The 288,358-nt window shown below is 39.7% G+C and overlaps 7 protein-coding genes across 24 annotated transcripts; 2 read left to right on the top strand and 5 right to left on the bottom strand.

The window, feature by feature from the left end:
• Positions 1–93,385: 93,385 nt before the first annotated feature.
• Positions 93,386–107,879, bottom strand: RSL24D1 (ribosomal L24 domain containing 1). Its single transcript, XM_061431235.1, has 6 exons — positions 107,728–107,879; positions 102,477–102,590; positions 100,212–100,284; positions 97,442–97,505; positions 95,344–95,429; positions 93,386–94,157 (listed from the first exon to the last, which is right to left on the bottom strand). The coding sequence occupies exons 1-6, from the start codon at positions 107,806–107,808 to the stop codon at positions 94,084–94,086; spliced, it is 492 nt and encodes a 163-aa protein (XP_061287219.1). The 5' UTR covers positions 107,809–107,879; the 3' UTR covers positions 93,386–94,083.
• Positions 107,880–112,780: 4,901 nt separating this feature from the next.
• Positions 112,781–207,918, bottom strand: RAB27A (RAB27A, member RAS oncogene family). Of its 7 annotated transcripts, XM_061431232.1 has the most exons (7): positions 187,072–191,829; positions 177,929–178,004; positions 139,693–139,867; positions 134,567–134,652; positions 132,232–132,335; positions 127,167–127,290; positions 112,781–115,094 (listed from the first exon to the last, which is right to left on the bottom strand). In XM_061431232.1, the coding sequence occupies exons 3-7, from the start codon at positions 139,843–139,845 to the stop codon at positions 114,896–114,898; spliced, it is 666 nt and encodes a 221-aa protein (XP_061287216.1). In that variant the 5' UTR covers positions 139,846–139,867; positions 177,929–178,004; positions 187,072–191,829; the 3' UTR covers positions 112,781–114,895. The 7 variants fall into 7 exon arrangements, with proteins under 7 accessions (XP_061287216.1, XP_061287211.1, XP_061287212.1 ...); XM_061431227.1 differs by lacking the exons at positions 177,929–178,004; positions 187,072–191,829 and adding an exon at positions 207,841–207,918; XM_061431228.1 differs by lacking the exons at positions 177,929–178,004; positions 187,072–191,829 and adding an exon at positions 207,837–207,916.
• Positions 153,697–202,313, bottom strand: LOC133256263 (uncharacterized). Its single transcript, XM_061431226.1, has 3 exons — positions 192,902–202,313; positions 175,166–175,282; positions 153,697–158,602 (listed from the first exon to the last, which is right to left on the bottom strand). The coding sequence occupies exons 1-3, from the start codon at positions 193,552–193,554 to the stop codon at positions 158,584–158,586; spliced, it is 789 nt and encodes a 262-aa protein (XP_061287210.1). The 5' UTR covers positions 193,555–202,313; the 3' UTR covers positions 153,697–158,583.
• On the bottom strand, positions 205,916–207,931 carry PIGBOS1 (PIGB opposite strand 1). Of its 2 annotated transcripts, none has more exons than XM_061431237.1 (2): positions 207,841–207,931; positions 205,916–206,515 (listed from the first exon to the last, which is right to left on the bottom strand). In XM_061431237.1, exon 2 carries the CDS (start codon positions 206,438–206,440, stop codon positions 206,276–206,278), a length of 165 nt encoding a protein of 54 aa, XP_061287221.1. In that variant the 5' UTR covers positions 206,441–206,515; positions 207,841–207,931; the 3' UTR covers positions 205,916–206,275. The 2 variants fall into 2 exon arrangements, with proteins under 2 accessions (XP_061287221.1, XP_061287222.1); XM_061431238.1 differs by having other exon boundaries at positions 207,837–207,925.
• Positions 207,932–208,204: 273 nt separating this feature from the next.
• Positions 208,205–234,030, top strand: PIGB (phosphatidylinositol glycan anchor biosynthesis class B). 3 transcript variants are annotated; one of them, XM_061431222.1, is made up of 13 exons: positions 208,253–208,340; positions 210,173–210,300; positions 211,087–211,219; positions 211,635–211,752; positions 215,181–215,285; positions 216,843–216,973; positions 219,727–219,867; positions 221,149–221,200; positions 226,083–226,294; positions 227,211–227,275; positions 230,555–230,768; positions 232,751–232,931; positions 233,260–234,030. In XM_061431222.1, exons 3-13 carry the CDS (start codon positions 211,209–211,211, stop codon positions 233,395–233,397), a joined length of 1,368 nt encoding a protein of 455 aa, XP_061287206.1. In that variant the 5' UTR covers positions 208,253–208,340; positions 210,173–210,300; positions 211,087–211,208; the 3' UTR covers positions 233,398–234,030. The 3 variants fall into 3 exon arrangements, with proteins under 3 accessions (XP_061287204.1, XP_061287206.1, XP_061287205.1); XM_061431221.1 differs by lacking the exon at positions 208,253–208,340 and adding an exon at positions 208,574–208,660; XM_061431220.1 differs by lacking the exon at positions 210,173–210,300 and having other exon boundaries at positions 208,205–208,340.
• On the bottom strand, positions 233,617–275,637 carry CCPG1 (cell cycle progression 1). 9 transcript variants are annotated; one of them, XM_061431214.1, is made up of 12 exons: positions 275,160–275,274; positions 255,896–255,964; positions 253,551–253,671; positions 251,813–251,889; positions 250,391–250,595; positions 248,539–248,634; positions 246,474–246,725; positions 245,348–245,374; positions 242,071–242,192; positions 236,944–238,349; positions 234,303–234,400; positions 233,617–233,742 (listed from the first exon to the last, which is right to left on the bottom strand). In XM_061431214.1, exons 1-12 carry the CDS (start codon positions 275,172–275,174, stop codon positions 233,726–233,728), a joined length of 2,505 nt encoding a protein of 834 aa, XP_061287198.1. In that variant the 5' UTR covers positions 275,175–275,274; the 3' UTR covers positions 233,617–233,725. The 9 variants fall into 9 exon arrangements, with proteins under 9 accessions (XP_061287198.1, XP_061287195.1, XP_061287194.1 ...); XM_061431211.1 differs by lacking the exon at positions 275,160–275,274 and adding an exon at positions 275,519–275,637 and having other exon boundaries at positions 233,617–234,400; XM_061431210.1 differs by having other exon boundaries at positions 233,617–234,400.
• A 148-nt stretch (positions 275,638–275,785) lies between these two features.
• Positions 275,786–283,644, top strand: PIERCE2 (piercer of microtubule wall 2). Its single transcript, XM_061431236.1, has 2 exons — positions 275,786–276,090; positions 283,110–283,644. Exons 1-2 carry the CDS (start codon positions 276,073–276,075, stop codon positions 283,452–283,454), a joined length of 363 nt encoding a protein of 120 aa, XP_061287220.1. The 5' UTR covers positions 275,786–276,072; the 3' UTR covers positions 283,455–283,644.
• Positions 283,645–288,358: the final 4,714 nt, after the last annotated feature.

The following is a 288,358-nucleotide window of genomic DNA, read 5'->3' as shown; positions in this document are numbered from 1 at the left end:
CCATGTTATGCAAAAGTCTCTCAGATCATCCCTTTCTTCCCCAGTGAAGGTCAATGGGCTTCCCTCTACCCTCCTGATCATGGTCTTACCTTCACTGAGAATTTTGACATCTAATTACAGTTTTCCTCTCCTCTCCTAATACTACCACCATTCTGGTAGATTCCCAAATTGGTGTGGACAATCTATACAGGTCGAGGTCAATAGTTCCTTGATTTCCTCAGTACCAGTGACGTTCACCTCATCTCTACAATACCAATACCAAACTTTACTGGTTGGCACACAGAATTGTTTCACCTCAAGTTAGACTCCATTATTCCATTTTCTGACCAAATACTTCAGCTTAACTACAGATCACTTACCATATGATTCCCCACCTGCTTTTCTTTTCCTTTTTTCTTTTCAATTTGACCACACCACTCGACATGTGGGATCTTAGTTCCCTGACCAGGGATCGAACCTGCAGCCCCTGCATTGGAAGCACAGACTCTTGACCACTGGACCTCCAGGAAAGTTCCTTTTCCACCTCTTTTTTTTTTTTTTTTTAACTGTACTGCTTTCTGTAGTATCTTGAGCCCTTTAATTTTTCCCAGCTAATCACCAACTCCTAGATCCACAGCATATCCTTCTAGATCCTTACAGACATGATCAACCCTGAGAGACACAATTTAGCATCCGTATTGCTGTGATTTCCCACCTCACCTCACCCTAGATCAATCCAGCCACCTGCTTTTATTCTTAAGTATTCAGGAGCTTGATTCTGAAATGCAAAATTAAGACATTTGGCTCAGACGGCAAAGCATCTGTCTGTGGTGCGGGAAACCCGGGTTCAATCCCTGGGTTGGGAAGATCCCCTGGAGAAGGAAATGGCAACCCACTCCAGCACTCTTGCCTGGAAAATTCCATGGACTGAGGAGCCTGGTGGGCTACAGTTCATGGGGTTGTAAAGAGTCAAACATAACTGAGCAACTTCACTTTCACTTTTGTAACTAGGGCTTCCCAAGTGGCGCTAGTGGTAAAGAACCTGCCTGACAATGCAGGAGACAAAAGAGATGCGGGTTCAATCCCTGGGTTGGGAAGATCCTCTGAAGAAGGAAATGGCAATCCACTCCAGTATTCTTGCCTGAAAAACCCCATAGACAGGGGAGGCTGGTGGGCTATAGTCCATAGGGTCGCAAAGGGTTGGATACAACTGAAGCAACCTAGCACGCACACACAGCTTTGTAACTACTAAGCATTAAATAAGGCACTAAATTTTGAGACACTAGATCTTAGAAATAATCTAGTTCAAGTCTGCCTCAATTTACAGATGAGGGAACAGAAACTCAAGGCAGTGAAACAACTGACAAAGGTCTCAGAGCTCATTAAGCAGCAAGGCTGGGATGAAATCCCAGGGTTCCTGGCCACCTGACTCCACACTTAAAACTATTTCCTTTATGCTGCATCACCTCCTCTGGCTAGTCACTCACTGACAACTGTCAGATAGGAGTTTGAATAAAGGACATGTTATTCTCTGAGGCTGGCCATTTACACCATATAAGCATCCTTTAAGACATTATAATACATTCTCTATGTTTTGTTTCATTCTGTTTTTATCAATTACTCCCTTACCCATCTGGGAAAAATAACTTTTAAATACCAACAACACAGTGATTATAAACAATCTATAATGATCAATAAAACTAAAAATAAGCACTGAATTATAATACTAATACCCTATGTCAAGAGTTCTCAATCCCAACAGACATCAGCGTCACCAGGGAAGTTTGTCTTTTTTTTTGGCTGCACTCGGGCTTCTCTAGTTGCTTCAAGCAGGTTTAGTTAACCCCAGCACATGAAATCTTGGTTTCCCAACTAGGGATTGAACTTCTGTCCCCTGCATTGGAAGGTGGATTCTCAACCACTGGACCACAGAGAAGTCCTGAGGGTTTTGTTTTTTTTTTTTAAACAAATAGAGATACAGGATTTTTTAACAAATAGAGATAGGATTCTTGTATTGTCATCCAATATAAACAATAGAACACATAATATGTGCAAATTCCAATCTTAAAAATATCTCTGCTGCTGCTGCTGCTAAGTCGCTTCAGTCGTGTCCGACTCTGTGCAACCCCATAGACAGCAGCCCACCAGGCTCCACCATCCCTGGGATTCTCCAGGCAAGAACACTGGAGTGGGTTGCCCTTTCCTTCTCCGATGCATGAAAGCGAAAAGTGAAAGTGAAGTTGCTCAGTCGTGTCCAACTCTTTGCGACCCCAATGGACTGCAGCCTTCCAGGCTCCTCCGTCCATGGGATTTTCCAGGCAAGAGTACTAGAGTGGGGTGCCATCGCCTTCAGCACGATATTTCCATTATTTAATTTGTGTATTATAATACAGTAGTCCCTTGGTATCCACAGGGTGTTGGTTCCAGGACTCCCTGTAGATATTAAAATCCATAAATACTTAAATTCCTTATATAAAATGGCATGGTATTTGCATATAACCTACACACATACTCCCATATACTGTGTCACCTTCAAGACTACTTATAATACCTAATACAATGTAAATGTTATGTAAATTGTTTTCAATACAATGTAAATGCTATGTAAATAGCTGCCAGCCCAAGGCAAATTCAAGTTTTGCTTTTTGGAATTTTTTGGAAAATTTTTCCATATGTTTTTCATTTTTGAAACAACAGATGCAAAACCTGTGAATACAAAGAGTCCACTGTATATATTAAAGTTATTTGGAAATTTTTAAGAAAAAGTGAGATAAAAAAATACCGAGACATTTCTCTCTCTAAGCTAAACATTAGAAGTTTTGGTAGTGAGGCCAAGTTATCAGGACATTTTTTAAATTGTCCCAGGCAATCCCGATGCCCATCTTGGTTGAGAATCTTTATCATCTATGGCCATACTACCCTGAATGCACCCAATATCTTCTGATCTCAGAAGCTAAGCAGGGTCGGGACTGGTTAGTACTTGGATGGGAGAATCTTTATCTCATGTAGCGGCATCCTTAAAGAATGAAGTGGGTAGTGTCTTTTGGAATCCTGTTTCTTAAAGCAACCCAAATTTCTTGGCAGCTGCTGCACCTGAGCTGAAAATTCCTGAACTGGGCTTATATAGAAATCAGTCCAGGTCCAAAGCTCATACTCACTGTTACTCAGGTGGATAATTCAGTCATACAAAAAGCTTTTTAAGAACACTGTAATGTCATTAAATGTAATGTTAGTGGCCTCATACAATATCCTCCTATGGTTTCTTTTTATTCATTTTTGTGTAACTTTACCTGTATGACCTGTATGGGTATGTCAAAACTACCCTGAGATATTATTTTCTCACCTTAAAAATTAAAAAAAAAGACTTGAATTACTCTTAGTCTGAAGATCTGTAGTCACTCCCAGTGATACCGAACAGGACACTGTGGGGCTTCTGGGTACAAAAACCTTTATGTGCCCCCTGTTTCTTGACTATAGGCTTCATTCAACCTTCATGACCTTCCCTGAGTTCCAGTGGTCAGGGTCAAACAAATGCTAATTAGGGAAGGAAGAATATGCAGAAACAGAGGATGAGCAGTCAAAAGGAAACAATAGTGCAGCCTTGGGGCAGAGCCCTGGTTCCCCAATGGGATATACAGAACAATATCTTAGAGCTGTTTTACAGATACTGAAACCTCCACCAGGGAGGAGAAATACCCACAAGCACATAAACCCAAGATAAGACCTGGCAAACCGGAAGCTTGATGAGGCTGTTACCCACTTACCTCACCACCAACCAGTCAGAAGAATGTCCATGAGCTGATCACACTCTCTTCAAACAATTACTATAAAGCTTCTTACTACCCTCTCCAGTTGGGGCACACAATTTTGAGCCTGCTGTGGCCCCTTTTGACTGACAAAGCAATACTCTTATTGCCAAATTAGATTTAAATTGAAACTCATTATTCAAACTCCTTATTGACAAATTCAGACATACATTGAAAAAAGTAGGAAAAACCACCAGGCCATTCAGGTATGACCTAAATCAAATCCCCTATGATTATATAGTGGAAGTGACAAATAGATTCAAGAGATTGGATCTAATAGACAAAGTACCTGAAGAACTATGGACGGAGGTTCATGACATTGTACAAGAGGCACTGATCAAGACCATCCAAGAAAAAGAAATGCAAAAAGGCAAAATAGCTGTCTGAGGAGGCCTTACAAATAGCTGAGAAAAGAAGAGAAGGGAAAGGCAAAGGAGAAAAGGAAAGATAAACACATCTGAATGAAGAGTTCCAAATAATAGCAAGGAGAGATAAGAAAACCTTCCTCAGTGATCAATACAAGGAAATAGAGGAAAACAATAGAATGGGAAAGACTAGAGATCTCTTCAAGAAAATTAGAGATACCAAGGGAACATTTCATGTGAAGATGGGCTCAATAAAACACAGAAATGGTATGGACCTAAAAGAAGCAGAAGATATTAAGAAGATGTGGCAAGAATACACAGAAGAACTATACAAAAAGATCTTCATGACCCAGATAATCACAATGGTTTGATCACTGACCTAGAGCCAGACATCCTGAATGTGAAGTCAAGTGGGCCTTAGGAAGCATCACTACAAATAAAGCTAGTGCAGGTGATGGAATTCCAGTTAAGCTATTTCAAATCCTGAAAGATGATGCTGTGAAAGTGCTGCACTCAATATGCCAGCAAATTTGGAAAACTCAGCAGTGGCCACAGGACTGGAAAAGGTCCATTTTCATTCCAATCCCAAAGAAAGGCAATGCCAAAGAATGCTCAAACTACCACACAATTGCACTCATCTCACACGCTAGCAAAGCAATCCTCAAAATTCTTTAAGCCTGGCTTCAACAGTATGTGAACTAAGAAATTCCAGATGTTCAAGCTGGATTTATAAAAGGCAGAGGAACTAAAGACCAAACTGCCAACATCCGCTGGATTATCGAAAAAGCAAGAGAGTTCCAGAAAAATATCTACTTCTGCTTTATTGACTACACCAAAGCCTTAACTATGTGGATCACGACAAACTATGGAAAATCCTTTAAAAGACGGGAATACCAGACCACCTTACCTGTCTCCTGAGAAATCTGTATGCAGGTTGCTTCCACAAGAAGCAACAGTTAGAACTGAACATGAAACAACACATTGGTTCCAAATCAGGAAAGGAGTACACCAAGGCTGCGTATTGTCACCCTGCTTATTTAACTTATATGCGAAGTACATCATGAGAAATGCTGGGCTGGATGATGCACAAGCTGGAATCAAGATTGCTGGGAGAAATATCAATAACCTCAGATATGCAGATGACACCACCCTTACGGCAGAAAATGAAGAACAAGAGAGCTTCTTATGACAGTGAAAGAGGAGAGTGAAAAAGTTGGCTTAAAACTCAACATTCAGAAAACGAAGATCATGGCATCCGGTCCCATCACTTCATGGCAAATAGGTGGGGAAACAATGGAAACAGTGATAGACTTTATTTTCTTGGGCTCCAAAAGCACTGCAAATGGTGATTGCAGCCATGAAATTAAAAGATGCTCATTCCTTGGAAGGAAAGTTATGACCAACTTAGATAGCATGTTCAAAAGCAGAGACATTACTTTGCCAACAAAGGTCCATCTAGTCAAGGCTATGGTTTTTCCAGTAGTCATGTATGGATGTGAGAGTTGGACTATAATGAAAGCAAGCACCAAAGAATTGATGCTTTTGAACTGTGGTGTTGGAGAAGATTCTTGAGAGTCACTTGGACTGCAGGGAGATCCAACCAGTTCATCCTAAAGGAAATAGGTCCTGAATACTCATTGGAAGGACTGATGCTGAAGCTGAAACTCCAATGCTTTGGCCACCTGATGAGTAGAACTGACTCATTAGAAAAGACGCTAATGCTGGAAAGATTGAAGGCGGGAGGTGAAGGGGACGACAGAGGATGAGATGGCTGGATGGCATCACTGACTTGATGGACATGAGTCTGAGTAGGCTCCAGGAGTTGGTGATGAACAGGGAGGCCTGGTGTGCTGTAGTCCATGGAGTCGCAAAGAGTCAGATATGACTGAGTGACTGAACTGAACTGAACTTTCTACTTCACCCAAAATTCTGTCTCCGAGAATTAGTTCAGTGCCAAGGCACAGAGGCTGGATTCTTATTCACTAGCTGCTCTTTCCTCATATGCCCTCTAAAGGCTCCCTCCTAGCCCAAGTTTTGGTAATCAGTTCAGTTCACTTCAGTCACTCAGTCATGTCCAACTCTTTGTGACCCCATGAATTGCAGCACACCAGGCCTCCCTGTCCATCACCAACTCCCGGAGTTCACTGAGACTCACGTCCATCGAGTCAGTGATGCCATCCAGCCATCTCATCCTCTGTCATCCCCTTCTCCTCCTGCCCCCAATCCCTCACAGCATCAGGGTTTTTTCAAATGAGTCAGTTCTTCGAATCAGGTGGCCAAAGTATTGGAGTTTCAGTTTCAGCATCAGTCCTTCCAATGAACACTCAGGACTGATATCCTTTGGGATTGACTGGTTGGATCTCCTTGCAGTCCAAGGGACTCTCAAGAGTCTTCTCCAACACCACAGTTCAAAAGCATCAATTCTTCGGCGCTCAGCTTTCTTCACAGTCCAACTCTCACATCCATACACGACCACTGTAAAAACCATAGCCTTGACTAGACCGACCTTTGTTGGCAAAGTAATGTCTCTGCTTTTCAATATGCTATCTAGGTTGGTCATAACTTTCCTTCCAAGGAGTAAGCATCTTTTAATTTCATGGCTGCAATCACCATCTGCAGCGATCTTCGAGCCCAGAAAAATAAAGTCTGACACTGTTTCCACTGTTTCCCCATCTATTTTCCATGAAGTGATAGTAATACTGCCCAGTTAAAACCATATTTTACACATACAAGACCAAACTGAAATACAAGTATTAGTATTAAGCACTCCAGTTCAGTTCAGTTCAGTCACTCAGTCGTGTCCGACTCTTTGCGACCCCATGAATCGCAGCACGCCAGGCCTCCCTATCCATCACCAACTCCCAGAGTTCACTGAGACTCACGTCCATCGAGTCAGTGATGCCATCCCGCCATCTCATCCTCTGTCGTCCCCTTCTCCTCCTGCCCGCAATCCCTCCCAGCTTCAGAGTCTTCTCCAATAAGTCAACTCTTCGCATGAGGTGGCCAAAGTACTGGAGTTTCAGCTTTAGCATCATTCCTTCCAAAGAAATCCCAGGGCTGATCTCCTTCAGAATGGACTGGTTGGATCTCCTTGCAGTCCAAGGGACTCTCAAGAGTCTTCTCCAACACCACAGTTCAAAAGCACCAATTCTTCGGCACTCAGCTTTCTTCACAGTCCAACTCTCACGTCCATACATGACCATTGGAAAAACCATAGCCTTGATTAGACCGACCTTTGTTGGCAAAGTAATGTCTCTGCTTTTCAACATGCTATAGGTCATAACTTTTCTTCCAAGGAGTAAGCATCTTTTAATTTCATGGCTGCAGTCACCATGTGCAGTGATTTTGGAGCCCAAAAAAATAAAGTCTGACACTGTTTCCACTTACAACAGGACAAATACTGTGCTAAGTATTTTTAAATATTACATTACATTTAACACTTTCAAGCCCTTACAGAGACAGACATCATTATTGACCACATTTACAGATGAGGAATTAAACTTAAAGAGATTAAATAATTTTTCCAAATGGCACAGTCAATGACAGAACCAAGATCCAAACCATATCTGGGTGATTCCAGAGCTCTCTCTTCAGTTTTACTCTGCTTCATGTTTAGAAACTCAAGTCATTAGATATTCCAGTGAGGACTGCCTCATGCTCACATTATTGAAAATTTGAATAATTGGGTTTTGGATCAATAAATTATGATTCTATTTTGTTTTTACAGAATCATAACCCTTTGTGCCTTACAGAGACCACTGTTTTCCATTACAGAAACACACACACACACACACACACACACACACACACACACACACTGGATAGCCAGTGGATACAGTCTCCAAATGTTTGAGAAGGATGCAGTCTCTTAAAGAATTACCCACTCCAACTCCTTTTTTACACATAGATGGTGAAACTGAGGCTCATAATCTTGTCTAAGATCACAAATCTAGTTGGAGGCAGAGTTGAGAATCCTCTCCACTATTCATTCTGCCTCTCACAATTAGGCATTACCAAGTTCTTTACAGCCACAAATGATTTTTTTCATACACTTATCAATTTTTTAGAGACACTGATAAAATCCCATTTACAATATTTCTGTGCAACAAAGCTTTTTCTATGGGGCAGAGAATAGTTCAAAATCATGCTACTTTGTCCTTCAAAGTCACATACAACCTTAAGAGTACATGAAATTCTGAAGATAATTTTTTTTTCTGGTGTCCCCATGTGGGACAAGCCTGGCTGTGTATTTTTGTGTGTGTTGTTTCTTTTGAAATTATCTAAGCGTACCAACCTTTTGGTTCTTTTACATGAAAATCAATTGCTCTTTACTAACCCTTTCTTCTCCTGAAATATCAGATCCCTTTTATCACAAGGCTGCTGCTGCTGCTGCTAAGTCGCTTCAGTCGTGTCCAACTCTATGCGACCCCATAGACGGCAGCCCACCAGGCTCTGCCATCCCTGGGATTCTCCAGGCAAGAACACTAGAGTGGGTTGCCATTTCCTCCTCCAATGCAGGAAAGTGAAAAGTGAAAGTGAAGTCGCTCAGTCGTGTCCGACTCTTTGCGACCCCATTGTCTGAAGCCTACCAGGCTTCTCTGTCCATGGGATTTTCCAGGCAAGACTGCTGGAGTGGGGTGCCATCACAAGGCTACAGAACACCAAGTCTTGCTCCTAAGAGATATTTTAAGGAGATGCCCAATGCAGAGTCAGTCCTCATCATGGCTATATTTGGGAATATCCCATGCATATTTCCTATTCAAAAGAGAAGATTTCTACAATTAATTCATTGGGCTTACCATCTGTGAGCACCTCGTGGATACTTTCTATAAAATTCGGTGCTTGGAGCAAAGAGATGAACAAAGCAGAAATCCTGCCTTCAGAGAACTCATAGTCAGCCAAAGAAAATGGGTGTACACAATGAAATAGAATTTGATAAGTCCTGTGACAAAGATAAACTCAGAATACGTGGAATCTCAAAGGGGCATTTAACTGTTTTCAAATGGCTATGAGACATGAGGTGGATCCTGAAGGGTGAATACAAATTCTCTAAAATGATTAGATGAAGAAGGAAGAGGAAATACCCTATGCAAGCACAAGCAGAAGAGAATACAAAAAATACTTAGGAAAGTGGAATCAGTGAAGCATGGAGTTGAAGGGTAGGAAGTATCTTTGCCATAAATAGGCTTTAGCCTATGGACTGTAGGAATGCTACTGACCATTCCATTCATTGATAACTGGCAGTCTCCCAATCGTCTTCTCCATCTCAAAGTCCTATTATCCTTTTGAACAACTTCTATATCCAACCCATTTAGTCTTCATTTTACTTAGCCTTTACTCAGCTCTAATGACTTTGCTTCATTTTTGTATTAGAAACAGTCTTCACTCTTCCTTGCTGCTGCTGCTGCTGCTGCTAAGTCACTTCAGTCGTGTCTGACTCTGTGCGGCCCCATAGACAGCAGCCCACCAGGCTTCCCTGTCCCTGGGATTCTCCAGGCAAGAACACTGGAGTGGGTTGCCATTTCCTTCTCCAATGCATGAAAGTGAAAAGTGAAAGTGAAGTCGCTCAGTCGTGTCCAACTCTTAGCAAACCCATGGACTGCAGCCTACCAGGCTCCTCTGCCCATGAGATTTTCCAGGCAAGAGTACTGGAATGTGTTGCCATTACCTTCTCCCTCACTAGTATCTAAAAGAAAAAAAAAAAAAAAAGCAAAGGTTATCCCTTCCTTTGTACTATACCATTCTTTCAACCTGGGCTTTTGAGCTTGTCCTTTCCCTGTGTCTTTGAGTCACTGCCCATAAATTGTCCTCTCTCCATCTTCTTTTGAACATGTTAGTTTTAACACTTCACTATGTATCCTCACTCATTTTTTAGTATGTCATGTTTACTACCAAAACCCACACTATGCATTAGAATCTCAAAAGTTGAATAAGAAGGAAATGCAATCTTTAAGGAGTTCAGCCAACAAAGAAAAAAGACATAAAAACAAATGTAATGATGGTACCAATGAATTTATTTGAAGAGCAGCAGTAGAGACACAGACACATAAAACAGACTTTAAGGACGCAGGGTAGGCGAGGAGAGGGTGGCACTCATGGAGAGAGTACCATGTAAACATTTACACTACCGTGTAAAACAGATACCCAGTGGGAATTTGCTGCATGGCTCAGGGAACTCAAACTGGGGCTCTGTGACAACCTAGAGGGAGGGGAGGGGTTGGGAGGCAGAGGAAGTTTCAAGAGGGAGGGGACATATGTATACCTATGGCTAATACATGTTGATGTATGGCAGAAACCAATACAATAGTGTAAAGCAATTATTGCTCAATAAAAAATAAAATTTAAAAACAAATATAAGTAAGTGCAATTTATTTAGTCTATACAATATAGTATGTGACATAGTTCAATGGAATCCTGAGTACCCACAATTAGTGCAGAGTTTATTTGTATGATCCATGAAGTGCCTAGAGAAACTATTTTTATTCTTTTTTTAACCAAGAAAGAAGCAACTCTGCCCACTGAATAATATTTGTAATGATCCATCTACAGGCATTAAGAATATCATTTATAGGGTTCCAAATCTGCTGATACTTCTTTCCTCCCCAACTTAGTTAATGATACTTTCAAACCATAAATCTGGGAGTTACCCTGGATACCCTACATCATCACCTATGTCTAATCTATAAAATCTTAGTCTTCAAACTATATCTTAAATCCATCTGCTATCAGCCACCTCTATCATCAGCCTGCATGATCTTGTCTGGACACTGCAATTGCTTCCAAATTGGTGTTTGCACTTCCACTGATGCTGCCTTTTGAGCCATTCTCAACTTATAAATCAAAATTATATCTTTAATTGTAAATATCATGCCAGAATTCCACTTTAAAACTCTCAATGGTTATCTCTTTCATAAATTTAAAAGTCTTTGACACGACCAAAAAAGATCCCTGAGAGATCTTTCCTCTCCCAACTTACCAAATGTGAAATATACAACACCACCCTTGCTACCAAGCTCTGACCAACTTGCCCTTCTTTAAGAGCACCAAACTAGTTCACACCTTGGAACAGGCAGATACAACTATCTAGAATGTTTTTCTACTCAATCTTCACCCAGCCAATTCCTACTTACCCTTCAGAGTTCAATTTTAAAGTCACTCCACAGGGTGTGATTCAACAATCATAAATTGAATCAGATCTACCCTACATGTCCTACAGCATCCTAGTCTTCTTTAGATTTCAGAGCACAGACATGTGCTTGTGTGAATATTTATTTAATATCTCTCTCCCCTAATAGAGTATATGCTCCATGCTCCATGTGAGCAAAACCTACAGGTGTTTTCTTTACAACTATATTAGCAGCATTGAACATAATGCTTGATAGAGTATGGGTGTTCAATAAATATTTGTAAGTGAATGAATGAAAGAAAAAGCCAGGAATTAAGGACAAAGAGAACAACTATACTGATAATCACATTAGAGAGACAAGTAGCACATAGTCATTCCAGAGTCATTCTAATTTCTCTATACATTCTCCTCACCTTTACTTTTTTTTAAACAGCTTTGTTGAGATCTAATTCACATACCATACCATTTGCCCATTTAAAGTACACAATTCAGCATTGTTCTGTATATTCATGGTGGCTCAGAAGTAAAGCATCTGTCCACAATGTGGGAGACCCGGGTTCAATCCCTGGGTCGGGAAGATCCCCTGGAGAAGGAAATGGCATCCCACTCCAGTACTGTTGACTGGAGAATCCCATGGATGGAGAAGCCTGGTGGGCTACAGGCCATGGGTTCACAAAGAGTTGGACACGACTGAGCAACTTCACTTTCACTTTTTCACTTTCTGTATATTCACAGAGCTGTGTGAACACCCTAACTTCAGCCCATACCCTTTAACAGTCACTCCCAAAACCCCTCAGCCCTAGGCAACCACCAGTCTACTTTCTGTCCCTATAGGTATGCCTATCCCAGACATTTCACATCATGGAATCATAAAATACGTGTCCTCCTATGCCTGCCTTCTTTTACTTAATATTTTTCCAAGTTCACCCATTCATGATACACGTTGTGGCACATATCATTATTTCAATTATTTTTACCTGCCAAATAGTGTTCCATTGTATGGCTATATTACATTTTATTTATCCATTCATCAGTTGATGGGCATTTAGGTTTTTTTCCACTTTTGGGCTATTATCAATAATACTGCTATGATCATTTGTATGCAATATTTTGTGTAGACATAAGTTTTCATTTCTCTTGAAGTTTTTGTGTAGACATAAATTCTCATTTCTATAAAGCCTAGAAGTAAAATTGCTGGATCATTAGTAACTCTGTTTAGCCTTTTAAGGAAATGCCAAACTGTTTTCCAAAGTGAGTGCTCCATCTTACAATCCTACCAGCAACACACAGGAGGGTTCCAATTTCTCTACAACTTCACTAACACTTGTTATTATCTGTTTTTTTTTTTTTTTTTAATTCTAGCCTTTTAGAGTGTGAAGTAATATGTCTTCATGGTTTTCTTTTGTATTTCACTGATGGTAATGACACTAGGCATCTTTTCATGTGATTATTGACCATCTATAGTCTCTTTGCCTTTACTTGCAAAAGCCCCAACCTATGGTAAATAGATTACGTTAAGTACAATCATATCCCTCATGGAAGATAATATATATATCCCTTTATAATACATGTATTGCACTGCTACTGATTAGCTGGCAAAATGTTATATTTTGTAAACATTTAATTAAATATGTACTGATTTCAATTTTGTGATTTTATTTTCCTATTTTTAAATCAATAGAACATCATCATTGTGGATCACACTTATGATTCTTAATGGTCATTTCTATTCAATGGCAAAAGAGACTACTGGCATTTTGCATCAGATAATAAGGGAATAAAAGCTGTGCCATACTGCCTGAAGGGGTTATGAACGTGTAGAAGAATAATAATCCAGGCCAAATCAGAAGTATTGCCTTAACTTTATTCTTTACAGTTCATTTCCAGTTTTGGAGGGAGGAGAAACTAAAAAGTAATGTGATAACTTACTATATAGCCATTTTCATTTGTCAAATAACTGTACATATTGTAATTTATATTTTTATTTCACAATATTAATTTTCAAAAAATTATTTTGCTACCTTCCTAACACCCCTACTTATAAACCACCTTCCCAAAAATTAGAATTTACTTAGTGCTCTGTGTGCCATGCTACATACCTGATATTCATTATTTCCCAATTTCTCCCTGGGAGGGGTCTGACTGAACATTCTCCTAACTCTGGCTTGAGGATCTGGCTTCTAATCAGCCTACATCAGGTGCTGACCATGATGTTCCCCTTCGGGACACTAACAGGTCACGACACACTCTTGACTACTGGGAGCCACTAAGGAAAAAGCACTATCAGTCTTGGCAACTAGGAATTCAGGCCCACTGATTATGTTCATCTCCTACATCAGACAAGTCTGTCAAGACTGGAAGACATTGCTGTTTTATCTAATGTGCAGAAACCAAGAGTCAAGTAGACATTGGTGAATGCTACCTAGAGATTGACAAGAGGCTACAAAAAAAGAAGTACCGTTAGAATTCAGAGTGACTAAGGAGAGGAATTTTTCTCCATTTCAGGACTACAAAGAATCTCTGACACTACTACTCCATTACTGAGCTTGTCAGTCTACTAAACTAGTTTTTTCTTCTTTTTGACTGAAAAAGAAATAAATATAGTGAAACAGAATCCCCTGTATACAATGAAAATTAAATCTCCTTCCTACTCCACATCCACCCAATTCCTTGCCCTGTAGAACTACTATTAGAAGTTTCTGGTGTACCTATTAAAATATCTTCCATTTACAGGCAACAGACACACAGCTCTGCATCTTGCTTTTTAACAATAGATTTCTATGTTAGCACAAATGTATTTATTTATATCTTACTCTTTAATAGTGGCATAATGTTTCATAGTATGAATCAACCATAATTTACTTAACTGATCGCCAGTTGATAGATACATTTTTCTATTGCTATTAGAAATGAGGTTGGAGAAATATCTTTGTTTGTAACTTCTTTGACCACCTGCCTTAGGATAAATTTCTGGATGTGGAGTTACTAGGTCACAGGATACGTGTGCATCTTCAATTTTGCTAACATCCATTTGCTCTGCACTCATATTTCACTGATCCACAACGTATGAGGTCGAGAGCTTCTTCACTCTTCAGCCCCAGATCTTATCAACTGTCTAAATGTTGGCAATCAGGTAGGTATCTCCTCGTTTTGATTTGCATATCTTTAACTGTAACGCTATTGCTTATATTTGTATAATCCATTCACATTTCTTTCTCTGTGAACAGCTCATTCCTATTCTTTGCCTGTATTTTCACTAAGTGATTATTTTTTCCCCATATTAAATCATCTAGTGCTACTTTGGCTTAAAATGACTGTTATAGAAAATAATATCTTTTCTTTCTTCAAGAAATATAAGAACCACTTGAGAGTTTAAGCTATTCTCTGTAGATTTATAAAGGCAAGATGATTTTTTTAAGTCACATATTCTGTTTTTACCACTACAAGGAAGGCCACAAAAGATATCTCATAATTTTACACTTATTGGGTTATCATTTCAAATTTGATAAGCCTGATTAGAGTCTGGAAAAACTTTCAACCCTAATCAGATGAATATTTAATATTAAGGTAGATGCCCTTGAATTTTCACTACCTCTTTGTTTTCCTGCTCTATACTCTTTTGAAAAGAAGAATCTTCTCCTTCTTTGATTCCTCTGTAATTAATCTCCATTTAGTCAAATTCTTCACCATTGAAGAGTACTTGGCTTAAGGTGGATACTCCATAAACATTTAGGGGGCTCTTGAACCTGTATGTGGGGAGCATCAGGCCTCCTTCAGAACGCCTTTTCATTCATATGTCTGCTACTCTACTGCTTACAAGGACATCAAGTGATGCCCCTCCCATTTCTTGATAATAAAATCATGGGGTCCATTCCCATTTTATCCTCATTGTACACTATGCAGTTACTTCAGAAAAATCCATGACATTTGGTTGCACTTAGTTTATTTGATATTTACATACCTATCTATCCTACTAGACTGGAAACTCCCTGAAAACCAAGCTGTGTCTAATTCATATCTATATTTACTGCCAGCATAGACCCTAGCACATGTAAAGACCTCAGTAAATACACTGAATGAACAAAGAAATGAAGTTGTACTAGCTCTTCACTTACTACAAGTTAACACAAGACTAGAGGTAACGTTTCCCCATTCATATTTGAGGAGCATTCTCAAATAGATCCCTTTCCCCAGAAGCAGGAGGATAATCAGGCTTTTCTGAAAATAAATCAGGAAAAGTTTTTGGAGCCTAATCAACCATTGTAAGATCTCCCTCAGTGCTTATTATAAGCTAAATTACATAAAAATCCAAGTTTGAAATATTATATAAAGTAATTTAAAACATTTAATAGGATACTGAATTCTCATAAGGCAACTGCTCTCTTTCCATGGCTATAAGATGCATTGTTTACCATCAGCCAAAAGAGGCAACTGATTATATGAAAAATAAATATATAACTAAAAGTAAAAGCTGTTATTAATAGACACTAGGATCTCTTAAGAAGCCAATCTGCCTTGGTCATGTCTGTGCTGCAGTTTCTATCTCCTTCTATCCTGAGACAGTCGTATTTTTGGTTTCATAGTATAGGAAAGCCTCCAGCCAGAAGGGCATCAGTATGCAGCCCAGCATCAAGAGAGAAGTCTCCTAGGGATGCAGGAGCAGGCTTCATTCCCAGCTTGAATTGTTTTCTTAGTGGAATTCTACAAGAAGGGAAAAATTTTTTGCTCAATTCTGTATGTACTGAAGCTTGCCACAACAAACTGATTAGACTGACAGCTTCGCTTGAAGTCCTAGGAGAAATACAATTGAATAGGTGCTAGGAGACTTGAGGGGAACCAGCCAACTGCTGATGTTGAGTGACTGATAAGAAGTAGCCTGGAGTCATGAAGTTTAAAGCTGGAGGGGAACATCTTAATAATAACAGATGTGAACCAGGTGAGAAAACTCAACTGGTTGGCATCAGCTTTTCCTGGGTAGAACTGGAGCTAAAGGAGCTAAAGAAATGGAGATGGTGGGTGTTGATTCCTCTTTTCAAAAGTTTGGTGCTGAAAGGGAAGGAGGCAACTGGAGCTCTTAATACTTCATGACATGGCAAGGATTGTTGTCATAAGGATCTCACCAATGGAAAAGTTGTGAATGATTTGGGATTATTTTAAGAATCACAGTCATGATGAAAGGATGATGATATAGTAAGTTATAGAAAGTCAACTATTTTGACAGCCAGAAAGATACCATTTGGGTTGCACATGCTTTGTGTTGTGCCCTCTTTGCCACCCCATGAACTGTAGCCCGCCAGGCTCCTCTGTCCATGGGGATTCTCCAGGCAAGAGTGGGTTGCCATGCCATCCTCCAGGGGATCTTCCCATCCCAGGGATCAAACCCAGGTCTCCTGCATTGCAGGCAGATTCTTTACTATCTGAGCACCAGGGAATCCTGCACATGCTTTAGATATATAAGTTCATTCTGCCTCTGTCTTTGGGGATCTAAGATCATTAGTTCCTATAGAATTTATGGAAACAAAGATGTTTAAAATCTAATCCCCAAAACCTATGAATGTATTACCTTACATGGCAAAAGGAACTTGGGAGATGTGATTAAGAAATGAGATGGGAAGCATATCCTGAATTATGCCAGTGGGCCCAGTGTAATCACAAGGGTCTTTATAAGAGAGAGGCAGGAAGGTCTGAGTAAGAAAGGGAGATGTGACTATAGAAGTAGAGATCAGAATGAGGTGAAGAAGGGGTCATGAGCCAAAGAATGTACACAGCCCACAGAAGCTAAAAAAGGCAAAAAAAATGAATAAATTCTTCCCCAGAATCTTTACAATGAACATACCCTATTGACACCTTGGATTTTGAAACTTCTGACCTCAAAACTGTGAGATAAATTTGTGTTGTTTTAAGCTGCTAAATTTGTAGTGATTTGTACACCAGCAATTGGACCCTAACACAGAATCTAGAGTGGATTTTGAAGAGATTAATTTGCACATTAATTGGACTTCAACCCTAGATCAGTGGGGACTATAGACATTATCAATATGCAGCTGTGCTCTGACCACCACCATTCACCAACAAAACCACAATCTTCTACAACTCTATGCCATGAGCTCATTCTGTTCCCCTGGCCTACTGTTCCCTTTTGTCCTTTTCCACCTATCATATTCCCACTCATCTTTTAAAGCAATTCAAGTGTTATGACCTTGTCTATATGGCTTCTTGTATGCATGCTGTTAGGGAAATTAAAATGGAAGCAGTCTGTTCAGGCTTCAGAAGTAAGGGAACAGGCCTCTGACCAACTTCTGACCTTGTCTGGACCCTGCCTGGACTACCTGCCTGCTTACAAACACATCAAGGGTTACCAGCTAGTCAAGGGGCATTTTAGATAAGAAAGAGAGAGTCTTGGAATTTCTTAAGCCCCTGGGGGCCTGGAAACCCCATGTCCCACTCCCTCAACTTCAGCGTCTAGCAAAATCTTACAACTCACAAGGTGAAACAAATAGCATTGTAAAAGTTAAAGAGAAACCAGAGCATTTCTGCACTAAAACTGATGATGGCATCTGTTTTCAGCCTGCGATTATAAGCGGGAGCCCCCAAAATTGCAATCTGAAGTCTAACCTGTAGGGTGGATGCACCACCTGAGACCTTTTCCCAGTTGAGACCCCAGACTGCTGCTAATGTGAGACTTCCCAGCGCTGTTCAAGTCTGGGTGTAGGTGTCGGCTCAATTTGGTGATGTATATCCTGTTACCTCTCTCTACCGTTTCTATTTCCCAAATGATTGTATATTGAAATTAAGTTAAACAATCTTCTATTAAAAGTTGAAATTATTTGTGTGTAGCGAGTGGTTCTTTTAAGGAATTCTTCCAACCTAAAATGAAAGTAAAACACATGCCTCCAGGAAGACAAGATTTCCTCCTTTGTTTCCATCAGAACTCTGCTTTGCCCCTTGCTGTAGTCTGACAGTCATTAAATGTATTTCATGTCACCCCTACCACATCCTCTGCCCTGGTCTGAGTCTTCACAGGGGTAAATATTAATCCAATCAATAGGGCTTTTCTGGTGGTCTAGTGGTTAAGAATCCACCTTGCAATGCAAGGGACACCAGTTAGATCCGTGGTCCAGGAAGATCCTGCCTGCCACAAAGCAACTAAGCCCACGAGCCACAGCTACTGAGCTCACACATCACAACTACTTAAGCCTGTGCACCTAGAGCCTGTGCTCTGCAACAAGAGAAACCACTGCAATGAGAGGCCTGCACACTGCAACAAAGAGTAGCCCCCACTCACCATAACTAGAGAAAAACTGTATGCAGCAATTAAGACCCACCACAGCCAAAAAATAAATTAAAAAATAACTCTTTTTTAAAAAATTCCAATCCCCAGTTGGTAGAATATCAGGCAATTTGTTGGCAAAAGATCTCCCTGTTATTTGTTACAAATGCTCTTGCAAATCATTAGTACCACACTGTTTTGATTACTGTTCAGTTCAGTTCAGTTCAGTTCAGTCGCTCAGTCATGTCCGACTCTTTGCGACCCCATGAATTGCAGCACGCCAGGCCTCCCTGTCCATCACCAACTCCCAGAGTTCACTCAAACTCATGTCCATCGAGTCAGTGATGCCATCCAGCCATCTCATTCTCTATCATCCCCTTCTCCTCCTGCCCCCAAACCCTCCCAGCATCGGAGTCTTTTCCAATGAATCAACTCTTCACATGAGGTGCCCAAAGTATTGGAGTTTCAGCTTTAGCATCATTCTTTCCAATGAACACCCAAGACTGGTCTCCTTTAGAATGGACTGGTTGGATCTCCTTGCAGTCCAAGGGATTCTCAAGAGTCTTCTCCAACACCACAGTTCAAAAGCATCAATTCTTCAGTGCTCAGCTTTCTTCACAGTCCAACTCTCACATCTATACGTGACCACTGGAAAAACCATAGCCTTGACTACATGGACCTTTGTTGGCAAAGTAATGTCGCTGCTTTTGAATATGCTATCTAGGTTGGTCATAACTCTCCTTCCAAGGAGTAAGCATCTTTTAATTTCATGGCTGTAATCACCATCTGCAGTGATTTTGGAGCCCCCAAAAATAAAGTCTGACACTGTTTCCCCATCTATTTCCCATGAAGTGATGGGACCAGATGCCATGATCTTCGTTTTCTGAATGTTGAGCTTTAAGCCAACTTTTTCACTCTCTTCTTTCACTTTCATCAAGAGGCTTTTTAGTTCCTCTTCACTTTCTGCCATAGGGGTGGTGTCATCTCCATATCTGAGGTTATTAATTATTATAGTAATCAGTAAGTCACACCTCCATATGTAGGTATAGATCGAGTGTTGCCTGTGAAAGGTGAGTCAAGGTCTTCCTTGGATTCCTTTCTGGGTCACGTTTTATATCTTTAACATCTCTGCTTAACAAATTTGATCTTTCCTCTAGCCTCTTAAGTGAAGTATAGTTATAACAACTATTTTAACAGTCTTATTTACTAATTCTGTTGTGTCACTTGGGGGTCAGTTTTGATCAAATAAACATCTTCCTCAGTATGGGACATATATTGTTTTCATCACAGGGAATTTTCTATTGGAAGCCAGATATTATGAATTTTACACTGTAATGTACTGGATATTTTGTATTCCTATAAGTATTCTTGAACTTTGTTCTGGAATATAATTCAGTTATTTGGAAATAAATTGATTTTCTTGAGACTTTAAAACTGTTTATATATCCTGTTTTTTGCTCCTGATTGCCACCTCATTAAACTCTAGAAATAGTTCAACTTTGGATCTTAGCTAAGGCTTCTTTGAAATAATTTTATACCTTCTTCTTTTTTTGATGTAAGAATATTAACTTCTACCTGGCATAAGGAAAGATATGATACCTTAATAATGCTTTTATGTGAGTTTGTGGAAAACATTTGAGGATGATTTAGGTTTTACCTTTCCTTGAAGGGATGTAAAACAGAATGACAATCCTTTTCACACCTTAGATTCTATTTGTGTCTACTTTGTAATCTATTTTTATGGCTACAATCCAGTTTCACCTCCCTAGGTTGTATTTAATAGTGTCTTGACTTTGAGTCAGGCAGGATAGAAGAGGCTTGCTGTGGGGCGAGTTAACTTGGCCACACACAGACTCCTGCGTCATCTAAGAGGTTGTAAGAAAGGACTCTCTCATTTTGGTACTGGATATGTTGGGTGCACATGCACACACACACACACACACACACATGCACGCACACACATGCACGCACACACAGAGTAAATTTTATCTTCAGTTGGAGCCCTGGGGCATGTAAACAGCCATAAGAAAATCTCCTAGGCTTACAGGGTATGGAGAGCTAACCCTCTCCTATGTATTAACAGAAGTGGCAGATGGCAGCTATCTCGCCTAATAATCACCAGATGGCATGTAGCTGTGCCCTGTGGTACAGGGAAGAGGAAACTGGGTTGATTGTGTATTTTCTACACTTAAGCTCTTCTTACTTGATTGAAATTTGTTCATGCTATGAGTCATATATCTATATAAGAAGGACTTAAAGAATGTGACCAGAACTTTTTCATGCCTGAACAGAGCATTTATCTTAATTTCATGAAGTTTTAGCATATTATACAAGATAATAACTTTCTAGTTTGCTAAGCAGCTCATAGATTTCTGTTCACATATATTCTAAGTCATGATATCTGTTTGTACCATGCTGTGATACATTCTAAAACCTTTTGCCCAGATGTTTTCAGGAATGATAAAATGTCTAGAGAACTGAAGTTTCATATTTTCAGTAGCAGAATTTTTATTGTAAAATTTCAAAATAAATGTAATTGTATACTAAACATAAATTAATTTTGCTGTTAGAGACATTTGTTATGATACATGTACAGTTGATGCTGTGGAAACAAATGAGATCAAAAGCAGAATGAACCTTAATCCTAGAACAAAAGCTCACAACAACTTGAAAAATAAGCTGTAATAGATATCCTTTTAATTAACAGATTATAATGACTGAATGGGAATGAAGAACCTAGTATTATAACCAAAACCAAACTATGACAACATTAATCTAACATGTTTCTGTGGATTTCTTAAATTATTTGGGTCCTGAATGGTAATATGTCTCTTTATATCTAATATTTTGTATGTATTTGGCTGTTAGGTTTAACTTTCTTGAATTAAATATGTAGGACCATAATGTATAGAGATGATATACAGTATATTGAAAAGTTTCTGCGTCACTGACAATAGTTTCTAAATTGCTTTTTTGTGAAGACTGACATTTTACTTTGTGATTCCATTTCCTGTTTAGTGCTTTTGCCTAACAGACTGATTGCAGCCTTTTATTCTCTATTTTAATGTATACAGGTGTTTTTTATATTTTAATATAATGTAGGTTACATGGGCAAACAATGTCATATAAGAATTAATGGGCTAGAGCTCATTGATGAATTTGGTAAGGTTTCAGGATTCAAAATTAATACACAGATATCTCTTGCATTTCTATACACTAACAACAAAAGATCAGTTCAGTTCAGTTCAGTTGCTCAGTCATGTCTGACTCTTTGCAACCCCATGGACTACAGCACACCAGGCCTCCCTCTCCATCGCCAACTCCCAGAGTTTACTCAAACTCATGTCCATTGAGTTGGTGATGCCATCCAGCCATCTCATCCTCTGTCGTCCCCTTCTCCTCCCGCCTTCAATTTTTCCCAGCATCAGGGTCTTTTCTAATGAGTCAGTTCTACACATCAGGTGGCCAGAATATTGGAGTTTCAGCTTCAGCATCAGTCCTTCCAATGAATATTCAGGACTGATTTCCCTTAGGATGGACTGCTTGGATCTCCTTGCAGTCCAAGGGACTCTCATGAGTCTTCTCCAACACCATAGTTCAAAAGCATCAATTCTTCAGTGCTCAGACTTCTTTATGGTCTAACTCTCAGACCCATACATGACTACTGGAAAAACCATAGCTTTGACTAGACAGACCTTTGTTGGCAGAGTAATGTCTCTGCTTTTTAATAATCTGTCTATGTTGGTCATAACTTTGCTTCCAAGGAGCAAGCATCTTTTAATTTCATGGCTACAGTCACCATATACAGTGATTTTGGAGCCCCCAAAAATAAAGTCAGCCACTGTTTCCACTGTTTCCCCATCTATTTGCCATGAACAAAAGATCAGGAAGAGAAATTAAGAAACAAAGAAACAATCCCACTTAACATTACATGGAAAAGAATAAAATACCCAGGAATAAACCTACCTAAGGAGGCAAAAGACCTGTACTCAGATAACTACAAGTTGCTGATGAAAGAAATCAAAGGTGAAACAAACAGATGGAGAGATATACCATGTTCTTGGATTTGAAGAATCAATATTGTGAAAATGATTATACTACCCAAAGCAATCTATAGATTCAGTGCTCAGTAGTGTCTGACTGTTTGCGACCCCATGGACCATAACCTACCAGGCTCCTCTGTCCATGGGATTTTCCAGGCAAAAGTTTTGGAGTGGGTTGCCATTTTCTTCTCCAGGGAATCTTCCCAACCCAGGGATTGAACCCAGGTCTCCCACATTGCAGGCAGATGCTTTACCATCTGAACCACCAGGGATGCCTTAGATTCAATGCAATACCTATCAAATTATCAGTGACATCTTTCACAGAACTAGAACAAAAAATTTTACAATTGTATGTAAACACAAAAGACTCCAAATAGCCAAAGCAATCTTGAAAAACAAAAATGGAGCTGGAGGAATCAGACTCCCTGCCTTCAGACTATATAGCAAACCCACAGCCATCAAAGTGGTATGGTATTGGTACAAAAACAGAAACAGAGATCAACAGAATAGGATAGAAAGTCCAGAGATAAACCCACATATCTACGGTCACCTAATCTTTGACAAAGGTGTTAAGAACAGGCAATGGAGAAAATACAGTCTGTTCAGTAAATGGTGCTTGGAAACTGGACAGCTACACATAAAAGAATGAAATTAGAACACTAACACGATATACAAAAATAAACTCAAAATGGATTAAAGACCTAAATGTAAGGCCAAATACTATAAAAACTCTTACAGAAAAACATAGGCAGAACACTCTGACATAAATCTCAGCAATAGTTTTTATGATCCACCTCCTAGAGTAATGAAAATACAAATAAACAAACAGGACCTAGTTAAACTTAATAACTTTTACACAGCAAAGGAAACCATAAACAAACCAAAAAGGCAACCCTCAGAATGGGGGAAAATATTTGCAAATGATGGAATGAACCAACAAGGGATTAATCTCCAAAACACAGAAACAGCTCATGTAGCTCAATAAAAAAAAAAAAAAAAAAAGGACAAACAACCCAATCAAAAAATGGGCAGAAGATCTAAACAGACATTTCTCCAAAGAAGATACACAGATGGCCAAAAAGTACATGGGAAGATGCTCAACATCACTGTGAGAGAGATTCAAATAAAAACTACAAAGAGGTAGTAGATCCCCTTACACTGGTCAGAACAGCCATCATTAAATAAATCTATAAACAATATATGGTGGCGAGAGTGTGGAGAAAAGGGACTCTTACATTGTTGGTGGGAATATAAATTGGTACAACCATTATGGAGAACACTATGGAGGCTTCTTAGAAAATTAAATATACAACTACTATATGACCCAGCAATCCTACTCCTGGGCATATATCTGGAGAAAATCATAATTCAAACAGATATATACACACCAATGTTCACTGCAACACTATTTGTAATAGTCAACACATGGAAGCAACCTAAAATGTGTATCAACAGAGAAGTAGATAAGGAAGATGTGGTACACATATATATATGTATACATATAATGGAATATTACTCATCCATATAAAAGAATGAAATAATGCCATTTGCAGCAGCATGGAGTGAAGTAAGTCAGACAGAGAAAGACAAATATCATATGATACTGCTTATATGTGGAATTTTAAAAACTGGTACAAATGAACTTATTTACAAAACAGAAATAAATGTAGAAAACAAACTTACAGTCACCAAGGGGGAAAGCAGGGGAGGGATAAACTGGAAGAGTGGGACTGATATATATACACACTGTATATAAAACAGATAATAAATAGGAACCTATTGTATAACAAAGGGGATCTACACAATACTCTGTAATAACCCATATGGGAAAAGAATCCAAAGAAGAGTGGATATATGTATAACTGATTCACTTTGCTGTATACCTGAAACTAGCATAATATTATAAATCAACTATCCTCCAATAAAAATTAATTTAAAAAAAGAAATAATGGTAAGTTAAATGGTATTGGCAATCCACATACAAAAGAATGAAGTTGGACCCTTATCTTATACCATACACAAAAATTAACTCTAAATGGGTCAAAGACCTAAACATAAGAGCTAAAGCTATAAAACTCTTAGAAATCATAGTGAAAAAGCTTCATGACATTGGATTTGGCAATGATTTCTTGGATATGACACCAAAAACACAACCAACAAACATAAAGATAGATAAATTGTGCTATGTCAAAATTTAAAACTCCTATGCATTCAAGTCCATGGGGTTGCAGAGAGTCAGACATGACTGAGGGACTAACACACACACATGCATCAAAGGATACAAATAACAGAATATAAAGACAACCTACAAAAGGATAGAAAATATTAGCAAATCATATACACAATAAGGGGTTAATATTCAGAATATACAAATAACTCCTACACCTCAACAAAAGAATTGTACAGACATTTTTCCAAAGATGATATACAAGTGGCCAACAAGCACATGAAAAGATACTCAATATCACTAATTATTAGCAAAATGAACATCAAAACTACAAGGATGGTTACTATCCCAAAAAAAGAAAGAAAAAGAAAATAACAAATGTTGGTGAGGATGCAGACAAATTTGAACCCTGTACACTATTGGTGAGAATGTAACATGATAAAACTGCTACAGAAAACAATACAGCAGATTCTAAAAAATAAATAAATAAAAAACTAGAATTACTATATGATCTATCAAGTCCCAATTCTGGGCCTTGAAGAGATATTTGTACATGTATCCATGTGTATATCAACAGATAAGTAAATAAATAATGGGATACTATTAAGCCTTCAAAAAAATTCTGACACGTGCTATAACATGGATGAGCCTTGAAGAAATTGTACTAAATGAAATTAGTCAGTCACAAAATAAAATAAGATATAATTCAACTTGAGGTATCTTAAGCAATCAAATTCATAAAGACAGAAAGTAGAATGGTGGTTTCCAGGGGCTGGAAGGGAAGGGGAAGACAAGTGTTACTATTTAAAGGGTATAGGATTTATGTTTTGCAAGAGGAAAAGAGTTCTGAAGGTTGGTAGCTGACACTGTGAGTATACTTATCACTACTTATAAATGGTCTGCACACTTATAAATGGTCAAGGGGGTTAACTTTGCATTACATATATTTTAACACACTTTTTAAAATTTTTTAATGTTTTAATCAATTAGTGCTATAACTTTCATGTATGGATTTATTTGTAGACATAAATTTAATTTCTTTGGAATTAAATATCCAAGACAGAAAATGCGGGGTCATATGGTAGTTTTATGTTTAGTTTTTAAAGAAACAGCCAAATTGTTTTCCAGAGTAACTAGACCATTTTCTAGTTACTCTAGTTACATCCAATTTCTCTGTATCTTCTCCAAAATTTTGGTGTTATCACTCTACGATTTTAGCCATTCCATAGGTATACAGTGATATCTCACTGCAGTCTCAATTTGCATTTCCCTAATGGGTAATGATGTTAAACACGTTGTCACCTGCTTATTTACCATCTGTATATCCTCTTTGATGACATATCTCTTCATGTCTTTCACCCATTTTCCAATTAGTTTTTTTACTACTTACTTTACAAACTGTAAAATTTGGAGGAATCTGAACAGCAAAAGTATCTTCCTATGAACAAAACAAACAGGAGCACAAATAAAATTTTTTTAACTGGACAACATATGGTTAAACAAATTTTAAAAATTACTCTGCAGCAGTCTCTCAGTGGTGAGATATAACTAATACCTGTGGTGCTAAATGTATTAGTAATTCTCTACCCGACTGAGTCACTTTGAAATGGATCCAGCAGCCTGGCTATCATCCATAGTGTGACAGCTTTCAGACCCCAAGCTCTGCGGGAATTGCTTTATTGTTAACCCCAGGGTCAGATTCCACTGATCCTGGAATTTATCGTGGTTTTCAGTCACACATGAGGCTGAAATCAGCCAGCAAACTTCATTTAAAGAGAAAGTTTGTTTCTTCATGCTCCCTACACTCTTTCCCAATTTCACCTGCAGAACAATAGTGGCAATAAGAACAATAATAACTACGAGCATTAGCGTAGCTTTTTCCTTTACAAAGGGTTTCAAAATCAACTTCACCCTTTGTTGACTTTCTCAGTAAAATAAAATGTAATTGCAATAAAATTAACTGATATTCTGTGGTTCTTAGGAATGCTGTAAATCCAGAAAATAATTGTTAAACCTATACTTATTCTGCTGAATCAACTGAAGCTGTTGGAAGAAGCTTCAAACCCTTCCCCATCAAAGGTAGCTGTGCAGGGTTTAAAGAAACAGAGTTTATTTTCTCCAAAGACATGCCAGGAAAAAAAAAAATTTTTTTTTTTTACTTGACCTCCCCAGGTCGATGAAGAGCTGAAATCATACTAAAAACTAAAAACATCTTCCTTTTCTGTGAGCATCACTCTGGCTTTTCACCAAAGCTTTACAAATTCTTTTCAGTTACATCTTGAATGGGCATCTCACATTTCTACTGAAGAAATGAATTCAACTTCACATTGTGCTATACTGAGTTCAGAAATGATTCAACCAAACACTCAAAATGGATTTTCATCACTGGGATTTTTTTGTTTCCCATTCTAAAGTTTTTCCACTAAACAGCTAGTGTCTGTGTCCTTCCTAGATTCAGATTGTCCATAGATTCTTCTTGGTTAAACAACATACTTCTTCACTTTCTGAAGTTTTTCTTTCTCACTGACTTGTTTGCTTTTTGTAATCTGCATCTTAAGCTTCTTTGTAGTATTGAAGATACTATTGAGTATCCTACTGACTCTTTTAGTTAATGCCAAATAACAAATCAGTAAGCAATACAGACTGTCTTTCAAACATGAAAAGCATGGACATTCTTCAGGGTCATCATCTCTAGTAATTTTATTAAGAAACTTGGAACATTCTTCAGTATCTTCATTCACCTATTGGGTTCAGAGAACTGGGGATGCAACGACCAATCAGACAAGATCTCTGCCCTCAAGAAGTGCACATTTGAGGGAAAGATGTAAAAACCACAACTGCAGTACAGAATGTTAACTGACATAAAAGCTGTGAGCAAAGTACCATGAAATTCTGGGCAGGAAACTAAATAATTTGGAACACAGTAAGAATATGAATTTTACGTAAAATTCCAAGAATGGCTGGATCAAGGGAATGCATATTTTAGAAACTTGATAGATATTTACAATCTGTCTTTCAAAAGGGTTGTGTTATTCTCTCTAATGTATTTCACTACATCCTGGTCAGCTCTCTTTTTTTCCAGTTTTCATCTTTGCCAGTATAATAGGTGAAAAATAGTGTGGTACATCTTGGCTACTTCATTTCTCCTAAATTAAAAGAAGCAATAGGAGGACTGTTAACTCTGGACTTGACTCTGATCAACAGGGAAAAACTGGTTGAAACTGATGTGAATATTGTGAGAAAATAACCCTCTAATCCTGGGATTTAGGATAATTAAAAAAAATAATGCAGTAGGTACAATCACTGTCATTTCTTTATCATCATAACTCTCAAGGTTAGAGTGTTATTTTCTCACAATATGTCCCAAAGTTTAGGAAAATTTTGAAAGGGTTCAAAGTAAAATCATGGATGTTCTACAAGAAACTCTAAAATGAAGTGGTGATGACTGGGTTCCATTTCATATTCTAATGCCAATCAGCTGTCCCCTTGGAGTCCACTAATGAGATGGACTATCAAGAGCATACAGCTCAGTGATTTAAAAAGAAATGACCACCTAGTGATTTCTGCAGTGTCTACTACATGGAAGAGTGACAGTATATGTATCCCATCTCTTCCATCCTAAACTAAAAACAGCCACCGCCATTTTTAAAGATGAAGCAATACTCTAGGAAGTAGTTGTGAAGTAGAAACAAATAACTCAGTGCATCTACATTTGAATCCAGGTTTTGGGTTTTTTTGTTTGTTTGCTTTCCTTTTGTAACAGTTATAGCAGTGGTTTCCAACAAGGAGCAGTTTTGCCCTCCAGGAGACATGTGGCAATGTTCTGGAGACATTTTTGGTTGTCACAGGTGTTGCTACTGGCATCTACTGGATAAAGGCCATAGATGCTGCTAAACATTCTATAATGCATAGGACAGCCACAATAACAAAAAATTATCTGGCTCAAATGTCAATTGTGCCACTGTGGAGAAACCCACACCTATAAAAGGAAGAGGGGTACTTAATTAGGGAACAAGTTAGAGCCACATAATTGGAAACTGTCAGCAAAACTGGCCAAGAATCAGATGAGGCTTGTGAACAGTGCTTAAAAAAAAAAAAAAAAACTCGTTTTTAAGTTTTGTTGTTTGGGGTTTCTTTCTTTAGCTGCTGATGAGAAACTCAGTAAGGATGGAGGAGAATCACCAATTAGGGAAGACGATTCAAAATTGAGAAAGACATTCAACTGAATACTTATTTTGCAAATCATCTCACCAGGGAGAGCGATTTCCATACCAGAAAGCATAAAACAAATACTGAGTGGGAAGAACTGAAGTCCAACACATAAGAGAAGTCATGCTCTGCCCAGCTGTTTAGATGAACCCAACTGCTCAAATACCTTCAGGGCATTTAAAGTGCTTATACCATCCATGATTTGAGAAGTCATGAAGAATGAAAAAGGCTCCTGAAAGTGAGAGAGAGAGGAAATGTACCAGTTGTCCAAGAGGGATAGGGACAAGGAGAGAAAAAGGTTTGTTTCCAGAAATTATGCAACAGCAGATTTGGTGTCTGCTCAGCTGTCCTCACTTTCAAAAGGTACTTTGGTGTAGTGGCTTAGAGTATAAAGAACTTAAAGTTATTGCTGACTCTGACAATTATCTGTGTGGTCCTGTCTATGTTGATATCCTCATCTATGAAGTAGGGATTTAAAGATACCACAAGAACTTAACTTACTGGATTGTTAAAAGGATTTAATGAGTTATCACATGTGCTGGCACATGGTTGATGTCACATAAACTTCAGCTATTATTATTAATGGTCCATCGGCTTCCTAATGGGAGCCTCAGAAGACATCCCCAATCCTCCTTTTTCTTTTCCTGTCCCTCACCTTCTGTAGACCAGTGCAATGCATTCCCTCTGAGAATCATGACTGCCACCACAAACAGCAAAGGAAGGGGAGAGGAGCAGACAGAGAGGGAAAAAGGGAGAAAACTGGGTGGAAAATTTACAATGAATACCAGTCCTCAGCTTCCCTTAGGCCCTAGAAGGAGGGGTTTAGATGAAGAAAACTGAAATGTTTCAAAACAAAAATAAAACTGCCACATTGAGTGTTAGAACACCTTCATGTAAATTAATAGGTATAGCACAACCTGGAAAAAAATGTCAAAATCAGAGGGAAACAGGGACTTCCCTGGTGGTCCAGTGGTTAAGACTCTGCACTCCCAGTGCAGGGGGCATGGGTTCTATTCCTGGTCAGAGAACTAAGATCCCACATGCCATGCAGCATAGCCAAAAAAAAAAAAAAAAAAATCAGAGGGAAAGAGCCAGGAGTTTTGGCTGAAGTCTTTGGCCAACTGTGGGTATGCACTAGTTTATACTATACAAGAGTTCCCCATTGTCTCCAAGCCTGTCATGGGGCCTAGCACATAACAGGCATTTAAAAAAATATTTGATGGATAAATGAATGAATGGTTTATGAGAACTATCACTCAGCCACTCTGTTGCCAGAACAGGGGTTGGAGATGACCTACCTATTCATATATCTGGCCATTAATATCAGTTAAGGAAATCCTTTAAAACAGTTTTTCCTTAGGTTATCTAATCAAATCTGTACACTATTTTTGCAAGAGTTTCAACAAAGGAAAAGACAGAGGAGGGGAGGGGAAGGGAGGGGAGGGAAGTATTGGGAGCTTGGGATTAACAGATACAAACTGGTATATATAGAAAGGATAAACAAGGTCCTACCACATAGCACAGGGAACTATATTCAATATCTTGCAATAAATCATAATAGAACAGAATATGAAAAAGAATAGCTATATATACGTGGGTCACTTTGCTACACAGCTACTTTGGTCACCTTATGCAAAGAGCCGACTCATTGGAAAAGACCCTGATGCTGGGAAAGATTGAAGGCAGGAAGAGAAGGCGACGACAGAGGACAAGATGGTTGGATGGCATCACTGACTCAATGGACATGAGTTTGAGCAAGCTCCAGGAGATGGTGAAGGACAGGGAAGCCTGGTGTGCTGCAGTCCATGGGGTCACAAACAGTCAGACATAATTGAGCAACTGAACAACAACAACAAAATCAATAAAACTGGGGGAAAAGACAGAGGACCTTTTCAAGAAGACTGTTTATTTCTCCAATTATTAATCAGTATTTGGAGCCTGATCTAGGCTTTTCTGGGTATTTCTCACAAATTGCAATTATAACCCCAAAGAATCTTTTCCTCCAAGTTTTTAACATTCCTTCTCTTTCCCTTAAATTTTTGTCCCTTCTTATGCCAATTTAAGTGAGAAAAAAAACCCATGAAGTGAGTAGACAGGAGGTAGCTGGTGCGGAAAGTGGGCTATCGGGAGGTTTCACGCCACCTTCTGTCAGTGCAGTGTTTCAAGCGGGAAATGTCAGACACTGCTAAAGTGTGGAGGAGAGGACAGTGGTTAGACCAGGAAGTCTATATAAGCATTTTAGTCCTCACATTCAGTGGAAGCTGAGCATGAGATGTAAAAGTATTATAATAAGATTGGGCTTCTCCTTGGACTTTTAACTGGTTCTATATGCTAGACATGAACATATGTGCCCCCACTGCCACCTCCCCATCAAGGCAGGATCTGCTGCCCAGCTCTGTGACCATCAGGGCATCTTCTAGCCATCATCTCGAGCAGGGTCGGCTTCAGCTACATGTCATGCCATTTCAGGGACAGCCTGCTTCCAGTGCTTGAGCAAGGAGGAGTAATAAAGGCACATTCTCTGTGGTCTGAAGTGAAACACTATACCAAGCAAGACTTGACCCATGGTTGACTGCCCCAGGTTAGTCAAGTCTTTGTCGGGTCTGCATCTCAGTTCAATTTCTCCGTCTGCTCAATCCTGCTTTCCCCCTTCCCTTCACAGGTGTTGAGCTCTAATAAACATTTATCACCTCAAACTCTGCTGGAAGTATCTGCTTCTGGCAAACCCAACCTACAATATTTTAAATGATGATCCCAAAGGATGAAGTCCTAAATTACTTGGAATAAGTATTAATAAATGACTTCCCAAGAGGGCTTTTTGAAGGAAAAAAAATGCTCAATGAGAGAGGTAAGCCCTATTATGTCAATCTGGGAGGGAGGTGAATTGCTTCAATACTTTATGCATATTCATTTTTTAAGGAAATGACTGTTATCCTTTTTTAGGGCAAAAGACAGAATTTGTGGCAGAAAAGGAATTTGTGATTCAGAGACTTAACGAGCTAAATTTGCCCAGAGTTTTGTGTCTTTTTGATGCTGGGAGGTAATGGTATGTAGTAGGAGTACAGAATGAGGAAAATCAATGCAAATCAGTTGACTCGTGCAAACTGAAGATGGATCTGCTTGTATCTTGTCAAGGAACAAGGTGAAGTTGCCATTGCTGATGAAAGGCAGCTCAAGGAAATGGAAAAGTTGTTTCCAAGGCAAAATAGAATAGCACCTGAGTGATCTTCACCACCTCTTTTCTACAGGGAAATCAGCAATGAGAATGGAGCTACAAAACAGAAATTTCTGAATTCATTTCCCAAGTTGTCCTAAGTGCCTGCCCAAAAAACTCTCCTCAGAGAGAACCCCTTATGATGACCTTAATGATGATGAATTCCAATTGTTGCAGTAGGAACAAAGCAGAAATTATGTGTATTTATGGTAATTCTATTTAAATATATGTTAGAAAGTTTTATTAAATATAGATGGAGCTATTGTTTATAGTTGATTAATATCAATGTTTATGGCTGTTTTTTCTCAAATGTTGTGGGGTATTTTTTGTTTGTTTGTTTTGGCCTGTGCTGAGTCTTCGTTTCTTCATGGGCTTTCTCTAGTTGCCACAAGAAGGGAATACTCTAGTTGTGGTACACGGACTTCTCACTGAGGTAGTTTCTCTTGTTGCAGAGCATGGACTCTAGACATGCAAGCTTCAGTAGCTGCATTACACAGGCTTAGTTGTCCTGTAGTATGTGGGATCTTCCCAGAACAGGGATCAAACCCATGACCCCTGCACTGGCAGATGGATTCAATTAAAAGAATTTACATTTGTAAGAATATATACTTTAGACTTAACTGTGAAGATTTTTAGAAAAACTATTTTCTTAAGTGGTCCCCAAAGTCATATCATTCATTAAATGTATGACTTCCTTTAAACCTGAGCTACTTGCAGATAGTCCTTTATTCACTGAATTGACTTAAGCATGTGTTAAAGTCAGAGACATCATTTGCCTCTCACTGGTGTAAATTGAAGTATTGGATTGCAAGTCTGAGCAATCTGCAGTTTCTATAAATACTTGATAAGATCTACTTTCTCAATTTAAAATGGAAAATCATTTAGACTCTGCTATAAGAGAATATATGTTCACTTGAGAAACATCTTTCCTGCTTATTCAGTTGTCTATATTATACTATTCTTAACCTTAAAATATGGAGAAGGCAATGGCAACCCACTCCAGTACTCTTGCCTGGAAAACCCCATGGACGGAGGAGCCTGGACGGCTGCAGTCCATGGGGTCGCTAAGAGTTAGGCTGAGCAACTTCACTTTCACTTTTCACTTTCATGCATTGGAGAAGGAAATGGCAACCCACTCCAGTGTTCTTGCCTGGAGAATCCCAGGGATGTCAGAGCCTGGTGGGCTGCGGTCTACGGGGTTGCACAGAGTCAGACACGACTGAAGTGACTTAGCAGCAGCAGCAACCTTAAAAGAATTCGTATTATGCAAAGGATCCCAAGTATTTCAACTTCACATCTTACCCATAAAAACACAGACCAGCAGAGCTTATGTAATTTGTACAGGGTCATATAGTTATTAACTGGTGATAAATCAGAACTGGATCCGAGGGTTTTCGCTACTAGTTAAAATATAAACATTCCTATACAATACTACTCTACCACTTATTTACTGTGTGATCTTGGGCAAGTTGCTTAACCCCTTGCGGGGAGGGATCAAGATGGCAGAGTAGGAAGATCCTGAGATCACCTCCTCCCATGGATACCCCCAAACTACAACACACATAGGAAACTCTCCCTGAGGACAACCTGAAGACCAGCAGAAAAGTGCTTCTACAACTAAGGATATAAAGAAAAACAACAGAAGGAGAGGAGGCAGAGACACAGTTGAGTCAGAACTCACATCCCTAGCACAGTAACTCATAAGCTGGAGGGAAAAATCACACACCAGGGCTCCTCTGTAAGGAGCAAGGGGTTTGAGCCATACATTAGGCACTCCAGCCCTGGAAATCAGCATGGTGAAGATCAGCCCCCATAGTATCTGGCTTTGAAACTCAGCAGGGCTTAGTTCCAGAGAGCAGGAGAGTTGCAGGAAACTGAGACTTCACTCTTAAAGGGCTCATGCACAAACTCACTGTGTCTGAAACTCAGAACAGAGGTAGCAGTTTAAAGTACATGGTACTCTAGCCAACCTGCACACTGCAGCACACCCCCTGGCAATGCCCACTCCAGCTTCAGCCACTCAGTCAAGATGACCCAGCTCAGCCTAGCATGACCGGGACACCACCCCCCAGGCCATATCCATCCATCTCCAGCTATACTGCCAAGGTGGCCCCAGCCTAGCATGCCCCAGGACACCCCTAGCCTATTCCCACTCCAGACCCTGCCTGCCTGCCAAAGCCACCAGCAATCTCAATGTATGAAGTTCCAAGATGGTGGAGGAGGAGGTGGACGTGGAGTACATCTCTCTGCATGGATACATCGGGAATACACCTTCAGACACAGCAGTGCATGCAGAACACCAGCTGAGAGCAGACAGGAGTACCTGACCAGTGGAAAATAATATATAGAATCACACAAAACTCGGTAGGAGGAAGGAACTAGGGGGAAAACAGGAGTGTTAGTAGGACTAGACCTGCCCTCAGTGGATGGGGGAACTGAAGCAGGGGTCCGATCCCTACAGTCAGAGATACATTTAAGGCTGAAACAGCTGATCTGTGGCAGCCTAAATGGAATGAGAATCAGACAGGCCTTGCCACAGCCATACACCAGACAGGAATACTGGTCTCCTGGAGGGGGCAGCAGGTGGGTCTGGAGTTAAGGGACTGTGGAGCAATCCCAGGTTGAGGGCTGCTGTTGACTGCAGAGACACAGAGTGAGGGGATGTGAGGGAGGAGATCGTGGTGGGAAATGCCAGTGGAGGAAAACCAGGCAGCCATGGAAGCAAGGCGACATACTGTTGAGTCACAAGGAGATGGGGGAGCCATCACCATAGCCTCTCTCTCTCCACACCACCATCAGCAACTGAACAATAGAGAGGCTGGCCCGTCAAACACCTGAGGCACTAAACTACAGAGTAGGACCCCACCCAGCGTGCCCCTTTAAGTGTCTGATGTGCCAATCTACAGAGTAGGACCCCAGTCAGGGGGTCCCTTTTTGTTCCTGATGCACCAAACAACAGAGAAGGACCCCAGGCAAGGGAGCCCTCTAAGTGCCTGAACAGGTGGAGCTATGGAGAATGACTGGACAAAGAGGCCTTCTGATGGCCAGCTACAAGAGACTCAAAAAAAAGACTCAGGTGGGGCTGTAACTCCTGTGACGGAGGCAGTTCATGTCCCTGCACACTTGGTGCTGCCAGGGTCCCCACAAACCAAGCAGCTGCACCACCTTCATGCTCAACTCTAACTGGGGCAGAGCTGCCATGGGCAAAAAAGTCTTGCATCTCTGCGCACTGGGTCACTTCTGTCATGTCCAGCTCTTTGTGACCCTGTAGACTAATGCCTGCCAGACTTCTCTGTCAGAGAGGGGGTCCTCCAGGCAAGAATACTGGAGGTATTGGCCAATACTTGTTGCCATACCCTTCTAGAGCACTATATTTCCTGCTGCCCTAGCTGCCAACCCCATTGAGTACCTGGTGCTGCCAGAACCCCTGCGACCCAAGCAGCTGCACCACGTCCACACCTGGCCCTCACAGGGGCAAACCCCAGTCCTCCAGGGCAGCCTCAGGAGCAAACCCCAGTGGACGACCCACATGCAGAGGTGGAAATAAAACCACAATTGAAACCCAGGGGCAGTGTGGCTAAGGAAGGACACCCAAAACCTTCCCACCAGCTATACAAGCTGCAGATTAAATCCACACAATCAACTAAGCAGACTCTGTGTCTATGGAATATATAAAAGGCCACTGAGAGTTCCCACAAAAGAAAACACACTAGCTCTGATAGCTGTGGACATTGGAGGCAAGAACACACAGGAGGAGGACCAGATTAGAATCTCAGCTGCCCCCACAGCAGGTCCAGAGATCAGCACAGTGTTGGAGGACATGCTAGGGAGGTGAGGTGGTCTGTGACTCCCAGCAAGGGAAAGGACCCTAACAGCAGTGACTCAAGAAAAACATTTATTATTCTTATTTTTTTATTTGTTCTGTAGATTCTTTTGGATTTTTTTCTTTTCCTTTTTTCCCTGTTGTAGTGGTTGATTTTACTGGCACGAAGAAATCCAATCAAGCTTTTAGCTTTTTTTCCCCTCAGTCACAATTTTTACTGTTGTCATAAACCTCTGCCTCTATGCTGGGCTTTTGCAGTTCTGTAGTGTTTCCCCCCTTTTTTTTTCTTTTCTTTTTTTTTAATTGTAATTTTTAATTTTTTAAAACTATTATTATTTTTTCTACATTTATTCCTTTGTTTGCTTTTCCTACTGTTCTTTTCTATTTGCAGTTAATCTTTAATGTATATAAAAGCCAAGAATACTCTACCTGGCAAGAATATAATTCAGAGTTGAAGGACATACAAAAATTTCCAAGATAATTAAAAATTAAAAAAAGTGTTCATCACCACTAAACCAGCCTTACAAGAAATGTTAAATGATCTTCCTTAAGCAGAAAAGTCCATAACTAGAAATAAGAAAATACATGAAAGAAAAAAAACTCTCACAGTAAAGACAAACAATAAAAGCAGAGGCTTACCACTTGCAAGACGAGCATGAAGGTTAAAAGACAAAAGTCATAAAATAAACTATATAAGTACAATAAGTAGTCAAGGGACGCCAAAAAAAAAGAGGTATCCAAAAACTATGTAAAAAATGGCATCAAAAACATAAACTGTGTGCTTTTGTACACTGGCCAAAACCACCAAGAACAGAAATTAAGAAAGCAGTTCTATTTAAAATAGCATCAAATAGTAAAATACCTAGGAATAAAGCTAACAAGAGGTTAAAATACCTGTACTGTACTTGGAAAACTACAAGACACTGATGAAAGAAACTGAAGGGAAAAAAAAAATGGAAAGATCTATCATGGTCATGAATTGGAAGAAGGCAAATGGTCAACACCAAAATCAGACTGAAATTATATTCTTTGCAGCCAAAGATGGAGAAGCTCTATACAGTCAGCAAAAACAAGACAGGGAGCTGACTGTGGCTCAGATCATGAATTCAAACTTAAATTGAAGAAAGTAGAGGAAACCACTAGACCCTTAAGGTGTGACCTAAATCAAATCCCTTATGATTATACAGTGGAAATGACAAATAGATTCAAGGGATTATATTTGATAAACAGAGTGCCTGGAGAACTATGGATGAAGGTTCATGACATTGTACAGGAGGAAGGGATCAAGACCATCCCCAAGAAAAATAAATACAAGAAGGCAAAATGGTTGTCTGAGGAGGACTTACAAATAGCCTGAGAAAAGAAGAGAGGTAAAAGGCAAAAGAGAAAGGGTAAGATATATCCATCTGAATGCAGAGTTCCTAACAATAGCAAGGAGAGATAAGAAAGCCTTCTTATCTGAACAATGCAAAGAAATAGAGGAAAACAATAGATTGGGAAAGACTAGAGATCTCTTCAAGAAAATTAGAGATACCAAGGGAACATTTCATGCAAAGATGAGCACAATAAAGGACAGAAATGGTATAGACCTAATAGAAGCAGAAGATATTAAGAAGAGCTGGCCAGAATACACAGAAGAACTGTACAAAAGTGGGTCATAATGACCTGGAAAACCCATCTAGAGCCAGACATCATGGACTGTGAAGTCAAGGGGGGCTTAAGAAGCATTACTATGAACAAAGCTAGCAGAGGTGATGGAATTCCAGCTGAGCTATTTCAAATTCTAAAAGATGATGCTGTGAAAGTGCTGCACTCAATATGCCAGCAAATTTGGAAAACTCAGCAGTGGCAACAGGACTGGAAAAGGTCAGTTTTCATTCCAATCCAACTCCAAAAAAAAGGGCAATGCCAAAGAACGTTCAAACGATCACACAATTGAGCTCATTTCACATGCTAGCAAGGTGATGCTCAAAATCCTTCTAGCTAGGTTTCAGCAGTATGTGAACCAAGAACTTCCAGATGTACAAGCTGGATTTAGAAAAGGCAGAGGAACTAGGGATCAAATTGCCAACATCCGCTGGATCATGGAAAAAGCAAGAGAGTTCCAGAAAAGCATCTATTTCTGCTTTATTGACTATGCCAAAGCCTTTGACTGTGTGGATCACAATAAACTGTGGAAAATTCTGAAAGAGATGGGAATACCAGACGACCTCATCTACCTCTTGAGAAATTTGTATGCAGGTCAGGAAGCAACAATTAGAACTGGACATGGAACAACAGACTGGTTCCAAATAGGAAAAGGAGTTCGTCAAGGCTGTATATTGTCACCCTGCTTATTTAACTTATATGCAGAGTACATCATGAGAAACGCTGGACTGGAAGAAACACAAGCTGGAATCAAGATTGCCGGGAGAAATATCAATAACCTCAGATATGCAAATGACACCAGCCTTATGGCAGAAAGCAAAGAACTAAAGAGCCTCTTGATGAAAGTGAAAGAGGAGAGTGAAAAAGTTGGCTTAAAGCTCAACATTCAGAAAACGAAGATCATGGCATCTGGTCCCATCACTTCATGGGAAATAGATGGGGAAACAGTGGAAACAGTGTCAGACTTTATTTTTCTGGGCTCCAAAATCACTGCAGATGGTGACTGCAGCCATGAAATTAAAAGACGCTTACTCCGTGGAAGGAAAGTTATGACCAACCTAGATAGCATATTCAAAAGCAGAGACATTACTTTGCCAACAAAGGTTCATCTAGTCAAGGCTATGGTTTTTCCAGTGGTCATGTATGGATGTGAGAGTTGGACTGTGAAGAAGGCTGAGTGCTGAAGAATTCATGCTTTTGAAGTGTGGTGTTGGAGAAGACTCTTGAGAGTCCCTTGGACTGCAAGGAGATCCAACCAGTTCATTCTGAAGGAGATCAGCCCTGGGATTTCTTTGGAAGGAATGATGCTAAAGCTGAAACTCCAGTACTTTGGCCACCTCATGCGAAGAGTTGACTCATTGGAAAAGACTCTGATGCTGGGAGGGATTGGGGGCAAGAGGAGAAGGGGACGACAGAGGATGAGATGGCGGGATGGCATCACTGACTTGATGGATGTGAGTCTCAGTGAACTCCGGGAGTTGGTGATGGACATGGAGGCCTGGCGTGCTGCAATTCATGGGGTCGCAAACAGTCAGGACTGAGGGACTGATCTGATCTGATCTGAAATAGCAGGGAGGGAACACAGCTCCACCCATCAACAGAAAATTGGATTAAAGATTTACTGAGCATGGCCCCACCCATCAGAACAAGACCCATTTTCCCCCTCAGTCAGGCTCTCCCATCAGGAACTTCTATAAGCCTCTTATTCTGGCAGACAGTCTGAAAACCACAGTCACAGAAAACTAACCAATCTGATCACATGGACCACAGCCTTGTCTAACTGAATGAAACTATGAGCCATGCTGTGTAGGGTTACCCAAGACAGATGGGTCATGGTGGAGAGTTCTGACAAATGTGGTCCACTGTAGAAGGGAATGGCAAACCGCTTCAGTATTCTTGCCTTGAGAACCCCATGAGCAAAAAACAAAAATGAATAAATTTTTGTTGTAAAAAAAAAACCAACACACAAGAATTAGAGTCACAGATACAGAAGACAAACAGGTGCTTGTCAGAGCAGGGATGAGTGAAAACGTGAGGAAGATTAAGAGGTACAAACTTCCAGGTATAAAATAAATGAGTAATAGGGATGAAATGCACTGCATGGGGAATACTGTCAATAATAATGTAACATATTTGTGCTGCAATAGATGGTAACTAGATGTATTGTGGTGATCAATTTGTAATGAATAGAAATATCAAAATCACCATAGGGTGCACCAGAAACTAATACGTAATTGACCTATAAGGTCAATTATACTTTGAAAAACAAACTCAGAAAAAAAAGAGATCAGATCTGTGGTCATCAGAGGTGACAGGTAGGGGGAAGGAGAACTGGATGATGGTGATCAAAAGGTAAAAACTTCCAAGTTATAAGATTAATAAATACTAGAGATGCAGTGTTCAGCAGGAGTAATATAATTAGCACTGATGTATGTTATACTAGAATGCTGTTAAGGGAGTAAATCCTAGGTATTCTCACTACAAGGGAAAGAATTTATTCTTTTTCTTTTATTCTGTATCTATATGAGAGGGTGAATGCTCTCTAAGCTTATTATGATAATTATCTCATGATGAATAATAGGTAAGTCAAATCATTATGTTGTACACAAATGTATACATAGCTGTATGCCAGTCTCAATAAAACTGGAAAAAAAATTATGATAAGTACCAAAATCCACTGAATCGTACCCTTTTTTCTTTGCCACACTATGTGGCATACAGGATCTTAGTTCCTCAATGAGTGATCAAACCTGCACCCGTTGCAATGGAAGTGTGAAATCTTAACCACTGGACCTCCAAGGAAGTTCTGAATTGTATACTTTAAATGCTTGAATTGTATGATATGTGGATTATATATCAAGGAAGCCCTTTAAAAAGAAACTATGCACCTTGACCATCTCCTATTTTACTCTCCACTTCTGGTTTTCTCTATACATACTACAAAAGGAGAAAATACATAGTTTTTACCTATATCAAGAAAGAAAGTGATGGGCAAGAGTCCAGCAAGCGTCCATAACTAAATCATATTTAGCACCCTTCTATGATGCTTTTTTCCAAAATTCCTTCTTATCATAAGAAAAAAAAGTTGAAACATTGTTATTTTTCCAGAAATCTGGGTTCTGGAATACTATTTCAATTTGCACAATTCTAAGAAAGAAGTTATAGAATGGCATCCCAGTACATTTCCACAACAACAAGAAAAAACTACTTCTAGTGACTGAGATCTAGGGCAAAAGGGGAACAGAGAGGTTTCAGATGTTGTATTTTTATTCAAACTCAGGAATACAAAGTTGAGAGAATGATGAGAAAACAGTTTCAGAAGTGACACAAAATAAATGGGAACGTATAGGAGCCTGAATTTTTTGACTTCTTGTAGATTTAATAATTTCAGTGAGCAAGAGAGGGGGGGCGTCCTAACATAGACAGTCTAACACATCTTCTTTCCTAACCATGCAGTGACACAGCAGGCTAGGTAGGATGAAAGCGTATTAATTCACTTACAAGTCCTCTTCATAATCAAATGAGAGGTTGAAAAGAATGGAAGGGGTGATACTTGGAATTCAGACAGTGTTGTTTTTCAAAATAATACAATGAGAGCCCTTGTATCTCACATTATTGGTAACAATTAGTAAATGAATAAAAGTCAGTAAGGATAGGGAATTACACAAAATGATGCACTCATTAGAATTTTTGTTTTAACTTATTAAATCCATATTCATTGATCAATCTTTTGATGTAGGACCAAAGCCTTTGCTTTTAATATGATAGAAATGACAATGATCTGATAGCAATATTTATTAGTGGTTTGCCTTTAGCAAATCTTTCCAAAACATTCAATGGAGCTTTCAGCAAAACAATTCTCTTTTCATGCTTTGGTTTATATAATATTTAACTAAAGTACATAATTACAATATCAAGTACAACTGGTACAAAGAGCTTTGGGAACAAACACAGTTGACTCGTGGGAAGCATGTAACTCAACTGACATGGCGAGAGCCAGGCAGCAGAATTGTTTTTGAATTATTAATAGATGTTGAAGTTTATTGAAAGCTTGTACTGCATATATCAAAACAACCGTGAAAAAGTTATTAGTCAATTAAGATACTGAATTGGGATTTCTGAAGCTAAACCATCTTTACTTGATCTGATATCTGTAATATACCGATGGACTTAGGGATGATTATCTGGAATTTTCACATGGCATTCTTAAGCAGACCTATAATTATCTTTCCCTGTGCTGTCTTTATTTGGCTTACGGTCATACTATCCTAAAAAAAAAATTAGTTGGGGGGTTTTCCTCTTTATTTCTAAAATGTATATATAACATTGATTTTCTTTCCTTGAAAATTTGGTAGAACTCTCCCATAAAGCCATTTTTGTCTAAAGCTTTTGGGGATGAGGGCTTTTAATTACCACTTCAGACTCAAAAATTCTCTTTCTTCTTACATCAGTTTTGTAATTTCACATTTTTCAAGAAACTTAGTTCATTTAATTTTTCAAAACATTTTTGAAATAGTCTTTTTAAATCACTTTTGTGAAAGAAGACTCTATGTTGTGACCTCCTGGGAACTTCAGAAATCCTCTGATATTATAGTATGTACCCCTCTTGACACCAACCCTCAAGACCTGCCTCCTTTCATTTTAGCACATAGGTCTCAAAGTGGAGAAGGATGCTAAGAAGGGGAGAAGGCTTGAAGACCAGTATTCCTGCTTGCACCAACTGTAAACTACCACTGCCCCAGCCAGATTCACCTCTGCACTGTTAGACAGCTGTCAGGATGGCTATTATTTTCCTCCTTCATGGTAGCAATGCAGCCAACCACAAGCTACTCAGGTAAACACCAGGGCAAGGGATCTTATAGAGATGCACACCTAAAATCCTCTCTCACCCTACCAATTGCCTATAGTGCTCATTTATTTGACATTCAACCACTGTGATCAAGCTTGTATTTGTGGCAGGCTCTGTATGCAGGTCAGGAAGCAACAGTTAGAACTGGACATGGAACAACAGGCTGGTTCCAAATAGGAAAAGGAGTACGTCAAGGCTGTATATTGTCACCCTGCTTATTTAACTTCTATGCAGAGTATATCATGAGAAACACTGGGCTGGATGAAGCACAAGCTGGAATCAAGATTGCCGGGAGAAATATCAATAATCTCAGATATGCAGATGACACCACCCTTACAGCAGAAAGTGAAGAAGAACTAAAGAGCCTCTTGATGAAAGTGAAAGAGGAGAGTGAAAAGGTTGGCTTAAAACTCAACATTCAGAAAACTAAATCATGGTATCTGGTCCCATAATTTCATGGCAAATAGATGGGGAAACAGGTGGAAACAGTGACAGACCTTATTTTGGGGGGCTCCAAAATCACTGCAGATGGTGACTACAGCCATGAAATTGAGACATTTGCTCCTTGGAAGAAAAGTTGTGACCAACCTAGATAGCATATTAAAAAGCAGAGACATTACTTTGCCAACAAAGGTCCGTCCAGTCAAGGCTATGGTTTTTCCAGTAGTCATGTATGGATGTGAGAGTTGGATTATAAAGAAAGCTGAGCACTGAAGAATTGATGCTTTTGAACTGTGTTGGAGAAGACTCTTGAGAGTCCCTTGGACTGCAAGGAGATCCAACCAGTCCATCCTAAAGGAGATCAGTCCTGAGTGTTCATTGGAAGGACTGATATTGAAGCTGAAACTCCAATACTTTGGCCACCTGATGCGAAGAGCTGACTTATTTGAAAAGACCCTGATGCTGGGAAAGATTGATGGTAGGAGGAGAAGGGGATGACAGAGGATGAGATGGTTGGATGGCATTACCAACTCAGTGGACATGAGTTTGGGTAAACTCCGCAAATTGGTGATGGACAGGGAGGCCTGGCGTGCTGCGGTTCATGAGGTCACTAAGAGTCAGACACGACTGAGCGACTGAACTGTCCAAGATACTAGGAAACTCAATTCAGTTCAGTTCAGTTCGGCTCAGTTGCTTAGTCATGTCCGACTTGTTGTGACCCCATGGAGTGCAGCATGCCAGGCCTCCCTGTCCATCACCAATTCCCGGAGTTTACACAAACTCATGTCCATTGAATCCGTGATGCCATCCAACCATCTCATCTTCTGTCATCCCCTTCTCTTCCCACCTTCAATTTTTCCCAGCATCAGGGTCTTCTCAAATGAGTCAGTTCTTCGCATCAGGTGGCCAAAGTATTGGAGTTTCAACTTCAACATCAGTTTTTTCAATGAATATTCAGGACTGATTTCCTTTAGCATGGACTGGTTGGATCTCCTTGCAGTCCAATGGACTCTCAAAAGTCTTCTCCAACACCACAGTTCAAAAGCATCAATTCTTTGGCACTCACAACATTTAAAGGAGTCTGCCTTTTGGAGTTATAGTCTAGTGTAATCCTGTCCAACAGAAATCTAATGCAGCCACATGTATAATTTTAAATTTTATAGTAGCCACATTTTTAAAAAATAAAAAGAAACAGGTGAGTTTAATTTTAATAATGATATAGGGTGAATGAGCACCCATCCTCCAATTCATATGTTGAAATCCTAATCTCTAGTACTTCAGAATGTGACTGTATCTGCAGTTAGGACCTTTAAAGAGGTCTTATCTTAATTAAGTTAAAATGAGGTCACTGGGATGGGCCCTACTTCAATGAGACTAATGTCCTTACAAAAAGAGGCAATTAGGACACAGACATACAGAGGAATGACAATATGAAGATACGTGGAGAGGACAGGCATCTAAAAGCCAACAAGAGAGGCCTCAGAAGAAACAGACTCTGCTGACATCTAGACCCTGGACTTCTAGGCTCCAGATCTGTAGGAAAATCAATTTCTGTTGTTTAAGCTACTCAATCTATCCCCAAGTGGCACTAGTGGTGAAGAATCCAGCTGCCAATGCAGGAGACACAAGGTATGTGGGTTGGATCCTGGGTCAGGAAGATCCCCTGGAGGAGGAAATGGTAACCCACTCCAGTATTCTTGCCTGGAAAACTGCATGGACAGAGGAGTCTGGCAAGCTACAGTCGATGTGGCCACTTTGTTACAGCAGCCCTAGAAACTAATATAAATAATATGTTTTATTTAATCCAATAAATCCAAAACATTATCATCTCAGTATGTAAGCAATATAAAAATGAATTAGTGACATATATCACCTTCCCTTTTTTATAGTAAGTCTTCAAAAAAAAAAAAAAAAATCTGGCGGGGGTGAGGGGATGAGATATTTTACCTTTGCAGCACATCTCAATTCAGACTGGCCACAGTGTAAGCACTCCATAGCCACCTGAGTCTGGTGGCTACCATATTGGACAGTAGAGATCTGGTCCAACTCTCTTCCAAACATTGCCATTTCACACACTCTGAAACCCAGGCAAAATCTTTGCCTCAGTGTTCCCTGGAGTTTGTTTGTTTGTATTAGTCTACCAGACCCGCTGATTTCCCTCTGGCTTCTGTAGGATGGTGGTGCAGTGGTAAAGAATCCATCTGCCAATGTAGGAGACAAAAGCAATGAGGGTTTGATCTCTAGGTTGGGAAGATCCCTTGGAGTAGGAAATGGCAACCCACTCCAGTATTCTTGCCTGGAAAATTCCTGTCAGGCTACAGTCCATGGGGTAGCAGAGTCATACATGACTGAGTGACTGAGCACACATGCACACAGAAAGGGGTTCAGGAACCCAGGCTGGGCGGGTCATCTTATCAGGAATCAGAAGTCTCCAAACAGGACTGAAGGTAGGTTTGAACACACACTGCCCATGGTTAGTATTCAAATCAAAGAGCACAGTAATGACTCAGTCATCTCCTTGCTCAGCCTTCCACAAGTTTGCCCTCTCTGGATAGTTGGGATTTTCCACAGCTTCAAAAACAAAGAAATTAAGTAGGATATTCAAAGTTTTCAAATGTGCCCTCGGGGCTATGAGAAGAAATAGTGTAGAACCCCTCCACTTCCAGATTCCCCATAGAAAAGACCCACTTCTGTGAAAGACCCTCCTGAGAGACACACAAATCAGATAATTCTTTACGAAAGACAGCTTGCTTCCCATCTATTAAAAGGAAGAACCACTTTATGCTATACATCAAACATTCCCTTCCCCTTCATGTTGAGCACTGGAGTTTCAGCTTTCATCTTCACTTCTGAAGTTCTGATACATGAACTTCTAATAAAAATTTTTTTTAAGTATATGTAATCTGGATATCAACTGGTGTTGACCTATTTCTTAATGTCTAGATAAAGACAGATTAAAATCTCCACGTTATCAACTGTAGAAAAATGCAGTGGCAGCCTTGGGATTTCTGCTCATTTCTTCAGTGGAGCTTGAGGGTAGAGGGACCCTCTAAATGGCTGACTCTGCACCTGCGTCTGTTGAGTGAATACCAAGATCAGCAGTTCTCTCATCATCCATTCCTGTCCAGCTCAACTCTGCTCTGCCATGTTGTTCTTTAGTTGCTAAGTCATGTCTGACTCTGCGACTCCATGGACTAACCTCCCCAGGCTCCTCTGTCCATGGGATTTCCCAGGCAAGAATACTGAAATGGGTTACCATTTCCTTCTCCAGGGGATCTTCCTGAGCCAGGGATTGAACCCCACCTCCCGCATTGGCAGGCAGATTCTTCACCTCTGAGCCACCAGGGAAGCCACCCTACTCTGCCATGGGTTGTTCTTATCCTTAATTTCAACCCAATATGTCCCTCCAGTGAAGGCCTTTTGAACAAGGAGAAAGCATTACTGAAGGTTTTGGAAAGAAAAATCTACACTGCAGCAGAAATCATTTAAAATTCAAAAACAGATATCTGTATTGCTAAAGGTTGCTTGGTCATTTCCTTGCCTTGGGCACCAGTCACCCTCCATATTGTTGCTTTTCACTCTCTTCCTTCTGCTTTCTCTTCTGTCTCTCCTTCTACCTCCAGTCCCCTCTAAATCCCTGTTCATTTCTAAGGCACCCCACTTCACTTGTCATGAGTTTGCCTCAGCTCCTGCAGATCCCCACACTCACATCTTTGCTTCAAGTAGCTTATCAAGGTATTTCTGCTCTTCAAAATGTATTTATCCCTATATCTCAAAAGGTCTCAGTTGGATCAGTTTCAAGATTTGGATACATATCTCTTTCTGTGAAATTAAATGATATCCTTTTTTCTCTTTCCTTCTATCCCATCACCTTGTGCTCTTTCTCTTCATTCTCTCTTCACTTACAGACCTATATTCCCTTCTTGCCAGCATCCCATTTTAAAAATAAAAATATGATATAATCTTGTAGTTTATTTTTATAGTTCCTTGTTTGAACTCTCTCTGGCTAAAAGCCAAAGGTGAGTCGATACTGCTTTAAAGTGTTTCCTTTTTCACTGGGGCACTTGCATCCTAATAGAAGAGCTAGGACCTCACCAAGATGACCAAAGCAAGTAAAAATAAAGGCGACCTAATCTTGAGCACAAGGCACAGTTGTCTAAAAGCAGGAGTAATCTCTTGACCTTCTAGTCTTTGGTGGGGCAACACTGGACATGAGTAGACAGTCTTCTTACAAATAAGAAATATGATTTAGAGGAGCCTAAAACCAGAAGGGAAAGTAGACAGATGATGTAACTTATTTTCGTCTCTATTAAAATCTCAGCATCTTAAAGGGTACCTTAATTAGGTGCACACCCAACTATCTCATAATGGAGGAGAATGGTCACTCTTCAAGAAAGGACCTAAGGTGTTAGAGTGTGTGTTAGCCCTCAGGAAGTGGGTTGTGCTCTTTCATTGCCCCTCCTCCCCAGCAGGTATCTCCTCTCCCTCTGACCTCACCCAGCAGCTGTTTTATCCATGCATTCTTTACATCACTTACCTGTTCTACCTTCTGTTACACGGATTTACCTTTACACCTTTTTTCCTTCTTAGAAATGAATTCCCTGAGGGCCTTGGTACTTGTTCTTCCCTTAGATAAATGTTTCTCTGATCAAATGTCATTTTAATAGAGAGGCCATCCCAAACCACCCTACCTCCATCACCTCTCTCTCCATTCCCTGCTTCATTTTTCTCTATAGTTCTTACTACTACTTGCTTGACCTCACGCTTCTCAGGTGGCACCAGTGGTAAAGAACCTGCCTGCCAATGCAGGAGACATAGAGACATGGGTTCAATCCCTGGGTCGGGAAGATCCGCTAGAGAAAAGCATGGCAACCCACTCCAGTATTCTTGCCTGTAGAATCCCATGGACAGAGGAGCCTGGCAGGCTACAGTCCATAGGACTGCGAAGAGTTGGACACGGGTGAAGTGACTTAGCATGCACACAGTAGTTGACATACATTTTTGTCTCACAAATACACATCCTGGGGCTTCCCTGTGGTGCAGTGGTAAAGAATTTACCTGCAATGCAGGAGACATGGGCTTGATCCCTGGGTCTGGAAGATTCCCTGGAGAAGGAAATGGCAATCCACTCCAGTATTCTTACCTGGGAAATCCCATGGACAGAGAAGCTTGGCGGGCTACAGTCCATTGGGCCACAAGAGCTGGACATGACTGAGTGATGAAACCACCACCAAATACACGTCCAGGAACACAAATCACTGAGAAAAGAGACTTCATTCCTAGCTTGCAAACCAGAGCCTGGCACACCAGAGGCATTCAATAAATATTAATTAAATGGATGAACAAATCAATCATAATACTTATTCATCTATCTACATATTTCTGTATTCCCCACAGGACTCAGTACAAGGCCTAGCATTTCTTGAGAACCTACTATTTGTTGAAAGGAGGAAAATCAGGGGGAAGTGGAAAGGAATGAAAGAGGAAAGAAAGAAAGAAGGATGGGTGGAAGGAAGGTAGAGGGGAAGGAGGCAAGAAGGAAGAGCTAGATGACTAAATGAATGAAGACATGAACAGATTATACATAAGCAACCTGTCACCTTAGGAAATTATGGGAAAGATTGCAAATGCTATTAAAACCGACCATTGCAAGGAAGGAGGTCCAAATAGTGGTTCATTTCCTCGGTAGAGCCATTTAAGACAGAGAGTCAAGATGCAAGGAAAATTACTGTAGAAGAACGCCATTCTACAATCTGGCCAAGTGAAATATGAGATGAATTTAGGCATTAGCACTGCTTGGCCAAGAGCCACAGAGCTAATTGTTACTTGTTGTTTAGGCCTCTGAAGACTGCAGCATTAAAACTTGTATTTTAATATAATGAATAAACATCTATGAGCCCTGTAATTAGAGGATGGTCTACCAAATTAGGAGATTACTTTTTTAAAAAGAGGAAATTAAGACATGGAATCAGTTCAAGAAATTATTCAACTGCCTCCATATAGGACTAGTTAATACTCTCTGCCTCTTTAAATGTCTGTTGGCTATAAAACCACACATCTTCAGCCTTAACTGGCTCTCATCAACCAAATCATGCTGACTAGATTTCATGTTCCAGCTATTCAACCATTAGGCACAGATGAAGATGGGTTTATTCCCCACGAACAACAGAACAGCACTGAAGGTGTCCATGACCCAGGAAAGTACAGTGACTGAGAGTTTGGGATCTGAAGTCAGATTTCTGGATCTTTTAATTGCTATATGATTTTGGGAAAGATCTTTAACGTTTCAAGTCTCAGTTTTTATCAGTAAAATACGTGATGATAATAATGCCTAGTTCATTGTGTTGTAACAAATATGATACATGCAAAAATATGGTATACTGTAAGTATATTTCCTAGCAAACAATGCGTCTAATGAATGTTAATTCTTTACTGTCTTGTTTGCATTTGTCTTTTTTTCCCCCTGGGACAGGATAAATTTCTTAAAGGAAGAAACCCTGTTTTCCTTTCCTTGATAATGATACATTTTAAGTAATAAAAATGTTCACCGAAAAAAAAGCGTACTCACTTTCAGTTTCTCAATCTGTCCCCAATTAGTAGTCACCACTTACATTTTCTTAAAGATAGTATCCAGTTATGAAGCCATCAGAAAGACCTCATGGGTTTGCAGGTGGTTAATATACACCTGCATGTTATTTTCAGCCTCATTGCTCCTTTAGAAAAATTGCTCCTTTTTCTCTTTCACTCTTGCTATTATCTTTGACTTCAAACCCCTACTCCAAAAAGTTACATTGGATATTTGCAAACTCTTTCCACTGGTTTGTTGTATAGTCATCTGAAACTCAAATCGCATTCTCCCATAAAACACAAATGCTTAACTGATGAAGGATAATTTAATTTCCCAAGGTTGGGACTTTGGTCTCTCTACCCCTCCTACTTTCTAAGGAGTCAAAACGCTGCCCCTCTGTTATCCGGAGGAATGGAAACAAGCATGACCGACATCACACTACTGAAGCCAGAAGGTAAGACACAGTGCTGACATCTTGGTCCTGGTCTGCAGTCCTGCTGAGTGACCTTGTCGACAAAGATTCTATCCTGCCAGTGAAGCTAGAAGGAACCATTCTATTAGCTCACGAAATTCAACCCATTGATTTGTCCTGCCTTCATGCCCCAATCCATCACAAGAGGGATAACACTGCAATGGCAAGAAAGGATCTCCCACCCAGTATGCACTATGATAATTCAGGGACGTCCCACAGGAAAAGAATCAAGGATTTTTTTTTTTAAAGGAGGATAATGGCTAATGGAAGCCTGAACATGTCCTAAAAAAGGCTCCTAGGGTCAAACAGAATACCTAGGAAGGATTATAAACTTGAGGATTCAGAAAAATAAAGGTATAGTTACTTTCTAAAGAATGACATCATATTTGGAGATGGCTGGGATAATTCCATTTTGTATTCCCTGTGGAATACAAAAAAAAACTGGGTTCTCAAAAAGAAATGCTACCTACTCTTCAGTATTTAAAAACTTGGATTTACTTGAATTTTTAAGTTAACCATCTGCCAAAAGTTTAAGCCTGTTTTCTTACATAATCAAAACCTGGGTTGCAGCTGGTATTAATAATACATCTGTATCACCAATAATTGCTTCAAGCTTCATTTTGGCACGATTAAGGATAGTCATAATCCTTTGAAAAGTCAATACTTTATTCTGTTTAAAGCTACTGTTAGAGTTTAATGCATTTGCATTTCCCTACCTTCCATTCAATTAATCTGACATCAAATATGCATTTCTTTTGATTGTGTCAACTTTTATTTTTCATTTCATATACCAAAATAATACATTTGAGTGTCTAGTAGATAGGAATAGATTTATGTATTTTGAATACCAAATCCTATAAAAATCCCTAAAATATGCACAATAGTATCACATTTATGCAAAGGTCATATGCAAAATGGCTTCAGCCATCTGGATGGAAGCTAGGAACCCATGTGTATTTGAAGGTCAATGTCTCTGGCACAAAACGTAGAGATTGCTTGTTGCTTCCCAGTGGTCCGCTACTGCTCCTTCTCTGTCAGCCAGTGACTGCAACCAGCCAAAGTCAGACACAGTCTGCCAGAGGGCAAGGGTCACCACTGCCGGTACTCCAGAAAGACATGCGACCCTCAGATACCTTCTCATGCTACTAGTCTACACATTTCATGCATGATCCTTCTGTCACTCACATCGTCCTTGGAAATGCTAAGAACTCAACAAGACTTCTTCTTTCCTACCTTTAGCAGAAGAACTCTTGGCTCCACTCATTTCTGACTGTACTTTCAAGTACAGTCTATTTCAAGGCATCCCTCTCAAGTATTCAGGGGAAGGAAGATGCCAAAGAATGAAGTTATTAGCATTACTGCCCACCCACTACATACTTCTACAAAAACGCCAATTAATGACCCCAACTTACTCTCCTCTTCCCGGTGCTCAGCTTTCTGAATAGAAGGACTGTGTCAACTCCATCTAGACTGAAAATCTAACATGTTGGTCAAACTTCCAAAACCAAAGCATTTGTCAGACCTTCCAAATCAGCAAAGCTTCCACCAGGAGGGAAATCACTTCTGCTTGATTCTCACACTCAGCATCCCTTTTCATCTGTCCTACAAGGGTTCCCTCAGCATCCCAGCTTCCCCCAAAGAATAGGTGGGCAGCTTGAGACCACTGAGCCTGGCAGACTCATTTTGACAAGTCAACTCCCCTCCTCAGTCTCTAAACACAATGCCTTGCTAAGTGCCTCCAGTGCCCTGGGTTACCCTGCTTCTCACTCAACCATGCATATCCTAAGACACGGGTCTTGTCCTACTGCATGCAGGGCACATCCCTCCCACACCATCTGTAAGACACTGACATCTGCAGCAACCATGCCTAAGACAGCCTGAGGAACCCTGCTAGTAATGAAGATGGGGGATACCTCAGGCTCCCCTGTTTCACAGCCAAAGACTCAGGTCACAACAGGCTTTCTATGGCTACCCTTCTATTATGTAGGCCAGGCCATATATCAGACTCTGACACAAATGGAACCAGTGGTTATTAATAAAATGATGCATTCAAAATAGATTACTATTGAGGATTAGAATTCAAACTTTAAGAGCATACTCCACGTCTCGGTCATATTAATCTATAAAGTGAAAAAAAAAAAAAGAAGAAAAAAAAAATCTATAAAGTGAGGTCCCCTTCATGTATCAATCTGACCAACAATGACCTGACTGCCTATAGGATACAGCACTCTGTGAAGTGCAATTAAAGATGTCTTTGAAAATTCATTATAAAACAATCTGTATTAAGGCATTTATTGCTAGGGAGTTGTGACATGTTAGATTTTCAGAAGAAAGTGCAGCTGTGCTTTAGGAATGGGAGAATTTTATGAAGGTTCCTAAGCTTAACACCACTTTCCTGACTTCCCTGGTCCAGTGGTTAAGCTCTTGTGCTCCCAATTCAGGAGCACAAGTAAGATCCCTGGATGGGGAACTAAGATCCTGCATGCTGCACTGCGCGGCCTAAAAAACAAAAACACTACTTTACTCCCTTTTGCTGTTATCGTTGTTTAGTAGCTAAGTTGTGTCCAGCTCTTTGCGACCCCATGGACTGTAGCACGTAAGCCTCCTCTGTCCATGGCATTTTTCCAGGCCAGAATACTGGAGTGAGTTGCCATTCCCTCTCCCAGGGGATCTTCCTGACCCAGGGATCAAACTCGCATCTCCCGTGCTGGGAGGCGGATTCTTTACCACTGAGCCACCAGAGAAGACCTTACTCCCTTTACCCATTTCTTACTATCTTGGGAGAAAAGAACAATTTTTCTTAACTCTCTATATTCATTTAATGTTGCATAAATGACATTTCTTAAAATTATTTCATAGGTACACTTTGAGATAAAGTCTGAAAAACAAACAAATCTTACTCTACATCTCTTATTTGCTTTCTCCTATTCTCCTTTCTTCTTCCTGCTAGGGGCCAAATTTACCTTTTCTCAACCTTCTCTTTTATGGATATCCTCAAGCTCTCTTTCAGTTGGTATGCTCTAGCCAACACGCCTGCCACTAGTTTCACCTGAATAAATTACCTTATAACCATCCTGGTTTAAGTCATATGCCTCTTTCCAACATAAATCATTCCAGATAAATTACTATCCCTAAAGACCTTGAGTTCAAGGATCTACCAAAGTGATTTAAATGAACCTTTACAAAATTTTAATTGTGTCAAAATAGAGATTAGTTTAATTTTTTTTAAGTGCAGATGAATTCAGAGGGAAGAGTTTAAGCATTCCCTGCTTAAGAGCAGTTTTATATCACTATCACAAATTTGAAGGTGCTGAGATATTACTAGTTTTTGCTTTTCTTTGATAATACATTTGTTAGTTGTTTTTGAGAGGTTTTAGACCTGCAGTAGTGAAAATTACATACCTGTCAGCCAGCTGTGACAGTGATACATTATCTGAAGAGAGAAATCTGAAACAATCCCCAAAGACAACAAAGACTAGAGGCCTGAAAAACCTAATGGGGAGAGGTATGTGAAGTGAAAAGCGAGAGAGCTCCCAGCGCTGGAGTGAGGCGGTTTGGCCATGTGCCCAAAGCAGCTGCCATGGGGTATAGAACTGAGAGGAACCCACTGAAGATGCCTCCAAACTCAGTCGACTCCCTCCCGACCCAGCTTCCTCCCTATTCCACCCTCTTCTTAACTTTTTCCAACTGAGGTCTCTGGAAAAAGGAGAAGAAGAGAAGGCAACAGACCAGAGTCAATCACATTTCCGACAATACAAGAGCAGGAAAGGCACGACATAAGCTTACTAATCAGTTCCCCCAAAGAAGAAAAAACCCACCCACTCCAACTTCTGAAGGAAGATAGGAAGGAAGAACGGAATTGAGGGTGGGAGGGAGGGAGGGAAAGAATCAGAATCCCAGAAGGAAATACAAAATGTTCCCTAGAAACTAGGTGTTGTATGATCAGCACTTTTAAAAAAAATTTTATTGGGGACCCCCTGGAGGAAAGCATGGAAACAAATTCCAGTATTCTTGCCTGGAGAATTCCATGGTCAGAGGAGCCTGGTGGGTGGGCTACAGTGCGTGGGGTCAGAGAGTCAGACGCGACTGCACAGCACAGCATAGCACACAGTTGCTTTTCAATGTGACTTTCTTCTGCACAGTGAGGTGAGTCAGCTATATGTGTGTGTGTGTGTGTGCGTGTATATATATATCCCCAATTTTTTTTATCCTTCCCATTTAGACCACTACAGAGGACTGAATAGAATTCCCTGTGCTATACAGTAATTCCATATCAAAAAAACAAACAACTCAGTCAAAAACATGGGCAGAAGACCTAAATAGACATTTCTCCAAAGAAGATATACAGATGGTCAAGAGGCACAGGAAAAGATGTTCACCATCATTAATTATTAGAGAAATGCAAATCAAAACTACAATAAGGTTATCACCTCACACCAGCCAGAATCTACAAACATTAAAGTGCTGGAGAGGGTGTGGAGAAACAGGACCCTCTTAGAATGTGGGTGGGGTTTGTATTGGTACAGTCACTATGAAGAACAGTATGGAGATTCCTTAAAAGAACTAAAAATAGAGCCACCATATGATCCAGCAATCTCACTCCCGGGCATCAGCGTTTCTTTTATTTCAACTGTCTTCTACAAAGTTATTTCTTACAAAACCCAATGTGTGGGTAATTTAAGTATTTTACCATGACTCCCAGGAAAACTGAAATGTATCAGGTAAAGGGAGAGTGTGTGAGGTCCTCTAAGCTCTTTCTAAAACAGCCAATGTCTAAAACTTTCACCACATAGAATCCAAATCTAAGTGTATAGCTGATGAACTTTTCCATCTTCATTTTTAAGAATCCCATTGTGCTTCTAACACAATTAGTGAGATTAAAAAAAAAAAAAAATGCTGTGTGTTCATTCACTTTTTTCCCCCATCTAGAGGCCATGGACGGAGGAGCCTGGTAGGCCGAAGTCCATGGGGTCGCAAAGAGTCCGACACGGCTGAGCAACTTCACTTTCACTTCTCACTTTCATGCATTGGAGAAGGAAATGGCAACCCACTCCAGTGTTCTTGCCTGGAGAATCCCAGGGACGGGGAGCCTGGTGGGCTGCCGTCTATGGGGTCGCACAGAGTCGGACACGACTGAAGTGACTTAGCAGCAGTAGCAGCAGCAGAGGCTGGTAAACAGACTTCTCCAGCCCTTCCAAAATTATTGCAAATAGCCTGGCGCCCTCTATTGGCCTTCCTGCCACATTACTTCCCTATGGCCTCTCTGATTACCCGAGCTTTTAAAACATTCTACAACCACAGCTCTGCAGATAAATCGGTGGCGTAAGAAAAGTGATGTTTGGACGGAAAATCATTTAACAAACAAAAGAAGAAATGGGTATAACAGACTTTGAAATCAAGAAGTAAAGTTATTTAAGGCAGGGTCAATAGTTACGTTACTTTCCGCTTTCAAAACAAGATTTAATTTGATTTTTCTTAAAAAAACAGCTTTGTTATATTGCTGAATTACCATTAATTGTGGCTTTACACGACTGGCTTCGGAAGCAGACAATGAACGAAGTCAAATCTAACCAAAGTGACCTAGCAAGCTGAGGAGAGGTGAGAGACCACAGTGCTAGCCGGTAAGGGCTGAGGGGGGCGACAGGCCAATTTTCTCCAGGCTGATATCATCTCAGACCAAGCTGGGAATGGGCTTAGGGAGTCAGATGCTATGAGAAGTTCCTTGAAGAGAACAAACTGGTCACTTTTAGAAAGCAACTCTTTCAAACTCCTAGAGAACCATTTCTTGATAGGAACATTTATATTACAGTCTTTCTCCAATTTTTTTTTTTTTTTCCTTAAATAACATTATAGGGTAACCATTAATTGGTGGGTTTTTCTTTTTTTCCATTAGAAGACTTTGTCCGCCATACAAAAGTGTATTTTACCCTGTGCGAAAAAAATCAGAACTTCCAAATTAGGTGGGGGAAAAAAGGAAAAAGCCCAGAATAATTTCAACTTAGGGCCTGCAAGTTCTCTGTGTGAAACAGAGAAGGAACACCACTATGGCCCCGGCCCCATCCTGACTGGTCTGGTCCTGGGGCTGCTGCTGCTGCTGCTAAGTCGCTTCAGTCGTGTCCAACTCTGTGTGACCCCATAGACGGCAGCCCACCAGGCTCCGCCGTCCCTGGGATTCTCCAGGCAAGAACACTGGAGTGGGTTGCCATTTCCTTCTCCAATGCATGAAAGTGAAAAGTGAAAGTGAAGTCGCTCAGTCGTGTCCGATTCTAGCGACCCCATGGACTGCAGCCTACTAGGCTCCTCTGTCCATGGGATTTTCTAGGCAAAAGTACTGGAGTGGGGTGCCATTGCCTTCTCCGTTCCTGGGACTAGAGACCTCGTAAGTGACACTGCCCTGCCACACTAGATACATACCAGAAGACAGCTACCCTTGCCACTAAAATAGGGAATTATGCTCCTGCCTCAGCAGTGTTGAATCATCTGTGTGCCAGGCATTGGACAGGGGTTGGAGAAACAGAAATAAATAAAACACAGGCCCTATCTGCAAGGGTTTTCAGTCAAGCAGGATACAATACAAAGACAAGCGAACATAATTAGAACCTAACATTGTAAACCACATGATAAAAATATACATAAAGTAAGAGCAAAAAAGAGAAGGTTATAGCAGGAAAGATCCATGATTCCAAGTCACAGTTTGTCTTGTACCCCAAATGCATCACTTCATTCAATGAGGACTCGGGAACTGCCTGAATTCCTTTCATATCCTTTTGATGCATGGTTGCAAAGGAAAGCTGGTGATAAATATATTAAGTGAAATATGATTTACTCATATCAAAGAAGCATCAAATATAAACAACAAGCTATTCAAAAACACAGAACAGCAGACTTTCAAAGAGGATGGTAGGCTATGTCAGATAGAGACGAGGTTGAGGAACATTCAGACTGAAAGGATTGCTGGATTTAGCAGTAAAAAGTCACCAGTGACTTCAAGACAAATCACTTCAATAGAGTGATGAACACAAGAAGCCAAGCTCATAGAAAATGTGTTTTAAAAGGAAATAAACACAGCAGGAGCAGAAACTCTTGTAGGAGCAATTACTAAGTGAATGCCATGGGAGACAGCACAGGAAAGCATTTTCCTCCAGGACAATCTTCCCCGTTCCTATGGGGTAGAAGGGGGCTTCCCAGGTGGCTCACTGGTAAAGAATTAGCCTACAATGCAGGAGACACGGGTTCAGTCCCTGGGCCAGGAAGATCCCCTGGAGAAGGAAATGGTAACCCACTACAATATTCTCAACTGGAGAATCCCATGCACAGAGGAGCCTGGTGGGTTATAGTCCACTGGGTCACAAGAGTTGGACACAACTTAGCGACTAAACAACAACAAAAACATAGGGTAGAAGATGAGAGTGTGGGCTCCCCAGTCATAGAGACCCGGGTTCATATTCCAGCTGTGCCATTTAAAGGCATTTGCCACTCCAAACCTCTGTGAAGTGGGAGCCGCAGAGCACATACCTCACAGAAAAAATACCTAGCACAGAATAAACACTCATTCTGTAAACTGGGAAGTTGCCAGGGTCCAGGATACGATAGAATTAAAGATATAAAGAGTGGTTAAATAAGGATAGCTCAGTGAGGAAACTCAGTGGAGAAAAGAGGCTGAATAACTTGGTTTACGAGGAAAGCTAATAAAATTCCAAAATAAGGAATTTTGCATCACCTACATAGGCCGCAGGCGTCCTCTCGTTCTCCCGAAGGAGAGGAGACACTAAGGCCTCCCCGGTCAGATCTTAGAAGCCCAGGCAAAACTAGTAGGCTTGACGAGCCTCCCCGCCCCAGATGAAAATTTAGCCGGAAGGTGAGAGAAAGAACGACATGGGGAGACCAAGTTTCAGTGAACAAGGCCCGCACTTTATTTTCCAAAGTAGTTTTTATACCTTAAGTTATGCATAGAGATAATGGGGGAAGGGGTAGAGTCATGCAGTAAGCCAGGCTTTCTTCCTGCAAACTTATCATATGCAAAAGTTTAGGTGATTTGCATCATCTTCTGGCCCAGAGGCCTGTTAACATTTTAAGACCCTTTCTTCAGAAAACTTATTTTTCTCTAAAGGTGATTAGTCAGGCTCCACCCTCCAAAAACATTAGATAAAGTTGCATTCCTATAGGGCAAAGGTGTGGTGGGCTATAACAAGAAAAAGAATTAACTCAAGGGTCCAAGGTTACAAACATTAAAGCTACTACTTACACCAATTATATTAATCAATACACTGCCAGGGACACAGCAGGTAAGGGATATGGAAACTTAGCAGCAAACATTGGCCCAAGAAGTGAAAAACCCTTCACCAGTACAATTTCTAATCAATCTTTTAACTGCTCAAAGGAATCTGTATTCAGACAGTTTAGACATCTCATGCCTCTCACGGTTGTGAACTAAAACACTCTTGTCACACCCAGGACAGCCCCCATAAAGTCAGAGGTGTAGATGAAAGCACAAAGCAGATTCTGGTTTGGGGGGTAGATGCTCGAGAATTTCCAGGGGGACTCCTGAGGCTCAATCCCGCCTTTGCGTATGCCAAGCCTCCTTCCTCATGACCTTTGCCACGGGCGGAGTTCCTCACGCTGGCTCCCGGCAGGAAGGAGTCAGAGAAAACCATCCTATTTCTTGAATTCTAAGACTCATATTTTAATATTTCTGAAATCAGCATACATCATAGTTTGTCAGTGTTTTCCCTTCTTAGCTAATGACTCATCTAACAATCAATGACCTCTTGGATTTAAGGAAAGAGTTGGTCCCTAACCCTGGAGCAGTTGAGTAACTGACCTAACTTTATGCAAACTGGCTTATGAAGAAATGTTAAAGGGAACATTTCACTTAAATTCACAAGGGTTTCAGAAAATCTTCTGGGTCCTTGCTGCTCATATTATGGCCCACAAATCAGCAGCAGCAACAGCACATGGGATCTTGTTAGAAATGAAGAATTTCAGCCTCCATCTCAGACCTAGCAATAAGAATTTTTAGTTTAACAAAGACCCCAGGTAATCTGTGTGTACAATCACGTTTTAAAAGCACTGTTCTGGCTTTTTGTTTGTTTCAAGTTGGAGCTATTGATATAGTTGGACATTTGAATTCATTCCCTTAACTACTCACCCAAATTTTAATCTTTCACTAAAAATATAATGGCAAATTGGGATGAAGATGATGTTTTCAAATCTTTCAATATTTATGATGTGTCTGGAGATCAATATAACTGTACATGGAAATCGAAATCTCTGGAAATCAGAGGGAATATCAATACCAAAGTTGGAGGCTGTGGAATCAAGTTTTAATTTAAAAATAAACTGTATCTCCTACAGCAGTGCTGAACTTGGTTTTCAGTGATGTTCCAAATTGACATATTTATACTGTTAGTCAAGTGGAATACTAACCAGATTAAATACTTATAATACAACACGATGAAAAATTTGGGGCTCCGATTAACCTGATCAACCAAGGAAAACAATATGCTGCCAAATATTTGATTGAACATCATAAAATTAGAATGATTAGACTGTTAAGAAATTTGTTGCTTGGTGACATCTACTGTGGAAAACACAAATCACTAATATGGGCTTTTGTGATGCCCTGATTGAGGATAATGCAAGTATAATCATGACCAGAGGTAGCCCGGCTTTGATTATCCTATTATTCCCTATGGTGGGTTCAATAAAAGGGAATGTAAAATCAGGAAGCATGACCCTGAAATAGAATAGTTAATACTCCACATAAAGAGTTCTCTGGATTGGCTGCCAGAATGCAGAAAGCCAATAACTGGAATGATGAATGGGGAAAGATTAGCAATCCAGAGAAAGCCGTGGACACTGTTATTTTATAGTGCAAATAAATTAGGCTTTCTATAATTAATGTAGGCAGAAGGAATTGGATTTGAATTTTTTTTTAATCTTGCTTTTATTACACTGAGCAGGCACATGTGAAAATTTCTTCCACAGCCCCCAGAAAATCTGGTGTCCACTGCCAGCTTCTTGCTGCAGGAGTCCATTTGCTAGCTGACCAGAATCTAGCCAACCCACACAGGCTCTCTCTCACCCAGGCCCCTCACTCCTCCATGGGAGACACAGTCACTCTCCTTTGCCCCAACAAACACTGAAGTGTAGGTTACTCTGGGCGCGGTAACCTGTTTGATGCCCCCATCAGCACAGCAGTCTGTCTCTCTTTTCTGACTCCCAGGACAGAAGTCACATTCCTGTTCCCCACACCTGGCAGCCTCGATGGACATATGTCAAGCTCTCCAGTAGCACTGTAAAAGATCTATCTTGCCTTGGGTTCCCCCAGAAGCAGGCACTGGGACAGGTTTCAAGGGCAAGTGGTTTATTTAGGTGATTATCTCAGAAAACACTGGCAAGGAGTGGGAAGCCTAGGTCTACTCGGCAGTGACGTGTCACCCAGATCCCCTCATGCAGGCAGGTGGGCTGTGTTCCAGCCATCCTTAGCTCTGGGCCCTCTTTGGTGATTTTTGGCTGAAGACAACTGCCCCTCTCGAGGTCAGGCCTCCTTCTAGGCACAGCACACACCCACTATGATGCTCTGGATCCAGAAGGAAAGAAGCAGCAGACATGGAAGAGTACTAAAAATACCTACCACAATCAGGAGGGGGGTTGGAACCCAGAGAGCAGCCATAGAGCAAACATTGATCATGTGAATAATAATACCTGCCAGACTTCTACTGGGCTATTCTCACTGCTGAATTTATTTATTCTTCACAATTCTATGAGGCTTTTCTATGTCACAAATGAGGAACTGAAATTTAGAGGAGGGAAACTTGCCCAAGCGAGAAGCTTCATCCCAAATCTAAAGCAAAGTTCCCTACCCTTAGCCAGACTATACTATTTCAGCTCTCCAGAAGTAGCTAATAGCTATCTCCAAAAGGGGTCATTTTTAGTGAAATGTTTTCACTAAAGTGAAACATTCTCCAACACTCTTGGAAGCCAAAGGGCACTACCCACAAGGCTAAGCACTTCACTTTTGTGAAAAGTGAAGAACCATGTTCCCTTTTGCCCCTGCAAACAGCGAGCATTGGTCGGGCGGGGGGACCAGGGTAAGGGTTGGAGATGGCACAGAGAGGAGAAAATGTAATGCCATAGGAAGAACCCAATGGGTACATGAAATTACTTTATGTTTTTAAAATTTTCTTTACCACACTGGATCTTAGTTCCTCAACCAGGGATCAAACCCAAGTCCCCTGCATTGGAAGCTCAGAGTCCTAATAACTGGATCTAACCAAATCAGCTTATAGACAAGCAAGCCAAGACGAAGAGTCTCTTTTTGGTCACAATCTCCAGAATTTAGGAGGTATGTGAGGTACTGCAAAGGCTCTGAGAAGAATCCTTTCCTTTATTTCTCCTCAGGCACCAGACTGAAGAAATTCTCAAATGTTCTCTCATGGTATTGATATACAGACATTTGTTAGGGCATTTTTCCAGGAATAAGGTTTTAGGCTCAAAAAAAAAAAAAAAAAAAAAGTGAAGGGAAAAAAGTGGTGGGACCACAAAGCCAGAGGAAAAATTCGGCATGTCAGATGACAGTGAGTTGGTAAGAAGAGAAAGAAAAAAGACACATGAAGAATCAAAAGAACAAAAGTAAAAGTTTTAGGCGGAAGGAGAGAAAGTAAGAAATAAAGGCAGAGCTGTTGTTTGCTCGTTTTAAAGAAAAAGACTATAACTCCAGACTCCATGTGAACTACTACTGATACTCTGAAAAGATTCTGTTTCTCTTCATCTCCTGCTGGAATTCGATTAACTAATAGATCACAGTTCACAGCTTATCAGCTGCTCTTTATCCATTTAAAATAATCCATGAGGAAATGTTTGCTCAAGGCACAAAACAAATGACATCTCTTAGGCGAATCACCTGGGAAGAAGTGGGGAATGCTCCCAACTCCAGTAAAGAAAAATTGCTACTCTTACAACCCCAGTAATTATGTTGTAAATCACAGGGTGGTTCTTTATTTTGGTGATGGGTAAAACCTCATCATTCATCTACAATACATCTAAATCTGGGACATCTGGCTACCCCAGCCTTGTATACTAGACAGAGCATAAATCACAGGCCAGGGAGCTACGGACAGTGAAAGGCAAAAGGTTATGAAAATTGATAGCCTTACAAACAAAACCACGTGACAACTTATATACATATGTACTGTTTTATTTTTAGACCATTCACCACTTCATCATTTTGAATTTTGGGAAAGGCAAATTTGACACATCTGGCTACTTATAATCAAAACTCAAGTTTAAAACAGCACTCAAAAAAAGTGACAAAAACGCCAACTGCCACCAGTAAAAAATATTATTTATCAAAGAATTGCTTTATTATTAAAACTTTTTTAGGAATTTACTTCTCGGTCAAGATGATTAGTTTCTCTGAATCCTGTGAATACTGGCCTTTGCATAAAAAGATTAGAAGGGGACAATGGCAGGGAACAGTAATAGGTAAAGTAATCTTTTATTTTAAATTGGCAAGAGAGAAAAAGAAACATTATGAACTTTTTGGAAAAGCAAACTGCAGAATTGGATATATATTGTGATGACTTCTTAATAAACTATAAAATATATATGAAGAGAAAGAGAACCTAGTAATGAGATGATGGCCTGGAATTGTATTTATTAAACCCTAAACAATGATCCAAGGAAAAGAAACGCAAAAAGGCAAAATGGTTGTCTGCGGAGGCCTTACAAATACTTATGAATAGAAGAGAAGCAAAAGGCAAAGGAGAAAAGGAAAGATATACCCATTTGAACGCAGAGTTCCAAAGAATAGCAAGGAGAGATAAGAAAGCCTTCCTCAGCGATCAATGCAAAGAAATAGAGGAAAACAATAGAATGGGAAAGTCTAGAGATCTCTTCAAGAAAATTAGAGATACCAAGGGAACATTTCATGCAAAGATGGGCACAATAAAGGACAGAAATGGTATGGACCTAACAAAAGCAGAAGATATTAAGAAAAGGTGGCAAGAATATACAGAAGAAATGTAAAAAAAAAAAAGACCTTCACTACTCAGATAATCACAATGGTGTGATCACCAACCTAGAGCCAGATATCCTGGAATGTGAAGTCAAGTGGGCCTTAGGAAGCATCACTACAAACAAAGCTAGTGGAGGTGATGAAATTCCAGTTGAGCTATTTCAAATCCTGAAAGATGATGCTATGAAAGTGCTGCACTCAATATGCCAGCAAATTTGGAAAACAGCAGTGGCCACAGGACTGGAAAAGGTCAGTTTTCATTGCAATCCCAAAGAAAGGCAATGCAAAAGAATGCTCAAACTACTGCACAATTGCACTCATCTCACACGCTAGTAAAGTAATACTCAAAATTCTCCAAGCCAGGCTTCAACAGTACATGAACCATGAACTTCCAGATGTTCAAGCTTGTTTTAGGAAAGGCAAAGGAACCAGAAATCAAATTGCAAGCATCCACTGGATCATCAAAAAAGCAAGAGAGTTCCAGAAAATCATCTACTTCTGCTTTATTGACTATGCCAAAGCCTTTGACTGTGTGGATCACAATAAACTGGAAAATTCTGAAAGAGATAGGAATACCAGACCACCTGACCTGCTTCTTGAGAAATCTGTATGCAGATCAGGAAGCAACAGTTAGAACTGGACCTAGAACAACAGACCGGTTCCAAACAGGGAAAGGAGTACGTCAAGGCTGTATATTGTCACCCTGCTTATTTAACTTATATGCAGAGTACATCATGAGAAATGCTGGGCTGGATGAAGCACAAGCTAGAATCAAGATTGCCAGGAGAAATATCAATAACCTCAGATATGCAGATGACACCAGCCTTATGGCAGAAAGCGAAGAACTAAAGAGCCTCTTGATGAGAGTGAAAGAGGAGAGTGAAAAGATTGGCTTAAAACTCAACATTCAGAAAACTAAGATTATGGCATCTCGTCCCATCACATCATGTATGGATGTGAGAGTTGGACCATAAAGAAAGCTGAGTGCTGAAGAATTGATGCTTTTGAACTGTGGTGTTGGAGAAGACTCTTGAGAGTCCCTTGGACTGCAAGGAGATCCAACCAGTCCATCCTAAAGGAGATCAGTCCTGGGTGTTCATTGGAAGGACTGATGTTGAAGCTGAAACTCCAATACTTTGGCCACCTGATGCAAAGAGCTGACTTATTGAGTTCAGTTGCTCAGTTGTGTTTGACTCTTTGCGACCCCATGGACTGCAGCACGCCAGGCCTCCCTGTCCATCACCAACTCCCAGAGTTTAGCTCAAACTCATGTCCATTGAGTCAGCGATGCCATCCAACCATCTCATCCTCTGCCGTCCCCTTTTACTCCCTCCTTCAATCTTGCCCAGCATCAGGGTCTTTTCAAATTAGTCAGTTCTTTGCATCAGGTGATATGGTTGGATAGCATCACCGACTCAATGGACATGAGTTTTAGCAAACTCTGGAAGACAGTGAATGACAGGGAAGCCTGGCATGCTGCAGTCCATGGTGTCACAGAGTTGGAATGACTGAGCAACTGAGCAACATCAGCTTCTACCAACTGCACAAACCAATTCCTTACAATAAATCTCTTTATATATATACATATAGATAAATGTATAAATATTAAATATCTATATCCATCCTATTGGTTCTGTCTCTCTGGAGAACCCTGACTAATACACATAACAACCACCTCACCTTTTGTAGGATTTTGCTGTGGCAGATAATTCTTAGATTTGGCTGTCTCCAAAGCATTAAGCAGTTTAGCCTCGAGACAAATTTCAGGGAGTCACCTGTGGTTTCTCCTACTTTTTTACTTATAAATGCTGATTAAGAAAGTAAGTTGCAACAGTAAAGCTATTTTTCATCCTTTCCTGCTACATTTGACTCAGAACTATCAGGAGGCCAAACTACTGAGAATGCATACAAATCAAATACCACAAAGCCAAGATGAAATAGATGAAGTAACATTAACCAATCTGAGATAAATATTCAAATGAGTTGAGGACAAGAATAATCAGACCAAGAATGGTGATAAAATTGCATGGTACTTTACACTGATTTCAGCAGAGACACCCCTATTGAGCGCACAAAATATACTTGGATCATTTCCAAAATGAGTTTAGCAGTGGTTTAGTCGCTCAGTCATGTCCAACTCTTTGCGACTCCATGGACTGTAGCAGGCCAGGCTCCTCTGTCCATAGGATTTTCAAGGCAAGAATACTGGAGTGGGTTGCAATTTCCTTCTCCAGGGATCTTCCCGACCCAGGGATTGAACTCGTGGCTCCTGCATCTCCTGCATTACAGGCAGATTGTTTACCACTGAGTCACTGGAGAAGCCCTAAAATGAGTTGAGACCACTTCCAAATGCAAAGTGGAAGAAGAAATGAAGTCTAGTGTCAAACCTGCAACTGTTATAAGGTTACCATCCATACACTACAACTGCAGTCCATCCGGCCCTGTGAACAATAATCTGAGCTGGTTTGCACCACTAGCAAGAACAATGACCCCAAAATAACACACATTTTAAAGCAACTCTGTTTAATTCTACTAATATGAGGCCATGTCTACTTCATTAAACATATTCGAAGAGAAAAGGGGCATTAGATGTTTCACTGGCTTATGTGATTACTGCAAATCACAACTAACAACCCTATGTCTAAAAGAATTACACAACTGCATCATCACACAGCAACCTTGCTGGCTGTCTCTAGCTCCACCAGTGTCGGCTGCACTAGTCACCTTGAATCTGCCTTTAAACGAAAGACACAATGAAAACCAACCAGCACAACAGACTCCTACAATCCCCTACAGAACTGATCTGGAAGACAGCCCTTTCCCCACCACCAATAAAAGCTGTTCTTTTTTTTTAACTGCACCACATGGTATCTTAGTTCCCCAACCAGGGATTGAACTTGTGCCCCCTGCAATGGAAGTGTAGAGTCTTCATCACTGGACCACCAAGGAATCCCCCAAAGCTGATCCTAATCTAACCCTCCATTGCCAAGCACCATTTCTAGCCTCTCATGAGACACTAAGTGGATCCCTCTACTTCTATGGAGGACTATGTTTTTGACCCTGGCTGATAACCATGGGTGGGAATCCTCCAGATTTTGCATGCCCTCACTCCCTCATTCTATAACAGACACTGAACCAGATCATGGGGTGCAACAGTAAATCTGATACAGAATCTGTCCCCAAGGGGCACCCTGTCTGAGTGTAAAACTAAATAATTACAACCCCATGTTATGAGAGCTACGAATGAGACATGTACACATGGAGAATTTGAAACTCAGAAACTGTTAAGGGTTTCTCTGGTGGCTCAGGGGTAAAGAATCTACCTGCCAATGCAGGAGACACAAAAGATGTGGGTTAGATCCCTGAGTCAGGAAGATCCCCTGGAGAAGGAAATGGTAACCCACTCCAATATCCTTGCCTGGGAAATCCCAAGGACAGAAGAGCCTGGCAGGCTACACTCTATGGGGTTGAAAAGAGTCAGACACGACTGAGTGACTGAGCACGCACAAAATGTTAAAACCTCTGGCTGAGGAGAGGGAAAAAGGTATCTTCATAGGGAAGATTGAGTCAAGTTCAAAATTTTAAAGACCTGTTTACTCCTGTTACTTTCTAGCGCCCTATCAGTCACCCTCAATAACCATCCAACTTCTCACCTCAAGGCCCTGAAGACCAGCAAGTTCTTTTACTTCACTTCTATATGGGGTCAGAGCTTCCCTGGTAGCTCAGTCAGTAAAGAATCTGCTTTCAGTGCAGGAGACTCGGGTTCAATCCTTGGGTTGGAAAGATGCCCTGGAGAAGGAAATGGCAACCCACTCCAGTATTCTTGCATGGAAAATCCTATGGACAGAGGAGCCTGGCAAGCTACAGTCTGTGGGGTTACAAGAGTTGGACACGACTTAGCTAAATCCTATGGACAGAGGAGCCTGGCAGGCTACAGTCTGTGGGGTTACAAGAGTTGGACACGACTTAGCGACTAAACCACCATATGGGGTCAAGGGATAGTTTGTAATTGTTTTGTCCCTGGAGGCTAAAACAACAGCACTCAAGTTCCTGACAACACTATCAAACTCAGCTTCCCAAACCTGCCCTGCTGAACAAACAGCAGCAGACATTCTATTAACTGACTCCCATTTAACATTTCACCATGTGAACCAACTCTGTCCATAAAACACTGAGATGACAATGCGAACCAAGCAGTCACAGTACATGGGCCAGTCAGCTTCTCCCTATATATAAGCCACACGTTTCTGCTCCCCTAATAAGTTAGTTGTATTTTTGTTCCCAAACCTGTTTATGCTTGTCATATTACAACCTGAATGGGGGCTATGGTAGGCAGAATAAGGTTCCAAAGATGCCCTCATCCTAATCCTCAGAATTTGTGAGTATACTACCTTATGTGGCAACAAGGACTTTTGAGATGGGGAAAGGAGATTGAATTACCCAGGTGGAACCAATCTATCATGGAACCCTTGTAAGGAGAGAAACATGATGGTGGAAAAGCAGTGTTGTTAGCTTTGAAGGTGGAGGAGGTTAGTGAGCCCAGGAATGAGGACTGTCTCTAGAAGCTGAAAAAGATAAGAAAATAGACTCTCATCTAGAGCCTATAAAAATGAATGCAGCCCTGCTGACACCTTGATGTCAGTCTAGTGAAATGCATGTCAGACTGATGACCTACAGAACTGTAAAATAATACGTCTGTATTGATTCAAGTGGCTAAATTTGTGGTGATTTGCTACAGCAATGATAGAACAATAATACTCCCTCTCTCCCCCATCCTTAGCCCTGTGACAGCTGTGGTGGTTTCCAGTGTGTAAGGGGGACTCTGCACAGGGGCTTTCTAAGCTGCCCCCCGGAAGCCATGGCAAGGATGCCGGAATCCTGCATGGTTAAAACTCACATGGAAAATCAGAAAGCCAGTCTCTAGACTGGCGTTTATAACAGCTCTTCCAGAACAAAGCTTGTGTGCATTTCTAAGGTGGGAAAGTACAGAGCTGAGTAGAAAAATAAGTCATAGTTTAGACTTGCCATACTGACAGCCTATGAATGTACAAAAAATCTAGGGGAGGCATGTAAGCTGGTGAGAAGAGTATAACCTCTGGAAATAGGCAGGACTGAGTTCCTTGAACAAATCACCTACCAGCAAAATGGGAATAAAAATTAATTCACAGAGTTGAAAAGATATCAATGATTCACGTCCACCTCCAGGCACATATGCCTTCACTACATGGGTCACCATTACTGTGACTGGCAACAGGTGCTGGTTTCTTGACTGTTCCGTGGCCTCACATAGAAACGTAACACCTGCTGCGCTCAGGGTTTCAGTTTACATGTGTTGCCGTCTTTAATCTTAACATCTTTAGAAGTAGACAGAGTAAACTTTATAGAGGTAGAAAGTGATGCAGTGATTTCTAGACTACTATTGAGCAACAAGGAAAAGTGGAGAAGGCAGACAGTCTGGTACTCACCCCTGTCTCCCCACCTGACGTCTCCTGAGCCGTCCCTAGTTTCCGTATGCAATGTGGTTCTATTTATGGAGCTTCCCAGCAAGCCCTTCGGAGCTGTTTCAATTGTGGCAGCGTCGTGATGCTCCTTTTCCCACACTTCTCGTGCTGACAGCCTCGCGCCTCCCTAAGCGGTGTCTAACAGGCTGCCTTTCCCCTAACCATCCACGGCTCAATCCTCCCACCTATATTGTGCTACAAAAGCACCTTGTCCAGACTGGCAGGCAGGATCCAGATGTAGAGTTGCACGCTTGCTATCGGTTGGCAGTGGCGGTTCGAGCTGAGAGATCTTTAAGAGCGTAGGGTCAGCTCCATAAAGAAGTGTGACCATGCCCCCAGTCACTCCACAGAGCTGTAAAATGGTCCGAGGATATATCTATGGTTGCCTCAGTTTCCCAAAATGGATCACTTTTCAGGATGCCAGTTGAAATATGGTACAAAGGCACACATCAAATGACTTGAGCAGTGTGTTGTATATGTGTATAAATACATACATATTCTTAGAGGTCTCAGTTACAAAGCTTTTAGGTGTTTCTTCTGGTTAAACCTGGAATGTTCACCTTCTTAACATTTATGGAGCTCATAAGACTCTGGTACCAGGTAAGGAGTTAGACTATAGACCAGAAAGTCCACCTGCTCAATCCCTTGGTCCCCCTACTTTCACAACCCACCTTGGGGGAAGGGGAAAGAAGGGAGGAAGAACGGAGACTAACATATAGTGAGTCCTGACTGCCTGGCACAATGCTGTGGGTATGTGTCACATGGCCCAGGCAAGCAGACAGGCACCGTTCCCGTTACAGATGAAGAGCCTGAGATTAAATTACCCAATGTCACATGGCAAATAAGTGACAGAACTGGGACCCAAGCTCAGGTTTGACTCCAAAGCTCATGCTCCCAGAAGCAACTAAAGAGTACATCTAGACTAAATGATATTGTTGTGAATAAACAGCAAGTGATACTTACAAGGCAGGTGGGCAGGAACCATCCTAAAATGTTCTATGCAGTTCACTAGATGTGTGAGCCTAAGACCTTATTTTGTTTTCACACTCGGGCCTCCTCAGTTTTAGGGTTCAGGAAATGATTATGCAGGCCCACATTATGTGTATGCATGTGTATGAATAAGTTAAGATTTTTCAAGTGTCAGACATACCATTTTGCTTAGCCAGTCTTTGAAAACCCAAGTTTAATTTTCATTAAATCACTTTTTGAAATAAAATTATAAATAAATAAAAATAAAGCTTATCTCACAACTTACTAGTCATCAACTACAGCTATATTATTCTAAAAGTGGTTTTCACTAGTGAACAATCTTGCCCTCTAGGGAACATCTGGCCATGTCTGGAAATATTTTTGGTTGTCACAACTGGCATGTGGTCAGTACAGGCCAAGGATGCTGCTAAACATCCTACAATACCAGACAGTCCCACAACAAAGAACTATTCAGTCCAAAACGTCAATAGTGCTGATGTTGAAACTCTGACTTGTAAGAATCAGTCTCAACACTGACATATCACTGTCCTTACTAATTTATTTTTTTCCTGCTGCCTTTCTAAGCAAACTGACCGGAAGATTCAGTATCATACCTCTACTAAATACTACTACCATGACGATAGTCATCATTTACTGAGCACTTACTATGTGCCAGATACCAACCCTTTAATCCTCAGAACAATCCTACGAGATCGCTATTTTATGGTATTTTAATTTTCATCCCCGTTTTACAGATAAGGAAACATAAACCTAGGTTATATAACTTGCTACTAGTAGAGGATGGATTTAGGATTCAAATTCAGGCTAGAGCTTATTTGGGAGCCTGTGTTCTTTATTTTTTTTAATTTTTATTGGAGCATAGTTGACTTACAATGTTGTGTTAGTTTCTGCTGTACAGCAAAGTGCATCAGTTATGTATATACATACATCCACTTTTTTAAGATCCTTCTCCCACGTAGGTCATTACCAAGTATTGGGCAGAGTTCCCTGTGCTATACAGTAAGTCCTTGCTATTTTATATAAGGTAGTGTGTATATGTCAATCCCAATCTCCCAATTTATCTTTCCCCAACTCTCTCCCCCTGGTAAGCAAAAGGCTAGTTTCTACATCCGTGACTCTATTTCTGTTTTATAAGTAAGTTCATTTGTACCCTTTTTTAGATTCCACATATAAGTGATATATATTTGTCTTTCTGTATCTGCCTTACTTCATTGAGGATGACAATCTCTAGGTCCATCCATGTCGCTGCAAATGGCATTCTTTTGTTCTTTTTTATGGCTAATATTCCTTTGTATATACGTACCACATCTTCTTTATCCACTCATCTGCTGATGGACATTTAGGTTGCTTCCATATCTTGGCAATGGTATAATTCTGCTATGAATACTGGGGTGCTTGCATTTTCCAGAAACATATTTCATCTACTTACCTTCCCTACTTCTGTTACACAAGCTAAGGCATAAAGGCAAATATAAACAACTAGAAATGAGACTGGGTATCAGTGCTAGAAATCACAGAGGTGAAGTCAGCAAGTTTGATCCAGTTAGTTTCAAGATGATGACCTCTCAAATCTGAGGGGTTTGGGGAAAATATAGTACAGGAATGAGAAAACAGTGGTTTGTTATAAAATAAAGGAATGAGGTTGACAAGAAATCTTTTCTTAAATCTTATTTTAACTAGTAAGTGGACTGACCAGTTCTTAGGTCAAACAAGTGCTGCTTTTTAGTTTTTGATAACACTTTTATCAGTTGCTTTTCAACTAGCCATGAAAAGTTAAAATTTCCACATTTGTATCAGTAATCCAAACTCCAAACAGGAAAACAATCACCTTTTCTACACTCTGGTGGCATCCCATATTTGCTATGCATTTCTTTATCATTTCCTTTGAAATAAATTCATTATTTCCTATATCTTACATATGGGGTAATGAAATCAGAGCATCTGGGTTCTGAACACAGCTCCACAATCGATGACTGAGTAAATACTATGGGCCTACATTGTCTAATCCACAAAATGCTTTTACATAACATGACTTTGATCTCTCCAGCTCTGACACTATGATAAACTGCTTGCCTAAAAATTCAGTCTAGAACTAAGGTACCTGGTATTAGAATGGAATGAAATGCAGAGATGAGGAGTTGAGGAGAGAAAAGCTTTACTGAAAATCCTGTTTTCTCCTCTTAAAGGAGTAAGCATTCAACTTTATGGGCTGAGGGAAGTTCTGCAGAGGACAGTCCATGGAGAGACATTAGAAAAATTCAGAGAGAGACAGCTCTGCCTCACTGAGAGTCAAAACCATTTGATTGTGTATTGCTAGTGACTCCAATCTGGTAAATTTTTGTTTAGAAAAGCCTCAAGCCTAATTAAGAGAATGAAATCCCTGTTCAGAGTATTTCACATCTCACTCACAGAACCTGAAAAAAACAAAGAACACTTAGGCTCACTTCTGTGTTTACCCAGAGCTTGGTTTTTGTTGTTTATTTGTGGGGAGCTGGGGGGGGGGTTGTGTTTTGGTTTCTTTGCTTTGGGGGGTTTGTTTTTTTGTTTTCTGGGGGTTTTGGCCAAGCTGTGTGGCATGTGGGATCTTAGTTCCTGACAGGGATCCAGTGCCCTTTGCGCTCCCTGTTGTGGAAACATGGAGTCTTAACCACTGGACCTCCAGGGAAATCCCCGAGCTCAGTTTTGCCATCATGTTGACCCTCTCATGTTTCATCTTCTCCAGATGTCTGGTTGCAGTTAACTCAGAAGCAGTGTCTCCATCATCAACTGGAATGGTTGTCCACTGTTGAGCCCATACAGGAGGTGTTTTTCAACTCTCTTCTTAGAAGTTTTGTTTTTTTTTTTCAATGCAGTTACTCTTTTCTTTGAACTCTTCTCCAAAATGTCTCTGCAGGCTTCCAGAGAGTCTTCTTATTCACAGCCTCTATCCTAAATCACACACTTCAACCTACCTCCTACTCAACTACCAAATTATCCTCAGTCTCCCAGCTCCTGACTCTGTTTCTTGGTTATAGTATCATTTCAGCCCTTGGAGAAGCCCTTGCCTTCTCCAGCTCTAAGACCTGGCCTCACCCCAGGACCATGATTTGGTCCACAACTCCCAGTTAAGATGCTTTCTGCTATTCTCAGTAAATATACTCTATATAATTCAGTTGACCCAGAGGAATACAAGTCTTTATGACCAATGTTTCCCCTACTCCAGGTGAACTCACAAGCAGAATCCAGACCACTCTGAGAATCAAGCCAAGTAAGAGGAGTCGTTCAAGGTTCTCCATAAAGTTATGAAGCAGGTGAGAAAATCTGAAGTCTAGCTCAGAAGAAATGACTGAGATAGTAAGGGTCAGTCCCCTGCCTGTGTCGCTGGAAGAATACCTAATGAGAACCAGCTCTTGGTTTTGAGGAAAAGGAGAGAATCATGAATATTGTTTTATCTTAAACACTTTCCCAAGTCCCCTGGCAGTGATTACTACAAACAAATGTTCCTTCTTGGATGTGAAACACTGATTGCCCTTATGGCAAATGGCCCCTAGCAGAAGACAGGAACTCCCCACTCTAAGGTAGCTTTATAAATGGAAAACAAGAGCCCTCCAAAAATTAGGAATACCTGTGCTACCCATAGATATGATTCATAGGAAATACTACCTAGTGAGTATCTGTTGGTACAAAAAATAAATAATAAAAGAAACATAAAGCCTTAATTCCAATATAGCTGTCTTTGACCATTCTCCTATGTACTTATGTTCTGAGTAAACATATTTTTATTCAACTAAGAAACATCACTGCAATATTAGATCCAGAAAATTAATTGGAATTTGCTTTGTTCATTTTCTACTTACTGATATTTTGAGAAAGTGTGGTCATTTAAAACTCTCCAAGCATAATTTTGGGGAAATAAAACTATACACCAAAAGCTCAATTGATTCAAGCCATAATTACTCTGCACGAGGCTGCAACCAAATGGTTTCTCTTTTTACAAAGATTTTAAGGAAGAAATGTTCACCTTCAAGTCAATTTAAACTAAACTGTTCCTCCCATAGGAAAGATGCAGCAGTCACCATTCTCCCACTGTTAGCCCCAAGCTATTCCTCTAAATACCATAATAGCTGGAATCATCACCAAGGCAGATCCTGCCCCTTTTCTGAACATCTGAGTCATCTAAAAACTGGTCCAGGTCAAAGGAGAAGATGACATCTGCTGGTCATGCTAAAACAGAACTAGAGAAAACGTATTGAGAATCTGCTTCTAGGCAAAGCTCTGCCTTTAACTGGATACATGATCTTGGGCAAGTCTATTGGGCCTTTGTGAGTTTCAGTTCAGTTATCTGTCGCAGGGGAGTATGTGCTCTACAGACCGTTTAGGACTGCTATATACCTAAAGTGAGAGAAGTGTATGAAAATGCTTTGAAAACTTTAGAGCTCTGTACAAATACCAGATTACCATCTCTAAGTGGAATCTCATGGTAATGGAGAAACTTACTTCCAAAGATTTCCATAATCCAAATCATACTTACCCCATTTCTAGGTGTGTAATCTGAAATTATTTCTGATACTTCATTGATGGGAAATACCCCAATCGTAAATAGGTTTATTTCACTATTTTCTTTCACATGGGTTTTCCCTTCAAATAAAAAACTCTCTGCCTCCTCCTTCTCTTCCAGAACTCCAGTTATTCAGATGTTTGCCCCTCTGATGGAAATTGACGCTCTTATAGGCTTTCTTCCCTTTTTTTTTCTTTTTAATCTTAATACAGTTAGAAGATGAGCAGGAACTACTTTTCTATTCCTATCCTCCAAGTTGCTGCTGCTTTCTTTCATCTGCTCTGCCCTGCTACAGATGCTGTGTATTGCACACTTAAGTCTCATTCATTGAATTGTTCAGCTCCAGCATTCATTTAGTTCTTTTTATATTTTCATTCTCTGTGGTAAAGAACTTCTGTCCATTAATTTTATTCATTATTCATTGAATGGCCTTTCTGAGTTTTCTTGTAATTTGTTGAATTTCTTCATAACAGTTATTTCAAATCTTCATCATTTAGATAATAATATTCCATGCCTTTGAGTTTTTAGCTATGGAAGAACTACTATTTTCTTTTAGTGATAATGTATTTCCTTGATTTTTCATATCATTTGCAGTTACTTCTGCTTTTGTCTTTTGCCTCTAAAGTAGCAAACATGTTAACTCAGCTTTTATACTTTACCTGATTCTTAATATTCACCAGACCGGCCATTTGAAACCTGCCTTTTGTATTCTAGAAGGTGGTGTTATAGCTCATTTTTGGCTTCTCACTTGCCAGCCAGCCATGGTCTATTTACTAAGCACACTCCCTACTTACTGGAGTTTGCTCTCACAGAGGCGTTCAGGAGCACGTACAAGGATCCAGAAGTGGGTTAGGTGAGGTGTGTGCTTGGCACTGGGGCTCGGGAGTGCCCTGCCCAACCCTTTAAGACCAGTTGTCAGCCTGTGGCTTTCATGCATGCAAGCCCTGCTGGCTTTCAAAGTTACATGCTCTAGGGGCCCAGTCTCTCACCTCCAGCTCTTACAAGTTGGGGTGGCAATTTCAAACCCTGTGTTCCTCAGAGAGAATCAGAGTTGTAAGTTCCCTCCCGACTGTGAGTCACTGTGCCAGAGGTGGGATTCATGGAAAGGTTGTGTCAGTCTCTCCCACCCATTTTGATGTGAGTTTTTCCTTCCTCACCAATGTGTAGGAGTTGCTCAGCTAGTTTTGGGTTTCCTTCATAGGGAACTGTTCTCTATGTAGCTGTAGATGTGGTATGTCCATGGCAGCAAGTGAGTTCAGGACCCTCCTACATTGCCATCTTGATCCAATCCCCTTTACTGTTTTGTTCTTTTCCTTTTGCTCCTTTGGATATTTTCAATTGATCTATCTTCAAGCTCAATAATTCCTTCCTGCTTTTTCAGGTTTATTGGTAAAGCATACTATTGATTTTTTTTTTTTTCAGTTCAGTCATTAAAGTCTTTAGCCCCCGAATTTCTATTTGGTTCTTTATGTTTTCTCTTTGTTAAATGTCTCATTTTGTTCTTGTACTGTTTTCCTGATATCCTTAAATTGTATTCTCATATAGTTCTCTGAACATTTTTAGAACAATTATTTTGGATTCCTCATTAGGAAATTCCTGAATCTCCCTTTTGGTGGGGGAGCGAATGGTGTTATTTACTGGAGGCTTACAGTAATCTTTTGGTTGAGTCCTATTTTCCTGGTTCTTTGTGATTTTTGTAGCCTTGTACAGGTGTCTGCACATTTGAAGAAGCAATCACATCTTCCAGATTTTATGAACTAACTTTGGTAAGGGAAGACTTTTACCTGCAGGTAGGGACATACTCTGTCCATGTAACCCTCTAGGCAAAAAGCCTGGAGTGGGTAGTCACTCTCTTCTCCAATGAGTCAGACAGTAAAGAATGTGCCTGCAGTACAAGAGACCCGGGTTCAACCCATACGTTGGGAAGATCCCTAGGAAAGTGAATGGCAACCCACTCCAGTACTCTTGCCTGGAGAATTCCATGGACAGAGGTGGCTGGCACAGGCTATAGTCCATGGGGTCACAAAGGGTCAGACTCAACTGAGTGACTAACACTTTCACTTTCTTTCAGGGACACACTGGAGCATGTTGTGACCCCAGGTCCACTGTGCAGAGCACCACGTGTTGGGGGGATGGGATAGCAGCACTGGGTTCAGGGGACTGTGATAAAACTTCTACTCAGGCTCCTGGGATCTGGATCATCAACAGCTGTGTAGTTTGGTGAGCACCATGGCTGTCCAGGAGCTGCAAGGGCTATCAAGGTCTGATGTGGTGCCTTCTACTCTAGCAGCCAGGCACCAGGGCAGGCAGCAGTGGTGGCTGGAGCTCGTGGTATGCACACCCTCAGCTGCAGGGGCCTGTGTAGTGACAGGGGCTGGTGGACAGACACACACATGTAATGGTGGGGGACAGAGCAGACAGAAAAGTCTGGAGCCAACTACAGGCGTGCTGGCAGCTGCAGGTACCCTGGCTATCATTATGCAGGCCTTGACTGCTGCTTCTCACCACTGATGCAGAGCAGTGGTAGCCAGCTACGGGGACCAGGCCAGGGCTCTGCAGCTGGAAGGGCTAGCAGAGGTGAGCACAGTGCAAGCAGTGACAGAAGACAAGGCCTTCTTCAGGCCCACAAGTGCACCTTTTTTTTTTTTGCAGAGGGGTCTGGCAGTTGGTGTGCTCTCCCATGGCTGGACAACGTCCCCTTGGACACATGCACAGCAGTGGAGGCCAGTGACGAGTGTGAGGCCCGTACACAGCAGAAGGGGCTCTCCCTAAACGCACACACAGCAGAGGGGTTCAGCTGCAGGAATTTAGGCTGATGTCTTGAACTTGAGTGGCCTCACAGGCCTGGGATGGCTGCCAATACAGATCCTGGGCCCCAGCGGGGGCCGGGGCTGTGGGGTGTGAATGGAGGACTCGGGCAGCTGGCATCAGTGAATGTGTGAATACCTGTGGGTCAAAAGCCATGAAATCTGCAGGGGGTCGGAGGCAGCTCTGCTGGCCCTTGGTTTCCAGTGGGGAAAACAGTTTGTAGATGAGGTCACTGGGAGCTATAATTACTCCGGCTGTGTGGTTACTCCTGGCAGCTCCTGCTTCTCCTCTTCGTTCCAGGCCATCTCTGTATGAATTGGCTTTGCCGGCTGGAGTAGGATGAAACTGGTGGAGGGCATTCATGCAGTGTCCTAAAAGGTTGGGGAAACTGGTCACTCATCCCCACAACCTATTCTGAGGCAAGCTAGCCCTACCTACCTGTGAAGTCCATTTTTGGTGCTGAGCAGTGCCAGCTTGGGGATGGGATGATGTACACAAATGATGAAGCTGTCTTCTTCCCCTTTTTGAGCTTTTACTCTCAGGGGTTTTATTCAACTGTGTTGCTAAAGTTTAAGTGGATTCCAGAGCTCGCTCAGAGCTCTTTCTATTTGTATATAGCTATCAAATTGTTGATCTTTGTTGGGAGACAGAGGCTGGGGTCTCCTATGATACTGTTTTTATGACAGCATTCCTGAATTGTACTTTTGAATACTGTCCATCAGTTTCATGGTTTTAATTCAGTCTTTTCTATCTTGCTCAGTGCCTGGACTGAGGGATGACATCTCTGAGGACTAAATCAAGGATCTTCCTAGTCCCAGGTAGAATCTTTCTGATCTTTAAACACAAAGTCCAAAATGACTTTGGTTGAAGTCAGTAATTATCCCTGAAATCACCAACTTCATTTGTCTGTTTTATTCTCAAAACCCAGGTGACAGGAGTGTTCTCTGGGCAGTTAGCCAGCCCTTCCAGTATCATTGCTCTCTCTTCAGTAAGCATGGAATATGGGGTTTGAGACGAGAGCCCAGATGACTCCACAATAACTTTCAGAGGCTGGAAGTTCTGATAGTATTACGGGAAAGTTACCCTCTTTATTCACTGTGGGAAAGAGCTCCAGCCTACCAGATTCTTGGGCAGATAAAGCTGTCAAAAAGGATTCCTGCAATACAAATGATTATATATAAAATAGGTAAACAATAAGGTCCTACTAGCTATATACAATATTTTGTAATAAACTATAATGGGAAAGGATAAATATGTGTAACTGAGTCCCTTTGCTGTACACTGAAACTCAACATTATAAGTCAACTATAATCCAATTAAAAAAAAATCCTGCAGCAGCATATAGGCAAATGTATACCCCACTTTCTTGATCACTACTTCCCAAAAGAACAGCCTGTCTTTTTTATTTTTAATATCTATTTGGCTGCATCAGGTCTTAGTTGCAGCATGCAGGCTCAATAGTTGTGGCCAGCAAGCTCAGTTGCCCAGCGGCATGTGGGATCTTCTCAGACCAGAGATCAAACCAATGTTCCCCATTGAAAGATAGGTTCTTAACCACTGGACCACCAGGGAAGTCCTAAGAACAGCCTGTGTAATTATTTTCCATGGCAACTTCCTCCACACTGAGTCACAGTAGTTCGAAGCTGGCTCGAGAAAACTCATAATCTTTATTCCCAAGTTACTCTTCCAAGTAGCCCAGACAATCCCAAGTCATGCCAGCCTTTTCATCCCTTCCGGGGGTGTGGGGGTGGGGGTGGGGGTCTTTGCTGACTATTAATGACTAGTTTATTCAGCTCTTGTGTAATCAGTGTGGGAATACAGATTAAAATATTTTTATAAAGCAATAGAAGAAGCCATGAAAAATACTAATATGTGCTCTCAAAGCCAGTGAAGAAATCTCAATACTTTGAAAAGCTTCCCTGTAGTAATATTGGTCGACATTTCACAAGGCAAGAGGGAAACCACTAAGACGTAATTTTCTTGGTCAAAGACTAATTTGTCCTTCAGTAGAGCTGCAAGTCTGAGCAGCATTTCATAATAGAGTCCCTCAGGAATGATTTGACACAGAATAAGCTACAGTCCCTCCCTCAATGATCATTCAACAAGGATTTATTGAACATTTCCTACATGCCAGGCTCTCTGGGGGCTCAGTGAGGTTTCAAAGATGAATCAGTCCTGCATCCTTCACCACAGAAATTTGGCCAAACTGGCTGAAAGGAAAACAAAAGCATCAGTAGCATCACCATAATAGTTCCTATTTATCAGGCACTAGGAACTATGATAGGTATTCTCATTTCATCTTCCCCACAACTCTGCCAGAGAGAAATAAATGACAGAAGTGAGATTCAGAGGTTCTGGTAAATTGGGCAGCATATACACAGCTAGCATGTGGCAGAGCTAAGATGAAAAGCAAGGCCACTCTGATCCCAAAGTCTCTAATTTGATGCACACCACAGGACATAATCAGGCAAAGTACAGGAAGTCCTGAAGAGAAATTACATCCCAGCCTTTTGTTCCTGGGTATCAGACACCATCTTCACCTAGGCTCGGTAGTGTTCCTTTATGCATATTTAACATAAAACTTTCCTTGGCCCATGACTAAGCCCAGCAGCCCACTTCTGTTTCTCATGCCCACATCTGGACTGAACACTCTGGCTGGGACCCTTCCTCTCCTGAGCGGTCTGTCCTGGGGCAGTAAGCCCCACTCTCACCCAGACCGCTGTGTGTCCTGTCTGCCCACTTCCCTGTGTGTCCTTCCTCTTTGCTGGGGGATACCTTTGCCATATGGTTCCCTTAGGACTGATTCATATCATCCCTTTTCCCGGAGAACATGATCTAATCCAAGTGGCCAGAATATTCCATTCCCTGGCCTGAGTGACTAGCTCAGATTATGGAATGGAACCCAACCAAATCAGTCTCCCCAGGACTTTTCTGGTACTGCCAGAGTCTTTGGCCTCCGGGTGTTAAGTTGGAAGAGTATGAGTTAGGCCTCCATTTGCCATCTTGCCCAAAATAAGAGCTGAGAGACAGAGTGAAGGCCCCAGAGAACGCTGTTGTGATCTCGACCTTGCATATCTAGACTAGCCACATAGCAGCTGTCTGCAGAGTTCTGTGATTACACACACCTCATCACTAAAAAAACTGAGGTTCACTCTCAAAATACATACACATGCATGAGTTTATTATATACTTGTGTTGCTGTGCCAACATACAAAGTAATTAATTAATACACAAAATACATACATCATAAAAGGTTGATTAAAAGTAAACATAAATGAAAATTTTGTTGACTTAAACAATATTCACAACCTACAAGTTGAAACTTGTATTTTATTCGGTGGAAATTTTTAGGACTTAAGCCCAAAGGGAGCATCTCAAGCTTTGTATAGGTTGCTTTAAACAGCTGTGCATGGTAAGACCTGTAGCCTATACCTACTGCTTCAAAAGAAAAGAGACCACTTCTGATGCTTTCCCAATGACTTATTAAAATATAATAGTGAACATTCAGTGTATGTAACAAGCTCTTATATGCATCAGCTGAAAAATAACTACTATCATCCACAATTTACATATATGAAAACCGAGTCTTACAAAGTTCAAATAACTTGCCTGAATTCAGAGTCAGGATTCAAACAGCATGGTGTGACTTCAAAGCTGTGCTGTATCAGAACTTTCATTTTTTAAAGCAGCATTCTCTCCCATAGATGGCCCTGGCTTCAGTCCCTCCTAGCCAGGATCCAGGATCTCATCCCTGGATCTATAGTGAGTAGAGCCCCTTTTAACCCCTTCACGGACATTCTACCTCTCTGAGTCTCAGCTTGTCAGCACAGCACCTTTGCATGGTCCTACCCTACATGGACTCCTGAGTCTACAACCCTCTACTGCCCCCACCTGGCACCTAAAAGTACAGACTCCACCACTTCAATCTAATTCGTTCCTTAATGACTACTAGTCCAATCACCAAGGATATAACTAATGACACGCAATTATGAAGACATGCCTGGAAAGATACACACCCACTTTGGAATAGTGGCTCCCTGGGGATGGAAGGAAGGATATAGGGTTGACAGTGTACAAAGTGAGACTTCAACAGTATTTTCAATGATTTACCAAAGAGGAAAAAAATGTTTAAGACAGGTAGTTAACGAACCACTACAGCTCAGATGTCCCTTGCCTAAACACTTTGTTCAGTCTCTTTGTAGTTTAGAGGAAATAAAATCAGCAAGTGAAATTCTTAATCTAGAGAGTTTCTAGATAAGCTTCCATCTAAAATCTGTTTTCCAAAGTAGCCCATCTTGCCACACGGCAAATCCTCACTTCCACAACAGTGACTTAGAAACGGTTAGAGAATCACAGAGACACAGTTATAAATACTGAACTTACCACCTAGACAAGTCTGGAAAGAAATGCCTTTCGAAACAATCTCATGATTTCAGTTAATGCACCATGACAAGATGTGCCTTGACAGTTTGCTCAATCTGTAGCATTTTTACTCAGAGCTGTAGACAGCAGAAGAAACTTAATTTTTTAAGTTTTTAAGAAGAGTAATTAATGCAAAGTTAATTATCATGAAGGCACTGGGAATTTAATATAGTTCTTAGAGAGGGTTTAATTCCTGGACATTTTTTTATCAACATCTCCTAAACCATCTGTGCTTCTGCAGTATGGTTTCTAAACTAAAATTCTATGACTGTTTCCACTTGCTCCACGATAATTAAGCAAAACTGCGTGTTTTGTTCTATCCGATCCCAGTTCAATTTAAACACCCATTAAATGGGAAATAAATTAATGTGGTACAAGTGTGGATGGAATCATCACAAGCTGGCACTTACCCACAGAAACAAACCATCCACTAATGAGATAACTGGACTCTTTATTTTGGGGAAAATACTTGATGAGATCAAACGGAGTGCACACATTCATGGGCCCCCATAAATGAGTCTGTTACAAGAAGGATAGTAGGTTAATTTGAAGAAGCTCTTCTAGCACAGGATATGCAAGCTCTAGTTAGAAAAACCAGGAGTCCAACGAAAGATTAAAACATACTATCTACGTTGCCCACATGACGCTGTTTGTCCGACCAAGGTACTGTGACTTTCTTTTATTCACTACTGTATTCCCAGTGCTCAGAACTAGGCTTGGTACATGGCAGGTTTACATTAAATATCTGCTGAATATGTGGATGAATGTTTTAGAACCCGTAAACTCTAGTTGGGCAGCGGCAATTCATCGCATTTCTATAATTTCTCTTAATACTCCTCCTCAAAATCAGATTACTCAGAAAGACCTCTTAGGCTGAACTTCTTATGACTGCAGAGATGAGATTTGTCTACGGCAGCTGTCCCAACCATTTGGCACCAGGAACCAGTTTCATGGAAGACAGTTTTTCTACAGACCGGGGAGGGAGGAATGGTTTTGGGATAGTTCAAGTGCACTACATTTACTGTGCACGTCATTTCTACTATTATTATATCAGCTCCACCTGAGATTATCAAGCATGAAATGCTGGAGGTCAAGGACTGGTCTAGGGGAACAACAACTGGAATATAATTTTGCAAAGGGTCTGGCACTAAAATAATTTGTGGGCACTATCATCTTCCATTCAACCAATATTTAACAGGTATCCATTATGTGCTTGGGTGTATATAAAAAGGTGATAGAGACCCTGCCTTTTAAGAAGCTTTAGTAAGATTATTGCTATCTATTATTACTATATGAGATAAACAGCCCAAAAAAGTCATAACAGCACATAGCACTCAGGGTAGAGTGAATGAAGAAAACATTTCCAAGAGCAGTCGTCGTGAAAAACTTCATGTAAGAGCAGATATTTGAGATGGATCTTGAAGTACAGGTAGGATCTGACAAGTGGAGACAGATACTGCGCTACAGAGAAGCTCAAGGTAATGTGACTTTTACACAAAGATTGGAGACAACTAATTAATTCTCTGATGAATAAAGCATGCACATTTAAACTAATAAAAATCCCAGGTGGGCACCTGAGAAAGTGTCTGCAGACACAACTGACTTCCACAAACTAGCATAACGCCACTGGCCCTGGGTTTCCCTGCATATAAAACCTGGAGGTTCTTTAAAGGTATTTTATGGCTAATCTTTTATGGCCCATGGTAGCTTAAAAAGAAGTAGCTACAATATTTGAACCAAAAAAGACAGTTAACAATACCCCAGCTTTTCTGACCAGGATGGACTGGATCTGCCAAACTAGAGTTCTTAGCAGCTGAAGCAGTTATAGCGCACTTCTGTCTTTCTGGGACATGTGCTAAGTTAAGGGATCAAATGTCCTCTGACTTCCTCAGAATAGAACCCATGGATGTCTAAGTACATGCTATTCAAAGTATGAAACAGATGACTTTCTGGGGTGGTTATAGCTCATTACTAAGCAGGCAAGTGCATGCACTCATGTTATAGGAGTAAATGATGTCCATCACAGAAATGGAGGCACCACATCATACGATTTTGAAAACCCCAAATTTTTTACTGAAGTAGAGTTACAATCTTATATCGGTTTCAGGTATACACACAGCAATGCAATGCTTTTATAGATTAGACTCCATTTAGAGTTATTACAAGATAATGGCTCTATCTCCCTGTATCATGCAATAGATCCTTCTTGCTCATTAATTTTACACACAGTAGTAGTTTGTAGTTCTTAAACCCTTACTCCTGTCTTGCCTTTCCCCCTTCCCTCTCCCCACTGGTAACCACTAGTACTTTCTATATAACTGAGTCTGTTTCTGAAACCCCCAACTGTCCCTTAACAATGTATCATATGCATCTTTCTATGAAATGAGAAACATTTCTGTGGCATCTGTTTTAATGGCTTCAGAATAGTCTACTACATGATGCACTTAAATAATTTAAACAGCATCTTGCCAGTCCTTAACTTATTTAACCAGTCTGTTTCCAGTGTTGTGCTAAAATATGATGATCTTTGTAGGTACATATTCCAGCACAAGATTATTTCTTCGACTGTATTTCTTAAGATTTCTGGGTCAAAATTGGGAGGAGGTGATTTTTTAATGTCCTTACTCCCCCTTGCATTAGTTTCCATTTGAGACTAGTGTCAGCCTTTATACCTGGGACATTCTCTCCCACACTGCGCCCTGAGTTGAGAGGTTTATTTCTCTATTTTCTATATCCTATGATACTCACATATTGTCCACATTAGCGCCTGGTACATAATAGCTGCTCAATGTCCACTGAATGGATGAATGGATACATGAAAGAATGGCAGCTAAAATTTCAAACTGCTTGCAAAATGTTCCTTTGAAACATCCAAAAGGAACACATTTAAGGTTGATTCTGAAGTAATAAATAGGCTGTAAATGTATGCTGACTTCAAAGAAGAAGGAAGGGTATTAAGAGGCATATTAAAAGTTCAAGACCTGAACATTTCAGTTTCAAGTTTGCAGTTGGAATAAAGAGATTTTGGTGAGGGATATGATGAATTATTTATTAAGTCTCCCTAGCTCTGTTGCTTCTTCAGAAGATAATACCTATTCACTGCCTCATGATTTTACAGCTTCCTTACTGGGAAGAAAATAATAATACTGAAAGTTGTCTTTGATTATTTTTGTAAATCAAGACTAAGAAATTTGGGACTTCACTGGTAGTCCTGTGGGTAAGACCTGCACTCCCCAATGCAGGGGGCCTGGGCTCAATCCCTGGTCAGAGAAATAGATCCTGCATGCTGCAACTAAGAGCTCACATGCTGTAAAAAGATCCTGCATGGCACAACAAAAGACTGAAGATTTCGTGTGCTACAACTAAGACCCGACAAAGCCAAATAAATACTAAAAATTAAGGAAAAAAAAAATTGGGGAGATGCCACTTTGACTAAATGTTCGTCTCACAATGAAAACATTCCAAAATCAGTTTGAATAGTTCATCTGCATTAACACTTTGTACCTATTTATATCTAGTGGTACTCTTGTCTAGAAAATCCCGTGGACGGAGGAGCCTGGAAGGCTGCAGTCCATGGGGTCGCTGAGGGTCGGACACGACTGAGCGACTTCACTTTCAGTTTTCACTTTTATGCACTGGAGAAGGAAATGGCAACCCACTCCAGTGCTCTTGCCTGGAAAATCCCATGGATGGAGGAGCCTGGAAGGCTGAGGTCCATGGGGTCGCTGAAGGTCGGACACGACTGAGCGACTTCACTTTCACTTTTCATTTTCATGCATTGGAGAAGGAAATGGCAACCCACTCCAGTGTTCTTGCCTGGAGAATCCCAGGGACGGGGGAGCCTGGTGGGCTTCCATCTGTGGGGTCGCACAGAATCGGACATGACTGAAGCGACTTAGCAGCAGCAACAGTGGACCTTAAACCCAAAAGTGATTGGGAAGCTATGCCTTGGAAGAAACACAAATGAAAAGTAAAGAACGTGGTGAGGGCCTCATTTAGGATTCAAGAAGTCCTAGCCAGGCCATTCATAATGGTGAGAATTAAAGAAGATAAAACATGTAGATCCTGGCAAATGGGCATGCCATCCTCACTGCTTAATTCCAAGGTCACATCTTTTCAGACAGAATATTAATCAAACTCTGATTTAAAAAAATGATTATCTCAGGGCCCCAATTTGTTTTAAAACTCAAGAAATATCCAGTTAACTATCATAGTGATGTCATTAGGTACTTGGAAAATTACATAATTGCTGCTGACACTATATACACATCATGCTAAAAATGTTTCCTTCTGATTTTTGGCTTAGTTTATCCAATTCCTTCACATGAAAGACTGGATTGTTTGAGATCTTGCTTTTTCTTAATGTAGGCATGCAGTACAACAGTCACCCCACAGTATCAATGGGAGATCGGTTCCAAGATTACAGATACCAAAATGAGCAGATGCTGAAAGTCCCATGGTCAGCCCTCTGTATTTGCAGATTCTGCATCCATGGAGTCAACCAATCACGGGCTGTAAACACAGTACTCAGTCCAAAGTTGTCTGAGTCCACAGATGTGGATCCCATAGATACAGAGAGCCAACTCTTTTGGAAAAAATGTCTAGGTACTACAAAAAATGTCTAGGTATTCAAACCTGTGTTATTCAAGGGTAAACTGCATATATAAACTTTCCTCTTTCAACTGCTTTTGCTGCATCTCATTAAGTTTTATTGTCTTTCCATTTTGTCTCAAAATATTTTTATTTCCCTATGATTTATTTGACCCATTGGTTGTTCTGGAGCATGCTGTTTAATTTTCTTTTATTTGTGGGGTTGTTTCCCCTAGTTTTCTTCCTGGAACTGATTCCTAGTTTCATATCATTGAGGATGGAAAGGAAGCCTGATATGTTTTTAATATTTTTTCCTCCAGTAGTTATGCTGTAACTGCTTGTACTGCTAAACTAATTTTTGAATTAAAAAAAAAAAAAAACCTTAATTTCATTCAACTTGCTGTCTGAATTAGATTCACTATGGGACAGATGATCACCTGTCAGTCCTAGAACTGGTAAGAAAAAGTGTCCATTCTAGAGTCGCAAGTTAAACTACTCCATGAAATTTATCCTGTTCTCCAGGACACTTTATCTGCTAGATTTTGTTCCATAATGAATAAAAGTATGTATACTGGGCACCTCATAGCTTCCCTCATAGTTCAGTTGGTAAAAGAATCTGCCTGCAATACAGGAGACCTGGGTTCTATTCCTGGGTTGGTAAGATCCCCTGGAGAAGGAAATGGCAACCTACTCCAGTATTCTTGCCTGTAAGAATCCCATGGACAGAGGAGCCTGGCGGGCTACAGTCCATGGGGTCACAAGTGTCAGACGTGATTTAGTGACTAAAGAGAGAGAGATACTGGGCACCAATAAGCTAGATGTGGTTTAGAATTTCAGCTAGTGATTGTCAGAGCTTGAATTTGAGTTCTGCTACTTGTTAGTGACAAATATATGGATGAAGCTATTGAGTTTCATATTCTCATGTTCCTCATTTGCAAAATAAAGACTAACTTAAAGGGTTATGAATATTATCACAGAATATATGCAATATACCTGGCTATAATAATTCCTGTATCACTGAGTTCTCACAACTCTGGAACAAGGTGGTACTACCTCTTGGCAAACATGTGATCAAAGGAACTGAAAGGTTAAGACCTAGATATTTTCTCCTTTGAGATATTTTGCCCTACATACAGTGGAATATACAGTGGAAATAAATGTAATGTATCTTCTGGAAATGGGAAAACCGTGTCTCTAAAAAATAAAAAAGCTACTAGCACTGATGTTTTGGCAGCACAAAGAATCTGAAGATATGATGAGAAATGCAGGGGACAGCAATGTAGTTTAACACTGTATGAGTCTGCTTATCATTTACTTTTAAATGTAGAGTCCTTTTAATCAGGTAGACTGCCTTTAACTACTTTCTCACTGTCTGTACAGCATTCTCTGATATCAGAAGAGCTAATATGAAACCATCATTAAGTGTACACTGGAAAACAGTGTGGGGTAACTCATTGACTAGAATGGCATGCTTTTCATTGCTGTTCTTCCTAAGACTCCACAGCTTGGTGTCGAAACACACACACACACACACACACACACACACACACACACACACACACGAATATATCAAACAAATCAAGTATTTAAAGCTGGCATTCTGAAAGCAAAGAGTTCCTCAAAATGCTAAGGGATCAGTCTCCTAGGGAGACTAAACAAGGGATCAGTTGGTTAGTTACCATTAAAGAAACAGTAACAAATTCACCCCAAATAATTGTCCTTATTTCCTTAGGCTCTGTGGTTCCTGAAGGAAGGCACTACTTCTATCAGCAAAGCAAGTTTCACACAAAATTTCCTTAAGAAACCTGCCAAAACCATGGCTTGGGATCAGATCTTCCTGGGATTTCTTGACATGGGAATGCTCTAGCCAGACCCAGAAAGGGTCTGTGTAATACCACTAGATTAGATCTAAGCAGCAAAGTCAGTTTTGCAACACAAGGCAAGCACTGTTGTTCTGCAAATCTTCCCAACAGTGCAGATACAATTAATGTCAAAATCACAATGTGTCTGCTATTATTCTTTATATCTTCCAAGTTACTCAGTTCAGATCAGTTCAGTCGCTCAGTAGTGTCTGACTCTTTGCGACCCCATGAATCACAGCACGCCAGGCCTCCCTGTCCATCATCAACTCCCGGAGTTCACTCAGACTCACGTCCACTGAGTCAGTGATGCCATCCAGGCATCTCATCCTCTGTTGTCCCCTTCTCCTCCTGCTCCCAATCCCTCCCAACATCAGAGTCTTTTCCAATGAGTCAACTCTTCACATGAGGTGACCAAAGTACTGGAGTTTCAGCTTTAGCATCATTCCTTCCAAAGAACACCCAGGGCTGATCTCCTTCAGAATGGACTGGTTGGATCTCCTTGCAGTCCAAGGGACTCTCAAGAGTCTTCTCCAACACCACAGTTCAAAAGCATCAATTCTTTGGCACTCAGCCTTCTTCACAGTCCAACTCTCACATCCATACATGACCACAGGAAAAACCATAGCCTTGACTAGACGAACCTTTGTTGGCAAAGTAATGTCTCTGCTTTTGAATATGCTATCTAGGTTGGTCATAACTTTCCTTCCAAGGAGTAAGTGTCTTTTAATTACATGGCTGCAATCACCATCTGCAGTGATTTTGGAGCCCAGAAAAATAAAGTCTGACACTGTTTCTACTGTTTCCCCATCTATTTCCCATGAAGTGATGGGACCGGATGCCATGATCTTCGTTTTCTGAATGTTGAGCTTTAAGCCAACTTTTTCACTCTCCTCTTTCACTCTCCTCAAGAGGCTTTTTAGTTCCTCTTCACTCTCTGCTGTAAGAGTAGTATCATCTGCATATCTCAGGTTATTGATATTTCTCCCGGCAATCTTGATTCCAGCTTGTGTTTCTTCCAGTCCAACGTTTCTCATGATGTACTCTGCCTATAAGTTAAAAAAGCAGGGTGACAATATACAACCTTGACGAACTCCTTTTCCTATTTGGAACCAGTCTGTTGTTCCATGTCCAGTTCTAACTGTTGCTTCCTGACCTGCATACAGATTTCTCAAGAGGCAGGTCAGGTGGTCTGGTATTCCCATCTCTTGAAGAATTATCCACAGTTTATTGTGATGCACACAGTCATAGGCTTTGGCATAGTCAATAAAGCAGAAATAGATGTTTTTCTGGAACTCTCTTGCTTTTTCCATGATCTAGTGGATGTTGGCAATTTGATTTCTGGTTCCTCTGCCTTTTCTAAAACCAGCTTGAACATCAGGAAGTTCACGGTTCACATATTGCTAAAGCCTGGCTTGGAGAATTTTGAGCATTACTTTACTAGCATGTGAGATGAGTGCAATTGTGCGGTAGTTTGAGCATTCTTTGGCATTGCCTTTCTTTGGGATTGGAATGAATGCTGACCTTTTCCAGTCCTGTGGCCACTGCTGAGTTTTCCAAATTTGCTGGCATATTGAGTGCAGCACTTTCACAGCATCATCTTTCAGGATTTGAAATAGCTCAACTGGAATTCCATCAGCTCCACTAGCTTTGTTCATAGTGATGCTTTCTAAGGCCCACTTGACTTCACATTCCAGGATGTCTGGCTCTAGATGAGTGATCACACCATGTTGATTATCTAGATTATGAAGATCTTTTTCGTACAGTTCTTCTGTGTTTTCTTGCCATCTCTTCTTAATATCTTCTGCTTCTGTTAGGTCCATACCATTTCTGTCCTTTATCGAGCCCATCTTTGCATGAAATGTCCCCTTGGTACTCTAAGTTTCTTGAAGAAGATCTCTAGTCTTTCCCATTCTGGTGTTTTCACCTATTTCTTTGCATTGATCACTGAGGAAGGCTTTCTTATCTCTTCTTGCTATTCTTTGGAACTCTGCATTCAGATGCTTATATCTTTCCTTTTCTCCTTTGCTTTTCGCTTCTCTTCTTTTCACAGCTATTTGTAAGGCCTCCCCAGACAGCCATTTTGCTTTTTTGCATTTCTTTCCAAGTTACTAGCTATCTCAAAAATAAACTGGAGTAAACCTAGCAAATGGCAACATTTAGTCACATTTATTGAGCATCTTCAATACAACAGGTACCTAATATGTGCCTGGTATAAAAAACAGTCCCTGTACTCTTAAGGGATTATGATAGAAATGGGTTACCCAGACTTGCTGGAGAAAAATGGAGATGTCTGTCGATCACGATTTTTGGTTACAAATGCTGGCAAAAGGAATTTATTGGCAGGATCAAACAGAAGTCACAGAATCAGTGAAAGCCTAGAGAATCAGTTCAGGTAACTGGTACCCGATGGAAGGTCGTGTAGTAGAAACATCACGTCCAACCTGTGCATAACAGCTTGAATTAAGATACAAAATGTAGGGAGAGTGTTTAAGCAGGAGAGCTTAAGTTAGAGGCTCACCCCATAGTACCAGAAAGTAGTGATTGCTATTAACACACCCAGAATGTAAGATAAGAAAAAAGTCTCTCCTTTAAAAAGAAATTCCAACAATAATTCAAATCACCATGAGGCTGAGGGTTTCCTTGGTGGCTTAGGGGTAAAGAATTCGCCTGCCAATTCAGGAGACATGGGTTTGATCCCCGATCTGGGAAGATCCTACATGTCACGGACTAACTGAGCCCATGTGCCCCAACTATTGAGTCTGTGCTTTAGAGCCAGTAAGCCACAACTACTGAAGCCTGAGCACCCTGGAACCCATGCTCTGCAACAAGAGATTAGCCACCGCAACGAGAAGCCCAAACATCACAACCAGATGGTAGTCCCCACTCAGCACAACTACAGAAGAGCCTGCACAGGAACAAAGACCCAACAAAGCCAAAAATAAGTAAATAAATAAAATTATACACACACAGACAAAAAAGCCATGAGGCTAATATACTCAGTATAAACACATACAGGGTAAAAGCTGTGGATTAGCTTTTCCACTTTGCTTTACATATCAATAAACTCCTTGGAAAATTCTTCCTATAGCCTTTAAAATTGATTTTTAATATATTTTCCCCTATTTTTCCAACACTCTTATTTCAGCAGGCTGATAAGTTAATTTTTACAAAGTGTAGTCTTCATTAAATATTAAAATTTACACTGAGTGACTGAAGTCTAATTTTTTTTTTCCAGATCTCCATTTAAAATGTAAGCTAAAGGACAGAGGGAAAAAATAATTTCTCTTATATCATTAAATATAAGATTTAATTTAGCTCTTAAAATTATGGGTGATTATTTAACTAATGCTGATGAACCAGAAATGTATTTCTCCCTCCCAATCTTCACAGCAGACAATGTTTGGGGAATGAGATGTTCTTAATAAATGAACCTGCCAGCTGACATAAAGGCTGAAATTAACATTCTAAATTATGTCCCTTTGTAGACCAAGTACACTGCACTCAATTGAGCACAGCTATCCCCAAATTCTAAGACCCTCCACCTTCTTCCCAAGTCAAACTCCTTTGCTGTTACTGAGTTTTGTATAGTCACACACCCAATCCTAACATTTTAACAGTAGCTTACCATGGTGGTGGGCTTGAAATGACTATTTTAGATATATTAACTAATTACAGGAAAGGAAAGTGAGTCACACAGTTGTGTCTGACTCTTTGCGATCCCATGGACTGTAGCCTGCCAGGTCCTCTGTCCAAGGAATTCTCCACGCAAGAGTACTGGAGTGTGTTGCCATTCCCTTTGCCAGGGGATGTTCCCGACCCAGGGATCGAACCTGGGTCTCCTGCATTGCAGGCAGATTCTTTACCAACTGAGCTACTAGGGAAGCCCCATATTAACTAATTAGGTCCTCATAAAACTCCTGAGGGATTATCATCTCCATTTCTTCTTTTCTCTAGATGAAGAAACCAAAGCACAGTCAAGTCAGTTTACAGCCATCACCTGGACTTGTGAAGATGGGATCTGAGAGGTTCTGAATAAATCCCTTCTCTATAAATGCAGGGCAATGCTGGAGACAGACTGGTAAGGACACAGATCCCGCCTCCTTCATCCTCTGTTACGGGCTATGAAAGGGAAAGTTACCTACACCCAAGATTTTGCCATTTATAAAACAAGAATAATGCTGACTGCTTCACAAGATATGGGCTAGTCCTTCTCAAACCTTCTTCTACAAACATCTTTCTACGGTTTCTATTTTTAAGAAAGGAGTTTTTTTTTTTTCCCATGTGAGAATTTCTTTCTGCATCTTACACGGTTTTTTAAGAGACATTAAAAAAAAATTCTCTGACTTACAGACGATACTGCTTTTAGTATTTTCTGTGTAGTGAGTGCCTGGACAATTTATGTTTTTGTGCTATGCTAACTGCCCAGCAGAGGTCTCAACCAGACAAGTTAAAACAATAGTAACCTAAAAGCTCTGTACCATGCAACTCTCAAGCAAACTTTAAAGCGACAATTCATCCTTAGTGGTCCAACTACACTTAGAAAGCAGAGGGTGAATAAAATCACTGCTGCTGCTGCTGCCGCTGCTGCTAAGTCGCTTCAGCCGTGTCCGATTCTGTGCGACCCCATAGATGGCAGCCCATCAGGCTCCCCCGTCCCTGGGATTCTCCAGGCAAGAACACTGGAGTGGGTTGCCATTTGCATCTAAATACTTAATGAGATCTAGTATCTCATAATAATATGAAATTCTGACAGCTAAGAGAACTGCCTGAATGTTAAACCTGAGATAGAATGTCAGCTTTTTGTTTCAGATCCGTTTCCCCAAATCAATGATCTCAAAGCCATAGCCAAGCTGCTAACTAGCACAGTAGGAAATTTGTTTCTTAACAGTATGTGATTTTAAAACAAGTTTATATTAAAATATACACAAACGTAGTATGGGATGAAAACTTAAATTTTACAAATGTTTTTACACATGTATTCCCCTATTACATCAATAATTTTGTTTACAAGTAAGTTTCACTTTATCAATAAGAACAAAGCTGGATTCAGGTCTTCTAACACCTGATTCAGTGATCAGTCCACTTTTCTACTATCTAATATTGAAATAAAAGTTTAGCCATTACCATATGTAACCCTAAGGATTTGTAATTTATTCTAAATTTGTCCTAAAAAACTGAATTACTTAATACTCTTAACATACTCATAAATAATGTAAGTTTAAGTATACATTTCTCTTTAAACAGATCTACTTCAGTAGTATGTGTGAACAAAATAATTTTCTTCCAAGCAACTGACACTTCATACCTTTTGTCTGATGCTGTGCTGTGCTGAGTTGTGTCCAACTCTCTGCGACCCCACAGACTGTAGCTCCCCAGGCTTCTCTGTCCATGGGATTTTCCCCACAGAATACTGGAGTGGGTTTCCATTTCCTTCTCCAGGGATCTTTCCAACCTAGGAATTGAACCCGTATCTCCTGCATCTCCTGTTTGGCAGGTGGATTATTTACCTGGGAATATCTACCTTTTGTTTAGTACTTTTAAGAAAATATGTAGGTGGTTACTTTAGAAACAATTTTATGTGCAAATAATTTATGTGCTATTCATACATCCCATTTTCCAAAAACGATTAGGAATTTTTGAAAAGAAAACCACACCAAAAATTGTAATAGGCACTGAAGTCATGGAAAAATAAAGTTTATTCTACTAGGAATGTCAACTTGTCACTGAGTATTCTCCAAAGTGGAAATTACACAGTGCCATTTCAGGAACAGACTGTTCAACTCACCCTCAACATCCACAAATGACTATCACAATAGTTAAACCACATCAAAACAGTCCAACATAATCAGGCTTCAATATATTGGGCCATTATGTTCTTCTAAGATGCTAACAAACCATAACCAGAAATATTAAAATTGAAAGAAAAGATATTACTTGAGGCTAATTATCATACAGATTGTTAGTTCCTTGCTGTATCCCATCCAGAACATTAATAAAGGAAATATTTTACTGCAAAGAAAATTTTATTTTATATATATTACTAGTCATGAAATTGTCATCATGACATAAATGCTGCCCAGTGCCATTAAGCAAATGGCATGACCATTTTATGTCCACAATTCACTTCTCTATTTACAAACACAGTTTTCATAATTTATAAAAGTGTATCTCTCAGTGAAGGTTGAACATTGAGATGCAACCTAGCATCCATAATATCTGCTGTTCTGCAAATATCAGTGTAGGACAGAAGTATTTATTCCCCTTTCATCTGAGTGACCTTACGTGGGAAAAAAAAAAAAATTCAACAATTTACAAGTTCTAAGCTTCCAAAGGAGATTTCCAGATGCACTTAAAAGAAATGCTTACAGATAGAGTTTTAAGAAACATCTTCCATGTCCACATCCTCTTGTAATTTCTGTACCATTTTGTCTTCCAGCTGCTTTCCTTTGCCTTGAAAAAAGAAATTAAACTCATTGATTTGGTGTGACCTTGTGGAAGTCATGTCCACACTTATAAAGAATCTTGGCTATTTTAAAATAACATTAAATATTCCTAAATAATTTAAGAATGGTAACTAAACTCACACAGGTCTTATGACTTGCCACACATTTGCTCATCTCACCTTCGTGACAACCTACATCTCAAAAATGAGAAAACTGAGGTCCAGAGACAAATCAGTCAGTGACCTGGTCACTTGGCTAGTAAGTCCAGTAAGACAGAGGGGTTGGATGTAAACCCTGGCCATCTGGAGCCAAGATCTCTGTTCTCAACACTGCACTCTCTACCTCAAAAAGGGCTACCTAAAATCTTAGATAATACCAGTTCCTTTCTATTGTTTGTGGGGTGTCAGTCCATATAATCTATATGTGAAACAATGCTCCAGGATTCTTTTTTTTTTTTTTTTAATTTGGTACAAAAAAGTCCTAGCTGGGACTCTTGCGTAAGTCTACCCAATATGTTGTTACAGAATTTGACTTAACTAAGATTTAGGCATAGCTAAATCCAACCAAAATCTCTCTCCTTCTGATAGATTGTACTCGGTGCCAGCTGAGGAAAAATACTGGTTTTCTAGCACCTCACAAAAGAAATTATGCACACAAACGACTGCCCAAGTGAGTGCCTACCTGTAAGTTACAGAAGGACAAGCGAGGCTTTAGCACAAAACTGCAGTTCTCAAACTGAGGTATCAGAATCACCTGGAGAGCTCCTGAAGCACAGAGGTCCAGATCCAAGGGGCTTGAACCTCTGTGCTTAATAAGTCCCCCAAGTAATTCCCACACCAAATGAAGTTTGGGAACTATTAATATGAAACATTGTCCTTTTAATCAAAACAGGTATGAGGCAAATTTAATTATGACTCAAATAATTTTGATTAACTTGGAAAGTGTTTTTACAGAAGCTAGGATTTTCTGAAGGGAGAAAAGAAACACCACACGCAATAAACTGAATGGAACTCAGAAATGCACTGAATCAGTATTTTTTATAAATTACCAAGTCATATCCTAAATGAGAGAGAATATTTACATGAAAAAAAAATATTTATCCTCAAAAAGTTGGCTGGTACCCCATTACATGGACCACAAAAGCTTTCCATTTCTCTACAGAAGGCAGAGAGCTCCTGTGTATGCCTACTTACCTGCAAGAGGGGCCCGGATAAGATGGATGTTTTGCTTGACCTCTTTAACGTCCTGAACTTTCTGTAGTTCTTTATTTTTCTTCAACCTAGGATAAAACACATCAAGGCCAAAAGCTCAGTTACTAAAACCTCTTTAAAAGACATTAACTTGTAATTCGTAAAAATTATATTTAGTTAACCACACAGATGAGAAATGGGAATATAATGTTTCTCGTTCCTCATTAGCTTAATGATTCCTACACTCCCAATTTGCTCATTCACTGTTATTTCTAGTGCCTAGTCAGGAATAAATTGGGGGTTGAATATGTATTTGCTCAGTGAATGAAGAAATGTAACTGCAACAAAGAATTAACAAGCCTTAGAGATCACAGACACAGAATACAAACCTCTAATCATTAAAGTATCTGTTCTCTATTTGAGGAGAAAGATATAATCTCTGTGTTACCTGTTTTTTAAAATCATTCAGTAATTACAAGAGCACGAAACACATGAGACATTCAACAACAACAAAAAAAAGTCAATAGATTAGTTCTCAAGCATTTGGGCCCCCTTTTTTTCATAATTAAAAAGGTTTAAAGCCAAAAAGCTGTTGACACATGCTTTTCTATGACAGACGTTTATGATGACTAGATCAAAAGTGATGTCTCTTCTAAAGAAATAGCCAGTTTCAAGCTGGGGCAGGGGAAGTGCAAGATGGTACTAGAAAATCTTGTTAGCCATAAAGCAAGAAAGCACCCAAAGAATGATGAGGAATTGTCAAAATGACACAGAGCCTGCCTGAAAAACTCTCACTGGCCAACTTGGGGTACTTAGAACATCAAAATAAATAATGATAAAGAACTGTAACACACTGAAGACAGTAAGAATTAGTGTACACACACACACATATGATGTGAATAAATGAATAAAATAATAAATGTGGAACTGGGGAAAAAGAAAAATGCTCTTTCTTGGATAAAAAAGCCAACTAATAAACAGGAAAGGATGAAAGTAGAAAAATCACCACTTGGCAATAATAACAACAGTAACAGATTCAGGCAGAACACTGCTGCTAAGTCGCTTCAGTCGTGTCCGACTCTGTGCAACCCAATAGACGGCAGCCCACCAGGCTCTGCTGTCCCTGGGATTCTCCAGGCAAGAATACTGGAGTGGGTTGCCATTTCTTTCTCCAGTGCATGAAAGTGAAAAGTAAAAGTAAAGTCGCTCAGTTGTGTCTGACTCTTCGCGACCCCATGGACTGAAGCCTACCAGGCTTCTCCATCCGTGGAATTTTCCAGGCAAGACTACTAAAACCAGTAGATACCACTATGAGGAGTAACAGGTTCTTTGCTGAGTGTGTCTCCCCCAAGATGCACTGATTACAAAGAGGGGAATAAAACAGTAAAGTAGTTTCCTCCATTTCCAGGGGAGAAAACTAGCAGACACTACTTTAACCAAGTGATAAAAGTTAACATCACCAGTAAGAGGCAACATGTACCTGGAAGACACATTTCTGTGACAGTCTGGCCAAAGATGCCTACCCTGAATCTAATCATGAAGGAAACAACAAACACAAAATGAGAAACATCCTGTAAAGTAACTAACCTGTACTCTTTAAAAATGTCAATGTCATTTAAGACAAAGGTGAGAAACTGTCTGGGTTAAAGAAGCTTGAGGAGACATGACTGCCAAATGCAATGCATGGTAACATGATTTTCTGCTGTGATGAAGGACATTATTGGAACAACTGGTAAAATCAAGTAAGGTCTATAGATTAAATAACAATATTTTATCAGTGATAATTTTCTGATTTGATAACTATACTGTGGTTATATAAGAGCATGTTCTTATGTTGTATACTTGATACCAAAATGTGTGTCAACTATACCTCAATTTTAAAAACCACACAGAAAAAGAACATACTATTTTTAGGACATATATACATTGAAGTATACTTAAGAGGAAAAGGCATGATGTCTTCAACTTACTGCACACAGAGTTAAACACAAAGTAAATATGACAAAATGCTAACAGAATATACAGAGTTCTTTATACTATCTTAATAGTTTCTGAAACTCAGAAGTTATGTGAAAATAAAGATATTTTAAAACATTCATACCTGTTCATTATAAATTTAGCTTGTCGCTTCTGTTTGATCTCTTCAACTCTCTTCATTGCATCAACTATTAAAAAAAATTCATTAAAGTTAACAAATTTATGTACATTCAAGCCGGATGATTATAATCAACAAGAGCTTTAACAATCACCTCTTTATCCTGATTTAGAAATGGACTAAACCAAACAAACTCACTGCAAAAACAATTCCTACTAAAGCTGACAAAAGTATGTCTCTTGGTTAACGTCACTTTTGACTCTTTCCCAAGTATCATTTCTTTAATCTTTATTTTGCAAAAGCCTTTATTACTAATAAATTTTCCTTATACTTGAAACCAGTCCAATACTTTTCAAATTTTATTCTACAGAGAACTTGGATTAATGACATTAATCCCATTCTTAGTTTGTCATCTCTATAAATAAAGACCCCTTTCCTGGTAATAAAAGCTACTTCTTTCTTCAAGTACCTGAGCTATGATCTCATTATGAATCACATTATATACCTGAGATATGATCACATTACAAATATTGGTAGAATGAACCTGTCAATTTGCCACATTCTTAACCACTAAAATCCAACAACTGTTTTGGAAAATTTATACAAGACCCTTGGTTATAAGGAAGTTGAGTCCAACTATACTCTAGAATCTGTGTAAGTACTGTACAATGTAAGATAAATCACATATGTAATTTACATTTTCCAGTAGCCACATTTTTTTTCAAAAAGTAAATGGGAACAGTTCAAAATTAAATTTAAGGTACATTTTGTTTAACCCAACATATTCAAATTACTGTCATTTCAACATGTAATTAATATAAAGAATTCTTTACTGAGATTTTATGCTTGTTTTCACACCAAGTGTTCACAATCCAGCATGTATTTTACATTCACAGCACATCTCAATTCAGACCAGTCACATTTTAATTGCTCGGCAGCCCCTGTGACTGGTGGCTACCATACCCAGCAGCACAATTCCCAACCAGATTCTTAAGGTGTAGTCTGTGTATCTGAGTGGGGCAAACGAATGAGGCTCTGTAATAATACCTGAACCAACTACTGTCTAACAAATAACAAAATAGGAGTTCTCAGTAAAATGCACTGAGAGTATATGCCCTGTTCATCTTCATATACCAGATCAGTGGTTACTGATTGTAAAGGATTTCTCAGTATTTCTCAGGAACAATAAAAACATCATGACACCAGCACAGAGGGTCTCAGTAACTGAATATCCACAGATGATTAAACTAAGATATGCACCTCAGTTTCCACATCAAGCTGAATACCCATCAAATAAAAGTAGTTATAGATAAAAATGGTCTGGAGCTGCTATCTTCAAGTAGGAACAAAGAAGAAAACAAAGGCCAAAATGAAATAAAACTCAATGGAGTCCAGAAATGCTTTAGACTCTTTGAATAAAGTCCCTGCCAAAAGTGCTTCCAGGAATCAACTGAATAATCCTGTGAAAAACGTACAGCCCCATATGGGACCGATGTGTTTGTGCATACTGTGAAATGATCAGCACAGTAAGTCTGGTAGAATTCTAAGTCTTAAAGAGACTTCTAGTTAACAAACTACCTCACCTCCACACCAAAGACTAGAAGAGGCTAAGGCTGCATAAGCAGGCACGGGGGAAGAAGAAAAGGTAGGGCCAAGGGCCTCACACTATACATATACACGGTAAAATCTTTAAGCTAGATTAAGAAATTAAGTTTTACTACATATGAGAATTTTTTTTAAATTAAAGCCTCGTGAAGTCGATCAGTCGTGTCCGACTCTTCATGACCCCACGGACTGTAGCCCACCAGGCTCCTCCACCCATGGAATTTTCTAGGCAAGAGTACTGGAGTGGGTTGCCATTTCCTAATTTAAATAAGTAAATGGACAGAAAGAGCTAGGTAAGTAGGTATGCAGACAGGTAAGAACTAAAACATTACTGCTTATAGTTTAGTAGCCTCTAACTTCATTTTCACTCAGGTCTAACACTTAGAAATTCTCTTAGAAAATTTGTAATTATCATGCTTACATGCTGTACTTTTGAACTTTACAGAATCACTAAGTTTCATGAGGTATACAATACTTGTATCCCTAACAATACTTATATCCCTAAACCAAATTATCTAAACTGGCAAAGTGTGTTAAGCTTTTTGTATATCTTAACTATGTTACACCTCCACAAAGTATTCTACATCTCTATTTTTTTGTTGAGATATTTGACTGCTTTTAGATCTCTGTGCAGGCACTTCAAATTACAGCAAATTTAATAATTATGCTACTTTAATAATGGATACAGCAATCAACTCTGAAAAGAGTTGGGATAGCTTATAATAAAAAACACAAATACAGCAGAGCCACTGAAATAAGGATAAAACTATAAAAACTAGGAGAAGGCAGTGGCAACCCACTCCAGTACTCTTGCCTGGAAAATCCCATGGATGGAGGGGCCTGGTAGGCTGCAGTCCATAGGGTCGCTAAGAGTCCGACACGACTGAGCGACTTCACTTTCACTTCTCACTTTCATGCATTGGAGAAGGAAATGGCAACCCACTCCAGTGTTCTTGCCTGGAGAATCCCAGGGATGGGAGAGCCTGGTGGGCTGCTGTCTATGGGGTCGCACAGAGTCGGACACGACTGAAGTGACTTAGCAGTAGCAGCTATAAAAACTAACCAATTAAAAGAATAAGTTTAATATTTAAACAATCAACTGATATTAAAGCTATGGTAATATCCCAAACCAGTGTCTCCTGAAAACTCCTCATATTCCCTTGTGACTTACTGGTTTTATTCCACAGTTCTCGCTGGTATTTGACAGGTTCATTTCTACGTTTTTCAAATTCAAATGAATTATCCTGTAAAAAGAGGAAAAATATGGTTTTAAGAGAGATAGAAAAGAAGCATTTCAAGCTACTGTTGTTCTCAGTTGCTCAGTCATGGCCGACTCTTTGTGACCCCATGGACTACAGCATGCTTCCCTGTCCTTCACCATCTCCAGGAGTTTGCTCAAACTCATATCCATTGAGTCGGTGATGCCATCCAACCATCCCGTCTTCTGTCGTCCCCTTCTCCTCCTGCCTTCAACCTTTCCCAGGATCAGGGTCTTTTCCAATGAGTCGGTGCTTCGCATCAGGTGCCCAAAGTATTGGGGCTTCAGCTTCACCATCAATCCTTCCAATGAATATTCAGGGTTAACTTCCTTTAGGATTGGCTGGTTTGATCTCTTTGCAGTCCAAGGGACTCTCAAGAGTCTTCTCCAACACCACAGTTAAAAAGCATCAATTCTTCAGCACTCAGCCTTCTTTATGATCCAACTCTCACATCCATACATGACTACTAGAAAAACCAGAGCCTTTTGACTACACAGACCTTTGTCAGCAAAGCAATGTCTCTGCTTTTGAATATGCTGTCTAGGTTTGTCACGGCTATGGAAACATACTAAGATTTTCCCCAAGATGATCTCAGAGAATGTAAGTTTTCAAACTTTTTCTCCATTAAACACAACATACAAGACACTCCTAATGAAAAAATTTCTCTACATATTAGTGATTCTCAAAGGGACGGGAGGGGAGATGGGCCTATAACCATCGTGAGGATTATAAATAAACTCAAAAGGGTTCCCTAATTTCCTGTTCCTAGCTGAGACTAACAGCCAGAAAACATGTATTGGACTGAACCATTTGAAACTGCCTTTCCCCACAGATCAAAAAGAGTCAAATATTGAGAATTTCATACGGTTCAGCAAAAATACCTAGCCATGTTCATCTATTTCAATACCTATAAACCTTTGTGTTACAGCACGGAGTTGAAACCACATCCTCAAATAATGTGGTGCTACTCTGCCTGATGTAAGCTTCACCCTGAAATTCTTTAGGTCCCCTCCAAATGCAGTCGGTATTTTGACAATTAACAACTTTACTTATCTCAAAACATGCAAAATAATTTTGGGAAAAAACTCAGATATTTATTGGTTTTCAAATCTATCAGATTCAGACTCAGTTAATGTGAACATTAACTCTGCACTTAGCTATTTCATTCAGATACACAAGACTCTGTTCAGATCACAGTAACCTCAGCCATGACAAGGTAACTGGTCACCAGCAAATGAATATGACCTAGCATTCTTCCTTCACTCATACAGTTGCCACCTGTATTTGAGATGCTACAGTTCTATTCATCCATACTGAAAATTATTTTTGTGACAACGATCATGATCTGGCCTTACAAGTTGTCAAAAAATATTCTTTACATTCACTGAAAAACTTCAGGTGTTAAGAAAGCCAGAAAAGGACTTCATAGCAACTACTTAAGACACTGCTTTTACAGAGTGGAAAGGTGGGAAAAAGTCATGGGTTTGGTGGAAGAGAAAGTACAGCAGGGAGAAGACAGCTGAAAGATCTCCCACCCTCAAAAACAACCTGTGCAACAGTTTCTCCTCCTTCCTTTTCAAGGATAGAGTGTGGCCAAGCCTCAGTGGGACCTCATACCAACTCAGTAAGAGCAATACTTGTGGGGGCTCGTCTCATGAAACTCCCTCACCCCGATTCCTCATTATTCTTCCTTACACCAATATCATTAACTAAGTTCCCTGCTCTCAGACACAAAGTCCAGCTAAGAAAATCGAAAAACTGATAAACAAGCTTATTACAAACCTCATCCGAGCCCTCACTGCTACTCAAACATCCTTTTATCTCTTAACTTCCTTTCAAAATCCTTAAGTAACAATTTCCAACTTTAATCCATTTAAATAATTCTCCCCTTTGTTACAAGAGCTAAAAATACTTTTTGGAGAATAAGAAAAATCATTTCTACAAACTAGATTAGGAATCTTTTTTTCCTTTTCAGAATTCTACAGATTTATAGTTTTGGGGATCATGTGAGAATGAGATTGCCAAAGCCAAATACAAGTCAGTCAGTCATTAATCACTCTATGGGAAGCCTTATTAGAGTTAACTGATATTAACTCTAATTAACATCAATTGTTCCCCATCCAAAAACTAAAATTTTGAAAACTATAAAAACTATACTGATAGCTAAGTGTACTCACCACCGTGAGCTCTTTACCAGCTGCTTTCCGGAACGCTTTAGTCCATCTGACCTTGCGAGGATTGCGCTTCTTTTTGAAGTTTTTATGGCACTTGGATTTACAGAATCTGAACACCTATTTTAAAAAGTGTTAAAATAGTGAAAAGACAATATTAAAAACTTTTATGCCATAGGACATTACCCCACCAGACAAAATATACTATAAAGTCTGAGAAATAACAATGGTTCTCACTCACAACTGCTTCTACTTAAACAGCACCATTTAGAAATACGAGACGTATCACATGAAACGCAAATTGAACTATTTTTTGACTATCAAACATCATTACGACTAAAGACTGAGGGCCCCCAAAATATGGTTAAAAACTAGCATTTTTATAGAATAACAGTAAAACCTTTACTATGATCTTGAATGAAGGGAACAATTTTAATTAAGTCATTTATTTAAATCCGTTTGCAATTCAGAATAATTCTCAAAATTCACTTTGTATATATCTCAATGAGGGGGAGGGGTGAAGCTCCAAACAACCATTCTGAAATGTCCTTTGGTTCTTTTCACTGTTGCACAAAATAATTTCCCAAAAAAGCAACTAAAACTGGCTATAGATTTGTTTTTCTAAAGAATTTATTCAGAGATCTACTAGGAAGATTCTTCACTACTTTAATTCTACACTTTCATCTCCAAAGATGTGATCCTTTAGTAGTGTTTACAATTTAATGATGATTCAAAGTGCTCCTAAAGTGACTTACTGGGATTTATACATCTAAAATGCATCATTTTGTTACTCTGTCTTAGAAAAAGTTATAATTTGTATTACTAGAGGAAACCTGAGAGAAAAAGTATTATAATGAATCTGTGGACCTTGGCAAAGAAAATTAAATTGAATTATCGTGCTTAGATGTGACCCATTCAAAAAAAGGCCAAACTAAGGTACAGACATTTCAAGCTAAGAGACTCAGCGGTAAGGAATTCGCCTGCCAAAGCAGGAGATGGGTTTGATCCCTGGGTCGAGGAAATCCCCTAGAGAAGGAAACAGCAACCTATTCCAATATTCTTGCCTGGGAAATTCCATGGACAGGGAAGCCTGGTAGGTCCATGCAGATGCAAAGAGTCAGACACAACTTAGCGACTAAAACAACAATAAAGCCTCTGTGTGCATGTGCACATAAATCACAAATCACAATACTTTTCATTTTATGTGCACTGTTCTATGAGGACCTTGAAACAGGTCACTAATCACATTAGGACATAGATTTCTTAGAAACAGTCAATACTAGAGAATTCCCTGGTGGCCCAGTGGTTAGAACTTGGCGTTTCACTGGGATGGCCCTGTGATGGATCCATGGTCCAAGAACTAAGATCCCACAAGCAGTACGGCAAGGTTAAAAAGAAAAGAAAAAGAAGAAACAAATGGTCAATGTTAGATCAATTTAATCGAGGGCCAGACTTCCTGGAGAGCCCTCTCTATGTTCTTGAATTAATTTCAAACAGCTAGAAAATATGTGAACTACAGTAGTTTTCTGGAATGCTGCTGCTGCTGCTGCTGCTGCTGCTGCTGCTAAGTCACTTCACTATAAAATCATTATTGGTAAAACTTCTTTTGCATATTTCCAGCCCAAAGTACTACTACCTTTTTAAGTAAAAGCCGTCCTTGTTTAATATCTACTAGACAACTCCTACACAAGTCCTCACTGAGAAGTTTGAACTTTTCTAGGTCTTCTCAGTTCCAAAGAAAGACAATGGGAAGATACAGGGAAGCCTACTTAAACTCTGTATCTAACAGACTCACTTGAAAAAGCATGATCAAGTATCTGAAGAGACTGGAGTCAGTGAGATGGGATGGGGATTCCCAAATAAAGAGCAGCTACTATGTGCTGGATGTTGCAGTAGGTGCAAGAAGTACAAGAATAATTAAAACACAATGCTCTACCCTGAGACGCTTAGTCCAGTATTGTGATAAAGTCTCACTTTGCAAACAAGAGAAATAAAGATCAGACTAGGATATAAATAATGGGATATGGCTATACATAATAATCAAGTATAAAGTAACATGTAAATATACATTAAGGAGTGATTAAATTTCTACTGGGGTAGGTGGTGGATGATTCTGTGTGAGACAAAGCTTCATAGGCTCAAATTTCCCTTCTAATCTAGTCCTTGAGCACCATCCTCAGTCTTCAACATGCAAACAAATGATCCATCTGAGCTTCACAGTTCAATACTTTTTATGCCACTAATTCAACAAAGAATTATTAAGCACACCTTAAGAGTGTACATGTTTCTGTTTGCAAACTATGAAAATACAGAGCAGTAATATTTTACCCTGGTTGCTCAGACCTAATCCCTGGGTTGGGAATATCCCTTGGAGAAGAGAATAGCTATCCACTCCAGTATTCGTTCCTGGAAAATCACATGCACACAGAAGCCTGGTAGGCTACACCATCCATGGAATCACAAACAGCCAGACACGACTAAGCAACTAATATTTTCACTTTTTCCAGTATTTTAATTAGTAACACACTAATTCTGATTTCCCTGGTGGGTCAGCAGTAAAGAATCCTCCTGCAATGCAGGAGATGCAGGTTCAATCCTCTGTCACGAAGGACCCCTGGAGAAGAAAATGGCAACCTACTCCAGCATTTCCATCAGGGAAATCCCATGGACAGAGGAGCCTGATGGGCTACAGTCCATAGAGTCACGAAAGAGTCAGACACAACTTAGTGACTAAACAACAACAAACACTAATTCTACTCTTAAGAAGCTACTTGAGAAGCATAAGAGGGGAGATGTCTGTGAAAGATGGTCTCAAAAGCTACAAGCATAAATGGAGAAAAAATAGGAGGCTACAAAAGTGCCAAGTGCCTAATGTGGGACCAGGAAGGCAGAAGAAAGCTAAGACACCACTATCCTTTGCAAAGGCAGCATGGATAGGACCTATAACTAGATACAAAGAGTGAAAAGATTCAACGGTAACTCTCAGTTTCTAGCAGAACTATCTAAGCACATGACTATTAATTCTGAGAGCAAAAAGAGCTGAGGTAATAAGAACTCTCTTTCAGGAGGCTCACTGTTAGGTACAAACAGGATTTCTCTGTCAAGTGGGAAATTCAAACCTGGAACTAGGATATAAAGATGTGGGAAGTATCAACAAAGGAAAAAATGAGGTGCTTGGTCTTCATTAGTGCTTCTGGGCCTCTACATCTTAGTTCCCCAATCGACTCTGTTCTGGATACACTGGTCTTCCCTAGAGCAAGCGAGCTTCCAGCTAACTCAACACCATTCTTGCTAGCAACACAGACTTCCTCATCAACCTGAACTCCCACTGTATCTGCCAGGTCAACACCCAACTTTAAACAGCTCCCACTGTCCTAATTTCCATATCCAGCTGACAAACACTGATGGACAAAAATCATAAAATTATGACCACCAGATAATCTACAATGCCATAATGCCTACTGTGAATTACATTTCAACCCAGTGATCATTTCATTCACTGCTATAAATTCTTTGTCATGTTCCTGAGAGGAGGAATTAAGAATCACTTACATACTCTTTCAGGTCCCCAAATACACCTTTGGTGCCTCATTTCAGCAAGAACTCTTACTCCTAATTTAGTGAGGTCAGTATTTTTCATACAGAATACACATATAAGGTGAAGAAGTACAAACTGTAACTCCTGAGCGTGTCAAAATCACCTCATTGAATATAGATTCCTAGAGCCTCTTCCCTTCCCCTTGCTGCTGCTGCTAAGTCATTTCAGTCATATCCGACTCTGTGCAACCCCAAAGACGGCAGCCCACCAGGCTCCCCCATCTCTGGGATTCTCCAAGCAAGAACACTGGAGTGGATTGCCATTTCCTTCTCCAATGCATGAAAGTGACCCTTCCCCCTAGACATTCCAATTCAACAGATCTGGTGGGAATCAGGAGTTAGTTTTTTCCACAAGTGTCCAGTGATTCTGAAACAAATATAAGAGAGCTCAAATTCTGAGAAACAACATTTTGAACAGAGGAATGGGATTCATTCTGGTATGAAAGGCAAATTCATGTATTATTCCTAAAGCCTTTCACAATGAGGCCTTATAATGACCGTGCCCAACTTAAGATGGTTCAACTTTACAATGCTGCAAAAGTGATACACATTCAGTGGAAATCATACTTCAAATTGTGATCTTTCCCAGGCTAGCCATGCAGTAAAATTCTCTCTGATGCTGGGCATCTGGCAGCAAACCAAAGCTCCCAGTCCACAGAGTGAACAACTTAATAGTTAGAATCATTCTGTTTTTCAATTCCAGTAGAGTATATCATAAATTACATGAGATATTCAACACTTCATTATAAAAGAGGCTTTGTGGTAGATGATTCTGCCCAACTGTAAGCTAATGTGTTCTGAGCATGTTTAAAGAAGGCTAGGCTATATACAGTATTCAGTAGGTTAGGCTTTTGCATCTTCGACTTACAATGGGTTTGCCCAGAAGCAACAACTCCATCGAAAGTCCGGTACCATCTGTATCTATCTTCTGTTTTCAGACATACCTTTTTAATATAGATTTATATTTGTATTTATAGCCCTACCCCAAGCCCCTATCACCATCTGCAATCCGTCACTTCCTTAAACAGAGAAGTAGCTGCTCCTCTGTGCCTTTGCTCAAATTGTTCATTTCCCTTCCTCCTAAAATGCTTTCTCCTCTTGCTCTTAAAATGCAAGATACAGGATAAAAGCACCTGCTTTCAGTGTCTTTTCACATACGTCCTTCTCCAAATCACCTCCAATCACTTCATAAAACGTAATTCTGCTATTAAGTCATACCCAACATTTCTATCAACTTTTACACACTACGGCTGACCGCAAGTCTTAGACATCTGTATAGAGATGGACCTCAGCAAAGATGCTTGACCCGGCATGCGTTCAGCAAGGTTTACGGAATTGAAGAATGTGGCCCACATACAACAGTGGGCCAACAGACTCCCAGCTTCCCCGTGGGCTCTGGCTGGAATCGTTCCTCAACCTCATTACTGCCGGCCTCTCCCAAGAGCTGCCTAGTGACCAGCTCTGCTCGGACCACCTAAAGGAGAAACTCCCCCAGCGGGAGCTGGAGGTCCGAGCCCGTAGTAAAGCCAGCCTCACGCGCCGAAATCCCAGGCCAAACCCCACGCCAAGTTGGTAGGCGCAGAGTAACCCCGCGCCGAGCGGGCACGGCTTCAGCCCGGCGGGAGCGCAGCTAAAAGCGCCCCACTCCCCACCTCCTCACCTTGCAGTCGTTACGAACGAACATCATGCCGTGGCCTGGGTAGATAGGGCCCGAACAGAAATAACACTTTTCAATCCGCATGTTGAATGCGCGTGGGGACTCGCCGGCCGAACGCCCAGCTGAAGAGGAAGTGACGTAGCCCCGCCACAGGAAGTGATTCTCTTCCCAGTTCTCCAGAAAGAGCATCCGGAAAAGGCGGTGCTCTTCAGGGCTTCTGGAAAGCGAGCCGAACGTGACTGCGCCTCCCCGTGGCCGCGCCGGGAAAAGCGCTGCCGTTTGGGGCAGGCGCAGAAATGCAGTCCGGTTGGCAGCTGGCAGTCTGGACAAGGGCAGGGTTCTGCGCCTTCTGAACTGGCTGTTACAGCGTCTAGTTTTTCCACTTACCGTATCATATTAAGTCAGCATTTACTCATGTCTTATATATCCTGTCTCTAGTTTGTGCTGTTCCCAGGCGGCTCTCCACACTTGGCTAGTCTCTAGGAACTCATTTCTCCACGGCTCGAGCCCCGCCGGATTCCAGTCCCTAGAGGACTTGCCTGGTGTCCAGGGCGGGAACTTGCTGCCCCGCACGGCAACCGAAGCTGCTGAGTCTCAGGCTCGCAGGACTTAACCAGCTGTGTTTTAAAAACTTGTAGTGGTGGTCTTCTCCACCTTTACTCCCTCTCCGCCTTTTAATTAATATACATATATTTAATTACTAGACATAAAAAAAAATCACCATTTGTACAGGAAATTGATGCTTTTGAACTGTGGTGTTGGAGAAGACTCTTGAGAGTCCCTTGGACTGCAAGGAGATCCAACCAGCCCATCCTAAAGGAGATCAGTCCTGGGTGTTCATTGGAAGGACTGATGTTGAAGCTGAAACTCCAATACTTTGGCCACCTGATGCGAAGAGCTGACTCATTTGAAAAGACCCTGAGGGTGGGAAAGATTGCAGGCAGGAGGAGAAGGGGACGACAGAGGATAAGATGGTTGGATGGCATCACCGACTCAATGGACATGGGTTTGGGTGGACTCCCGGAGTTGGTGATGGACAGGGAGGCGTGGCGTGCTGCGGTTCATGGGGTCATAAAGAGTCGGACACGACTGAGCAACTGAACTGAACTGAACTGAAGCCCTAATACTCCCTCTCTCTCGCTCTCTTAATCTCTCTGTACCTTATCTCTCTGTGCTGAATTCTGTGTAATTTCCTCCGGTCTATCTTCTAGTTTGCTGCTGCTAAGTCGCTTCAGTCGTGTCTCTGTGCGACCCCAGAGAGGGCAGCCCACCAGGCTCCCCCGTCCCTGGGGTTCTCCAGGCAAGAACACTGGAGTGGGTTGCCATTTCCTTCTCCAATGCATGAAAGTGAAAAGTGAAAGTGAAATCGCTCAGTTGTGTCCGACTCTCAGCGACCCCATGGACTGCAGCCTTCCAGGCTCCTCCGTCCATGGGATTTTCCAGGCAAGAGTACTGGAGTGGGGTGCCATTGCCTTCTCCGATCTTCTAGTTTATCCATTCTCTTTTCAGACTTGCCATTTAACCTCTAACCATTACATTCTGAATGCCAGTGGCTACATTTTCCATACATGGAAGTCTTTTTCTAAATTCAAACCAGTCATGTATCTTTAATAAAGTCTTCTTTTCCCAGACATTTCAACTCCTTTTATAATTAGTTTTTGATCTCCATCTGGTAAGCATATTATTTGAAGTTCTTAAGTCCCATATTGCTGGATTTTGGTTCACTGGCCCTTGCTCATGTTTGGGGCTGAAGCTGGTGGGGAAGGAACAGGTTTTCATTTTAAATAGTGAGCTCATCCTTAGTAGGTGTTTTCTGTAAAAATTCTGTAAATTCTGGGTGGAAATGTTCCCTCTGAAGAGATTCTGTTTGCTTCTCCCAAGTAATCCAGAGGTATTGCCAGTCACAAACTATTTTATGTTAGCATATGTTCATTTTTTGGCTTAAACATTTCCAGGAAAAAAAGAAAAAACAGGAGAGGAGTAATGTAAACTTGAATCTTAAACCTGTGTAAAAGCACACTTATGGTTATAAATTCACAGGGGAGATTAAGACATAGACCAGGCCCTGGCTTTGAGTGTGTTTGGGGTTAGGCCCTCCGTTCCAGCATCCTACCTCCAAGGAATCCAAAGTTTTCTCTCATGATGGCATGTAGCCATTAAAGCTGAGCACCTTGATTACTGATCCTGCAAAATCCAAACCAAAAGCAAACCACATCCAGTATCAGTTTGTTACAAGATCCCACTGTTGTTGCTGATGTTGTCTGTTTTGTGGAGGAAGAGGGATGGTCTCTAGGTATTATCCTTACTTTCTTCAGAGATCAATAGTTCATTTAAAAAATACATTCATTATATTTTATCCAGCATCATCAAGTACTTTATAATAGAAGAGTTTTCTAGTTCTAAACTCATCCATCTTGCCAAAAATAGAAGACCTGTAAATACTATATAGAGTTTTCCAGGTTATAAGAAGCCAAGCAAAGCATTCTTTATTGTGCAAAAATAAACAAATGGGGACTAATCAAACATATAAGCTTTTGCATAGCAAAGGAAATCATAAAACAAAAAGACAACCTATAAAATGGGAGAAAATACTAGTAAACAATGTGACTAACAAGGGATTAATTTTCAAAATATACAGACAGCTCCTACAACTCAATATCAAAAAAAAAAAAGCAATCAAAAAGTGGACAGAAGATCAGAACAGACATTTCTCTAAAGAAGACAGGCATATGAAAAGATGCTCAACTTCACTAATCATTAGAGAAATGCAAATCAGAACTACAATGACATATCACCTCACACCAGTCAGAATGGCTATCATCTAAAAGCCTACAAATAATAAATGCTAGGGAGGGGGTGGAGAAAAAAGAATCTTTCAACATGGTTTTTGGGAAAGTAAATCCGTGCAGCCACTATGGAAAACAGTATGGAAATTTCCTTTAAAAACTAAAAATAGAGTTAGCATATGATCCAGCAATCCCACTCCTGGGCATATATGGAAAAGACAAAAACTAATTTGAAAAGATACTTGCTCTTCACTGCTCATAGCAGCACTATTTACAACAGTTAAGACATGGAAGCAGCCTGCCCCCATTGACAGATATATGAATAAAGAAGATGTGATAAATAAATTAAAATATATACACACACACACACACACACACACACAATGCTTGGCCATAAAGAGAATGAAATAATGCCATTTGCAGCAACATGGATGGACCTAGATATTATCATACTAAAAAAATTAAGTCAGGCAGAGAAAGATAAATACTATATGATATGTCTTAAATATGGAATCTAAGAAACAGTACAAATGAATTTATTTATAAATCAGAAACAGACTCACAGACATAGGAAACAAACTTATGGTTACCAAAGGGGAAAGGAGGAAGGAGGATGAGGAATATATTAGAAGTATGGGATTAACAAATACACACACTACTGTATATAAAGTAAACAACAAGGCCCTACTACTATAGAGCACAGGGAACTATATTCAATAGCTTGCAATAACCTACAGTGGAAGAGAATCTGAAAAAGAATAGACACATGTATATTATATATTAATATATACTTATATAATATATATATAATGTTAGCAAAAAATTACTTTGCCAAAACAGATTGTAAATCAACTACAGTTCAATTTTTAAAAACTTCTAATTGGGAATTTCCTGTTCTGTCCAGTGGTTAAGGCTCCACACTTCCACTGTGGGGGCAAGGGTTTGATCCCTGGTCAGGGAACTAAGATCCTGCATGCCATTTGGAATGGCCAAAAAAAAAAAAAAAAACCCAAAAAGTCCATATTGAACATTTCTTCAATGGATCGTTAGCTATCTTGGTATCAACTTCAAAAGATCAAGAGTATACCTCTCAGAGTTCCTATGCTATGCTATGCTAAGTCACTTCAGTCGTGTCTGACTCTGTGCGACCCCATAGATGGCAGCTCACCAGGCTCCCCCGTTCCTGGGATTCTCCAGGCAAGAACACTGGAGTGGGTTGCCATTTCCTTCTCCAATGAAGGAAAGTGAAAAGTGAAAGTGAAGTCGCTCAGTCGTGTCCCGACCCTCAGCGACCTCAAGGACTGAAGCCTACCAGGCTCCTCTGTCCATGGGATTTTCCAAGCAAGAGTACTGGAGTGGGGTGCCATTGCCTTCTCCATAAGAGTTCCTAATCTCTTATAATAAACCAATATGGACTTATTATTTGAGAACCTTTCTAAACATCTTGAAGTCTTGGAGTCTTACTTTGAAAACTCTTTCATTTGACCCTGCTGCATCTTAAGGACCTACCATGTTCCAGGCCTTTTCCGGGTAGCAGCAACACAGTTTTGAAGAAAACTTCCCACGTCCCTATCTTCACAGAGCTTATATCTTAGTGAATAGAGACAAACATACAAAGATATTGACTGGTGATAAGTGACATGTACAAAAACAGAGCAGAATAACAAGGCAGCGGGGGACAATCTGATAGGGGCCATGAGAGGGAGTGACTGCTGTTTTAGAGAAGGTGATCAGCAAAGTCCTTTTGGACAACACGACTTTGAATTGCCCTACAGGGTGGGAGAGGGAGCCATGTAGATATATGGAAGACAAGCATTCCAGGCAGAGGGAACAGCAGATATTCCAGGAACACACTTGACTGCTCCAGGGAGGCCAGTATGCTCACAGAGGAGTGAGTGAGGTAGACAGGGTGGCAGGAAATAAGGTCAGAGAGTCCATCTCCCCATATTCCCTCCTCATCCAGTTAAGTACCACACCCTCCCCAATGCTTCTTGCATCCCACCTCTCAGCCCCAGCCTTAGTTCAAGCCCTTACCATCCTTGCTTTGTTCACCTGTCAACAGCCAGCACAACACTTCACGTGCTGTCGGTGCTCCATCTGTGTTTGATGATGACATGTGTGAGTTACCTTCTCCAGAACATGTTATCTTGGCTGGTCCCTCATCAAGTACCTAATGGAATTTGTGTCTCTGAACGTGCTTTCCTTGAGCATTACATCCTCTGGGTTGAAACTTTCTTGTAAAGGGAAATGAAGTTATGTTCACACATAAATGACAGATTAGACCACTTTTTTATTATAAGCTTATCTGGCACAAAATTCACTGAAGATATACTTCACTTTTACAGAAGCCTGTAAATAGAAAAATACACTGACACACAAAAAAAGTTTATGTTGGTGCTTCAAAGTAAATTTAAACACGATTTCCAAAGAGAATACAGGTTATTGATGTCAATAACTAAAAATGGCTCTTGTGTGCACACTGTCTCGTGTATATGTTTCACTGTGTATTATGTTTAAGGCCAATAGAATCTGTACGAATTGCTCGTTTGGTTCCTGATAGGCTGACACAATACAGATATTGTTTTCTTTTTCACTATACAAATAAATCATATAAAATGTTCCCTGGAACATAGCTATAAAATTATTTCCTCCACTTCAGTCTTACAGCAATTTTACAAGGCACTGCTTATGATGAGGACCCTGATCCAGAAATAGCTGGATCTTTTATCACTAGGATACACAATTCAAATGCATAGGCCTCAGTGACTTCTTAGTATTTTAAGAAGTCTAAATTTTAAGGATAGAAATATATAAGATCTTACAAAGCACAACTAAGTTTCTTAAGCAGATGGTGGGAGGGCAGTGGCAAAAAAAAAACAGGACAGATGGTCCATAAAAAGCCGTTTGAAAATTATCATGTACCAGTAGCTACTTTTCATCACAGTTTTATTTTTCTAATTACAGTTATGCCATCACAAAATACATTTATTTTTATTCTTTATTTAAATTATAATGAGTGGTATTTCTTCCTAAATAGCCATTAAATTCTTTGGAAATGTTAATCTACTTAAACTACTTTAATAAATAAGAATTTTCCCCTTTGATTTTTATAAACAACTGCCATGAAGCATATTTTGAAACACACCTTTAATTTGGTAAAAAAGACATTTTGGCAGTGTGGAAGAGTACATGACCTTGGCAAGATCCAGCAAGTATAGTAAATACCCATGATCTCAGTGAAAACTACAGGCTATAGAATATTTTGTTTTTCTATTTTGAGACAGAATATGAATGTAATTGCTTAAATACAAACATCCATCTTCCATCAAACAGTATAAACAGACATGTTATATAATTATAAACTAATTCCTTCAATTCCACCCGTATAAAAATAAAACAAGTTTCAAAGATCAACAAGATAGAGCCTGATGGTGAAAAAAAATGATGAGTCGTTCATAAGCTAACTGAAACTGCAGCCTGAGGATGCCAGACCAACATTATAAATATAAAGAAAAAGAAGCTAAATATTTGCTTATCACAAATATCTTCAGCATAAGCACCAGCTATGTTCAATATGGCCAGCACATAGGCCAAGTATAAATGCACATATCACTGTGAACTAAAGGCATAAAAATCTAATTCCCTGACCCTTCAATCAACCTTTCAGAGCAAAGGGAATCGAGCAGGGAGCCAGAAGTCCCCACTTCAGTCGCTTACACAACACTAAACCACCCTAGTCCTTACTCTCAAGGCCCTTCCCACCAAAAATAGTCACAGTGAGCATGAAATCGATCAATCCAGTTTATCCAGGGCCTATAGATATGGCCAACCATTTCTCCTATATTCATTTTAAAGAGAATGCTTACATAAATTATACTCAAGACATTGAACCATCATTTGTGTATATTCTTATTTAATATTTAAATTGTTTAGATGACATTTTAGAAAGTCCCCTGTGGTGCAAGAAGTGACTTAAATTTGTGTTAAGAACGGATATTACATCTAAGATCTTAAAGGTGAGACTCTGGGCCTATGTATGGTAAAGCAGTCATTATATCTTCAGTCATTATACATAATAAATGCGCTGTTCTGTGGCTACAAAATCCTGAATCCTTGAACGATCTACTGCCATGGGGCTAATATTTTATAAGGCACTTTTGGCTATGTGAGATATTTTGCCTAACTCTCAGGCTGAATCTTAAAGAATATTTACAAAGCTGCAGCAAAGTAATTTTAAAACGGGATGCTTTACTGATAGGTCTAATTGGGATGGTGAGAAGCAGTTTGCACGCAAGGCCTGTTTGCCTCTCTCTGAGTCATGTATCACCATAGGGAAGGTCACAGACATGGGCCCCTCGAATGGCTGTTCAGCTCACTAAGCCCCCTCAACAGCCACATGACCCCTTCTCCTTTACTTCATTCAGCTGATCTGCAGAGGTGTGACCGTTGGAACGCACCACGCCTTCGGGAATCCAGGACTTGTCCACACACCGTTCCATTCGCTTCATTATCAGGTCCAGGAGCGTCTCAATAGCCTGGTTTATGTTTGTCCCATTGGCAGCACTAGTTTCAAAGTAGGGGACTCTGAAAGAAGCAACAACTTGGGTTACAGCGTGTGGTGGGAAAGGTCAGTGACCTTTGCCCTTGATAATTCGACTTAGAAAATCAGAAGAATATAAATATATAAGACAAGAAAGGCATTTTAGCACATTAAAAAGTAAAATAATAACTGACACTGCATTCCTAACAGAGATGTAAAACTTCTGGGAGTTTTTATCCCCATTTCACAAATGATGAAACTATAGCTCAGAAAGATGAAGTAATGTGCCCAATTTCCTAATGCTAGAAAGGAGTGGAACCAGGCTTTGAATCCACAGCTGTTCAAGTGTAACCAACTCAACCATAGGCTCTACTGGTTCCAAATTTACATGATGTTGTATGAAGTTCTCCAAAATAGAGAACTCTCACTTGCTGTCAATGGGGGAAAAAAAAACAAGCTGACATGAGACATCAGAGATCCCTGGCCGTATTCGTCAAGGGCTTGGCCCCTTGTCAGCTCCGGGCGGTATTCCTGGACCACACCCTTGAAGACAAGACATTCTGAATTTTATAGCACTTGAGGGTTCCTCAAGCATATCAATCTTAAGTGTGTTTATTTTGTTATCCCAGGACCTGAGATTAGGTATAATTCTTTAGTAACTCACAAAGCATCGTTTCAAAACTAGAAGGTTATTTTTCACATGTTCTTAAGACATCATCAGTCTTCTTGCAGTGGTCACCCTTCATACTTGGTCTTTGCAAGGGGATTAATCAATTACCTGCCAAATTCTTCCCCCTTCTTAATAAAGTCATGAAAATAATGATATAGTTATATTTTCTTCACACTGTTATCTTCATTCCCACCACTTAGTAAGGAGTCTGACCAAAAATACTCTTAGATGTAAAAACTACAAAAGAAAGTTGTTTAGCCCCTCAGGAGTCCTGCAATTGAATTCAGTAAAATATTCCTTACATTTATAGATACTTTAACATCCATCTCTATTACTCTTGCTGAAGAATGTCTGTTTTCCTGTGTTCTCATAGCATATTAACACTCCATCAATGACTCTGATTACAATTCCAATAGTTCTTTCATTACTTTCTGACTAGGAGCAGCTTCCACAGGAGAACTTTAACAGAATTGTTTTAACCTTCTTAGTGCTTTGACAGATATTTTCAGAACTGTTCTGCTTCCTAAGAATCACAGTCGGGGTGCATGTGGAGGCATGAAGGTTATCTGTCCATTATGATTCCTCAAGATGATGCCTTATTATCTGCTTGCTTCCCACAGGAACTAACAGGCCTTGCAACTGGACTCTATATTCTTTCCTGTTGGAGTGTAGCTCATAAAAACTGCTTGAAGAACCATCACTTCATTTGAGCAGATAGACCTATCCATCTGTCTGTGAGGTCTGATGGACATAGTTGTTCCACTGATTCCACCATGCCCGTGTTCATAGCCCTTCATACGTTGACTCTAAAATACCTTAATCAGGTGCTTCCCTGGTGGTCCAGGGGCTAAGACTCTGCCTGCCAAGGCAGGGGACATGGGTTCAATTCCTGACCCAAGAGGATCCCACGTGCCAAGGAGCAACTAAGCCCATGTGCCACAACTACTTAAGCCTGATGCCCTAGAGCCTGTGTGCTCAACGAGAGAAGCCACCCCAAAGAGCAGCCCGTGCACCACAACCAGGGAGTGGCCCCCACTCAGCGCATCTGGAGAAAGCCTGTGTAAAGCACCAGAGGCCCAGCACAGCCAGAAGTAAATACACCTTTTTAAAAATAAAGTAAATATCTTAATCAGAGAAGGTCTCACTGGGCAAATTACATCATCTTAGTGATTTTTAAACCTCTTGCCTGGCTATCTCTTTGGTTACTTTCAGTCTTTTTTTTTTCCTACATCTTCATCTGGTGTCTTATCCACAAAATGAAGGAAATGCATTTTGCCCATCCCCCTGGTCACATGCAGTATTTCTCTACCAAGTTTGAAGAAGACATTCTTTATGGAAACTCAATAAATACTTATCAACTATCTATGTTATTAAGTCCCAGGGACACTTTTTGATGCTGCCATTTTTATATGAACCGAATTTTAGTTTAAGAATTCTCAAAATTTAAATACTTAGATTTTCTCCATCATGCTTTCTCAGTTACACCCAAGGAGAATTATTCAATGTCTAAGAATATTGCTTATACTTAAGGAGAAGGCTTGATCATTCTATCACCATTCAGAAAGCTATTGTTTCATGAAAAAACAACTGAAAAATTCATCTCTCCCTATGAGAATAATGGGTTGAAATTGGAAATACAAAAATAAAAAAGTAGTTGAGCAGAAAACTTTCTTGTAAACAGTGGTTACAATGGTTCACATCTCATTTTTAACATTTCCTCAAAGTCCATCATAAATATCTTTCCAACTATAGAGTCATCAGCCTCACTGAATTCCTCAACAGGATCTCTCTCCATTACGCTATTTCTACTTTTCATAGTTTCTTCCATCTCAGCTCCTAATACCCCATAATCATTTAAAGGCATAAATGAAAAAATTATAAATAGTCTAAAAATGATAGAACCTATACATGAGGGCTTCCCTGGTGGCTCAGATAGTAAAGAATCTACCTGCAATGCAGGAGACCAGGGTTTGATCCCTGGGTCAGGAAGATTCCCTGGAGAAGGGAATGGCTACCCAGTTAAAACTACGATTTTTCCAGTAGTCATGTATGGATGTGAAAGTTGGACCATAAAAAGGGCTGAGCACCAAAGAATTGATGCTTTTGAACTGTGGTGCTGGAGAAGACTCTTGAGAGTCCCTTGGACAGTAAGGAGATTAAACCAGTCAACCCTGAATATTCATTGGAAGGATTGGTGCTGAAGCTGAAACTACAATACTTTGGCCACCTGATGCAAAGAGCTGACTCAATGGAAAAGACCCTGATGCTGGGAAAGATGGAGACCAAGAGGAGAAGGGGGCAACAGAGGATGAGATGGTTGGAGGGCATCACTGACTCAATGGACAAGAATTTGGGCAAACTCTGGGAGATAGTGAAGGACATGGAAGACTGGTATACAGTCTTCATGGGGTCACAAAAAGTCAGACATGACTTAGCAACTGAACAACAACACCCACTCCAGTATTCTTGCCTGGAGAATTCCATGCACAGAAGTGCCCAGTGGACTAAATAAAGGGGACCCCATTTGTACATGGGGTCACAAAGAGTCAGACACTTAAAGACAGTCTGGACAATGGTTAACAGCCATAACTTCTGGAGCCAGGTTGCCTGGATTCAAATCCTATTACAACTCCATACTAACTGTGTAGCACTGCTGCTGCTGCTAAGTCGCTTCAGTCATGTCCGACTCTGTGCGACCCCATAGACGGCAGCCCACCAGGCTCCCCCGTCCCTGGGATTCTCCAGGCAAGAACACTGGAGTGGGTTGCCATTTCCTTCTCCAATGCGTGAAAGTGAAAAGTGAAAGTGAAGTCGCTCAGTCATGTCCGACTCTTAGCAACCCCATGGACTGCAGCCTACCAGGCTCCTCTGCCCATGGGATTTTCCAGGCAAGAGTACTGGAGTGGGGTGCCGTTGCCTTCTCCGGTGTAGCACTGGCAAACTATAAATATCTGTGCCTTAGTTGCTTTATCCATAAAACCAGAAAATATCACTATCTTCCTATTAAGGATTAATTGAGTTAACATCTAAAGGACTTAGATTGGAGTCTGACACATAAGAAATGTGTCGTTTCTGACAAATCTGTCATTAATAAACATTTTCTATTTCAAACACAGTAATGGGTTACAAAAGTTTGTTTTTAACTTTGTTGTTTAAAACTCAGAATATATAGAATCACTGAATTGTGGAAAATCATAGCTCCAAGAGACCTTACCATATAAACATTAACTTTCCAGACTAGCCCACAAAAATTGATTCAATCCACTATGAAGCTAATCTCTAGTCTTGCCCTAAATTCTAGTAGTCTGAATTATACTTCCCTACATTAGAGATGGCTCCCTCAGATCTGTCCTAGCCAAAGCGTTTCATGCTCCAAAGCATTCATTTCCCTCCAGTTCTTGTCAAACCATACTTACTACCATTCCTTACTACCATAAGTGATCATCATTAAATGCTGAGAGAAAACAGATCTTACTTTACTGATTAATACCATAAAGAAGGCTGAGTGCTGAAGAACTGATGCTTTGGAAATGTGGTGTGGGAGAAGACTCTTGAGAGGCCCTGGGACTGCAAGGAGATCAAACCAGTCAATAAATCCTAAAGGAAATCAGTCCTGAATAGTCACTGGAAGGACTGATGCTGAAGTTGAAACTCCAATACTTTGGCCACCTGATGCAAAGAGCCGACTCATTGGAAAAGACCCTGATGCTGGAAAGATTGAAGGCAGGAGGAAAAGGGAAAGACAGAGGACAAGATGGTTGGATGGCATCACCAACTCAATGGACATGAGTTTGGACGCTGGGTGGGTAACACTCGGTTACTGGAGCCAGCTCAGCTCAGCGGAGCAGATATAAACCGAGAAGGGCAAACTCATCGAGAGGGCCTCTTCGGGACCATGGAGAATGGGTAAGGCGGGGACCAGGCCCAGGGGATCCAGGAGGACCCTGGGGAGAGGAAATGGCTATCTTCGAGCCCTGAAAACACAGCACTCTGGGTCTCCAGATTGCCAAGAGAGGGAACGAAAAAAAAAAAAAAAAAATGGACATGAGTTTGAGTAGGCTCTGGGAGATGGAGAAGGACAGGGAAGCCTGGCATGCTGCAGTCCATGGGGTCACAAAGAGTTAGACACAACTGAGCAACTGAGCAACAAATGACTGATGTTTCTAGCAGAACTATGAGCTATTCTCTAATGTTTACTAACTTAAGTAAACACTTACTTGATAGAATTTCAGGGTATATGAGTGAAAGCATACATTTTGAAGTCACTCATATTAAAAGAGGTACAATATTAAGAAGATATAGAGTTTTAATCTCAAATTCTACTAACAAACTAAAAATTAAAAGTGTATTTTCTGACCGTTTGTGAACCTCCAGGTGATGTGACCAGAAGTCAGGTTAACAACCTTAAAATCTTCAGACTAATTATTCAGAGTCTTCTAAGCAACTGAGGCACCCCACTCCAGTATGCTTGCTTGGAAAATCCCATGGACGGAGGAGCCTGGAAGGCTGCAGTCCATGGGGTCGCTGAGAGTCGGACACAACTTAGCGACTTCACTTTCACTTTTCACTTTCATGCACTGGAGAAGGAAATGGCAACCCACTCCAGTGTTCTTGCCTGGAGAATCCCAGGGATGGGGGAGCCTGGTGGGCTGCTGTCTATGGGGTCGCACGGAGTCAGACACGACTGAAGCGACTTAGCCTCAGCAGCAGCAGCAAGCAACTGAGGTAATACGGTTTTTATTCCTATAGGAATAAATGAATGATAGAGATCACTCCTTGCCACCCTCAGCTCTTTGAGCTGCCAGACAAAAAGTAAACTAAATGAGATGGACAGCAAAGATCCTGAATTAAGACTTTCTTTCCATCATAAAATGATGTCTCTGGGAACTCCCTGGAAGTCCAGTGGTTAGGACTCTGAGCTTTCACTGCTGAGGGCGTGAGTTCAATCCCTGATCAGGGAACTAAAATCCTGTAAGCTATGTGGTGTGACCAAACAAACAAACAAAAAATGATGCCCTGTGCTCACATTTGAAAATTGGACTGTTCAGCTTGTCCTAACAGCATAGAAATTATAGTATAGAATCAAACATATTTTTATGTCCATATCTTATTGATGTTCACTTTTAGAAGGTACTTGGGCTACTTTATCCGAACAGTTCTCTGTATTTGTAAAGAGGTATAACAGTGCTTCATGGGGTCTTAATAAAGAAGCAATAAGATAATACAGGTAAAGGGCTTAACACAAGCTTAGCGTCCGGCAAGTGCTCAATCAATGTTCACCCAATGGGATTCTCTTCTTCTCTAAACATAATGTTCTGCTTTTCCTAAAACTTTCCAGGCAAAAATTTAGTAATCTTAGCTTAAATTCAAGTGGATCAACTGCCCCACTGTCAAGCATAGAGACAGGTGTACTGTTCCTTCTCGCCACACGATGGTGCTAGTGCAGAACAACTAGGAAGCCGTTCGTCAAACCTTCAGAAAAAATCCTGTGCAGCTAACTGGTATCACTCCATACATGTGCACTAAATGGATTTTGGAACACTTGCAGAACACCAATTTTGATGTGCTTTTAATAAATAGGTACACCACAAATTTTTAAATTTAAGAAAATGAGGGGGACATGATCATTTGCAGTCTTTCACCAAGATACCTATATCCAGCTCATGTCATAGTTTAGGATCCAATTTTTAGGTGTTCTCTCTTCTCTTACTTATTTCTACAAAACGAGACTATCCCAGGTCCCAGTTAGACGTTCCCAGGAATGAAAAGCAAGCGTATTTGGTGATTCCGTGCAACGGTTTTAGATATTTGGCTCACATGTGTATCCACAAATGATGGAGGAATTTTTCACTAAACTAAAAAGCGAGTCTCGCTACTTTTTATAGCCTGCTGGCTGCTGAGTGAACAAGCCTGTAGAGGGAAGGGTGAGGCACACGCTGCTGCACCCTGGGAGAGAGCGCCAAACGAAAGCCAGATCATCCTCTGAGCTCTGTGGGGCCCTGGAAATCAGTCTTGTCTGTTTAGTTTCAGCTTCTGTGTGTGGTTTTAAAATGTGCCCAATGATAAGTCATTATTTATTTCTTGAATAAAGAGAAGATATCATCAAGTTTTCAAAGAATCAAAGCACCAGAGATCAAGCTAGTCATACATTTCGTCTAGTTCAGACTAGATGAAATACTGAGTGCCGCCTGCTGAGCGAAACGACTGGGAATCCCAGAAACGGTCTGTACTCATATTATTAATGTTGTAAATAAAAGTTTTTAACACATCCTCCGTTCCAGAAACTCTTGAGCACCTTTCTCATCTTAAGCCAGTAGTCTCCAGTTGTGGCGGGTGGCGGGGGCGGGGGGGGGGGGGGGGGGCGGAGTTGTCTTCTGTATGCTGTCCTTAAGAGTAGATCCTAAAAGTCCTCATCATCACAAGAAGAAAAAAAAAATTGTAACTACAGGGCACTTCCCTGGCAGGACTGTGGTTAAGACTCCATGCTTCCACAGCAGGGTGTCCAGTTTCCACCCCTCGTCTGGAAACTAAGATCTCAAATGCCTTGAGGTTCAGCAAAAAAGAAAAAACAAACAAACTGTAATTACACCGGTGATGGATGTTAACTAAACTTATTGTGGTGATTATTTCACAACATACACATAAATCAAACCATTAAGTCATATACCTAAAACTAATACAATGTTATATGACAGTTTTATCTCATTCTGTGAAAATTTACTGCTTATTTCTTTGCACAGCACATGTGATATACATATATTCAATTATCATACTTTCACCATAGTCATTATGTCCTCTATTTCCCTTAACCCTGAATCAAGAAAAAAAGGCTTATACTGACCAACACCTATCTTCTGTGAGTAAAGAAGAGGACAGAAGGACACTTAGATGCAACCATTTCCACCTACAGTGAAGTCTTTGCCTATAAGCTTATGGCTCGTGCTCGCTTGGTAACAATCCATGTCCTTGCCCCATCTATACCACAGCTGATATCATGAACTGTGTAAGAGAAAAAATCCTCCTGGACTTAGCGTGGATTTTCCAGTGATCAGTCGGTGAGCACATGTCCCTCCCCAAATGTGGCACAAGTAGACACCTGCTTCATATTCTGTTGCACCATCATTTTGTCCAGTTCTGTGGGCAAGGAAAATATCTGCCAGCATGCACAGCTCATGGTAACCTGACACCTACACGGGTGCTTCTCAAAGTGCCATCCTCAGTCACTAGTAGCAGCAACATCTAGGAATCAGCTAGAAATGTAAAATGTGGGGCTTCATCCCAGTCCCACTAACTAAGAAACTCAGTGGGACCCAGAGTTCAGGTGATGCTGCGGCACACGTAAGTCTGAGATCTAATAGTACCATCTAAAAGAGGAATGTTGCCAATACGCTTTCTGCTTTTTCTTCTAACATATTTGTCACTGACTTCACAGATATTTTTTAAAGTGTTTCAGCAACAAAGTGAATATCATGGTTTTGACTGGGAGAAGTACAAATCTGAATAACCCTCTGTTTTGCTCCCTTCTCTGATTTCATTGTCAATATTATTCAATATTGGAAAGCATTATTTTGTAGTTGTTCTAAAAAAGCTGGTTTATGGGCCACATTGCTTCGTTGTATTAGGAAGTGACCTAAGAGCTTCATGTTACAATTTAAACAAATGCTATAGCAAAAAAAGCGGGGGAGGGAATTAGGGGTAAAGGGATTCTTAGTTTACTAAAAATAAATTTTCAAATATTCATCATCATGCATCCAATTCACCCTTTCTATTTTGGGCTGCTGCATGAAGTTCTTATTCTCAAATTTACTTGTCCCAGCAGACACACATTTATATTTCTTATTTGCACTGCAGCATGTTTTTATTAGGTTTGCAAAGTTTTTCTAAGACATAGTCTTTCATTCTTAAATACACGTATATTTCAGAGAGCCACTTGTGAACCAACGACCCATTCTTATGAACTGAGGATAGACAGTAATGCAACGGTAACAAAACCCACAAATTTATCAGATAACATACAAATGATATGAAGATATCCCATAAACTACTGTCTTCTGATTGTTAGCACATAGATGGATTAACCAATATAGTCTTTTAGTGCATGTACAACTAATGAAAATATTACAATTATTAAAAATGAAAAAAAGATTTCTGTGAAAATAATCATTAAACTTAAATGTCAAATCTGTCCAATCCATGTGAACCAAATTTATCTTTTACACCTTCCTCCAAAACTCCCAACAGCCTACAGAACTCTATTTTATGCTTCTTAAATCCTAAGGGAAGTCTGCTTCCATCCCTTCCCATCTTCAATCAGATCAGATCAGATCACATCACATCAGTTGCTCAGTCGTGTCCGACTCTTTGTGACCCCATGAATCACAGCACACCAGGCCTCCCTGTCCATCACCAACTCCCGGAGTTCACCGAGACTCACGTCCATCGAGTCAGTGATGCCATCCAGCCATCTCATCCTCTGTCGTCCCCTTCTCCTCCTGCCCCCAATCCCTCCCAGCATCAGAGTCTTTTCCAATGAGTCAACTATTTGCATGAGGTGGCCAAAGTCCTGGAGTTTCAGCTTCAGCATCATTCCTTCCAAAGAAATCCCAGGGCTGATCTCCTTCAAAATGGACTGGTTACCTCCACCATTTTATCTGCTCATCTCTCCTCTGCTCATTTTAACCCAGTTCAGAAACTTTACACTGAGCCTCTCTTACAAAATACTGCTCAGATCTTCTGAGCTGAGCACCGAGGAAAGGTGGCCCCTTTCGTACCCGGAGTCTCCATATAGTCAGAAGGTAACGGCAGGCTCTCCAATACTGGGCGGGATGTGGAATCCTGAGAATGGTCACAGAGGAAACAAGCAAAGGGCAGGTAAAGCCCAGAGAGGGAATGAGTCAATCCAGACCCCCCACCACACTTGACAATACAATTGCTGAGTCTAGCTAACTTTCCTAGCTGCCCTATTTTATTATTTTTTTTTCTTGTCTTTGCAAATACACTTCTCAAAAGCCTGGTCTAGCTAGGTCCACAGCTTCCATTGCTTCATCACTTACTTCCTCCTCACCCATTGCAACACAGCCCCCCGCTTCAACACTTCAGAATCCACCATGGTATCTGATCCCTCTTCCTTCCACTACTTTACAAAAATGACTATCAAGATAGAAGCGGGCATATCAGGTGATCAGAATTGCCCACAGAGCTTGGTCAGCCCCCACTTCAGAATCACCTCAGTCAGAGGTTCTCAAGTTCTGCTCCAAAAATCATATGGAGGGATTTCCCTGGTGGTCCAATGGTTAAGAATTCACCTGCCGATGCAAGGGATGTGGGTTCAATCCCTGGTCTAAGAATACAGCACATGCCATGGGGCAACTAAGCCCAAGGGCCACAACTACTGGGCCCATGTGCCACAGCTACTGAAGCCCATGAACCTAGAGCCCAGGCTCCCCGACAAGAGAGGCCACTGTAATGAGAAGCCTGTGCACCACAGCTAAAGAGTAGCTCCTACTTGCTGCAACTAGAGAAAGCCCACATGCTGCAATGAAGGCACAGTGCAGCCAAAAATTAAATTAATTAAAAATAAATAAATAAATAAAAGTCAGTGGGACCATTGCTTTAAAAAAAAAAAAAACCACATGGAGAGTTTTTAAAAGACACCAATGCCCAGCCCCACTCTCTATCTGTGGTAGCTTTATGATCTGTCAACTTGTCTAGATTGAATAACACTTCCCAGAACTCCCTTTGCAGTTAAGGTGGACCACAGAGAGACGCAGGGCAGAAGTGAAGCAGCAGCCATTCTGTGGCACTCACATTTTGTCGCTTATTTGCTGGCTCATCTCATTGGCACAAACCAGCAACCAGACCTGTCTCCTTTTCCACCTTCCCCTAGATCCTCCTTTAGCTCCTCCAGCTTCTGGGCCAGGTGTGTTTGTGTTTAGCTCTGTGCAAAGAGCACTGGCTTCTGTTGGGCACCCATACCATCCAGGTCAGAAGCAACAGGGACTGACACAGCTTCAGTCCGTGGTCATGGTCCCAGCTGGTTCTGGCTCTCCCCACTTCAAATCCACCTTCCCTTCTGACTGCCCATCCTAAGGGCCTCAGCATCAGACACTCAGCAACCCTTCACAGGGACTGCCCAGGAGCTCTCCACTCCATCCTCCCCATCGCCCCAGACCGACCTGGGGAAGTACTCATAACAGCACTCCACGTTCAAAGGCCTTCAGCAACTTCCTGAGCCCCTGCAGATCAAGTCTACTCTTCTTCCCTAGTATTCAAATCTCTCCAGACTCTTGGTTCCTTCCCACCCAGTCAACCTATCCTTCCACTCCCTCTCCAGTGTGAACCCCATCCTTGAGTGCTTTCTGAACCCTATCAGCCCAAAAAAGAAAAACGCAGGGTTCACACGATAAAAAGGCCAAGTCCCTCCTCTAGCTTCCTTGGATTTGTCCAACAACAGAGGCCACTAGGCGGTAACACCCTCTACACACAGTGCACCACCCACACCACCCTTCTCTCTTCCTTTCTCTTTCTCCCTCCCTCCCCTTCCTTCTCTACCCTACTTGCTGTCTCCCACTGATAATAAGAGTATTACATGCGCATTTGCATTCTCATTATACTGGAGGAAGAAAGTACAGCACAAATTGCTTTGTATACTTTATTGAGCAGTGGCTGACCCCTTCTATCATGTCCATGAATGCTGCTGCTACTGTGATCCTACCCCCTGAGCTCAAGGAGGAAGACAGTATTTAGCTGACTCTCCACCACAAAAATGGGGCTTCCCCAGTGGCTCAGTGGTAAAGAATCCCTGCAGTACAGGAGACACGGGTTCAATCCCTGGGTCAGGAAGATTCCCTGGAGGAGGGCATGGCCACTCAATCCAGTATCTTTGCTCCAGAGAATCCCATAGACAGAGGAGCCTGGAGGGCTACAATCCATGGGGCCTGCAAGTCAGACATGACTGAAGTGACTAAGCACACACAACAAAAAAACAGCTTAAACCAAAGGAGATCTTCACACTCCTCCACCAGCATAGGTATTTCAAGGCCAAGAAGGCCTTCTTGTATCCTGGAACTTGCCAAAGCAGAATATGGACTGGCTTTGAATTTTCCTCACTGAATAAATATACAGAATTTCCTTAACCTGGGCATCTTGTACCTGCATCTTGGAAAGGAGGCCTTGGAAAGTTAGGGTGTTTGTCCTTGAAGCTGTCTTTCTTCAAACACCAAGAGACTGAGAAAATGGTACTGAAGCACTGAATGAAGGCCCTCACCAATGGCTTTTTCTACGGTTCCCAAATCATGTTATATTAATATGCAAAGGAGGTGTTTGACACCTCCTCCCAAGGCCTACATCCCTCTCAGTTTTTTGCTTTTGCCCTTTTTGTTACCCATTCACGTGCCAATGCTTGCATCAGAAATTTGTGCTGTAGATCCTCCCCAAAAATACTCACCCGTATTTCTCTGCAAGTCCTCTGGCTTCTTCCTCTTTTACTACTCTTTGGTCTTCCAGATCACTCTTATTCCCACATAACACTATATCTGGGTTTTCACAATATGCATGCATTTGTAGCTGACCTATTAGTAGAAGAAGATAAGAAAATTTATTATAGTTAAGTAATATAAGTCTATGATCAGTGCAGAATATATGCAAAACTGCTTTAAAACTGTAAATGGATATACAGATATAAGGAAGTGCATAATTCTCTGTAATGCTTTCAAAACACCAATACCCCAAGCTATAAAACTAAATGGATGGGGCAGAGATGTAAAACTAATCCTGCCCTTATGCACATACTCCAGCTTATTTATATTGGAGAGGAATGGGAGAAATTGTTATCCCTCCAAAACTTACGTACACACACACACACACACACACACACATACCAGATAGCTATTTTCTTTATGAAGATCATTTGAAAAGAAAAAAGCACACTTGGAGGATTTCCTAGTGCTCATGACTAACCTTAAAGCTCTGTTTTTCATATATTTTCTCTCTACAGCAGTGGCATTTTAAAAATGAATTGTCTTTCTATAAACCTATTTCTATCTGAAATATTTTTCACATTTTTCTATTATCCTAAGGCAGAATCAATTTATCTGAAACAAACAAAATATAGGATCAAATGAAGACAGAAAACCCAGAATATATAGTCAATGATTCTGTCACCAGACCCAAGAAGCACAAGACTACAATTCTCACTCTGTAGCTTCTATTTCTTTTCACATGAAAATCTGTTAGTAGGCATATTAACAGTAATAAAAGCAAGGGAACTTCAACTAAGCTAAAGAGTTTAATCTCCCAAATAAGGAAAATAAGTCTTATTTCATACTCATCATGCCTCACGGTGAAATTAAAGTAACCCAAACTTGCACAATAAGACATCCTCAAAAATGTATGGCCTAATTTATTTTTTATCATGGTTAACCATTAGTTCCTCATTATCAAGTCATGTTCATTATATCTTATCATGAGAAAGTCAAGTCAGTTAGTATTTACTGAGCAATAACAGAGGCCTGATACTTGGTGCAGAATTTCAGGGCACTGCCCTTTGCCCTCACGGGACGGAAGCGGGGAACAGGACCTATACAGGCAAGACCAAACTGTACCGTTTCCAACAGCCACATCCTTTTGGTCTCCAGGCTGTTATGCATTCTGTCCCTAGACCCTGAATAACCAAACACAGCCTTCCTTCAGGGACATCCCCTACTTCCTTTACAACTTGCCTCTCAGTCACTTCTACTGTGGAACCTTTCTGGCCTCCAGGGAAGTTCAGTGCTCTGTTAACACCTTACCCGTTCAGTGTCAAGGTTATGAAAATGAACTCAGGACTGAAGGTGTTTAAAGCTGAATCCTGGCTATGCCATTGACTAGCTGTGTGGCCTTGAGGAAGTTACATGGCCACTCTGTGCCTCAGTTTCCCCATCTTTAAATGAAGACAATGACAGTATTTACTTTATAGGGGTAAGGTAAGGTTAAATGAGTTAATTCAGTTAGTCTTCAGGTAAGGTCCATGGACCAGCAGCCTAACAACCATCACCTGGGAACTTGCTAGAAATGCAAATTCTCAGGTACCACCCCATATCTACTGAAGCAGGAAGGCTGGGTTTGAGGTCTGGAATCTGTTTTAACAAGTTCTCTGGGGGGATGTAGATGCATGCTCACACTTGAAAATCATTCTTTTAATGCAATAAAGCATTTAGAGATGTTGTTTATTACCTGTAATGATGTTTAATAGTATTTATTTTGCGGAGTCTGGGAAGTATGATAATTGATCATTTTTCTTTTTTCATAACTTTTCTACAAAGGTTGTGAATTATTTATATAAAAAATAAATTTATGAATTCTTTTAAAATATCTCACACAAAAAAAGCACATACATAAATAACTACAACTTGATATGGTATGTGGTAAGGATCATGTGTAAGTAGTACAAAACACAATAGGAGGCTTAACTCTAATTGAGAGGAATAAAACTGACATACACACCCCACTGGCCCAGATGGTAAAGAATCTGCCTGCAATGTGGGAGACCTGGGTTCAATCTCTGGGTTGGGAAGATCCCCTGGAAGAGGGTATGGCAATCCACTCCAGTATTCTTGCCTGGAGAATCCCCATGGACAGAGGAGCCTGGTGGGCTGCAGTCCATGGGGTTGCAAAGAGTCGGACATGACTGAGCGACTAAGCACAGCACAGGATATATAAAATAGATAATAAGAGTCTGCTGTATAGCACAGGGAACTCGACTCAATATTCTGTAATGGCCTTTATGGAGAAAGATCTTTAAAAAATAAAGAATGGATACATGTACAACTGATTCATTTTGCTGTACACTTGAAACTAATACAACATTGTAAATCAACTATATTTTAATATAATTTTTTTAAAGAGGAGAGAAAAAATTTAATTCAACAAAGTTATCACAGAAAATTTCATGGGGGCCATATTTTGTCAGATTTTAAAGAGTAAATTGAACTCTAAATTTTTAAGACAATGGGAGTGAGTATGGAGAGGGCTTTTCAGACAGAGGGAATAATAGGAATTAAAATATAAAGGCAAAAATATGTTAAAAATATACTTGTTGGGCTCTTGTCCCACTTATGTGAGGCTACAGAAGAACAGTTTAGAAATATAGGCTACTTTGGAGTTTCCCTACAAAACATGCTGCCTGTGGGCACAACTGGTTCATACTTAAGCTCCAGAAGGACAGGTGAGTAAGACAACACTATCTGATTCCTCTTTGATTTCAAATTCAGGCCCAGAGGACACAGATCTCTGTTCAGTCTCCTAAGCTCAGCAGGGATCAACTTGGGACTCTTACCCGTTTCCCATGAGGACAGGAGAGATCTGGGTTCAAGAGAGAAAGGACTGCAATGCATCTCTGGAGAAGCAGAGAGTGCAGACCTGGTCTCTGCCTTCAGCACCCAGGACTCAGTTACTGGTTCAATGCAATACTGCCTCTGTTCTGCTATCCACCATTGGTATATGTGTATATGTGTACACATATATATATGCTTGTGTGTATATATATATATAATTTATATATATTAAATACATTAAACATACAAAATACATTAACTATTACAATATACATTAAATATATATTTAATTTGACCCCCCCAAAGAAGAATGATCCCCTTAATATTCAAACTACTAACAGACAGAGGAAAAATAAAAAATATATATAATTAAATTTTTATTCCTAATTAAGATTTATTATTAATACATCTGACACTGAATCTTTCTGACAGTGAATACTTTACACTGAAGACATGAAATCTCCAATATGTATGTTTTCTTTGCCTAACTGAGCAAGAAGAATTCTTTTACACTATAAGGAAAACACAAAATAATACACAGAATTTCACATGATTTTATCCTTCATGTAACTAGCCATGAAGCCCAAATGGATGAGATTTACCTTGTCCAGAGTTTCGGTTTCTCCCAGTGAAAAATAGGTGGGTTGATGCTCTTCCTGTGCTAAGATTCTATGAGCCCATCTCTTACAACAATCCTTGGAAAGTGCTTAAGAAAGCCCCAGAACTGAACGAGGATAAGCAATTAGAAATAGTCACTGCCATTCAGCCAAAAGGGTGTGTGACTCAGACAGGCACTTAACAAAGTGAAGCCCAGTAAGCATGACTAACCCGGGGAACCTATATTTAAAGTACTAAATAGCTCTTCAACTCTTAGTGATTAGCTTAGTTGAGAAAGAGCATAAAAAGCCACTGAATCCCCCCATCCCCAAAAAGGCCACTAAACCAAAAGCCAAAAGCTCCATGTCCTTGGGCAAGCCTATTACTCCATAAGGCTAAGCATCTTTATCCTAAAATGAGGATACACCACCTCCCTAGATCTCCTCATGGGGGGAACATGGGGACTGGACACAAACTATGTAAAAATGCTTTGAAAACCACAAGGCATTCATCAATTACTTATTTCAAAACTCATTTTTAGAAACAAGGTTTTCTGCTATAAAAATTACAGCCCATTACCCTTTCATAACACTGAAACTATAAGAAATTGTTATGTAGTAGGGGTTTCGGAGAAGGCAATGGCACCCCACTCCAGTACTTTTGCCTAGAAAATCCCATGGACAGAGGAGCCTGGTGGGCTGCAGTCCATGGGGTCGCTAGAGTCGGACACGACTGAGCGACTTCACTTTCACTTATCATTTTCATGCATTGGAGAAGGAAATGGCAACTCACTCCAGTGTTCTTGCCTGGAGAATCCCAGGGACGGAGGAGCCTGGTAGGCTGCCATCTGTGGGGTCACAAGGAGTCGGACACAACTGAAGCGACTTAGCAGCAGGGGTTTATAAATAAGTTCATTCTAAAGATTTGGCTGTTAGGAATTTAATATCTCAGGCCTCCCCAGTAGGTTCTCTATGATTCCACCAATACAACCAACAGAGGAAAATGTACGTTTGGTCAAGTAGTAGGATTCTAAATGACTACTAACCAATATTGTAAGCTATCAGGCTGTCTCCAAAAAGCCAAATGCAGGTTCATGTATACTGTGCTGGGGACCACTCTGGCCAAGGCAGTTCTAGAGGTTTCTATGACAAGATCCTTCTGGCAAGTGCTCTGGCCCTTTAAATACAGAAGAGACCTTGAGACAGGGTTAGGATCCATTAATTTTTCAAAAGGGTTAAGTACTACATGTTTTGAACCCTGGGATGGTATCAGACTCGATAGCACTTCTCTAGGCTTCTGTCTCCTTATCTATAAAATGGGGATAAGAGTCCTCTTTGTGGGAAAGACTGGTGAAGAGATTACACAGAAAACACTCCATGGATCTACAGTGCAAGATGCACTCAACAAATGCAGGTTAGCATGACTAGGGAAAGCAGAAGACTTCAGTTATCTTTGTTCCTGAACTAAGAGTCGTGCTCCTTTAAATAGCATTTTAAATAGCATTAGGAGCTCTTACAAAATAACTTACAAAAGAAGTAGAATATAAGAAAGATTCTGTTTCAGGGAGTGGGAAGAAACAGGCAGGGAGACAATACTACTTACTTATCCAGTTTCTGACATTGAGAAAACTCTGCTCATTTGTCAGATCAAAAAGCAGAAGAAACCCCATAGCATCTCTGAAGAAGGCAGTTGTCAAGCTACGAAACCTGGGAACATAAAAGCAGACTGGTCACCTAAACCACACCCCTACTCTTTGAAACACAAAGCCACCAGCAGTCCCCTCAAGCCTTTTACAACAGTTCATCAATAACAAGTCAGATGTTAAACAACATGCCATCGTTTCTACTAACTTCGCATTATACATGCACACTATGCATAGATCTTACTTGCACAAGGTTTACTGAATTAGGCTATTATATAATAGTTTCAACAGTGTAAAATTAGGTACATAATCAATGACACTGAGTATCTTAAAAATATAGTAAATAGGTATTTAGAACAAGAAAAAATATTTGAAAACATATACAGACTTCGAAAATGCCAAGTTATTGCAATTTTCTTTTAAAATAAAAACTAACTTTTTTTAATTTAATAAATTAGATGATGATATTCCAAATGTGTATAATAAGTTATTTATCTAACTGGTAGAAGTTTATGTGTTAATAAGCCATGTGATTTGAAAAACCAGCCTTCTGGACAGGGATACCAAGAACTAGCTCATGATCTCTTTGTCTCAGCCAAGAATTTATTGTACAATTAAAAGTTAAATAGGCCAAAAGCAATGGTGCTTGCTGTGTATGTGTCGTCCCCATCCTGTGAAAGCCTGACTTGGTTATCACAATGTGTTCCATTCATGACCTTTTAATTTCAGTCTCTACAGAAATCCCTTATCCTTGAGAACCATTCTTTGCTTTAGGGTGATGGTAATCAGACTCAATTTCCCCTTTCTTTGTACCCTCTCCACCAAGGATTTGGGCTTCCCAAGTGGCCCAGTGGTAAAGAATCTGCCTGCCAATGCAGAAGATGCAAAAAATGCAGCTTTGATCCCAGGGTGGGAAAGATCCCCTGACACAGGAAACGGTAACCTGCTCCAATATTCTTGCCTAGAAAATTCCTTGGACAGAGGAGCCTGGTGGGCCACAGCCCATGGGGTCACAAAGAGTTGGACACAACTGAGCACACACATGTATGCACCAAGGATTTATCCTGCCATCTCTGTGCCTCTCTCTCTCGCAGTAGGTTTTCTCTCATTTTGCCTTCATGCAAAGCCTGCAGCTGACAGGCATGGGCTCCAGAGAAGAAAATACTGGTTAAGAATTTGTCCTTTAATTAGCTATTTTAAGTGTTCTCAAACATTTCTAATCCATGTTTTTACAAAAAGAGTACTCATCTTTCAGAGATATGTACCAAAATAGTTACAAAAGAAACAGTTCGATATTTGGAATTTGCTTCAAAATAATTGTGGGGCAGGGGTAGTGAGAAGAGGTGAAGGATATACACAAAGTAAGATGGGCCACAACCTGATGTTTGTTGAAACTGGTAAGTCAGTACCTAATTTCACTGTACTCGCCTCTCTACTTCTGTATATACTTGGAGTTTTCCATAAGAAAAAGTTAAACAAACAAATAAAATCCTTTAAGGAAATTGTGAGAGATAACACAGCTGTAGCTAACTGAAACCAACTTTATTTTTTATTTATTTATTTTTTTTTATATTTTCTTTTACCAACTTTAAACAGACCTGTGGTAGCCAAGGGAGGGGTATGTGGGGGAGGGACAGATTGGGAGTTTGGGACTAGCAGATCCAACCTATTATACCGATAATGGATAATCAACAAGGTTCTGTTGTATAGTGCAGGGAACTATACTCAATACCCTGTGATAAACCATAATGGAAAATAATATAAAAAAGAATGTATATAATTGTATAACTGTATCACTTTACTGTACAGCAGAAATTAACACAACACTGTAAATCAACTATATTTCAATCAAAAAAAGTAACTTTATATGAAGATTTCATGTGACATTTTTGTCAAGCAACCTCTGATCATATAAATTAATTCCAACAAGATTTTTATGCTAGGTTCCAATAATCAGGTAAGGAAATGCATGCAACTCTAGCTTTCTTTGTGGTTGAGTAAACAAAAGTAAATGGAGACAAGTATACAGGTTTTTAAAAAGGGGGAGAAAAAGAAAGAAGTCCATAAGTAAAAGCATCCATTTTTAAAAGGATTCATTTTCCCTTTGACCTTGTATGAAATAAAGCCACTATTATCATTTCAGACTGATAAATTTCCTGCTAATTTGGCAGCATGGCTTATCCAGGTGCATATCAACGAATCAGTTGGCCTTTTCCTGCTCAGGTCACTGTGTGAAGAGCGCAATTGTTGTTCCCCTTTGTTCCAGCAAAGAGCACATGACTGAAGATCTCATACCTCTCTTGTCCAGCTGTGTCCCATAACTGCAGGTGGATTCTCTGACCTCTGCCAACAGCTCCATCTGGCCCATTGGCTCTGTACACCTAAAATGGCAAAATGAAAAAGAAAAGAGAACTTCTGAGACTGGTGAACTCTTCTCAATTAGCTATTCAGTATAACTCCCCTAAGTATCTAAACTTCTAAAGAAAATTCCATCTGGAATACAATCTTATTTATATTTTATTTCAAATAATTGTCTCTGGATAACACAATAATTTGTATTAAATGATGTAAGCACATTTTTGTTGTTCAGTCACTCAGCCGTGTCTGACTCTTTGTGACCCCATGAACTACAGCATGCCAGGGTTCCCTGTCCTTCACTATCTCCTGGTGCTTGCTCAAACTCATGTCTGTTGAATCGATGATACCATCCAATCTGTTGCCCCTTTCTCCCCTGCTCTCAATCTTTCACAGAGTTAGGGTCTTTTTCATTGAATTGGCTCTTCATTATAATGTGTAAGCACATAATATATGTTTATAAATATATTAAAAAATGTACAAGTAATATATTATTTGGTGGGGCGGGGGGAAAGACAGAAAGAGGCATAAAAAATACTTGTGGAAATAACAGCCAAAAACTTCCAAAATCTGATGAAAAATATTTATGTGCATTTAAGAAACTAGTGAACTTCAAGAAGCATAAACTTTCTGATACTGACTAGACATATCACCAAACTGTCAAAAATCAAAAGACAGAATTTTTAAAGCAGCAAGAGAAAAGTGATTCAATACATATAAGGGATCTCAATAAAACTAAGAACTGATTTATCATTAAGAAACAAACAAATAAAAATGGAGGCCAAAAGGCAGTAGGACAATAAAAAGTACTGAAAGGAAAAAGACTACAAACCGAGAATCCTATTTCCAGCAAAGCTATCCCTCAAATTAAAAGGGAACTTAAAACATCCTCTGATAAACAAAAACATAAAATTCATTGCCAGAAGAACTGCCCTGCAAGAAGTAACAAAGACTGAGCTTCAGGCTGAGATGAAAAGACACTAGGCAGTAATTCAAATTCACACTAAGAAATAAAGAGCACCAGTAAAGGTAACTACATGAGTCAATACAAAAGACAATATAAATGGTTTTTCATAACTCTTTCCTGCATCTGATAAAACACAATTTCATAAAGCAATAATTATAAACTCGTGTAGATAGGTACACAGTACATAAAGATGCAATATGTATGCAATTTGTATGACAATAACAGTGAAAAGGAATTGGCAGGATATGGAGCCATATAAGAGCAGAGTATGGCATTGAAATTAAGTGGGTATTAATCCAAACTAGACTGTTAAAAATTAAGATGACAATTTTAATCCTCAGGGGAACTATTAAGAAAACAATTCAAAAAATAAAAAGTGAGAAGGGAATTTAAATGGTATACTAGAAAATGTCTATATAACACAAAATAAAGAGGATGCCAAGAAGTAACAGAACAAAAAAAAAAAGACATATAGAAAATAAGTAGCAAAATGGCAGACATAAACCCTCCTTTTTTAGTAATTATATTGAATGTAAATGGATTGAAGATTCCAACTGAAAGGCAAGGGTTAGCAGAATAGATGTAAAGATGTGATCCAACTATATGCTATCTACAAAAGACATACTTTAGATTCAAAAACACAAAAAGATTGTTAGGAAAAGAATGAAAAAAATACAATGTCATGCAAACAATAACCAAAAGAGAGCTACAGTTATACTAATATGAGACAAAATAGACTTGAAGACAAAAAAAGACAAAAAAGGATATTTTATAATGATAAAAGGGTCATGTAGTTACCATTAAGAATACATACAGATAAAAAGAGAGAAATAAACAATTTGACAATATTTAGAAACTTCAACACTCTTTTGATAATGGATAAAACAAGCAAGCAGATGAACAAGGAAACAGAAGAGCTGCAGAGCACTCTAAGTCAACTAGTCATAATATAGACATCTATAGAGGACCTCACCCAGCAACTGCAGAACACACATTCTTCTCAAGCACATATGAAACATTCTCAAGGACAGACCTTACGTTAGGTCATCGAACAAGTCTTGACAAGTTTAAGAGACTAAAGTTATACAAAATATATTTTCTAACCATAATGTGGTTTTAAAAAAAGATTAGAAATCACTTACAGAAAGGAATTTGGGGAATTCATAAGTATGTGGAAATTCAACAATACAGTCTTAAACAGCCAATGCGTCATAGAAGAAACCTAATGGGAACTAGAAAGCATTTTTAGATGAGTGAAAAGCACAACATACAAAAAGTAGCTTCACTGCCAAAGCAGTGCTCAGAGGTAAATGTATAGCGGTAAACACCTACATTAAAAAACAAGAAAGATCTCAAATCAATAACTTAAACTTCAACCTTAAAGAACTAGAAAAATAAAAGTAAACTAAATCCAAAGCAAACAGAAGGAAAGAATAATCAAGATTAGAGTGGAAATAAATTATCTTTTCTTTGAAAAGCTTAAGAAAATTGATAAACCTTTAGTTAGACTAAGAATAAAAATAGGAGATTCAAATTCTTAAAATCAGAAATGAAAGGACAACACTACCAACTTTAAATATATAAAAAGATTATAAAGGAATAGTATGAACAACCGTATGCCAAAAAATTGGATAGCTTAGAAGAAATGGAGAAATTTCTAGACACAAACAATTGAAACTAACTCAAGAAAAAATAGAAAATCTAAAGAGACATATAGCCAGTAAGAAGACTGAATTCATAATAAAAGTAACGTCTCACAGAGAAAAGACCAGGCCCAAATGTCTTCACTAGTGAATCTTATCAAATGTTTAGAATTAACATCAATCCTTCCCAAACTCTCAAAATACAGAAAAGATTTCCCCACTTCATTCTATGAGGGCTTTATTATCCTGACACCAAAAACAAAGCTATGAGGGGAAAAAAAAAACTATAGACCAATACCCTTTTTGAATACAGACACCAAAATACTAGCAAACAGAATCCAACAACATATAAAAAGGATTATATACCATGACTGAGTGGAATTTATCATAAGAACAAGGTTGGGTTAACATACAAAAACCAATCAATATCGATTTATAATGGAACAGAACAGTTCTAGAATAAAGGACTAAAATCACACAATCATCTCAACAGATACAGAAAAAGCACTTGAAAAAATCCAACACCTTTCATAATAAAAATGCTCAACAATTAGGAATAGAAGATAACATCCTGGACCTGAAGAACACCATCTATGAAAAATGCACAGCTTCTATTATATTTTGTGGTGACCGAATGTTTTCTCCTTAAATCAAAGACAAGACAAAGATGTTCTCCTTCAACATTTCTACTCAACATTTTACTGGAGGCATTCATCAGGGCAATTAGACCAAAAAGAAAAAAGAAAGTATATCCAACTTGGAAAGAAAGAAGTATAACAGAAGATAGGAGGATCTTGTATATTGGAAATCCTAAGGAATAAACACATAGATACACAGATACAGACACTCCCTACACTGGCACACATGCAGGTTATATTAGAAACAATAAACAAGTTCAGTAGTGTTCCAGTATACAAGCTCAACTTACAAAATAAGTTGTATTTCTATACACTGGCAAAGAATAATTCAAAAATAAAATTAAGGAAACAATTTACAATAGCATAAAAAATTAAGATACTTAGGAATAAATTTAATTTAAAAAGTATAAAATATATTCTGAAAGCTACAAAATATTGTTGAAAGAAATTAAAGAAGATCTAAATGGCAAAAAAATCCATGTTCACAAATCAGAAGACTTAATATTATTAAGATACGAATGCTTCCTAGGTGGCAGAGTGGTAAAGAATTTGCCTGCCAATGCAGGAGATGCAGGTTCAATCCCTGGGTCGGGAAGATCCCTTGGAGTAGGAAATGGCAACCCACTCCAGTATTCTTGCCTGGAAAATTCCATGGACAGAGGAACCTGGTGGACTATACAGGCCATGGGGCCACAAAGAGTCTGACACAGCTGAGCACACATGCACTCCCCAAATTGTTCTACAGATTCAGTGCAATCCATGTCAGAATTTCAGCTGGTTTCTTTGTAGAAATTAATAAGATGACCCTAAAATTCGTTTGAAATTGCAAGCATCCCAAAATAATCATGAAAAAGACAAAGGTATAAAATAAGCTACAAGGATATATTGTACAACACAGAGAATATAGCCAATATTTTATAATAACTATAAATGGAATATAACCTTTAAAAATTGTAAATCACTATATGGTACACCTGAAACTTATACAATACTGTATATCAACTATACCTTAATTTAAAAATAATTTTAAAACAAAACAAAACAAAACAGTGGTCATAGAAGAAAAGAATTCTGGTAGTGGAATAAAAGACTTGGGGTGGATCAGAAAGAATGAATTCTTCTGTCCTCGAAGCCAGAAACTGCATATTTCCCAAGTAGAATGTGCTCCACCAAAGCCTCTTTGTCCTTAGTCTTCCTGACTACTTGTGACCTGCTTTATGGGAATGGTTGCTTTTTTAGTAAGAAATGTAGTTCCTGGACACACCAACCTCCTGACTTCTTGTCTACCCCCAGAATAACTTGTCTTGCAGTCCTTTAAAAAAAATAAATACAATTGTTAAAAAAGAACCTCTTCTCTTATTCTGCAGAACCCTACTGTTCTTTTGGTACCTCCCAGATCCATATGCACACTCATTCCCACCCGTACTTAAACCTCACATTCCTGGTGGGGTCAGTGAGTTCTGCCACCTAGTGAATGGGACTGCTGAGGCCTTAATTAAGAGAAAAGCCATTAAAATGAGCAGGGTGGTTTGCAAGCTTCATAATAAAGGTAGACAAATCACTTTTTATAATTCAGAAGGAAGATACCAGCCAAAAGTATATCAAGGAAATTTTTTAAAAATCTTCACTTTTACTTTGAAGTGTCCTCAGTTACAGCCTTTAATCACATTGCTCAGACTGAACATAATACACTTTCATATGCACCCTTTAATTTTAGATTCCAACCTTTGTCCTCCTAATTCCTATGAAGTAAATAAAACAGACAGGCAAAGGTTGACTCAGAGATTACATTTTTATATGGAAGGATGCAGAACTTACCACTCTCTTTTCCCTGAAATCAATGCCGACTGTTGTGATGAATTTGGAGTTAAATTTACCATCTGTGTACTGATAAAGCACACTGGTCTTCCCTACTCCTGAGTCTCCCAGAGCTAAAAACTTGATGAGGTAATCATAGTCTCCATCAAACATAATGAAGAACTCAGTGGGTCACCTGAAAAATACAAACAAACGCATATTTACCAAAACTCGTCAGAAAATATTAGAATCCTCTGCTAATAAAGTGACTTCTTTTAATATCCAGTTCAACAAGTACTCCTACATAACACTTATATGCCTAAGGGTTCTGTGAAGAAAGGGTTAGATATTATTCACTGTCCCAAAGACTTAATCAGTTGCTAGATAAGATGCTACTGAACTGTGCTATGCTGTTATAGTACCCTTAAGACAAAAATTCCAACTGAGAATGAAAATCAAGAAGATAATGGTCACTATCTTACATGAATATCGTATATAATAAAAGTAACAAAACAAAGGAAGAAAGAGAATGTTTGTTGTTGTTTAGTCCTTAAGTTGTATCTGACTCTTTTTGGACCCCATGGACTGAATAGCTTGCAAGGCTCCTCTGTCCACGGGATTTCCCAGGCAAGAACACTGGAGTAAATTGCCATTTCCTTCTCCAAAGAGAATGCTATAGGAATAATAATAATTCTTAGAGTGCAAGTGGTCCCAACTGTACCTCCTTTTTCAAAGTCTCCTAGTGCTATATCCTTGGTTTCTCTCTTGGACATCTAGGCAATTTCATTTATCCTATGCATTTTCACGTCATTACAGTTCCTTCAAAGATAATGCTAATAAAACTTGGTTTGCAGCTTCCTCACATGTTATTATTGTCACCTGCTGCTGCTGCTGCTAAGTCGCTTCAGTCGTGTCCAACTCTGTGCGACCCCATAGACGGCAGCCCACCAGGCTCCCCCGTCCCTGGGATTCTCCAGGCAAGAACACTGGAGTGGCTTGCCATTTCCTTCTCCAATGCATAAAAGTGAAAAGTGAAAGTGAAGTCGCTCAGTCGTGTCCGACTCTAGCGATCCCATGGACTGCAGCCTACCAGGTTCCTCCGCCCATAGGATCTTCTAGGCAAGAGTACTGGAGTGGGTTGCCATTGCCTTCTCCTACTACATATTAAATCAGATTTTTCTGGAATATCACTGCTTACTTGAGAACTGAGTTCCACCATGAAGGGCTCATTTACCTACACTTGCCTTGATAGTCTATAGGAAATGCTACCAATTCAGCTCTTCAGCACTGGCCAAAACAAGTCTACCTTTGAGAATAAATATTCTTGTTTGTATAGCAAGACCTAACCATGGTTACCTTTTATCTTTTGCAATCAGCACTTTTCAAAATTTATTTTTAATCCTTTAAATAGATTCAAACTATTCAAAGTATTAATCTGACTGGAAACAGTCTATCTTCAGGGAAAGCTTACTTCTTTTTATCCTCCCATTTCTAATACCAATAAACCCTCTTGAAAATCAGAAAACCAATCATCCTGTTATCACTGACAATGCTAATGCTATCTGCCCATTCAACATACACATTTACCTATCCACATACAAATTATAAGTCCTGCATTAAACTCTGCTGGTTTGGGGGACCTCCCCCGTGGTTAAGAATCACCTTCCAATGCAGGGGATACAGGTTTGATCCCTGGTGGGGGAGCTAAAATCCCACATGTTGCCAGGCAACTAAGCCCATGTGCTGCAACTAGAGAAGCCCCTGCATGCCACAACTAGAGAAAGCCCACATGTGGCAATGAAGAGCCCATGCACTGCAATACAGACTCAGTGTAGCCAAAACAAAGGGAAAAAAATGCTGCTGATTTCCCTCTCATTGGCCCCTTTTCATTCTGTCAGCTCCTATCCAGAAACTTTACCACAATTCTCAATGCTTCCTATTGGATTATTCCTATAGATACATAAAATTAATAAAAGCTCAGCCAAGGACATTCACTGACTTTTCAAGGTTGCCTCCCCTAGCCCATCCTCAATTTGGTGACTCACCTTATGCTCAAAAATCCTGAATTCTGATTCCCAAGAGCGGCTGCAGCCTTAGTGCAGAGCTACGACCTCACATTCAGATATGGCTGGTCAGTCACTAAGGGCAAAGCCTCTACAAACATCCAGCACTCTGTTTGCACACTGTAAAGAGTGACACAGCGCAGATGATGGTTTTCCATTTACAGCGTCTGTACTCACAGGTGCAGCTTGCCAGTATTGATGGTGTGCAGCAGAACGCTTCTCCAGAAGATGACCACTTGGGTGCAAATAAAGACTAGCATGTCTCATCACAGCATCTGACTGGCTCCAAGTTATTCATAAATAAGAGATAAGAATTGAAAAGTAGGTCCAGATAACATCGAACCCTATTGGGGGGGCGGTTCCCCTCCAAATAAATGAGAAAGCAGAAAGCAACTCCAAATTCTGCAAGCAGAGTGATGTAAGAAGTTTCTGTGGCTACCTTGTTTCCTCTTTATTTTGAAAAAAAGTTGGTCATTTCTATAAATATGTTTTTGTATCATTTTAGGTACAGGAGAAAATGTTGTCATCAATGGCACACTCTTCTAGAACTCTCTAAACCTATTTAAATGGAATTCAAAGACAGATGAATGTATCTTTAGGGCCCCAAAATTTAAAGTGTTTAGTTATCATGGGAGAAGAATTACACATCTAAGTCTATAAATGGTCTTCACGGGTTTTGTTTTCTATTCATGGTAACAGCAATACATAACAGTCTGTTCAAAACCAAACCATCATAAAAGAAGTGTTAACAAATGAAATACCACAACTGACGGTACACACACCACTGTTGGTGTTAATCATAGTTTATATTCTTTAGACTACACCTTTAGATAATTATCTGCCTTGTTTACCTGAAAATAAACGTTCAGACCTTCCATTTCCTGGGTTGTTTGCTAAAGAATAAAACAGAACCCAGAGAGTTTAACTCATTTGCACAGTCTAGAACAAATGTCTCCTAATTTCAAGTCTAATGTCTATTCTACCCCAAGCTTTGTGGCCATTCCTCAAATTTTTACAAATGTATGTTGGACTTAGAAGCAACCAGGTATGGGGGACTTCCCTGGTAGTTCAGTGGTTAAGAATCTACCTTGCAATGCTGGGGATGTGGATCCAATTCCTGGACAGGAAACTAAAATCCCACATGCCATGGAGCTACTGAGCCCACGTGCCACAACTAGAGAATCTGTGTGCTGCAATGAAAGATCCTACTTTACCATGATTAAGACCTGACAAAGCCAAATAAATGAATAAATATATATTTTTTTTAAGTGGCCAGGTTTGGTATACAAGGTAGCCTAACAGGAAACACGTGACTTCTGAAGTCAAGCAGAGCTAGACTGATTCCACGTCTCCCACCTACTGTCTACTCTGATGTTTTTCAACCTTGGATTTTCAGGTTTCCATTGTATGAAAAAGAAGATAATGTACACTACTTCACCCCATTGTTCTAAGGATTGAACGAGACACTCTTTGTGGAGTGCCCAGCACAATGCTTGGGAGATGCTGGATACTCACTAAATGCTGGCTCAAGCTCCTCTCCCCACTCTGGACAGATCCGACGGGGCTCTGAAGACCTAAAACAATTTTGAAATAGCCTCTGGGAAGCTTGAAACATGCATTTCTGACACAAAAGATTACTGACTGGCTCGGAGTAGTGCACTAAGTCAGAAAAGAAGACCCTCTTTTTTGGCTAAATCTAACCATTTTCAATTAATTTTAAGTAGATATGTCATTTTCAAGAGTTGGAACTAGCCTAAAATCAGGTTTAAATTACATAAAACACTTCAATCCATTCTAACCAATTCACACTTGTTCAAAAGAACCTCAATGGTTCATTCTGGTTGAGAATGAAAGAGTTAAGTTCAAAGACGTTCTACCTACAAAACCATTTCTGATTGATCTAAAGCCACTTTGGCTAAAACCACATGTGTCTAACCATTTAGGTCTGGTTTCAAGAGCTCAAATAGGCTTCAGGCTGGTTTTAGCTAGCTCAAATAAGCTCTCACATGGACAAGCAGGTTCTGACTGACTCACATGAGGTTTGATTGGTTCAGAATAAATTTCACTGAATCAAGTTAGCACTGACCAATTAAATCTATCTCTAACTGGGCCACAGTTGCTCTAAGTTTATCAAACCACTTGTAACTAGTTTAAGGTAAAAACTGGTTCAAAACAGTCCAAGTTGAGACTTCCCTGGTGGTTCATAGGCAAAGACTCAGTGTTCCCTACGCAGGGGTCCTGGATATGATCCCTAGTCAAGGAACACGGGGCTTTCCTTGTGGCTCAGCCGGTAAAGAATCTGCCTGCAATGTGGAAAACCTGGGTTTGATCCCCCGGTTGGGAAGATCCCCTGGAGAAGGGAAAGGCTACCCATTCCAGTTATTCTGGCCTGGAGAATTCCATGGACTGTATAGTCCACGGAGTCGTAAAGAGTCAGACACAACTGCGCAACTTTCACTTTCACTTTCAGGGAACTAGATCCCACAGGCCACAACTAAGAGTTTGCATGCCACAACGAAGACTGAAGATCCCACGTGTTGTAACTAAGACCCAGTGCAGCCAAAAAATAAACATAAAAAAAAAGTCCAAGTTGACTGATCAGATGTTCAGTTTAAGACTAAAAAAGTAAAATGATAATCAGAAGCACCAAAAGCAATGGTTTGGTGTTTTAAACTTATGTCAAATCAATAAACTTAAATTTTTATTTATAATCACCTCAATTGTAGACAACCTGTACTCAAAAATGTATCTCCACCACAGTATAGTATCTTTCGACAACTAAACAGTTTGTCCACGTTGGAGTACAGCATACTGGTTGGGAGAAAGGACACTGTCCAAGGAGAAAATGATAAACAGTAGGAAAAGGCATGATGAGTGACACCAGCCTCTTGGGTTGAGAACTCACCTCCTGACTTATCTCAAGGATCTGGCAGCAAACCATTGATCTGTGATCCAACAATGAAATATAAATTTCAGTTGGGCGGAACATTCAGCAAATTGGGAGGCTATTTACAGTTTGTCCTAAATTGGACACAATGACCAGGCTGGTTTGGGTTAACAGAGACCAGAATTCTAAACAGTAAGGAAGCTGCAAAGAAATACAAGGTTTCAGGGAACAGGCAGGTCTTCAAATTGTTAATAGAGATTTTTCAGGGCTTTGGCAGGATACTGATGGTGACAGGTTTCTTATCTGAGATTCTGGTAGGTCTTCACATAGAATCATCTTCGTACGAAAAATTACTTTTGTTACTCAAGTCCTGAGTGGTGTCTCTGGAGCCTATTCTTCAGGAGAAAAAAAAGTATTATACTCTTCAATTATGGAAATAATGAATTATTTTTCAGTATCAGTTTAGTCGCTCAGTCGTGTCCGACTCCTTGCGACCCCATGAACTGCAGCACGCCAGGCCTCCCTGTCCATCACCAACTCCTGGAGTTCACCCAAACCCATGTCCATTGAGCCAGTGATGCCATCCAACCATCTCATCCTCTGTCATCCCCTTCTCCTCCTGCCCTCAATCTTTCCCAGCATTGGGGTCTTTTCCAATGAGTCAGCTCTTTGTATCAGGTGGCCAAAGTATTGGAGTTTCAGGTTCAACATTAGTCCTTCCAATGAACACCCAGGACTGATCTCCTTTAGGATGGACTGGTTGGATCTCCTTACAGTCCAAGGGACTCTCAAGAGTCTTCTCCATCACCACACTTCAAAAGCATCAATTCTTTGGCACTCAGCTTTCTTTATAGTTCAACTCTCACATCCATTCATGACCACTGGAAAAACCATAGCCTTGACTAGACAGACCTTTGTTGACAAAGTAATGTCTCTGCTTTTGAATATGCTATCTAGGTTGGTCATAACTTTCCTTCCAAGGAGTAATTTCATGGCTTTTTCTTTTAATTTCATGGCTGCAATCACCATCTGCAGTGATTTTGGAGCCCCAAAAAAATAAAGTCTGACACTGTTTCCACTGTTTCCCCATCTATTTGCCATGAAGTGATGGGACTGGATGCCATGATCTTCGTTTTCTGAATGTTGAGCTTTAAGCCAGCTTTTTCACTCTCTTTCACTTTCATCAAGGGGCTCTTTAGTTCTTCTTCACTTTCTGCCATAAGGGTGGTATCATCACCATATCTGAGGTTATTGATATTTCTCCTGGCAATCTTGATTCCAGCTTGTGCTTCTTCCAGACCAGCATTTCTCATGATGTACTCTGCATATAAGTTAAATAAGCAGGGTGACAATATACAGCCTTGATGTGCTCCTTTTCCTATTTGGAACCAGTCTGTTGTTCCATGTCCAGTTCTAACTGTTGCTTCCTGACCTGCATACAGGTTTCTCAAGAGGCAGGTCAGGTGGTCTAGTATTCCCATCTCTTTTTATGTTGGTATTTTAGCGCACAAAGGGGAACAGAATAAAATACACAATGCAGAATTTGAGGCACCCAAACAGCAGGTTGTGCACACAATTTCCAGCAAGTACTCCAACCTACTGATCTTTGGGAAGCCAGTTCATTAAGGCCTCCCAATTGCATTGCTCTTACTAAAAACATGTCAGATGCCCACATGTCAAGCACTTTGCATGCATTAGGGCAAAACCGTCATCACAGCCCTAAAGATACACATCATACATACTTCCTCCCTTGGAAAAATCTCGGTGCCATTCTATCATGAATGCCACAGTGAAAGGATGAGTAACTGGGTCTTGGGCAGTCTATCACATGTTAGCATGGGCTCAATTCCAACGTATTGTTGAGAGACAGGAAGAAGTGGAGGTTAAGAGCATGGACTCTAGAATCACAACACATATGAGTTCAGTCATGTCACTTTAGAAAACTTAATGTCTTTTGCCTCAGGGTCTCCATTTTAAAAATGGGAATGATATCCTATTTTATTAATACTATTAGTATATGCTTTGTTATTTTAACTTTTTTATAAGTAGGGTATATCTTATATTTCACAGTTTTACAACCTATGACAACTTGCAATTGTTTGTAAATAAAATGGCACTAGAAATACAGTTGTGTGAAAACCTTTCAATAGCATCTTCTAGCAAAATCAAGATACAGCATCAACACATTTAGATTTGATGAAGCACAATAGTAAATCTATCTCAAACATCTGTTGGGCGGATTGAGTTAGTGTATACATATAAACTTTGGAATAGTGCTTGGCACACAATAACTGCTATTAGCATCATTACCTAGCAGTCTAGTTCTGAAGGGTCAATACCCAGGCCATCTTCCTCCCTAGAAATCTAAAAAAAGGACTGAATCCCTAAAGTAAAAATAAGACATAAAATAAGAATCTATGGAGAGCGTTTGAATATAAGGTCACTTCTTTAAACACAATGCCTCCTGGAGGACGTAGCATCTAAACCTCAAGGAAATGTCTTCTATTAATAAAAGTCAAGAATGCCCTCAATTTCGGATAGGCAAAGACTTTCTTATCCAGCTCACTTCTTTCTCTCCTCCTTACACAAATATTTTTTCAAAGTACTCTCCACCCTCACTCTCATCAGAGTAACAATAGAAAGCAAGGAACACCCACTTCTTCAACAAGTATCATGTGGTGATAAGTGGCTGGTAAGAGAAAGTCAATGATCTTCTTCCTTATTTGAAAAATAAAATATATTTTAATTGCTCTTCAGGAAATAAGATAGAAGAAAATGGTTTGGCTAAAACAAAGGGGAAAGATCTCTCTGTGTGTTTGAATCTGTGTCTCTGTGTGTCTCTCTCTCCCTCACACACACATACAACATAGTCCAAACTCTCCATGAAGCTTCCTATTAAATTCAGTCATAGATTCCGGCCTTAGGATCCCCTATCACAAGGCAGAGTCATTCTAAAGTTATCCCAGATAATCCAGCCAATTCTTGAAAGCCGATTTTCTCTCTATCAACCATATTTAGTACAGAGAGTAACAAAGCAGGGAGAGATACTATTACCGAAACCACTACCATATGCCACAAATGGTAGTAGACAGTCATGACTTTTTGTCATCATCCTTAAGGAAAACTTCAAGTCTGTATAAGAAAGGGATGTTTTCTTAATATGGTGGTAAGTAGGTTTGGATTCAAATTCTGAACCCTTGTTGGTGTGACTTGGTCCAAGTTCTTCACACTAAGCCTCCATTCTTAAACTACAAAGTAGAAATAACATTACAAACCTCACTGGGTTACTTTAAGGATGAAGTGACATAAACCACAGAAAATTTTAGCACACTGCTTGGTTTGCATTGTGTTCAATAACTGAAATTTCTCTTTATCAATACTATTACTAAAGCATATACATATCAATATGTATATCAATACATATACTAAAGCCTCATCACATTCTTGTTAGGCAAAGCATGTAATTTTACAACCAGTGCCTGAACCTTCTGAAAAAATTGAAAAATTCAATTTAGGTGCAGTCATGTACAAGGTCTTTATCACAAAAGTTACTTTGGCATTCTGATCTAACAGTGAGTTTTAACTGGGTTATTTCAGCACTGTCAGAGCTAGAGTGTTCATCACCAAAGCATTTTATAATATACCAAGATCTGAGTAGGGGTAACTTGTGTTTACCAAATGAGCTCTGGCTACCACTGTCTTCAGTTCAGTTCAGTCGCTCAGTCGTGTCCGACTCTTTGCGACCCCATGAATCACAGCACGCCAGGCCTCCCTGTCCATCACCAACTCCCGGAGTTCACCCAAACTCATGTCCATCGAGTTGGTGATGCCATCCAGCCATCTCATCCTCTGTCATCCCCTTCTCCTCCTGCCCCCAGTCCCTTCCATCATCAGGGTCTTTTCCAATGAGTCAGCTCTTCGCATGAGGTGGCCAAAGTACTGGAGTTTCAGCTTCAGCATCAGTCCTTCCAATGAACACTCAGGACTGATCTCCTTTAGAATGGACTGGTTGGATCTCCTTGCAGTCCAAGGGACTCTCAAGAGTCTTCTCCATCACCACACTTCAAAAGCATCAATTCTTCAGCACTCAGCTTTCTTCACAGTCCAACTCTCACATCAGTACATGACCACCGGGAAAACCATAGCCTTGACTGGACGGACCTTTGTTGGCAAAGTAATGTCTCTGCTTTTGAATATGCCATCTAGGTTGGTCATAACTTTCCTTCCAAGGAGTAATTTCATGGCTTTTTCTTTTAATTTCATGGCTGCAATCACCATCTGCAGTGATTTTGGAGCCCCAAAAATAAAGTCTGACACTGTTTCCACTGTCTTAGGTCACTGCAATTGCTACACCCTGAAGTGAAACACATTTACTTTCACTGGGAAAGCAAGATGTGTACTGCCCAAGAGTGGGGCTCCCCATTTCTACAGTAGGAGACATTCTCTGCTCTCTGTGCACATGACCTTCCTCTTCTCAATTTCTGGTCTAGTTTGAATGGATACGTTTCTGCCCTCCTGAATAGGTTGACAGTGAAATAGATGAAATTATAAACAAAGAGCTTATTTTGTTTGTGCAAAGATCTTAGGTAGGGGCTTCCCTGATGATCTGGTGGCTAAGATTCTGAGCTCCCAATGCAGGGAGCCAAGGTTCAATTCCTGGTCAGGGAACTAGATCCCACATGTGGCAAGACACAGTGCAGCCAAATAAATAAAAGTAAATATTAAAAACATGAAAAGAAAAAAAAGATTTCATGTGCCATAACAAAGATCAAAGATCCCATGTGTTACAACCAAGACTTGGTGTAAACACATAATTATTCTTTTCAAGAAGATCTTAGGTAGAGAGAAGTTAAGTAGAAATGTAATGGGCTTTGAAAAATAGACAGGAACAGGAATCTCTTTCTTCCTTGTCTCCTTATTGAAAGATGAGTTTGGCTTTATCCAATTTCAGAATATTAGATTATAAGTGCACTACATATTCACCTATAACCTATGATTTGTAAATGGATTCTTCTCAATATAGTGTTTTGTAGTAATATCATACATCCACCATTAATAGCGAAAAGAGAGGCATGTAACTAAAAACTGACAGAATCTAAATTTACATATCTTAATACTTATACATGTGCCTGTTACATAGGAATATTCCATTTTCCCTATTTAAACAAAGTGAAAAGACTAACTTCTAGCAGATGATGATATCTAAATGCCATTTAGATGATATCTAAAGTACCAAATTATTCAAAGAAAAGAAAGAATTATCTACAAAAACTGTTGAATTAAATATACATTCCCAAATATTGCCAAGACATCCAAATATATCATTTGTAAAAGCATCCTTCAGACATTTGCAATTCTTTATGAGTATTAAAGAGAAGGTCCAGAATAAAGAAAAAATAAACAATTCCAACCCAAGAGTTGACCTACTATTTCTGAGATGTTACCATCACGTCTGTAAGTAACCAACATAAACCAGTAGAGCAATAATTCAAGCAACTACATAAAGAACAGGCACCAGAATGTTTAATGGAAGTAGAATATGTTCTTCTGGAAGACCACTGTCAACAACTCAAATGAGATACTGGCTTTTTTGTTTTTTTAAGCTATAGAGATCATTGATTCATTTATTCCAAATACATTATTTGTTGTCCACACCTCTTTTAGGATCAGAATATGAATGTTTACTGAAATTTATGAAAAGTAAACACTGGGGGTTGTATTACTCACAGTTTGTGACAAGTACATCTTGTTTTATAGACACAGGGTAACAGGAATAAAGGTGTACTACAGAATCTGTCACTTGTAAAATATAGGCAATACCATGGTAACAGGAGTGGCTGTTTGGTTTGCTGAGTAATATCTCAAATAATATGAAAGTATCCCCATAATGGTCACAATTACATGTCCTGTCAATGGAAAGTCTCACCCGTGGCTAAATATGCTTCTTAAAGACACCATGAAGCAAGGAAGACTCCAAGAATTACAAAGAAGTGCAATACCTGTGAAGTCTACTCCCTCGAAGACAATGAAACATAGGTGCCAGAGTCAACGTCTCCTAAATTCAAACAGTGGGACACCACCACCCACCTGTGTAAAGTGAGTAACAAAATCCATGATGGAAATCGATTTATCGTAGCTCTTCTAATGACTACAACAGATTAAGGTTTGAAAACTGATATTATGACATTAAGACTGGTGTTTTTTCCATGATATCTTAAGAGGGACACTGAACCTAATAAAGCTCCCAAAGAATGGAGTAAAAATATTTTCTGAAAATGGAAGAGGAGGAGTGACCTAAGCTTGGTTCAGTTCAGTTGCTCAGTCGTGTCTGACTCTTTGCAACCCCATGGACTGCAGCACTCCAGGCTTCCCTGTCCATCACCAACTCCCAGAGTTTACTCAAACTCATGTCTGTTGAGTCGGTGATGCCATCCAACCATCTTATCCTCTGTAGTCCCCTTTTCCTCCTTCCTTCAATCTTTCTCAGCATCAGGGTCTTTTCAAATGAGTCAGTTCTTCACATCAGGTGGCCAAAGTATTGGAGTTTCAGCTTAAGCATCAGTCCTTCCAGTGAGTATTCAGGACTGGAGAAGGGAATGGCAAACCACTTCAGTATTCTTGCCTTAAGAACCCCATGAACAGTATGAAAAGACCTAAGCTACCTGGAAGGCAATATATCTGCAAGACTAACTGATTCATAGAGGAAATCCTGCTATTAAGTTTTGAAGAAGTAGAAGTGAAGAGTCGTTGGCTATGCCAGAGTGATGCCAAGCTCCCAGGGCCAAGAGTCAAAGATGGAAATATGAAGAGTGAGCATGCTGCTACCACAGCCAGGACTGGAAGGATTACAAACGAAGAAGCACTCAAAGGACCTGAAACTGAAGAATGCATTTCCAAGGTTGCAAAACACAGAATACCTTTCCATTTATGACTGAGAAACAGAGTTGAGGATTCTGCCAAGTCTGGTCCTACTGGAATGTGGGAGGGCTGGAAGGCCTTTGGCCAACACAACCTGGCTGTCCATGTGCATCTCACCTGCCTCAAAGCTTTTCATGTGAGGTAACACAGGGAAGATGCTGATTTCTTGGAGGAAATACACCCAATCAAGAAGAGAATCACCTCACTTTGTGATGGAGCAACAATGCTTCTTTCACAACAAGAAAATTTTAGGATGAAAAAAATTGTGAATTAAAAGAATCCAGACCTGTTGAAGATGACTGTCCAAACAATAAAAACAATGGGGTAAATATCCCTGAGTTGGCAGTAGCTGGGGAAGAGAGGGTTCCTTCATCATTGCCTTTTTAAAAAACTAGGACAAAAACTCTATATTTATTCATGTAGAGAAACTGTGTCCAGAGTACACCACCGTCCTGCCTTTCTAGACTCCTTCATTTGCATACTAGGACATCATTGTCACTGTTGTTTTGTTAAGTGTGATTTTTTACAGTGCACTGTAACATTTCCCTGACTTCTTTATCAAAGGGCACAGACTGTACCTCATCTTTTCTGTGATGAGATGCACTGTGCCCCAGTGGCTCAGTGGTAAAGAATCACCTGCCAAGGCAGGAGATGCGGATTCCCTGGGTCAGGAAGATCCCCTGGAGGAGGAAATGGCAATCCACTCCAGTATTCTTGCCTGGAAAATTCCAAGAATAGAAGAGTCTGGTGGGCTACAGTCCATGGGGTCACAAAGAGTCGGACACAACTGAGTGTGCATGCACTGTATGTAAGTGCATACTCTCAGGAAGTGTGAATGGTGACGGCCCCTATTACACACACCCTATTGAGGCGAAGCCCTGGTCTGGCATACAGATTCTCACAAAGGCCACCAGGATACACTGGGTATGTCTTTACTTCTCCCTCATTCTGCCGACCCCATAGCCTTGCCTGCGCTGACCACATCAGAGCAGAGCTGTTCTCTGCCCCAGGGATATGCTTCTCAGATGCAGGCTGGCTTATGAAATCACATCATCTCTTCACAGCTGGTTTTCTTTTCCACAGTCTCCTATCCACCCTATGATTCCCTCCTGTTGAGTTCTAACAGTCCCACTTCTATTCATTACTCCGAGTCATGACCCCTCTGCCCTCTCTCCTTTTCTGGCTTTCCTGTCCCTCATCTCCAGGTACTCATCCTAAACTTCAGCTTGTGCGAGCAAAAACTGACCTTACACCAACAATGCCAGTCAATGAATACCGGTGCTCTCCTTATAACGGTGAGCGGCTAGGTCAATTTTAAGGTATTGGACCCCTTCCCAAGCTCATGCACTACTCTGTCTTTAAGGACTTCTGCTTTTTCAATAAGGAAAGGAGTTTTCCTCCAGCTAAGTCTGGGAACAGGGCCATTTCTGAAACCCAAGTGCTTCTCCATGGTGCCAGCTTGGGTTTTATCATATATTGACGAAAAGGCAGCATACAGAGACAAGTTGATCATGAGTTTAAAACACTATTGTCTGTAAATATTCCACCATATGTTAACTTAGTTCTTTTAAAAACAGTAAAATAGGCTCATGAAAAAAATCGAACTATTTTCTGACGTTTTAGCAGCACCAGACAACAGTACTAGGATTCTTAGCCTCTCTCGTTTGGTGCTGATAAGCTCTAAACAGCCGGCTATAGGTCTTTCTAGCCTTTGTCAGGTCCACTCTCTCTGTTAATATATTTATAACACATGTTTAGCTACTCCCTATGTATCATATTAACAGCTAAACCAGAAAGGAAAAAAAAAAAAGAAACTCACCTATGGCCCAGGTCCAGTGGGATATACTTCTTATTGATTCTCAAGAAGTCTTGCCCAGTTCCACCTATTCAGTAGGCAGTCTTAGCAAGGGACTGTTTGCATTTCTATCAACAGCTGTGTATAGACTAGGGAGTGCCTTAAGTTTACTTATGCAAAAGAGGACAGAAGAACTTGCAGTCATCCAGCCTATTTCTAAATCAGCCTGTCAGATCACTGTTGTCTTTTTTTGTGATTATTGTTGTTGTTTTCTAATTTTATTACCTTTGGATCAGTAAATGTGGTCTGCTTAATATCAAATGGGGGGGGTGTTAAGTATGAAAATAACCTGTATTCCCTGTTTGTTGCATGCAGAACTAGATATGTGCTAGTTCAAGCTAGTTAGCTGCATTTTTCAATCTGATATATCCTTGTTTATGTTTTCCGACTTCACCTGTTAGGTTCCAAGGAAATAATGTATCTTATTTTAGAAAATTAAGCACAAGACAATGTCTTAAAGGAGATAAAAATAACACATCATAAAGAACAAGGCACTGCAGTCCTTATGAGAGGCCTCAAATCTGTGGGATCTCAAGTCTTCTGGGATCCATGGAGGTGCCTTAAGAGTCTATAAACTTTTATTCAAATGCCTTTTTTCCTCTTTATTATTATTTTTTAAACTGGAATAAAAATCTATAGTCAAATGAGTTATAATCCACACTCAGAGATCTCCAAACTTCTCACTGACACTGCCTGGCAAAGTTATTTGCTAAACTAGTGCACATGACAACCCTCTCAATTGATGATACATTTATGAGAGAATTCCAAATATTATTCCAAATACTATATAGTATTAGGTATTCTCATAAATGTGTCATTAATTGAAAAGGTCGTAATGCATACTAGTCTTTCTTTATTTTCTTTTATTTTTAAAAATCTGGAGTGAATTCACATGTCCACTCTTGTGAGAGTAGTTAAGGAAGCATGTGTGAGCCACACTCTGTAAGTGACAGCAAGGCTCAGGCATGTCTGTTCAGCACACAGTGGCTTTTTCCTGTTAGGATAGTCAATTGAGCAATAAGGAATGAACACATTATGTTGCAGCTGATTTTATGTTTGGGGAGCTTCTTGGCTGACTTAGAGCAGCTGTAAGTTTGGGTTACTTTTTGTCCCTAGCAGGTCAGCGTCTTCACAGCCAGCAAGACGTTCTGGCACTGGAGCTCAGAAAAACTACCTCACGTCACTGCCACAGATCCTTCACTCCCTCAGAAAAGTGCTCTTGTCCAGCTGGTTGCAAACTTTCCTTAGCAAGTTTCTTCAAATGAAATCTAACCTGGTGCTCTAATATATAAAACAGGTGAATTTAGAACCGCTCTGGTAAAAGAAGTGAAGGTAAGCCCACCTCCAAGGCCTGTGAACCCAACAAGGTCCTAACAAAAGCTCCACCGCACACGTGTGGAAAACCAGTGTGGAAAGCTCAACCTCAAATGGCTCTGAATCATCTCACTTGCCTTCAACTTTGTACCCAACACTTTCTTTCTCCCTAAACACCTCAGACTGACAGCTCATTACAAGGTCTGCGAGGCTTTTTCATTCAACATTTCCTAAACACACCATCTCTCAAATCTTGCCCACTTAACCACAACCTTAGGACTCTTGTTATCTGGGAGCGAAAATCTGGAATGTATTGAAAGACCCTGGTAAGAATTCCAAAAAGGGCTAACTGGAGCTTCAGAAAATAAGGAAAGTGTCTTGGAAACAATGATCATTGAGTCACTCAAAGGGAAAAGAGAGCTGTGGATCTAAGGCTGAATAGTCCAGGGAAAATCTAGACCAAACTGGCCAGAGATGAACCAAGCAGTAGCATCTTCCTTGCGACAGAAAACCAGTGTACTTGCAAAATGGAACTACTGGAAGGATGCTTATAACCAGCTACACTGTTGATTTTTTCCTAAAGGGCATTACAAAGTACAGCCACATTATTCTTGATGGACTCAACAACCTATGCTTGGGCAGAACCCTCAGAAGTCAAAATATGCTTTGAAGAACACAATGAAATGATATAGCAAACTTACTATGTGATACAGCAAAATAACTGAAAATATATTATTTTGCTCTGTATCATAAGCCACTTTGTACTAAAGTACAGCAGAGAATAACAGAGCAGATGGGAGAAAAACCTAAAATCCTCTGCACTAACTTGACTTTTCCCATAAATTCAAAAGGAATTACTACTATTGTATTTTCTCCACAGGACCCCTTGTTCCAGCTAATGGCTGTATCATGAGGAATGCTACACATGCAAGGACTGCCACTTAGAACCATCGGGAAGTTCCAGGGAAGGAGGAAAGGGCACAGGTAAGATGGCAACAGAGCAACCCCTAGTGTTCCCTACCCAAGAAGGCAGCCTCATATGAAGGTGGCACAGAACCAACTTCAGTTCAGAAGTGGTAAATACAAACGGAGGTCCCAGACAGGTGGACAGAATCACGCCAAAGTTGAACACCAACAAAGTAAGAAGTAGATCAAAAAAGGCGGAGAGGTGGCTTATGAATTCGAGGAATCAGGAGGATACCTACCCATATACACTGGGAAGACCACTTAGCTCATCAGGAACAACACTTGGAATCTAAGACCCAGGTAGTAGTTACTTTATCAAAAGCCAGAGAGATTCTTACCTAAGTCAGGGAAATGTTTCCAACTATTTGCTCCCTCCTGCTTAACCCATGCAATTTCCAAGCCTCCCTAATCTACCCAAGCAGGTTCCTGCCCTGTGCAAATGGAAAACTCAAGCGTTCAGGTTAGAACTTGGTCCCCAAACCTACACCTGTCTTTGTCATCAACCAGGTAGTAAGCACACCTATGGGAACCAAGCTCCTATTTTCTTTTTTGGCCATACTGCGTAGCATGTGTTCCCACCGTGAACCCATGCCCCCTGCTTTGGAAGTTTGGAGTCATAACCACTGGGCCACAAGGGAAGTTCCAAGTTCTATTTTCTGAATGCACCTATGAGAAAGACATCTGAAGGGAGGGGACTAAGAATATAGGGGCCAAAGTCAGTGAGCAAGATGGTCACTCAGAAAGAATCTACACGGCCTTATTAAAAGAAAGAGTGAATAAAGAGACAGCAATATAGGTACACTAAGGCAAAATAAAGATTCTGTGTTAGCAAGGAAACTATGAATCTGCAGGAGAACAAGCCAAGAGGGGAAAGAAAATTACAGGCAAGAGGAGCATAAAACACATGAAAGGAACACCGTGAGGATGTAAGTAGTTGTGCATGAATAACAGATTGACAAGCAACAACTTTCGAAACTTTGTTTGAGGGTTTGGAGGAAACTGAAGAAACATGTAATACTGTACTTCATCTTAATGAGGATAAGATGCGAATCTATATAAGAAAGAGGTGACTTCAAAGTAGTAAAAAAAAAAAAAAAAGTTTTATAAGCTACATATGGAAATCATTCACATAATTCTATAATCATGCTTTAATAAACCCACTTGTTAAAAGTATAAAGTTAGCCCTCACATGGGCTTCCCTTGTGGCTCATTTGGTGAAGAATCTGAGAGATGGGAATATCCTCCACCTGACCTGCCTCTTGAGAAATCTATATGGCAGTCAAGAAGCAACAGAACTGGACATGGAACAACAGACTGGTTCCAAATAGGAAAAGGAGTACGTCACGGGTGTATATTGTCACCCTGCTTATTTAATTTATATGCAGAGTACATCATGAGAAACGCTGGGCTGGAAGAAGCACAAGCTGGAATCAAGATTGCTGGGAGAAATATCAATAACCTCAGATACGCAGATGACACCACCCTTATGGCAGAAAGTGAAAAAGAACTGAAGAGCCTCCTGATGAAAGTGAAAGAGGAGAGTGACAAAGTTGGCTTAAAGCTCAACATACTAAGATCATGGCATCCGGTCCCATCACTTCACAGCAAATATATGGGGAAACAATGGAACCAGTGACGACTTCTATTTTTTCAGGATCCAAAATCACTGCAGATGCTGACTGCAGTCATGAAATTAAAAGACTCTTGCTCCTTGGAAGAAAAGCTATGACCAACCTAGACAGCATATTAGAAAGCAGAGACATTACTTTGTCAACAAAGGTCCGTCTAGTCAAAGTTATGGTTTTTCCAGTAGTCAGGTATGGATGTGAGAGTTGGAGTACAAAGAAAGCTGACCACCAAAGAATTGATGCTTTTGAAGTGTGGTGTTGGAGAAGACTCTTCAGAGTCCCTTGGACTGCAAGGAGATCCAACCAGTCAATACTAAAGGAATTAGTCCTGAATATTCATTGGAAGGGCTGATGCTGAAGCTAAAGTTTCAGCTCCAATACTTAGGCTACCTGATGTGAAGAACCAACTCAGTTGAAAAGACCCTGATGCTGGAAAAATTGAAGGAGGGAGGAGAAGGGGACGACAGAGGATGAGATGGTTGGATGGCATCACCAATGCAATAGACATGAGTTTGAGTAGGATCTGGGAGTTGATAATGGACAGGGAAGCCTGGCACGCTGCAGTCCATGGGGTCACAAAGAGTCAGACATGACAGAGCAACTGAACTGAACTAGCCCTCACATACCAACAAATTTGATTGCAAAAATTAGTAAGTTGAGCGCTTTGACCCCAAGGATTACCTTTCCATTAAAATAATGGTGTTGTCACTGACATCATTTTAATTTAGAACTTTCCTATTTATTTGTACATCATAGAAAAATACAATTGCTATATAGCTATCAAACACTGAAAATAAACCAAAAGTCGTAACAATAATACTGAAATTTTCCTAGAAATGAGTATCACCTTAAAAGTTCATATGCAAATGTTCAAGAAAAGCTTTTCCATATTTACATTTTAGATAGAACATGATAAAGAAAATTATTCTGCATAGAAATTACAATTTTTATTTGAAATAATTTCCCTTAACTACTAGTATCTCTAAGCAGTTGAGGTACATATAGCTTTAGCTTTTATAAAATAGTTCTAAATTGAACATTTCTGACACAGAAAAGAACAGACTCAACTTCTATTACTTCTCCTCTGAAAGCTCTTGATCTTGACCTCTGTAGGAGACAGAACTTAACAAAAGAACATGTGCAGGCTTCTCAGAGGAAACTGGACATTTACCGCATGCATTCTAATGCAAGAGGCTTCACATCTGGTTCAGATGCAAAATGATTGTTAACTCAGGAGATGCAGTGTGACTTTCCAAACCAAAATCTGGAGCATGTGGTCTGTCAGTGGATTTTTATGACCCTTTTGGGAAAAGGCAGAATTGGAAATACAGTTTAGCTGTCAAAGTACTGGAATTTCTAAAGCACCTCACTAACTTTCAGGGCAATGCAAAGAAAGTAAAATGAAGCAGTACCAGAACAGCCATGGGCTGGTCATCACAACACATCTCTGGGCACCGAGGACACGTGCAGTCATTTGAATTCCCTTCACTTCTGACCATCAGGGCTCAGGACTGAGACCCTACTGATCACCATAGTAGAGAAAAGGGGAGGGAAGTTGTTTCACCAGCAACAACCTCGTCTACTTATGTTCCTTTTCTCACAGCCTCAGTAATTAACAGAATGATCACAAACTAAGCCAAACGCTTCTCTATCCATTCAAAGCTCACCCTAGAAATCAGTCCTCCAAAGCCACATCAAGGTCTGGATATTCCTTTAATCAATGTTTTCTCAATGTATCTGAGTGCTCTATCTTCATTAACCTGGACAGCTGTTAGGCTGCTTCTGAGTACTCCTCTCCCATCCCTCATCCCCGCAGTAAACTTTTTGTGTTGCCTGGACTGTGTTCTTATGTGCAGCTTCCCCTCCACCCCTCACCACCGGTCTGACAGCAGGCCAGCTGCCACTCCATTGCTAATTGTGTCTACCATCTGACTTTCTCTGACAGCTCATCCCTCCTCCGCTTCCCTCTGTTCCCTGCTGATTACATTCAGGAATGACTCAAAAAGTGTCTTAGAGTGCCACTGACAGCTGCTCTTTTTGGTAAATTAAGTTACATTTGCATTCAATTTAACAGTATTTGATAAGCAATTTCTACATGCCCAGTACTGTGCTGGCAACTACAAATGGCACAGGAGAAATATGTGATCTCGCCACTCTCCTCAAGAAGCTAGCAGTCAGGATAAGGAAACAAAATGAACTCATTTTCCACAAAAGACACATGAAACAAGATCCTCAGGAATCAAGATGTCACCCAGCACAGGATATCAAACATGTAATGGGGCTTTGTCGCTTCCAGCTGTGTGATCCATGGCAAGTCATGTAACCTCTCCGAGCCTGTTTCCTCAATATGAGAGATTTTATCTATCAAGATCATTGGGAGGACTGAAGACCCTGAGAAGTCAGAAACAGGGCACAATCTGACCAAGGCTTCAAACAGGGGCCAGGTCTTGAGGTGAACACCTTCAAAGCGGTGAGGAGTAGGAAAATGGCATGTCTGGTACAAGAGTATGTTTTGACTGCAATTTAACAGGTACTGAGAAGCCCAGTTAACTACTTCAAAGGCAACAAATGTAAATAAGATATACTCCTTCCCCTCAGAATTTACAGTCAGAGAAACATAAGACAAATACACAAATAACTATAAAGCTGGCTATAAATTCAAAGGAACGCTTAGGAGGTAATGTGGCAAGTTGAAGAGGGCTGGACAACTAACCGTCAGTGTGCTGATATTAGTTTTAGCTCTGCTACCACCTGTGTGTGATCCAACACTTTCCAGGCCTTGCTTCCTCAAATATGAAATAAGAGGGCTGAACTCAATGGTCTCTTCCTCACACAGTTCTCAGTCCAAAGAGTTTGGCCATGAGAAGCTTACATGGGGTCCTGGTGGCAGCTGCCCCTTGTTTCACCTCTCACGCCTTAAAGATGAGAGCCTAGACGTGAGAATAAGATGGAACAGAAATAGAGTGGACAATAGAATAGGAAAGACTAGAAATCTCTTCAAGAAAGTTAGAGATAACAAGGGAATATTACATGCAAAAATGGGCACAATAAAGGACAGAAACGATAAGGATCTAACAGAAGAGATTAAGAAGAGATGACAAGAATACGCAGAAGAATTATACAAAAAAGGTCTTAAAGATCCAGGTAGCTACAATGGTGTTGTCACTCACCTAGAGCCAGACATCTTGGAGCGTGAAGTCAAGTGGGCCTTAGGAAGCATTACTACAAACAAAGCTAGTGGAGGTGATTAGCTGAGCTATTTCAAATCCTAAAAGATGATGCTGTGAAAGTGCTTCACTCAATATGCCAGCAAATTTGGAAAACTCAACAATAGCCACAGGACTGGAAAAGGTCAGTTTTCATTTCAATCCCAAGGAAAGGCAATGCCAAAGAATGTTCACAATACTGCACAACTGTGCTCATTTCACATGCTAGCAAGTTGATGCTCAAAATCCTTCAAGCTAGGCTTTAACAGTATGCGAACCAAGAACTTCCAAATGTACAAGCTAGATTTAGAAAAGGCAGAGGAACCAGAGATCAAATTGATAACATTCATTAGATCATAGAAAAAGCAAGAGAATTCCTGAAAAACATCTATTTCTGCTTCACTGAGTACACTAAAATCTGTGTGGATCATAACAAACCAAGGAAACTTCTGAAAGAGACGGGAATACCAGATGACCTAATCTGCTTCCTGAGAAACCTGTATGTAGGTCAAGAAGCAACATCAATTATAATCAGTCATGGAACAACAGACTGGTTCCAAATTGGGAAAGGAGTACACCAAGGCTATATATTGTCACCTTGCTTATTTAACTTAAATGCAGAGTAGTGAAGTAACGGAGAAGGCAATGGCAACCCACTCCAGTACTCTTGCCTGGAAAATCCCATGGACGGAGGAGCCTGGAAGGCTGCAGTCCATGGGGTCGCTAAGAGTTGGACACGACTGAGTGACTTCACTTTCACTTTTCACTTTCATGCATCGGAGAAGGAAATGGCAACCCACTCCAGTGTTCTTGCCTGGAGAATCCCAGGGATGGCGGAGCCTGGTGGGCTGCCGTCTATGGGGTCACACAGAGTCGGACACGACTGAAGTGACTTAGCATAGCATAGCATAGTGAAGTAAAGTGAAAGTCACTCGGCCATGTCTGACTCTTTGCAACCACATGGACTGTTGCCCACAAGGCTCCTCTGTCCATAGAATTCTCCTGGCAAGAATACTGGAGTGGGTTGCCATTTCCTTCCAGAGAGGAACTTCCCTACTCAAGGACTGGACCCAGGGTCTCCTACATTAGAGGCAGATTCTTTACCATCTGAGCCACCACGGAAGCCTCAGAGTACAAGATCCTAGGCTGGATGACTCCCAAGCTGGAATCAAGATTGCTGAGAGAAATATCAACAACCTCAGATATGCACATGATACCACCCTAATAGAGAAAGCAAAGAGGAACTAAAGAGCCTTTTGATGAAGGTACACTAAAGCTGGCTTAAAACTCAACATTTAAAAACTAATATCATGGCAGCCATACTCATCACTTCACAGCAAATAGAAGGGGAAAAGTAGAAGCAGTGACAGATTGTTTTCTGGGGCTCCAAAATCACCATCAACACTGACATCAGATTGATTATATTCTTTGCAGCCAAAGATGGAGAAGCTCTATACAGGCACCAAAAGCAAGACCAGGAGCTGACTGTGGCTCAGATCATGAACTCCTTATTGCCAATTTAGATCTAAATTGAAGAAAGTAGGGAAAACCACTCGACCATTTAGGTGTGACCTAAATCAAATCCGTTACAATTATACAATGGAAGTGAGAAATAGATTTAAGGGACTAAATCTGATAGAGTGACTGATGAACTCTGGACAGAAATTTGTGACACTGTACAGGAGACAGGGATCAAGACCATTCCAAAGAAAAAGAAATGCAAAAGAGCAAAACGGTTGTCTGAGGAGGCCTTACAAATAGCTGTGAAAAGAAGAGAAGTGAAAAGCAAAGGAGAAAAGGAAATATATACCCGTTTGAATGCAGGCTCCAAAAACTAGCAAGGAGAGATAAGAAAGCCTTCCTCAGTGGTCAGTGCAAAGCACTGAAATAGAGGAAAACAACAGAATGGGAGATACCAGAGATCTCTTCAAGAAAATCAGAGATATCAAGGGAACATTTCATGCAAAGATGGGCACAATAAAGGACAGAAATGGTATGGACCTAACAGAAGCCGAAGATATTAAGAGGTGGCAAGAATACACAGAAGAACTGTACAAAAAAGATCTTCACGACCCAGATAATCATGATGGTGTGATCAGTCAACTAGAGCCAGACATCCTGGAATGTGAAGTCCAGTGGGCCTTAGGAAGCATCACTGTGAACAAAGCTAGTGGAGGTGATGGAATTCCAGTTGAGCTATTTCAAATCCTAAAAGATGATGCTGTGAAAGTGCTGCACTCAATATGCCAGCAAATTTGGAAGACTCAGCAGTGGCCACAGGACTGGAAAAGGTCCGTTTTCATTCCAATCCCAAAGAAAGGCAATGCCGAAGAATGCTCAAACTACTGCACAATTGCACTCATCTCACACACTAGTAAAGTAATGCTCAAAATTCTCCAAGCCAGGCTTCAGCAATATGTGAACTGTGAACTTCCTGATGTTCAAGCTGGTTTTAGAAAAGGCAAAGGAACCAGAGATCAAATTGCCAACATCTGCTGGATCATGGGAAAAAGGAAGAGAGTTCCAAAAAAACATCTATTTCTGCTTTATTGACTATGCCAAAGTCTTTGACTATGTGGATCACAATAAACTGTGGAAAATTCTGAAAGAGATGGGAAAACCAGACCACCTGACCTGCCTCTTGAGACATCTGTATGCAGGTCAGGAAGCAATAGTTAGAACTGGACATGGAACAACAGACTGGTTCCAAATAGGAAAAGGAGTACATCAAGGCTGTATATTGTCACCCTGCTTATTTAACTTATATGCAGAGTACATCATGAGAAATGCTGGGCTGGATGAAGCACAAGCTGGAATAAAGATTCCAGGAGAAATATCAATAACCTCAGATATTCAGATAATACCAACCTTATGGCAGAAAGTGAAGAAGAACTGATAAGCCTCTTGATGAAAGTGAAAGAGGAGAGTGAAAAAGTTGGCTTAAAGCTCAACATTCAGAAAACTAAGATCATGCAATCTGGTCCCATCACTTCATGGTAAATAAATAGGGAAACAGTGGAAACCATGGCAGACTTTGTTTTGTGGGGGCTCCAAAATCACTGCAGATGGTGACTACAGCCATGAAATTAAAAGACACTTACTCCTTGGAAGGAAAGTTATGACCAACCTAGATAGCATATTCAAAAGCAGAGACATTACTTTGCCAACAAAGGTCCATCTAGTAAAGGCTATGGTTTTTCCAGTAGTCATGTATGGATGTGAGAGTTGGAGTACAAAGAAAGCTGAGCACCAAAGAATTGATGCTTTTGAAGTGTGGTGTTGGAGAAGACTCTTTAGAGTCCCTTGGACTACAAGGAGATCCAACCAGTCCATCCTAAAGGAAATCAGTCCTGAATATTCATTGGAAGGACTGTTGCTGAAGCTGAAACTCCAATACTTTTGCCACCTGATGTGAAGAATTGACTCATTTGAAAAGACCCTGATGCTGGAAAGATTGAAGGAGGGAGGAGAAGGGGACGACAGAGGATGAGCTGGTTGGATGGCATCACTGACTCAATGGACATGAGTTTGAGCTAAACTCCAGGAGTTGGTGATGAACAGGGAGGTCTGGTATGCTGCAGTCCATGGGGTTGCAAAAAGTCCTGAACTGAACTGAAAATTACTGTGGACAGTTGATTGCAACCATGAAATTATAAGACACCTGCCCCTTGGAAGAAAAGCTATGACAAACCCACACACTGTGTTAAAAGTCAGAGCCATCATTTTGTCAACAAAGATCTGTATAGTCAAAGGTATGGTTTTCTCCAGTACTCACATACAGCTGTGACAGCTGGACCATAATGAAAGCTAAGCACCGAAGGATTGATGCTTTTGAATTGCAGTGCTGGAAAAGACTCTTGAAAGTCCCTTGGACAGCAAGGAGATCAAACCAGTCAATCCTACAGGAAATCAACCCTGAATACTCACTGGGAGGAATGATACTGAAGCTAAAGCTGCAATATTTTGGTCACCTGATGAGAAGAACCGACTCACTGGAAAAGACCTTGATGCTGGGAAAGATTGAGGGCAAGAGGAGAAGGAGATGACAGAGAATGAAATGGTTGGATGGCATTACCAATTTAATGGACATGGGTCTGAGCAAACTCTGGGAGATGGTGAAGGACAGAGAAGCCTGGCGTGCTGTAGTCCATGGAGTTGAAAAGAGTCAGACATGACTTAGTGGCTGAACAACAACTCTCTCCTCTGGGGAGCCTTTATTAGTACAGCAACTCAGATTCAAAACCTAGATATCAGATTCAAAACATCATCCTACACCACCCATCGGACCACATGGTAATAAAAATATAGCCAGGAATATATATACTAGCCAGGAGTATATCATTTTCCCTCAGCTTTCTTCTCTGCCTCTCTCATTTGGCTTGAAATAATTACCATGTTTACCACTGATATCAAGAAATGACAAGTCAAAACCCTTTCTAATTACTTAATGCCTGTGGCTGTTCAGAAGAGAATTAGCTAACTGAACTGTATTTCCCAAGTTTTTGTTCTCATTTAAAATAAAACAATACTTTTTTTTTTTTTAATAAATATGCATGTGCACTGTCTCCTGATAAACGCCAGCAAGAGCATCTCCAGGAAATTGCTTCCCAACCATTTTCATGCTATTTGTTTGACAAACTAGCCAAATGCTCATAATCAAAGATGACAGATCTGGGTATTCCAGCAATGTCAGGCCCTGCCTAGTAACCCTGAGGGAAGAAGGGTTTAGTATCTCAATACAGCTATGGTTTTTCCAGTAGTCATGTATGGATGTGAGAGTTGGACTATAATGAAAGCTGAGAGCCAAAGAATTGATTCTTTGGAACTGTGGTGTTGGAGAAGACTCTTGAGAGTCCCTTGGACTTCAAGGAGATCCAACCAATCCATCCTAAAGGAAATCAGTCCTGAATATTCATTAGAAGGACTGACGCTGAAGCTGAAACTCCAATACTTTGGCCACCTGATGTGAAGAAATGATTCATTTGAAAAGACTGATGCTGGGAAAGATTGAAGGTCAGAGGAGAAGGGGACAACAGAGGATGAGATGGTTGGATGGCATCACCGACTCATTGGACATGAGTTTGAGGTAAATTCTGGGAGTTGGTTATGGACAGGGAGGCCTGGTATGCTGCAGTCCATGGGGTCTCAAAGAGTCAGACACAACTGAGTGACTGAACTGAACTGAACTGACATCTGAACCAATTCAGAACATACCAAAGGAAAAGGATGGGTACCAAAGAATGACATTCCTGGGACATCGGTATGTACATGTTCAATAATACAAGACAATGCCAAACTGGGGGCTTCTCCAGTGGCTCAGTGGTAAAGAATCTGCCTGCACTGTAGGAGCCATGGATATGATCCCTGGGTCAGGAAGATTCCCTGGAGAAGAAAATGGCAACTCACTCCAATAATCTTGCCTGGAAAATCCCATGGACAGAGGAACCTGGCTGGCTACTGTACACGGGGTCACAAAGAGTTGGACATGACTGAGCAACTCAACTGCCACAGTTGTTTTACACTCCCAACTTCACATCTTCAACAACATCAGGTATTTATTGTCAGACTTCTCAAAACACTACCACACTGTAATCTAAATTGGTATTTATTTGATTTTCTAATGTGGTTGAGCAATTCAATTTCTTTTCTTTTTTCTTTAGTTTGTTGGCCATTCAGTTTCTTCTTGTGGAAAAGCATAGTCATGTCCTTTCCCTTTTTTCTATTGGGTTGTGTTTTCCTTATGAACATGCAGGAATTCTTTTGAGAAGAATGTTCTAGGTACTCATCCTTTGACAGTTACAGTGGTTGCAAATATCTTCCTCCTATTTGTGGTTTGTCTTTTTACTTTTTAAAATTGAAATATAGTTGGATTTGCAATGTTGTATAAATTTCTGCTGTACAGTAAAGTGACAATTATTATATATATATATGTGTGTGTGTGTGTGTGTGTGTGTGTGTGCATGCGTGCATGTGCTAAGTCGCTTCAGTCGTGTCTGACTCTCTGTGACCCCATGGACTGTAGCCCACCAGGCTTCTCTGTCCATGGGATTTCCCAGGCAAGAGTACTGGAGTGGGTTGCCATTTCCTACTACAGGAGATCTTCCTGACCCAGGAATTGAACCCACGTCTTCTGCATCGGCAGTGGGTTCTTCACCACTGAGCCACCAGGAACACTCTCTCTCTCTCTCTCTCTCTCTCTCTCTCTATATATATATATATTTTTTTTTTTTTTTTAATATTCTTTTCCATTTTGGTTTACCTCTGGATATGGACTGTATAGTTCCCTGTGCTATACAGTAGGACCTAGTCGTTTGTCCTTCCTCCTTTTCAATAGCTCAATCTTCAAGTAGTCATACCTATCAATCTTTCATACATAGTTTTCTTTATATAATATAAAACAAATCCATGGACTTCCCTCATGGTCCAGTGATTAAGGCTCCACACTTCCACTTTGTGGGGTGCGGGTTGGATCCCTCATCAGGGAACCTCTGCATACCTCGTGATGTGACCGAAAACAAAACAAAAATACAGCTAAGAAATCCTTCTTTACCTAAAGTGATAAAGATATTCATCTACATTATTTTTCAAAAGATTTTGCCTTTCACATTGTCTTCAACCCAGTGGTAATTTTTAAGGTGCATGTAGGAATCCAATTTCACTAATTTTCCCTGAAAAACACCTATTTATCATAGTACCATTTATCGAGAAAAATTACTCTTTTCCTAGTGAGTCACCATATCGGGGCAGATATGTTTCAGGATTCACTCTTTTGTTCTTTTGGTCATTTTCATTACCCATGGGTCAATGTTATATGGCCTTAGCTACTATGACTTTATAACGGAGCTTTATACCTGAGTTATAAAGGTATTCCTGGGAGGACCAGATCCCGCTGCCTCACTGAGGACATTCTTGACCTTTCACGCTTCCATCCAAGTTCTTCAGAATGTGAGCATGTTGGATCAAACTGAGAAGACTTACATATTCATGATATTGAATCTTTCTATCCATGTATATGTATAATCTCTACACTTATTGATGCCTTCTTTAATGCCTTTACAAATGTCAAAGTAAATTCCCTTCATAAAGACCTTGTACGGTTTTAGACTTACTGATGCTTTATATTTTTGTTACTATTATAAGTGATATCTTTTAAATATATATACTTACATGTATATTACCATCTATTTATTAGTCACACTATTCTAATGATTTGTTATACATAGCTGAAAATAAATACATCTTTTTTTTTCTTTTCTAATCTTTATACATTTTATTTATATTCCTTCTCTTACTGTGCTAGTTAGGACCTCCAAAAGTACTGAATAAACATCTTGATTCTAATGTTTCACTGTTAAGAATAACATTTGCTGTAGGTTTTTGGTAAACACTCTTATCAGGATAAGGAAGTACTCCACCTATTCCTCGTTTTCTAAGAACAAGTATTACAGATGTACATCAATTTTATCAAATTTTGCTTCTAAATCTATTGAGAAAAATATGTGCGTTTTTTCTCCTTTAATTTGTTAATTTACAAGCTTTTACAATTATTCTGCCTTTGATCTTTATTTTTCTTTACTTTTAGTTTTCTAACTTTCCTAACTTCTTCTTATTGATAACGTGTACCCAGGACTTCTCTTTCAAACTCATTGCTTCTTCCAAGTCCATTCTTGAGGAAAGGACACTATAATTCTCAGAGTCATTAATAAATATTTGGATGAATAAAAAATGAATTGTCTATTAAGTTCCATGTAATTGAGATGATTTACTCAAAGTTCAGTTCAGTCGCTCAGTCGTGTCTGACTCTTTGCGACCCCATGAAAAACCAACCTTCAAATATAACACATCACATTTTACATAAGTTGCTCTAGTTTGGGGCCAAAAGAAAAAGGGTCGCTCAAGATGCAGTCACTTAGAGACAGAAGTAATTATCACAGAAAGTTATTTCAACTGTAATAGTCTTTTATTACCTAGAGTAACATCAGAAAATCATTAGCTAGCTTTTGAATTTTCTTTTCAATACTATGTTGGACTTTTAAGTACTGGGGTTCAAGCACACACACACCCCATTAATAACACTAAGCATTGAGAGTAACACATTTAAAAAATGGTAAGCATCTTAAGAGAGATAAAAAGTGAAGCTTATATATATTTTGCAATTCAGCACAATCAGCCAAAGGAGCCAGTCCATGCCTCAAAACCTTGGTTCCAAACCTAAACCAGACCAGCCATGATGATCATCTAATTTGTACAATCTGAAGACAGAGGGGAAAATGTAGCTATTCCCTTTTGTTTAAAGCAGGAGGAACAAATCTAGTTCATGGAATGCTGCATCAAAGGGAAGTTATATGTCTACAAAAGACTGGACAAGTTCTGTCTTAGTAAAAGGTGATCACATGTTTGTTTTGTTCATTCATTTAACAGTTGAGTGCCCACACCCATCACTGTGCAAGGTGACAGAGATGCAAATAAGACAGATACAGCATCTGCATCTCCCCCACCAAATTTACCATCTAACGGACAATATTGACCACTGAAGCAAAACGCCAAGCATGGTTAGTACCTATGGCCGGCATAATAAAAGGAGCACATGAGATTAACACCTAATCTAGATATGGGGGAGGTGAGTTCTGAGAGAAAACACACAAAAGGTTTGGTGTCTGGAAATGGATAAGTTCTCGAAGTAATATGCAGTCCTACAGAGTACATTAAAGCTGGGATTCCCTGGGAGGCAAGCACTCTAAAGTGTAGAACTGGAGAGAACAGAAAAGCTAAAAGATCCAAAGACCCTCATCCATACTCTCCCCCTTGTCCCACCTCATTGCCTCCCACACACACAACTGTGTGACTCACCAAAAGGTTATAGCTTAAAAAAAAAGTCAATGTATTCCCCAGATACTTGGAGAAATGGCTGTGACAGTGAATATGAAACAGGTTCCTCATCTTTCTTGCCTTATCATAAATCTCTTGGTATGCACTAGACCCCACCCAATCTGCCATCTCCCTCTGCTAGTCAAAAACTGTGATCTTCATGTGGTGGTTTAGTTGCTCAGTTGTATCCGACTTTTGCGACCCCACAGACTGTAGCCTGCCAGGCTCCTCTGTCCATGGGATTTTCCAGGCAAGAATACTGGAGTGGGTTCCCATTTCCTTCACAAGGGGATCTTCCCAGTCCAGGGATCGAACCCATGGCTCCTGCATCTCCTACACTGCAGGCAGATTCTTTACCGCTAAGTCACCAGAGAAGCCCCTGACCTTCATGCTGCTGCTGCTGCTAAGTTGCTTCAGTCGTGTATGACTCTGTGCGACCCCACAGACAGCAGCCCACCAGGCTCCCCTGTCCCTGGGATTCTCCAGGCAAGAATACTGGAATGGGTTGCCATTTCCTTCTCCAATGCATGCATGCATGCTAAAGCGCTTCAGTCGTGTCCGACTCTGTGTGACCCCATGGACAGCAGCCCACCAGGCTCCTCTGTCCACAGGAGTTTCTAGGCAAGAATACTGGAATGGGTTGCCATTCCCTTCTCCACCTGACCTTCATACACATGGCCAAAAAGCACATAAAAAGGTGCTCAACATCACTAATTATCAGAGAAATACAAATCAAAAACTACAGTGAGTTATCATCTCACACCAGTCAGAACCGTCATTATCTATCAAAAAAAAATCTACAAATAATAAATGCTGGAGAGAGTGTGGAGAAAAAGGAACCCTGCTACACTGTTGGTGGGAATGTAAATTGGTGCAGCCACTATGGAGAACAGTATGGAGGTTCCTTAAAAACTAAAAATAGAAGTACCACATGACTCAGCAATCCCACTCCTGGGCATCTATCTGGAGAAAAATCATAATTCGAAACGATAAATGCATCCCTATATTCAGTGCAGCACTATTTACAGTAGCCAGGACATGGAAGCAACCTAAGTGTCCATCACCAGAGGAATGAGTAAAGATGTGGTAGAAACATACAACAGAGTATTACTCAGCCATTAAAAAAGAACAAAATAACGCCATTTGTAGCAACATGGATGGACCTAGAGATTATCATACTAAGTGGAGTAAGTCAGACAGAGAAAGACAAATATATGATATCACTCATATGTGGAATCTGATTTTTAAAAATGATAAAAATCAACTTATGTACAAAACAGAAAGAGACTTACAGATACTGAAAACAAACATGGTGACCAAAGGGGAAAGGTGGGGGATGGAGGATAAATCAGGAACTTGAGATTAACAAACACATACTACTATATATACAAGAGAGATAACCAACAAGGACCTACTGTGTAGCACAGGGAACTCTACTCAATATTCTGTGATAATCAATATGAGAAAAGAATCTGAAAAAGAGCAGATGTATGTATAACTGAATCACTCTGCTGTACACCTGCAACTAACACAAAATTGTAAATCAACTATAAACCAATAACATTTTTAATGTGACCGTACCACTTTTTAAAAAGTGATGTCTTCATTTTAAAATTAAAGCAGCTGAAGCTACATTTCTATACTCTGGCTAATTATTTACAATGAATTTTTGAAAAAACTTTTTTCCAAGATTTTTTTTTCAATTGGTCTATACAATTATACTAAAGTCTGTATTTAACTCTATAAAATACAGCTATTTTACCAATATTGTTAGATGAGGCATGATCTAGAAATGAAAAAGGGCAATTAAAAGAAACAGAAATCAACAAGCAGCTCTCAAACTTCAAGTTCTTTGTCCTAAGAAAAGTAAATTAAAAATCACAAGAATATACAGAATTGTAGTTTATACCTGACTCCAAAGAGCTGCAGGGCCATTGCCAGCACACTTTCCAAGAATTATACATAAACTCAATGTCCTTAAGTATAACTGAAACTAAATGCAAAATGATATACAAATGTCAATCCAAAAGTTGTTAATAATTTTAAATGAAATCTGACAAGTGGACTGTCCTATACCAACGATCTAAAGATATACCAGCAAAGCCTGAAGACACTGAGGAGAGAGAAGCTAGGATGAATGACAGAAATGCAGGTGGTAGCTGATGAGCACATCAGCTCAGTCATGCACGTACCAAGTGAGCACTGAGAACAGCCCCTGCACGTGTCACTATGCCACGCACCTAGAAGGAGGCTACAGCAAAGCAAGTCTAATAGGAGTGCTGCACGTGAACATGAGCAATGAAGATGCAGTGGGACGAGACCCGTAACAGAAATATGCACACAGGACTGGGCAGCTGGGAGACCTGGGGCAGAGGGGGCCAGGGCAGGGGGGAGCCCACCAAGTCACCTCACAGAGGGGTACCCCAGCCACGGACTTGTATCAGCACGCAGAGGGATAAGTGACAAACGGGAAAGAACAAAATTACATGGTTCACAGATGACGTGGTAAAGAACTTTACCTCACAGGTCAGATAAGCCTTATCCTTTAAAGATAACAGAAACCATCAACAAAAATATTATCGATGCCAATCTGAAAGGTGTAACTGAGTTTTGATGGAACTAGGTAAGGGCTGTCTGACATCTGAAGTACAAAACACAGACAAGGCTTGGAGCCATGAGAAGGGAACATGTAACAGACTGGGAGGGTGGGAGTCAGGGAAGAGCATCTATATTTGCAAAGGTCTAAGAGGGAAAAGGTTGTGATGCATTTAGGGAACCTCGGCAGATGCACGCCATTAGTGGACTATACCGGGATGGGAGAGAAGGTGTCCAGACAGGCTGAAAAGATGGGACAGGGTTTAGGACCTGGGCCTGAAAGGACTCTTACATGACACTAGAAAGTCTGTGTGTTATCCTCTGGGCAATGGAAAGTCACTGCAGGCTTTCATGAAGGAGAGGAACACGAGGTCTGTGCCTAAAAGTGATCTTTCTGGGGATACACAGAGGACCAGGAAGCTATGCTGAGAGATGGTGAGTGACTTGTGTTGGTGACGGTGGGATTCAAAGAAAGAGATTAATTCAAGATAGATTTAGGAGGTAGAAAATCAGTACAGCTCCTTAACTGACTGGTACAGGAGTTAAAGATAATAAAAACTTTCAGTTTATTAACTGAATGGAAGATACTATCATTAACTAAGAGAGGAAAGGGCTTCCCAGGTGACTTAGTGGTAAAGAATCTACCTGCCAATGCAGGAGATGCAGGTTCGATTCCTGGGTTGGGAAGATCCCCTGGCAGAGGAAATGGCAACCCACTCCGGTAATCTTGCCTGGAAAATCCCATGGACAGAGAAGTCTGGTGGGCTACAGTCCATGAGGTCACAGAGAGTCAGACACAATTGAGCACCCACACACAAGCACACAAGCAAGAGAGGAAAAGCTGGTTTGAGATGATTATAACAAATACTGAGTACTTTTCTAAGCCCTTTAATACATTAACTCACTAGAGCCTCACAACAACCCTATCAACTCTCTAATTTACAGATAACAAAACTGACTCACAAAGGTTAAGTAAGTTCTCCAAGGTCACACAGTCAATAAAAGGCAAAGCCAAGGTTTGAACCCAGACACACTCTCAACTACTATGTAATCCTGTATGGAATATGACCAATTACATGTCCCTCATGTCACAGGGATATCCAGGGAAATGTGTTTAATTGGCACTCTGAAAACAGAATATTAGGGCTCGAAACAAAAATAAGGGTTAACAAGCTGGATTTTAGATTCATCAACCAAGTTGATTTCCTGAGGCCATGCGAGAGAGAAGGCATTTTAGAAGGAAGAGGGCCAAAATGTAAGGCTCAGCAAGAGAGATCCAAAAATGACACTAGAAAGATTTTTCAAACAATAGTACATACCCTGCATCAGTTGCCACGGCAGAGTGGTATCAGCTTAAAGCTGTCTGGGCTTTCTCCTTCTTGTGAAAACAGAGGATCCACTTAACATTTACAGTGTGATAAATCCAGCACTTGGAGCTAAAGGATCCCCTTACAGGTTACATCAGGGAGAGGAAAAGCCTAATAGAAAATGAAATGGGCAAAAGCAAGAAAACAGGCAAAAAAAAAAAAAAAAAAATCGACCGCTCTCAGCTCTTGGGCAATTTGCATCTGTGTTTGAGCAAAGTGGCTCCTGCCTTCAGAAAAACAGCAGCAAAGCAAGCTCTCCTCCCAAGCAGCATCTCATAACCACCTCCCTACCCTCCAACCCCCACTGAACCCGGCCTCTGCTCTGCCAAGGGGGCAGGGCCCCAGCCATGCCAGCAACAACGGGAACGCCAAAAAAAACAGGAAGGTGCCCTCTTGCAAGGATAGCTCTAAACAAGGATGGCTTCTGCAGAAATCAGCTTTTGTTTTTAACGGGCCTGTTCCAGCAGCTATCACATGTGGTGCACCCTGGCTCTAACTATAAATCAACCAAGTGCACAGGGAGGAAGAAGGGAATAGTAGCAAAAGAGAAAAGAGAAACAGAGCAAAGTGTGCAGCATGTCCTCTGTGAGCACTCAGGTTCTGAGAGACCGGACAGGGCAGATGCTGAAACGGCAGCAGAGGCAGCCCTGGGCTCCCAGCCCTGCCAGACATGGGCAGGTTCTGGTTGCCATGGTGCCACCCTGCTGGCTGGCAATGTTTCATCAGCGCTCTCTTTCTGCTGCAGTTCCTGTCTTGTGGGCGGCAGCAGCAGCAGCAAGAAAGAAGGAAAAATGTTGTTTGTATTCTAATGGCTGCTGGGTCACTGAACAGTGTGTCTGAAAAGAATAAAGAGAACGTGGTAAGAGACAGACTAGCCAAGGTGGGAGCAATCTCCTTCGGGATGTATTAGGTACAAACTGGACATTCTGTGGATGAAATCCTCTCAGTCTTTTTTTTTTTTTTTGGTACTTAAAATCCAAGAATCTCAACAGAGATTGTCAGCTTTTGATCAAGGCTCTTTCTCATCTGATTTCTAAAGAGACTTTGGGTTCACTCCTAGGTGAAAGCATGAACTTGTGACCAAGAAAACAAAATGATGTACTGGAGTAATAATTAGAAGACAAATTTAAGTGACAGAAGAAACACACCTTACACTAAAACACAGACTCACATAATCTCCACTAGAACTATCAGCTGGGAAGCTATTAGGGCTTCCCAGGTGGCGCTAGTGGTAAAGAACCTGCCTGCCAGCTCAGGAGGTGCAGGTTCAATCCCTGAGTCGGGAAGATCCCCTGGAGGAGGAAATGACAACCCACTCCAGTATTCTTGCCTGGAAAATCCCATGGAAAGAGGAGCCTGGTGGGCTACAATCCATAGAGTCACAAAGAGTCAGACACAACTGAAGTAACTTACCATACAGAGCACAGAGCTATCAACAGCATTAAAAACAAAATCCCAATTGAATTTTTGTGGATAAAATGCTCAAAAGATGAGCAGGACTCTTAGAGCTATTCAATTCCGTAATCAGCTCTCTTATTCCACATATTACCTGAGAATAAAAGCCTCTGTTACTTTGTTAAAGTACAGAAAGGAAAGGAAGAAAGCAGTCAGTATTCATACCCACTCTCTGGTAACTGAAAATGCACTTTTCAAACTAAACATAAGAAATTTAGCAGAAATCTTGAAGTCTTTGTTTGAAAAAAATTAATGTGTGCAGTGGTGTTTTATGTTAAATTGCACTATTTTAAGTACCTGAAAACTGGCACCTCAGCACTCGAAGCCTCTACCTCCCCACCACCACCAAAAAAAAAAAAGGCATAACCATACCTTGACAAAGTATAAATCCTGGTTGATTTTCCCAAAACTTTAGAGACTGGAGTTTCCAACACTTCAACAATTAGGCAACTTGTAATCACATGTCCTCTTCTAAAAAGATATTGTTGGCTATTACAAAGAGAAAGGTTAAAATCAGAACAGTCTACTTACAAAAGTTTTTCAAAAGAGTCTTTTGAAAAGCAGTTCGCTTCATCAACTTTCAAAATCAGTCATCTCTGGAAAAACCCACAATCCAGCTAATTAGTCTCAGCTGTTTGTCATATGGCCCACAAACCAGTCAAGTGATTTTGCCCCTTTCAAGCTTTTACTAAAACCCAATCTCCTGGTCTCTCAGACAAAAGGCAGCTGTATTAACCTCTTCCAGTGTTAGAAGACTTACACTTCAACTTTTTCTTTTCCCCCCAACCAAACAAGTAGAATATTTGTTTTCTTGATAAAACATATTGAAAGTATTGCGTTCTAAAGGTCCTTAAGGGTTATATTAATATTGTGTATGAGTGTTTAGTTGCTCAGTCATGTCCAATTCTTTCAGACCCCATGGACTGTAGCCCGCCAGGCTCTTCCGTCCATGAGATTTTCTAGGCAAGGATACTGGAGTGGGTATCCATTTCTTCCTCCAGGGGGAATCTTTCCAACCCAGGGATTGAACTCATGGCTCCTGCCATGTCTCCTGCATTGCAGACAGATTTTTTTTTTTTAAACCGCTGAGCCACTGGGGAAACTCTTACATTAATATTGCTTCTTTATTTACAATTAGCAATATTTTATTAATATTGCTTTCTTGTATTTACAAGGCCTGATTCAAGCAAACACTACATACAGGAGATCAGTGTAAGTTGAGGAAGTGAAGGGACTTCCCACACATTTCACTCTGGCCTCCAGACCCACAAGGAAAACTCTCTGCCTGGCAGTCCACCCAAATACCTTGTTGGCATCTTAAATTCAACATGTCTGGCCCTCCACTTACCTCCTGAGCTCTTCTCTGTAGACCCTGCTTCACACCCACTCCTCCTCCTGTGTCTTGAGTAACACAATCCCAAAGCACAGCCAGCCTGACATCTGATGGTCTTCAATGACTCCTCCCTCCCTCCCCTCCCACTTCCATTGACCACTGGAATCTTTCCTCCTCTAGTCTTTATTCCAAGTGTTTAGCATTTCTCATCTGGATGGCTATAGTCAACCACACATTTGATTTTCTGGCCCCCAACCTGGTCTCTCCACTGACCCATCCTCCACACTGCACCCAAACTGATCTTTCCACAAGGTAAGTGGGTGTCCATCACTCTCCTCTGTAAAACTAGTCAGTGGCTCCCCACAATCTTCTCAGTAACATGCCCACTCCCTAGGCCTCTGCCTTCCCTGTCATCTACTGTTTCCAGCCTCCTGACTCCAGCCACCAGAGCTAGTTGGAATTCTCTAAAACCAGTGATTTTCAAAATGCAAAAGCAGTGTCATCAGCATCATTTTGGAAGCTGTTAGAAATGCACATTCATGGGCCCACCCCAAGCCTACAGAGTCAGAAGTTCTAAGGATGAGGGCAGAAGTCTATGGTTTAACAAGGCCACCAGGTGACTTTGATACACTCACCTGAGCGCACCTGCTCTAAACCCACAGGCTCTGTTCACCGAGAGACTTAGCCCTTTGGTTCCCTCTGCCAGGAATGCTGCCTCAGATGCCCCTTCTCTGTGCTCCCTCTTTCCTAGGGCAGGTCAACCCTGTATGATAATTATCCAGTTGATTCCTTGCTGGTTGGTGCATACCTCAAAGACAGGAACTGTGTCTTTTTTGACTCACTCATGCCACAAGTCTCTAGTTAAACACAGGCCTTTCACTGGGTAGATGTTGGGCATAAAAACGAATGATGTATCCTTTACCTCACGGGGCAGCCACTCTCTCATCTGACCACTCCAAGCGTGACTGAAGACTCCACTGATGCAATCTAAAGCCTCTCACCAACCTGCAGAACTGTGAGCAACTGAAAAAGCCTGAACAGAACCAGTCTGACATCATCTGGTAAAAGACAACCTCTGGGCCACAGACCAATACCTCCTGTCAGATCAGCAACAGCATCAGATTAGAAATAAAATGCACAATAAATGTGACATGCTTGACTCACCCTGAAGCCATTTCCCTCCCCCGCCCCACTCCATGGAAGAAGAGTCTTCCACCAAACCTGTACCTAATGCCAAAAAGGTTGGGGACCACTGCTCTAGAATTTGGAGAGTGATTTAGTAAGGGAAAGTACCAAAATGTGTAAATCCCACATGAAAATTCATTACAGTTAGTTTATTCGAAATTACAGTAGAAGTTGAGGAAAGTTTGATATTAGCACTTCTCAATCTTCAATCCCTAGGAGTCTCCCAGGGATTTTTTGTTAAAATGCTAATTCTGATTCAACAGGCCCAGGTAGAGCCCAGGATTTCTGCATTTCTAAATAGCACCCAAGTGATACCCAGGTAACAGTGATGTTCCTAGTCCTAGAACTACACTATGAGTAGCAAGTAAAACTTCGACAACCCCCTTTTTCATAGAACTGTATCAGTCTTCCCCTTCGTGCAACACCGCCTTTTTATGACCCCTTTGCATTGAAAGCTTTGTCCAGTGCCTTTCAGGCTTCAGGATAAAGATAGCTCACTAAATACATTTAGTTCTATGACTAAATGCCTTATAAAGCAACTACACTCCAATAAAAATTTTAAAAATAAATATAAGAGCTTTAAACTGTAACATTTTATATTGACTTACAGAAGTTACCTTTGCTAACTGCACGCTGTGTGGTGCTTCTGTTTCCTGAAAGATGGATTGGTTTAAATATATATGCAGTGATGTGCTGGGAAAAAAAATAAGAAAAAAAAAAAGAAAGTAGATGAACGTGATTAGCAAACTCAGGAAACCAGACTCCTTATCTGCCAGTAGAGAAACACAAGGAGCAACTCATCACAGAATCTCCAGAAAGGGCTTAGGCAGTCAGAGCCCCAGTACCTTTGGGGGAGGGGAGAGCATAAAGTGAGGCTAAAATAATGGAAGAATGTTTACACCCCAAACCCCAGCGTTGCCAGCCTTGTGATTCCTCTAGCTCCAAAAGAAGTCGAACGTCTATTCTCCGGAGAGAGTAAAACTCCAAGAATCAAACTCGCAGCGGGTCTCTGAGTCATACCAAGTTCAGTGGAGGCAGGGGAGGAGTTGCACAGTATTAATAAATATGAAGACACCTCCACGCCACACCTCCATGCTGGACTTCCAAAAGGCAGGCTTACTCCACAGGCAAGTGGTTCAAGTCATCTTCTCAGGAGACTGCCCAACCCAGAAGGGAAGCCTAAACACAAATAGAAGCCCATGACATACTGAGCTAGCTACAACTATAATGTAACTGCTGGGAGAAGGAGATGGAAATCTTATGCGCGTGTGGTTGGGGTGGGTGGAAAAACACACTAAAATTTTCTTTTTCCATAGTAAGGCATCAGTAGAAGATGCCTAAAACTGAAAACCAATCGTACAGAAGTACAAGTATGTCATTAGAGACAGGACACAACCACCAGCAAGTGTCAACTCACTGCAAGAACTGAAAGCAGTTGACTCTGGGGAGCAGGAAATGAGCCGCGGGCGGAGATTCTGATAGCTTCTACTAACAGTCCTTGCAGAACTATGCCCTGATAAAATTTTTTAATTAATTAATACAAAAAGACATGTAATGCCCAACCTTACAGTTTTATTTTCCCCCCTTTGGATATTCCGGCCATCACAATAAACACCACTAATGTGCGCTACTCTCTCAGGATCTAAGGCCTACATGGAAACAGGATGCTGAGGACCTGGGGCCTGGACTCAGGCTGCCTGGATCTGAATCCCAGCTTTACTACTCACTGGCTGTGTGACCTTCACCAAGTTACCTAACCTCTCTGTGCCTCAGTTTCCTCATTGGTGGAACAATAGGATTATTTTGTAAAAATGAGTCATGTTATACTATAAAGTGCTTAAAACTGTGTTCGGCACCTAGTACATGTTCAATAATAGCTGCTCTCTTTTAAGGTATGTTTGCCACTATATTAAAGCCTCCTGACACTGTATTGATTTTGTCTTTTATTAGTTTATGTTTCATTTTCCCTGCCTTCACCTTCTCTGTCAGTCGGCCAGCTGTCCCTACTCACAGTAATCAGAGGGCCTTTCCAGGGTCACTCCTCCCCCCACCAATGCGCAGCTTCTAACTGACAAGGCATCTGGAAACCAAATAACCAAGATCAGAATTATGTATGCAATGGAGAAAAATATGTACCACGAAGTGTTGGGAAGGCCTCTCTGTGAGGCGAATCAGCACACTTCCATATATGTACCATCTATCAGACAATTGAGAATCCTTTGGGCTTACTTCCTAGCCATCAGCTGTAGGTCAGTGAGTTGGGTGACATTCAGGCTAACTAACTATCCTAGTTTACCCGGGCCTGCTCTTTAGCAAAGCCCTGCATACCTGGAAACCCCAGTTTCAACACTGGTCCAATTACACAATCCTTTTGAGACTGTTTCATCAGCTGTAAAATGAAGGATAATATTTACTTTGACAGTCTATTGAAGAGTAAATGAGAGAATGTTCATATGACTCTTGACACACAGTAAGCTTGCAATAAATGGTAGCTCTAGCTACTGTACTCAGTTACCTATTGGTATTTCCAATTCTGATATCAGCAGCAAAATAAATTATCCTTAGAAACTTAACCGATACCTTGATTATTTTCTTACCAGAAAAATAATTTACCTTATACACAGTGGATTCCAGGAAGCTGAAATGTTTGCTTTCCCAAATTTCCTTCCAATCTTTTCCTAATAATTTGTTTCAGGGACTAGGCCTTATTAAAGAAATGTAATATTTCACCAATGCTGACTTATCCACTGGGCAAAAGCCTGAGAGGTTTCCACCAGCTCTGGATATATGCATTGTTTTCACTATGAAGATCCTGGGGTACTTAGGTAAACTTCTGGAGGAGAAATCAGCATTCCGACTCACACAAGAAAAAAGACATCAGGCATCATACCTGAAATTATTTTTAAATTTGCATCTCACTTTTTCCCTTCATAATGGCACCAAGTCATTGTCTCCTGATGGATTGACAATTTATTCACTAAATATGTCCATTCTATGACTGAAAAATAAGAGATAGCATCATCAAACAGATGAAATGCCATTTCTTGCCTCAAAAGCCAAAGCAACTCAGTACTCGACAGATACTTATTTCAGCCTGGAGGAAATGGCTCACTTTGGGGCAGTTCACCAACACATGAGTGAAGTTGTTACATGAAAAGTTGCACAATTTTGGGGTAGATAACTGAAAGGATCACAAGTTACTCAAAGCCATAACATGGCCTGCAAACACCGAGGCAGCAGAGAGAGCAGGAACAGACAGGCATATAAGAACCTTCTCTGGGGGCTTCCCTGGGGGCCCAGTGAATAAGAATCCACCTGCCAATGCAGGGGACACTGGCTCGGGAAGATTCCACATGCCTCGGAGCATTATCTAACCTGGTGTGCCACAACTACTGAGCCCGTGCTCTAGAGGCCTGGAGCTGCACTACTGAGTCCAAGTGCCCACGGGCCAGCAAGTCGCAACTACTGAGCTTGAGTGCTTCAGCTGCTGAAGCCTGTCCTCCTAGAGCCTGTGCTCCGCAACAAGAGAAGCCACTACAATGAAAGCCATGCCCTGCAACTAGATAGCGGTCCCCGCTCTTCAACTAGAGAAAGCCCACGTGTAGCAATGAAGACCCAGTGCAGCCAAAAATAAATAAATAAAGCAGTGGGTACACGTCAAAAAAAAAAAAAAAGATCTTTCTCTATATGAGCTACCAAGCTCCTTCCTCCATGCTCATATTTCTTCCCCATCCATTGCTCAAGGTCTGTGAGCACAAAACACTGGCAAACCACATAAACTCTGAGGAGCCCTGAGAGACATCTGCTCCAACTATTGAAGCAAGAGTGAATGGATCCAGGAGAGAACTTTCTCCAAGTATAGTCTGATGCCCACTGGCACCAGAATCTCCTAGAGTACCTGATGAAAATCCAAAGTCCTGGGTTCCATCAGGCCCCTGAATGAAGCCCTCTGGGAAGGCAGTGAGGGAATCTGCATTAATGACAAGATTTTCCAAAGGACTCCCAATTGTGCATAAAAAGGTTGGAGAGCAACTGCTCTAGGGAGACAACAGATAGCAAAATGCACAACCATAGCTGGACAAATAACTCTTGTTTAACCTCCACCAGCCTCAGATTCCAAATCTGTAAAATAGGGATAATAATACCTACACAGCAGGATTCCTGGTTGAGAATGATGTGAGAATTACATGAGAAAAGTAATAGCTTCCAACACACAGCTTCACATGCAGCAGGTGTTCAACAAGTATTAATCCACCCCACCTTGTGTAGCAGACTAATGAAGATTTATAACAAAAGTCCCTATTTTGAGCAACTGTTACCAAGGAAAGCAGATGGCTAGCTTAAGTTAAGGCCTCCATGTTAATGAGTCACCAACTAAAAGGCCAAGGCCAGCAGCTTTAACCACTGGTTGGGTTGTAAAAAGTACAAGCTTCATTGGGCATGAGAATCTCCTGGATGACTTGAAAACACAGCCCACTGGGCCATCTCTGGAGTACAGAATCAGCAGTTCTGGGCTGAACTGAGAATCTGTATTTCTAACAAGTTCTTGGGTGGTGATGGTGGTGTTGGTCTCGGAACCACACTTTGGTCATTACTCTATTAAACTCAAACTGATCTGACACCTTGTAATAAAAAAGGACAGCAATGCTAGATGCATTTCCTGTTTGACACCAGACTGGTTAGTTACACGTCAATAAAGAAAAAAGTAATGAACCCACAATTTCCGAGGCAGCCCCACCTCTGTCCCTGAGAATCTTGCTCACTACATTTTTGAATGGTGCAGAAAGAAGGCTGGGAGACTTGAGTGTCATCTCCCAGCCACTCATGTGGGTACCCCTGAATGAGACACCTGATCTCTTTGAGCCTCAGTGTACTCACCTGGGGACAGAGTTGGGCTCAGTCACTGGTTCCCAAACCTGGTGGTGCACCATCCATTGCTACAGCAGCATTTTAGATAAAACATGAATTCCCTAGCCCTAAAGCCAAGCCTAACAAATTAGAATCTCCTAAGAAGAGACTGAAAAACATGTGGTTTTGCATATGTTTTAAATAAAAGCTCGCTATGTGATTTTGGGGCTTCCCTGGTAGCTCAGCTGGTAAAGAATCCACCTGCAATGCAGGAGACCCCAGTTTGATTCCTGGGTGGGAAAGATACCCTGGAGAAGGGATAGGCTACCCACTCCAGTATTCTTGGGCTTCCCTGGTGGCTCAGATGGTAAAGAATCTGCCTGCAACACGGGAGACCTGGGTTCAATCCGTGGGTTGGGAAGATCCCCTGGAGGAGAGCATAGCAACCCACTCCAGTATTCTTGCCTAGAGAATCCCCATGGATAGAGGAGCCTGGCAGGCTGCAGTCCATGGGGTCGCAAAGAGTCGGACCCATCTGAGCAACTAAGCACAGCACAGCACATGTGATTTTCATGGGCAGCCAGTTCTGAGCAACTATCCCCAAGGTGATCTTTGAGGCCCCTTCCAGGACTAAAGCCTGGATCTTTTGATTTCTAAGCCCCTATGCCAGAGTCTGTGTTTACCAAGTAGCTCTGTCCTTTTATTTGTTTCCCACAGAGTTCATACTAGAGGATCTGAATACATTCGTCTTAAAAGAAAAGAAACTAGTCTGCTTAACACTTCCATTTTTCTCATGTATCAAACTCATATTTAGGTTTTAATTTTAAAAAATAAAGTCCAATCCTTAACAGCACAAAATAAACAACCCAATCAAAAACTCAGCAGAAGACCCAAATAGACAGTCTTCCAAAGAAGACATACAAATGGCCAAGAGGCCCATGAAAAGATGTTCAACATTGCTAATTATTAGAGAAAAACAAATCAAAACTACAATGAGATATTACCACACACTGCTAGAATGGCTGTTATCAAAAATTCACAAGCAGTAAATACTGGAGAGGGTATTGAGAGAAGGGAATCCTCCTATATTGTTGGTGGGAGTGTAAACTGGTACAGCAAGTATGCAGAACAGTAGGGAGGTTCATTAAAAAACAGAGCATCCACTCCTGAGCATATATCTGGAGAAAAACATGATTAAAAAGGTTACATGCACCCCAGTGTTCACTGCAGCACTGTTTACAACAGGCAAGACATGGGAGCAATTTAAACATCCATGGGCATTGGAATGGGTAAAGATGATGTGATACATATAAATATAACAGAATATTTACTCAGCCATTAAAAAGAATGAAATAATACCATTTGCCACAACATGGATGGACCTAGAGATTGTCATATTCAGTGAAGCCAGACAGAGAAGGAAAATATATGACATCCCTTACATGTGGAATCTAAAAAGAAATGATACAAACAAACTTACAAAACAGAAAGAGACTCTCAGAGAATGAACTTATGGTTGCCAGGGGAAGGATGGGGAGAAGGGTTAGATGGCGAGTTTGGGACGGACATGTACACATTGCTATATTTACAATGGATAATCAGCAAGGACTTACTGTATAGCACATGCGACTCTGCTCAGTGTTATGTGGCAGCCTGGATGGGAAGGAAGTTTGGGGGAGAATGGATACATTCTCCCTTCTGTGTTCACCAGAAACTATCACAACATTGTTAATCAGCTATATCCCAATACAAAATAAAAAGTTTAAAAACAATTTGGTCACAGCAGGGAAGGGAGAAGGTAGGAAGACCTGAGAGCGTAGTACTGAAACATATACATTACCATATGTAAAATAGATAGCCAGTGGGGATTTGCTATGTGATGCAGGGAACCCAAAGCCGGTGATCCATGACAACCTAGAAGGGTGGGATGGGGAGGGAGGTGGGAGGGAGGTTTAAGAGGGAGGGGACATGTGTATGCCTGTGGCTGATTCATGTTGATGTATGGCAGAAACCATCACTATACCGTAAAGTAATCATCCTCCAATTAAAAAACAAATAGTAAAAAGTGTAAAAACAACAACAAAACATAAAGTCAATGTAGGAAAAAACAGGAATTAACACAGGCCATGCAATCTTCTCTCACACCAACTTCCTAGTTACCTGCTCCATCATTCACTCACCATCACCTTAGCATCTCCCACATGCCAGGCATTATTTTAGGTGACAAGTACCCAGAATTCCACAAAACAAAGTCCCTGCTGTCACAGAGAGAACAATCAGCAGAAAGAGATAGATAATGCTAACATGGAGATAAAATAATTTCAAACATTAAGAAGTCCTGTGAAGACCATAAAGTGTAACAGGATGGAGGCCGACTGAAGACTACTCCCAACAGAGTGATCAGGGATGACTCTGCTGCCAAGGGACCACCCAAGTGAGACTCTAGAGAAAAGAACTGTGGGCAAGTGCAGATGCTCTGAGGAAGGCAAGAGCTTGGCGTTTTTAAGGAATAGAAAGGAAGGAGGCACAGGGATGAGCTGAGGACAAGGAGGTCAACAGGGCTCAGATCATGGAGACACTTACAGATCATGGTTAGAACATTTGGATCTTACATTAACCACAGTGGTTAGTGACTGGGGAATTTCAAACAGAAGAAGGATATGATCTGATTTACATTTTTAAAAATATCACTGGCTTTGCATGAGGAATGGGTTACGGGGAGGCGGGGTTAGCTAGAATGAGACCAGAAAAACAGCAGTCCAGGCAGGAAACAATGGTGGCCTTTAACTGGCAGCTAGTACATAGCCATAGCAGATGCTCAGACATTTCTGGACCACTTTAACATAGGTGAAAATCATTAATATATTTGTTTCACTTCCTGTGATATCTCACAGGAGTCCAAGGGAGAGACACTGCTGGTTACAATTAAGAAACATTAGCACAGGGGCACAGAAAGAACCAGCAGACTTGTCTTCTGGAACCCTCTCTGCCATCAGTTTGTCATGTGACCGTGGGCACAGCTCTGAATCTGTCAGATGGAGGAGAGGCTGGGCTCCCTGGTTTCTAAGATGCCCACCAGACCTTAAGTTACATGATGCTATAAGTGTAGCAAGTGAGGTTTCCTTACCTGGGTGGCAAGAGGGGCTGCTGACTCAGGGTTGGGGTTTCTGCGGTTGACTTTGAATCTCCCAGAAAGGCTCAAACTAAGCAGGAGATGGGGTTTCCATGAAGAAACTGTCCAGTCTTGCTATATCCTTTGGAAACTCTGGGATCTGGGGCACCTCTAGTACAAGCGTATAGTGATCAGCTGGGACTCTGCGGAGTAGACACTCCCGGGCATGTGAGAGCCCGCTGTGCTGAGGGGCTGGGGGCTCCATCTCTGAGGAATTCAGGGGCCAAGCCCTCAGTCACAGCCCTCCCTGAGGACTTGCTGACAGACTTCCACCTGCACTCAATCACATGGCAGCCAGGCCCTGCCGCCTGGCTCTTGCTTCCTACTGGCAGACTGTCCCCACACTGTCCACTCCCCTTACATGACCCACCGGGCACCTTGGCGAGGACCTCAGCCCGGGATCCCTAAGGGCAGGGCCCTCAATCCTAACTGCCCATCAGAATCCCCAGTGGAGATGTAAAATACATACACATGGATGTAAAATACATACACAAAGATGTATGTAAAATATATACACATAGATATAAAATACATTGGAGAAGGCAATGGCACCCCACTCCAATACTCTTGCCTGGAAAATCCCATGGATGGCAGAGCCTGGTAGGCTGCAGTCCACGGGGTCGCTAAGAGTCCGGCACGACTGAGCGACTTCACTTTCACTTTTCACTTTCATGCACTGGAGTAGGAAATGGCAAGCCACTCCAGTGTTCTTGCCTGGAGAATCCCAGGGACGGGGGAGCCTGGTGGGCTGCTGTCTATGGGGTCGCACAGAGTCGGACACGACTGAATCGACTTAGCAGCATAAAATACATACAAATAGAGATGCCGGGGCCCTATCTCATATCTGATGACTCACTCAGAATTGGGGGTAAGGGAGAGGTTAGAAAGACCACAGAAGTGAAGTTAGGCTTAGTTCACTTTACATGATGGAGAGAATGTGGACTTTAGGAAACTGCAGGCCAGAGAGGTTCCACAACATGTCTAACGCAGGGTTTCTCTGCCTTGACCCACTGACATGGTGGGCAGGATGATTTTTTGTATTGAGGGGCTGTCCTGTGCACTTTGGGGTGTTTAGAGGCATCCCAGGTCTCTGCCCACTAAATACCAGCAACTCCCCAGGTATGGCAACCAGCCACATCTCCAGATGTTGCTCAATGCCCCCCTTGAGGAAGAAGGAGCTGAAAACAGCCTAATTAAGAACCGCCAGTGTAATACCACTTAGTTAATTATTGGCAAAGTTAGAAACTAAAAACCGATATACTAGTTCCTGGCGGAGTCGGTTCCTCCACACTGAAGCAGGAATTCTGGAACACACAGCTGAGTCACCCCCCAAGGAAATACCACAAGCTGCTCTGCGGCCCTCTGTGCCTAAGTGGAGCGTGGCGATGAAGAGCTGATCTTGCCCTTGACAAAGGAAGTCCAGCCTGGAATGGCCAGCAGCTGATCTGGCCATGTTTGGTCTCTAGCATCTGATTGGAAGGACGACACCTTATCTTTTCAAGGGCTGCTAGACCTCTTTACTCATCCCTGGGGTTGCTCCCTTCCAACAGTGAGATTCATTATGAAAATCAATCACACTGCAGGAAACAAAGGAAATCCTGACCGCACCCTTGGATTATGTTTTAAAATTCTCAGGTATCTCAAATGGACATTTAAGTCAAGACCTATTTCTGTATGTCTCATTCCTTCCCGTATTAGGACTAATACAGCAAGAAGAAGAATAATCAAAAAAAACCTTACCATAAGCTTCCGTTAGCTGATTGAGGCCCTGTTTTTGTGTCAAATGATACAAATACACAGGCGATAAGTAACCAGCCATATGCAGATAAGACTCGACAAGCTGCCCACGTGGTGGGATCAGAGCAAGATAGATGAGTAGCAGTTAATAAGAATGAACAGATTTTTCAGTCTCTTGGCAACCAATTTTATTATTATGCTTTGACCTGGCAGCTGGTAAGGCTTTATATGAATTAATCAACAGGCTATGAAAAAACAGGATTAGTGGCTCTGAAATATGGTATTCTCACAGCAGTCAGAGGAAGGATGCTTTTTTCTAAGGCCACTTTCTTAAATCAGTACAGGTAACTGTAAAACAGTAAGCAAACTGTGTTTTAAAAGAACACATCTCTAAAGAGGAAGTTACATACACCTATCTACTGCATCGATCCTTACCATGTATCTTCCATATCTGTTGTAGCAAATTACAAGAAGATACAGAGTGTCAAAGGACTTGGCCACTCAAAGCAGGCGCCCTTCAGTGAGACAACACTTGGTGGTTGTGGAATTATTCTCAGCCAAGTCCTCCTGAGTCAAAGCACCTTACAGTAAGCACTCAAAGGGGATGAGAAGAATAACCAGACCTTAGAAGGGATAAAAACACATGGAAAGATGGGATTTCTGGCATCACCACAGGCATACAACCAACGGTGGCTTTCAACGGCCCTGCGGTTCTCAGAGAAAAGTCAACTGTGTTCTTGAGGGTGGCTTTGCCTGCCACACAGCGGATCCAAGGGCCAGAAGGGCAGCAGGACAGTGCAGCGATATGGGAGGGAGGCAACAGAAGTGACTAAAGATCAGCATGAAAACATAAGCAACTATGTGTGATCTTTCAAGGGAAGATTCCGTGCAGCAGACTAACCACTGGACCCGGAGTTCCAGTTCCGGCTTTACCACTAACTGTGTGATCTTAGAAAATGACAACATCTCTGGAGAAAAATTTCCTTCACCACAAAACACTAGAGGAAATGGAATCTTCTCCCACTGTCCTCTAATTCTAATAATCCTTGAGTTTACACGCCCTCTCCTTCCTAAAATGGAGACATGTGCAATTAGCAAAATGAGCCATAGCTCAGTTATTCTGTGGACATTATCATGATCAACGCATTTCCTGCCCCAAAACATAAATTTATCAGACCAGAGTTAACACATTAAATCCAAGACACCAGTTAACTCTACCGCTCATAGGAAAAAAACTACTAATTTTTTAGTATAAGTGTGTCCCAAAGATTGCATGGGACATACTTATAGTAAAATATTATTTGTTGTTCTTCCAATTTTTAAAATCTGGCACACTACCTTTGACCCCACATTCAAAGTATAATCTCAGCTCTCAAAAGTCTGATTTCATACAGGTGGGTGGTTCCAAGTGTGGCTGAAGCACTAAATGTGAGGCCTTCTCATGGGTGACATACATAGAGGCAAAAAATAAAACAAAACAAAAGCAGGCAAGGAAGAATGACTTGCAACATTTGTTTTGAGTAGGTGAGGCATCAAATTTTATTAAACAGTGAGTAGAATATCAATGTTAGTAGACCTCAATCATACAGGGAAAAGAATGTGGTATACTTCCTGACCAGACAGGAGGCCAAAACACAGTGGATGGAACAAGATGGATGCTCACAGCTCTAACCTTCTGGACACAAAGTTAATTGCAAACATTTTATCTCTTCCTCCAACTCAGTGCTCATGTCTGCTCCCCAGATAAATCAGCTTAGGGAAACCAGACCATAAACTGGAACTTCCTGACTACAAGGCAGAGGAATAAATTTGATCAAGCGAAACCTGCACACAGCATATAAAGCAAAGGCAGTGAGAGGGAAAAATTCCTCTCTTCAGAAGGCAATCTTGTTCTAACAATAACAAGGCAATCTTGCTGCATAGGGGCTCACAATTCATCTGTTTTTTAAATTGTGGGCCACTTTTTTTAAATATATAATTTTATTTTCTTATTTATTTTTGGCTCCAAAGCACAGGCTCAATAATTATGTCACACGGGCTTAGTTGCTTGGCAGCATGTGGGATCCTCCTGGACCAGGGATCGAACCCAAATCTCCTGCATTGGCAGGCGGATTCTTTACCACTGTGCCATCAAGGAAGCCCATCAGCCAACTTTACTGAGGTATAATTGAGATATAACATTGTAAGATATTTAAAGTGTACATCACGGTGATTTGACATATGTATACATTTTGAAAAGGATTCCCCCACCCATCAAGTTAACTAGGGCTCGCATTATTTACACCCACACACATATACATGCCATGGGTTTAAAAATACTCCTTTCTCATAGTTTGTAGTGAATATATAGATATGGCATGTTCCAAGATAAGTTTAACAATGGAAAGCTAGATCAATTTTTAAAATACCACAGTGATTACTATACTCTCCAGGCCAGTTAATTCAATTCTCAGTGAGAAAGGTCGGCAGGAAACCTCTCTCAACTCTAGCCAATACTGCTTTATCCGCAACAGCAGGATGAGGTGGACTAAAACAAGATACTTAACATCTACAGGCTGAGAAAAATTAAATATATGGACTAGAGGTTTCTAATGATGAAAACAAATCCAAGGTTATTCATTAACTTATGGGCACATTCAGCAAGAGTTTATTGAACACTTCGTTTGCCTATGATAGCTTGCAGTACAGGAATCACAAAGGAGATGAAGCCATGCTCTGCCTCCAGGCTATTACAATCTCATCATGGAAATAAGGCCACATATGCATAATCAGTTGACAGTCTGAAGTCATTATGCAATTAAAAGTCAAAATGAGTCTCATAATTGGAAATTTCAGTTAGAAGCCAGAGAAAAATTAAATTCACTGCACTGCAAAATATTCATCAGGAAATGAAACTCCATTTTCTCAAATTTCCAAGGAATTTCACTCTCCCTAGATCAGCACAAGAAACCAAGTCACTAGAGACAGGCGCTGAAGGCCTCCTCCCAGTCTGCCCAGGTCCTGCCCTCGGGAAGGACCCAAAATCCTCACCTTTCTGCTTTGTTTGACCTTTCCCTTCCTTTGTTTGACCTTTTTTTGACCTCTCCCTTTCCATGAAGAGTAAGGCCATTCCCTCCAGGGAAAAAAGTAGATAGAAAAGGAGAGAAGGAGGAGTTGCTGGTGTAGCTATGGACACTGCAAATGGGAAGGAAGAGTGAGAAAGAAATAGCAGAGTGATCCCCATTTCTCAGCTTCTCATTCCCTTTTCATTCACTCAATATATATATATATATATATTTTTTTTTTTTTTAGGGTTTAATATGTGCCAAAAACCATTCCAGGTGCTACCTCCACCAGAGCAAACAAGACAAATTCCGGACCTTCATGGAGCTTGTACTCTACCAGTGAGAGACAGATGTGTGTGTGCAATGACAAAGAATGCTACAGATACTCTAAAGAAAAATAAGGTCAAGAGGAAGAAAATGTTGGGGTTGGGGGATGGGGGACGCTAATTTAGATGGGATGGGACAAGAAAGCATCTCTAAAGAAATGACTTGATTTGAATGAAATGAGTGAGTAAGCAGTGCAGACTTTTGAAGGAAGAACATTTCAAACAGAGGAAACAGCAAAGGTCCTGAGGTGTGGCTGAAGGCAAGTGAGAAAAGAGGGGAGTGATGGAAGATGAAGCCACACACCATGTAAGGGATTGCAGGCGACAGAGGTTTCCCTCTGGTATAACAAGCCACTGGTGAGTTTTGAGCACAGGACTGAGTGATATAAGTGGCTTCGGCAACTTTGTTAAGAACAGACCATAGAGTGGTGAAGGTGGAAGCAGGCTGGGCCTGCAGGAGGCTTTGGAGTAATCCAGGTTGACAAACAAAAGGAACTGGCAGGAGCAGTGAAAATGTTACAAAATGGTTCCTATCCTAGATATAGTTTCTAAGCAGAACTAATGAACTCTGCTGAGAAACTAGATGTCTGATATGAGACAAAGAAAAGAATCAGGGGTGACCCCAGGGTGTTTAGTCTGAGCACCTGTAACAATGAAGTAACTGAGACAGGGGAGACGGAGGGAAAAGCAGGTTTGGAAGAGGAAAATCAAGAGTCTGGTTCCTAGAGACTGTTGCCCACTTCAACACCCATTGCATCTGTTGTAAAATCAGGCAACAGCAATTGAGACGCTGATCCTAAATTACAGATGGAAATTCAAGGGACCCAGAATAGCCAGAACAGTCTCAAAAAAGAAAAACAAAGTGGGAGGACTCACACTCCCCATCTCAAAACCTCTCGCGTACATAGTTAACAGAGGAGAGTATGATACTAGCATAAGGATAGACATGCAGCTCAATGGAGTAGGGCTGAGAGTCTAGGAATAAACCCTCACATTTCCTGACAATTTATTCTCAACACAGGCACCAATGGTATTAAAAGGGGGAAAAATAATCTTTTCAACAAATGGTGCTGGGAGAACTTGATGCCCACATGCAAAAAATTGTTAACACTCCTACCTCACGCCATGTACAAAATTAACTTAAAGCAAGCTAAAGATGGAAATGTAAGAGCTAAAACTAACAACTCTTAGAAGAAAACATAGGCATAAATCTTCAGAACTTTGGATTGAGCAATGCTTTCTTAGATTTGACACCAAAAGCGCAGCAAGAAAAGAAAAAATTAGTTATACTTCATCAAAATTAGTAAAATCAAGGCAGGTCATGGAAATTAAGGGAGGGAGGGAGTAAGGAAGAAACAATAAAGGAAAGAAGTAGGAAGGAAAACTAACATAAAATACAGATCCTCAGTCAAGTTTTTTCAGCACTACATTAACCTTTCTTTACTTGTAACCATCTGCAAAAATTCTGTCTTCCAGACTGTGTTTTCCCCCTAAAACAAGTTTCTAAGAAGGCATAAATAAATCAATAAAACAGGAACAGTGAATCACCAACAAACTAAATCACTGATAATTATAGAAACTTTATACAGCATAAGAGGATACCCCCAAAAAATAAAAATAAAAAAAAAGAGGATACCCCCAACCTCTGACTGATGAGCCAATCCCAAAGTTAAGAATCCATCCAGTAGGGGAAAATAGCTGTTAGCCCACAGAAGACCCCTGAGACAGAGGATCTAACAGATGATGCTGAGGCCATGCAGGGGGCCCACAGGAGCCAAAATTATGGGAAGGCAAAGTCATGGGTTCACAAGATTTCCTTCACTTCAGGCCTGACTTTGCTTAATCCGTGATCTATTGGGACAGAGACAAAAGCTTTGGCAAGAGTTACCGAAACCTGTCATCACATCGGCTCTACCGCCAGTCAAGACAGAAGGGCCTGACTGCCTGGTAGGGTTTTCTGTCTGACTGGCAGGGAAAGGAAGGGGGGACCCTCTCCCACCCAGACAGTTTGCCGTCCAGACCCCGCCCAACAAAGGTGTCAAGACTTAAATCATTCAACTGACAAAACCGGAGGAAGTAAAGAATTAGAGAGGCCGTGCAGGAGCCTCCTCTCCTGCCTGAGAAGTTTCCTTCCTCCCACCCCGCCACCTCCATGCGGCCCCTAGCACCTGGATGCCGCCGGAAGGTGACCTCAGCCCCCAACCTGGGACTCCACCTAATCGGCACCTCGCCCAAGCTGACCCCTACCCCCGCGATTGTCATCGTAGAGTTTGTGCTGAGGGCCTGGGAGAAGCAAAGAAGCTTCTCCGGTGGGCTCTGCCTCCCAGAGAGCGGAGAGGAGCTGCAACCCCAACACCCGGCCCCAGGGCCAGACCCTCGGTGCGCCCGCTCCGTCGCGCTGCCCCGCGGGGTGACCGGCGCCCCGAGCCCGAGCGCGCCTCCCAGCCCGCGCCTCCGCCTCACCTGCTCCGCCCGCGGTCCCCACGCCGCTCTGTCTCTGCGCGCGGCGTCCACCCGCTGCCGGCCTTTTCGGGTCCTTGGCGGGTATTTTCCGTCTGGCCCCACATCACTTCCCGTAAAGGAGCGCGAGGTGGGGGCGGGACCTCCTCCCCGCCCTCCACCTCCAGCTTCCTCCTGTCACTTCGGGGCGCACCCCCGCCCGACAGGGCGAGCCCGCCGCCCCCAGCCCCTACGTACCTGCCCAGGGGGCCGACACAAAGTTCCCCACTCTCCTCTTTTAGCCCAAACCCAGTCTCCACTGTCCTTTCCTGGAAGGTGCCAAACCTTAAGGGGTTGTTTTCGTTTTGAGACACGGGGATGACATTTAAAAACTGCTCTGGGGTCGGGGCACTATAAGGTATAGTTTGGTGCCGCTCCCCAAATCTCCTCCCCCAAAGCCATTTTCTACAGGTATTTTTCAGGGCGTCAGGGTCAGTGTCTGTCTCTGGTCGCCACAGGTGCTGAGCGGTTGCAAAGTCGGCCCTGAGACCAACGGCTCCTGAGGCCCTAAGCGGGGATCTGAGGGGCGGGCTCCCAGCTTGCAGTGACTGCCCACTTCGTCTGGCTTCCCCGGGGGCCAGATCCGCGCTGGGCGTCCTGGCTTTGCCACTGTCCATCCGGCCCCGCCTGCTTTTCACTCGGGTAGCCTGGCATTGGTGTTCCTGGAGTGAGGGAAAGCTCTGGGATATACTTGAGAATGACTGGATGACTGGAGCGGGGTTGGGGGGGGGGGGGTAGGCCGTCAAAAAGGGTAGTTAAGTGGGGTAGTAAACAGGGTCTCTGCTCTTGAACAGTCGAGTTCAGATTACAAAATCTCTCTTATTTAAATTTCCAAGTATTAGAGCAATTCGTTAAAATTAAAAAAAAAGAAAAAAACTTGAAAGACTAGCTCCTGTAGCGAGACACCTGCGAGCCTCTGCTGCCCCCTAGCAGCTTCCGTCTCTCAGTGCCGACGGCTTTCTGTGGGCCGCTTGGACCTGTGGCTGTGAGGCAGAGGTGGGAAGCTTCAGGCCCGCAGGTTCTCACTGCTGCTGCTGCTGCTGCTAAGTCGCTTCAGTCGTGTCCGACTCTCTGCGACCCCATAGACAGCAGCCCACCAGGCTCTCCCATCCCTGGGATTCTCCAGGCAAGAACACTGGAGTGGGTTGCCATATTCTTCTCCAATGCATGAAAGTGAAAAGTGAAAGTGAAGTCGCTCAGTAAGTGTCCGACTCTTCGTGACCCTACGGACTGCCCCCTACCAGGCTCCTCCGTCCATGGGATTTTCCAGGCAAGAGTACTGGAGTGGGTTGCTATTGCCTTCTCCAGCAGTTTCTCACTAGAAGCTCCAAATTCCTCCTCCAGCGCCCTCAAGGTCTGAACAGAACTTTTGGGCCTACCCCTGTGAGCTTTCAGGCAAAGCATTTTTTATTTATTATTTTTTTAATTTTTGACCACATCAGGAGGTATCTGGGATCTTAGTTCCTGATCAGAGACCCTGCATTGGAAGAGCAGAGTCTTAACCACTGGACTGCCAGGGAAGTCCTTAGGCAAAGCACCTCTCAACCAAATAAGTCTACTTCTCAGCAAAGCAAAATGTTTGGAAGTCCTAGTCCACTGGCTCCTCCTATCTGTTCTATCTCACAAATTCTTCTTGGATCACAAATTCCAGCTGTCTCAAGGCCACCTGCCCAATTTCATTATCCTTTCAGACTACTCAGTTTGCATTACAGCACAATGAGCTTCTCAGATTACTTTAAAAAATCACATATAGGATGAATCATATGAAGTTGCTAAATATTGAATACATATTCATTTTAATAGTTCCAAGCAAATATAATGCAGTAATCGCAGAGTTAGGGATAACAGATTCACTATAGGGTGATGGTTTCAAGGGATATTCCTTAGAGAAAAGCCATCATGTCAGTGGAGGTTAAAACAGGGAAAGTAGTTCCATGTTCATGTGTAGAGGAAGTCTTGGGAGTCACTGATCAGCTAAGATCTGTTGAGGGTGGGGGTAAGGGTGCCAACAATGCAGCAACTGCTAATGGTTCACATGATTCAAGGAGCGCTCAGCCCTCCCCACTCCTACAGCCAGGCAGGGCTGTCACCAGGACTTCACCAGGCAGGAGATCAGAAAACAGCGATGCTGTGGCTCATACATTTGTCCTTTCATCCAGCAAGTCAAACACTGTGTTAGGTCCTAGAAATGCAATAGTGAACAAGGCAAACTGGTCCTTGCCCTCAGTGATCCTGTCCTCAAAGAGATCAACTTCTGTGCAGTGAGATAAGATCCTTGATAAGGGAAGTTGTTGATAAGGGAAGACTTAAGTGGCTAAGTCTGACTAATTGGAACACAAGTTAATTGATACCAAATCAGTACTTCCCAGAGACAAGTGATGTATAGATTCAGTTCAGTTCAGTTCAGTCACTCAGTTGTGTCCAGCTCTTTGCGACCCCATGAATTGCAGCACGCCAGGCCTCCCTGTCCATTACCAACTCCTGGAGTTTACTCAGACTCACGTCCATCGAGTCCGTGATGCCATCCAGCCATCTCATCCTCTGTTGTCCCCTTCTCCTCCTGCCCCCAATCCCTCCCAGCATCAGAGTCTTTTCCAATGAGTCAACTCTTCACATGAGGTGGCCAAAGTACTGGAGTTTCAGCTTTAGCATCATTCCTTCCAAAGAACATCCAGGACTGATCTCCTTTAGAATGGACTGGCTGGATCTCCTTGCAGTCCATGGGACTCTGAAGAGTCTTCTCCAACACCACAGTTCCAAAGCATCAATTCTTCAGCGCTCAGCCTTCTTCACAGTCCAACTCTCACATCCATACATGACTACTGGAAAAACCATAACCTTGACTAGACAGACCTTTGTTGGCAAAGTAATGTCTCTGCTTTTGAATATGCCATCTAGGTTGGTCATAACTTTCCTTCCAAGGAGTAAGTGTCTTTTAATTTCATGGCTGCAATCACCATCTGCTGTGATTTTGGAGCCCAAAGGAATAAATTCTGACACTGTTTCCACTGTTTCCCCATCTATTTCCCATGAAGCGATGGGACCAGATGCCATGATCTTCGTTTTCTGAATGTTGAGCTTTAAGCCAACTTTTCACTCTCCTCTTTCACTTTCATCAAGAGGCTCTTTAGTTCCTCTTCACTTTCTGCCATAAGGGTGGTATCATCTGCATAGCTGAGGTTATTGATATTTCTCCTGACAATCTTGATTCCAGCTTGTGCTTTTTCCAGCCCAGCGTTTCTCATGATGTACTCTGCATAGAAGTTAAATAAGCAGGGTGACAATATACAGCCTTGACGTACTCCTTTTCCTATTTGGAACCAGTCTGTTGTTCCACGTCCAGTTCTGTTGCTTCCTGACCTGCATATAGGTTTCTCAAGAGGCAGATCAGGTGGTCTGGTATTCCCATCTCTTTCAGAATTTTCCACAGTTTATTGTGATCCACACAGTCAAAGGTTTTGGCATAGTCAATAAAGCAGAAATAGATGTTTTTCTGGAACTCTCTTGCTTTTTCCATGATCCAGCAGATGTTGGCAATTTGATCTCTGGTCCCTCTGCCTTTTCTAAAACCAGCTTGAACATCTGGAAGTTCATGGTTCATGTATTGCTTAAGCCTGGCTTGGAGAATTTTAAGCATGACTTTACTAGCATGTGAGATGAGTGCAATTGTGCAGTAGTTTGAGCATTCTTTGGCATTGCCTTTCTTTGGGATTGGAATGAAAACTGACCTTTTCCAGTCCTGTGGCCACTGCTGAGTTTTCCAAATTTGCTGGCATATTGAGTGCAGCACTTTCACAGCATCATTTTTCAGGATTTGAACCAGCTCCACTGGAATTCCATCACCTCCCCTAGCTTTGTTCGTAGTGATGCTTTCTAAGGCCCATTTGAAGGATGAATAAGTGGGGAAGGTGGGGTGGTTTAGTTGCTAAGTCGTTTCCCACACTTTCAATGCCATGGGGTTTAGCCCGACGGGCTCCTCTGTCCATGGGATTCTCCAGGCAAGAATACTGGAGTGGGTTCCCATTTCCTTCTCTAGGGGATCTTCCTGACCCAGGAATCGAACCAGGGTCTCCTGCATTGCAGGCAGATTCTTCACCAGCTGAGCTACAAGGGAAGCCCTGGGGAAGGTGAGAAGAGAATTCTATGAAAAAGATCAGAAGAATGGCCTGGAGGCAAAAAAGAGAGAATGAGAAACTGGAGCAACTGAAAGCTCAGAAAAGCTGAAAAGAGTGGAAGGAGCAATCAAAGAAACTGGAGAAATAAGCAGAGGTTGGGTAATGAAGGACCCTGGAATGCTTATAATAAAGGCTAACATTTATTGACCATTTACTCTGAATCAGCCAATATGCTAAGAACTTTACATATATCACCTCATTTACTTCTCACAATTGCCCTATGAAATAAGCACTATTCTTGTCTCCACATTACAGATGAGGAAAAGGCGCATTAAAGAGATTAAGCAACCTCACCAGTTTTACATAGCTAATAAGTGGCAAAGCCAGGACCAGAATTCAGAATCCATTTTCTTAATGGCTGTGAGGCTAAGAATTGGCTGGGAAGGCCAATTAGCATGCTGAAATCCAAGTGAGGGATAACAGTGATCTGGTTGAAGGGGATGGCCATGAGGATGAGGATGAATAGACAGAGTTGAGATACTCAGGAGAGTGAATCAAGAAGACTTGGTTGTAGATGGGGAGGGAGAAGGAGGAATTCATGGAAATGCTCAGGTTTCTGGTTTGGGCAACTAGGAACCCCTAAGCAAAAGAAAGCAACAGGTAGGGAGAGTGAAACAGACCATAATCAACAGGTTCAGGACATTTCAACTCTGACATGCCGGCACCAGCAGAACATCCAGGTGAAACTCTTTAGTATGCAGTTGAAAGTGCTGGTCTGAAGCACAGAAGACAAGAACTGGAGCTATCACCACGCAGATGTGAGGGGCAAGGAGTTAGTCTAGAAAATGTGCTGAAAGGGTGAAAAGGGGACTTGGTGCAGAATCCAGAGGATTGCCCAGTTATTTAAGGCATGGGCAGAGGAAATTCAAAAAGGAATTTGAGAAAAGTGTACCCAGAGGAAAACAAAAGAAAGTTATTACAGAAACTGAGTATATTAAACCTCAGTTAAGAGCTTGCTTGTTTTAACTGGGACTGTCAAAAATATTTTTGTTTATAAGCTACATTAACAAAACTTACCTGTCAAATACGTCCATTGCAAATGTCAAAGTATATTCTTAAGTATTTTGTATCTAGTTGTAAATGTGTTAAACAATAAATTTTTCAGAAAATGCTCAAAAATAACACTTCATATCGGAAATAAACACTAAAAAAACCCCAAAACAAACAAACAAACAAAAAACAAAACAAAACAGAAAAACAGGGCCAGCTTGAAAGGACTCCAACTGACCAAATCTGGAACAATTTGAACATAAAAATAGTGATCATCAGGTTGGCTTCGTGGTCATGCAACCAAACACCACACAGGGCCCAGCACACAGAAATTATATTGCTCTGCAGTCACCGTCTTAAAGTTTTCAATAATTTTATCTTTGAATGTGTGTCTTACAAGTGAAATCTGATGGCACAATGGAGCATGATGGAGGCTTGAAGCCTCTGTATGTACATGGCTCTGACTCCTGCCACTGCCCACGCCTTTCTTCCTGGTTCAGAGAGTCAATTCCTAGGTAGTGTCAACTACAAATTGGCACTTACCAAGAGCATCTGCCATCTGCCATGGGGAGACTGAACCCCATGTTGAGACAGCTGTTGACCTTCAACAACCCCTGGGAGAGTTCAGGGTGGAGTGAGGCACTCCGTGCTCCAGGGAATCTGGTGGGACAGGTCTTTAAATAGTTGGATGTTTTTAGTGTCATGCGAGTGTATGTTCCTCGGCTCTTTCTTGTCACAACAAAGATTTGGAGTAACGGACATTAAAGCCCCCCTCGGCATGTCACAGCTCTCAGGTCTTCGATAGACGGTGTTATAGCTCTCAGGTCTCGAATGGACTGTGTTATAGCTCTTAGACAAATCAGTGTTACAGCTCAGTGTTATAGCTCTATTTTATTTAGAAGATAACAGGAAAATCCATCTTTGAGGCGTGAGGGCACGTCGATCCAAAGACACGAGGAGAAGATTGCCCCAGCACGCGGGGGAAGGAGAGAGAGAGAGAAAGAACTAGCTTTGGCTCCTCTATTTATATGTTTATCTCTCCCTGGGCCTGTCCTTTGTAAATTGGGCCAGCCAGGAGTGTTGTTTGTTTTACCTGAGGTCCTCACTCTGGTCCTTGGACCTCCTTTTGTTCTATTTTCGCGGGCTTTTCTCTTCCTTGTCTTTTGGCCACCGCCATTTTGGACTCCTTTTCCCTATTCTACCTACCTAACATTAGGAACAGATTTTATGATCTCAATTCTTGCATCTCCTCATATCTAGAGAAGCACTAAATCCCTTCATGGTGACATCAGATCCTCATGATGAACAACCAAAACCTTATATATTGACTTTCCCCCACTGCTGCTTTGGAGCAGTCTCTCAGAGCTATCTGAGATGCTGCGTCCTGGCTGCAGTCCTCATTTTTGCCCCAAATAAAACTTAACTCACAACTCTCAAGTTGCACCTTTTTTTTTAGTCGACAGTAGGTTGATAAGAAGTCCAGGGTCCTTGAAGAGGAGATAGGGGCCTGGGGCTCTCAAGGAGGTGATAGGGGTCTGGAGTTCTCAAGGAGGAAAAAAGGATAAACTTTTTTTCTACATTGCTTTGTTTTAGTCAATATAACAATGTATCTTGCTTGAGGACATGTTTCTCCTTCTTGAGATCCTTCTGACTAATCCTGTCATCTTAAAATGTATATTGTGGAAGTGGGTCTGGTAAAACCTTTACAACCTTGAGATATTCTTTTGATTTACTGTAATAACCAACTGAAAAAGTATATAACTCCCTTGCTAAGACTAGCAAGGGAGAACTCTCTGTCCCCCTTCTGAAGTCAGTCAGAAGCTTTCTCTGTCACTTTTTATACTTTAATAAAACTCTGCTACACAAAAGCTCTTGAGTGATCAAGCCTGGTCCCTGGTCCCGATGCTACATCTTCCTGGGAGATCACGAATCCAACATCGTTCACTGTAAGCTATCAGTCCCCTGGGACCTGCACGGCCTTGCATTCGCAACTCCAAAGCAGTGACTTGGTAACCTTCACCTGGGGAGGCCCAATCCACCACCTTCCACATGGCCAGGAGCCTGGGCGTGAGTACAGAAGAGATCAGGATTGAGCCCATGCCCCATGGCACCATGGGGTGGGCAAGAAGGCAAGTGTCCCTGCCCTAGTCTGACAGCACCATAGTACATTCTATGTGCCATGCAGCAGGGGCCTCCTGCCACCACTAACCAGGAATCAAGAACACTCCAGCATGGAAATTTGTAAACTCTGGGGGTTGCACACTCATCATGAGTTGGAGAAGTGGGTCCATGGAAAGAGACTGACTTTCTGATCCCTATCCATAGCCATGTATCTTCATTTTGCACTGAGCCCCACAAATCATGGGGTCAGCCCTGGTGATAATAATAGATTATAATTCACTGAATAAAATAGGAACCTGTGAACCATACCAACACATCACTTCTGCAGTATTCCCACCAAAAAGGTATAACCTGAAGCTATCTAACCCTCAGTTCAGTTCAGTTCAGTCGCTCAGTCATGTCCGACTCTTTGTGACACCATGAATCGCAGCACGCCAGGCCTCCCTGTCCATCACCAACTCCCGGAGTTCACTCAAACTCACGTCCATCGAGTCAGTAATGCCATCTAGCCATCTCATCCTGTCGCCCCCTTCTCCTCCTGCCCCCAATCCCTCCCAGCATCAGAGTCTTTTCCAATGAATCAACTCTTCGCATGAGGTGGCCAAAGTACTGGAGTTTCAGCTTTAGCATCATTCCTTCCAAAGAACATCCAGGACTGATCTCCTTTAGAATGGACTGGCTGGATCTCCTTGCAGTCCATGGGACTCTCAAGAGTCTTCTCCAACACCACAGTTTCAAAGCATCAATTCTTCGGCGCTCAGCTTTCTTCACAGTCCAACTCTCACATCCATACATGACTACTGGAAAAACCATAACCTTGACTAGACAGACCTTTGTTGGCAAAGTAATGTCTCTGCTTTTGAATATGCCATCTAGGTTGGTCATAACTTTCCTTCCAAGGAGTAAGTGTCTTTTAATTTCATGGCTGCAGTCACCATCTGCCGTGATTTTGGAGCCCAAAGGAATAAATTCTGACACTGTTTCCACTGTTTCCCCATCTATTTCCCATGAAGCGATGGGACCAGATGCCATGATCTTCGTTTTCTGAATGTTGAGCTTTAAGCCAACTTTTCACTCTCCTCTTTCACCTTCATCAAGAGGCTTTTTAGTTCCTCTTCACTTTCTGCCATAAGGTTGGTGTCATCTGCATAGCTGAGGTTATTGATATTTCTCCCGGCAATCTTGATTCCAGCTTGTGCTTCTTCCAGCCCAGCATTTCTCATGATGTACTCTGCATAGAAGTTAAATAAGCAGGGTGACAGTATACAGCCTTGACGTACTCCTTTTCCTATTTGGAACCAGTCTAATCCTACAGAAGCATTAAACAAATTCAAATTAAGGGATATTTTACAAAACAAACCAATATTCTTTGAAAATTTCAAGGTCATAAAAGGCAATGACTAAGGAACAAGAATAAATTAAACCAAAAAACCATGAACTAAATTCAGATGTGACCCTAAATTAGATCCCAGTTCAGAAAAATATTTTTGTCTTGTTCTAAAGGACATTAATAGGACTTAGTAGACTCTGAATGAAATCTGAGATTAGATAATAATATCCTATCAATCTTAACTTCCTGATCTTGATTATTACACTATAATAAACGAGAACATTCCTGTTTTTAGGAATTGCACACTGAAATATTTAGAGGTAAAGGGAATCACATGGGCAACTTAGTCTGTTTCCAAAGGATTTCAGTTCAGTTCAGTCACTCAGTTGTGTCCGACTCTTTGTGACCCCATGAACTGCAGCATGCCAGGCCTCCCTGTCCATCATCAACTCCCAGACCATGTCACCAACACCAAACCCATGTCCATCGATTCAGTGATGCCATCCAACCATCTCATCCTCTGTCATCCCCTTCTCCTCCTGCCCTCAATCTTTCCTACCATCAGGGTCTTTTCAAATGAGTCAGCTCATCGCATGAGGTGGCCAAAGCATTGGAGTTTCAGCTTCAGCATCGGTCCTTCCAATGAACACCCAGGACTAATCTCCTTTAGGATGGACTGGTTGGATCTCCTTGCAGTCCAAGGGACTCTCAGGAGTCTTCTCCAACACCACAGTTCAAAAGCATCAATTCTTCCGTGCTCAACTTTCGTTATAGTCCAACTCTCACGTCCATACATGACTACTGGAAAAACCATAGCCTTGACTAGATGGACCTTTGTTGGCAAAGCAATGTCTCTGCTTTTTTATATGCTGTCTAGGTTGGTCATATCTTTCCTTCCAAGGAGTAAGCATCTTTTAATTTCATGGCTGCAATCACCATCTGCAACAATTTTGGAGCCCAGAAAAATAGTCAGCCATTGTTTCCACATCTATTTGCCATGAAATGATGGGACCAGATGCCATGATTTCATTTTCTGAATGTTTGAGCTTTAGGCCAACTTTTTCACTCTCCTCTTTCACTTTCATCAAGAGGCTCTTTAGTTCCTCTTCACTTTCTGCCATAAGGGTGGTGTCATCTACATAGCTGAGGTTATTGATATTTCTCCCTGACAATATTGATTCCAGCTTGTGCTTCATCCAGCCCAGCGTTTCTCATGATGTACTCTGCATATAAGTTAAATAAGCAGGGTGACAATATACAGCCTTGACGTACTCCTTTTTCTATTTGGAACCAGTCCGTTGTTCCATGTCCAGTTCTAACTGTTGCTTTCTGACCTGCATATAGGTTTTTCAAGAGGCAGGTCAGGTGGTCTGGTATTCCCATTTCTTTCAGAATTTCCCACAGTTTATTGTGATCCACTGCTGCTGCTACTGCTGCTAAGTCACTTCAGTCGTGTCCGACTCTGTGCGACCCCATAGATGGCAGCCCACCAGGCTCCACCATCCCTGGGATTCTCCAGGCAAGCACACTGGAGTGGGTTGCCATTTCCTTCTCCAATGCATGAAAGTGAAGTCGCTTAGTCGTTTCTGACTCTTAGCAACCCCATGGACTGCAGCCTACCAGGTTCCTCTGTCCATGGGATTTTCCAGGCAAGAGTACTGGAGTGGGGTGCCATTGCCTTCTCCGATTGTGATCCATGCAGGATCACAATATGATCAAAGGTTTTGGCATAGTCAATAAAGCAGAAACAGATGTTTTTCTGGAACTCTCTTGCTTTTTCCATGATCCAGTTTAGAAAAACAATGCTTGAGTGTGCATAATATCCAAGCACATATATAGAGAGAGATTAAAGCAAATGTGGATAAATGCTAACATATGTGGAACCTGGATAACAAGTATATAACAGTTTTTTATATTATTTTTGTACTTTTTAAGTCTGAAGTTATTTCAAAATAATAGCTAAAAATTTCTTTAGATTCTCTTCAGAAAATCCCATAGGATCAAGTCAAGTGGCCCCCTTGAAAATCTATCAGTCGTGGCTTTCCCTCTTCAACTTTCTTGTTCTCCCTATCTCACCCTGCTGACTTTGGAGTCAAAATAATGGATTTGTGATGAGACTGCAGAACCACCACCTGCTGTTACCTGAAAGGCCCTGATGAGGCACTGGTGAGAAGGCCACTGACATGGATGTCCTTTATGAGCTGAGACTGACAGAAGATGCTGCAACAGGACTCCCAAGTTAGAAATAAAAGAATTTCCAAGTGGCAAAGGTCTGATGGCAAGTCATAACTGCTAAAATGGGAAACCAGGCTGGAATGCACCCAGGGTGTCTTGACTTGATAGCATACAGGGATATATGCCAATAGCTTAAAAGATCACCATATTCTGAAGGAATAGATGGGTGTTATTGTTTTGGGGAGAGAAAGGGGTGTTTCTTGACTCACATATTTTTAAAAGAAAATTAAGAACAGGGAACAGAAGGCTGTTGGTTTTCACACTGGGAATCAAGATCTTTTACCAGTTTCCTGATTTAAGTCATTGCATAAATTTAGACCTAACGATTAAAAGAAGCTGTGTTTACCTGAGGAAGGACTCAATGCCAGAAGAATCTACCATAAACTTTCCTCTGCTCCTACTGAGAGACCCAAGGCCTTTAACGAGGACAAAATTCACATCTTGTTGACTGCATGATCTGAGGCTGGTACAAGGAAGCTCTAAATGCGACCTTAGTCCCTCAGTTTAGAGTGCAGGGTCATTGGGGGTGGGATAAATGCAGGTTTAGCCCAAATTTGTTTTAGAGGAACCCTTTGTCATTCCTCCCCAAATTCAGGTCCATGGATAGGATATATATAAATATATATATATATATATATATATGTATACACACATATTCACACACATATATATACACACTCAGTAGCCGGCAGGGACCTCACATTGATCTTACAGGAAGAGCTGTGCCTTAGTCTATTCAGACTGCTATTAATAAATTCCACTAAATAAGTGGTTTAAACAACAGGTATTTTTTTCTCACAGTTTTGAAGGTTGAGGTGTACAAGATCAAGGGGCTGGCAGAGGTAGATTCAGTGTATGATGAAGCCTCTTTTCCTGGTTTGCAGACAGTCACCTTCTTGCTATATCCTTACATGGGTGAGAGAGAGCGCATGTCTCTGATATCTTTTCTTTAAGGGCACTAATCCTATTGATGCTTTTAAACATAGGTGGCTCTGATGGTAAAGAATTTGCCTGTAGTGCATAAGACCCGGGTTGGGAAGATCCCCTGAAGAAGCAAAGGGCCAACCACTCCAGTACTTCTGCCTGAAGAATTCTGTGGACAGAGGAGTCTGATGGCTATAGTCCATGGGGTCACAAAGAGTTGGACAGGACTGAGCAACTAACACTACTATTAATCCCACTGATAAGGGCTCCACTCTCAGGACCTAATTACCTCCCAAACGCCCCACCTCCAAATACCCTCACAAGGGGATCAGGGCTTCCCCTCCTATGACTGGGGGGATGCATTCAGTCCATACTACATCATTATTGTATAAAGAACCAACTGAAAGCCTCTCAATCTGCTTTCCCTGACTATGACAGCAAATTGGAGGCAATTCGTGCCAACAATTGCAGACATTAATGCCACCTTCAAATATATGAAGGATATAGGGGTGGGGCATCTCCACATTGCCATTCAAGTCACTTCTTTGGGCCTTGCAAAGACTAAACAAACGTTTTAGAGATGGACGGTGATGCTGGTCACACAACAATGTGAATATACTTAATGCCACTGAAATGTGCTTTAAAATCATAAAAATAATAAATTTTATGTTATATATATTCTATACCACACACATATACTAGATAGATTATGGAAGAAAACAATGGACTACCCCAACTGCAGCTGCTACTCTGGAAGCAATGGGGTTTTTTTCCTCCTCTCTGACAGTGTTTTTTTTTTTTTAATTTTATGTGGCTACATGAGTATTCACTGCTAGGCACAGGTTTACTCTAGCTGCAATAAGCAGGGTCTTCTCATTGCAGTGGCCTCTCATTGCAGAGCACAGCCTCCAGTAGTTGCAGCATGTGGGCTCAGTAGTTGTGGCACATAGGCTTTAGTTGTCCCGTAGCACGTGTAATCTTTCCAGACCAGGGATCAAACCCATCTCCCCTGCATCAGCAGGTGGATTCTTAACCACTGGATCACCAGGGAAGTCCTCTCTGACAGTTTTATTGAGATATAATCTCACATAATAAAGTTGTAAAGAGTGCTGAAGTATATTAAAGTAGGCTAATTGTAGGCTAATTGAGGTGCATTCTGCATGAGGTAGTTGACTTGGTTAACTTCATTTACAAACATAACTGTAAACACAATTCCAGCTAGTTTATATACTCTAGACTGCCAATGTATAGGCCGCATTCCCAGAAAAATAAGCCTCAACGAGGAAATAAAATATTCCTTAACACATTCATTTTTGCTTAAAAGGAAACATACTCATAGATCCTGGTGAAAAGACATAGAATGGCAAAAAGTAAAAGTAAACATTAAAATTGACAGTGCTACTTTTAAAGCTAATTTAAAATCACTATCAATAATGTATTTACATTTAAAGTATAATTGATAACTTTTTACTATTTATAGGGAATAACTTTTTACTAATTATTAATACTCAATGCATAATTTCAATGGAATTTTAAGCAATTACAGTTCAACTCCATGTAGTATCAACTATTCTTCTCTTCTGAGTCTTGTACCAATTTCATCTTTTCTTTTAACTCCTTCTGATCTCTGTAATACTGTTCAAATACTGGTTGATAAATATATATTCCTCCAGCAATTCCAAGGAGGCTAGCAAAAAGCAGTTGTGGAAAAGTCAATCTTCCAAACATTTTTTCATCAAACACTTCACAGCGCAAGGATGGTTCTAAAAAAACAAACTCCACATCCAGGAACTCTCTTCAGGTCTGTATACAAAGAAAATGGGAAGCAAAGCAGAAACTCAGTACTATATCCTTTATAAAGCCTTCATGCCACAACTTTGCTCCTGCATAAACAGTATTTTTCTCATAATATGTAAATATGCTTTTTGATGTAACTAAAATAGGAATATAGACACAAAGGGAATATGAGAAATGAGGGTTAGAGGATGGTGTAAGATAAAGCTAAATGCTATTATAGAACGTTTTCAGAGGTTTTAAACTGATACTTTATTAAATGGCAGAAGTGTTAAAAAATAGAGGAACATACTTTTTATGCCTTTAAAGGTATACAAAAAAAAGGTATACTATTAAAAGAAACAGCCATCCACGAAAGTTAAATGTGATTGCCAATCTCATCTAAAGGGGAGAGATTTGTTACTTTTCATTATTACCTCTTTACGATTTCATGACAATATGTGTGATTAAAAACAATTTTTACAAACTAAAAGATTTTCTAGTTTCCTCTGATGCTATAGTAGATACAAACTGGCATCACCTCTAAGTCATCTACTATCCATTTTTGACAAAAAATAAAATAGGGATTTCACTGGTTTTACTTTTAACAATTGAAGAGTTAAGATTCTAGAACTTCTCAGAAAGTTATATTCCTTGCAGTAGTCTATAGTCTGATAAGTTCTATGGTTCGGAGATACTAAGTACATATTTATAAACAGGTAAAACAGAGCGAATCATGTTTATGTTTTATTACAGCAATACTTCACAGCATCCTAAGCCAGTCTCCGGGGTCACAAAACTCAACAGTGGCGGAGTAAATAGTAGCTGCTTCTTGAAAGTGAAAGTGAAGTAACTCAGTCGTGACCGACTCTTTGAGACCCCCGTGGACTGTAGCCTACCAGGCTCCTCCGTCCATGGAATTTTCCAGTCAAGAGTACTGGAGTGGGTTGCCATTTCTAAAGTCGTAATTTACTATTTTTCTGGGGGGAAAAGTCTTTTTTCCTCCTGGACTCTACACTTAACTAGATAAATGAGAACTTCACCAAGCAGGTTTTGGTTCGATGACTAAGTGTAAGAAAAGGAGACATTTGCAAGTCACCTCCTTGTAAAACAGACAATTAAACCGCAAGTAAATTCGGGAAGGTTCCCCTTCCGCAACTAGTTCGCTAAATGACCCTGACCAAGTCCTTTAACCTTTGTGGGGCTTCATTTTCCACATCTGTACATGAGGCTAAATTACCCTTATCTCGCCCACGTCGCTCAACAAATAGTCACTGTAAGATCACCCAAGGCATGCAACGTTACACCAACACTTCCGTTTGTAATTATCAGTACTATTATTACCACTCACACACCGTTCTGCTTCAGCTCCCCGCCGCCTCCTGCCTGCACCCGCAGAGGTGAGATCCAGTTCCTTTCAGCAGTTTCCGGACCCCAGCAGCAGAGACCACGAAACCAAAGGAAGTAGGGAAAGCGTGGACCAGTCCACGGCGAAGACGTAGACGCGCTGCCGAACCAGCAATAGTGGGCCGCGGGGACCACCGTTGGAAGTGGGCGGGACGAAGATGCCTTTTTCCCGGCTATCTTCGCGCCTTCCGGCACGGCAGCTTACTAAGGCCAAACTTAGTGGGCGGAAGAGCAACGAGCGCCGCTTCAGCCATCCATTGCTGGGGACGTTGGCTGCTGGCGGTCCCCAGTGGACCTCAAAGCTGATGCAGAATGGAGCGAGACGACGGCGGAGGCGGCGGCCTCTTTTTCCGCGGTCTCCAGAACCGCTCTCATGAGAAGACGAAGCTGCGAACGAGAAAGTCCACCTTGTATCTCAGCCCGCAGAAGAGCACCGGGCGCTGTGGGGGTGAGTGAGGGGGTGTGGACGCCGAGCTGGGTGGTGATGGCGGGAAATCGGCGACCCTGAACGAGGGCTCCATCTACTGGGAGGCCGGGAGTTGGGGGGGCGTGGTGCGCCAAGAAATTGCATTGCGCTGGAGATGGGATTCTAGATCCCCGTCTCTTGCAGGGCACTGTATTCTGCATTGTTTTGTGCCAGCTTTCCGTAGCCATGTGAAGTGAATAAGCATGATGTGGCCATCCCAAGTCAGCGAGGGAGTGGCCACCCTGACCCAGTGTTCCCAAAGTTTCGTATCTACGGAGGGCTGATTCCTGGAGTGGAACCAGGTCTGACCCCCCGCCACGTTGCTTTTTCCTGCTGGCCCCTCCGCCTTTTCTTTGGTCTCGACCCCAGCAAGTGGGATTCTGATCTGTCGGAGTGGGTTTGTAGATAGGTTCCTCATTCATTCATTATATATTGCGTGCCTTGTATGTGCCGAAGGCTGTTATTTAAGGGCCAGTTCTGAGTACAGTTTTTTCTGCCTAAGGCCACAAAGAGGAGAAAAGGAGAGAACAAGGTTTTCGGACAGCAGATACAGTCCAGTAGGGAGGTTTGTTTCTGAAAGATTAAAGTTCACAAGGGGCACTACGTGGTGTTGAATGCACCAGTGAGAACATTTAAAATGTATTCCTGCATTCTTTGACCTAAATCACAGCAGGATCCTCTATGACTCACCTCCTAGTGTAATGGAAATAAAAATAAACCAGTGGGCCCTAATTAAACTTAAAAGCTTTTGCACTACTAAGAAAACTATAAGCAAGGTGAAAAGACAACACTCAGAATGGGAGAAGATAACAAATTAAACTGACAAAGAATCTTCAAAATATATAAGTAGCCCATGCAGCTCAATACCAGAAAAACAACCCACCCAATCAAAAAGTGGACAGAAGACATGAACGTACATTTCTCCAAAGAAGACATACAGATGGCTAAGAAACACATGAAAAGATGCAGAACATTGCTCATTAGAGAAATGCAAATCAAAACCACAATGAGGTATCATCTCACACCAGTCAGAATGGCCATCATCAAAAAGTTTACAAACAATAAATGCTGGAGAGGGTGTGAAGAAAAGGGAACTTTCTTACACTGTTGGTGGGAATGCAAACTGATACCACCAATGGAGAACAGTATGGAGACTCCTTAAAAAACTAGGGATAAAACTACCATACAACCCAGAAATCTCACTACTGGGCATATACTCTGAGGAAACCAGAATTGATAAATACACGTTGTCGTGAATTGAAAAAGTACCCCAATGTTCATTGCTGCACTATTTACAATAGCTATTACATGGAAGCAACCTAGTTGTCCATTGGAAAATAGTACACATACACAATGGAATATTACTCAGCTCTAAAAAGGAATGCATTTGAGTCAGTTCTAATGAGGTGTATGAGCCTAGACCCTGTCAGAGTGAAGTATGAAAGACAAATGTCATATATTAGTTCATGTGTATGTTGACAACTGAACAATGGAATCTAGAAAGATGGTGCCAGTGTGCAGGGAAGCATAGGCACAGACATAAAGAACAGACATTTTGGACCCAGAGGAGAGGGTGGGATGATTTGCGAGAATAGCATTGAAACATGTATGTTACCTATGTAAAATAATAGCCAATGGAAGTCTGAGTATGACATGGGGCACTCAAAGGCAGCGCTCTGTGACAACCTGGAGGGATGGGGTGGGGGTGGGGGGTTAGGGAGGGAGGGAGGGGACACGTTATACCTGTGGCCAGTTCATGTTGATGCATGGCAAAACCATCACAATATTTTAATTACCCTCCAATTTTAAAAAAGGAAATGTTCCTGAAGAATAAGGAATGAAAGTGCAGGAACCCAGAATGATAGTAAAAGACTCACAGTGGATCAGAGGCAGGCTGCAAACTCAAGTTGCCAGGAGACAGAAGAGGCAAGGCTAAATACAAGTAAGAAGTCAAAGGACCCTATATTTCAGTACCAGCCAGTTGTTTGCCAGTTGAGCTCTATGTTGCCAGATCTTAAGGAGTTTTGATATGCTACAATACAGATGTTAACATAAAATCTGATTTTTAAGTGTTGGCAACTAAATTCACATTTAAAAAATCTGTAGTGTGTAAGATGTCCATTTGTGGTTAAGAGGACTGGAGTCAACATACAGACCTGGTTTTGAATCCTGTTTTACAACCTTTCTAACTTGGGAGAAGGCAGTTTAACTTCTGAGCCTCAGTTTTCTCCTATAAAATAGGGCTAATGCTACCTTCCCCCTAGCAATGAGGACTAAATGACATAGTGCATGTAAAGGAATGAATTCAGTGCCTAGCATACAAAAGCATCAATAAGGACTATTTAAAGTGTACAAAGGACCATTTTATATGCCAGTATATGCACATATACAAAATGTTGCTTCCGAAGTTAGTAATTTGTTAGCTGGTTTCTTTCATTATATACACATGTATTAGCTTAAGGCCTTAGTTAACCCAATCTCTTTTTCAAAATGTATCTTAATATATGATTTGTTAAATGAAAGGAGTGGTAATCCCCCATTGATAAGGCTATGGCGCTTTGCCTAACCTCCCACCCAGGTCTGCTTTTGAGTAGTGTGGAGGGGCTGGAATTCACTACTGCACTTTAACAGAGCCTGAGCAAGGGGCCCATCAGAGCAGATTTTTGTTCTCCAAGTGGAAGTTGCCTGACTCTTGTGCTACAATTACCTGTTTGTTCATTTTTTTCAGATCTTGGTGAAAACATTTATCTGGTCTTGTTTATCATAGCATTACGAATATGTAACTGCTTTTTAGTCCAGACAAGTTTTGTTCCAGATGAATACTGGCAGTCTCTTGAAGTTGCACATCGTATGGTTTTCAAATATCCTTTGTAGTTTTCTATTCCTGGACTAGAAATGTGTATTCATCTCAGAAACTGTGTCAGCTCTGATATGTTTTCAATCAATTTTCCATATCTTTTCCGAGTAATTTTAACCTATAAAAGTGTGCCATTATTTTAGGCTAATATTTCTTCTGTACTTTCTTTGGTGTTAATGTACTAAGCCTTTGGTATATATTCCCACAGTGCTCAGTAATGTGGAGGATATAGATGAAGTAAAAAACATTCCTGCTTTGAAGAAATTGTTTAGTTAGCCAACTACATTTTTATTTCCAATACCCTGTATAAAATACTATGTTTTTATTTAAGCTTCTTTGCTGAAAAATAAGTTTTATATGTAGAAATGAAAAGAGGTTCTGTTTCAATGCTACTTAACATTAGTCCTTAATATTACTAATTATGGTTATTTGACCTGGGAATGGACAGAAAGATTGAGGGGTTATACTTACCCCTTAATCTTTGCAAGCATTTACAAGATTCTGCATCTTTTGGGGAAAGACAGTGTTCATTTGCTGGTAAGTTTAAATAAAAGTAATCAAAATAGTCATTAACAGATTTCATCCTTTTTTTAAGGTTAATGTATATTAATATTAAATGTTAATGATAATTATTATTTATGCAAGTTTGTTTTTAAAATACTGTTGCTGAACTCTGTATCTGGGAAGCCCAGGGTTCAAAGACACACGGTGATGTGTAAGCGTTCAATATGTGCTAAAAACGTTAAGCATTAGTGTTCTGCTGTGAGAAATTCTATTAAGATATACAGATGTTCAGAATGACTATATATTATTTGTACTTTAAAAGTAAATTTCCTTCATAAAAGAATCACTTAAGAAAGTGATATATCTTATTTTTTTAACTTGTAAACATAAAGCCATGTTATGTGAGCCTATGAAAACTAAATACATATAAACCTACTCAGGATTTAGTGCTGAAATTAAAAATTAGGCAAATTAACTTGACAAAAATATATTGATATGTACAGTCATTGTGGTGTGTAGTAATTAACCATCAAGAGTGAGCAGAGTTGTAATTCCAAGATAATGAATTTCTGGGGTCAGTGGCCAAGAAAAGATACAAAAGAAGAACTAACGTTGCAGAAGTTTTTCTAACCTCATTATCAACATCCTTTAAGCTATCATCAAGTTGGACTCAACAGTTTGGCCCTTTCCCATTTTCTGTTCGGGAAGTGGCCCAGAATTCTAAAGGCAGCCCAAATCCTGAAAGGTTTTTTGAAGCCTGGAAAGACACTGAGGTTGTGGAGTTTGGTTTAGTTCTCTTTTTTTTAAAGGCTGTATTGTACCCTCCCCTTTACAATGATACCTAATTACCCATTAGTGAAAAACAAAGACCATATTGGTGAAATTGATGCTTCATTTGAGAATATCACAGGGAAGGAAAATTGAGAGCAGTAGGAGTTGTTTCTTCCATTAACACATGTAGAAGTTAGGAACTGTGAATTGTTTTTTCATCTCTCACGACTACCCACTAGCTTCTAGATATGCAGGATATTCATATTTGCCTAGGCAAATGTATATACTATCCCAGAAAATAGGTTAGATTATGAATGAAGGAGTCTTCAAGAAAGAACTTGAACAGAGAACCATTATGATTCTGTCAGTCATCATACTCTCATCTTGATTATTTTAAAATAGATTATATAATTTTGAAACCAGAAGGTTGTCAGAGAAATGATGAAGAAAACAGACCAAAGTCACTGCATATTAAAAGCTAAAAGTAGATCCTATGTCTACTTATTCACAGTCCAGTGCTCTTTCCAGATAACTTCTCTCTAAACTTCATAAGGTATGTGGACAGAATTAAGGATGGCTTAGAGCTCTGCTGTTCAATACAGAAGCCACCACTCACATGTGGCTACTCAAGACTGGAAATGCTAGAAATGTGGCTAGTCCAAATTGAGACGCGCTCTTAGTGTAAAATCCATACCAAACGTCAAAGAACTAGAGCAAAAGAAGAATGTAAAATATTTCTGTAATTTTTACATTGATTAAATGTTGAAATATTTTAGATATAATGAGTTAAATAAAAGTATTGAGGTTCATTTTACCTGTTTTGACATTTTTCACTTTTTGACTACTATAAGATTTAAAATTCAGTATATGGCTCACATTGTATTTATACTGGAGAGCACTGGCTTGGAATACTGTGAGAAGAAGAATAAGAAGGGAGACCTGTTGCGGTGGGAGCAGTGTACCATAGTGGGGGTTTTGAACAGTCAGAAGATGGCACACAGACATCCAGCTCCTGGAGCTTCAGGAAAGGAAGGGTCAGGATCTTAAAGAACAGGAATATAGAATGGTAAGCTACCAACAAAGGCCTAATCTTCAGGGTTCACTCCTGTCACATTCCATCTTCTCTTTACTCCATCACACTAGTTTTTATTCTCCAGCAGCCATGTGTAACACTTTAATTCTTGTCAAGGCCTTATTATAACCTGGAAAATTATGATAAAGTCTGGAGAGACTGCTAAAAACCAGAAATTTACAACTCCATTTATTTTTGTGTTCAGCTAAAATCTATCTACTTTTAAATTCAAGATTTTTACATAACACTTCAAAAAGTCCTATTTATCCAGGATAAACATCTCCAGTCTTAAAACCTCATAATCATCTTGTAATTTATTAATGTCTAATCTTAAAATGTGGGTCTTGAAACTGAACACAATAGTGAAAGCTAGGGCAAGTAGCTCAGAATATAGTGGCTCATTAAGTTCATAAATAACTATACTTATCTCAGTGCACAAGAATTCTTTTAGTATTTTAGTGGCTACCTCAACACTCAGCTCATATCAAGTTTGTAGCGAAATTAACTTTTCACATGAAGTATTTGCAGACCTGGGAAGTGAGGAGGAGGCTGATAGATTCTTTTGCAGGGCAAACAGAAGGTGAGTACAGAGGTGCCTTTTACTGTATATTACGGGCACAGTTTAAGTGGAATTATGAAGTACAATGTACCGTTATGATTTAAACATATACTTACAGAGTACTGATAAAGGACATAAAGCTAAAGTGTTAGAAATCACTGACAATTGAAAGTAAAGCAGCTCTAATTATAACGTAAATTTAGTGAAGTTTGATGCAATAAAATACAGATTTACATGTAAATTTTTAGAAACACATCTTCTGAACAAACTAAAATTAAGTTGTGATCTACCAGCAAGTGTTTAGTTTGTTAATGATAACTGTGACACATTTTAAAACTCAAAGATATTAATGTATGATATAGAATCATTAACTGTAATTGTTATAATACATTTACTTTCTTTTTATTCTTCTTTAATATCTGAAAACCATATTTCTATAATAATAGACTACAAAAAAAGAAGCAACTCACATTATTGATATTGCAGGATAGCAAAGCAATGTAGTTTAGTAGCTAAGAGCTTTGGAATCAGGCAGACGGGTTTGAACCCTGACCTCCACACTAACGAGCTCTGCAGTTTTGCGGATATCACTTAACCTCTCTGTCCCTGTTTTCTCATAATCCTGTCTCATAGGATTGATAGAAGGACTGAATGAGCTGATATACATGAAGTACTTAGTATGATACTTAGCCCACAGTATTGTAAATGTTTCATTTAAAATTACCTACTGTTTTGCTAATGAAAACAACTAAATGTGCTTCTAAAATACAGCCTTCACACAATGAAATGGGCTGCTGGCTACTTAAAATTAATAGTATTGTAATACATATATTATAGAGAGAACGGGAAAGATAAAGCTATCTTTTGGTATTTCCATGAAAATTAATGCAGTTTTTTTTGTAGAAAAACAGGTATTTTTGCAGAAGAACAGAACAATGCATCTTTTTTTAAAACTAAGAATGGCTTTCAATCAATGTTGGATAAGCTTGTTGATTTCTTATGGTTTTAAAGTGTGAACTAACCAGATGTTTTTAATATCTTTTTTTTTAACTAATGAAGATTTGGATTCCTAGACTTGCCCAAGCACTTCTGTCTGCTATAGCAGACTTGAGGCTTTACTCATTAATGAAGCAACTAGAAAATCAGCAAGTAGCACGATGGGTGGTAAGTTTAAAACACGTTAGAAAATCTATTTCCTTCATTTCTGTGAGCGTGAAGCACGTGAACAGGGCAGTCAACATGACTGATTTTCCCAAGGCAGTTTCAGAAGATAACTTGTACAACTTTACAAAGGCACTTCCATAATTCAGAACAGTAAGATGCAGGTGGACATGCTGTCTCCTTCTGAATGAGCCCTACGTGGCAGAAACCATTGGTGCCCTGCAACCCTAGAGAGGCCAAAGCCTAGGACACAGCCTTGGGAAGCACCATGACTCGGCTCAGTCCTTGTCTCACTTGCCATAATATTCAGTAGGAACAGTTCTAAACTATTGCCTACCACATGGACTACCTCAGCTGTTTAGAATCCTTTCACTATTCCTCCAACTACCTGCAACTCAGGCCTAAGAATTCTCTTCTCACTGATGCACTCTTTCACTTTTGGCTAGAATGGAAAAAGTACAGAAGATTGTCTTTTGTTATTTGACTTACTTCACAGTGAGGAGATTCTCAATCTCCCATTCAAATCCTGAATGATTTTCCCAGTTAAACTATCCTAAAAAGAGTTATCAATTAAGTAAGCTTATATAAGCCAACTTAGAAATCTTAGTACCTTTTTTATAATTCTGTTGGCAAATATATTTCAAATTCCAGATAACCAATTTACCAACACATTTCTGAAATACAATTTAGTGTTAATTTATTAACATTATTATTAATATGACATTTCTGCAGATAGTGTGTTGATTTGCATTAAAGACAGATTACTTTAGCAATCGAGTCCTTCAAGGATTAAGTCAGTCTCTTTAATTTGTGCTTATATACACTGCCCAAGGCTGAACCTAAAACATCAGAGACATAATGCCTTTAAAATCCTTCCTCCAAAGTGGCAGTACTATGATCGTCTAGTTCAGGAAGAGCCTTTAACTTCACAAGAAGTTAATTGGGAACATGTTTTAAAGTCTGTATTGGAAGAGATAGGAAGCTGGTATGACATGTTTTAACATCCTTGAAGCAACTAAGAAGTTTCTTTTAAAGGCATTTGTTTTTCAGACTTAATGATGCTTCTGTTTGCATGTTCTACCTAAAAGTAGTTTATTAATTTAGTCAATTTCCAAATTAGAATTTAATGCTTTTTCCTGATAAGTCACTTTATGTGTGTGTGTGGTCTTCAATTTCCCTTCAGGAAACAGGACATTCCAAACCAGGTCAATAAAAATATCAAGAAAATGTCAGTAATATACTACAATTTGAGTAATACCGATTATTAAATTCTAGCTATGAATTTCAGTCTTTAAACTCTGCCGTCAAGGAATCTGCATTTTTTTATATCTTTTATTAGTGTGAAGTGAGATTTAAATCAAATGAAATGTACCTGAAAGAATAAACTTAACTTTAACAAATATAGGTCTGATTATCATAGACATGTGTTTGATATAACTTCTTAAAAACGTTTGGGCATGCCCATTTTTAACATTAGACTTGCTTGCTATTTTCCTTAGAAGATAATACTAAGCTTTTCCATTTCCTACTCCATATATATTTGCTTATAATTGTTCTTAGTTTTTTTGCCAGTTATGCTCTTGGTTCACGTGGTATTGCTGTACCAGAACTCTTACAAACACCATGGAAACTGTTCTCACTATAATTGCACTTTTCTACTATCCTTTGGAAGGTTCAAAGTCTATGAACAGGTGAGTTACAGTACTGTTACAATTATGTACAAAACTCTAAAGCATGGTTTTGAAAAATCTTAAATTATTAATATATTGCAATATCCAGTGGACTCCCCCAGTATTCATGAAGGCTATCAGAACCACAAATTCACAGTTGATTACAGCAGGAAAGAGAGTTTAATAAAAGGACTGTTTACAAAGGTATAAACAATGTTTAGAAAAGCTAGTAAGGGGATACCATAGTATCTGACGGAGAAAGCAATGGCACCCCACTCCAGTACTCTTGCCTGGAAAATCCCATGGATGGAGGAGCCTGGTAGGCTGCAGTCCATGGGGTCGCTAAGAGTTGGACACGACTGAGCGCCTTCACTTTCACCTTTCACTTTCATGCACTGGAGAAGGCAATGGCAACCCACTCCAGTGTTCTTGCCTGGAGAATCCCAGGGATGGGGGAGCCTGGTGGGCTGCCATCTAGGGGTCACACAGAGTCGGACACGACTGAAGTGACTTAGCATAGCATAGCATAGTACCTGAGGGCTAGTCACACAGAAGTTTCTGTTATCCTTTGGCCTCAGGGAGTAAGGAGAGGAAACTTTTACTGAAATCCCTAGAACTCTTTTAGAGAGGACCCCAACAATAGAGGGGTACAGCCAGCCTTTATCCAAGCAAGGTAAGAGCAGGGTGAATAACATACACTGACTCTTCTGCCCTCCAGTCAAAGAGAAGCCAAAGAGCAAGGCAGCCCACTGATACAGTCCAATAGGTCACCCTCCCTACACCCTGGGCAGGTGAAGAACAGAGTAGATCGTGAATGGCAAATAGAAAATACATGGACATGGTTTGGGTTTATATAAATTGGTATAAAATACTAAGAAAAAGGAACATCAGAATAGGGTTTCACTGTATTCTGGGCAGGTTGTCTGGAGGAGCTAATGTGTGGGAGAAGAGAGGAATGAGGCTATCATGGCGTTTTGCCCTTCTCCAGAATTCAGATTTTATAAGTAGCAGGGTACCAGTAGCTTTGAGAAGCATGACACAATTAAACCTGATTTAGAATTCTCTCCTAGTAGCAATACTGAGGATATATTAAAAGGGAGAAAGCTAGAAAATCTGGGAATCTAGTTAAGAAGCTAGTATCCATTCTTCCTTATATACAAGGTTGTTGAGGATCAAACCAAATAACATCATTTCTGCATTAAGACTCTTGACTGCTAGAATAGGCATTCACTTTCGTTACCTATAGATGAGGATGTATAAACATTGATTTCTATCAAATGAAAATAGAGCCACTTTCAAGAATTAAATGAGAATCTGTAGACAGTGTGTCCTATTACACAGTAAGTGTTGAGTAAGTATTGACGGTGACAATGATATTAAGAAATATTTCTGCAAAATTAGAAATAATGACTATGAAAAGATTCCAAACAGGAGACACAACTATGAGAAGATTTTAGGCAAGTGAGAAGACTTGATGTAAAATCATGGCAATGAGAAGGAAAGTGGATGTATGGGATGAAAAGTTGGGATTTAAGGTGACTCCAAATTTTTAGACAGAAAATGAGTGATACTGTTAAATACTAGACACTAAACAGGTTTGTGAGAAAGTTAAGGGGTTTATTTCATATACTTTGATTTTAAATTCCAGTAAGAATTATGTAGAAATATTCAGAAAGGAGTAAGAAATCCAAGTTGGAAAATTTGGAGTGAGGTTAGGTAGGACTAGATACATTTGGGCATCCTCTAGGTAGTTTCACTATGGCAGAATTTGCAATTAGGCTGACTACAAGTTCAGACCAAGCCAGAGGTGTTTTATTTCACCTGCTCAGTGTTTTTGTTCTTTACCTTAACTACTTGGCAAATTTTTTAAATTGGGAGATTTTACCTAAAATCTTGATTTCTAGTTTCTCTTGAAAAAATGTAAGGCCTGGCAACATTCTGGGCCAAGCTTCCTGCATGACACTATTGGAGGTCCCATGCAAATTTTTATTACTTACCTGGTCTCCATAAGAATTTGAACTTGAAATCCCTATTACATCTTCACCAACATTGGACATTTCTTTATAGTTACTTATTAGTCAATAGGTGTATCATAGTACCATAAAGTTCTTTTGCCACTGTCTGTCGCCTTGATGATTATTAGGTGCTCTCCTTCAACTATTTATTGAAAGAGGTCCTAATAGTAAAAACCCACATTTCTATCCATGATCATATAGGTTTTTACAGTAAGCTTTTTTAAAATCAGGTGTATATCTATATATGTATACACAGATATATGTATCTTTCAGATGGGCAAAACTACAAGCCTACTTTCTGAACAAAACCACATGTGCCCAGAAGCCCAACATTGCCTAAATAATCCCAATGGTTCTTTAAAAGAGTTTTTTTTTTTTCTCCCTTAGAAAATGTGTGACTGTCTTTTATTTTGGTAGGAGACACTTCCACCAGAAAAGGATTTGACAGAGTTTTATGGTTAAAAGTTGATATATCTCTCAGTAAATAAAACTAACATTAAGATTAGAATAACTTCTTACTTAGAAATACTAGAATATTAAGTAAAGCTGGAAAAGACCTTACATACTACCTCTTTTTTATGGACAAGAAAAATTAAGAACCATAAAGTTCAGGTAAGTTCCCCATGTTCAGATAGCTATTTATACCAAAAAGAAAATGCTCTAATTAAAAAAATAAATATATATAATACCACAGAGTAAATAGATAACCTCTGAACTCACTTCCAAGTTGTCTTAATAATACCTTTTCCTTACGTATAGTGTGAAGTACTCATCCCTGGTGGCACTTGCCTTCATAATCCGTCCCACAGCTGTTATTCCATGGATACCTTTGCTGTTCAGACATTTCTGGCAAGAACAGAGAAAGCTTGATCTTATTCTGCATCAGTTTTTACCTGTAGGGTAAGTATGGCTACAATCCATCATATTAATTTTAATAAATTAAAGATTATGAACAAGATTTTACATCTTTTTAGTCAGGTATATCTTCTAATATCACTGAGAATTATCAGACCAAGGAAACATAGTATTTCCAATTTTATATTTTTAGTTGTGATTCTTAGTATTTTAATTTGCTTAAATGATCCTGGGAGTTTTTCTAAATTAGAACTTTCCTATGCTTTATTTCTTAAATATTTTTCAAATATATTTTAAGGATATTTGATTCCTTCACATTTGTATCGGGTTTTATGATAACCATACAATATATATTCACATATTACCTGATTTCACAATTCTTGGATCTAGGCAATGTAGGTGTGTTTTTACTTTGTGATACAGAAAATGGAGGGCTTGATGAAATTAAACTAGCCAGTGTCACTGGGTTGCTATGATGAAAATGGGATTGAAGCCCAGGTTCTCTAACTATATTTTGAGCTCCTAGGATCAGAATTATACCAGGTACCTAGTGGAATATACAAAATAATTATTCATTGAAGGAATGAATGCACTTTGACACTTAAAACAGTGATCTTTTTAATATATTAGTATTCACTCTGTACAGGCTATTTCTGGTAGCTATTAAAAAAGGACAAAATCACATGGTGGCTAAGTTGCCACTATTGTCATTTCTCAGATTTATTAACTGTTTTGATTGTAAAGCATTCATTCAGCAAATATTTAATCCTGATATGTGCTAGGTGCTGTTCCAGATGCTAGAGATACAGCAATTTAACAAAACAAAGTCCATTCCTTCATGAATTATACATTCCAGTTCAGGGAGACAGCTAAAAACTATGATTAATTTATGTGTGAAAAACTTGAGAAGTGACAATGCATGCTGTAGGGAAAAATCATGAGAACCTTCAGCTGAAACTACAGACCCAGTCAATATCCTAAAAAGTTATGAGATCTTGAGTCAGAGATACCCAGCTAAGCTCTGCCTGGATTCTTAACCCACAGAAGCTGTGAGATAATAAATGCTCATAGTTTTAGGTTGCCAAAACATTTGGTGGTAATTCATTATGCAGCAATAGGTAATACAGAATTTATTACTTTTAAAAAGTTTAAATACAGCTTTTTTCAATGAAATATCTTTCAAAACGTGTAAATCCATATTCAGCTGGAGAAACTTTTGAAGCATTTTTAAAGTGGCTTTTGATGCTATATGCCAGTAAGTCATATGCCATTGCTGGATTTTCAGTAGGTTCAAAGTGTTAGTCACCATTCTGTTTTGTTTTTCAGATTTGTCACTTTGAGTTTGTCTCTGATAATTGATCGTATTTTTTTTGGTCAAGTAAGTAAAATTAACCTTTTTTTTTTAAGTTACTTTAATATAGTCACTTTATTACACTAAAAACTCAGCCTTACTTTTTAATCCATGAGTATTTAGAAACATAGGCAAACCATTTTTTTAATGATATGGGATATATTAGGGAAAAGCTAGTAGCATATGCCTTTGGTTCACTTTGCTGTACTTTCCATATAACAGAATTGTGTATTAATTGAAATTGTGTATTAATTGAAATTGTGTATTAATTGAAATTCTAAGAAATCCATTTAAAGTACTATTGTCAGGTTTGTAACAATAAAGGTTAACTTTTAAATGATTTTAGTTAACTTCAATTATTCAGAATTCATTTTAACCAGAATATTCTTTAAGCATCTGGTTTAATCTTATTGGTAATAGATTTAGTATCGGTTCAGTTCAGTTCAGTCGCTCAGTCGTGTCCGACTCTTTACAACCCCATGAATCGCAACACGCCAGGCCCCCCTGTCCATCACCAACTTCCGGAGTTCACCCAAACTCATGTCCATCGAGTCAGTGATGCCATCAGCCATCTCATCCTCTGTCGTCCCCTTCTCCTCCTGCCCCCAACCCCTCCCAGCATCAGAGTCTTTTCCAGTGAGTCAACTCTTTGCATCAGGTGGCCAAAGTATTGGAGTTTCAGCTTTAGCATCATTCCTTCTAAAGAACACCCAGGACTGATCTCCTTTAGAACGGACTGGTTCGATCTCCTTGCGGTCCAAGGACTCTCAAGAGTCTTCTCCAACACCATAGTTCAAAAGCATCAATATAGGTTTAATCTAATAATAATGGTAATAAGTTTAATTTAATTGGTAACAGCCTCTGGTTGATTTTTAGTTCCCTGTTTTTAAGTCACTTATAGGTCTGGAATCAGATGCTATTGTCTAAAGCCTAGTGTATTAAGATGTAAGATCTTGGACCAGTTATTCTTGCCAGTTTCCTTATCTGGAAATAATTGTGGTACTTGTCTCTTAAGGTTGGAGGATTAAATGAGATAACACATGTAAAATACTTACAACACTGCATGGCAAAAGTGAGCACTTAATGTTAGCTGCTATTGTTATTACCTACTTTATGCTGTTATGCTGTAATTCAAAGTGCAGTGTTTTCATAGCTTTATCTTAATAGGTAATGTGTGATGCCATAAGATGGTACTACAGTAAAATTTTTAATATGGGTACCAAACATATAAAAATTATTTTCATTAATTCTTTATGTCTACATGCTACACTGTCAAAATGGGCATAAACAATTATACTCTCTTGAATCTCAAAAACCTAGTGTTTTGCAAAGAATACATTAATACTTTTAAAAAGTTAATAAATGATTTCACTCTTATTATAAATGATAATGAAAAGAGAACCATACAAAATCAATCGGATGCAGCAGAAGCAGTTCTTAGAAGTTCATAGTGATACAGGCTTTCCTCAAAAAACAAAGAAATTTTAAAATGAACAACCTAAACTTACCACGTAAAAAGAGTTAGAAAAAGAAAAACAAAACCAGAAGTCAGCAGAAAGAAGGAAATAATAAAGATCAGAGAGAAAATTAAGAGATGAAAAAAATCAGTAAAACCAAGAGCTGGTTCTCTGAAAGGGTAATAAACAAGATTGACAAACCTCTGGCCAGGCTCATCAAGAAGAAAAGACAGAGGACCCAATAAATTAAGAAATGAAAAAGGAAATGTTAACAACTGATACTGTATAAATACAAAGCAACATAATACTATGAACAACTATATGCCAACAAATCTGACAATCTAGAAGAAATGGACAAGTTTCTAGAAACATTCAGTCCACCAAAACTGAATCAAGAAGAAATTGATTCACTTCTTCTTGAATTGTGCTCTTTCAATCACTAGAGGACCAGATGGCTTCACAGGCAAATTCTACCAAACATGTGAAGAGCTTATACTGATCAGGATCACTCCCAAAGACATTCTGAGAAGCAAAACTAGACAAAGATATCACCAAAAGAGAAAATTACAGGCCAATACTTTTGATGAATATTGATGCAAAAATTCTCAACAAAATATTAGCAAACCAAATCCAAAGACACACAGAAAAGATTGTATACCACGACCAAGTGGGATTCATCCCAGGTTCACAAGGATGGGTCAACATAGGCAAATCAATGTGATACGACACATAAGCAGAAGACAGAAGCCACATGATCTCACTAGATGCAGAAAAAGCATTGCCATAACTCAACATTCATGATAAAAAAACTCTTGCCAAAGTGGGTATAGAAGGAATATATCTCAACATAATAAAAGCTATTTAAGACAAACCCATGGGCTTCCCAAGTGGCTCAATGGTGAAGAATATGATTGCCAATGCAGGAGACACAAGAGACGTGGGTTCAATACCTGGGTCAGGAAGATCCCCTTGGAGGAAGAAATGGCAACTCACTCCAGTATTCTTGCCTGGGGAAAATCCCATGGGTCGAGGAGCGTGGCAGGCTACAGTCCATGGGGTTGCAGAGTCAGACATGACTTGAGTGACTGAGCACACACGCATGACAAACCCATAGCCAATTTAATACCCAATGGTGAAAAGCTGAAAGCCTTCCCACTAAAATCTAGAAGAAGATAAGGATGCCTACTCTCACCTCTTCTACTCAACACAGTACTGGAAGTCCTAGCCATAGCAGTCAGATAATAAAAGAAATAAAAGGTATCCAAATTGGAAAGGAAGAGGCAAAATTGTCATTATAGCAGATAACATGATACCATCTATAGAAAACCCTGAAGACTCCACACATAAACTACTAAACTGATAAATGAACTCAGCAAGGTAGCAGGATACAAAATTATCATACATAAATCCTTTGCATTTATTTACACTAACAATGAAATATCAGAAAGGGAATGTAAAAAAAATAATACCTTTCAAAATCACACCACTCAAAATACTTAGGAACAAACCTGACCAGGGAGGTGAAAGGCTTATATACTGAGAACTATAAAACATTAACAAACGAAACTTAAGATGATTCAAAGAAATAGAAAAGATATCCCATGCACTTGCATTGAAAGAATTTATATTGTTAAAATGGCCGTACTACCCAGAGAATCTACAGATTTAATGTGACTGCTCCTATCAAATTACTCATGACATTTTTCACAGAACTAGAACAATCCTAAAATTTATATGGAACTGTAAGAGACTCTGAATTGCTAAAGCAATCCTTCAGAAAAAGAACAAAGTAGGAGGCATAACCCTCCCAGACTTCAGACAATACTACAAAGTTACAGTAACAAATCGGCATGGTACTGGCACAAAAATGGATATATGGATCAATGGAAGTGAATAGAGAGCCCAGAAATAAACCCACACACCTACAGTCAATTAATCTTTGAAAAAGGAGGTAATAATATACAATGGAAAAAAAGACAGTCTCTTCAGCAACTGGTAATAGGAAAGTTGGACAGTTACCTATAAATTGATGAAGTTAGAATACCCTGTCTCACCATACACAAAAATAAACTCAAAATGGCTGCTTAAACATAAGACATGACACCATAAAACTCCCTAAAAGAGATCATAAGCAAAATATTCTCTGATATAAATGATGCCAATGTTTTCTTAGGTCAGTCTCCCAAGGCAACAGAAATAAAAACAAATATAAACAAATGGGGATGGGGAACACATGTACACCCATGGCTGATTCATGTCAATGTATGGCAAAAACCACTACAATATTGTAAAGTAATTAGACTCCAATTAAAATAAATTTTTTAAAAAAGAAAAATACCCAAAAAGAAACCATAAAAAAGAAACAAAAAGACAACTTGAACAGGAGAAAATATTTGCAAATGATACAACCAACAAGGGACTTAATTTCCAGAATATGCCAACAGTTCATATAACTCAACAACAGAAAAACAAACAACCCAATCGAAAAGTGGGCAGAAAACCTAAACAGACATTTCTCCAAAGAAGAAATACAATGGCCAATAGGTACATGAAAAGATGTTCATCGTCACTATTAGAAAAATGCAAATCAAAATTACAGTGAGGTACCAGTTCACACTGGTCAGAATGGCCATCATTAAAAACTACAATTAACAAATGCATGAGAGAATGTGGAGAAAAGGGAACCCTCTTACACCTTTGGTGGGAATGTAAGCTTATGGTACAGCCACTATGGAAAACAGTATGAAGGTTCCTCAGAAAATGAAAAACAGAATTACCATGTGATCCAGCAATCCCACTCCTGGGACTTTTTCCACATATCGAGACAAAACTTAAATCTAAAAAGATACTGGCACCATTATGTTCATAGCAGCATTATTCACAATAGCCAAAACATGGAAACAATGTAAATATCCATTGACAGATAAATGGATAAACATACAACGGAATACTACTCAGCCATAAAAAAGACTGAAATAATGCCATGTGCAGCAACATGGATGCAACAAGAGATGATCATACTAAATGAAGTCAGTCAGATAAAGACAAATACCATTATCATTTATATGTGGAATCTATAAAATAGGACACAGATGAACCTATCTGTGAAACAAAAACAGACTCAGGGACATAAGAGAACAGGCTTGTGGTTGCCAAGGGGAAGAGGGTGGAGGGAGGGTTGGATTGGAAGTTTACGATTAGATGCAAATTATTATATGGACAATGGATAAACAAGATTCTATTATATAGCACAGGGAACTGTATTCAGTATACTATTATAAACCATAACAGTATAAAAAAGAATTATTACATATTCAAAATTATCAATGTAAACTACCTAGTATTCAGACTTCATTCTGATTTAATTTCATGATTATGCCAAATTCCCTAAGGCCAAAAACCCATACTTGGCATTAACACATTTCTATTTCTTTTTCCTTCAACTATCCCAGTGGACTCTGGTTCAATACAATTTTTTGAAATTCAATGTGCTACAGGATTTGGGATCATTTTATGGTTCTCATCCATGGCACTGGTACTTCAGTCAAGGATTTCCAGCTGTCCTGGGTACTCACTTACCCTTCTTTATTCATGGCTGCTTTCTGGCCCCAAAGAGATACAGGATATTTTTGGTGACTGTGCTATGGACACTGCTAGTTTATAGGTAAGATTTTATTTGTTCAAATAGTTCATTTTTTAAATGTTACCAAGAAATTAAATTCTTTGAAAGGTAAACTATTTATCTTTTGCAGGTTCATTAATTCTTATGATTTGTTAGTGGGGATTATTTAGCAGATTGAAAATGCAGTGATTATGCTGGTTCTCAGGGCTTCCCTGGTGACTCAGTGGTAAAGAATCCGCCTGTAACACAAGAGACGTGGGTTCAATCCCTGGGTCGGGAAGATCCCTTGGAGAAAGAAATGGCAACCCACTCCAGTGTTCTTGCCTAGGAAATCCTATGGACAGAGGAGCCTGGTGGGCTGCAATTCATAGGGTTGGAAAGAGTCGGACACGGCTTAGCGTTTAAATATCAAACAAATGCTGATGCTCAGATCATCTGAATACTTTTAATACATTCTCCAGATCTTCCCAACCCAGGGATCAAACCCAAGTCTCCTGCATTGCAGGCAGATTCTTTACAGTCTGAGCCACCAGGGAAGCCCTTCTGATACATATAGTTTGCTTAATAATATTATATTCAATTTTAAGAGGTTGAAAATTGTATTTGCTTTTAAAAAACAGAAACTACCACAATTTTAAGTACTGTAATTCTAAATGAAAATGTACATTTCTATTTGAAATTTGAGTAATATTACTTGCGTTGGTAACAGAAATCCCTTTTTTTAGAATGCAGTTGTACTTTAGAATTTCACTTTGACATCAACTGTTGGCATTACTTTTAACACATCATCACCACCATATAACTGAAAAATAGACTGATTCCTGAAGCATGAAATTCAGTCTCATAATTACAAAAACAGATCATGTTAATTATATTCATTTTAAATACATTAATTTCTTAAAGTATCATTTAATATGAGAAAATAATATCTTCTTTGAATATCTTCTTTTTATTATAGCATGTTGAGCCACAAAGAATTCAGGTTTATCTATCCAGTTTTACCATTTTGTATGGTGTTCTGTGGTAAGTATTTTTGTAAAATAGAGAAAAAAAACAATAATAAACCAAGGACAATCAATGTTTATTAAACTCTAAAATATTATTTTCTACTAGGCTAAGTAAGGATTGCTCCTTAATTACAAATTGATTATATTACTGCAGCTTTCCCTTTCTGTAGCCAAAATATCCATTTTCTTCCCTAAATGCCCTTTTTCCTGTGTCCTGTAAAGTGAGATAAAAATATAAGGATCCAGCATCTATAGCACCTTTTGATGGTGGTCCTTCTGGCTGTTAGAAATCTTTCACTAAAAAGTAATACGTCTATTTCAGAATAGCTAATTTAAATTTATGGTTAAACTACAAGTTTTACATTCCACAAATGGAAAATTAATGTTGAAACTAGTTTTTAATGCTTTATATACATTTATCCTTTCAAGACTCAGTCCCAACGCATATGCAGTTTTTAACGTGATTCACACCTCTGGTTTCATTTGCCACCTTTCTCCGTATCTCCACTAGGTCTTTGCAGTAAGTTTTTTACATGCGACTTCTAAAAGTTTTATATTACTAAGCTCTGGAAAATATGAATTTTTATGTTGGTTTGGAAAATTTATGAATTGAAACTTTATTAACTTAAAGTTTAATTCAGAATGATTTGTTGGCTTGCTTCAAATATTAATCACTAAAAAAAGAAAAATCACTGGACTATGGAAGGAAGAAATGATAATCAAACTGGACCTGGAGGCTCATAAAAATGAGGGCATTAATGGTATCAAACTTTTTACTTAAAAAACAAACAGAAAACCCTCCAAATTCATTAAGTAGCCTTCTTTGGTCAAGTATAAATATCATCTCCCATATCTCAGCTGTATGTACTCTCTTTAGACACAAACATACATATCTATATATTTGAAATATCTAAAGTACTAAAATGAAAGTTAGTGTCATATAATATCTTTATATAGTCATACTTCATCTACAGATGCAGACACAAAAATATAAAAGTCTAAGAGCTACTTGGCAAGTCTTTAGAATAGTGGGATCATTTAACAGAACAATTCTGTTCATAAAATACTATTCAGATTTAGTTTTTTTCTTTTTAACAACCACTTGAGTTAGTTACAATTGTTTACTTTTCACCCAGGTGAACACTGCCAGATGCTACCGGAGGACAAATATTTCTGTGCACATTTTGGTTTCGTTTATTTAGGAACTTGGTTACATTTCATTTTTATAATCTGTTTTTTCCACCATTCTATTTCTCTGCTCTGTGTCTTTAATAGTGTTTTAAAGACTGAGTTGTCTAAATCCTCATTCCCATTCCAAGAGAGTGAATCTTTAAGTGGGAGGGTCTTGGTAACCTGTTTCCAGTCCCAAACACTGAGATAAAATGTTCATGTGGGTTGTAGAGACACCTTTCTAATGAAAAGAATCTGCTTTTCTTCCATCTTGTGTCCATTCAGATCCTTCAAGGACAGAGACCTAGAAAAACCCCTGATCCTCTCACAGGATGTGAGCTTTTCCCTCAGACACGTGTACCTAAGGTTCCTGAGTGAGCCAAAAATTCTGATTCCTTGGAGACTTGTACTTTCACTAAGAATTAGAACTGTTAGGCCGAGTTCCAACAACAAGACTAGTTAAGTAGTGAGTTCACCTAGACCAAAGTCTGGATGTTCAAGAATGATTTCAGACAACAGTCTCCTTGGAGTTCCAGATGTTTTAAATGGCACAGTTTTCTGGCCCAATTTTCTTTTCTAGCCACTTGAAATCTTGAGTTATATTGTACCTCAAATCTGTTTTTACTCTATTCTTATGTGACCCATATTAACCTGATTTTATATATACATGACAATTCTATTGGCGATTGCAGTGTAACAAGTCACCTCAACACTCAGTGGCTTACAATTATTTACAAATTGACAGCTCAGGTGGGTAGTTCTCCACTGAGCTCACTTATGCAAATATAATCAGCTGCGGAGGAGGTAGGCAGCTCTGCTGAACTAGGCTGGGCTGTCACATACTTGGGATTCAGCTGGCTATTGGTCAGGGTACCTCACCTCTGCTGGGGGCTCTCATTCTCCAGCAGGCTATCTGGTGCTGAACAAGCTGGGTGTAGGCAGGGATCCAAGGGAGGCCCAAGCATGGAACCGGCACACTGCCACTTCTACCACATTCTTTTAGTCAAACCAAGTCACAAAGCCAAGCTAAATTAAGAGGACAAACTTCAGGCTAGTGTGGGGACAAGACACAGGAAGAGAAATAACTACAGCTGTTTTTTTCAATCTACAGTAACTTGTCTTGCCTAATTTGAACTTTCCCCAATCCCACCCAAAACACCTTAATTCTAGATCAGAATGTTGGCTTTGATCCTTAGTGAACTGTATAACCTTGTACCTCAGTTTCCTTACCTGGAGAAGAAAGGTGTCACTAGTCTAATAATGCTGAAATTCTTAGAGTGAACTTGTCATTTGAGCTGTTTCCAGTTCTGGGCTGGGTTTTTGCTTAATCTGTTTTTACTACAGTGGCCGTTGCAGACCTGCTTGTCTCTGATTAGGCCACTTTGTTTTTCCATATTCTAATCTTTTTAGCCAAACCACACTTGTGCTGTTTCAAAAGTCAGATAACCAGTGTTACAGAACTGGTTCCTGTACCCTCCCTCCAATGACCATGCTCAGAGGCATCACTTACACCCTCTTAATTTTCAGCATCTCCAGATTGCCCAACACAACAGTGAAAGAAACAAACAAACATAAATCTACTTCCAGAAACAGATCCATGCCACCACTCACAAACTGACCACTGAAAATCTCCCAGGAGCCTACTGGTATATTTTTCTAAGAATAATACAGACATTTCCTCCAGAATTACTGAGACTTGTATGTACACAATCTGTCACTAGTGCTTGGGAGATAAAAGAGATAAGTAAATGGAATAAAAGCAAGTTCTATATATTTATCAACGATGTACCAGGACTGGCGCTGTACACACATTTCCCCCTAATATTTGAAAAAGGTACTGTTGTGGATGGGGAAACTAATGCCAAAGCTAGAATTCAAATCTGGATTCCCTATAGGTCAATTCCTTTTTCTAGAAAAAGGTCAAGACCTGGATGATACTGGACAATGACAGTGAATAGTCAAGAGAAATTACAAACATGACCCAATGCTTATTACATGTTTTTCCATGACAGCATTTCAGCTTGTAGTACACTTCCATTAAAGATTATATTTGCAATTAATATTCACTTAGCTATAAGAAAAAAAATTACCAGTGTTACCATTCAATGTGTCTATCTTTATATAGGATACTCGCTAAACAACTTGAAAACATGGAAGAAACCAGCTCTAAGTTTTCTGTTTTTATCAAATATGCTCCTTGCCCTCTATACTGGTTTAGTTCATCAACGAGGTACTCTTGATGTCATGACTAATATTCAAGAACTCTCTTACAACAATACAAATGTATCTTCAGCTTCAGTACTTATGATGATGCCTTGTCATTCTACCCCTTATTACAGGTAATAAAAGTTGTTCACTAAATGCTATGACTATAAAAACTACTTTAAAACTCCTTTCAGATTCCTGAATTTAAATTAATTGGTCAAATGATTATAAGGCATTTGAAACTCCTGTTTATGTCAATGAAAATCATATACCACTTTTAAATATACTTTAATATTCAAAACAACTTACATTTAAATACTCTGATCAAATAAACTTATACAGCATTTTATACTACCTTTAAAAGGTACTCTTTGTAAAAAAAAAAAAAAAAAAAAAAATTCAGGTATCATTGATCTTAATACAAACCTTTGTGATACATCTTATATTTACATAATTTGTAAATGATCTCAGAACACAGGATTCAAGTCCAGATTTACTGATGGGGACTGCTGTCCTGGTCTTAAACCAGTGTTTTTACTTTCTTTAGGTATCAGCTGTCTTGCCTGTAAAAGTTAGGGAATTCAATTAGATGATATTCTAATGCTTGGATTAAGTGTGTCTGGGAAATAACAGTGAAAGTGCCTTAATTATGCAGGGCATTTAAAAATACATCATGGACACTAAGCTTGTATTTCAGGGAGCTATATACATCAATTGCCTAATAAGGATAAAAGGACAAAAAAAACAGCTTTCCTTTAGAAAATTCTTTACCTGTCTAGAGTTAATCTGAAGTTAATTTTCCATGTGCACATTCAGTCAGTATCAAAGTTGGTATCATTTTACAGTAATTGAACACTTTTGGAATACTCTGCTTAACTCAGTCATTAATGCCAATCATTAATAGGCTTTTTTGGAAAATTGGGATTGTCCAGCAAAAGCCAGTTAGATGGATGCAAGACCTCAAACAGCCCTTTAACTTGCAGATAGGATCTAGTCTATATAAAAAAGACTAGAGCTGAGAGAGGGATGTTCACTCTCCCCATATTCTCAGTAGTGGTAACTCCACAGAGAACAGGAATCCTAGAGGTACCATGATGCTCTCCCATACATGGCTGTAGTGACTGGTATCTTAGGCTTTGCATAGTTCACCTAGTTCTCATCTTAGGTTTTTCCAACAATGCACAATGGAGCATGCGCACACACACACACACACAAAAGTATGATACCTACCTCTGAAATATAAGGCTGGCAGCCTTTTCTCAATTGTTTCTGCTTTCCCCTTGAAGCAAGACCTTCATCTTCAAAATTGTAAAAGTCATGAAGTATTAAGATCCTGTGTAAATTTACTTTGTACACATTTCATAGATAAAAATAAACCTCTATCAAATATTTATATTAATTTTTCTGAGGCAAAGTTGTAAACATGGCTTTTTGCATGTCCCAAGTAACTGCTTAATCCATCTTTTCTGCTGCTGCTGCTGCTGCTGCTGCTAAGTCACTTCAGTCGTGTCTGACTCTGTGCGACCCCATAGACTACATATACTCTAATCTTCCAATGCCACAGTAAAACTGTTACTTATTTGGATTTTGATCCGTGAACCTATGTTGTTCTTTTTACTAAATCATACTTATATAAATATTTAAGAACAACAAAAGAAATAGGAAAAACTTGTCGCTTAAGAATTCAGAGCAGAAAGAGGAAAAGAAAAAAGAATTCTTTATCCTTTCGGGTTCATGACGAGTTTTCTGCTTTGCCAGATATTACTCTCTTATTAACAAGTAACATACCTGGTCCCAAAGCCCCTGTGCCTGGAACACCTACTAATGTTCGAGAGTATTGAGTCCCACAAGCTGCGGACTGACTTCCCACCTTCACATGGAGTTTCACTCTTTACTTTGGACTTGAGGTTATGCTACCTACACTGTATAAGAATCTTTGTCTCCATTTTTTGAGAAAACTGCATTAAAGATGTGCCTCTTCACCTTAAGTGAAACCCAGTTTAGATTCAGATTTCACATTTTGTTATGTAAACATGATGTATCTTAAGTGTAATTTGAAAACTGTCACAATTTTTTTTAACTTCTTGTAACTATAATGGTAACTTTCTTTTTATAGCCATGTCCACTACCCGCTTCCAATGAGATTTCTCCAGTGTCCCCCAGACCTGACTGGAAAAACTGATTATCTAGTTGAAGCAGATATGTTTTATCTAAATCCCTTAAAGTGGTTGTATATGGAGTTTCAAAATGATTCACAACTGCCTACTCACTTGATCATCTTCAGCGTCTTGGAGGAGGTAAGGGAATATGAAAAAAGGTATAATTTGGTATTTTATTTTATCTCAGGTTTAGCAAACACTCAGATAAATTTACAATATCACTTTTTTTAATGGTCCCTTACAACACATATTTTATTAACTGGTCTTTTCCCTGGTCAGAATCAGCCCTAGTTCTATAGAACTACCAAGGAATATGTGTTACTTACCATGAGTTATTTTATTATGAAATTGCATTGTTTTATTAAGAAAAAAGTTGCAGAAGAACAAATAGGTCATTCTTAAATTCATGAACAGTACTCAACAAAAGGTGGCTTTTATTTGCTTAAAAACATTTATTTCCTTCTAGGAAATAAGTCCTTTCCTAATTTCAAACAACTATGAGAGAACTGCCGTTTTCTTCCACACTCACTTTCCGGAGAGTCGAACTGGAAGTCACATATACGTCTATGAACGGAAGTTAAAAGGGAAACTCAACCAAAGATGAAATTCTGAACTATGTTTAGATCTTAGAGAAATAGAGATTGCTGAGCAGAAATATTCAGATGTTGCTGAAAGATGCTACTAAATACTGGGTAAAACTCATGGAACTAGCCAAAACCACTATGAACTGCTTTACCAAACAGCACTACTGAGGAAATGTATGGGGAAAAAATCACAATATAAAATCATATATTAATGCAATGCCAGATTTTAAATAAAGACCTTTAGTTTTCCTCATGGTGTAGTTTTATTGTTTCTTCCACAGTATTCAGATGTGCAAGAAATTTCACAAGAGAACAAGTCAGCAAGTTCATAAGAAGGCAGCAAATTCTTCACAAATCAACGGGCTCTTGAACCCACAAAAAGACAAGAAGCAAGTGTAAGGTTATAAAATGTTAAAGATGAAATTCCATCACAATGTACTTTTTCAAGCTCTACTGGAAATTTAACACAAATATCAGTGTTAATTACACTTTGTCATGTATGATTTGAGCTTGCTTTAAGCTCATACACTGAAAGGAAGTCTCATTTCATGCACAAAATGTGTTGCATGCTTGGCTTCCTTAATAAAACTACAGCTGAATATTTTCAGTGCCAAAAAAAAAAAAAAATTCAGCAAAACTAAACTACAGGAAAATGCAAGTTAGTAAGCTTTTGCTTGATACTTCTGAGTAATAATATAAAATCATCAAACTATACTTAGAAATGATAAAAAGACATTGTTATCTTGATAATTTCATCTTAGTTTCAACACCAAACAGTAAAGAAAGCATCCAAGTTTCTGTTACAGTTTTCTAATTTAACTTAGTTGTGAAGGTCAATATTTAGGATCAAAAGGTAACTGCCCCAATTCTATTTCAAGGTTTGCCATGTGTCTTCCATTAGTGCGACCATATTTATGCCATTTACCTTCCCTTTTATAAGGTTGTGGCTGAGGGTGCTTCTGCTCTTGTTTTCGATGCCTGGAGCTTTCAATATTTACCATACGTTGCTTTTTATCTGGTCGACTGAAAGCAGTAAACACATTTTTCATCCAGGTTAGAGTTAAATTTATTTAAACAAGAAACAATTTTAATGTTTTTTCTCCATTAATCTATTATCTGAACACTGAAAAAGGATAGTAAATGAATCTGAAGTATATAATCCTAGTATAACCATATAAAAAAGATTTCAGTGAGTTTATACTTTTATCCTACAGAAAGAAAAAATGGACAAACATAACTGTGCTGGCAAACAGGGGAAACACTCAAAAGATAAATAGAAATGTGACAATAAAATAATGAGATGTGTTTCCATTATTTTTTCTCCTTTCCTATTAAAATTAATTCCCCCTCCCCAAGTGGCTTCCTCCCTCAGCAGGGATACATACACAGTTCCAACAGAGTTCCTCCCTCCCTCCCTCTTTTCTGCATGCGCATGCATGCTCTAACAGCTAAGGCTTATAAACAATATCTACATGTAGTTCTTGATCTCCATAATCACACCTTTGTCACTACTTCAACAAAACACTCCATGGCCGTCCAATTCCCAACCAAGACATCCATTCTTTTTTTGGGGGGCGGGGGGGCAGCATGTAACATTATTCCTTTTACTTGAGATGATTTTCGATTTTCACAATGCCACTCTGCCCATCATTCATTCTCAGCCTTCTTTCTCTACAATCCCTTAGATGTTGGTGTTCTTCAGGAGTCTGATAAACACCTCCAGCCTAGACTATCTACATATACAGAGTCTGGACTAGAGACAGAGTCACATAACTAATAGCTAACAAATTCTCCCTACTTATGTCAATAAATACCAACCACAATTCTCATTTTCAATTCCCCTCACCCAAGCCCTGGTATTCCTTAGTGTAGCTAATGTCCATATATAACTAGACAGTTATATATATAATATACATATATATACACACACACCTATAACTATAGACATATATATGTAACTATATACTAGTGACCCAACCCAGAAATCTCAAAAGGCATTGTTACTTTCTACTTCTATTTCGTAAGAAATAGCACCGATTTTACTTACTATATACCGTTCAAATCTGTCCCCTCCTTTCTATTCCTGCTACTGCCCTAGTTCAGATACTCATCAGCTCATGTCTGTATCATTTCAAAAACCACTTTTCAGCATCTAGCTTCACTCCTTCCAATAAACCCTTCAGGCTGCTGCCAGTGACCCAAAATGCAATAAAACAAGTCCTCCAGCATAAAAGTTCTTCATGATCTGAATCTTTTCTTCTGTTCACCCCCCACCTCTACCTTGTCTCCTTAACACAGCATGTCTTCACATCTCCAAATCAGTGCAAATGAAGTTCCCTTTGAGTGCAATGTACTCCATCTGCTGCAGGCAAGTTTTCACTACTTCTTCAAAAACCAGTTAAAAAGAAGTTCAGCTCAAAGGCCATCTTATTATGAAGCCTTCCCAAACATCTGTTGACTGAGGCCAGCATATAATATGCCTCCACATCTCCACTGCATTTCTTGTATTGACCTAATTCTCCAAAAGCTTCTGAGCTCCTTGACAGCAAGAATTTTTCATTTCTTTCCTCAGGACAGCCTCACAGTACTTTGCTCTAGATATGTATTTAATGACTAAAGACACCAAAATCAGTCTCATTATTTTATTGACACATTACATTTATTCAAAAAGCTATATAGAGAAAAATATCTCAAAGGTTAAAAAATAAAGCTAACATTCAAAGATTAGGAGAGTTTTGTGTTACAGAATAGAAAGCTGGTAAGCAATGGATAATACAATGTTATTTTTAAAGGTTATATATAAAGCACACGCATGAGAACTTGTGGCTTGCAAAGTTTATCCCTTTGATCATGCCTCTACCAATAATAATTCTATAATAAATGTATTAAATATCATAATTTAGTTGCTAAGTAGAATAGACAAAGCAAGTGGGACACTTGAATTGTTACTCTGATTTCAAAGTGAAATTTGTATTTTTCACTCCTAGCTTCCCAGAGTGAGTGAGTAAATAAAAGATTAAGGAAATAACTTAAGGTGATTATCTTTTCATATAAAGTATAATGAAAAAAATGAAATAGGCTAAAATAGAATTTTATATCCTCAGATTTTTTAAGGTAGAAATTAAACCATTTGCTCAAGTCAAACTGATTTTATGAAATTTTCAGTTTGTAATAGATTTTAACTTAAAATTTAATCTTTCAATTTATCCTGAATTCCAAGGCAATAAAATACTTTTACAAATAGTACTTTTGTTTACAAAAAGTACTTTTACAACAAATACAGCTGACCCTTGAACAATGTGGGTTTGCACTGCTTGGGTCTATTTATACCTGGATATCTTTCAATAGTAAATACTTCAGTACTACATGGTCTGTGGCTGGTTGAATCTTCAGATGCAGAAATGCTGATACAGAGGGCTGACCATAGGTCATATGCAGACTAACCCCCCATGTTGTTTAAGGGTCAACTGTAGTAGCATTCTAAAAAACTTATCAAATTATAAAAATGCTATTCAATCTACAAATGTTAAAAACTATTATAATAACATGGTGCTATGTAAACCGACCTGGGTCCATATGGAGGGGAAAAGGTGTGACCAAAGAAGTGTCTATATATATATCCATCCAACTTCTCAAATACGCCATCATTATCTACTTGATATTCTTTCATGTCTTTAAGATAATCTTTAACATCATTAACAAAGTCAGTGAAGAGCTTCTGATCATGTATAAAGACACCATTTAGGAAAAACTTATTGATGAAGTGATCAAGTTCTTTCCAATGATGAAAACTATCCAGTTTTTCTAATAAATACCCTTCAATTAACTGTCTAAATTCATCTATCCTTACAGGATTCAACATTTTAACATTAAAAAGGTTAATAGACTCCTGTTGAGCACATTCAAATACACCAGAACAAGCCTTTCTGAAAGAATTATAATTTCCACCACAGTCATGCTCAGCACTGCATTTCTGTGAATTTGTATTTTTTCCAAATTCTTCAAAATGAGGCTTTTCTTTCCTTCCCTCTCTCTGCATAGTAGGGCCTCTACTATTCTGGTTTTGTGTACGTGCCTTATACTGTGGATGGAAATATTCACTAAATGTTGTCGGTTTTTTAGCTGCGGTTTCTTTTGTAGCGCCAAATCTTTTATTGCCTTTTTCATCAAAGATATTCTTGGTGGTATCTTTGAAATGCCTGAAAGTGGATTTAACTGAATCTGAGAATTTTTTCAGATTTTCTTTTACAGCTTCTTTAGCCTGTTTAATTTTTTCTTTATGATGCCTCACAAACTCCTTAGTAGAATTCTTCATTGCATCAAATGTTTCCTTAACAGAACCCAAAAATGTTTCCTTTGATTTATTTTTAGCTCTGTGGTTTCCTCTGTTCCCTTTCTTTTTTCCATCAGTTTCTTGTTTCTCATTTTGATCTTTTGCTTCAACATACAGTCTTTCCCACAAATCAGAACGCTGTTGCTCAAAGGTTAGCTTGCGCTCCAGCTCAGTCAGTCTTTCCCGTAACATTTCTATTTCCTTTTTCTCAGTCACTACACTGGGCGAGTCTGGGTTGCCATACGAGTGGCTGGAACTTAGCTGTTGGAGTTCCACCCTTAAAGCCATGGTTATTAGTCGTTCTCTTTCCAGTTCTTTCCTGAGCATCTTTGCTTCTGCCAACAGAGTCTCCCTTTGATTAAGGAAACTGTGTGTTTTCAGCTTTTCTTCTTCCAAATGCTGCTTAAGTTTCTGATTTTCTGTAACTAATTCAGCGCTTGTCCCTTTATCTTCTAATATCCTAATCTTTTCTCTTAATTTCCTTAACTCTTCCTGTAATGAAGACAAAGCTTTTTCTTCCTTCTCCAGAGATGTTCTTAGATACTGATTTTCTGTATCAAGGTTCTTTTTCTGAGTTTCAAAGGACATCTTCTCTGCTTCAGTATGGGTCCAACACCTTGCAAGGTTTTCCTTCAATGACTAAATTTTTTTGAAAGATAAGAAAGAAAAATATCAAGTAAAATATCAAAGATGAATTTAAATCTTAATGGTATAACAAATACTCCATAAATGTTTAGTGTCTATCTCCATAGAGACTATCCTTTATGTAGTATTTTCAATACATGAAAATTGGAAAATAAAAGGTTCATATGCAAGAAAATGCACAGCAAACAGCTACATGAAAATAAAAACAAAGCATGCTGGAAGAAGACTGCCTTCTACCTTTTAACTACAGGACTCCACAATCTGTACTGGGAAGGCTCCTAGAGAGAATTTAGGAAGGACTAAAGGTTCTCTGATCCTTGAGTGATGGAGATTATCTTATAAAAAGTAAAATTATATTAGATGACTTTAGGCTTCAAAAGTCCGTTATATACTCATGGCACTCTCTAAAGGAAAAAATTTTCAATAATCTCGGTATTATTTGAAAGATCTTGGTCCTACGCAAATGAACACCTTAGTTCAGGTAAGTCATATAAGTTCTCCCACAGTTCAGAGAACAGACTAAATCTTGGTAACACTTACAACTAATTTCTCCAATTTCAATGTTTCTGAAGAGACTGACCAGATTAGCAATGTAACTCTGAAGTCAGCACCATTTCTGAGAGAGAAATTATGTCCAATCAAGTTTATAGAACTTTTGCTGCAGTGCTAGGTAGCCTTGAAGGGCCTGATTTTCCTGTCAATACATGTATTAGTAACAAACTTTTATCAAAATAGCAAGAAATTAAACAAATTAATGGTTATGCTTAAACAGATTAATGGTTATAACACTATCTAGTCAGTTAAAATCTCTTATAAATCAGCAAAATGATATTTCAACTTTGTTTAAAATTGACTACAAACATTATGACTGTTCCCTCTTTAAAAAAAAAAAAAAAACACCTTCATTATTTTGTTTTTCACTTTTTGACCCACGTGCACAGCCGTGAAAGCATTGAGTCCTAACTCCCAGACCACAAGGAAATTGCCAAGACTTTCTTTTTTTGGCCATGCCATGTGGCATACAGGATCTTAATTCCCAGAACAGGGATCAAACTTGTGCCCCCTGCATTGGAAGTGTGAAGTCTTAACCACTGGGCTGCCAGGGAAGTCCCATGACTAATCCATTTCAGTCAGACCATAAAAATATCTGACAGAGACAAAAAAAAAAGTCCTTTTAATGACAAGATTTTCCACTTAAAAATTAACTATCTGAGATGGATATTTCACTGTCTGGCTCATTAATCTTCAAAGAAAATATTAAAAATCAAAATTTCCTTACGGTCATTTCATCTGCTCTCCCTGTGTGAGAGAAAACACGTTTCATTTATCCAACAGAAGTGGACTCTGGAGAATACTATGCTAAGTGCAGTAAGTCAGAGAAGGACAAATACTGTATGATATCACTTATATGGGGAATCTAAAAAATAATACAAACAAATATAAAAGCAAAACAGAAACACAGATATAGGAAACAAATTAGTGGTTACCAGTGAGGAAAGGGAAGGGCGGGGCACATTATGGTATGGGATTAAGAGGTACAAACTACTGCTCTGTATAAAGGATATATTGTATAGAACAGGGAATTATAGCCACTATAATAACTTTTAATGGAATATAATCTGTAAAAAATACGGAACAACTATGCTGTACTCTTGATACTAATACTGCAAATCAATGTACTTCAATAATTTTTTAAGTGAACTATGGAGTACAACAGACTAATGCAGTATTATTTTTAAATGCACAAGCACAGGGAGTGCCACCAGATGACTAGAGGGTACAATATTCTGTATCCAGTAAACTCTAAAATCTTGAATTAAGTGGCAAAGCAGATCCTGGACAGGTCTTCCATGAAGATCTTCAAACTCCAAACCACATTTAGCAGCTGGAGACAAGAGGTTTGCAAGAACTGATTCAGTAAAGATCCATACAGGCTGAGTCTCCTTAGAGCCAACATCATTCTATGCAACCAGAAACCGTCATAGTAAAGAAGAAAATGGCTGCTCCTTTCTGTAACATCCTCTGCTCAAGGCAACTCAGGAGGTTATAATTCAAGAGGTTGCCACGCCCTTCTGGAATAGGGCATAGCTCTAGTATTCTTGCCTAGAGAATTCCATGGACAGAGGAACCTGGCAACCTACAGTCCATGGGATCGCAGAGTCTAACATGACTATCACACTGCTCAAGGCAGAGAAAACTACACTATTTACAATTAACTTCAGTAGTCCATCCCTGAAAGATATAATTTAGATGTTAAGTGGGATTGTGTTTTCCAAAGAAATACAATCATAACCCTATAAAGAGTATATAAAAAAAATAAAACAAAAAGAATATATACATAAAGAAGGGAAATTTACATTGTGAAGCATATACATTGTGAAGGTAATTTAGGGAAATGGAAGGAAAAAGGAACAGTTTACCTTTCTACCCTGAGTTTACTATAATCCCAACACCCTTCCAAAGCAAGAACTAGAGAGGAAATACTTTGCTAATCCTCATAAACCCAGAATGGAAAGCAGAGTCCTGTTGGACCTAGGTGAATTTCAGGTATTTTCACGGCATGCTTTCTCTGTCTTCATAACTGATATGAGACCAGAAAAAAGGACCGCCTGATTATTCCTCACGAGCAAGGGTAGCTCCTAGAGAAAAGTACAAACTCTCCTCTTTCTCTCTCACTGAATGAAATGTTTTGCTTGGCTCTATAAAAATAATGTTAATAATAATAATGGTTTTTTAAAATTTATTTTTGGCTATGCTGGGTCTTCACTGCTGTACGAGGGCTTTCTCTAGTTGCAGCACGTAGGGGCTACTCTTAAATGTGGGGCTTGGGATTCTCATTGCAGTGGCTTCTCTTGTTGAAGAGCACAGGCTCTAGGGCATGCAGGCTTCAGCAATTGTGGCACACGCGCTCAGCTGCCCTGCAACATGTGGGATCTTCCCGGACCAGGGATCGAATAGGTGTTCCTTGCATTGTAAAGTGGATTCTTTTATTTTTCAACTTGTTAATGTGGTGTATTACATTGATTGATTTGCGGATATTGAAGAATCCTTGCATCCCTGGGATAAAGCCCACTTGACCATGGTGTATGATCTTTTTAATGTGTTGTTGGATTCTGATTGCTAGAATTTTGTTAAGGATTTTTGCATCTATGTTCATCAGTGATATTGGCCTCTAGTTTTCTTTTTTTGTGGCATCTTTGTCAGGTTTTGGTATTCAAAGGCTTTCTCTGCATCTATTGAGATAATCATATGGTTTTTATTTTTCAACTTGTTAATGTGGTGTATTACATTGATTGATTTGCTGTAAAGTGGATTCTTAACCATCGGACCACCAGGGAAGTCGCCTAATAATGTTTTATATATAATATCAATTAAAATAATGTTAACTATAATATAGTGATTAGGAAGAAAATCTTTGGAGTCAGATAAACAAAATTAAATTCAGCTTTGTTGATTGCCAGACTTGAGAAAGTTATTTAGCTTTTTTGAATCTCTTTCCTATCTATAAAATAAAATTAGTATCAATACTTGCTTAAATCACTGGGATGTGGCAAGAAATGCTGTATGTAAGGTACAACACTGACCAGGACACACAAGTACTCAGTCAACAATTACCAATACTATTATTGATTTACTAATCTGCACTGTACTTGTATCTGAATAGCACAATAATTATTGGATGACACAATTTTATAAATTTGTTACTAGTACATACCTTATATTCTATTAATGACTCTTGTTCCTGTTGACACTGGGAAAGATAATCCTTCATATCATTCAGTTCATCTTCATGTATCTTTTTGACTAACTGTTGACGCTTCTGAATCTGAATTGTGCCTAAAAATAAAAAATTTTTTATTGAAGATATATAAATGTCACAATTACCAATATTTTAAAATATACAACGAAACACATAATTTGCATATTATTTAACTGCTTGATCCAGAGAGGATCATTTTCTTCAAAATACAACAGTTTTACAAAATATTTCAGTTTTAAAAAATTCTGATTATATAAACAAAGAAAGAATAAGTAAAATCTTATGGTGTCATTCATTAAATGGCAACAGATGGATGCTAATTTATAAATCAGGCCAAATAGGTTAATATAATTTTTATTATATTTAGCATACACCAGGTATATTTAAGCAGTTCACTATTCTTTTGATTAAAACAAGCCAGACCGTATTACTCTACCAAGCAAAATAATTTATGTCATGTTTCTGTCTTATTATATTGAAAGCACTCAAGTTTGTTGTATTTAAGGGCTCTCTGAGGTACATAAAGTGTTGCATTCCCCACTTCAACAGAGAAAAGAACAAATCATGCAGTCTAGTCACAGGTTATAAGTCACTAAAGAAAAATGAAAATTTTTTTCTCACTATATTTTGCCTAAATGATATAGCATAAGCCTAAAAAGAATAGCAAGGAAAACAACTGGCTAACTATGATTATCCACCATTCTCAAAGCCAGCTCTTTGAAGTACTCTGCACTAGTTAGGCCTGTATGGGAATATCACCATCCCTACCCCCATGAATCATAAATTAGCCAGGATGCTCTATATTTTCACCCTAAAAATCAAACTGTTAATTTGCCAAGACATGCTGTTCACATGCTGCTACATGCTTCATGTATGAGAAAAAACATTAAATCAAAAAGAAGGCCAAATGCATCTGGCAACCATAATACTACATCTCTGAGTGGCATCACATCACAGAATTTTGTAGTGAAAGAATATAATAATGAATAGTTTATTGATTTCTGAAAAAATAACTTATTTCTTTAATACATCTTGAAAATCACTAAAAACTTTTGCCAAATTACAGACAACTATTACCAGTTAACAGCTATGATACTCTGTCAGAATTCACTTCTCAAAAGAACAAAAACAGAAATACAAAAAAAAAAATTCAAATATGTTTCCCTATTATTCTGAAAAATCTCAGATCTTTTGAAATATTAAAATAAATTTATCTATAGTTCCAAGGCAACAGAAAATTGCTTTCCCCCCCCCCCCCAAAACTGCTAACAGAATGATCTTTGGCCACTGGGAAATATCTTAAAACTATGTGTTGAGATCTGAGTTTGTGGTACTATTACGCAGCATATGTTTGATGACTATCAGCATGCCCCTTATCAATCAATCCCACCATTAGCTTTTTTTTCCCTTCTACACCTTCAGCTGTAAACCATAAAGTGTTACAACCCAGGGTGTACGGCTTTCTGGTTCTGTCCACAAATCTGCCTACCTTAATCACATTAACCCACTGTTGGTTTTTGCTACCACTGCAGTAAGGCTTCTTTTCTACAGATAAAGCGTCTCAGTCTCACCAGAGCTTCCAGCCAATACATCCATCTGCCTGCCGGGCACAATTTTTGGGGTGTCTTCAGTAAAACAAAACAAAACTACTTCAGCACCTGCCCTAATTCACTCTAAAATAAAGTTCAGTTCAGTTGCTCAGTTGTATCTCTTTGCAACCCCATGGACTGCAGCAGGCCAGGTAAACCAAACTGTGCTCACCATCTATTAACTTTATCACTGACCAAAAAATGCATCCCTCTAATTCCCCCCACCACCTAAAGTAAAGAAGCTAACACACTTCTTGGAATTTAAAAAGTAAACCACCACTATCTCAAGTATCCCTGGCTCAAAGTTATGTTTTCCACTGGTATTCCATGTTCCTTATTTCACCAACCTTCTCTCTATCCCCACCTACACTACAACAGTCAAGGCCCTGATCACCAAATACCTGAATTACCAAACCTTCTACTTGACTATTCCCACACTATCCCACACTATCTTTTTCACTTTTCCTCTAAAATTACTGCTTCGGGTCACTATAAATCAAACTCTCCTGCTCAGATTCCAAGATGTTTTACAGTATAGTTGCATCCCACATATTCCAACCTGATATTCCATTATTTCTAAACATCTATTCTATACCTGGCTATACAATCCTGCCAGTCTTTTCAGTGCTCCCAAACTTATCAAGTTTCCTTTCAGGTTATCAGGTTCTCCACTGCTAGCATGTTCTGCTTTCCTTCCACATTAGAGTGTGTGGAAGTCCAGACCCAACTCAAATCCTACCTCCTCTTGGATGACTGATTCAGTGTCATAGCCTGAGCTATGATTCTTGTTTGTGCTTCATAACTTAGCACCTAGTTATATCGTTACGTTATTTGCTGAAAAGCAGGGCAGCCTATACTTAAAGCAACTCCATGAGGAAAACAAATCAATTAAATTTCACTGTCAATTTAGAATATGAACAGTCTACAGGTAAAAGAAAGAACAAGATAAGTGCTTCATTGTGATTTTCAAAAAATTTGTAAGGACTTTCAGGACCTGAAGCAGTACCAGATACCTACAGTATTCTTTTACTATCCTCAGCCCTTCCAAATAGTTCTCTCTTCCATCCAACATAGATATGACACTCCAAATTTACATGGTGCCAAGGTTGGTGAATGTTCTGAATGATTTAGTAGTGTGTTCTTGATAAATGATTATAAAGCAAATGACTAATTATGGAATGCAATGACTGACTTCACACTGCCTGGGAAATTCAAGCTAGCTCTAACATCAACTCAAAAGAACTCAAAGTATTGAGATCAGTGCCACGATTAACAAAAAAAACCCTGTGATATCCTTTAAAAGTAACCATGAAAAACTTTTCATTCAGATTAAGTTTTGTGTTCACTGAGCCAGTCTCATTAATGTATAGACCTATTATTATGAAGGTTGTTCCAATTCTGAAAAGCTAATCTGAAGTACTACAGGAAAATATTTTCAATATAATTAATAAAGTATATTTTACAAGTAACAAAGTTCTTAAATAAGAGGGCAATAATTTATCAGTTTTTAAAAGCACTCCTAAGTTAATCTTTCTACAAAATACTTAAAGGTCATGCACTTTGCAGAGCTTTAATGCAATGTGGATTAACATTAAATCACTGTCCAATTTTTTTTTAGTAATAAAAAAAGATTAAAATTACACCTTCTCCTTTGTTACCTCCACGTTTACCTGCAATGGGAAAAAACCATGCTCAAAAGAATGTTCATACATTTGCTCCAGCTAGATAATAAACAAGTTAAGTATATATTTCAAGTCAAATCTCACTATAACAAACTTCAAGGGAAGATACAAATTAAAAGGTCCCAGTATTAAATTCAAGCAGACATCCACCAGGCATCTAAATACTTATTTTTTATTAATATAAAGTTAAAGACAAGAAGAAACAGATTTATTTTTCTCTCACTTTAAACAAGAATTGATTATCTTCACTAAGTTTCTTCTCATATCACACTATACTGAATAATACATCTTTTCTATGAATCAACACAGGGTACATGTAATTCCTGAATCTTAAGGAACACACTACTGGAAGGAACCAGATTACTCAGAAACCTAAACTGTGTATTATATAGGCAAAAATCCTAAATGTAGTTAATATAAGGCAAACTGCAAGTTGTGAAGTTGGCAAGATCTAAGACATTTGTTTAAACTTTTTCAAAATTTTAATAAAGCAAAAAGTACAAATGTTCAGTTCTCAAATAGTCTTATCTTTGTACAAATATACAACTTAAATAAGATTCAATGGTTAGGCTCCCAAAAGAAAAATACCACGTGGCATCCCTTCCTCTTTCACGAGGGTAGTTTCAAAGGCTTTGCATCAAGAAAATAATTAACCAATGTAAATAAGATTAATTAACCAATGTAAATAACACTGAGCAAAGTATAATACAAGTGAATTCTTAAGTCATGTGAATCACAGAAGTAATAACAAGTCATAAAATATAATGCCTGCATGAACCCTGAAGGTAGAATGAGCACCAATTACTGTGACATTCATTTCAAATGTAACAAATAGTTACAAATGGAACTTAAATAATCCTCCTAATAATATATATATATGAACAGCCCTTACATTTCTTAAATACTGTTTTCATTTAAGTGCAAATAGCTTTGTAAGGCAACACTACCCCAATTTCCGCAAGAAAACTAAGGCTCAAACAAGTATGTTTTCTAAGGTCATATATTTCAAGGATGACACTGAAAACAGCTCCCAGAATGCCTCACTCTTCACCATCACTTTATATAAAACAAATTTTCAAATTCTTACCATAGAAATGTCCAAATCCCATGCTGATTGCAATCACCAAAGCAAGTATAACACATTTATTGAGACCACTACTGAACTGCCGTTTACATAGCTCCTGAGGGGGTTCAGGCTCTTGTTCAGCAAGTAGCCTTTCTTCAGATTCTGAACTAGACACAGTCTTCTTCCTGGCACGACGTCGTCTAAAGGTTGCACTGGGCTGATGGCTGGTTTCGTCACTGCTTGATTCGTCGTCGCTAGGCTGAGATGAAAATACTGTTTAAAAAAAAAAAGGAGATAAATACTTTAGAAAGCTTTCCTGATAAATATGATTTAGAATGCCATCCATATGTGCCTTTTTACATAAGACAGCCAAAAATAAAAACAACACAACAGAAACAAATCTTAAATTTTCAAATTTATCAACATAAAACCAAAGATTTCAATTGTGATACCTAAGACTTTTTTTTAACTATATTGTGTGCCACTGAGGGTCTGGTTTTGTCTTTTTTCTTTTTTTAACCTCCCATATACTTTATACCATTAAAACAATTATTCTCACAGCCTATTAAGTTTCACTGCTATTAGCACCATAAATGCTATTTCTAGACGTGAAAAAAAAAACAACTCTATCTCTTCAATTTCAAATGGAGGTAATTTAAGCTCAACTGTTTAAGGAACAGAGGGAAGTATACAAGCAGTTCCTGTGATTTAAAAAAGACAATAACTACCAGAAGTTTCCCTGAGTGTACTAGCCCCTAGTTTTATTTCCATCCTATGAGCCCCAAATCAAGGTTCAAAGCACTGTAGTTTAACCCAGGCTTCCAGAAGTCAGATGAGCCCTTCCCTTCGACTGCCACTCTTACTAGAAGGTTATTAATTTTACCCTCTAGTAAATATGTCAGCATGAGGAAGTGACACAACAGCTATCTCCGATATTAAGCACTAGTCTTGTGCTGCTCCTTTATGAAAAGAACAATAAAGAACAACAAATAGAAAAAAAAAATCACAAGAAATCTCAAGTACTAGAAGCATAGTCATTGGAAAAAACCATCTTCAGTTTTTTCAAATGTATTATTTCTTAATATTGTCCCATATATCAATAAACTATATGCTGAGGCAGATTAGATGTCTCAGTAATAATTTCCAAACGCCAGGGAGAAGGAAAAAAAAAAGCACTACAAGTAAGAATAAAATGTGAACATAAATTTGATACAAAGAGCTCCAAAAACCACAAACATTCATGCTTCAAAAAAGCAAAACACTTCTTCAGAAGACAGGGTATCCATGCCACAGCAAAGCTGCTGACTTAGGTTAGACAATACTTTTAAAAGTTGGATCACAGAGAATTCGGTTGACTCTCAACTTAAACAGTAAACACAAAGACAGAAGGTACTACTGAATATTCATTCAGTATTATATTATATTATATTCATTCAATATTATATTCCTAATAGTTAATGACAAAGATGTCACTGAGAGATCTTTGGGTCAAAACCCTTATGCCCATCATGTTTATCTGGTTATTCTTGATCACTAGTTTTTCCAAGATGTCATAGCCTCAGCTGTGAGCTTACATTTCTTGGACAAAGAGAAAGAAAGGAAGACTTTAACAAAGCATCACATAATATAAAGGCATTCATGATCATGGCTGAAGTACTTAATTCAGACTTTCTGACATAATTAAGATGGGTAAATATAAAAACAAACCATTTCTAAATTTTTAAAATTTTCAATTCTACGTTAACTTATTGCCTACATTATGCATTCTAAGTAAACTGATCAGGCTGGCCCAAATGAAAAAATTCACATTCTTATCTAATGCTTCCATCTTTTTTAACCCATACATATGACAGCTGAGATCCTTTGATTTTCAAACTTCTTTTAAAGCATAATTTGGCCCACAGTCCAAGATGCAAGCAGTGCAAAGGCATGCAAAGAGCTTAGCCAGCTTTATCATAAGATCAATTTTGAACACCTGTTCAGAGTATCACAGATTACAATAGATATCTTTAAAGCACTAAGTAAATAGTAAATGTGACTAGGAACACTCAGCTCTAGAAAAGCTGATCAGATTTAGTCACACCACCTTGGAAAGTGAGTTGGCTAGGAACATGGTGTTTCAGCTGATCATCCCATCCCCTTATGCATTCAGGAATCTTCCACAGCTTCTCCCACCATCTTTCTTTTGTGAATAAACAGGGAAAAAAAGATGTATAAAGCTTTATTATAAAGAATAAAAAGGAAAAAGAGAATTGAAAAATACTTAGTTTAATTATCACTTAACATGATCACACATGCTCCATCAAAATCTAAAAATCATGACTTTTTAAAAAACACATACAACACAAACTTTTATACAACTACCAACTCTGCTTCCTTAGGGGAGGAGAGGGTCATATGGAGGGACTGGGAAATGTTCTTACACCAACAAAAAGGTTACTGCCACAAGAATCTAATTTATAAGAAGAAAAAAAAAGAAGCTGAAACTCTATAGAGATGGAGAAGACAGGGCAAGGGAAAAAACAAACAAAACTAAGCAACAGATAGCAGGAAATTTTACCAACCAAGAAAAATATCTGCTAAGGGAAGAGAACAAAAATTCTTAACAACTGATGCATATAGACTATTTTCAACATAGTCCAAAATGTTATTTAAAATTATTTTTTTAGCATTTCTTTTACTGAAATAATTCCCTGGGAAACAGAACAATGGATAAAAATACATCTGAAAAATATTCTGCTTAAGTGAATCTAAAATTCTAGGATGTCCAAGTTCAAAAAGGAGATTAAAATTAGAATAATGTGCTTTGAAGTACTGAAGTTCATGGAAAAACAATCAACAGTGTGTGGCATCATTTCTTAAATGTCTACTTGAACTCTTCCACAATGCTCCTGGCTTCAATCTGACTACACCTCTGGCCCACAAATATTCTCCAATTAAATCAGCATCTAGTTTAACCCTACTTGAATTTTATTAGCTTAAACTGGAATAACAGAATCCCCACAGTCTGATTCTGGCAAATGAAACAAAGACTGGTAAAATCGAATAAAATGATCTGAAATAAATACTACACATTCTTGTTTTTGCACCAAATTAGGAAATTCTTATTAACACTAGCAATGCCCCAGGTGTCTCTCCCATAATCCACCCTAAATTATAACTGGGGGTTAATAACCTTTGGTTAAATATAGATTTCTTTCTCTTATTTTCTATAACTTTGTATTTAAATATTTATATTACCCCAAAAGATGTTACATATGTCCCTAAAACTGAGCCAAAGAATTACAGAAGGAATTAGCTCAGTAACTCACATTTCACCTCCAAATGATTCTGTCTGAACAACAGGCATTAACTGCATTAAGCATGTGACTCATAATAGCTACATTTTCATAACTCAGTCTAAAGTGAAAGATTCTAGTTTGGGGGCTTTAGGACACTCCTGTTTTGCCAGTTCCTTAAATCCTGTTTGGCACATGGTAGCACACAAAAAATGATTGTTGAGTGACTGATAATTAAATGGATCTGGAAGGCTCAAAAAAAGTTTCTTTCACTGTTTCTGTAATAAAAAATTTGTACCACTGTAACTCAAGATCTTAATATTCTCCTGCTTTTTAGGTATAATGGCTCAATCTCCCACTCCTAAAGACCTTAAAATTGTCCAATGCATTTTGGAGTGTTTGAGACATTAACAAATATCTTAAAGCTATTTTTTTTCCTTCTTTTAATGATAAAAGATAGTATTTATTGGACTACTGTGCTCTAGGCCCTGGGTCTAGGAAAACACTAGATAAAATGGTAGATTTTTACAAAAAATTTTCTTGCATTTTACCCAAATATATTCATAACTTTGATATTTAGGGTCAGAAAACCAGCCATTACATACAATGTGATCACAGGAGTCCTAAGCCTCCATAGGGTATTCGCTATGTAGTTCTTACCTGTTTCTGGCTGACAAAACGTGTACTGGCTGCTAGAGGAAGAGCCCATGTTAAAGTCTTCTGGACTCTCTGCTTCTTTAACAATTAATGCTTCTTCTTGATTTCCAATGTCTTCTAACTTAGGTGGCTCAAGTGTAACAATATCAGAATCATCACTGACAGTTCCAAAATAGAGATTGTCATCAGGTAACTTTTCTTCCTCTCCCTTTATAATTAGAATCATAATTTTAGAGACATATTCAACAAATACATATGGCCCTCACATTTCCTAAGTATACTTAAGTAGCACGATGACTGGGTTTAAAATAAGTCCTGCTCAATAGGAAAGGAGTACTCAAGAGTAGACTCATCTTTCAGTCTGAAAACACCATCAAACCTGACAGCAACTCTCTCTCAGAATTAAATCAAACTGCTTGCCCACCATTCATTCCTGCAGGAGTTGAGAAACAAATCCATCTTTCAAACCCAAAGTCCACAAAAAGGAGAGGATTAATTTCTCACCAGTACTATGGGTTTATTTGGGTTGTAATAAATAAATATGGGTTTATTTATATGGTCAGGAAATCCATAAAAGATTGATTAAATTTTCTAATACACTTCAACAGCTGTAACATGTAAAGATCATCCAGCTATTTAGTTTTTTTTGAGCAATTATTGTTACTTTATTACATTTGATCAATACAGTATTATATTTGATACACAACTGCACTTAAAAGTGTGTTTTTTTTTGCCACTTTATTTTTTTAATTGAAGGATAACTGCTTTACAGAATTCTGTGGTTTCCTGTCGAACATCAACAAGAATCAGCCATAGGTACACGGAAGTCAAGTAAAATGCCAAAGGACAAGATTTAGTTTGTTCTCAAGCTTGAAAATTAACTTTCATTTTACATATGAACCCTTAATTTCTCAATATAATTCAAGAATGTAATATATTTCCAAAGAAAATATTAGATGTTAAAAGAATAAATCTTTAACACATAACCAAGAAATCACTTTTCTAAATTAAAAGATGCTTCACTTAATTAATAATGTGCTTCCCTGGTGGCTCAGATGGCTCAGCGTCTGCCTGCAACGTGGGAGACCCGGGTTCATTCCCTGGGTTGGGAAGATCCCCTGGAGAAGGAAATGGCAACCCACTCCAGTACTCTTGCCTGGAAAATTCCACGGACTGAGGAGCCTGGTAGGCTACAGTCCATGGGGTCGCAAAGAGTCGGACACAACTGAGCGACTTCGCTTCACTTCACTTAATTAGGCATTAAAATGGACGCTAACTTTAACTTTAAAACTGACCAACCTGCAAACCCAAATTTTTCAACAAAAGCTATTTATAGACAAAATGCACAAACAGAAATGGCAGCTTTAATTAGTACTCTCTAAGAATTACTGTTTATCAAATATCCAGAGTAAAACACAAGGTTACCTCGAGTGCTGACTTCATTTCCTCCAAAGCAGGGTAAGCAGCTCCTCCCAGTAACACTGTGCCATTTTGGCTGCTCTCTGACATAAAGCAAAGGTCAATTTAATTATATTTCATCAACTTTTTATAGTCTGCATATAATATGAGTAAATAAAATCTATTCCTCATTTTTAAAGTGGATGCAATGAAAAGCTACATGCAATTATAACAATCACTCTATTGTTGTTAAAAAGATCTCTGCATTTCAAATATAACTACTGGAAATTGTTGAGATAATTTTAGTGAACTGAACTCATTTAAAAATTTACAAAAACTATAAACTCTAAATAAACAATCTCTACTTTACAATTCCAAAGTACTTAAGCTAAGGTGTTTATAAAAACCTGTTAATATGGAAAACTCATTCTCAGATCCGTGAGAGCACATTTCCTGAATTCTTAAGTTTATTCAAAATTCCTAAATGTACCACTATTCTAATGACTGTCAATGCCTGGTAACACAAGGATCAAAACTATGGCTTCAAATTACAAATTCTTTATAATAAAAAATGGACTATAAAAAACAATGACTCGAATACAGAAAAACTAAATAATGTCACCATAACAGATATATTTTATAAGAAACTTATAAGAAAAAAATATACAAATTAGTTTATAATGTCATATTTTTAATGAAAAAGGCTGTAAAATTTTAATAGAAGCTAAAAATGAAAACAGTACATAATAAGCACCAGGTTTTATGCATAGCAAAGCACATGCATTGTTGGTATAATCTTCAGAATCAAAAGAATTATAGATGGCTTTGAATTTTTGGTCATCCTTTGCTTTTCTATCATAAATGTGTATTTTTCATTATCTAACTCCTCCAAAATAACAAAAGAACAACAAAAAAAAGAAACCACCATTTGTGCATGTAATATAGCCCCAAAAGAATACTAATTTGGAGATAAGACTCCTCAACAAAGTTGGTCTTGGGTCCAAGGACCCCTGAGGAAGTTATGAAAAAAAATTTTTATAACACATATCTAAAGATATGCATTTCTTTGAAGAGACCATGCATAGCTTTCAGATTCTCAAAATCTGACCCATGAAAGATGAAAATCACTGCTCAAATGAGAACAGCAATCAACACATGGGCTCAAAACAAGATTAACAGGCATAAATCTTTTATTTTTCTGGCCTTAACACATCCACTTTATTCTCCTGATGGAGAAATGCCCTGTTTACATTTTAATGCAATTTTTAAAAAAACTTTAAGAAGTAATTTAAACATGAAGATGCATTAACTATTTGCATTTAATTCTCTATATAATTAATGTAGGCATCAAATCCCATAGAAGAATATTTAACATCAATGCAATACAGTAGTTAAACACCATTCACTACCTATAACCAAAGGTACTCTGAAGTGTGGTAACTGTAGAAGAGTTGAGTAAACCCCTTCTGATGAATAAATAATTCTGTGTATCAACAGTCTTAATCAAGATTAATAATATTTAGTTACCAATTACACTAGCAGTATCAAACATTCATACTGAAGCCCACTATAGCTATAAATAAGGCCCCTGGGCAGGTTGGTGCTACTGGGTTCTTTAGGTCTGCCCACCACATCACACTAGTCTTTCAGTGATCTGCTGGTTTAGACTAGCCAGAAAGGCTGCCCACCTAGAAAGAAGGCAAGATTCATGTTGCTCACATATCCTATCAAGAAAAACAAAAAAATCAGACTTCTTTACACTTACCTCCCTGCTCTACCTGCAATTCTTGCAGCTCCTCTTGTGATAAAGATGCACATTCTGGAGCGGGCTCACAGCTGTCACTAGCTGCACCATGTTCAGAATTCACCATCTCGATATCAGACCCCTAGAGAAAAAGCGATCATCAGTTAATTGTCTATCAGCTACCCAAAGCTAGATTTGACTACCTGTAAATGCTTCCATTATTAAAAGTCCCAGATGCTGCTATACTCCAAAGGGAACAGTATCTATTGCTTTTGTTCAATTTAGTCCATAAAACCTACAGCAGAGAAACAGCAGAAAGGAGCCACAGATTTAGACTCTGAAAGGAGTCAGTCCAGAAGTCAAACACTCTAACTGCACTAAAAACCCAAGAGTCAATCTGAATCCCAGAGGATTTCTACATTTAGCTATTTCTATTAATTTGCTTCTACTCAACATTTATGGAACTATTCTAGCCAAGGCATTTTGCTAGGTGTCAGAGTATAAAAAACTGAAATCTAAAATTCACATTTAAAGCCTATTCAGAGAAACAGTCACAAGTAAATATTAATAAGTACTTATTACAACATCTGACTAAAAATTTTTAAGGGCAAGCATTAAAATTAATCTATTAGATTAATATGGCAGGCTATAGTCCATAGGGTCGCAAGAGTCAGACACGACTTAGCGACTAAACCACCACCACCATTACACTAATAGAGTAAACGTTCTCTGTAAAAGTAGACTCTTCTTTATTCTTCCAAGGTTTTTATTTTGATGTCAGATTGTCTTTTCTTTAATAAAAGTGGATCTTAACAGATTTTTTTTCTCATCTTAATTAGCAAAATAAGTTATCCAAAAATGACTCAGTCTCTCTCCAGATCCCTCTCTCAACCCTATAGTTTACTGATCATGAAATCAAAAGGTCTGAGTTCTCCTGAGACATGTAACTCAACATAACTAAGAGACTTCATTAAAGGAGTGAGTTTGAGTTGAATCCTAAAGAGAATTCTGAATGTAAGACTTTGGGCTTGCTAAAGTGGCAGAAGAACAGTAGTAACCGACACAAGGTTTGGGTTGAATTTTGAGCCACTGGGAAGACCAGTCCTGGCCTCGGCCAGAAAGGAAGCAACAGTAAAAAAAAAATAAAGGAAATACATGGAAGAGACATTAGCAAGAAAGAGCAGAACCTGATAACAAGATATGGAGGGAAGAGGGATAAAGGTACAAATATAATCAACTCTGTGACAAGGTATCTCTACTACAGAACACCCAAATGGCACACTTGGCTACACGCCAGAGAGGTTTGCTCTCTTACGTCACACTGAAGATTCCCACAACTGCCTTGCTTGCTCCTACACTGTTAATTATCCTTGAAGGAGTAATTGTTGCTATGAGAGTTGATCTAAGCTTTGGAGAAACACATTAAAAATAGAAAAGTCATTTATTAAAAAAAAATAAAAGAAGAAACAAAAGAAACCACTCAATTTTAACTAGTACAGCTGCTAAGGAATGTTAAAACTTTCTTGCAGAAAGTCTGGTTAATGTTGTTGTCTAAAAGACATGACTAACCAATTGTCTAAACATTAAATTATCAGGGCAATCGTAAAAAAATACCATTCAAAATTTTTATTGATGCAGGAAAATAAGTGAAGCCTAAGAGGCTGGAAAAAAAACATGAAAACTATAGATAAATCCATTAACACATTATATAGGTATAAATAATTTTTATCCTTTTGCTTCTATTTATCACTATTTTATTATTTTTTCTGTAATTAATATATATTACCAGTGTGAGAGAATAAATTAATATTTACTATATACTGTCATATAACATCATACTTCTGTAATAAAATTCATTTTGTGACAGAGTTCTAGTCATAGTCTTTTTTCCTGTCAAGTTCTGCAATGTAACATAACACAACACAGGTGGAACACGTGTTCTTCATGCTCCTTTCTGGCCTGTTTAAATGCACTCGCTGATGTTTTCTAGCTGTATAATCTTGGCCAAGGTACTAAATCTCTCTAAGCTTTGGTTTTCTCAACTATGAAATGAGAATGAAAATCTATGCCACAGAGGGTTGCTTAAAATTATATGAGAACATAAGCACAAGGCCTGAATGACCAATAGGCCCTCAATAAGTATCTGCCTACTGTCTCAAAGTTGGGGAAACCAATGTACATTAAGATGCTGCCTCATGAAGAGTTTTCAGCAGTGAGTGTAATGTAGGAGGGAAAATGTCCAAGCTACAGATCAGTGGAATCTTATGCTTAAACGTAAAAAACTAATGGCCTTCAAAGAACCAGTTTACATCATTATTAACACTATAATACTACAAGCTGACGTACAAAAAATATTAAATACATACCTCATGATTGATGACAGTCCAACCACAAGATGAATCACTGTCACTGGAGTTCTCAGACATTTTTCGGGTCTACAAATACAAAAACATATTGATATGTGGAAAACACTCTAAAAAATTCTATAGGCAACACAGTATGTGACTGGTTTACTACCTCCCAGGTGAAACTGAGACAACCCACCCATAGATTTACCAGACAAGACAAGTTTGCACATCAATATGAACAAAATACAACCAAACTTAGATTCCCCTGAGCCAAAATAGTCAGATGGTCGCATTGTGGAATGAAGAGGCAAGCTGGATCTGAAAGAAAATGTAGGATTTGGTCAGGCAGAGAAACAAAGTTGAGGAGGAGAAATCGGACTGTGAGGAAGTCAACTGTTGAGAGAATGATGAATTCATCACATTCTAGGGGACAGTCAGCTAGAGTAAAGTCTATGTTTTCAATGAACTGTACACTGTGAAAATCATGGCTGAGGAAACCACATAGGGAAACTGGAAGAGTTAAAAGGCCAAGCAAAATGAAGCAGTTCATATTTTCAAGCAGGGAAGGAAGATAATCAAATGGTTTTTAAGAAAATAATCATGTTGGTAATGCTTCAGTTAGATTAAAACACGAGAAGAAAAAGACCAAAAGTGGATTAGAGAGTTGTGGAAATTGGCAATAACATAGGCTTTTACTCTAGCTGACTGTTCCCCATTCATCATTCTCTCAACAGTTGACTTCCTCACAGTCAGATTGTTCTTCCTCACCTTTGTTTCTCTGCCTGACCGAATCCTACATTTTCTTTCAGATCCAGCTTGCCCTTTCATTCCACAATATGACCATCTAACTATTTTGGCTCAGGAGGATTTCCTTGTCTTGCCAGGACTAGACAGACTCAAGTCCTAAATCAGAACACACTGGTCACTTTACCTGGTTTATTCTTCCCTTGCTATCTAAACTCCTAAATTTCAAAACTAAGCTCATTAAAGTGCTATCTCTACACATATCTTATAAATGTTTCCGTTATCGCACATATCCTGGGAATCCATTATATCTAAGCTGATGGTTAGTGTTTTAACGGAACTCTACTGTAGATAATACAGAACTAAGGCACAAATGAGAACAGGGCAAAAAATACAGACTTGAACCATTCATCAGTGATTCTGAAAACTCTTATAAATTAATATTTTAAAAAGAAGATACAGAGAGGTGGCTGGTCACTAATACTACAAAATAAGTATGTTTTCAGACAAATTATTCAAAATCTAGAATAAGACATAAAGATAATTGTGTGAATTTTAATATCACACTAGACAGAATGTTTTACAGTAAGTTTACCTGAAGTAAACTGATTGTTTCATTTACAACTAATTAGGGCCTAGGCAGTTTCTAAATTTAAAGGTAACTGTAAAATAAACAAACAAAAAAACTATTAGAGTGAAATACATGTTTTCTGTCTAGTAGAAAATACTATCCCCCAAAGGTTCAGTCTAAATCCCTATAGGCTATTAACCAATTTTATATTTTAGCAATTTTATTTCAGCATTCCTTATTAGATTGACTACATAAAGCCCAATTTCTCATTGAACCAGTTTTCACAAGTTTAAAACAACTTTCTGATGTTACTATTTGTATGTGAATTGTTTTATAACAACTTAAAAGTTACAAGTTAACATGAGACTGCACAAAGACTGAGTAGTTAACTTAGCAGGAAGAAAGAATGGTTAAAGCAGGCTTTATAAATGAGGTTGTAAGGTTTTTAGACATGCTGCTGCTGCTGCTAAGTCGCTTTAGTCATGCTAGGCGGCATGTTTTTTAACTGAAAAGCAAAAATTTTTAAATTGAGAGATATCACAAAAAAATTAAGGTCTAGTTCCTCATTAACAGCAACAACAACAAAATGACATGGAAAAATTTCCCAAGAGATAATGAGGAAAGCACTATGGAAACAAAGGCAGAAAAAAAATGACCTGTGGGATAGAAAGAATCAACGCAATATTCCATGGAAAAGATGAGCACCTAAATTCAACCAGTATTGACAAAGGGGGAAAGGGTAAAGAAGATGAGGAGGAGTCAGATTTGAGAAGACAAAGTTGAAAGATTTTTAAAGAACTGAATAACCAAATACAGAAGGGAGAACATATAGGATATTTTGGTTTAACTGACTATTTGGAAAAACCATTCTACACAGAACAACAGGTAGGTAGGGCTTTGAGATTAAGAAAATTGGCTGAAGCCTAAAAAGGCATTCATTCTTCACCATGTGAAAGCCCCTCCTCCCTCTGCAAATCCCCACTTCTGAACCTCCTCAAATAGCTATGGTTTTTCCAGTAGTCTTGTATGGATGTGAGAGCTGGACTATAAAGAAAGCTGAGTGCTTTTGAACTGTGGTGTTGGAGAAGACTCTTTAGAGTCCCTTGGACTGCAAGAAGATCCAACCAGTCAATCCTAAAGGAAATCAGTCCTGAATATTCACTGGAAGGACTGATGCTGAAGCTGAAACTCCAATACTTTGGCCACCTGATGTGAAGAACAGACTCACTGGAAAAGACCCTGATGCTGGGAAAGATTGAAGGTAGGAGGAGAAGGGGACGACAGAGGATGAGAGGGTTGGATGTCATCAGTGACGCGATGGACATGAGTTTGAGTAGGTTCTGGGAGTTGGTAATAGACAGGGAAGCCTGGCGTGCTACAGTTCATGGGGTTGCAAAGAGTCAGACACGACTGAGCGACGGAACTGAACTGAGTAGCCCATAGGCTTCCCTGGAAGCTCAGCTGGTAAAGAATCCACCTGCAATGCAAGAGACCCCAGTTTGATTCCTGGGTTGGGAAGATGCCCTGGAGAAGGGATAGGCTACCCACTCCAGTATTCTTGGGCTTCCCTGGTGGCTCAAACAGTAGAGAATCTGCCTGTTAAAATGGGAGACCTGGGTTCGATCCCTGGGTTGGGAAGATCCCCTGGAGGAGGGCATGGCAGCCAACTCCAATATCCTTGCCTGGAGAATCCCTATGGACAGAGGTGCCTGGCAGGCTACAGTCCATGACCTTGCAAAGAGTTGGGACATGACTGAACAACTAAGCACAGCACAGTAGCCCATATTCTCACTGCTGTTCCATCTCACTCCCCAACATTTCCCAGTGCATATCTTGGCTTGCACACAGGCAACCTTCTAAAACTGCAGGAACACCAGACCTTATCAGTCAGTCAGTTCAGTCACTCAGTCATGTTGGACTCTGCAACCCCATGTACTGCAGCACACCTGGCTTTCCTGTCAGGGATATTTAATGTGTATGTATCTCTTACCCTTATCTAGGTAATTTCCATTTAAACAGTTCATTTAACAGATAGTCCCCAGAGAGTTATTTGTTTACCAATCAATAATTCTAATTGCTCTGAAGATAAAGACAAGATTTCAAAAGAAAGTTACATACATTGCTAAACTGACACTTTTTATCATATTTAAATTTCTCAAATCTAGGAGCCCACTTTAATTAGATCCCTGTTTAATTCTATTTAAATTCTATTGCAATTCTATTGCCCTGGAGAAAGAACAAGCTTGACATCTAGCCCAAATGAGGAAAAAAAGATTCCCCACTGGCCATAACTCCAAGAGTCTGGAGAAGCAAAAATCACAGCCCTATTAAAGAACCCTCTTAATTCAGATGTTTTCAAAAATTTGCATGCACTAAAATTTTAGAAAGTATATGTCTAAGCCCCATTCTAGACACACTGACTCTGAAAGCCTCTATCAACTACAAACTGGCACTTGCCAAGAGCGTCCACCAGCAACTGAACAACAACGGAGTTTGCCATCTGCCTTTGTGGAGACTGAACCCTGTGCTGTCGTAGGTGTTTAACATTAAACACCCTCTAAGGCCATTCAGGATGGAGTGAAGCACTCTGTGCTCCAGGGAATCTGGTGGAATAGGTCTTTAGATAGTAAAGTAAGGGCTTGATTGCACTGAACTCCCCTTCACCAAAGCCTTACATATCAACCTTCCCCGACTATCTCTTTGGAGCAGTCTCTCAAAGCTATCTGAGGTGCTCTCAGGTTGCAGTCCTCATTTTGTCTCAGGTAAAATTTCACTTACAACTCTCAAGTTGTGCATCTTTTTTCACAGACACCGCCATTGCATTTGAACCTCCTCATTACAGAGTTATCTGCTTAAAACGGTATTTTGTCATTCCTTAAAAATGCTAAGATTTTCATAGTCTTAAAGATAATGCTCACAGGCCTTAAATATCAAGTGTTTTGTTTCTAGCATTTCATCCACTCTTCATTTCTTCTTTTTTCCCTTAACCTTTTCAAGTAACCTAAAAAACTTAGCTTTCTCTTAACTCAGGCACACTGCATATTCTGATCTCAGTTCCTCACCCCCTAACTTCTACCTAAACTCTGGTGCCCACTCTTCTATCTCAGCTAAGGCATCGCTTTGTGAACCATTTCCTGACCCCATTCCCTGTTCCACTTCGAGGGGCTTACTAATAATAACTTAAAGCTATAAAGCTAAGGATATACTTTATGAAGATGATAAACTTGAAGCCCTTTTCCAGACTCAAGTGAAAGTGAAGTCGCTCAGTCGTGTCTGACTTTTTGCAACCCCATAGCCTACCAGGCTCCTCCGTCCATGGGATTTTCCAGGTAAGAGTACTGGAGTGGGTTGCCATTTCCTTCTCCAGGGGAATCTTCCCAATCCAGGGATCAAACCCAGGTCTCCTGCATTGTAGGCAGATGCTTTTACCATCTGAACCACCAGGGAAGTTCCAGGCTCAGGCTTCCTTTTATTCCTCAGGGTAGTTTCTTATCCCAATCTCCAGCTACAGATTTTCCCAGTGCTTTCTGGATGACTGTTTGTAGGTTTCTCAGCATCTACAAGACTAAGATCATCTTCCTGCTGCTCTTCCTGTTTCTATCTCAGAGAAGAGCATTAACCAAAAATAATATGGTTATAAGCAAAACCCACCAAACATCATGTCAAAAATCCTAGATTTAAGGATAACTACACTTGAAATGGGCTTCCCAAGTGGTTCAGATGGTAAAGAAGCCACCTGCAATGAGGGAGACCTGAGTTCGATTCCTGGGTTGGGAAGATCCCCTGAAGGAGGGCATGGCAACCCACTCCAGTATTCTTGCCTGGAGAATCCCCATGGACAGAGGAACCTGGCGGGCTACAGTCCACGGGGTCACAGAGTCGGACACAACTGAGCTTCTAAGCACAGCACATTTGAAACAACTAAAACTTTGCCTTGACCCAAGTCTAAATCCTTATGCACTTCCTAATCCAACTTTATCATTTCTCATTTCAATTACAGTGACAATTCTCTAACAGATCTCTGCTTACAGTTTCAAATTCCTCTCTGGTTACTCCTTCCCAAGGCTGCCCCTACTATGTTTATCCTACAACATAAATCTGATCACTTAATCAGTCAATCACTTAAAATTGGGTCTCCACTGCCTTCAAGGCAAAAGTCTCCAAACTCCTTTATAATAAGATCCTCCAGAACAAATTACTGAAAGTGACTTTCACTTCATAAGAAATCCTATGGAACATTTCTTCACAGCATGAAAGATTTGTAGAACTCTATGGAAGAGAATTTGGCACTAAGCATTACAAATATGTGGTTTCAATATAGAATATAGCACATACTAGGCATATTAGGATGTACATTTATTACACGAATTCTCACATCTCCTTTATGAAGCTTCTTAAGGTAGAAGGATTATACTACACTAGTATAATCACACTCTCCAGCAGACGGGCCTATAGTTGGTACCATTTTAAATTCATTCCTTTATCCATCTGCTCATTCAATATTTATTCAGTTCTTAGCACACGCGAGATACTGAAAATATATTAATGTATAAAGCAAATAAGAGTCTTGCCTTCCTGGAGCTTAAATTCTATCAGTAAAACTATCTGAGCCTGTGCTCCAGGAAAGCAAGGAAGGTTGAGAAATGTTCCCATCCTGTTTTGTGTTCTGACAAACAGCTAACTTGCAAAGGACCAACCTGCCCTCAAAAAACCCCAGGTTAGACTTCCATCCATCCTGAGCCCCTTACTTCACTTGCCTCCATAAAATTCCCTGGTTTTATGAGATACTCCTCATTAATGAACCTTCTGGCTACTGCAACAGTCTGAATTAAACTCATCTCAATTTTCCTATGCATTTCATCTTTCACACCGGAGTCATCCGATAAACAACATAAACTGACAGGATACGCAGTGTGTTTGATGGTGTATCTCCTACTACAGAGAAAGCATGGGAAAAGAAAACAGAAATGCTCGGATGGAGAGGCTTAATTTCAGAAAGGATAATCAGGAAAGCTTCCTTGAGAAGATATATTTGCGCAAAGATTTCAATGAGTGAGTGAATCGCTGTGCAGTTAACTGGGGGAAGAGTGTTTCAGACAAAATGAACAGTAGGTACAAGGTTGGAACCAAGCCCATATCTCTGAGAAACAGCAAGGAGGCCTGTGCGATTCGAGAGGAGTGGCCAAGCAGGAAAGTGGCAAGAGATGAGGATAGAGAGATAAGGAGTGGGAGATGAATGATGCATGACCTTACAAATCCTAAGACTTTTCACTTAAACCTGAGTGAAATTAAAAGTCACAGGAGAATTTTGAGGAGAGGAATAAGAAGATCACCCTGGCTGCCCTATGAGGACAGCACTGGGAGGGAGCAAAGGCAGAAGCAGGAAGACCATCTGCAAAGCAACAACAGTAATCCAGGTGAGATGATGCTGGTTTGGACCAGACTGGTAGCCAAGACAGTGAGAAGTGGACAAATTATACACGTGTTTTGAAGGATTAGCCAACTGGGCTTCCTGATGTACTGAATATAAGGTATGAGGATGACTCCTGTCCTAAGTAAATACAAGAAAAAAATGGCCATTGAGACAGAAAGACTTTAAAAGCAGCAAGTGATGAAAAAAAAATTGGTAAATTGGTTGGGAACATACTAATTTGAGACAACTATTATCATATCCAAGTTGAAACATCAAGTATGCAGCTGGGGACTGAATCCAGAGGAGAGATATAGACTAAACACATAATTTTAAAACAACTTGAGGTGGCAGCTGTCAAAACTAATAACAGCAACAATATTAATTTCACCTAATAAAGTACAACTGGAGTGAATATTACCTGATATGATGGTGCCCCTCATCATTCTTGAGTAGCTACATTTTACTATGAAAAAGGTACCATTTCCATTTCTGTATCTTCTAGAATTAGATACTATGGAGAAGAATGGGGGCATTATTCTCCCACACGTCTACAATTCCAATGTAAACCAACCAATGGGCTGTGAGCAAAGGTCCCAAAAATGCTGCTGCACTGTAAATGTGATCAAAGATGAGACACTTAATCTAGACAGCTTTCAGGAACCTATTTCTATCCTGCTTTTCAAAGGTTCTGGAACTTTCACCTTCCCAAAAGGATATGAAAATGCCTGCCTGAAACCAGACCTTGTTGGATAAAGGAAAGAGGACCCAAGATCCCAACTAATAAAAACCTTTTAAACATCCTTTTTGTCCAATAACAACCCTACAGAAATAAACAAGATACAGAAATAAACAAGACAGATACAGTAAGTCAGCTGGTGGAAAGTACTGTGGAGAAAAAGTAAATGGGGGTAAACAATGCAGAGAGTAGGGGGTAGGGAGGGATCAGAACTTTAAATAAGGCTGTTAGAGAAGGTCTTTCACCAACATACAAAGGTACCTATTTCTCTACAACCTCACCAAAAGGTAACAACCATCTTTAACTTCTGATCATGTCATGAGCAAAAAAATAAAACTGGGTCATTAATTAGTTCATTTGCTACTTTTTTTCTTAGAATGCTTCAATTAAAAAAAGTATCTTCAGGGCTTTCTTGGTGGCACAGTGGTGAAGAATCTGCCTGCTAATGCAGGGGACACAGATTTGATCCCTGGCTCAGGAAGATCCCACATGCTGAGGAGCAACTCAGCCCATGCACCACTGCCTCTAGAGCCTGGGAGCCACAACTACTGAAGCCCACGAGCCCATGCTCAGCAACAAGAGAAGCCACTACAAGGAGAAGCCCACACACCCCAACTATAGTGTAGCCTCTGCTTGCAGCAACTAGACAAAAGTCCATGCAAAAACCAAGACCCAGCACAGCCAAAAATAAATAAGTAATAGCTTCTATCACAAATATGTTTTTAAATTTTAGGTAGTAAAATGTTGAGAATGGAGAATAGGGTCTCTGTTTATATTTTACACCTTGGTTTAGAAAGTCTTTCTCACTCTCAAAATTGTAAATTATTTCCTGTATTTCTAATATTTTATCAGATTTTAGCATCTGTTTAGTGGAGAAATAACTCCAGAAAGAATGAAGGGATGGAGCCAAAGCAAAAACAATACCCAGTTGTGGATGTGACTGGTGATAGAAGCAAGGTCCAATGCTGTAAAGAGCAATATTGCATAGGAACCTGGAATGTCAGGTCCATGAATCAAGGCAAATTAGAAGTGGTCAAACAGGAGATGGCAAGAGTGAATGTTGACATCCTAGGAATTAGCAAACTAAAATGAACTGGAATGGGCGAATTTAACTCAGATGACCATTATATCTACTACTGCGGGCAGGAATCCCTCAGAAGAAATGGAGTAGCCATCATGGTCAACAAGAGAGTCCGAAATGCAGTACGTGAATGCAATCTCAAAAATGACAGAATGATCTCTGTTTGTTTCCAAGGCAAACCATTCAATATCACAGTAATCCAAGTCTATGCCCCAACCAGTAACGCTGAGGAAGCTGAAGTTAAACGGTTCTGTGAAGACCTACAAGACCTTTTAGAACTAACACCCAAAAAAGATGTCCTTTTCATTATAGGGGACTGGAATGCAAAAGTAGGAAGTCAATAAACACCTGGAGTAACAGGCAAATTTGGCCTTGGAATACAGAATGAAGCAGGGCAAAGGCTAATAGAGTTTTGCCAAGAGAACGCACTGCTCATAGAAAACACCCTCTTCCAATAACACAGGAGAAGACTCTACACATGACATCACCAGATGGTCAATACCGAAATCAGATTGATTATATTCTTTGCAGCCAAAGATGGAGAAGATCTATACAGTTAGCAAAAACAAGACCGGGAGCTGACTGTGGCTCAGATCCTGAACTCCTTATTGCCAAATTCAGACTTAAATTGAAGAAAGTAGGGAAAACCACTAGACCATTCGGGTATGACCTAAATCAAATCCCTTATGATTATACAGTGGAAGTAACAAATAGATTTAAGGGACTAGTTCTCATAGATAGAGTGCCTGATGAACTATGGACGGAGGTTCGTGACATTGTACAGGAGGCAGGGATCAAGACCATCCCCATGGAAAAGAAATGCAAAAAAGCAAAATGGCTGTCTGGGGAGGCCTTACAAATAGCTGTGAAAAGAAGAGAAGCGAAAAGCAAAGGACAAAAGGAAAGATATAAGCATCTGAATGCAGAGTTCCAAAGAATAGCAAGAAGAGATAAGAAAGCCTTCTCAGCGATCAATGCAAAGAAATAGAGGAAAACAACAGAATGGGAAAGACTAGAGATCTCTTCAAGAAAATTAGAGATACCAAGGGAACATTTCATGCAAAGATGGGCACAATAAAGGACAGAAATGGTATGGACCTAACAGAAGCAGAAGATATTAAGAAGAGGTGGCAAGAATACACAGAAGAACTGTACAAAAAAGATCTTCATGACCAAGATAATCACAATGGTGGGATCACTCACCTAGAGCCAGACATCCTGGAATGTGAAGTCAAGTGGGCCTTAGAAAGCATCACTACAAACAAAGCTAGTGGAGGTGATGGAACTCCACTTGAGCCATTTCAAATCCTCAAAGATGATGCTGTGAAAGTGCTACACTAAATATGTGAGCAAATTTGGAAAACTCAGCAGTGGCCACAGGACTGGAAAAGGTCAGTTTTCATTCCAATCCCAAAGAAAGGCAATGCCAAAGAATGCTCAAACTACCGCACAATTGCACTCATCTCACACGCTAGTAAAGTAATGCTCAAAATTCTCCAAGCCAGGCTTCAGCAATACATGAACTGTGAACTTCCATATGTTCAAGCTGGTTTTAGAAAAGGCAGAGGAACCAAAGATCAAATTACCAACATCCACCGGATCATGGAAAAAGCGAGTTCCAGAAAAACATCTATTTCTGCTTTACTGACTATGCCAAAGCCTTTGACTGTGTGGATCACAATCAACTGTGGAAAATTCTGAAAGAGATGGGAATACCAGACCACCTGACCTGCCTCTTGAGAAATCTGTATGCAGGTCAGGAAGCAACAGTTAGAAGTGGACATGGAACAACAGACTGGTTCCAAATAGGGAAAGGAGTACGTCAAGGCTGTATATTGTCACCCTGCTTATTTAACTTATATGCAGAATACATCATGAGAAACGCTGGGCTGGAAGAAGCACAAGCTGGAATCAAGACTGCCGGGAGAAATATCAATAACCTCAGATATGCAGACGACACCACCCTTATGGCAGAAAGTGAAGAGGAACTAAAAAGCCTCTTGATGAAAGTGAAAGTGGAGAGTGAAAAAGTTGACTTAAAGCTCAACATTCAGAAAACGAAGATCATGGCATCCGGTCCCACCACTTCATGGGAAATAGATGGGGAAACAGTGGAAACAGTGTCAGACTTTATTTTCCTGGGCTCCAAAATCACTGCAGATGGTGACTGCAGCCATGAAAGTAAAAGACGCTTACTCCTTGGAAGGAAAGTTATGACCAACCTAGATAGCATATTCAAAAGCAGAGACATTACTTTGCCAACAAAGGTCCGTCTAGTCAAGGCTAAGGTTTTTCCAGTGGTCATGTAAGGATGTGAGAGTTGGACTGTGAAGAAAGCTGAGTGCCGAAGAACTGATGCTTTTGAACTGTGGTGTTGTAGAAGACTTGAGAGTCCCTTGGACTGCAAGGAGATCCAACCAGTCCATTCTAAAGGAGATCAGCCCTGGGTGTTCTTTGGAAGGAATGATGCTAAAGCTGAAACTACAGTACTTTGGCCACCTCATGCGAAGAGCTGACTCATTGGAAAAGACTCTGATGCTGGGAGGAATTGGGGTCAGGAGGAAAAGGGACGACAGAGGATGAAATGGCTGGATGGCATCACCGACTCGATGGACATGATTCTGAGTGAACTCCAGAAGTTGGTGATGGACAAGGAGGCCTGTCGTGCTGAGATTCATGGGGTTGCAGAGTCGGACACAACTGAGCAACTGAACTGAACTGAACTGAGCGTCTACATTTAGCTATTTAAACTATGAATATGGATTTTTTCCCTTTTAGTGTGAGTTTAGAAATAATCTCAACTATTAAATAGTCCGTAATTCTATGATTTAAAATGCCATTCTTTGTCACATGCAGTCCCATACATTTATGAGTCAGTTACAGGTCTGTTCTCATGATCTATATTTCAGCACCAAAACAATGCTGTTTAAATGACTATGGTATTCTCATCACTTTCTACAGTGCCATTTTTCAACTGTTTCCTTGCTCCTTCCCTAAACACACACAACCACCCTAAAACACTTAAATATAGGCAATGTTGAAATTGACTGCGGGTTACATATAATACTTATCCCAAGTGCTAAGATTTTTTTTGTAACTTCCCTTGCAGAAACTCTCTCCATGACCTTGAGAATAAGACTTCTGTACTATAAAGTCAAACTCCTTAGGGTGACATCCAAATGTTCCACTATCTGGCTCTAGCCATTACTGCAGTTGATGAGATCTCCCCCCAAGAACTATCTCATCTGATCAAAGGATCTACTTGCTACAAGTAGAGGAGGAACTGTAGCAATCCTCCACGTCTCCACCTACTCAAGTCATACTTCCTGAATGCCTTCCTTCTTCCTTTCTTCTATCTTTAAGGCTTAGTCCTCCTCCATGAAGTTTTCCTTCATGTTTCTGACACACTGATCTCTCCTTTCCCTGAATGTACAGCATTTATTTATTAGCATAACTTCTATACTTCTGAGCATAACTTGCCTAATGTCAGCTTCAATTACTTTTATCCATGAGTTACTTTACTATGCTATGCTATGCTATGCTATGCTATGCTAAGTCACTTCAGTCGTGTCCGACTCTGTGCGACCCCACAGACGGCAGCCCACCAGGCTCCCCCATCCCTGGGATTCTCCAGGCAAGAACACTGGAGTGGGTTGCCATTTCCTTCTCCAATGCATGAAAGTGAAAAGTGAAAGTCAAGTCGCTCAGTTGTGTCTGACTCTTAGCGACCCCATGGACTGCAGCCTACCAGGCTCCTGCATCCATGGGATTTTCCAAGCAAGAGTACTGGAGTGGGGTGCCATTGCCTTCTCCGGTTACTTTACTAATTAGTATTAAGTTCAAAGCTCTGACAAGAAGTTCTAATTTTATTTTTAATGTCTTTATAATAGCTCAAAAAATTTAACTGCTCTCTATTAGTCAGAAGTCATACAATACAAACATAATAATCTCTCATCTTTAATCACTTAAATACTCTATTTTATTTAGAAAAGGACATACAAGCATGTTTACTCAGATCAGGAATTAAAGGATCAGAAATAGGAATGTAACTACAGGTCTAATTTCAAGTCCAGCTCCACCCTTAAGCTTGCCTCTGTTAAATGTAGCACAATTATGAACTTTTTTATTTCTATTTTCAAAAGTGTGGTAGCGTCACTAAAATTACTGAGCACCACAATTAAGGGGTTGAAACAGAAAAGCTTAAAAATTCCCAAGATTTTCAGTCTAAGAAAGCATCTAAAACTGTTACTGTCACTATGCTTTATGGTAATTTGGCACAAATTCACATTTTAAAAAGTATTGTGACAAATACCTCTGGAGGTAAATGGTAAGAACTGTATCTCTTTGGGGAATTAAGGAGTCTTCAATTCTGTTCATTGGAAAGGGGAGAGAACCTTTCACTCTGTTGCTTCTTTTTTTCCAAATAGTCTCATCTTAAGTGAAGGTGAAGTTTATATTTTTTCCCATCTACAATGTCAACCTTATTTCAGCCCCCAGACTCCGACAATAAATAAGCCTAACCTAGGAGTGCCTGGCCTTTGTGCTGTCACCCTAGCAAAGCTAATTCCAAAGCTTACTGGCTAGAATGGTCAAGTAAACTCTCTATTTGAAATAGACTGAGTTTTTGTATGGCATTTTAACTGTTATAGCAGATAAATCCTGCAGCATATTTTCACCATGTACAGGCCAAACTAAAGCTGCTTCCAAGCAGCAGCAAGAGAAGAAAGATCTCACAGGCAATCCTGCATATGAACTCAAGCACCGGCTGCCATTTTGGATGCTCACAACAGCACAAAAGCTTTCTATGGCTTTTGTGAAAGGTAGAGGATGAAAGAGATGCAAAAGATAAGAGTCATTTTCACATAAAATGCCTCTGAATTTAAAAAGAAAGTAAATTTCACTGTTCTCCCTCTCCTGACTCCCGAAGGGGGGGAAATCAGGTTTTTTTTTTTTTTTTTTTTTGCCAAATTGCATCACTCAGAAATATAATCTCAATTAGACTTCATAAGTGTGATGTTGCAAAAGGCTTTCAGATTGATGTCATTTCTCCAGTTTGCCGTGTGTAAGTTCAGCATTATTAATGTAAGGCTTCATAAAACCTTAAGACCACCTGGCAAAAATACAGCCCAGAGATTTAAACATATAAGATAAAAACACAGGGAAAAAAAAAAAAAGACTCGAAACCGAAAAGTTTTAAAATCTTAAAGATAATCTTTTTCTAGGCTTTACACAAAACCTAGAAACTATATAGGAGAAGTTTTCCGTTGTACAAAAATCATAAACTTATTTTAAAAGTCATATAAGTAAGAATGAATACTAAGCATATTTGTAACATATATATAACAGAGTTTTTAAAACATTTAAAATACACCAATAAGTCAGTAAGAAAAAAGGTTTAAAACTGAACAGAAAATTTAACAAGGAACAAGAGTAAGCAATGTATGCTATGCTAAGTCACTTCAGTCGTGTCCGACTCTCTGCGACCCCATGGATTTTCCAGGCAAGAGTACTGGAGTGGAGTGCCATTGCCTTCTCCGAAGCAATGTATAGAAGCAATGTATAGAAGACACTAAAATAGCTTATAAGGAAAAATGTTCAACATTACTAGCAAAGATACACAAAGAGAAGCCAAATTACTTTAACACCTAAATGATGAACAAAGATTAAACAGGTTAATATGCTAAAGAAAAATAAACCCTACTGATACTAATTTATATGCTTTAAATGAGTTAAAATTTTAAAGAGTGTATTTCAAACCTAAAAAAAAAAAAATTACATGCAATATGTCTGCTAAATTTCAATAAGCTATTTATTACCTTCATAACCAGTAGGAAAAGGGACATTTTTTAAAATGAAAAAACCAGCCCAATACTAAGTAAATGATTAACTGAAACAAAATCTAATCATCTTCTGGAGGACCAGTCTTTTCAGGACAAGTTAAAGGACTTAAGGGAATCATATTAAAATACTTATATCTGAGGTATCAGAAGTTTATTGTGGAAAACTAATATTAGAGAAAAAAGAACATAACCCAGAGCTTTGAAGAGTCCACAGTGTAGTAACTATGGGATCAAGATGTGGATCCAATGGCTGTCCTTCCTCTTGTTTACATTCATCTTTTAAGTGGATGCAAAGACAACCACTCCATAGCAAACAGGCTTTCCTAGTTTTAATGGAGTGAATTTCATTTAAACACTGAAATCTGTTGCTAAAGACAGGCATCTGGAGATAAGTCTCCAATAGGAATAGTATTAAGAATTTCACTTTATCCACCCCAGAAATAGGCAGCAATACTGTTATAATACAGGTTAACTTTTTGATTTACAAAACAAATTCTGCAAGAAGTGAGCCAATATACAATTTCTTCACAAGTTTCCTTTTATGATGTAATATCCTTCAAATGGGGAAACAAAAGCAACTACTGCTATATTTGAAGACAGAAATATCCCCTTTTGCCTCCACCTTTGATAAAGAAGCTACACCTTTGATAAAAAGTTTGAAATAAAGTAGTAAACAACATGGATTCAAAATGCTGGAAGGAAATTACGATACTGATTAATATGGAAATATCCTTTCCACCAGGTTTTCTGACTCTGAGAAGAATCCTAACTTTCCAGAATTGTTACATCTTAATTTTGAAAAAGGCTAAAAGAACCAAGAGTAAATCTAAAAGCTTGACTAGCTCCATACTGCCCTCACTTGGACACTGTTAAGTCCCTGGTGACTCCTTTTCCCTTTTCAGAGATAAATAAGTAGAACTATATAGCTTGATGTTTTCTTCTACTCTCAATTAAAAAAAAGTTTTTACTTGTTAAAATGTATGTATTAATCATGTATCTATTATTTTTTAACATACTTTCCACAAAAAAGATAATTTGTCATAATTTTTTTTTTACAATTCTCTTCTACTTTTCTGTTGGGGAAAAAAAAGCCAGAAAGATTGAAAACAAAGGGATTATTTTTTGGCGCCATGCTAGCAGCAAGTAGGATCTTAGTTCCCGACCAGGGCTGGAACCCATGCCCCATTCAGTGGAAGTAAGGAGTCTTAACCACTGGGCCACCAGAAAAGTCCCCGAAGAGATTTTATATATTTTTATTGTTTTCCATTTTTTTAAAGTATATAATAGACAATTAAGTATACCCCCACTGTTACTTTCACTTATATTTGTTCTCATAAAGTCCTCAGAATTGATTTATAAGTTTCTAAAAGACTTGAATGCTCTGTATGTCAACCAAACTTGATGTTAATCTCAACGGTCACATACAGACAGGGTTGATGTCCCCAGAAGGAGGTGTCCAAGCTCTAAACTATTCCTCTCCCTCAAAGATAAATGCTTACACACACGTCATGCATCTCTGGGAGGACCTGGGATTTGACATTCAATGTAGGCTTACTACTCATGAAATCAACTTACAGTACCATTTTAGAACATTAAAAACAGCATTCGCTTCCTACTGTTAAGTCACACTGATGATCTTCCTTATACTTTAGATGCACAATTAAAATAATTCAAAACCAAAATTAAAGGCCCAACCATAAAATCACACTGCAATTTCAGGACCTTTAATGCAGCAAAGTGCAAAGTCACAGTCAGGAAAGGGGCCAGGTTTCCTTCGACCTAGTAAAAGCCAAAAAGCACTACCAAAAAGTCAAATGAAGATCTCATTTGACTTTTTTCCATCAAACTTGTCAGCCAAAAGTGTGTATCACATTAAGTCATCACATTTCAAATGTATAACATGCTTTATGTAAATGTTACTTACGAAAGCCTATAATACTTTGCATTGGTAGATCACTCTGACACAAAGTAATATGATTTTTATACCAGATCTGATTTTCATGAATATGCCATGAAATGTGGCAATGGCTATTATTTATAACATAAAATTGGAAACTACAGATTCATAAACTGAATTACTGTCAACATCATTAAACATTCTGACTCCTAATCCAATTCTTTTTTCACATTTCATCATGCTGGCAACATGAACCAGAAGTAAGATTTTAGTAAAGTGCTTCATGGGCAAATACTGAAGAAAAATTAGATTCTGACTTCCTTGCTAATACTTCCTTCAGAAAGCCCTTACACAGGTTTCCATACATTAAACACCCTTTAAAAAAATCCTCTAAATCAAATCAGTTAGGTGCAGTCTTCCCATTATAGAGCTAAATTTCACTTTAGAACTCTTAAGATTTTTTTTCAAGTTCATCTGATACAATAAACATGACCTTTGAAACAAACTCATATTTTTTAACTGTTTTAAATTAATCAAGACTGCAGAATTGTCAGACAAATATGGTATGATATCACTTACATGTGGAATATAAAAAACATAACAAACTAGTGAATTTAACAGGAAAAGAAACAGACTTCCATATAGAGAACTAGTGAGGGGGGCAATACCGGGGTAAGGGAATGAGGTACAGACTAGTGGGTATAAGACAGACTCAAGGATGTGCTGTGCAACACGGAGAATACAGTCAGTATTTTGTAATAATAAATGGAAAGTAACCTTTAAAAACTACAAAAAAATTTTATTACAAAAAAGAAAAATTGCACAACTCCCAGAAGATTCTTGAAAATATAAGTTATTACTTACAATATGGCAACTTCCTCACTTTAACCACACATGAAAACAAAAACAATTCAGCCTCTACTAGTTCTACATTGTTAGATGAGTCTGCATTTTCTGTTTTAAAATACTCTGGGCTTAACAGGCCTTACACTGTGTCCATATTCTTTACATGTCAGAAACTACTACTTCTAAGATCTCAGTTCAAACTCACATAATTTTTTAAATATTAACCTGCATAAAAATACAATATTATAATCTAGAACCAGTTAGTAAATCAGACAAGTTAAGCAATTATGAATGTTTCTTATGCCATGTAAAGGAACTCAAATTTTTAACAAGGTATTGAACTAACACAGGGCACAAGACACACAAACCAATACAAAATACTGACAAGAAACTGAAATTTGGGGAAAGAAACAACGCTCCAAAGAAAAGAATCTAAGAAAACAAAGTATGACTTCTACAGTTTAAAAAAAGGGGGAAAAAAAAAAAGCTGTAGAATGGATATTTTATTAAGAATAAATGAACACTTGGAATTGAGGTAAACCCCAATTTTTCAAGACTGATAACTGCAAAAATACACAGACTATTCTTCTCAAAGAACAATGCAGCCCTGTCTTTAGAACAGAAAACAAAGTGTGGCCCAAACATGCAACTTACCATCCATATCCAACATAATCATAATAGAAAATGAAACAAAAACATATTCCAAAATATCAGGCGTATCAAACACAGTGCTTAAAATGATTCAATGAAAACAAGCTTAACATCCCTTATTTTTAATAATGTTTAACTTCTTTATTTCCACTGGCAAATGATAAATGAAAAAATCTTGCTATATCCAGATCTTTTCAGATTAACATGCCCATGCTTTGTCACCTTGAGTTACAGGAATAATCAAGACTGCACTGCCTTAACTGAAGAAAACTAAGGAATTCTGTCTTTTGATTTTACTGTCCAAAATAAAAACAGATCAAGATAAGATGTACAAATGCTGAGAATGTGTCATATTTGTTTTGTTTTCCTTTCCAGTCCAACCAAAGCATTTCTTGTCATTTCTCCACAACTAACTTACATTTAAACTTGTTATTCATAGTTTGTGGATGCAGTAACAGGGGCTCTGCCTATGTTGTTTGTCGTTACTTGCTTTTTAAAATTAATGTTTAAAGAGTTTACATAACTGGAATTGCTTTATCTGTATCCCTTTTTTAAATTAAATTTTGCCTATAGAAAATTTGGAAAATACTAGAAAATGTAAAAAAAAATTGTAGTTGTATCATCTAATCACTTTCATAACTATGACTCTTTGAGTCTTATTTCTAAAACACATATAACCACTTCTAGTTCTATAGTTTAGTAAACAGAATTACACTTTCTAATCTATTTTCATTTAAAAACTAATATTTCCCACACGCTTAAGTATTATTTGAGAGCGATTTTTAATGGATTCTTTTTTTTTTATATATTCATAGCAACTTTATTCGAATTCTTAGCCAATCCTTAGGTTGGGGTAAAGGATTAAAAATAATCCCCTCACTTTCTCCCTTCCCTTCCCCTTTATGACCATAGTGTAGAAAAGAATTGTAAACCATTCACACTAGTGTCCGAGATGTGATAAATAGCCCCCTGAGAAATGCGGGGCCTAATAAGATTCAAACTTGACACAAAGAAGTGATGCGCTAATAACGACGTTTCAAGTACTGTTCAGTAGATGTGACCTTACTGGAGGCAAATTTCCTAAAATTTGCGGTACTAAAATAATTACCTAGTCTAGCTACAAGAAGGCTCCATTCTATTTCTTAATAAAGCTAGACTGAAGCAGCACCAATTTCACCCGCTCAAGAAAGTGCCTAATTGGCCGAGTTCGTCAAAATTGGCGCTCCCAATGGCAAAAAGTTGGACTCATGAAACAAAATAAACAGGTAACGCGTACAAGACATGGTGTGGACTGATGCTACGGCGGGTGCTTATCGATTAGGAAGGGGACGGGGGGGGGGGGGGGGGAAGGCAGGGAGATTTGATGATTATCAGACTGGCGCACAAGCAGAAATCTCAAATGCATTATTTAATCTTTCTGCTCCTGGCATCACAAGGCTCAAACGTCACCAAAAAAGACCGGCTGGCTGAAAACCCGGCGGGGTGACGCACACAACATCTTACCATATGGATTCTCATCAATCAGGACCGAGAAGAGCCTTAAGCCAGCCCAGTGGAGGAAGGCGGGTGCGTCCCCCGGACCAACGGCTCCCCTACAACCCCGGCGCTCCGCTCGCGTCTGCACGCAGGAAACCGAGGATACAGGACCACCGGACCGGACGCCTGGGGATCTGCTGCGCCGCGGGGACTGCGGCCCCGCGTTCTGAAGGGGCCACCCAGGCGGCAGCAAACGCCGAGAGCCTAAGGGTCAAGACTCCCCTCAGCTGAGACCCCACGAACACTTCCACCAGACGACTGACACAAGAACCGCGACAGTCGGCGCGGACTCCCCTCCCTGAGTTCAAACCCGCCCAGGACCTTACCTGAAGGGGCAGCGCCACCTCCGCCCGACGGCGCTGGCTGTCGCGGTGGCGGCGGTCACAACTCCGAGAGCAGTGACGCCTCTCATAAAAACAACCTGCTCACAGGCGTCCGCAGCCGGGAGGCGGCGGCCGGCGGGGCGCCGCGGCGCATGCCGGGACTCGTAGTCTGGTCCGCGCCTCATACCCGGCGGCTGCCGAGTGAAGAACTACGACTCCCGAAGAGGAGCGCAACGGGCCGCCGGGAAGCTGCTGGAAGCTGGGCCCCGCGGCCGAGATCCTGACAACATCCGGGCCCCGGCGCTGTAGAGGCGCCGCGGCCGGTTACTATGGAGACGGGCTGCTACAACCACTTGGCAGGATTCCACCCTGGAGGACCGCTCCTGGGATTAGGCGGATTAGTTTATGCGTATTGATCCAGCCGACCGCTCACCAGCTCTTTGCTGCTTTAATTGCGTGTAGAAAAAGAGCCGCGTCCCCTCGGTGCTCCCTGGCCTTTTTGCCATCAGCTGCAGGAAAACACTGCGTTTGCGGAAAAAATAAAGAAGACATCGAGAATGACCGAGTGCGACTGGGTGGGTTTGGGCAGAGGGCTGGATATTTTTGACTGTTGGTACTCTTTACTATAAATTTTGGGCACCTCGCATTCCCACCCACCCCACGCTCCAAAAAAACCACTTTTGTAGGCAATCACTGGACTACACAGATGTAACATACACTGCATTAAGCCGGAATTGCCTCTGAAGGTATAAAGATGATTGGGGATGGTATGCAACTCATACCCCACTGCAAAATGGGGTGATGGTTTTGAACAAGAAAAATGTTCCTTGTTAATTCACATGTTTACATTGTCTTGTTCAAAAAAGGATATGAGGGGGCGAAAGAATATGATGCATTTATATCACTGTTGATAGAAACAGTAGAAAGTTAAGGTTTAATTCTCTGTCCCTAATTGTGGCCTTTTTTTTTTTTTTTAACATGAGCAAGAAGGATGGTTGGGCCTGAGGAGAAACAAAAGGGTGCCTAAAAATTAGGCCTTAGGGAATTTTTTGCTTTTGGTGTTACTGTGATTAACATCAACTGTGAAACCAAAACCAAAGAAGAAAAAGCACTTTTAATGTTATAATTACAGCTTCTATAATGGGCATTTTTATTATTTCAATGGCTTGTTTATCTTTATAAAAATGTGTGTTTATAACAAAAGACTTGCAAAAGTCAAAGTGGCCTAGTCTTCTCTAATTCTAGGAGAGCCTGAGTATTAAATTAGTAAGAAAGCCAATACCATTTATTTGTAGATTTCATTCAAGGCACTTAATTGATTTTAAAAGATTCATTTATAATTTTCATTAACCTTCTTATCCTTCACTAACAGTCGCTGACTCAGTGTGTAATCTAGTAGAGAATTTAATCTTTTTATTATTCTATTAGGCTGTTTTGTTTTTAATGTATCCGTTTTGAACTCCACATTTCAAGAATATCAGATTTGAAGAGGGCTAAACCTAAATAAGAAAGCTGCAGTGAGGACCTAGGATATAAAGTAAAAGCAATGGGTATTTTTATTTTATTTCAAAGTCCATAAACATTTGTGAATTGTTCTGGAGGTACAAAAGATTTAGGTGGACAGTAACTTCTACAGATTGTATGGTACAGATAATGCCAACAAAATTTTTCAGCTCATTTGTCTTCTATTTTGACTACATTCTGTTTTCTCTATTACATTGTGGAGTCAAAGTTGATCTGAATTTCAGAGCCAGTTGTAGAGGGTAATTTGAAAGTCACAACCTCTGTGAGTGAGGTTGCCCTGGGCAACCTGACTGGTGTCCATAAATTATATCAGGATTGGTACTTTCTCTCACAAGTCACAAGGCAGCACCTCCCACTTAAGAAAAGTGGGAACCTTGACATTTTGAGACAAAGTGACCTGTTGTCAGAATGCCATAACATTCTGGCAACTTACTCTGCTCCAATGTCTCTGCTCTGGATATTTAAAACAATTTAATAAGCAGTGTTAAAAAGGATAAATAGCAAGATCTGATGAGTTTTATTTCCAGCTTTGCCAGCTTCCTACAAGATGATAAGTGTTAGTAAATGGGAGCATACTAGTGTAAATGTTCTTAACCTGTAAATTTCAGAACTGAATTGTGGAAAATGGTGCATATGCATTGAGGTATACCTCCAAAAAAAAAAATGATAAAAATTGGTTCCATTTATATAGTAATGTATCATTTACATCTGATTTTCTTTCACTTTCCAACCACAGGAATTATAGCAAAAATTTTTAACCAGTTTTACAGACAATATAAAAACAAAGGTGCAGTGATGATAAAGGATTGAAATGTAGGTCACAGAGTTCTCGCCTTGTGCTGCTCCCCTAATACTATCATACTTCTTCAAATGTGAACAAGTGGATTATGAATTTTAGTATCTCAAATTAGATCCATTAAATGTGAATATAAAATAATATATAGGTCTAAAATTTGAAGCTATAAAAAGAAGGTGGAGTAAATACTTCACATTTGCAGACTAGAACTAAAGATTTCAAAACAAATAGGTTTTTGATGGTGGGAAACAATTTTGCTGAGATACTAAGTGGAATCACCCAGGAATTCAGAGTAAGCTGGGTTATTTTAAGAGAAACCAAGCTAATCTGACCCAAATTTGATCCTGACACAACAATGTGGCCAATATTCTTTCCTCCATTTTAGAGTTGGAGAAACTGAGATTTTATGCTTGCTAGTTTTAAGAATTTAGAATTCTTAAAGGGTCTGAGCCTCATGAATCACAATAATCTACTATAAAGTCTTCAAAGAAAAAGAATTTTAATGCATATAAGCAACCTTCTATTTAATTCAACCTTAAAAAGTCACAATTACAGTACCCTGGGGCTTTCCAGGTGGCACCAGTGGTAAAAAGATGGCCTGCCAATGCAGAAGACAAACAAGAGGTGGGTTCAATCCCTGGGTCAGGAAGATCCCCTGGAGGCAGGCACAGCAACCCACTCCAGTATTCTTGCCTGAAGAATCCCTACGGACAGAGGAGCCTGGTGGGCTACAGTCCATAGGGCTGCAAAGAGCCGGACAGGACTGAAGCAACTTAGCACGCACGCACGCTCTGTACCCTGCCAACCTCTCTATAAGGTTAGATTATAATAATATAAATTCTGATCTGAAAGGACTTAGATGTTAAGTATTTCAGAAATTACCAAATTTGGGGTTTTTTTTAAACTGCTTATGCTGACATGGACCCCACAGAATGCATTTTTAAGGGCCTTATCACAAGTAAATGTACACTCTTCATTCATGTTTTTCAAATAACTGAAGATCACTTTCCTATGGCTACATTTGGAAAGCCCTTATATCCTCAGATATGCAGATGACACCACCCTTATGGCAGAAAGTGAAGAGGAACTAAAAAGCCTCTTGATGAAAGTGAAAGAGGAGAGTGAAAAAGTTGGCTTAAAGCTGAACATTCAGAAAACGAAGATCATGGCATCTAGTCCCATCACTTCATGGGAAATAGATGGGGAAACAGTGGAAACAGTGTCAGACTTTATTTTTCTGGGCTCCAAAAGCACTGCAGATGGTGACTGCAGCCATGAAATTAAAAAACGCTTACTCCTTGGAAGGAAAGTTATGACCAACCTAGATAGCATATTCAAAAGCAGAGACATTACTTTGCCAACAAAGGTCCGTCTAGTCAAGGCTATGGTTTTTCCTGTGGTCATGTATGGATGTGAGAGTTGGACTGTAAAGAAGGCTGAGTGCTGAAGAATTGATGCTTTTGAACTGTGGTGTTGGAGAAGACTCTTGAGAGTCCCTTGGACTGCAAGGAGATCCAACCAGTCCATTCTGAAGGAGATCAGCCCTGGGATTTCTTTGGAAGGAATGATGCTAAAGCTGAAACTCCAGTACTTTGGCCACCTCATGTGAAGAGTTGACTCACTGGAAAAGACTCTGATGCTGGGAGGTATTGGGGGCAGGAGGAAAAGGGGACGACAGAGGATGAGATGGCTGGATGGCATCAGTGACTCAATGGACGTGAGTCTGAGTGAACTCCAGAAGTTGGTGATGGACAGGGAGGCCTGGCGTGCTGCAATTCATGGGGTCGCAAAGAGTCAGACACGACTGAGCGACTGATCTGATCTATATCCTCAGATTAGGAAACAAACCTATCTAATCCATCTCCTGTTTTATATTTATAGACAAGGAATTTGAATCCTTGCGAAGTAACTTCATCAAAGTCACGCAGCTTTTATTACTGGCAACATCAGAACCTAGAACTGGTGACACCTAATTTTGGAGGCGAAGACCTACCTTTTTAAAAAATAACTAACCAATTTCCCAACATTATTGAGCTTGTTTCTTATGTGCTTATCTCCTATACAATAAAATGTGGAACTTCAGATTTTTAATCACAATTTTTCCAGCATCTAACAATGCCCGGCACACAGTAGGTACTCACTATTTGTTGAATGAGTGATAAATAAGGTCCGTATAGTCTGTTCCATGTGAATTCTTTCACCTTCATGATTGAAGCTTGTTGATTTTAATGGACATGACTTTACTGAAGATAAAGCATGTTATGTTCATGTGCTAGAAAATATCACTTTTGTATTCATTCTTTTTACTGTCTTGCTCCCTCCTCCCCCAAATAGCTAAATTATTTTGAATATTTATTGAATTTATTATGTATGTTAGTTACAAATTGTAGCAAATGACCATCTACCCAAATGTCCATAAATCTGGGGGTCTTCCTTGATATGTTCCTCTTCCTCTCCATCCACATCCATCAGTCACCAGGTCCTATGGATTCTACTTTCAAAATATGTCTCAAATTTATTTCCTAGCCTCTCTGTACCACCATCTTTCTATAAATCATCATCATCAGTCACATGGATTACTGAAGCTCCTCTCCACATCCATTCAAGGCTCTGACAGCCAAGTAATCATCCTAAAAATTATGTTTCTCTTTAAAACTCTTCAATAGCTTTCCATAGCTTTTACCATAAAGATCCAAACTTCTCACACAGTCAACCAGACACTTCAGGTTCTGCCCCTGCCCCTCTCTCATCTTAAGCCATTTTCACTCCACTTGGGCCATGCATTTTCTCTGTGCCCTTTTCTATCTTTTCCTTCCTTGCCTTCCAGTCTTAGATTCAACGACACTTCACCAGAATGGCCTTCCTAGGCCCTCACACTAGATTAGAAGCCCCCTGAGTCTTCAGAAATACCTTGAATTTTTTTTTCTTCATAGCATTTACAATTGTAATTAGTTGTTGTGGAATCATTTGCTTAATACACAAAGCAAAGATCCACAAGGTTCAGATTGCTGAATGTTTGTTTATCTTGTTATTTTTTCACTCTAAAATTCAACTGTACGTCCTCTTTGAACTATGATCTATTGCATCTTATTCTATAATTTACACATTTTTATAAGTTCTCATAGTTCTAGTACGGGATTTTTAAAACTTATCTTGTACATACTTTTGAAAAGTTTGCTCTGTACAGACATATATAATTGAAATATATATATATTTAATATACATATATATGTGCTTAGTCACTCAGTCATGTCTGACTCTTTGTGACCCCATGGAATGTAACCTGCCAGGTTCCTCGGTCCATGGAAATTCTCCAGACAGGAATACTGATGTGCGTTGCTATGCCCTCCTCCAGGGGATCTTCCCAACCCAGGGATTGAACCCAGATCTCCCGCATTGCAGATGGATTCTTTACCATCTGAGCCACCAGGGAAGCCTATACATATATATGTATGTGTATATATACATATATACATAAATATATATATATATTGTTCAGTCACTAAGTTGTGTCTGACTCTCTGTGACCCCATGGACTGCAGCACACCAGGCTTCCTGGTCCTCCACTATCTCCCAGTTTTCTCAAGTTCATCTCCATTGTGTCAGTAATGCTATCTAACCATCTCATCCTCTGTTGGCCTCTTCTTTTGCCTTCAATCTTTCCCAGCATCAGGGCCTTTTCCAATGAGCTGGCTCTTTCCATCAGGTGGCCAAAGTACTGGAGCTTCACCTTTAGCATCAGTCTTTCCAATGAATATTCATGGTTGATCTCCTTTAGGAGTGACTGGTTTGATGTCCTTGCAGTCCCAGGAAGCCATTATAATATAATGGCTACTCTTCAGTGTCCTCAAGAGAAAAGACTCCCAAAAGGAGAGTAGATGGGGCTAAGTTTTTGTTTTCTTCTGTTTTTCTACCTTTATTAAGATATAACTGACATATAACATTTGTGTAAGTTTAGGGGGTACAACCTGATGCTTTGATATATATTGTGAAATGATTAACACAGTATGATTAGCTGATACATCCATCACCTCACATAATTACAAATTTTTGTGTGTGAGTGTGGTGAGAACATCTACTCTCAAACTTTCAAATACAGTATTGTTAATGGCAGTAACCACACTGTATGTTAGGTCCCTAGAACTTACTCTTCTTACAACTGAAAGTTGTAAAAAAAGTTGATTCTTTGACCATCAATCATCTCTCCATTTACCCCCATACCCAGCCCCTGATAACTACCATTCTGCTCTTTTTTTTTTTTTTTAAGATTCTACATATATGTGAGATCATACAGCATTTGTCTTTCTCTGATTTACTTCACTTAACATAATGATTTCAAGGTCCTCGATATTGCTGCAAATGGCAGGGCTCTTCTTTTATTATGACTGATAGTACTCCATTCTGTGTGTGTGTTTCTCCATCCATGCATCTGTTGATGGATACTTGTTTCCATGTCTTAGCTATTATGAATAATGCTGCAATGAACATGGGAGTGCAGATATCTCTTCAAGATGTGATTTCATTTTCTTTGGATATCTAAGAAGTGAAACTGCTGGATCATATGGTAGTTCTATCTTTAGTTTTTTGAGGAAATTCCACACTGTTTTCCATAGTGGCTGTACCAATTTACATTTCCACCAACAGTTCCCTTTTCTCCACATCCTCAACTCTTATTCTCTCTTAACTTTTTGATAATAGCCATTCTTCAGGTGTGGAGTGACATCATATTGTGGTTTAGGTCTGCATTTCTCTGATGACTGGGAATGTTCAACATCTTTTCATGTACTTGTTAGTTATCTATGTATCTTTGGGGGAAATGTCTGTTCAGATCCTCTGCCCATTATTTAATTATACTGCTTGGTTTTTTGCTACTGAATTGTATGAGTTCTTAAGATATTTTAGAAGTTAACCCCTTATCTGATACATGGTTTGCACATATGTTTTCCCATTCCAAGTTTGCCTCTTCATTCTGCTGTTTTTGTGCTGTACAGAAGCTTTTTAGTTTGTTGTAGCCACACTTGTTGATTTTTGCTTTGGTTGTTTGTAGTTTTGTTGCCATATCCAAAAATCATTACTAAGGCCACCTCCAAGGACCTTTTCCCCTGTGTTTTCTTCTAGGAGTTTTATGGTATCAGACCTTACATTCAAGTCTTTGATCTTTTTCAGTCAATTTTTTTGAGTTGTATAAAAAAGGTTAGGGCTTAATTTAAATAATTCTGTTTTCTTTTTTCACAACTGTGTAATTGATAATTATTTTATGCATTTATTTTTTAGGAAAAGAAAAGTACTTCAGCTTCAAATTCAGACACAGAAATGAAACCTGAACTGCCTCCCTGTGTGAATCCTGGCAATCCGGTGTTTTCATGTATGTTGGATCCAAAGACACTCCATACGACTACCTCACTATCAAAACCTAAGATGATTATGTATAAAACCAATTCAAGTAATTACGGTGAATTTTTACCTATGCCACAGTTTTTCCCCTGCTATTATACTCCAAGGGAGCAAGTATTTTCTAGTCATATCAGAGCGACTGGATTTTATCAAAATAATACTCTAAACACTGCACCTGACAGAACAAGAACCCTTGACTTCCCTAATTTTCAACACACTCTATGAAAGTATGTTACTCTTAAAGAGAAAATGTATTCAGGAAAAACGAGTTTTAAATCTAAACTAGGATATCTAATTTGAAATATAAAAAAGCCTTGAAGTAATTTTTAAAAATACCTTTGACAAATAAAGCATTTCAAATGATAAGTGAATGACAGTGACTTCTTAAATAAAAATGTGTTCAAAACAGAATAAATGGTAGAAAGCATTTTATTATACCTAGCTTTATTTAGCTCATGTAGTTCCAAAACTTCAAAATGTTTTCAGGATCTCAACTTGTCTACTGAGTATATTTACCCAGACAAAGGAACACAGGAATTCTAATTAGAAAAACTGAATTGAACAAGATTTTGATGAGAAATTTCTTACTTTTCTGTTACTTCAACTAATAGCTTAGAACCTGGGGAAATGTTAGTTCTCACTGCTAAGCTGGTGGAAGAGAAGATTTGAAATTTTTTCATTCAGTTATTGAACACCTACTTATGGCAGGCACTATTCAAAATAAGTGGGCTTCCCTGGTGGCTCAGTGAGAAGAACCTACCTACCAATGCAGGAGACACAAGTTTGATCCCTGGGTTAGGAAGATCCCCTGGAGAAGGAAATGGCAACTCACTCCAGTATTCTTGCATGGAAAATTCCATGGACAGAGGAGCCTGGCAGGCTACAGTCCATGGGGGTCACAAAAGATTCATACATGACTTAGCGACTAAACAACAAAAAATGTGTAAAGTGAACACAGAAATGAAAGAGAGTTTGTTTTATTGTTTCAATAAATATTTGGGGGAAATGAGATTAGCAAATTAATAATGTGTGATAATTTATGTAATATAAAATACATAAAAGGTCTTTCAGACACAGAGACACAATTGGCTTAAACAGAGACAAGGAGGTCAGAAGAAACATCCTAGAGAAGGTAAAGCCAAATCAAAGGAAAGACCAGTCCAGGAAAAAGAAATCTTAGATATAAAAGAATGAAAATGTGTAAGAATGTTGCACATTTTCACAAATGCAATTACTCTGATACATCTTCAACACAGAGCATGAGCAGTGACAGATGATGGCCTATGCTGCTGCTGCTGCTAAGTCGCTTCAGTCGTGTCCGACTCTGTGCAACCCCATAGACGGCAGCCCACCAGGCTCCTCTGTCCCTGGGATTCTCCAAGAATACTGGAGTGGGTTGCCATTTCCTTCTCCAATGCATGCACGCGTGCTAAGCTGCTTCAGTCATGTCCGACTCTGTGTGACCCTATGGACAGCAGCCCACCAGGCTCCTCTGTCCATGGGATTCTCTAGGCAAGAATACTAGAGTGGTTTGCCATTTCCTTCTCCAATGATAGCCTATACAATTCTTTAAACTCTGAAATCACACTACACAGAGATATATTTCAGCTGCCATCTGTTGAAACTGCCTGTTCAATTGGAACTAAACTGCTTTACTGGAAAAAAACAGAATCACTATTCTTATTTTTCCCTGTTGGTTTCAGATTCAGGATATTAACATCAATTAGAAAAAATAATCTTGTGAGTAACTAGGGGATCAGAAAAGTTGGACACAGAAAAGTTGAATCTTAGGAAACAGCTCAACCTTTGCAGCCTCATGAAATTCTTTCAAATATCCCAAAATATGGTATGGGCAGAGGAAAGAAAAAAAGATTGACTTTGTTAACTTCCTCTGAAACATCAAAAATGAAGGCACTGCACAAGATTTCCAGGTGAATGATGCAACAGAATTTGAGTTTACCAGACTTCTTTGGCATAAACTATATAAACCATTTTACTCCTTCACTGTAGGTGCTTGATTTGTACCAAGTGAAGTCAACTTTTTAACATGTAAAATCTAGAGGGTAACCAAAAGTTCCTTACTATGATAGGTGGTTAGGCATTTTTTTGTTTTCTTTTGCTGCTGTTGCTAAAATTCTTAAGAAGGATGAGTATCATGGAATCAAGCATGTTGTCTGGAATGCAGTTAAGTAGTCATTCAGTGTCTATTAAAGTCCAGGGACTTCTAGGCACCTAGCTTCATGGACGGAGAAGGCAATGGCAACCCACTCCAGCACTCTTGCCTGGAAAATCCCATGGACGGAGGAGCCTGGTAGGCTGCAGTCCATGGGGTCGCAAAGAGTTGGACATAACTGAAGCAACTTCACAGCAGCAGCAGTAGCTTCATGGAGGTTAGATTCTAATAAATTCTAGTAGGGGAAAACCACCAAAAGACATATGTATAAATATGTATATACATTTATATATAAATGTATATACATTTATATATATATATATACACTTTCTAAAGTAAATGTTTCTCTGTCTTTATGTTACACTGACATAGGTAGTACACATGTATTTATACACGTGTAGACATACAGCATGCTGCAGTCCATGGTGTTGCAAAGAGTCAGACATGACTGGGCAACTGAGCAACAAGATGTAGAAATATTTACAAATACTTACTTACATGTATAAATATATAAATTTAAAATATGTGTAAATCAGTCAGTTAAGTCACTCAGTCGTGTCTGACTCTTTGCAACCCCATGGACTGCAGCACACCAGGCTTCTCTGTCTATCACCAACTCCCAGAGCTTACTCAAACTCATGTCCATTGAGTCAGTGATGCCATCCAACCATCTCATCCTCTATCGTCCCCTTCTTCTCCCTCCTTCAATGTTTCCAGCGTCAGGGTCTTTTCAAATCAGTCAGTTCTTCGCATCAGGTGGCCAAAGTATTGGAGTTTCAGCTTCAGCATCAGTCCTTCTAATGAATATTCATGGCTGATTTCCTTTAGCATGGACTGGTTGGATCTCCTTGCAGTCCAAGGGACTCTCAAGAGTCTTCTCCAACACCACAGTTCAAAAGCATCAATTCTTTGGCGCTCAGCTTTCTTTATAGTCCAACTCTCACATCCATACATGACTACTGGAAAAACCAAAGCTTTGACTAGACGGACATTTGTTTACAAAGTAACATCTCTGTTTTTTAATATGCTGTCTAGGTTGGTCATATGCATATCTGTGGTGTCATATGCATATCTGAGGTTATTGATATTTCTCCTGGCAATCTTGATTCTAGCTTGTGCTTCATCCAGCCCAGCGTTTCTCATGATGTACTCTGCATATAAGTTAAATAAGCAGGGTGACAATATACAGCCTTGACATACTCCTTTTCTGATTTGGAACCGGTCTGTTGTTACATGTTCAGTTCTAACTGTTGCTTCTTGACCTGCATACAGATTTTTCAGGAAGCAGGTCAGCTGGTCTGGTATTCCTATCTCTTGAAGAATTTTCCATAGTTCATTGTGATCCACATAGTCAAAGGCTTTGGCATAGTCAATAAAACAGAAGTAGATGTTTTTCTGGAATTCTCTTGTTTTTTTGATGAGCCAACAGATGTTGGCAATTTGATCTCTGGTTCCTCTGCCTTTTCTAAATCCAGCTTGAACACCTGGAAGGTCACGGTTCACATACTGTTGAAGCCTGGCTTGGAGAATTTTGAGCATTACTTTGCTAGCGTGTGAGATGAATGCAATTGTGTGGCAGTTTGAGCATTCTTTGGCATTGCCCTTGAAGAAGGTGCTATTGTGAGCACCCTCACTGGCTTATATGTATACATATTTACACATAAATATTTATGTTGGGTTTCCCCAGTGGCTCAGTCAGTAAAGAGTCTGCCTGCAAAGCAGGAGACTAGGGTTTGATCCCTGGGTCAGGAAGATCTCCTGGAGAAGGGAATGGCAACACACTCCGGTATTCTTGCCTGGAAAATCCCATGAATAGGGGAGCCTGGTGGCTTCAGTCCATGGGATCGCGAAGAATCTGACACGACTGAGTAACTAATAGCAGCACCATAATGTGTACATATTTACACATAAATATTTATGTCCATGTATGTATGTTAGTTGCTCAGTCATGTCTGACTCTTTGCAACTCCATGAACTGTAGCTTGTAGGCGCCTCCGTCCATGGGATTCTCCAGGCAAGACTACTGGAATGGTTTGCCATTTCCTTCTCAGGGGGATCTTTGCCACCCAGAGATCTAACCTGGGTTTGCATTGCAGGCAAATTCTTTAATGTCTGAGCCACCAGGGAAGCCCCCATATAAGTACAACATTTACATATTTATGTTACATAAATTTTACTTATGTAAATATTTTATTTACATGTTACTGACATGTGTGTGTGTGTATATATATGTATACAACATGCCAGGTGAAAAGAAATATAGGGAAAAACTAACACAGGGTTAGCGGAAGAGTGCTTGGACAAGGAGGTATTTAAGGTACAGGAGTGTCTGATCAGTTGGTATTTGAAGATGCCCCTGAAGAAAGTCAAGAGAAAGTCAAGTTATTGTGGGAACTGAATATCTAGTCTGATGTTCAAGGAAGAAGTTGAATATAATCAATTTAAACAATATTCACACAAAGATATTATTTAAAATCATGAGATAAGATAACAAAGTGTAGGCAGAATAAAGACCAAAGGACTAATCTTTAGGCAACTCATTTAGAAGTCAGGGGGATGACAAGGAATAAACAAATGAGACCAAGAAGTAACTAGTGAAGTAGGAAGAAACGAGGAAGACTGTGATACTCGGAAGTCAAGTAAGGAACTTGTTTCCTGAACAGGGCATGACCCACCTTTGGGAAACTATCTTGGAAGCTAACACATAGACTGAGACCTGAGGGTTTGATTAGGCAATGTAGAGATAACTGGTGCCTCAGCGAGAAGTATCTCAGTGGGGTTGTAGAGAGGAAAACCATACTAGAACAGGTTTATGAAAGCCTGCAAGAAGTAAAAACTTTTTAGTAGCTTTTCTGTACAGTGAATATAGAGATGGGGTAATAGCTGGAAATATATGTGGGGGCCAAAGGTTACTTTTTAAAAAGAAGAAGCATATTTGCATTTGATGGAAGCACAT

Source organism: Bos javanicus, chromosome 10 (assembly GCF_032452875.1).
Source record: "Bos javanicus breed banteng chromosome 10, ARS-OSU_banteng_1.0, whole genome shotgun sequence".
NCBI lineage: Eukaryota > Metazoa > Chordata > Mammalia > Artiodactyla > Bovidae > Bos > Bos javanicus.
This window is presented reverse-complemented; position numbering and strand designations above follow the sequence as displayed.

What these genes read in the sequence shown, in the direction of transcription:
- LOC133256263 (XM_061431226.1), bottom strand. Translation starts at nt 193,554, where the DNA reads ATGGACAGTGGCAAAGCCAGGACGCCCAGCGCGGATCTGGCCCCCGGG. An exon ending in GGGGACCGCGGGCGGAGCAG is followed by an intron (nt 175,283 to 192,901) that starts GTGAGGCGGAGG and finishes TCTTTGTAATAG; the next exon opens with CCAACAATATCTTTTTAGAA.
- CCPG1 (XM_061431210.1), bottom strand. An exon ending in GTTTTGTCAGCCAGAAACAG is followed by an intron (nt 248,635 to 250,390) that starts GTAAGAACTACA and finishes TATTCACAAAAG; the next exon opens with AAAGATGGTGGGAGAAGCTG. An exon ending in TGGAGGTAACAAAGGAGAAG is followed by an intron (nt 242,193 to 245,347) that starts GTGTAATTTTAA and finishes TTTTATTTTTAG; the next exon opens with GCACAATTCAGATTCAGAAG.
- PIGBOS1 (XM_061431237.1), bottom strand. Translation starts at nt 206,440, where the DNA reads ATGTTTGGAAGATTGACTTTTCCACAACTGCTTTTTGCTAGCCTCCTT.
- RSL24D1 (XM_061431235.1), bottom strand. Translation starts at nt 107,808, where the DNA reads ATGCGGATTGAAAAGTGTTATTTCTGTTCGGGCCCTATCTACCCAGGC. An exon ending in CTGGTAAAGAGCTCACGGTG is followed by an intron (nt 100,285 to 102,476) that starts GTGAGTACACTT and finishes CTCTTTTTACAG; the next exon opens with GATAATTCATTTGAATTTGA. An exon ending in AGAACTGTGGAATAAAACCA is followed by an intron (nt 97,506 to 100,211) that starts GTAAGTCACAAG and finishes TTTTTTTAATAG; the next exon opens with TTGATGCAATGAAGAGAGTT.
- PIGB (XM_061431220.1), top strand. Translation starts at nt 208,205, where the DNA reads ATGGAGCGAGACGACGGCGGAGGCGGCGGCCTCTTTTTCCGCGGTCTC. An exon ending in AGCAAGTAGCACGATGGGTG is followed by an intron (nt 215,286 to 216,842) that starts GTAAGTTTAAAA and finishes AATTGTTCTTAG; the next exon opens with TTTTTTTGCCAGTTATGCTC. An exon ending in ATCGTATTTTTTTTGGTCAA is followed by an intron (nt 221,201 to 226,082) that starts GTAAGTAAAATT and finishes CAACTATCCCAG; the next exon opens with TGGACTCTGGTTCAATACAA.
- RAB27A (XM_061431227.1), bottom strand. Translation starts at nt 139,845, where the DNA reads ATGTTTGATGGAGACTATGATTACCTCATCAAGTTTTTAGCTCTGGGA. An exon ending in ATTTCAGGGAAAAGAGAGTG is followed by an intron (nt 134,653 to 139,692) that starts GTAAGTTCTGCA and finishes TTGCCATTTTAG; the next exon opens with GTGTACAGAGCCAATGGGCC. An exon ending in CAATGTCAGAAACTGGATAA is followed by an intron (nt 127,291 to 132,231) that starts GTAAGTAGTATT and finishes TTCTACTAATAG; the next exon opens with GTCAGCTACAAATGCATGCA.